The sequence below is a fragment of the Neoarius graeffei genome, chromosome 17 (genome assembly GCF_027579695.1).
Source record: "Neoarius graeffei isolate fNeoGra1 chromosome 17, fNeoGra1.pri, whole genome shotgun sequence".
NCBI classification, from domain to species: Eukaryota; Metazoa; Chordata; class Actinopteri; order Siluriformes; family Ariidae; genus Neoarius; species Neoarius graeffei.
The window spans coordinates 20,793,628-21,036,566 of record NC_083585.1 but is presented as its reverse complement, the minus strand read 5'-3'; the positions used below and the strand labels follow the sequence as shown (position 1 = coordinate 21,036,566).

Genomic DNA, 242,939 nt, shown 5'->3' with positions numbered 1-242,939 from the left:
ATTTTAAGAATTATTTTTTTATTGTTCTCCCATTTTCATTTTGAAACTAAAAGTGAAAGAACTCTATCCCACACTGACCACAATTTCCCAGTCGGTTTATTTTCTTTGTCAGCTTTGGACTGAGAATGAACAGGACTAAAGCGAATATGAGATGTAAAAAGGATATGGTTTTTTTTTACTAAACTGCGTTGTTCCTTCCTCTCCAGTTTCCTTTGCTGATCTGGCTGTGCTGACTCTGAACACAAGTCACGATAAGCGCATGATTCACTTTACTGATTTGATCCTTACTAACGAGCCGTTAACTGATTCAACATTTTCAAGGTTTCCATTCATTTGACTCACTGATTGATTTTTTAAAAAGTGTCATATTCTGTCAGAGTTGAGCAGCTGTTCAGGATGTCAAAGCTCAAAACTGTCTGATTAAGTTACCAGACTAATCATGTCTGTTATAAAACAAATGCATGATCAACTCTCTAAATTTCAACAGAATAGAATCATAGATAATTTTTATAATAATAATAATACATTTTGGGGCGGCACGGTGGTGTAGTGGTTAGCGCTGTCGCCTCACAGTAAGAAGGTCTGGGTTCGAGCCCCGTGGCCGGCAAGGGCCTTTCTGTGCGGAGTTTGCATGTTCTCCCCGTGTCCGCGTGGGTTTCCTCCGGGTGCTCCGGTTTCCCCCACAGTCCAAAGACATGCACGTTAGGTTAACTGGTGGCTCTAAATTGACCATAGGTGTGAATGTGAGTGTGAATGGTTGTCTGTGTCTATGTGTCAGCCCTGTGATGACCTGGCGACTTGTCCAGGGTGTACCCCGCCTTTCGCCCGTAGTCAGCTGGGATAGACTCCAGCTTGCCTGCGACCCTGTGGAACAGGATAAAGCGGCTAGAGATGATGAGATGAGATGAGATGAGATGAGATGAATAATACATTTTATTTATAAGCGCCTTTCATGACACTCAAGGACACTTTACAAGAATAAAACAGATAAAATAAACAACAGATAAAAACTACACAATATAAAATGGAAAGAAGAGAAAAAAATGCAATTTACAGGGAATAAGCTAAACAGCAGATAGAAACTAAACAGCAAAAATAAGAAAAAGAGAGAAAAACAATGCAAATTACATAGAATAGGCTATTTTGAACAGGTGAGTTTTGAGTCTAGATTTGAAAAGAGGAAGAGAGTCAATGTTACGGATTGGGTCATTTTCAGGTAATTGTAAATGTTACGCAACCTTGGCATATTATTAATGTGAAGTTCATGTATTCGCTGATGCCTAATTCATTGTCACCTTTCCTTCAAACCTCCGCCACCCTAAAATTTGCCTGGACATCCCACTGCATCCGTCATGGCTCTATCACGGCAATACCTTGCATGTATTACTTAAGTATGTTAACTCGTTCAATTTTGTATAAGCTTGTGCTTTTCTGAACGCGTCATAAAAAAGTAGAAAGCTAATTTTCTAATGTAGTGAAAGGAATTTGATGACATTTTGAGGAAAGGTGAGCCATGGGCCAAGGAACAATTGATTAGATTTTGATGCAAATCTAGATATGTATGCTGATCCAGGATTGTTTTTTTTTCTGGTTCCCAATCTAACTCAAAAAGTAGTGAAAAGATTTTGATGAAATTTGGTGTACAGTTTTAGTATTATCCTAGGTTCAAGTGATTTGATTTTGATGTTGATAATATGTGACTTGGTGGAGGTATGCACTCCACCCTAGGAGTGCCCTTCTAGTTTTGGTTGTGGTTGGAGTGTTCCTTTAACTGCACAATTTATGGGTCTTTTTTCCCCCTCATAACTTTTTATATAGCGTACATTACATTATGTTACAGGCATTTAGCAGACACTCTTATCCAGAGCGACATACAACATACCCAGAGCAGCCCTGGGGAGCAGTTGGGGGTTGGGTTTCTTGCTCAAGGATACTTCAGCCCAACCTCAGGCCATGGCTGCCCCATGTTAACCTAACTGCATGCACTTGAGCCATTCCTGCTGGTCCAAGAAATCGAACCGGTGACCTTTTGATCCCAAAGCTGCTTCTCTAACCATTAGACCATGGCTTACCCTAGAATGAATTTTCCCATATCCATCTTATTCCAGGGTTTTGGAAAATAACTACAGTATAATAACTACAGTCTGCTCACTATAGACCAAAAATGACTTAAAAAATAATGAAATGAAATATTTCAAACATTAAAAAATACTGTAAACAGCAGTAAGCCATAATAAATGAAACAAAGTCAATATTTGGTGTGAGAGAACCCTTTGGTTTAAAAAAAATAGCAGTCTCAGGTACAATGTGTGCAGCTTTATAAGGAAATGAGCTGTAGGTTTTGGTATGGTGGTGTAGTGGTTAGCGCTGTCGCCTCACAGCAAGAAGGTTCTGGGTTCGAGCCCAGGGACTGACGAGGGCCTTTCTGTGTGGAGTTTGCATGTTCTCCCCTTGTCTGCGTGGGTTTCCTCCGGGTGATCCAGTTTCCCCTACAGTCCAAAGACATGCAGGTTAGGTTCACTGGTGGCTCTAAATTGTCCATAGGTGTGAATGTGTGAATGGTTGAGAGGAAAAAAAACTCTTAATAATCCAGTAGAAGGCAACAGGAAACCACTACTGTAATATTCCCGAGAGACTTTGATGGCTGAAGCCGTCAGAGCGGCCACGTCACTGTAGTGACGTGCCAAAATGGATGGATGGAGCTGTAGGTTTTACTGAGCACCTTACAGAACCAGCCACAGTTCTTCTGGACACTTTGACTGTCACACTCGCGTCTTCATTTTGCACCAAAACCCAGCAGCCTTCATTATGTAGCTGCTTATCCTGTTCTGCAGGGTCGCAGGCAAGCTGGAGCCTATCTCAGCTGACTATCGGTGAGATGCAGGGTACACTCTTGACAAGTCACCAGGTTATCGCAGAGCTGACACATAGAGACAAACAAACATTCACACCTACGGTCAATTGAGAGCCACCAATTAGCCTAACCTGCATGCCTTTGGACTGTGGGGGAAACCGGAGGAAACCCACGCAGATACGGTGAGAACATGCAAACTCCACACAGAAAGGCCCTCACCGGCCACTGGGCTTGAACCCAGGACCTTCTTGCTGTGAGACAACAGTGCTAACCATAATATATATTATGGAATATGCTGCTCAGATACAAACTTTGTTTTTCCTGTGATATTTAATTTTGTGCTGGAAAATACAGTGGTGCTTGAAAGTTTGTGAACCCTTTTTTTTGCTGTATCTGGGCCAGGATGGATTGCCATCATTGATGGAACAATGAATTCTGAATTATACCAGAGAATTCTAAAGGAAAATGCCAGGACATCTGTCCATGAACTGATTCTCAGGAGAAAGTGGGTCATGCAACAAGACAACGACCCTAAGCACACAAGTTGTTCTATCAAAGAATGGTTAAAGAAGAATAAAGTTAATGTTTTGGAATGGCCAAGTCAAAGTCCTGACCTTCATCCAATGGAAATGGTGTGGAAGGACCTGAAGCGAGCAGTTCATGTGAGGAAACCCACCAACATCCCAGAGTTGAAGCTGTTCTGTATGGAGGAATGGGCTAAAATTCCTCCAAGCCGGTGTGCAGGACTGATCAACAGTTACCGTAAACATTTAGTTGCAGTTATTGCTGCACAAGGTGGTCACACCAGATACTGAAAGCAAAGGTTCATATACTTTTACCACTCACAGATATGTAATATTGGATTAGTTTCTTCGAAAAATAAATGACCAAGTATAATATTTTTGTCTCATTTGTTTAACTGGGTTCTTTTTATCTACTTGTAGGACTTGTGTGAAAATCTGCTGATGTTTTAGGTCATATTTATGCAGAAATATAGAAAATTCTAAAGGGTTCACAAACTTTCAAGCACCACTGTATATATACAGTACCAGTCAAAAGTTTGGAAACACCTTCAAATTCGATGTTTTTTCTTTATTTTAATTAACTAAAAGACACTTCGTGTCTCAAAGTAATGACCGACTGTTATTTCTCTTTACTTAGTTGAGTGGTTCTTGACATAATATGGATTACTACAGTTGTCGAACAGGGCTATTTACTGTCTCATCTCATCTCATTATCTCTAACCGCTTTATCCTGTTCTACAGGGTCGCAGGCAAGCTGGAGCCTATCCCAGCTGACTACGGGCGAAAGGTGGGGTACACCCTGGACAAGTCGCCAGGTCATCACAGGGCTGACACATAGACACAGACAACCATTCACACTCACATTCACACCTACGGTCAATTTAGAGTCACCAGTTAACCTAACCTGCATGTCTTTGGACTGTGGGGGAAACCGGAGCACCCGGAGGAAACCCACGCGGACACGGGGAGAACATGCAAACTCCGCACAGAAAGGCCCTCGCCGGCCACGGGGCTCGAACCCGGACCTTCTTGCTGTGAGGTGACAGCACTAACCACTACACCACCGTGCCGCCCGCTATTTACTGTATTTTTACTATTTACTCTTTACTGGTTGATGGTGTCAAATGCATTAAGAAGGCAAGAAATTAAATTTTTGGCAAGACACACCTGCTAATTGAGAAGCATTCCAGGTGACTACCTCATGAAGCTTTTTCAGTTAATGCCAATAGTGTGCAAAGCTGTTATCGAGGTAAATAGTGACGACTTTGAAGAGTCTAAAAGATGAAACGTTTTTTTTAACACTTTTTTTGTTTACCATTTAATTCCATATTTCATGAGCAGCATGGTGGTGTAGTGGTTAGCGCTGTCGCCTCACAGCAAGAAGGTCCGGGTTCGAGCCCCGTGGCCGGCGAGGGCCTTTCTGTGTGGAGTTTGCATGTTCTCCCCGTGTCCGCGTGGGTTTCCTCCGGGTGCTCCGGTTTCCCCCACAGTCCAAAGACATGCAGGTTAGGTTAACTGGTGACTCTAAATTGACCGTAGGTGTGAATGTGAGTGTGAATGGTTGTCTGTGTCTATGTGTCAGCCCTGTGATGACCTGGCGACTTGTCCAGGGTGTACCCCGCCTTTCGCCCGTAGTCAGCTGGGATAGGCTCCAGCTTGCCTGCGACCCTGTAGAACAGGATAAAGCGGCTAGAGATAATGAGACGAGATGTTATTTCATAGTTTTGATGAGTTCAGTATTGTTCTACAATGTAGGGAAAAAAATAAAAAAACATTGAATTTGAAGGTGTTTCCAAACTTTTGACTGGTACTGTATATATATATATATATATATATATATATATATATATATATATATATATATATATATATATATAAAAGCTCTTCAAACTTGTGCAAGTACAATGAAACAAGGAGGAAAGTATGAGAGGAGTAGGTTGTGGTGTTGCTGGGTCACAGCTGGCATGCTTCTCCCTCCATCTGCACTGGTCGAGTGCACAGTGTGGGACAGGAGGAGGACTGGGAGGACAGGAGGAGGAGGACTGGGAGGACTGGAGGAGTTTCTGCAGCTCCACTCCGCCTGCTTATTTGACAGCGCGACGTTTTCGTGGACTTTTGGACAAAACAGCTTGTTGACCTGCAGTTGATCGCTGCTGTGGATCAGTATGTGGAGATGGATGTGCTGCGGCTGATCGGAGCGGTGCTGGCGGTGTGCTGCCCCCCCGGCGGCGCGCTCAGAGGCCCGGGCAGTAAGTAGCGCTGTGCTGGGGACGGAGCGGGGAGGCGCTCGGGGCTCGCAGGGCCTCTGCACTCTCACCGCGCTCCTGTGAGCAGCGCGGAGGCTTTTCACACTGCGCTCAGGACAGACTTTCAGGAAACTGTATGGTCTGTCCTGAAAGTGACATTAAACAAGAGTTGTTGTTGTTGTTTGTTTCTGAAGGAGGCTGTGGGCAGTGAGTCCGGGTCCCTGTCGGAACAGAGGGTTTGTTTGTTGGTTGGTTGGTTTGTTTGTGTGGAGTGAAGTTTCCTCCAGAGCTCCTCAGGATTCGCTGCTTTAGACTTGTTTTTAAACTGGGAAGCTCCTCAGAGTCCCACACCGCCCATGTGCCCCCCATTAACTGCAGCTACAGGACCAGGACACACAGCAATGGACATGCGTTTGGACCCGTGAGTCCGAGTCCGAGCTGGACAGGAACCAGTTCTAAATCCGATCTGATTTCATAGTCCGAGCTATACAGGGTCCGCTTCTGAATCCAGTCTGGACAGGAACCGATTCTGAATCTGAGTTAATTTCTTAATCTGATCTCTACAGGGATTAATTCTGAATCCAATCAGGAAAGGAAATTGATTCTGAATTTGATGCAATTAAATCTAATCTAATCTATATGGGGACTACATCTGAATCCAGTCTGTACAGGAAACTGATTCTGAATCTGAGTTAATTTCTTAATCTGATCTCTACAGGGATTAATTCTGAATCCAATCAGGAAAGGAAATTGATTCTGAATTTGATGCAATTAAATCTAATCTAATCTATATGGGGACTACATCTGAATCCAGTCTGTACAGGAAACTGATTCTGAATCTGAGTTAATTTCTTAATCTGATCTCTACAGGGATTAATTCTGAATCCAATCAGGAAAGGAAATTGATTCTGAATTTGATGCAATTAAATCTAATCTAATCTATATGGGGACTACATCTGAATCCAGTCTGTACAGGAAACTGATTCTGAATCTGAGTTAATTTCTTAATCTGATCTCTACAGGGATTAATTCTGAATCCAATCAGGAAAGGAAATTGATTCTGAATTTGATGCAATTAAATCTAATCTAATCTATATGGGGACTACATCTGAATCCAGTCTGTACAGGAAACTGATTCTGAATCTGAGTTAATTTCTTAATCTGATCTCTACAGGGATTAATTCTGAATCCAATCAGGAAAGGAAATTGATTCTGAATTTGATGCAATTAAATCTAATCTAATCTATATGGGGACTACATCTGAATCCAGTCTGTACAGGAAACTGATTCTGAATCTGAGTTAATTTCTTAATCTGATCTCTACAGGGATTAATTCTGAATCCAATCAGGAAAGGAAATTGATTCTGAATTTGATGCAATTAAATCTAATCTAATCTATATGGGGACTACTTCTGAATCCAGTCTGTACAGGAAACTGATTCTGAATCTGAGTTAATTTCTTAATCTGATCTCTACAGGGATTAATTCTGAATCCAATCAGGAAAGGAAATTGATTCTGAATTTGATGCAATTAAATCTAATCTAATCTATATGGGGACTACATCTGAATCCAGTCTGTACAGGAAACTGATTCTGAATCTGAGTTAATTTCTTAATCTGATCTCTACAGGGATTAATTCTGAATCCAATCAGGAAAGGAAATTGATTCTGAATTTGATGCAATTAAATCTAATCTAATCTATATGGGGACTACTTCTGAATCCAGTCTGTACAGGAAACTGATTCTGAATCTGAGTTAATTTCTTAATCTGATCTCTACAGGGATTAATTCTGAATCCAATCAGGAAAGGAAATTGATTCTGAATTTGATGCAATTAAATCTAATCTAATCTATATGGGGACTACATCTGAATCCAGTCTGTACAGGAAACTGATTCTGAATCTGAGTTAATTTCTTAATCTGATCTCTACAGGGATTAATTCTGAACCCAATCAGGAAAGGAAATTGATTCTGAATTTGATGCAATTAAATTAAATCTCATCTAATCTAATCTATATGGGGACTACATCTGAATCCAGTCTGTACAGGAAAATGATTCTGAATTTGATGCAATTAAATCTAATCTAATCTATATGGGGACTACATCTGAATCCAGTCTGTACAGGAAACTGATTCTGAATCTGAGTTAATTTCTTAATCTGATCTCTACAGGGATTAATTCTGAATCCAATCAGGAAAGGAAATTGATTCTGAATTTGATGCAATTAAATCTAATCTAATCTATATGGGGACTACATCTGAATCCAGTCTGTACAGGAAACTGATTCTGAATCTGAGTTAATTTCTTAATCTGATCTCTACAGGGATTAATTCTGAATCCAATCAGGAAAGGAAATTGATTCTGAATTTGATGCAATTAAATCTAATCTAATCTATATGGGGACTACTTCTGAATCCAGTCTGTACAGGAAACTGATTCTGAATCTGAGTTAATTTCTTAATCTGATCTCTACAGGGATTAATTCTGAATCCAATCAGGAAAGGAAATTGATTCTGAATTTGATGCAATTAAATCTAATCTAATCTATATGGGGACTACATCTGAATCCAGTCTGTACAGGAAACTGATTCTGAATCTGAGTTAATTTCTTAATCTGATCTCTACAGGGATTAATTCTGAATCCAATCAGGAAAGGAAATTGATTCTGAATTTGATGCAATTAAATCTAATCTAATCTATATGGGGACTACTTCTGAATCCAGTCTGTACAGGAAACTGATTCTGAATCTGAGTTAATTTCTTAATCTGATCTCTACAGGGATTAATTCTGAATCCAATCAGGAAAGGAAATTGATTCTGAATTTGATGCAATTAAATCTAATCTAATCTATATGGGGACTACATCTGAATCCAGTCTGTACAGGAAACTGATTCTGAATCTGAGTTAATTTCTTAATCTGATCTCTACAGGGATTAATTCTGAATCCAATCAGGAAAGGAAATTGATTCTGAATTTGATGCAATTAAATCTAATCTAATCTATATGGGGACTACTTCTGAATCCAGTCTGTACAGGAAACTGATTCTGAATCTGAGTTAATTTCTTAATCTGATCTCTACAGGGATTAATTCTGAATCCAATCAGGAAAGGAAATTGATTCTGAATTTGATGCAATTAAATCTAATCTAATCTATATGGGGACTACATCTGAATCCAGTCTGTACAGGAAACTGATTCTGAATCTGAGTTAATTTCTTAATCTGATCTCTACAGGGATTAATTCTGAACCCAATCAGGAAAGGAAATTGATTCTGAATTTGATGCAATTAAATTAAATCTCATCTAATCTAATCTATATGGGGACTACATCTGAATCCAGTCTGTACAGGAAAATGATTCTGAATTTGATGCAATTAAATTAAATCTCATCTAATCTATATGGGGACTACTTCTGAATCCAGTCTGTACAGGAAACTGATTCTGAATCTGAGTTAATTTCTTAATCTGATCTCTACAGGGATTAATTCTGAACCCAATCAGGAAAGGAAATTGATTCTGAATTTGATGCAATTAAATCAACCTAATCTAATCTAATCTAATCTAATCTAATCTAATCTATATGGGGACTACTTCTGAATCCAGTCTGTACAGGAAACTGATTCTGAATCTGAGTTAATTTCTTAATCTGATCTCTACAGGGATTGATTCTGAATCCAATCAGGAAAGGAAATTGATTCTGAATTTGATGCAATTAAATCTAATCTAATCTAATCTAATCTAATCTATATGGGGACTACTTCTGAATCCAGTCTGTACAGGAAAATGATTCTGAATCTGAGTTAATTTCTTAATCTGATCTCTACAGGGATTAATTCTGAATCCAATCAGTAAAGGAAATTGATTCTGAATTTGATGCAATTAAATTAAATCTCATCTAATCTAATCTAATCTAATCTATATGGGGACTACTTCTGAATCCAGTCTGTACAGGAAACTGATTCTGAATCTGAGTTAATTTCTTAATCTGATCTCTACAGGGATTGATTCTGAATCCAATCAGGAAAGGAAATTGATTCTGAATTTGATGCAATTAAATTAAATCTCATCTAATCTAATCTATATGGGGACTACATCTGAATCCAGTCTGTACAGGAAAATGATTCTGAATTTGATGCAATTAAATTAAATCTCATCTAATCTATATGGGGACTACTTCTGAATCCAGTCTGTACAGGAAACTGATTCTGAATCTGAGTTAATTTCTTAATCTGATCTCTACAGGGATTAATTCTGAATCCAATCAGGAAAGGAAATTGATTCTGAATTTGATGCAATTAAATTAAATCTCATCTCATCTAATCTAATCTATATGGGGACTACTTCTGAATCCAGTCTGTACAGGAAACTGATTCTGAATCTGAGTTAATTTCTTAATCTGATCTCTACAGGGATTAATTCTGAATCCAATCAGGAAAGGAAATTGATTCTGAATTTGATGCAATTAAATTAAATCTCATCTCATCTAATCTAATCTATATGGGGACTACTTCTGAATCCAGTCTGTACAGGAAAATGATTCTGAATTTGATGCAATTAAATCTCATCTAATCTATATGGGGACTACTTCTGAATCCAGTCTGTACAGGAAACTGATTCTGAATCTGAGTTAATTTCTTAATCTGATCTCTACAGGGATTGATTCTGAATCCAATCAGGAAAGGAAATTGATTCTGAATTTGATGCAATTAAATCTCATCTAATCTATATGGGGACTACTTCTGAATCCAGTCTGTACAGGAAACTGATTCTGAATCTGAGTTAATTTCTTAATCTGATCTCTACAGGGATTGATTCTGAATCCAATCAGGAAAGGAAATTGATTCTGAATTTGATGCAATTAAATCTCATCTAATCTATATGGGGACTACTTCTGAATCCAGTCTGTACAGGAAACTGATTCTGAATCTGAGTTAATTTCTTAATCTGATCTCTACAGGGATTGATTCTGAATCCAATCAGGAAAGGAAATTGATTCTGAATTTGATGCAATTAAATCTCATCTAATCTATATGGGGACTACTTCTGAATCCAGTCTGTACAGGAAAATGATTCTGAATCTGAGTTAATTTCTTAATCTGATCTCTACAGGGATTAATTCTGAATCCAATCAGTAAAGGAAATTGATTCTGAATTTGATGCAATTAAATTAAATCTCATCTAATCTATATGGGAACTACTTCTGAATCCAGTCTGTACAGGAAAATGATTCTGAATCCGATTTTATTTCATAATCCGATCTATACAGGGACTGATTCCGAATCCAGTCTGTACAGGAAAATGATTCTGAATCCAATTTTATATCATAATCCGATCTATACAGGGTCTGCTTCTGAATCCAGTCTATACAGGAAAATTATTCTGAATCTGATCTGATTTTGTAATCCGATCTATACAGGGACTGCTTCTAAATCCAGTCTGTACAGGAAAATGATTCTGAATCCAATCTGATTTTGTAATCCAATCTATACAGGGACTGCTTCTGAATCCAGTCTGTACAGGAAAATTATTCTGAATCCGAATGTCACGCAATTCAGTCCTTACAGGGATCTGTAAAGGAACCAATCCTGAATCTGAGTTAGTTTCCTAATCTGATCTCTACAGGGATTATTCTGAATCCAGTCAGTAAAGGAAATTGATTCTGAATTTGATGTGATTTCCTAAACCAATCTATACAGGACTGCTTCTGAATCCAGTCTGTACAGGAAAATGATTCTGAATCAGAATATTTTCATAATCCAGTCCTTCCAGGGATTGATCTCATCTCATTATCTCTAGCCACTTTATCCTGTTCTACAGGGTCGCAGGCAAGCTGGAGCCTATCCCAGCTGACTACGGGCGAAAGGCGGGGTACACCCTGGACAAGTCGCCAGGTCATCACAGGGCTGACACATAGACACAGACAACCATTCACACTCACATTCACACCTACGGTCAATTTAGAGTCACCAGTTAACCTAACCTGCATGTCTTTGGACTGTGGGGGAAACCGGCGCACCCGGAGGAAACCCACGCGGACACGGGGAGAACATGCAAACTCCACACAGAAAGGCCCTCACCGGCCATGGGGCTCGAACCCGGACCTTCTTGCTGTGAGGCGACAGCGCTAACCACTACACCACCGTACCGCCCTCCAGGGATTGATTCCAAATCCAATCTCTAAATGAACCAATTCTGAATCTGAGTTAATTTTCTAATCTGATCTCTACAGGGATTGATTCTGGATCCAATCAGTAAAGGAAATTGATTCTGCATTTGATGCAATTTCCTCATCTAATCTATATGGGGACTACTTCTGAATCCAGTCTGTACAGGAAAATGATTCTGAATCCAATCTGATTTCCTAATCCGATCCATACAGGGCTTGATTCCGAATCGAATCAGTAACGTGATCCTAAATTCGATCTGATTTCCTCATCCAATCTGTCCAGGAGACGATTTTGAGTCCAATCTGACTATTTTGATCAGATCTCTACAGGAATCAGTTCTGAATCTGATTTGATTTTATGATCTGCTCTGTACAGAAATCTATTCTGAACCAATCTGATTTTCTGATCCCGTCTGTACAGGAACTGACCCTGAATCCGGTCCCATTTCTTGATCTGCATAGGAAGCGATTCTAAATTTGAAAAGAGTTCTTGAAACATTCTGTATAGGAACCGATTCTGAATCCAATCCTGCTCTCTAATTTGATTTCTACAGGAACCAATTTTGAGTCCGATCTGGTTTTCTGATTTACAGAAATTGATTCGAAATACAGTTATCTGATTTCTACAGGAACCCATTCTATTTTTCAACTTGATTACCTGATCCAATCGGTCTAAGAACCGGTTCCTAATCTGATCTGGATTTCTGATCCGATCTGTCCCGGAATGCTTTAAGTTTACAAGAGAGTCGATGTTGAGTTTGTATTACATTGCCTATGTATTTGCATTGCATTTATCGATGCGCCTGGTAGCTTCAGTGATGGCATTATCAGGGTTCCCCACACATTCTGGAAATCCTGGACATTTGTAGACTATTTTTTCAGTTATATAAGCAGCTGAAAAAGAGAGAAGATGGATAAATGGCTCTGTAAATAATGAGTGAGGTCCTGAGCTCCTGAAGTAGCAGTATCTGGGGGGTATCTGAGTAAAAGTTGGTTGAGTCATCTGAAAGTGTATTATTCTCTGAATGAATAATTCATAGTAGTTACTAAATAAAGTGCTTTAAGATGACTCAACCAAGTAAAAGGAATTTCAGGACAAGCTCCTTTGAGTTTAGGGTTTAAAGATGTTGGCAGATGTGAGTCATTCTAAGACGACTTTCCTTGTGCAACAGCTGTTATGTATATAAGTCATGGAAAATGTCCTGGAAAAATGTTTCTTGAAAAACAATGGGAATGGATCTGATATTTAATTTTCTCTCTTTTCACTTGGATTTCTTCAGTGGTCCGTTATGTCCTGTTAAATATACAGAGATACTGCAGTTGTTATTTCAGCAGGTATTTTAAGTCGTTAAATATTGTGCATTTTGCTGCGCAGGTCAGCGTATATGCCGTCGGGGTACTGAGAGGCCGTGCTATAAGATTGCTTACCACCAGGACAGCGGGTACAGCTTTGAGGAGGCCAAGCAGACGTGCAGGGAAGACGATGGTGAGCTGCTCAGTATTGAAACAGAAAGCGAGCAGAGGCTGATGGAGATGTTTGTTCGAGGCGCACAGGTCCCTGAAGGTGACTTCTGGATTGGACTGCGAAGGAATCAAGGCTACAAAGAGTCAGGAGCTACAGAGTGCTCCTCACAGTATTACTGGCTGGATCATAGCCAGGGCACCTACAGGTATGACTTGGGCTACACAGCTTACATTTTTGGCCCAGAATCTGTGGAATAAGTAAAGCTGCAAATAACTTTCAAATACTGCAAGGTCGAGAATAGTGGTGTCAAACATACAGTGGGGTCCAAAACTCTGAGACTACAAACAAACACCAGAGAACTTTTTTTGGATAAGTGGTATAGATAATGGATGGATTGATAAAATTGAAAGAAAAAACAAAAGGTTTTCAAATTTGGAGCTTTTTAAAATAAAGAATGTTAAAGCTAGACTGCCTTTCAGATTTTTCAAGTGTAGGTCATAAAAAGAATTTCCCCGACACCCAGTTATTTTTGTTTAGTGGACCGAAAGCTACTGAATTCGAATCACAGACTTCCAATTTTATTAAGTTTTTTTTTTAAAAGAACAATTAATAAATTTAAGGCCACATGGCCCTAAATTCTCCGCTATTTTTTCCTGCTTCACCATGACCCAATTCAAGATACTACAACCCCGATTCCAAAAAAGTTGGGACAAAGTACAAATTGTAAATAAAAACGGAATGCAATGATGTGGAAGTTTCAAGATTCCATATTTTATTCAGAATAGAACATAGATGACATATCAAATGTTTAAACTGAGAAAATGTATTATTTAAAGAGAAAAATTAGGTGATTTTAAATTTCATGACAACAACACATCTCAAAAAAGTTGGGACAAGGCCATGTTTACCACTGTGAGACATCCCCTTTTCTCTTTACAACAGTCTGTAAACGTCTGGGGACTGAGGAGACAAGCTGCTCAAGTTTAGGGATAGGAATGTTAACCCATTCTTGTCGAATGTAGGATTCTAGTTGCTCAACTGTCTTAGGTCTTTTTTGTCGTATCTTCCGTTTTATGATGCGCCAAATGTTTTCTATGGGTGAAAGATCTGGACTGCAGGCTGGCCAGTTCAGTACCCGGACCCTTCTTCTACGCAGCCATGATGATGTAATTGATGCAGTACGTGGTTTGGCATTGTCATGTTGGAAAATGCAAGGTCTTCCCTGAAAGAGACGTCGTCTGGATGGGAGCATATGTTGCTTTAGAACCTGGATTTACCTTTCAGCATTGATGGTGTCTGTCCAGATGTGTAAGCTGCCCATGCCACACGCACTAATGCAACCCCATACCATCAGAGATGCAGGCTTCTGAACTGAGCGCTGATAACAACTTGGGTCGTCCTTCTCCTCTTTAGTCCGAATGACACGGTGTCCCTGATTTCCATAAAGAACTTCAAATTTTGATTCGTCTGACCACAGAACAGTTTTCCACTTTGCCACAGTCCATTTTAAATGAGCCTTGGCCCAGAGAAGATGTCTGCGCTTCTGGATCATGTTTAGATACAGCTTCTTCTTTGAACTATAAAGATTTAGCTGGCAACGGCGGATGGCATGGTGAATTGTGTTCACAGATAATGTTCTCTGGAAATATTCCTGAGCCCATTTTGTGATTTCCAATACAGAAGCATGCCTGTATGTGATGCAGTGCCGTCTAAGGGCCCGAAGATCACAGGCACCCAGTATGGTTTTCCAGCCTTGACCCTTACGCACAGAGATTCTTCCAGATTCTCTGAATCTTTTGATGATATTATGCACTGTAGATGATGATATGTTCAAACTCTTTGCAATTTTACACTGTCGAGCTCCTTTCTGATATTGCTCCACTATTTGTCGGCGCAGAATTAGGGGGATTGGTGATCCTCTTCCCATCTTTACTTCTGAGAGCGGCTGCCACTCCAAGATGCTCTTTTTATACCCAGTCATGTTAATGACCTATTGCCAATTGAACTAATGAGTTGCAATTTGGTCCTCCAGCTGTTCCTTTTTTGTACCTTTAACTTTTCCAGCCTCTTATTGCTCCTGTCCCAACTTTTTTGAGATGTGTTGCTGTCATGAAATTTCAAACGAGCCAATATTTGGCATGAAATTTCAAAATGTCTCACTTTGGACATTTGATATGTTGTCTATGTTCTATTGTGAATACAATATCAGTTTTTGAGATTTGTCAATTATGGCATTCCATTTTTATTTACAATTTGTACTTTGTCCCAACTTTTTTGGAATCAGGGTTGTACATCATGTATGACATGGTGGGCTTTCCCCGTTCGCACGAGGCATTGTGGGATACAAATTTGAAACAGGAGAGGAAAATGGAGGACATGAGCGTGCAAATGAAACGTGAAAGACCGACTACAGTAACGGAAAGAAAGCGAGAAGAAAAGACGTTATTTTATGTATGAAGGAAAGGAAACGCAGGACCAAACTAATAAATATCGGCGCTCAGCGAGCACCTCGGTGTGATCAGCTGTTCGTTTAGCGACAGAATGATGGAACTGTCAGTGCATGCTCAAAGGTAAACCTGCGGATGCGCACACACACGGACTTCCTCTGTCTGCTTGACTGCGCAAAGCGAGCGATTTCATGCACATTATTTGCTTTAATCCCCTCAAATTACATAACTTCCCAGCCACAGAATGGCCTGATATTTTTTAGATATTACAGAAATAAACATCTATCACCACAACCAAATTTCACAGATTTTATGAAATTGAAAGGGTGTCTAGCTTTAAATGTTCACTATCTTGTGTATGTAATATTCAAGATATAATATTTAAGATTAATATTTAATAATATCAATGTTTTGCACCAACTTGTGGAGTCCATGCCAGCTCGAGTGCACACTGCTATTAAAGTAAAAAGGGGCTGTACCAAATACGAAGAAACTCGTAAGTTCGTGTAAATGTTGTAAAGATTCTAATTTTCACTCAAGTTGTTGCCAGTAATATAATTTGTAATGAAATCTGTTTGATTAAATTTGAAAATAATACAAAATACAAGCATTTTCACAAGACTTTTGGATCCCACTGTATGGCCTGTGGGCCAAATTCAAATTTTATTTGTCACATACAGTACGATATGCAGTGAAATGCCTACTGCAATGCAATGTAAATAGTAAAGATAGTTACAAAAGGAAAAGTAGTTAAAAGGAGTAAAATAGAATGCAATAAATAGAATAAAAATAAAAATCAAGTGCTATAAAGTACGCTACAGTTTGTCCTGTTTTGTTGCATTACAAGCTGGAAGTAAAATGGATTTTTGGGGAGTTAGCACCATTTGATTTACACAACATGCCTACCACTTTAAAGGTGAAAATTCTTGCTTTATTGTGACACAAACAACAATTAAGATGAAAAACAGAAATCTGGAGTGTGCATAAGTATTCACCCCCTTTCTTATGAAACCCCTAAATAAGAGCTGCTCCAACCAATTCACTTCATAAGTCACATAATTAGTTGATTAAGATCCACCTGTGTGCGATCAAAGTGTCACATGATCTGTCACATGATGTCTGTATAAATCAACCTGTTCTGGAAGGACCCTGACTCTGCAACACAACTAAGCAAGCAACATGAAAACCAAGGAGCCTCCAAACAGGTCAGAGACAAAGTTGTGGAGAAGTAAAGATCAGGTTTGGGTTATAAAAAATATCCCAAACTTTGAATATCCCACGGAGCACCATTAAATCCATTATAGCAAAATGGAAAGAATATGGCACCACTACAAACCTGACAAGAGAAGGCCGCCCACCAAAACTCACAGACCGGGCAAGGAGGGCATTAATCAGAGATGCAGCAAAGACACCAACGATAACACTGAAGGAGCTGCAAAGGTCCACAGCAGAGATGGGAGTATCTGTCCATAGGACCACTTTAAGCTGTACATGCCACAGAGTGGGGCTTTATGGATGAGTGGACAGAAAAAAGTCATTGCTTAAAGAAAAAAAATAAGAAAACATGTTTGGAGTTTGCCCAACAGCATGTGGCAGACTCCCCAAACACATGGAAGAAGATTCTCTGGTCAGATGAGACTAAAATTTAACGTTTTGGCCATCATCGGAAATGCCATATGTGGCACAAACCCAACACCCTGAGAACACCATTCCTACAGTGAAGCATGGTGGTGGCAGCATCATGCTGTGGGGATGTTTTTCATCTGCAGGGGCAGGAAAGCTGGTCAGGACTGAAGGGAAGATGGATGGCACTAAATACAGGGCAATTCTGGAGGAAAACCTGTTTGAGTCGGCCAGAGGTTTGAGACTGGGATGAAGGTTCACATTCCAGCAGGACAATGACCCTAAACATACTGCTAAAGCTACACTGGAGTGGTTTAAAGGGAAACATTTAAATGTCTTGGAATGGCTGAGTCAAAGCCCAGACCTCAATCCAATTGAGAATCTGTGGCAGAACTTGAAGATTGTTGTACACCAACAGAACCCATCTAACTTGAAGGAGTTGGGGCAGTTTTGCCTTGAGGAATGGGCAAAAATCCCAGTGGCTAGATGTGCTAAGCTAATAGAGACATACCCCAAGAGACTTGCAGCTGTAATTGCAGCAAAAGGTGGCTCTACTATGTATTGACTTTTGGGGGGGTGAATACCTATGCACACTCCAGATTTCTGTTTTCTCATCTTAATTATTGTTTGTGTCACAATTAAAAAAAAAAAAAGATTTGTACCTTTAAAGTGGTAGGCATGTTGTGTCGATCAAAGGGTGCTAACCCCATCGTACCACTCTCTGGCGAGCATATCTGGCATACTTGGTGCTGTTCCCAAACTAGGTGGAGATATTTCCCGTCAGGATGCTTTCAATGGTGCAAGAGTAGAAGTTCCCAGCACCCTTGGCCAGGGAGTGATCTGACTAAGGTTTTAATCCAATATAGGGAATGAATTTAAAATCTGTGTTTTTTTTCATTAAAATCATCTTATGGGCTATAATTGAATTGAAATATTTAAAAAAAAAAAAAAAGAGTTAGCTTCTGTTATTCCACTAAGGGGCAGAATAGAGCAATAAAGTCAGTGCTGTAAGCTCAGGTATTGATGTAACGAATGACACATAATTCTTTATTATCAAGCTAAAGATTTGACGCTGTAAACATGTCACCCTTCGAAAGAACTAATCTAGAATTTTCAGAACAGCATGGGTGAACGCTTGTCCAAACATTTTATTTGTAAATCATTTTTTGAAAACTTGATTGATTTTATTCCACCATTTCAATATCATGGGCTATTTTGTGTCGATCCATGACATACTCTATAATCTCATTTAATTCAATTTCAGCTCCAGGCTGTACCCTAAAATGTAGAAAAGTTCAAAGTATTCACAATGTATGTTTCAGATAAATGTTGATGAACACATTGAACAGGAATTGTTGATGTAGTGTTGTTAGGCATAATTTTTTTGGGGGCCTAGCTCACGTGGCATTGGACAAAGTGTAATGTAACATGTTACATCAATGAGTTTGACATCCCTGGTTGAGAGTATCCAAATTGTTGGCGACTAGCTCTTAAAGGAACAGTCCACCGTACTTCCATAATGAAATATGCTCTTATCTGAATTGAGACGAGCTGCTCCGTACCTCTCCGAGCTTTGCGCGACCTCCCAGTCAGTCAGACGCAGTCAGACGCGCTGTCACTCCTGTTAGCAATGTAGTTAGGCTCAGCATGGCCAATGGTATTTTTTGGGGCTGTAGTTAGATGCGACCAAACTCTTCCGCGTTTTTCCTGTTTACATAGGTTTATATGACCAGTGATATGAAACAAGTTCAGTTACACAAATTGAAACGTAGCGATTTTCTATGCTATGGAAAGTCCGCACTATAATGACAGGCGTACTAACACCTTCTGATGCGCTGCCGAAGCGCAAAGCTCGGACAGGTACGGAGCAGCTCGTCTCAATTCAGATAAGAGCATATTTCATTTTGGAAGTACGGTGGACTGTTCCTTTAAAGTGCATATTCTGGACCAATTTCAGGGGTTTTTTTTATATGAAAGTATACACACACTCATCCAGAAGGGTAATTTTGCACAAGGCCATCTGTCTACAACAGAAAAAAATAAAATAACAAAACGCGTCTGGAAAAATCCCAAGAGAGTCTGGAGCCAGATTCGTGACGTTACCTGCGGAAGCGCCAGCAGGCTGCGCGAGCTTTGCACGGTTTCAGTGCACAGCCTGTGTAGACCAAGCGCTCCCGTTTCTCTCTCATTGTCCGGTCTTTTGGGAAACGATGAGTACTAATCCCATCAAGATTGGTGTTGCTACACCCTCCTACGATACATCTGTTAACCATTTTAATAATTACGCGATAACGTTGAAGAAATTTGCAGAAAACCAGCAGGTTGTTTTCTTATAAACAAACCAGCGCTGACGTAGGATTCAGAGGGAGGCGTCCCGCACGCGACCTCACGAAAATCAATGTTTGCCGGGAAATCCAAATGCCAAGTTTTTTCAGAGGCGGACCAATTCGCCTCACCTGAATTTTCCTGACGGCAAAGTTTTTATACTCAAAATTCTATTTATCTCATTTTATTACAGTTTTTTTTCAACTTCTTACAAACATATTTTCAAAGCTCTGTGTCTTTTTCTCAAAACTTTACACACAAATCCAACTATTGCTCACACGAAATGCAAAAAGCGCCCTATCTCCTGCGAAATGAAACAGTATTCAGAATATTCTAAACACACCTCAGAAGCAAGCATTTGTCTCACATCATAAACACATTTCCCATAGTATCACATACGTGTGTGTATATCATTTACACACTGTTGTTCTAAATCTAAAGCTCTTTTGTTTTTATGTTTTTTTTAATATATATTGCCATACAAGAATGAAAATACAGTATTATGCAAATAGAAGTCAACACAAGCAATATTGGAACCAAAAATATTTAATTTTCTGAATAAATCAGTTGCTGTTGTGAATGCAGTATTGTACAGCATATAAGGAAAAAAGAAAGCAAAGTACACCAACCACCACATATGGTGATACAGCAACCAAAAAATAGACATTTATGAAAAAGTGTGTGTGTGTATGTGTGTGTGTGTGTGTGTGTTGATGGGGAGAGGAAGTTGGGTGTGTATTTAGGATCAATCTCTCCTCCGGGTGGGTCTGGCCACAATATTTCATCAACATTGCATGCTATATTTTCTCTTGCCAAACATCGAGGAAAGAATCGTCTTGTGTGGCGTATCCAACCTTGGATAGAAGCAGCATCAATGTCACCGCATGCTTCCTCCATTGTCTGGAGAAGTGTAAGGCGGGCATAGGGACAATGATCATACACTTTCCAACGCCATGTTGAGAAGAATTCTTCGATCGGGTTAAGAAATGGTGAATATGGAGGCAGGTTGACAACAGAAAAATGGGGATGGTTGACAAACCAATTTTGGACCAGCTGGGAGTGATGAAAACTGACATTATCCCATATAACCACAAATTTTGCCTGTTCTGGATTCTCTTCTTTTGGAGCAAGAATACCATGAATATTGTCCAGAAATGGGCAGCACGGTGGTGTAGTGGTTAGCGCTGTCGCCTCACAGCAAGAAGGTCCGGGTTCGAGCCCCGGGGCCGGCGAGGGCCTTTCTGTGCGGAGTTTGCATGTTCTCCCCGTGTCCGCGTGGGTTTCCTCCGGGTGCTCCGGTTTCCCCCACAGTCCAAAGACATGCAGGTTAGGTTAACTGGTGACTCTAAATTGACCGTAGGTGTGAATGTGAGTGTGAATGGTTGTCTGTGTCTATGTGTCAGCCCTGTGATGACCTGGCGACTTGTCCAGGGTGTACCCCGCCTTTCGCCCGTAGTCAGCTGGGATAGGCTCCAGCTTGCCTGCGACCCTGTAGAAGGATAAAGCGGCTAGAGATAATGAATGAATGAATGAATGAATGAATGAATTGTCCAGAAATGTTAGGATATGACCAGTGTTATAGGGGCCAAGTGTTGCATGGTGGTGCAGGACACCATTTTGCATAATGGCGGCACACATGGTGACATTTCCTCCACGTTGGCCTGGGACATTGACAATTGCCCTCTGTCCAATGATGTTTCTCCCCCTCCGTCTCGACTTTGTGAGGTTGAATCCCACCTCATCCACATAAATGTATTCATGGAGGATGGGGTGGGCATCCATCTCCAAAATTCTCTGTATTGGACAAAAGAATAGATTAGGATTCGCACAGTACAATAGTCTGTCTCAGCAGGTGAAAGTCTGATGTACTGGCAGTGCTATGTACATACCTCCACATAGTCCCGCCGCAGGTTCTTGACTCTGTCACAGTTCCTTTCAAATGGGACCCTGTACAGCTGCTTCATCCGTAACTGATTCCTCTGGAGGACCCGATGTATCGTAGATAGACTAACAGCATCAATATTGTTGAATATGGTGATGTCTTCCAAAATATGATTTTGAATCTCACGGATTCTAATGGCATTATTTGCCAAAACCATATTCACAATTGCGGTCTCCTGCTCTTGTGAAAATATACGACCTCGTCCTCCATGATGCTGTTGTCTTTCCACTCTAGAAAATTCAGAAATACAGTAGTACTGTAAGAGTGCTGTATAAAGTCAAGGTTGTACTGCCCTGTGACCATTCATACAGTGTAGTGCAGTAAAATGGATGCTTGGAGCTACAATAGTATACATGTATTTTACAGCTATGCAGGAATGGCTATTACATGTACATGTACATTACAGTACTGTTGATTGTTGCATACCTGTTCTCATTTCGAAAAGTTCGAATTATGGCCGCCACTGTAAATCGACTCAGGTTGGGCTGGACTCTGAGTCTAGCCTCTCTCATGGTCAACCCATGATTGATCACGTGATCAATCAGAGTAGCCCTAATCTCATCAGAGACTATTCTTCTTGGTTCTTCGTCCCTTCCTCCTTCAACTCGTCCTCGTCCCCTTCCAAAGCGTCCTCCACGAACCCGAACTCCTCGTCGTCCTCTGTGCCTTCCTCTGACTCCCCTGGCTCTCTCTGCATTGTTGTTATCCATTGTTCAAGACTGATAACTTGACCTTTACCGTATTTATAGGCCTATGACAGGCAGTGATTGGTTGGTGTTCATTAAAGCAATTATTGTGTGCACCTATGAGGACATAGTCTGAGGCACTGATGAATAAGTGTGGCATTTTGATTGGTTGTGTTTAAAATAGGAAATCAAGTTACTTCCTGTTAGATGTTCGTGTGTTAGGTAGAGAATTGTGTGTATTGATTTGCAGAAAGTGAATAGCTAAATTGAAAACTGTGTCAAGGCTGAGAATTAGTTTATGGTTTTGCTGATTTGAGGTGGAGTTGTGAAGTTTGAGTGACAGAGTTTAGAAATAGTGTAATATATAAAGGCTTTGTGTGTAAGCAATTGAAAAAAACTGTAAATATCGGAATGCATTTTTGATCGCTATTTTGTTGCTGCTATAGCAAGTTCTGAGTGTTTGAAATATGCTCTGTAATATATCAGTCCATATGTCAAAGCGATGGCCGTAGACGAGATTCGTTGAGACCTGTGCGAGACATCGTAGGACGGAAGTAAAACGAACAGCGGAAATCAAAGCGACCAACATCCTCCAACGTTGTCAAAAGACGCGCGCGCCCTCTTTCAAATGCTGACATAATCAAGCCGGAAGTTTTGTTTGTTTTGATGGCAATCAGGAAAGTTTGAAAAAAAGTAGGCAGTAATCGTCATTTAAACTCGTTTTTGTGCAATATTTCGTTTGGAAAACAGTTTTCAAAATGGCGGCACTGACACCTTCACATTTCGAAGTCTCGCGCAAGTCTCATGAAGATCGCGCGGATAAGCGACGCCTGCCGTGGACCAAACGAACTAAATTCAACACGGCTAAAAACCAAATAGGCCGATAAGTATAATATTTAATTGCAATGAGTTGCCAATACGAGTCACGATATAAGGTTACTAAAACCGAAAATGTAACTGAATAACGCGTTAATTAAGAAATAAAGCAAGTTTAAAAATGACTTCAGTTCCCCTTTAAGACTAAGTTTACTTTGTGAATTGTTTTTAAGGAAATGGGGCAGAGCTGAGCAGTTCTGTTCCAGCTGCTGGTGGAGCAAATTTCCGTCCCAAAAATGTAAACAGAAGCCTGAAATATAGGAGCTCGTCTACTATATAGCATGGTTATAATGTACAGTGCCTTGCAAAAAGTATTCATACCCCTTGAACTTTTTCACATTTTTCCACCTTACAACCACAAACTTAAAAGTTTTTTTATTGAGATTTTATGTGATAGACCAACACAGAGTAGCACATAACTGTGAAGTGAAACGAAAATGATAAATGGTCTTCAAAATTTTAAACAAATAAAACAGTGCTTCTTTTGCAGCTGTAATTGCAGCAAAAGGTGGCTCTACAAAGTATTGACGCAGGGGGGCTGAATACTAATGCACATCACATTTTTCAGATTTTTATTTGTTTAAAATTTTGAAGACCATTTATCATTTTCGTTTCACTTCACAATTATGTGCTACTCTGTGTTGGTCTATCACATAAAATCTCAATAAAAAAAACTTTGAAGTTCGTGGTTGTAAGGTGGAAAAATGTGAAAAAGTTCAAGGGGTATGAATACTTTTGCAAGGCACTGTAAATCAGGTATCTTTGGAATTATATGATTGCCTAGAAACACTTTAAAACATTGCAACCCGAAGCTTTAAATATGTCCACATGTTCACTTTTCTTGTACCTTGTCATAGAAGTTAAGACAATTTATAATAGCACTGTCTTGTAATGCAAGACTTATATTAAAGATAGACTGCCTTTCAGATTTTTCAAGTGTAGGTCATAAAAATAATTTTCCCCGACACCCAGTTCTTTTTGTTTCGTGGACCGAAAGCTACTGAATTCGAATCACGGACTTTTGGAGGGGAACGTAAATTTGAGTTTGTGATTTGTAACAATAAAATAAACAGATGTGATTGTGTAGGCCTGGTCTTCTTATATCAGAAACCACAGTAACTGCAGGGACTTGAGATAAAAGTTTTAGACCTTAAAAAAGAAAATGCTAGCCCACCCATCCATATGTGTTCTCGAGCATTGAGTAAATACACAAAGGAAACTTTATTTGAAGACAACTCTTGATGGTGTAATTATCTTATATGATCTTGTCTCTTTCAATAGCAGCAGTTATTCAGGGTCTGTGTTATGTTGCGTGTTGCAGGAACTGGCTTTTGAACGAGCCCTCGTGTGGTTTTGACCAGTGTGTGGCCCTGAACTACAGACCCAATGCTCCTGCTTCTCTGAAAGGCCACTATATGTTCAAGTGGAGTGATTTCAGATGCAACAAGAAAAATAACTTCATATGCAAATATGCAGAAGGTGTGTTACATTTTATTTATTATATTGTTTCAGAGGTTTTTAGTTTAAAGTTAAACTATTAAGATATTCTATGAAGATGTTTAAAAGAAAATATTTCAAAGATCCTCCATCCTTGTCTCTTTATCATTTAGAAGTATCTCTGGTTCCTACTCCTGCTGGAAATTCCACTGCTCACTCAGGTAAAAATGGTCAAAAATCAGTCTGAATGGTCTCCTTGGGCTATTCTCAGAAAATGTGATGAGTAACGGTAAAGACATTTTTTTAAAATTTTGTATGCACTAATTTTAGTTAATCCCTGTAAATATAGTTAATAGACAAAAAAGCATATTTCATGAATTCACAAAGCAAGAGATATCATTATTATGAAAAAATAATGCCCAGTTGTCTTTACCGTTACCCTATAAAGGTAAAGAGAACACTGGGTAACAGTAAAGACATCTCATGCATTTTTGGGTCACTGAGTGCAGAAAAAAGATAAACAAATTATGCGTTTATTATCCCATCCTAACTTGTACTTGGCTAACGAAACGTTTTCAACATGCAGCATCATCTTTATCATTTGGGGGTAACGGCAAAGATAGTTCATTTCCCTGACATCTCGAAATTTCATATTTATCTGATCAGTTTCCTGGATTCCAATATTCATACACCAGTGATTTTTTTCAAAATGGCTGCTCAACATCCTGGTCCTGCCTCATGTAGCTGCACTGCCTTCTATTGTCAAAGCTCTGAGTTACAGTATGATTTTTACCATTTGGGTAACGGTAAAGACATCAAGAAAGTACACATTCTTGCACATATATTTTAGGCTATACACCAAAAACCGTTGAAGCGAAGATCATGATATTTTCCACAATAAAAAGTGAAGGTATAGAGGTAATATTTCAAAAAGAAAAGTGAAAATAAAATTAAAAACAAAGGAATTATTTTCATTCAAATTTCACTAATCCTCATTTCGACACATGGCGGTAATGACGTTTTGGTATATTTAGGCGAAATAAAATTTTTGCAAATGCAGACAAGTTGTCTCAGTATTTTTTTACTGCTCTGTTGAATTCTTTCTTAAAATAAATGTATAATAGAGGGCCAGGATTAATGGGTTTAGAGAAGGAAAAAAAACAAGCTTCATGTTTAAAACTGAATTTGTCACATTTTCTGAGAATGGCCCAGTTGTCTCATCTCATCTCATTATCTCTAGCCGCTTTATCCTTCTACAGGGTCGCAGGCAAGCTGGAGCCTATCCCAGCTGACTACGGGCGAAAGGCGGGGTACACCCTGGACAAGTCGCCAGGTCATCACAGGGCTGACACATAGACACAGACAACCATTCACACTCACATTCACACCTACGCTCAATTTAGAGTCACCAGTTAACCTAACCTGCATGTCTTTGGACTGTGGGGGAAACCGGAGCACCCGGAGGAAACCCACGCGGACACGGGGAGAACATGCAAACTCCGCACAGAAAGGCCCTCGCCGGCCACGGGGCTCGAACCCAGACCTTCTTGCTGTGAGGCGACAGCGCTAACCACTACACCACCGTGCCGCCTGGCCCAGTTGTTCTTTTACTTATTCTTTTCTGCAATAGCAATCAGCTTAACACAACAGCAAATCATGCCACCATTCAAACATCAAACTTTTGTCTATTCCCATGTTTTCTCATTTGTTTAGAATCAAAAAAACAGAACTGATTTTTGATCAAGACTGCTCCTAAATGAAGCAAAAGCTTAATGCATTTTAATTTCGATCTAAATTTCGGCGTACATAATTTGAATGACATCAGTTGGTTATCCATTACATGAGAACGCATAATGACCTCTATTAAAAGGGAAAGTGTTGAGTAGATAAAGGTTCCTTTTGTTGCTCCTACTAACATATAAAAAAGGTCTATTTTTCCCTATGTTTTTATATATTGTGTGATAATAATGACTTCATTCAGAAGTCACTACATGAACAATGAATACAGAACCCATTTAACCATACAGTCTACACACAAAAGTATTCTCGCGTTTTTATTATACACTGAAGACATTTAGGTTTGAGATTTATTTCACAGTTATTCCACGAAATCGAGTCGTACATGAGCTGATAGCCGATGAGGCGCGTAGCACCGAGTTGTCTATGAGCCATGTACAACGAGATTGAGTGGAATAACTGTTTTATTCTGTCCACATTCACTGGATTTTGAGAAACAGAGTCTTTTTATTTTTTTGCAAATGTCTGACAAAATCATTTATGTTTAGAATGTAAACAAACTGGTGAAATGACAGTAGCAATTTGTGAAAAATGCGAAAATAATAATAATTCTTGAAAAATAAAAAAGATACGTTCTTATCATCAAATACTTTTAGTCCATATTTTGTTGCTTCTTTTGTATTTTTGCGGTTTTGTTTTCAAGTAGTTTTTGTTTCGTCCTCTGTTGGTTCAGCAACACGCTCAGCCATTTTGTTTTTCTCGACTCACGGTATATGAGCTGATGTCCTAATAGTAGAGAAGCCAATCAGAGCGTGCGATTGCTCATATCCGGTGAATGTGGATAAAATAAAGATGACTACATGATGATAAATTATAATTTCAGTTTTCACAGATCAGACATTCTGATATATTATCTCAAATTTATCTTTTGATCTCAAACCCAGATGTTTTCAGCGTACAATAAAAATAAATGAATTGGGCTTGCCGTTCTAATACTTTCAGAGGGAACTGTATCTAAGAGGTTGCATATGGATTTATGTTAATTCATAACCTCTATACCATCCTGGATGCCAAAAACTTGAACAAACATCCATCTAGCCATGCAATATGTAGACCGTTTATCTGTCAGGGTCACAGGCGAAGCTGGAGCCAATCCCAACTGACTTCAGGCGAGAGTTGGGGTACGCCATGGGCAGATCGCCAATCTGTCATGGGGCTAACGCAGAGATGCACAAACATTCACACTCACATTCACACCTATGGGCAATTTAGAGTAGCCTGTTGACCTAATGTGCATGTCTTTGGACTGTGGGAGGAACACATACAGGCACAGGGAGAACGTGCAAACTCTGCACAGAAAAGCCCCAATCGATCACTGCACCTCCGTGCCACCCTCTAACAAACAAGAAAGCAATAATTTGACAGTCGAGTGATGCTGAGGTCCCATCCTCTGTCCCTGTACTCAAATGATTAAAAACACATTCAGAGCATAAGCAATTTGTAAAAGCTAGACTGCCTTTCAGATTTTTCAAGTGTAGGTCATAAAAAGAATTTTCCCCGACACCCAATTATTTTTGTTGAGTGGACCGAAAGCTACTGAATTTGAATCACAGACTTCCAATTTTATTATTATTTAGAGCCACGTGGCCCTAAATTCTCCACTATTTTTTCCTGCTTCACCATGACCCAATTCAAGATACTACATCACAAGGGCGGCTGGTGCATAAGGGCGATTGGGCGACGCACTGCCAAAACGAAAAAAAAAAAGTTTTTTTTCTTTTTTTTAAACAAACTTTCACCAGCGCTGCTCGAGGCCGTTTTAATCCGTCTCTGGGTATCATTGTCCAATCAGGGTGGTCTTGCTTCTAGAGTACCGCCCCTTTTGGGGCGATTTCAGTCACGCTGAAAATCACCCAAGAGTTCACTGATAGAGTCCCATGTTAATATATTTTTTTCTCCTGACTGACACTTCAATGCAATCTCTATGGGTTCCGGGGGGGGGGCTTGCCCTAACGTGCTTACGTCACTGCGAAGCGCGGCAAAGTTGCGTTCGATCCGCTCAGTTTCTGAGGTGAGATGGATGCGGAAAGCAATTCAGTGCGGTCCTTAAAAGAAGTTCCATTTAGTCAGCGATCAAATCGAGCTAAATTGGCAACAAAACAAGCTGGACCCCCTCGACCAAATCTAAACATAAAACAAATTTCGACAAGGGGGGGAAATCATATACTCGAGGTTTTACTTCAACATGGTCCCAGCGCAAATCCTGGCGAGCTGGACGCCTCAGCGGTTTTCTGATCCCCCTGCTTACTTTTCCACCCTGGAGGTGGCTCCACGGACAACACTGCTTGGACGGTCACTGGAGTTTCGGACATGCATCATTTGTCGGAGAAAATAAAAAAACATGAGTCATCAAAGATTCACATGGGCAGCTGCCTGAAATTTTCGGCTTTTGGGAGAGTGAACATCGCTACACAACTGGATGACGGCTACAGGCTAGCAGTTCACCGCCACAACGATGAGGTGAGCAAGAACAGGCACATATTAAACCGGCTCATCCAATGCGTGAAATTTTGTGGAGTGTTCGAGTTAGCTCTATGAGGCAAAGACGAAACTGAGGGCTCCAGTCACCACGGTGTTTTTCTGGGTTTGGCTGACTTCGTGACTCTCTCAAACACACACACACACACACACACACACACAGTCACAGAATCCGTTCACTTTTGATGTTTTCAATGTGCATTTTTAAATTTGCCACACTTTGCTCTGAGAGTTAGCACTTTGGTAATATCCTTGGTAAATACCAGTAATTGCAAGATCTAACGATCCACTCATCTATTTATTCAACTGCTATTGTTATGTTAGCCAACTATTTACAATGTTTTGTTACAGTAAGTGCACTTTCCTGTTTGTCCTTAAGTTGCACAGTCTGTAAAATTCTTGCTGGTCATGGAGTTTGAAGTACAAAATCTATTTACAGAACATTCTGTAGAACAGTTGACTTGCTACCTAGGTCAATTTACTTCAGTCCTGTGGACATTTATGGTCCGTGCAGACATAACGGGGGAAAATTGTCCCCCCGAAAAAAAATTCAGGAGCCGCCACTGCTACATCACGCATGACGTGGTGGGCTTTCCCTGTTCGCGCAAGGCATTGTGGGATACAAATTTGAAACAGGAGAGAAAAACGGAGGACGTGAGTGTGCAAATGAAACGTGGAAAAGAAACAGAAAGCGAGAAGAAAAAGACGTTATGTTCTATACGAAGGAAAGGAAACGCAGGACCAAACTAATAAATATCGGCGCTCAGCGAGCACCTCGGTGTGATCAGCTGTTCGTTTAGCGACAGAATGATGGAACTGTCAGTGCACGCTCAAAGGGAAAGCTGTAGATGGCAGTAATGCAACACTGTGCTGCCATAAAACCCAAAAGAAGAAGAAAGTAAACCTGCACATGCGCACACACACGGACTGTCTGCTTGACTGCGCAAAGCGAGCGATTTCATGCACATTATTTGCTTTAATCTCCTCAAATTAAATAACTTCCCAGCCACAGAATGGCCTGATATTTTGTGAGATATTACAGAAATAAACATCTATCACAATGACCACATTTCAGAGGGAACTAAATTTCACCGATTTTTTTGAAATTGAAAGGCCGTCTAGCTTTAAACAAATAGAAAAAAAAGAACAAAAGCAGGAGTGGTAAGTACTTGAGTAATTGCACCATGTTTTAATACAGTATTAAAGTATTATTTTGTATCAGTTGGTAGCAAAATAGAATGTCGTGTGTGAGAATGTACTTGGCAATAAACTTGATTCTGATTCCGATGTTCAGGGAAATAGGTGTTGCAGCCTGGAAAACCGTGTGACCCTTATAAATGAATAAAACTGCTTGCAAACATTAGCTAAGAATAAAAACCTCATCCGTCATAGCTTCTGTTGTACCCGAAGCATGTTTGTTTTCACAGGTCCAAGTTTATCTTTGGACTAACACATCTGTCACAGAGACCACAGCTGCTAAAGCAACAGCACAAACATTCACATGAAAAACATTTTGCTCGCATTATTAACCCAGTCGGGACCTATTTTGAAAATGACTCGTACTGTATTTTGCTATAATGAGCACCTTTAATGTGTTATACAGTAAAATAGGCCGACTGATTTATATATGTTAACGTTAGAGCCAATATAATACCATACGTATTCACCATCCACTTTATTAGGAACACCTGTACATTTATGCAGTTATCTAGGCGGCACGGTGGTTAGTAGTGAGCACTGTCACCTCACAGCAAGAAGGTTCTGGGTTCGAGCCCAGCGGCCGACGGGGGCCTTTCTGTGTGGAGTTTTCATGTTCTCCTCGTGTCTGCATAGGTTTCTTCCAGGTCCAAAGACGTGCGGTTAGGTTAACATGGGGCGGCCTCGGGCTGAAGTGCCCTTGAGCGAGGCATCTAACTCCCAACTGCTCCCCGAGTGCTGTAGCACTGCTTGAGATGGGTTAAATGCAGAGGAGGAATTTCACTGTTTGCTTAAGTCTGTGCTTGAGTGTACGTGTGACAAGTCAAGGCTTCTTGGCTTGGCTTGGGTAATCAGCCAATCATGTGGCAGCATGATTGGCTGCGATGTGGCAAGAGCTTTATCCGATGTTCACATCAAACGTCTGAGCTGTGTGATTTTAACCATGGCGTGGTTGTTGGTACCAGATGGGCTGATATTTCAGAAATTGCTGATCTCCTGGGAATTTCACACACAACACACAACTGTGAGTAGAGGGTCTGCAGGCTGAAACACTTTCTTGATGAGGGAGATCAGAGGAGAATGCCCAGACTGGTCTGAACTGACAGGAAGTCTATAGTAACACAAATAAACACTCTTAACAACCGTGGTGAGCAGAAAAGCATCTCAAAATGCACAACATACCAAACCTTGAGGTTTGAGGCTATAACGGCAGAAGACCAGATCAGGTTCCACTCCTGTCAGTCAAGAACAAGAATTTGAGATCATCATGGGCACACACTCATCCAAACTGGACAGTTGAAGACTGTAAAAAGATCAGGTGATTTTTTTTTTTTTTTTTAGCAGCAGCAGCTGGAAATCTGGCTATTTTCATCCTTCCTTTCTTATCAATGAAGCATTCATTCATCCACCCACAGAACTGTCACTCACACAATGGGGTTTATTTTTGTTTGTTTGTTTTTCGCACCATTCTATGTAAACTCTAGAGACTGTTGTGTGTGAAACCCCCAGGAGATCAGCAGTTTCTGAAATACTCAAACCAGTCTATCTGGCTCAAACCAACACCCAGACCACGGTTAAACTTACAGTGATCACATTTTCCCCTCCATCTTTGATGCGAACGTTACCTCAAGCTCTTGACCTGTTTCTCCATGATTTTGTGCATTGTGCTGCTGCCACATGATTGGCTAATTTAGATAACCGCACGAATGCATAGGTGTTCCTAATAAAGTGGACGGTGAGGGTATTTAACCCTTTGATGCAAAACATATGCACACCCCTTCTAATGCACAACATGGGTCAAAAATGACCCACGTTCATTTTCCAGGTTATTTCATGCTGACTGAGTTTTTCTTTGCTCTATCTTTTGAAATCAATTTATTTTATGATTGAATATTCCAAGTATTCTTTAAATATCTTGTTTTTAATTACCACAAATCATGAATTTAATTTTTTCTTTCCTACTTTATGAACAAAAATACTTTTTATATTACTACACATGCATACATGTCAACCTATACGGAATGTCCGTATTTTATACGGATTTGATTCAATAAACGTAGTATATGGGCGTACAAATAAAGTTATACGGATTCTTTAAAAAAACTTCAATATTTATTTAGAGCTATAATCAATTCCCATGATGATAAAAGAGTGCATAACATTTACAACTTTCAAGCACCACTGTATTGGTGCAGAGTGCTAAAAAAGCTGTCATGGAGTACAATTCAGAACATTAGAGTGACACTTTGTGTTTTTGTCAAACATTGGAGCTTTGTATTCATTCTGAAGGTTTATTGTTATTAATATTGAATAAAAAGTAACTTGGATATATCATTGTTAATTATCATTCAAATTTTAGGTAAATTATTTTAATTAGCATCTTATAAGGATTTTATAAGGGAAATATGGATTTTGGAGGTTGGTTATACAGGTTTGATTGACCAAAGGTTGACATGTATGCACATGGGTCATCCAAGTGTGATTTAAAATTAAATGTCTTAATACTATAATAATAATTTGTTTCAAGTAATTACTTTAGCAGTGAATGGGGCCAGTTATTTATTTATTAACTATGTAGTTAGCTAAGCCAGCTACAATAAAATTAGCTAACTAAAGTAGAATATGTCAACAGCTCGGTAGCTAATAGTAACACAGCAAGAAGGTCCGGGTTCGAGCCCCGTGGCCGGCGAGGGCCTTTCTGTGTGGAGTTTGCATGTTCTCCCCGTGTCCGCGTGGGTTTCCTCCGGGTGCTCCGGTTTCCCCCACAGTCCAAAGACATGCAGGTTAGGTTAACTGGTGGCTCTAAATTGACCGTAGGTGTGAACGTGAGTGTGAATGGTTGTCTGTGTCTATGTGTCAGCCCTGTGATGACCTGGCGACTTGTCCAGGGTGTACCCCGCCTTTCGCCCGTAGTCAGCTGGGATAGGCTCCAGCTCGCCTGCGACCCTGTAGAACAGGATAAAGCGGCTAGAGATAATGAGATGAGATGAGTACAATTGTTCACTATTTAAGTTATGGGTGAATTGCAATTCTTACATTTCTCTTCTCTTACCAGCAGTAACTCTCAAACAACTTCCTGTCACACTGAATGATGAAAAGATAAACACAGGATTTTCTGAATCATCAGGTAACTTATCTGACCTGTTTATTATAACGTTTTTTTGGCCTGAAATGAGTAAAACAGCTTTGTATGGCTGATGCCATCCTTTTCTCAGTGTCTCTTTCAGATGAAGCCATCAATGTTTCCTACATCCTCCTGGCTACTGTACCTGTACTGCTTCTGATTATACTGGTGGTCTCTGGGGTCTTCTGTTACAGAGTCATGGCTAGGAAGTGAGTGAAAACTTCAAAAACAGCAGATGGACTCAAAAACAAACCTTTTATACGTGTCTGATTTAGGGTAGTTTTATGTATTTAAAGAAGTTTTCTGTTTGTTAGCTAGCTAACGCTACTCATGTATGTTCTGTGAACTCCAGATAAGGGCCAAGGGAGCGCCTGCATGACGAAACCTTCCAACAAAGTTGGTAGTGAGTCAGTATTTGCAATAAATACCACCTTACCCTGGAACTTTATCAGTGCATTGGCAGTGATACTCTGGAAAGGTATTCAGAAATGACCATCCTTTTTACACTTCTGGAAGGGGTAAAGTTAACCTTGTAGAACCTTGAGAAAGTGCACAATGACCAGGATTAGAAGAGTCTTGTCGTGTGCCACTCCTCGGTAGAGTATCAGGGTTCAGCAACACTCTGCAGGCTCGGCTACATGGAACACTGCAAGGTCAATCAACTGATTGATTGCAAGGTCAAGCACAAGACTGGGTTATAAGACATCAGGCATAAATCCCATATTCAACTGTAATATCACTCCAGAGGTACACTATAGTACCTCTAGTCCTGGGTATGACTTTAAACTGCAACCAGTGGTGAGTCTCAGGTCCAAGAGGACTTGAGTATTGGGGAAAGTGGAGTTACCCCTTAAGCACCATTGCTCCAAGGTCTGCTCTGACCCGGAGTGGTAGCACCTGCCTGGGTTCCAGCTATCACCAATAAGGCACTGGCAGCAGGGCGCTTTTCGGTACAATGTGGCAGATGAACCCAACAGGGTCAATGGTGCACCACCTGATGGCATGTGAAAGAGCCACTCAAATGGCCAACGGATAGCATCGCTCGGCAAGTCAGTTGTCACTGCGGGGCAACTTCCATACCCATCAGGTCTGTGGCACTTTTGTGCACCACTTGGCATCAGGTCTGGAGGTCCAGAGAGACAACACGATGAGGGCACAACATCGTTTGTCTTACCTTACTGTGCAAGGTGCTTCGCTAGGAGAGAAAAATAGTATATGAGAGCTCATGAGGCCAGACATTCCATGGCGATTCGGCCAGGCCATTTGTGCCGCCGCTGTGGACGGCTCTGTTGCTCTGGTGTGGGCCTTGCGGCCCATCTGCGTTTCTGTACATCCTAATGAAGCAGTCATCATCGCTAGCGATGGACAGCCGATGATGTTATAGTATATGGCCATAAGTAGGTGCAGAGCTGATCATCACACCCATATATGGGTGTTCCCCAACTTGTTGCCTCAAAAAGTTGGAAGCTCAGAATTATATCGGATGTCTTTGTCTGCTGTAGCATTCAGTTTCCATTCGCTGGAACTAAGGGGCTGAAACATGTTCCAGCATGACAATGCCCCTGTGCACATAGTGATAAAGATATGATTTGTCAAGATTGGAGCAGAAGAACTCAGAGTCCTGATCTCAACCCTACTGAACACTTGGGATACACTTGGAATACTGACAATGCTCCAGGCCTCTTCATCCAACATCAGCACCTGACTTCTTCACTAATGCATTTGTGGCTGAATGCCACAAAATCCCCATAGCCATGCTCCAAAATTTGAAGAATGGAGGTAGCCTAATTATAACAATAAAAGGGGACTCAGTCTGGAATGGGATGTTCAGCAAAATAACAACATATCAGTGTGATGGATCAGGTGTCCACAAACATTTGGCCATATATTGTATTTGATAACCAATGCCTGATCAAAGGTATTAGAGGCAACCATTTCAGTTTAGCATCTTTCACAGGCCTTAATGGACTCCTATAACAAGTGGGAGATCCCAAGTTGGGCCATTAACAGAAGAACTAGGGTAAACCAAGTCTCTTTGGCCTAGTTGTTGAATTTCCAAACTGCCTTGCATCTCCAGCAAACTAGAGGCTGGGTCCATTTTACAGAAACCAAGAAACATTTCTGTTTGTGGAGTTTGGGGTCCAGTCCTGTGCTGGACTGGAGTCCCATCCAGGATGTATTCCTCGGGTAATGGGAGAATTCCAGGGGGAATGTTGTGTGTAAGGAAGACCTACTCCAGCCCCAGAGCTGTGTTTTACACAGAAATACAGCTAACATAACAGACTCAGCTGTGAACAGCTCTTGGTATGGTGAGGTAAAATTACCCTAGACAGCTAGATGGTGGCAGATGTGGAATATCCAGAGGAGAAAATGTCGAGGGAGAAATCCGACCTGCTTGGGAGGATGAGAGGTAAGTGCTGCTTACCAAGTGCAGAGGGAAAAAATTATACACTGCAAGTTCTGCTCGAGATAATAAAGTGAAAAGCACTATGCGTGATAGCTAGCAAGGCTAGTAGCTGAAGGCCAATTTGAAACTGGAGTTCTGTTATGTTCCTGGGGGGAAGTAAGCTGTTTGTAATGTGTAATAAGTAAGATGAAAGATGGCTGAATGACAGTGGCATTTATTGTGAATACTGCATCATGTGTCACATCATATGTAGCTTATGTTCGCTAGCTGGCTAGCGTTAATAGTGTGGCTTATGAAAATATAAAATTGCTCTCAGAAATCCTGTCAGGTTAGCTCATGTTAGCTAGCTGGCTAGACATAGCTACGAATATCCATGTAAAAGTACAATATATGAATTCCAATAAGATCCCTTCTGTAGTCTGCAGTGTGTATGTACACACTCAGAAAATAAAGTACATTATTGTACATTTAGGGGTACAATGGCTTGTCACAGGGGCAGTACCCTCTAAGGTACTTATTTTTCCCTTTGATATACTGCTTAGCAGGGGCGCAGATACGTTTTTTGAACTGGGGGGGACAAAAAACTGGGGGGGACAAAGCTGCCAGCAAACCAACCCCAACCCCGATATGCCTGTCAAACTTGTTGTGGGTTACCATAGCAACCAAGCTCGAGCTCGCAACCTGTGCAGTCTGCGCAGCTCAACTAACCGAATATCAGTCTTTGTTTTGTTTTATGTGAGTTGTTGCAACTATGTATACACTGCCGTGCACCTCAATAAACCGAATGGTAATTAGTCTTTCGATTTTTCCGTGAGGTTTGCCTTATGCAAAGTGGGGGGGACCGAACGAAGTGAATTTAAATCTGGGTGGGACGAATCCCACCCGTCCCACCCTCTATCTGCGCCCGTGCTGCTTAGGAACATTTTATGTACCTTTTTGGCCGTAAAAAGGAACACGTTGAAAGGAACCTTGAGTAGGCATATCAGGTGAAACTTCAAATTCAGTCCAGATTGCTCAAAACTGCTCTCGCTGAATTCAGAATTGAATGCAGAACAAGATACTTTTTACAGAATTAAAATATGTTTATCCGTAAGATTGAAGAAATGGCTTAATTTTTAGAAAACGGCCGTAATATTCCGTCTGAGGATCACATGGTCCAAAATGGGCCTCATTAACCAATGAGATCAAATGTTTTTTTTTTTTAATAACTTTTATATTTTTCAAGATATTTACATGGAAATTGGCAGGAACATAGATGGTTGTATACTGAATACAATGTTTGAAAAATTAGTAAATGTAAATTCTGCAAATTAGTCTATAATTAGTATTCATTATGCTAATTAGGTAAAACCATTAAAGTGGTACACGCAATAAAAAAGTAATAAAAGATTGTTTCTAATCCCCTCTTTGTGCTCTGTAGGGGTTTGTATTTCTCAAAAGTAAGGCCTACTAGTGTTTATATGAAAGAATATAAATGATAATATTCACAGCTTTCAAGGCGAACCTTGAAAAAACTGTCTGATCCACATCCAATAAACAATTCACATTAACTGAACTGAAATTGACACTCGTGTTTCTGACTTCCGGTGTTCTGTAAAGTTATCCTACCTCTTAGATTTGTCCTACCAAGCCTACTGCGCATGCGCAGAACACATGACGTCATATCTTGGAATTTGGACCGAGTTTTGTCCTACCGATCAGCTGGGCTGATAGAAAATCGGTGAGTATTTCACGCATTTGTAATGCGTAATGTAGGCATATTTGCAATTCAGAAATGTATAAAATACAGTATTTATAAACAAACGAAACGATGCCTCGTCATAACTTTGACTGCACAGTGCCCACTGCGTGACAGAATTAGCAAGTTCTCATACAGGCCGTTTTATTATTCAAAACAAGTCATTACAATACGCACAAAACATAAAAATCGGCAAATGCGTGAAATACCGATTTTCTATCAGCCCAGCTGATCGGTAGGACAAAACTCAGTCCAAATTCCAAGATATGACGTCATGTGTTCTGCACATGCGCAGTAGGCTTGGTAGGACAAATCCAAGAGGTAGGATAACTTTACAGAACACCGGATTTTTTAAATCTCATTCCGACCACTAAGATCTGAATATTTTTCATCAAAACAACTCCAGTTCTATTCTAAAATAGTTATTTATTTACATGAATCAGTTTGAATTGAAAAAATAAGTAGGTAAAGCAATGAAAACTCACTTCAAAGTCTCCCGTGAATCAGAACATCAAAACTAGCAGACGGAAAATTTTGCTGAATCCTTCATCAGAAACAGTAAGAGTGAGAGAACGTCCCTATCAAAGTTATCTGATTGATACTCACGAGTAATCCAGTCGGAAACCAATCAGAAGAGAGAGAGAGAGAGAGCCTGAGCGCTTTCCCATGACTCAAAAAGAAAATCACCGGCAGTTTCCCAACGTCTCGCGAGCAGAAAGTGAACTCTGTTGTACCGACTTCAACCTGCCGTTACTCCCAAAGTACTGAACAGATCTTAGTGAGATACATTTCTCAGATTTGGAAACTGATGAGCATCTGCATGCACAATTTTCACAGCACAGCCAGTGAGCGTCTGATATGCTGACCTTGAGGTCCAATAATAAACCCTTGGCAGTACATTAGTGTAGATTGTACCTTGAGGGACCGAAATGGACTCCTGCTGTACCCCTATTTCTGAAGGTGTCGACCTTATTTCTGAAATGAAGTAATGTAGATGAGTGGTGAGATGTCTGAGATGATACCATGTGTCCAGTCACATTGCTCTAGTACTACTAGATGTTTCAAAGATCCTGGAAATCATTCATAGACATGCACATCTGAGATTAATAACTACTGTATATCTTTTCAGGAGAAAGGAACAAAATAACATCTACGCTGTCCCTGGTCAATGGGTGTCTACTAGTGCCCTGAAAACCAGCAGTAGCCCAGCCCCCAAGGATGGTCCCAGCTGGAATGGGGCCCAGTTAGAATACATGAGCTCAGAAATCCACAGAACATTCAGTTCAACGGACTATGAGAACGTTCCCAGCAATTCTGCTGGCTTTGTCACCAATGATATCTACGAGACCTGCCGCACTCCAGCCACCGTGGAGGCAGGATGGGTGGATAATGATATTTATGGATACTGAACTTGTCCAGTAATGGGACCAAAATTGAATGACTTCCAACCCACCTGGCTCGAATTCATCTCAACTTCTTCAGTGTCTGTGCTTGGACTTTAATGCAATCTATAATAACCCAGTGTGAAGGACATGGGGTCCTGTGAATGGTCATCCCCAAGGTGGACGGACAGTAAGCCCACTTCTCTGAAATGGGCAGTACAAAGAAACACAAAGGTGTCATCACCTCATCGGCACTTCCTCTGTGCACGCCAGTGTCCGGGAAGAAGACAGTGCATATGGAAACTCACATAATAATGCCCTGACCTTTCTTCCCATCTGAACAACGTCCTGTCCTGTCTCTCCTATTGAGGTCTCCACTTTGTTTTTCAGACTCTGTTGATTCTCTAGTGACACACCAGTTCAAAGGCAAAGAAGAAGAAGAAAAAACCCCCGACAGTTTTGCTTAGCTTGGATATTTTAAGGTGCTTAAAAAATCCTGCGTGCTAAAACATAAAACTGTCAATGTTGCATTCTTTTCCTGTTGTGGTTAAAATTATACTGAATGAAATGTAGTCAAAAATATTTGTGCATAGGTGGGAATATACAGTATCCTGTTAGTTATGATTAATACCTGTGAAACTTAGATCGATCTTTTCCTTCCAAAATTCCTCATACTTGTTTGTCACATGGTATTATTTTACAAGAAGTCAGTTATCTTTTTTTCCTGTACAATGTTTAGAGTACGTTTTTAGCAAGATGGCATGTTCAACGCGTTCCATTTCTAACATTTTGCACCTCGCTAGGGGTATTTACAGCTAAACTTATGGCACTTTTAATTATAATTAAAATTTTACACATCCAGTACATAGTTCTTTTCATTATTATGTCTGAGGCTGGCTGTATTTACATGAATCAGGCCAATATTATATATAGCAAAAAACATGCTATAGTAAACATCTGCTGAATGCCATTATAACATTTTATTTCATTTTACATTAGAACTAATAAACAGGTTACTGATGCATTGTGGCTATTAGTTTTGGGTATTTCTGCCTTGTCGAATGTACTAGTATTGTATATTACAAAACCGATATTAACTATTTTGTAAAGTACTGTTAAAGAAATAAAAACGTACAGCTGTTGAACTAACAGGCCTTAATAACTACTGTATGTAATAATAAGCCTTGCCAGCAGATGTCCCTGTGTAATAATGTCAGTTTGAATATGTGTCTCTGTTGAAATTGTCATGACGTTGTTGTGTTTGATAGATATAGCCTTTCCTTCAGATGCATGCCAAACCCACAATACTGTCAGTCATTATAATGTCGGTTATTATTCTCTTTCCTATTCCTATTCAGTAGGGTAGCATGCAGCTTAAGTCCTAATTATACTATTGTTTTCAGTACATACCTTCAGGCACACAGTCCTGTGCAAAAGTCTTAGGCAACCTTTTTTTTCATACAAACTTCGTTATAGATTTCTATTTTATGACTTCTCCATTATCGAGTCAAAACATTTCAAAAACATTTTAGAGTCCAAACGTTCGTTTTCCAGCATAAAATTAAATGTTACAGGAAAGAAAATGTTTGTATCTGAGCAGCATATTACATAAGAGAGCACTTTTCAGATTAACAAAGAAAACATAATGAAGGCTGCTGGGTTTTGGTGCAAAATGAAGAAGCGAGTGTGACGGTCAAAGTGTCCAGAAGAACTGTGGCTGGTTCTGTAAGATGCTCAGTAAAACCTACAGCTCATTTCCACATAAAACTGCTCTCACTGTACCGGAGACTACTCATTTTTTTCTTTTTTTTTTTAACCAGAGGGTCGTCTCACACCAAATATTGACTTTGTTTCATTTATTACGGTTTACACGGAGGTGTAGTGGTTAGCACTGTCACCTCACAGCAAGAAGGTTCCGGGTTCGAACCCAGCAGCTGGCGAGGGCCTTTCTGTGTGGAGTTTGCATGTTCTCCCCATGTCTGCGTGGGTTTCCTCCGGGTGCTCCGGTTTCCCCCACAATCCAAAGACATGCGGTTAGGTTAACATGGGGCGGCCTTGGGCTGAGGTGCCCTTGAGCAAGGTACCTGACCTCTGACTGCTCCCCGGGCGCTCTGGTGTGGCTGCCCACGGCTCTAGGTGTGTGTGTTCACTGCTTCAGATGGGTTAAATGCAGAGGATGAATTTCTCTGTGCTTGAAGTGTGCATGTGACGAATCAAGGTTTCTTCTTCTACTGATTACTGTTTATAGTATTTTTTAAGGGCGGCATGGTGGTGTAGTGGTTAGCGCTGTCGCCTCACAGCAAGAAGGTCCGGGTTTGAGCCCCGTGGCCGGCGAGGGCCTTTCTGTGCGGAGTTTGCATGTTCTCCCCGTGTCCGCGTGGGTTTCCTCCGGGTGCTCCGGTTTCCCCCACAGTCCAAAGACATGCAGGTTAGGTTAACTGGAGACTCTAAATTGACCGTAGGTGTGAATGTGAGTGTGAATGGTTGTCTGTGTCTATGTGTCAGCCCTGTGATGACCTGGCGACTTGTCCAGGGTGTACCCCGCCTTTCGCCCGTAGTCAGCTGGGATAGGCTCCAGCTTGCCTGCGACCCTGTAGAAGGATAAAGCGGCTTGAGATAATGAGATGAGCATTTCTTTACATGCGCCTTAGACATCTAATATTACAGGACTGTGTATTAGAACCATACTGTAGGAATGCAAATGATTGTGAATCTATACAGTAACAAAGTGATCAAACCTGTATTTAAAGGAAAGGCGGATCCTGAAAAAAAGAGTGTTTGTTTAGACTGAAATATTTGTGGTGTGTTTAGAAGTTCGAGTGATATTTAATTGTTTGATGCTGTATTTTCATTATTCCAGTGAGAAGTTAACAGTTGTGTGCCACGCTGATGTCATCAGCTGCTAGTACAGTTACAGTGCTGTGAAATAGGAAAGAAACATTCAACGACCTCAAACATAAGGCATGACGCTCAGGTCTTGGCATTATCCCCTTAAAAAAGTGGAACTCTCACTCATCATTTTTTAAGCAATGTTAAATATCATATTACCAAGAACTCCAACACAGAAGTAGTGGAGACAGCAAAGGTTGGACTTCAAGTCCAATGCAGAATGCAATGCAGCAACTGTATGAGATGCAGTTGAAGGTGGTATTAAAGGTATCGAGTTGAAGCTTGATACGTATGTTTGAGTGGAGTGTACAGGTGAGGTAAGAACGTTAGCAGAAAGAAAAAAAATAGATAGAGACTGTGACTAATGTCACAGTAATTTGCGCTAGCTGTTACAAACCGGGACGTCTGGTCACCGTTCCCTATAGATCCAGAATGGTAAGAGATACAGAATGGCGCTTACTGAGGAAAAGTTGCGCCCTGCTGCCTTGAACAGAATAAATAAAACTGATTGAAAAAAATCATGAAAATTGACAGAGTTACAAGTGATTGAAAAAAATCCTGTTTTTCATGGATCATTCTGGATCAGTGATCCAGATCAGCACCAAAAGTCATAGCAGCATAATTCAGCTCAGAGGTATTCTTCATGTGAAATTTGGTGATGATTGGTTGAAAACTGAGGGAGAATTAATGTCCTAAAAACATTAGGAGAAGAAGAAGAAAGTCGAAAGATCCTGAGTAACAGTAACAATTTGCACCAGTGCTGCTAGCGCAAATTAATTAAATTGCTGCTGCATCACTCTGCTTAGGTAGAAATGAAGCAAATGTCAAATCATACTAGTATCATTATTAGCAGGTAGTCAGACGGCATTGTGGGTAATTCATTCATTCATTCGTTCATTCATTCTCTTTACCCTTTAGCCATTGCAGGTCGTGGGTGAGCTGGAACCAATCTCAGCTTGTGTTGGGCAGGAGGTTAGGTACACCCTGGACAAGTTGCCAGTCTATTGTTGGTCTAATACAGGGATCAGACTACACAAATTCAGCTCAATTTTGACACAATTTGGTCATGGCTGACAAATTTCCAGTGTCAGGCCCGAAAACAAACATCGAGAACACTGAAGGGTCCTTGTAGTATGACATAATTGAAGAACAGCAATGTGGTGCCACATCTGGGACGCCTCACAACATCCCTTGGAAAAGTCTAGCATGTCAGAATTGTTTATATTTTCTCACCTAGATTGACAACTCCTATGACATGGCAATTTTTTGACCATCCTCCCCGACCATATGCAAGGACGTGAACGATGGATGATTGGTCAGGATCAAACTTGTAGAGCTGCCTATCTGCTGACCAAGACATGGCAAGAATTTCTGGAAATAATCGGACATGGTGATGATCATCGTGAAAAAAAATAAATAAATTTGAGTTGACCTAATCTGCACAGCTTTGGACTGTAGGAGGAAACCAATGCTTGCACGAGAAGAACATGCAAACTCCACACGGAAAGAACCTGCTGGCTGTGAGGAGACGCTGCTAACCACTGCACCATGTCATTGTGGGTGATGTTCGTGATTATTAGACTGTGTGAGTCGTTGTGGTGGATTTTTTTTCCTTGAAGCCACCAGTATGGCAATGGAAACTCAGGATGATAACACCCCCCAATGGCTATCAAGGCAGCACTTCGGCATCAAAGCTGCAGCGCTCATGAAACTCCTGGGTGGAGCAGAGATGGCGGGAGGAATGGAGCTGTTCATGCACCACCTTGCACTCTTTCATTGATTTCCCCTCTGCAAAGCCCTGCAATTACCATCTCACCCGCAAGGCGTGGACCCGCCTCAACCGCCTCCGCACTGGATGGGGCAGGACCCAGTCCTTCCTCAAGACGATTGGAGCTAGTAAGGACGATGCCTGCCAGTGCGGTCGCACACAGACAATCCCTCACATCCATCAGGAGTGCCCAGTCTTCAAGCCACCCCATGGGTCTCATCAAACTGGATGTGGAGGATGCTGACATCTCAGTGTAATTCCCGAGGAAATTACACGAACGAATGAACCAGTATGGCAGCAGGTTGTGTTTATTGCCTGTATATACATCCATCATCTGTAGCTGCTTATCCTGTTCGACAGGGTCGCAGGCAAACTGGAGCCTATCCCAGCTGACTATGGGCGAGAGGCGGGGTACACCCTGGACAAATCGCCAGGTCATCGCAGGACTGATGCATCAAGACAAACAACAATTCACACTCACATTCACACCTACAGTCAATTTAGAGCCACCAATTAGCCCAACCTGCATGTCTTTGGACTGTGGAGGAAACCAGAGCACCCGGAGGAAACCCATGCAGACACGAGAAGAACATGCAAACTCCACACAGAAAGGCCCTCGCCGGCTTGAACCCAGAACCTTCTTGCCGTGAGGCGACAGTGCTAACCACTACACCACCATGCTGCCCAGCCTATATATACAGGGTTAGTGAAAATGATGTTAACACGAATGGATTATTTTTCTGGGCGGCACGGTGGTGTAGTGGTCAGCACTGTCGCCTCACAGCAAGAAGGTCCTGGGTTCAAGCCGGTGAGGGCCTTTCTGTGTGGAGTTTGCATGGACTCCGGTTTCCCCAACAGTCCAAAGGCATGCGGGTCAGGCTAATTGGTAGCTCTAAATTGACCGTAGATGTGAATGTGAAGGTGTGTGAATGAAAGAAAAAGAAAACACAACTTTATTCATCACACACTTGTGAAATTTCCTCTCTGCATTTAACTCATCTGAAGCAGTGAACACACACACACACACATCCAGAGCAGTGGGCAGCCATGCTAACAGCGCCCAGGGAGCAGTTGGGAGTTAGGTGCCTCGCTCAAGGGCACCTCAGCCCTCGTCCCGTATTAGCCTAACCTGCATGTCTTTGGATTGTGGGGGAAACCAGAGCACCCGGAGGAAACCCACGCAGACACGGGGAGAACATGCAAACTCCACACAGAAAGGCCCTTGCCGGCCGCTGGGTTCGAACCCAGAACCTTCTTGCTGTGAGGCGACCGTGCTAACCACTACACCACCATGGTTGTCTGTGTCTATGTGTTCGCCCAGTGATGACCTGGCGACTTGTCCAGGGTGTACCCTGCCTCTCACCCACAGTCAGCTGGGATAGGCTCCAGCTTGCCTGCGACCCTGCAGGACAGGATTTTTCTGCTGCAGATTAAATGGTACTGGTTTTTGTGTGTCGAACACGATGGCGAACAGGTTGAGACCGTCCTGTAAATCATCTTGATGTATGTTTTGTGAATAAATGGTTTGACTTCTTCTTCTTTTGGCTGCTCCCGATTAGGGGTCGCCACAGCGGATCTCTTGTCTCCATTGCTCCCTGTCTTCCGCATCCTTCTCTACCACACCTGCCACTTTCATGTCCTCTCTCACCACATCCATGTATCTCCTCTTTGGCCTTCCTCGTTTTTGTTTGCCTGGCAGCTCCATCCTCAACATTCTCCTTCCAACATGCTCTGCATCTCTTCTCAGGATGTGCCCATACCATCTCAGTCTCATCTCTCTTAGCTTAATTCCCAAGCTCTCCACATGTGCTGTCCCTCTGATGTGCTCGTTCCTTATCCTGCCCAACCTCCCATCGCAAACCTTAACATCCTCAACTCCGCCACCTCCAACTTTGCCTCCTGTCTCTTCGTTAAGGGTATGGTCTCCAATCCATACATCACAGCTGGTCTCACTACTGTCTTATACATCTTACCTTTCACTTTTGCTGGGACTTTCCTATCACAAATGACTCCCAACATCCTTCTCCAACTGCTCCACCCTGCCTGCGCTTTCTTTCTCACCTCACTATCGCAGCCCCCATTTTCCTGCACAGTTGGCCCCAAGTTGAAGGTGCAGGATGAACAGACTCCTTTGTCCCTCACGCCATCAGACTGTACAACTCCTTTCTGGGGGGAGGAGGGGTAACAGGAGTACAGAGGATGGGAAGGAGCAGTAGCCTAGCCTAACAATAAGCAATACTGTACAATGTGCAATATCTCTCCTACCACTGCCCCCCTTCTTCCCACCTTTTTTTTTCTTTCTTCCCCTCCTCCTCTCTTCCCCATATCTTCTCATCTCATCTCATTATCTCTAGTTGATTTATCCTTCTACAGGGTTGCAGGCAAGCTGGAGCCTATCCCAGCTGACTACGGGCAAAAGGCGGGGTACACCCTGGACAAGTCGCAAGGTCATCACAGGGCTGACACATGGACGCAGACAACCATTCACACTCACATTCACACCTACGGTCAATTTAGAGTCACCAGTTAACCTAACCTGCATGTCTTTGGACTGTGGGGGAAACCGGAGCACCCGGAGGAAACCCACGCGGACACGGGGAGAACATGCAAACTCCGCACAGAAAGGCCCTCGCCGGCCACGGGGCTCGAACCCGGACCTTCTTGCTGTGAGGCGACCGTGCTAACCACTACACCACCGTGCTGCCCCTGTTTCTTTTCTCTGTTTATCTGTAATGATGCTGCTGGAATCTTAATTTCCCTGAGGGAACCCTCCCAAAGGGATCAATAAAGTTTATCTAATCTAAATGCTTTGACTAATAAGCCATACATACAGTGAGGCCTAGATGTGTTCTGGGAAGTGTTCTGAGTGCAGGTTGGTTGTAACAGTGCACTCAGTTCCCGTTTGTGGTTGTGTAGTGGAACTCGGTTGGCTGTTGTTAAGTATTGCAGAAGCACCGAGAGCTGTGTGTGAGAGATCCTTCAGGGTTCAGGAAGAAAACTCTGACCAAAGTCTTCTGAGATCCGAGATGATGTTTTTTTTGAGCCAGGAGTTTGATCGGAGTTGTTTTCCGACATTACTTCACTTCTGTCCAAACAGAAAGCATTTTCTCTCTCTCTCTCTGAACAGCAACACTGCCGCTTGACGTCAGCAGAGGCTCTGGTTGCCGTGGCGACGAGTTTGGCACTCAAGTGTGGAAGCGCTTCAAAGCCCCGCCCCTCTCCGGTACAAATAACCCCCTTCGGCTCTGACGTCAATGCACGTCAGCAGAGAGAACACGATTCCTCCCGCGAGTCGGCTCGCGCACTGGCGCTAATAAGAGCTGAAATATTATCGCGCTATTGTATCAGAGAGGAGAGAGGGAGAGAGGGAGCGCGGGACGGGACACGGGAGTGCACAGCGAGTTTTCTGGCGTGACACGTCGCACTTAGTTTAATCCCAAACCCAGACCCCCCTCTTTTTTTTTTTTACCCCCCAGTTTGTGTCTCGTCCTGCTTTACGGCGGTCAAGAAAAACAGTGTCCGTGCCTGCCCGCCCTGCGCGCGCGCTCTGATGGTCGGTGTTCTGACTCCAGTGCGTTCCGAGCAGCGCGGTGTCGGTGTCCTGCCGTAAAGCATGGTCATGGCGGTCTGTGAGCCGAAAGCGGCGCTCCGCGGGCCGGTGCGCGTGGGCTTTTACGACATCGAGCGCACGCTCGGCAAAGGAAACTTCGCGGTGGTGAAACTCGCGAGACACAGAATCACCAAAACCGAGGTGAGTGCACAAGCTCGCGCGCTCGGGACGACTGAAACACCTGTTCACACCTGCGCAAACTTCATGCACAACACTCTCTCTCTCTCTCTCTCTCTCCGCGACATTTCCGCTGTCACTGAAAGTCTCCACCACTCAACCTGTTCTGTGCTTTGGAAAGGTTCTGGAAAGCACTTGATCTGAAATGTGCTCAGCATGTGACAGTCTTCACTGAAATGTCCTGCTGCTGAGTCACTTGGTCTGAAGGTCAGGGGTTCAAGACTCCAAGCTGCCACTGTTGGACCCTTGAGCATGGGACTTAACCCGATCTGCTCCAGGGGTGCTGTATTATGGTTGGGTCTGTGATTGGTGGTGTAGTGGTTCGCACTGTCGCTTCACAGCAAGAAGGTTACGGGTTCGAGCCCGGTAGCTGACGGGGACCTTTCTGTGCGGAGTTCTGCATGGGGCAGGCTGCAGTGCACTTGAGCATGGGACTTAACCCGATCTGCTCCAGGGGTGCTGTGTTATGGTTGGGTCTGTGCTTGGTGGTGTAGTGGTTCGCACTGTCGCTTCACGGCAAGAAGGTTATAGGTTCGACAGGGGCATTTCTGTGCAGAGTTCTGCATGGGGCAGGCTGAGGTGCCCTTGAGCATGGGACTTAACCCGATCTGCTCCAGGGGTGCTGTATTATGGTTGGGTCTGTGCTTGGTGGTGTAGTGGTTCGCACTGTCGCTTCACAGCAAGAAGGTTATAGGTTCGACAGGGGCATTTCTGTGCAGAGTTCTGCATGGGGCAGGCTGAGGTGCCCTTGAGCATGGGACTTAACCCGATCTGCTCCAGGGGTGCTGTATTATGGTTGGGTCTGTGCTTGGTGGTGTAGTGGTTCGCACTGTCACTTCACAGCAAGAAGGTTATAGGTTCGACAGGGGCATTTCTGTGCAGAGTTCTGCATGGGGCAGGCTGAGGTGCCCTTGAGCATGGGACTTAACCCGATCTGCTCCAGGGGTGCTGTGTTATGGTTGGGTCTGTGCTTGGTGGTGTAGTGGTTCGCACTGTCGCTTCACGGCAAGAAGGTTATAGGTTCGACAGGGGCATTTCTGTGCAGAGTTCTGCATGGGGCAGGCTGAGGTGCCCTTGAGCATGGGACTTAACCCGATCTGCTCCAGGGGTGCTGTATTATGGTTGGGTCTGTGCTTGGTGGTGTAGTGGTTCGCACTGTCGCTTCACAGCAAGAATGTTATGGGTTCAAGCCCGGTAGTTGACGGGGACCTTTCTGTGCGGAGTTCTGCTGGGGCAGGCTGAGGTGCCCTTGAGCATGGGACTTAACCCGATCTGCTCCAGGGGTGCTGTATTATGGTTGGGTCTGTGCTTGGTGGTGTAGTGGTTCGCACTGTCGCTCCACGGCAAGAAGGTTATAGGTTCGACAGGGGCATTTCTGTGCAGAGTTCTGGATGGGGCAGGCTGAGGTGCCCTTGAGCATGGGACTTAACCCGATCTGCTCCAGGGGTGCTGTATTATGGTTGGGTCTGTGCTTGGTAGTGTAGTGGTTCGCACTGTCGCTTCACAGCAAGAATGTTATGGGTTCGAGCCCAGTAGCTGACGGGGACCTTTCTGTGCGGAGTTCTGCATGGGGCAGGCTGAAGTGCCCTTGAGCATGGGACTTAACCCGATCTGCTCCAGGGGTGCTGTATTATGGTTGGGTCTGTGCTTGGTGGTGTAGTGGTTCGCACTGTCGCTTCACAGCAAGAAGGTTATAGGTTTGACAGGGGCATTTCTGTGCAGAGTTCTGCATGGGGCAGGCTGAGGTGCCCTTGAGCATGGGACTTAACCCGATCTGCTCCAGGGGTGCTGTATTATGGTTGGGTCTGTGCTTGGTGGTGTAGTGGTTCGCACTGTCACTTCACAGCAAGAAGGTTATAGGTTCGACAGGGGCATTTCTGTGCAGAGTTCTGCATGGGGCAGGCTGAGGTGCCCTTGAGCATGGGACTTAACCCGATCTGCTCCAGGGGTGCTGTATTATGGTTGGGTCTGTGCTTGGTGGTGTAGTGGTTCGCACTGTCGCTTCACAGCAAGAAGGTTACAGGTTCAAGCCCGGTAGTCGACGGGGACCTTTCTGTGCGGAGTTCTGCATGGGGCAGGCTGAGGTGCTCTTGAGCATGGGACTTAACCCGATCTGCTCCAGGGGTGCTGTATTATGGTTGGGTCTGTGCTTGGTGGTGTAGTGGTTCACACTGTTGCTTCACAGCAAGAAGGTTATGGGTTCGAGCCCGGTAGCTGACGGGGGCATTTCTGTGCAGAGTTCTGCATGGGGCAGGCTGAAGTTCCCTTGAGCATGGGACTTAACCCGATCTGCTCCAGGGGTGCTGTATTATAGTTGGGTCTGTGCTTGGTGGTGTAGTGGTTCGCACTGTTGCTTCACAGCAAGGAGGTTATGGGTTCGACAGGGGCATTTCTGTGCGGAGTTCTGCATGGGGCAGGCTGAAGTTCCCTTGAGCATGGGACTTAACCCGATCTGCTCCAGGGGTGCTGTATCATGGTTGGGTCTGTGCTCGGTGGTGTAGTGGTTTGCACTGTCACTTCACAGCAAGAAGGTTATTGGATCGACGGGGGCCTTTCTGTGCAGAGTTCTGCATGGGGCAGACTGAGGTGCCCTTGAGCGAGGCACCTAACCCCCTCTCAACTGCTCCCCAGGCGCTGTTAGCATTGCTGCCCACTGCTCTGGATATATGTGTGTGCTCGTTGCTCGTGTGTGTGTATTCACTGCTTCAGATGGGTTAAATGCAGAAAGGACTGTCACAAGTATACATGTGATTGAATAAAGTTGTTCTTCTTCTTCTCTGACCTTAACTTCCGAAGAAGCTGGGGGGGGGGAAACGAATTTCACTCTTCTGTGCAAGCTTCTTCTGGAAGCTTCTATGAACATTACACGTGTTCGTGCGTATGATCCGTGTCGTGTCCGTCAGTCAGCACAGCAAGAAATCCAGTAATCCAGTATTAACGTTTGATCGAATTGGAAAAGGTGTTCAATCCAGTTCCTGCTCAGTAGCGAAAGATTCCTTGCAGTAAAATACACGATCCTGCTATTTACTGTTGCAAAACCGTGGTGGAACTCCTTCCTGTTGCCTGCTGTTGAATTGTGCAGCGGTCGTGTAAGTGTGATTTTGTGATAATAACTGCTGTGTCGTCCATATTCATCAGCAAGCCCTCACTGGTACCTGAGACCCTGTTTATTTATTTTTTATTTTTTATCGTGGCCTTCAGACAGATTTTTTTTTGATAACAGCAGCATGCTCGTGATAGCCATCAGAACTTTTTTAGGGGTTCGGACAACTCTGTAAGAATCACGTCCGCAAGAGAGAGAGAGAGATGAGATCAGGGTATGAACACAACTCAGAGAATTCTAAAAATATTATCCGCAGTTGACATTTCTTGATGTGACCTGAATGCTGCGGTTCACTATCAGTAGTGCTTATGATTCACCATGTCACGCCATGTAAGGCTTCAGCTTTGTCCATGAGCCCTGAGGTGGTTCAGTGGTCAGCTGCATGAGTCACTCCGCTTCCCACTCCCAACCGGTGACATCCCCAACCTGACATATATTCGATGAAATGTGAAAATGTTCAGCCCTGAAACATTTCAGCTTACTTGTTCGAGAAAGCATTTCATGAATACTGTGTGTACAGTAAACTCTGCAGGACGATTCATTTTCTTTTCTTCGATGAGGTTCGACTCCCCAAGAGCTTATTTTTTCCCCCCTTTTTCCTTTCAAACGAGATGAATTAATCACTCCGGCAATCCCAGAACATCAAAACGAGGAGTGTTTACAGAGATGTAACCTTATTTAATCTGCACCGCCTCCTCAATCAGCAGGACGGCTTTAGCCTGAGGAGATAATTTGAAATGTTAGTTATTTAAATCGGGCATGGGAGACAGGTGTCTGTCATCTCGTCTGTCATGTGATCTGACTGTTTGATCTTCTCAAGGACATGTGAGAACCGGATCCGAAACCTTTGCGCGCAGCTCGGAGGCTATCCGACACGCACAGACCGCGGTGCCAGACTGTCCGCTAACTACAGAGTGCTGCTGTGTCTTTTTCAATAGGTGGCCATAAAGATCATCGACAAGACCCAGCTGGACTCGGTAAACCTGGAGAAGATCTATCGCGAGGTGAAGATCATGAAAATGCTGGACCACCCCCATATCATTAAGCTGTACCAGGTAACTTTTGATGCCACTGCTGTGTTTTATGATACACCGAACACATCAGGACAGAGTTAATGACTAATCCTTCTCTCGGAGTGACCGCACGGACCCCTTATGTAAGATTGTGGGTCGCTGCAGTTGTAGAGAATGTGAACAGCGCTTCGTTATTACACAATCGGTCCAAATGTGGCCACGTAATCGCTGTGTATCATTATTTCCAACAGCTCTTCCATTCAGGCTGCATGGGTCAATTAGTCATTTCCTCTCGGGCCACATAAACAGAGGGCAGCTCGGCAGGCCCGCACTGTGTCATCTCAAACCCCCAGCTTTCCACAGCCCTGAAACTAGAATACACACACACACACACACACACACACACACACACACACACACACACACACACACACACTCTGAGTTTGCCATATATATGAACAATATGGAAGGCATTTTCATAATGAAATGCTTTTCCTCACATCAGCAAAGTCCACAGGAAGAAAGGCAGAAAGGCCATGCATGCACCCACACCGAGACGTTTATTTATGCACAGACAAGTGCAAGTGTGTGTGTATATTTAAAGGAGAACTGAAGTCATTTTTAAACTTGCTTTATTTCTTAATTAACGTGTTATTCAGTTACGTTTTCGGTTTTAGTAACCTTATATCGTGACTCGTATCGGCAACTAACCGCAATTAAATATTATACTTATCGGCCTATTCGGTTTCTAGCCGTGTTGAATTTAGTCCGTTTGGTCCACGGCAGGCGTCGCTTATCCGCGCAATCTTCACGAGACTTGTGCCAGACTTCGAAACGTGAAGTGTCAGCCACGTGTCGGTGCCGCCATTTTGAAAACTGTTTTCCAAACGAAGTATTGCACAAAAACGAGTTTAAATGACGATTACTGCCTACTTTTTTTTTTTTCAAACTTTCCTGATCGCTATCAAAACAAACAAAACTTCCGGCTTGATCATGTCAGCATTCGAAAGAGGGCGCGCGCGTCTTTTGACGACGTTGGCGGATGTCGGTCACTTTGATTTCCGCTGTACGTTTTACTTCCGTCCTACAACATCTCGCACAGGTCTCAACGAATCTCGTTTACAGCCGTCGCTTTGACATATGGACTGATATATTACAGAGCATATTTCAAACACTCAGAACTTGCTATAGCAGCGACAAAATAACGATCAAAAATGCATTCCGATATTTAATAAAATGAGAGAAATAGAATTTTGACAATAAAAAATTTGCCTTCAATTCTACTTTTACAGTTATTCCACGAAATCGAGTCGTCACAAAGCGCCGAGTTGGTTATAAGCCATGTATAACAAGATTTGAGTGGAATAACTGTTTTATTCTCTCCACATTCACTGGATTTTGAGAAACGGATCATTTTTATTTGTATTTTTCTTTTGCAAATTCGATAAATAAAAACTTTTACACGAAACGTCTGACAATCGTTTCCGCTTAGAATGTAAACAACGCGGCGAAATGACAGGAGCAATTTGTGAAAAATGCTATAATAATAATAATAATAATTCTTGAAAAATTAAAAAAGGATACGTTCTTATCATCAAATGCTTTCATTCTGTATTTTGCTGGGTTTTTTGTTTTTTTTTTGTATTTGTCGGGGTTTTGTTTATTTCATCCTCGGTTGGTTCAGCAACACACGCCGCCATTTTGTTTTTTCTCTGCTAACGGTATAGATGACTTGCAACCACGTAATCAAAATGTGCTGCGTCATGAGCGTCTGCCATGATGGTGGATATACAAAGCAGCTTGGACGGCAGCTGCTGAAAGCGTGCCTGTAAACAATGCTGAATTTTCTCAGTGTTACGACGATTTGAACGCTCGAGCGAAATTTCGATACAAAGAGAAGATAGATATGTGTGGTTTTGACCCATATTATTTAAAAAAGTCAGACTTTTCTGAAGATAAGACGCTTCTACTGGCCATCGAGTCCCCAGATATCACGTTCTATCCGGTTCGGCTGCCGAAGAATCAAGTCCGGCCTTGGACGAAACACAGCCCATGTTCTGAGCGGGCGCCCAGTCTGGATTGTTTCTATCGTATAATTTCGCTGGCGTTCCTAGAAGCGAAACGGTAATACACGTGTTAAAATTATAACAACCACGACAAGAGAACGCTCATTTTATACAGTAGCAAAATTCTCGCAACACGAAATAAAATTCTTCCATGATATTATCGAGAAAGCTTTTGAATCTCGCCTGAGATAAAATGATCACTGCAGACACGAGCGGTTTTGGTTTTAGCCTCTGTTAGATCAGGCCTGCCGATGTTGTTCAGCCGTGCGTGTCTCCTCTCCGTACTAAGCCTCGGAGTTTCCTCGCCCTCTTTCCGAATCACGAATGCAATTCTAAAAAATCGGAATGTGCCACGGTCGCGAGTACTGTTGTGACCACAACCACGTACAGCACAACGATATGGCAGAGCTAAAAGAACGCTTCAAGCAGCGGAACAACAAAGAGAGTTGCGCACGCGTGACTGTGTTTTCTATGGAACGTCGCTTGACCCCGCATTTGTATCTCCACCAACATGGCCGACATTCGGGTTTCTATTTTGCTTTGACGTCACTTGCAGGTCAAGGATATGAGCTGATATCGTAGTAGTAGAGTAGCCAATCAGAGCGTGCGATTGCTCATATCCAGTGAATGTGGATAGAATAATTGACTTTATACCATGTGTATGGAATGATCAATGAAGAAGACCTACGTTTGGTTCCCAGAATGATATTCTTTCCAATATTCTTAATTTTTTCTGCGATGTAATTGTGTGGTGATAGGTTTTAATGATATTATGCGTTTATAATTCAAGCTGATTTGACTAAACACCGACTTCGTGGTTCATCTCGTAGAACACCAGCAGGACAATTGTGTAATCTCATTTGCATGAGATAATTCAAGTGGTTTCCAGAGATTTACATATTTGGCAGCTGACTTGGATCAGAAGTACTTTGTGGACTTTATGAAAATCGCCAGAAGGCAACACTTCCCATCGAGGCAAGAAAAACAGCAGTAGAGGACGGTTGGCTTGTTGGATGTAAGGAATAAATCTCATCAGGGCATGCAGCTATAGGAAAATAATCAGTGACCGGGTTCCTGGTAGCACCCTGAAGTTGATTATTTTCCAAAGACGGCACGTTACGCAGTGTTTTATTCTTCTACATCAGTTTGCCATTTTCTTCATTAACAAATGACGCATCGTACTTTTTATTCATTTATGGCCAGGATTAATGCTGTGTAATGTTCTGGTACAGCAGCTGTATGGAGTTTCTAACCGTCAGGTTACCAAGAAACCGCAAAGCCCTTCGTCCTGAAGACTTTCCCTGTCCCTGCATGACGCAGGTAGTCATGTCCTCGCTATGCTGTTGTAGAAAATGAATCAACACCTTCTGATCGATCAGAACGTTCAACAGTGTAGTGGCCCACAGTGACGCAGGTCGACGTATTAAAGAGATGACTAGTACCCTGTGGAGCTAGAATAACCCCGAGGTACTCGAATCGCACGCTGTATTGCCCGCTGCCTCACGCCTGTGAAGGAGAATGAGCTGGAAAAACACTAACGCTAACGTTTACACTTGGGTACGGAAACGGCCGAAGTTTATCCTCATTATAATATCATAACGAGCGAGGCGAGGTTGCGACAAACATTTTGCCTCTCTTTTCTGGCGCGTTTTGCTTTTGACTTCCTTAAAATCGTAATTTTTTGTCTCAGTCGAAGAGTCTTCGTTCGATCCCCGCCGTCGTGACCTCTGCATGCCGTCATGTGACTTTAGGGAACTGTCTGCTGAGCAAACGGTTTGTAAACAGACTAACACGTGGTTAGGACGCCCCGCGTTAGGAACTAAAATGTATTGAAACAACATGATGCACACCAGCTATGGGGATGGGTATCAGCTCAAGCAGTTCCGTAAGGGGAGTGGGTTCACCCTTTGATGCAAAACATGGGTCAAAAGTGACCCGGCTGAGTTTTTATCTTCTATATCTTTGCAATAAATTAATTCCATCATTCAATATTCAAGGTATTCCTCAATTAACTTGTTTTTGATCATCATACATCCTTATTTTATTTTTTCTTTTCTTACTTTTTGAATAAAAACCCTTTTTGTATCACTACCCTTCTAATGCACAACATGGGTCAAAAACGACCTGCGTTCATTTTCCAGGTTATTTCATGTATGGCTGAGTGTTTCTATGATATACTTTTGAAATAAATTCATTTTGTCATTTACTTTTCCAAACATGCAGTAAAGATCTTGTTTTTGTTTCGCACAAATCATCATTTTTATTTTTCCTTTCTTAAGTTATGAACAAGCACAGCTTTTGTAATTCTACATCAAGTTTACACACATGGGTCAGAACCGACCCGCATGCATTTACTCCAGCGTTTGGTGGGAACTGTGAATTGTGCTTGTGTCAGACATTTCACAGCTCAGCACGGCGCCCTTTGCCCATCTAATACATGCAAGTAATGTTTTTCAATTGTTCTAACATTACCTTAGAAAAAAACTGATTATGTTTAGGTTCCCTTGAGAGTGAGTAGATTACTCGTCAGAAAGTTACAAGTAATTACTATTAGCTACCGAGCTGTTGACATATTCTACTTTAGTTAGCTAATTTTATTGTAGTTGGCTTAGCTAACTACATAGTTAATAAATAAATAACTGGCCCCATTCACTGCTAAAGTAATTACTTGAAACAAATTATTATTATAGTATTAAGACATTTAATTTTAAATCACACTTGGATGACCCATGTGTAGTAATATAAAAAGTATTTTTGTTCATAAACTAGGAAAGAAAAAATTAAATTAACGATTTGTGGTAATTAAAAACAAGATATTTAAAGAATACTTGGAATATTCAATCATAAAATAAATTGATTTCAAAAGATAGAGCAAAGAAAAACTCAGTCAGCATGAAATAACCTGGAAAATGAATGCGGGTCATTTTTGACCCATGTTGTGCATTAAGCCTAGGTCATTTTTGGCGTTTCCCAAATCGCTGCGTTTTTTTTGTTCATGGAGAAAGACGCACGTTGGCCGTAAGTTTGTCTTGCAACCTGAAAAAAACGTAAGCGCCCGTAGAGTTTGTTTGACATGACAAAGAACCTCTGCAGCCGGTCTGCGGCCAGTCTACAGCTCGAAAATCAGCACGTCACACGCGCGCCCTCCGTGCGTTTCTTGCGTTTTTTGCACGTAGACCGGCCATAGGAGCACGTACGGCCGGTTGTGACTGAGGCTTTAGAAGGGGTGTGCATATGTTCTGCATCAAAGGGTTAAACGATTCCTGAACCAGCACGTCGACCTGTCGTGCGTCACTTTAAAATGTCACCTGAAAATCACGTAGGAAGTCGTATAACTAACCCTGCCGGTGAATAACCATGAATGAACGAGTATCAGAATGTGTCTCAGGAGCTCCCTAGAGTGTCTGATTGGCTGTGTGCATCTGATTTTATAATAGATCCTCCTCTCTGCCTCCTACTGATTTAGCTTACCCGTATTCATCTCTTTGTTTTCTTCGGCTAAATTTGGAGGCCTCCCACATATCACTTGTGTCGGTCATGGCACGATGAATCAAGCTTACGATGGAGCAGAGTACCAAGCAACCAGACTGATTCATGCCTACACCACTGGCTCACGAACGGAGAGGCACGAATCCCTCTGCAGCGACAACACAAGGCACTGAATTGTTGGCCCATTTACATGAACCTCGTGCACTTGCTATGTGTTTTTTTTTTTTTTTTCTTTCTTCACGTAACCGGATCAGCTAGTGCAAGGCAGAAGAAAGGGACTGCATGTGTAGTGTAAACATATACTGTCGTCAAGTCTGAATACTGAATGTTCTTTGTTCTTGCACAGGTCATGGAGACCAAGAACATGCTCTACTTGGTGACAGAGTATGCCAAAAATGGGGAAATTTTTGGTAAGTGGCTCTTAGATTTCGCTTGATCATGCTATAAATAATAAGGGCGAGCAGGGAGACTTGGGACAGGGGAGACTTGGGACAGTTTGTATTCCCATCAGTTAATTTCAACCAATCAGGTTTGAGATGACATCAGAAGTTAGATGTTGCCCCTTCGACTTCCTTTGGAGCCATGAAGCTGGACACTGCAGTAAGGTCTGTGCAGTTCAACCAAAACTTGTATTTTCTACCTCGCAATCCAACTTCATTCGATAGTGTAACGTACGCTGGCGAATTGGGGGTTTGTGAGAAATTAAAGAATACCGTGTTATATAATTCTCTGCCCGACTACGTTAGAAACTCTGAGACGACTAAGAAATTTAGAACTATTGGAGACACTTTTCTGGTATTTGTATAAATGGAATACAAATGTTATTCATGAGTAATCATAATTAATATGTCTGTCTCACTATGCTGTATATTACTGATTTTATATTTAACGAATTGAATAACGTATTGAATAAGAGATTATTAGCGTAAGTTTATACACATCTCCACTGGAAACCAGCTGAGTGGATCTTGTGTTTAATAAAGTTGTTCTTGTTGTTATTATTAAAGTATATAGCCTCAAGTTATCATATATTAGTATTATTTATTAAACTAAAATTTTGGGGGAAAACATTTAAGGATTTTTTTTTTCAAAATGGACAGATTGAGAGAGTTGGGACATTTCATCATGTTACCAGGGTTGTAGTACTCGATTCCGACTCGTGCCCTAATTTTAAGGACCCGCGACTTGGACTCGGACTCGTGCATTAACTGCATTCGGACTCGTACGTTGGAGACGAGGACTCGGATTTTTTTGTAACATGCCATAATAATTTGGCATAAGATATTTATATCTACATTAATTTTTATGCTAATTTTGTGCAAGAAAATGCACATTCACCTGCTCATACATCATGTTCAGGAACAAACGAACGTTAATGGCGCTAAAATGCCTGGAGAGACGCCGCTAGGATTGTCCGGTCTGCTTATACAGACTTCTCGTGCAGTGGGGAAAAATGCCCTGCTATGTGTTCCATATGTAGAAGAACTATCGAGGAGACGACCTCGAACTTCAATCGTCATTTGGCAAGACCACACCCAGAGAAGGAAGTGACACGCTACACTACCGTTCAAAAGTTTGGGGTCACCCAGACAATTTTGTGTTTTCCATGAAAAGTCACACTTTTATTTCCCACCATAAGTTGTAAAATGAATAGAAAATATAGTCAAGACATTGTTCTGGCCATTTTGAGCATTTAATCGACCCCACAAATGTGATGCTCCAGAAACTCAATCTGCTCAAAGGAAGGTCAGTTTTATAGCTTCTCTAAAGAGCTCAACTGTTTTCAGCTGTGCTAACATGATTGTACAAGGGTTTTCTAATCATCCATTAGCCTTCTGAGGCAATGAGCAAACACATTGTACCATTAGAACACTGGAGTGAGAGTTGCTGGAAATGGGCCTCTATACACCTATGGAGATATTGCACCAAAAACCAGACATTTGCAGCTAGAATAGTCATTTACCACATTAGCAATGTATAGAGTGGATTTCTGATTAGTTTAAAGTGATCTTCATTGAAAAGAACAGTGCTTTTCTTTCAAAAATAAGGACATTTCAAAGTGACCCCAAACTTTTGAACGGTAGTATATGTTCATTGCCCTGTTGATAGTGGGCGGGGCTTGTTGAGCGATGAACTAGTTAGTGTTAACCCTCTCTCATGTTATTTGCTCTGTTGATAGTGGGCGGGGCTTGTATCGGACTCGACTCGGATTGATATTGGACTCGAAATTTTCTTTAATCACTCGGACTTGCACACTGGGGACTCGAGACTGGACTTGAGGTTTAGTGACTCGACTACAACACTACATGCTACAACTTTTTTTCTTGTAGCGCACTGTAAAATTGTCTAAAAAATTTTTTGTTAAAAATATGGGCGTGTACCTGCACGTCGATTAAACTTATTCCATTGCTTCCTGAGTATGGGGCTGTTTTGTCGAGTCAGGTTTTGCGTAAACTGACATTTTTCTATGACTGTACCAGCATTGTGTGTTCATGTGTTATAAGTAAAAATGATGCCTCCCCACTGTGTCTCAAGTCTCCCAGCATTAGTCCCATGTCTCCTCTCAATGCCTCATGTTATTGGAGAAAGTGAATTCTGAACACCAGTATACGTGACAAGCTGAGAAACTGCTGTTGTGGTAAGAGGGTACAGTAAATACTCGCTAATGCAAAATGAATGTGATGCAACCTGCAAAGGATTTCACACAATCTACAAAAGCTGAAAACGTGTCCCAGGTCTCCCCGCTCTCCCCTACTGTGTAGTAATATCAAAGCTTTCCTAATCCAGAAGTAGTTTTTTTTTTCCCCCCTCTGAGCTAAGTAGCAGTCAGAAGTGTCGCTTTTCTATTGCTACATAAAAATTCCCTATGTTGTAAAGTGAAAGTAGTGCAGAGAAAAATGAAACTCCATGCAAAGCTAAATGTTGCAAAATGCTCGGTTTCTGTCTAAAGACAGCATCGTTCTACCAGGAAGGCGTGAAACCTTTAGTTATAATAGTTTATTTTCTTTCCTAGAAACACCACGATATAATTGTATTAATCTCACTAGATTCAGCTCAAATACGGCTCCAGTACATATCGTCTTCCAGAATGTCGTACTCAACACGCGGCGCCGTGTTTATCGTAGCCGATAACGTTAGAGGTCAGAATGGGGCAAACACAAAGACGAGACTAAACACGGAGAGTGCAACCAGCCATCATGGCCAAATAAGCAGTCAGCTTTCTGTTTGCTCCATGCGCTCTCATTAGTCATGACTTTTTTATTACAAACTTAATACAATTACATTACGCAACCTCTCAAAAAAAAAACCAAAACACCTCAGGTTCTGTCTTTGAGTCCACTAGGCTCAGAAACGTTTTGAGTTTTACATTTTACAGAATTTGGTCGATGTCATGACGTCATTATACAAAATGATTTACGGAAATGCTTTGTGTTCTCGGTCGTAAACATATTCTTATCTTAGTATAAATAGGTGAGAGTTTAAGAATACTAAGAAACCTGATCAGAAAGCAGGTAGTACAATGAGTTACAGCAACAAAAATGCACAGTTAAGGATTAAAAAAAAAATTAGTTCTCATTTCGGTACTTGCTTCAGTATTTACCCAGGGGAATTTAAGGATGAGTAATGCACCTGCTTGGGTTGATTTTTCTGGGTGAGCCATTCAGAATATGCAAATATTCTGTTTCACACCACTGAGCTTGCCAGATTTTCTTGATTAGAAGCATCCGAGGTGTTTTTTTTTCTCTTCTTCTTCTTCTTCTTCTTCTTCTTCTTCTTCTTTCTCTCTCAGTAGTGTCTTTAAATACAAGAATTACCCTTTAAGCCTGAAAAAAAAATCAAGGATAGAAAATGCGGACTGAAGATGGAAATAGCATTTCTTTTCTTTGTTTTCAAATGCAATCCAATGTAACATTTAAAAAAATGATAATAAAAAGGCTAATATGATAACGAGTTGGGCGGCACGGTGGTGTAGTGGTTAGCACTGTCGCCTCACAGCAAGAAGGTCCGGGTTCGAGCCCCGTGGCCGGCGAGGGCCTTTCTGTGTGGAGTTTGCATGTTCTCCCCGTGTCCGCGTGGGTTTCCTCCGGGTGCTCCGGTTTCCCCCACAGTCCAAAGACATGCACGTTAGGTTAACTGGTGACTCTAAATTGACCGTAGGTGTGAATGTGAGTGTGAATGGTTGTCTGTGTCTATGTGTCAGCCCTGTGATGACCTGGCGACTTGTCCAGGGTGTACCCCGCCTTTCGCCCGTAGTCAGCTGGGATAGGCTCCAGCTTGCCTGCGACCCTGTAGAACAGGATAAAGCGGCTAGAGATAATGAGATGAGATGATAACGAGTTCATCTCAAACAATTAAAATATCATGAAAAAGTTCAATATTGTCCATCAGTTAAGAAAGTGAAACTCTAATAAAATCTTGACTCATTACGTGTAAACTAAGATGTCTGAAACATTTTTTAATTTTATTTTAATTTTGAAAATTATGGCTGACAGCGCAAAAAGAAAATCTCAAAATATTAGAATATTTCATTTTGAGTTTGATTAAAATAATATAAATAGTGTGTATCTCTCGGTCTAGTTCAGTACACGCAACCACAATCATGGGGAAGACTGCTGACTTGATAGTTGTCCAGAAGACGATCATCGACACCCTCTGCAAAGAGGGTAAGCCACAGAAGGTCATTGCTGAAAAGGCTGGCTGGAAAAGGTGCACAAGCAACAGGGATGACCGCAGCCTTGAGAGGATTGTCAAGAAAATTTGATTCAAGAACTTGGGAGAACTTCACAAGGGGTGGACTGAGGCTGGCGTCAGGACATCAAGAGCCACCACACACAGACATCTTCTGGAAAGTGGCTACAACTGTCACATTCCTAATATCAAGCCACTCCTAAACCAGAGACAACGTCAGACGCGTCTTGCCTGGGCTAAGGAGAGAAAGAACTGGACTGTTGCACAGTCCTCCAAAGTGCTCTTTTCAGATGAAAGTAAATTTTGCATTTCAATTGTAAATCAAGGTCCTAGAGTCTGGAGGAAGAGTGGAGAGGCACAGAATCCAAGGTGTTTGAAGCCCAGTGTGAAGTTTCCACAGTCTGTGATGATTTGGGGTGCCATGTCATCTGCTGGTGTTGGTCCACTGTGTTTTATCAAATCCAAAGTCAACACAGCGTCTACCAGGAGATTTTAGAGCACTTCATGTTTCCATCTGCTGACAAGCTTTATGGAGATGCCGATTTCCTTTTCCAGCAGGACTTAGCACCTACCCACAGTGCCAAAACTATTACAAATGGTTTGCTGACCATGATATCACTGTGCTTGATTGACCAGGCAACTCACCTGACCTGAACCCCAGAGAGAATCTATGGGGTATTGTCAAGAGGAAGATGAGAAACACCCGACCCAAAAATACAGACGAGCTAAAGGCTGCTATCAAAGCAACCTGGGCTTCAATAACACCTCAGCAGTGCCACAGGTTGATCACCTCCATGCCACACCGCATTGATACAGTAATTTGTGGCAAAGGACCCCCAACCAAGTATTGAGTGTATAAATGAACATACTTTTCAGAAGTTGGACATGTTCTTTTTTGGACAGTTCCTTTTTGACTGATCTTGGGAAATATTCTAATAATTTGAGATACTGGATTTCTGATTTTCATGAGCTATAAACCATAATCATCAAAATTAAAACCAAAAAAAAAGCCTTGAAATATTTCACTTTGCGTGTAATGAAGATAGAATGTATGAAAGTTTACCTTTTTGAATTAAACTACGGAAAAAAAACTTTTCACAATATTCTAATTGTTTTCATAAGAATGCATTAGTATACTATGTGGCCAAAAGTATGCGAATATCTGATTGTCACAACCAGATGTGCTTGCTGAACATCCCATTTGAAAACCATATGGAGTTGGTCCTCCCTTTGCTGCTGGGAAGTCTTTTTTGTGCTCATTCAGTCATAAGTATATTATCGAGGCCAGGCACTGGGGTCGGGTGAGGAGTCAGCATTTCAACTCATCCCAAAGGTGTTCAGAAGGGATGAGGTCAGGGCTCTGTGCAGGCCATCGCTCTAGTTCTTCGTCATCAACATCAACAAAGCATGTCTTTGTGGAGTGCACTTTGTGCACAGGAGTATTGTCGTGCTGAAATATGTTTGGTCTTGACCTCTTATTTCCAGTCAAGGGAAACTGTACTTCTACAGCGTACAAAGACAATCTAGATAATTGTCTACTTCCTACTTTGGTAGCAGTTTGGGGAAGGAGCACATATGTGATGGTCAGGTGTCCACAAACTTTGGCCATATAGTGTATATGTTGCTGCATGGATAGTCCTACAGTGTTTTGCAAAAGTATTAATCCCCCTTGATGTTTGTCCTGTTTTGTCGCATTACAAGCTGGAATTAAAATGGATTTTGAGGGGCTAGTACCATTTTGATTTACACATGTCTGTCACTTTAAAGGTGCAAATTGTTGTTTTATTGTGACACAAACAATAATTCAGGTAAAAAAACATAAATCTGAAATGTGCATAGGTATCCCCCCCCCCCCAAGTCAATACTTTGTAGAGCCACTTTTTGCTGCAATTACAGCTGTGAGTTTCTTGGGGTATGTCTCTATTAGCTTAGCACATCTAACCACTGGGATTTTTGCCCATTCCTCAAGACAAAACTGCTCCAACTCCTTCAAGTTAGATGGGTTGTGTTGGTGAACAGCAATCTTCAAGTTATGCCACAGATTCTCAGTTGGATTGAGGTCTGGGCTTTGATTAGGCCATTCCAAGACATTTAAATGTTTCCCTTTAAACCACTCCAGTGTAGCTTTAGCAGTATGTTTAGGGTCATTGTCCTGCTGGAACGTGAACCTTCATCCCAGTTTCAAACCTCTGGCTGACAAACAGGTTTTCCTCCAGAATTGCCCTGTATTTAGTGCCATCCATCTTTCCTTCAGTCCTGACCAGCTTTCCTGTCCCTGCGGATGAAAAAACATCCCCACAGCATGATGTTGCCACCACCATGCTTCACTGTAGCAATGGTGTTCTCAGGGTGATGAAGTGTTGGGTTTGCGCCACACATGGCATTTCCCATGATGGCCAAAAAGTTCAATTTTAGTCTCATCTGACCAGAGAATCTTCTTCCATGTGTTTGGGGAGTCTGCCACCTCCAAACATGTTTTCTTAAGCAATGGCTTTTTTTCTGCCCACTCTTCCATAAAGCCCCACTCTGTGGAGTGTACGGCTTAAAGTGGTCCTATGGACAGATACTCCCATCTCCGCTGTGCAGCTCCTTCAGTGTTATCTTTGGACAGATACTCCCATCTCCATCTTTGCAGCTCCTTCAGTGTTATCTTTGGTGTCTTTGTTGCATCTCTGATTAATGCCCTCCTTGCCCGGTCTGTGAGTTTTGGTGGGTGGCCTTCTCTTGTCAGGTTTGTAGTGGTGCCATATTCTTTCCATTTTGCTATAATGGATTTAATGGAGCTCTGTGGGATATTCAAAGTTTGGGATATTTTTTATAACCCAACCCTGATCTATACTTCTCCACAACTTTGTCTCTGACCTGTTTGACCTTGGTTTTCGTGTTGCTTGCTTAGTCGTGTTGCAGAGTCAGGGTCCTTCTAGAACAGGTTGATGTATGGTATACAGACATCATGTGACCGATCATGTGACACTTTGACTGCACACAGGTGGATCTTCATCAACTAATTATGTGACTAATGAAGTGAATTGGTTGGAGCAGCTCTTATTTAGGGGTTTCATACGAAAGGGGGTGAATACTTATTCACACTCCAGATTTCTGTTTTTTCATCTTAATTATTGTTTGTGTCACAATAAAACAACAATTTTCACCTTTAAAGTGGTGGGCTTGTTGTGTAAATCAAACGGTGCGAACCCTCCAGAAATCCATTTAAATTCCAGCTTGTAATGCGACAAAACAGGACAAACACCGAGGGGGATGAATACTTTTGCAAGCCACTGTAGTTTCTAGTTCCTAGTTCACATTACTCACTGCAAATTTGGTTGAATTTAACAGTTTGGCTTCTGCCCTTGTTAACTGGAAGGTTAAAAATGGCACTTGATCCAGCACGTCGTATCCGATCCTATCATTTTGCATTGTGGTTTTTTTTCTTTCTTTCTTTTTTTTTATATCATGATCATGTACCGACTGCTCCACAGTTTATTCCACCACCTGAACAAGAGTACCGGAGAAGAATCTGGCTGCATGTCTTCCTTGTATCTTGAGGGACGTTGGGTCAATGCAAGGTGCGATGAAGGCTTGAATAGAGCGTAGTGCAGAGCTTGGCCTCTTCCAGTTAAAACTTGCTGTCGGCACAGCTCTGACTTACATAATGTAGTTTTCTTGTTCATGGTGCATGATTCTTTGTGGCTTTTTACCAAGAATTCACAAAAAAAACCCGATTCCTGCAGCACTTGATACAGATTCTCCAGGGTTTGACTGACTCAGAGTGAAGCAATTTGGCATAGCAGAATTTCTTCTTGTTTTTGTTGGATTCTTTTGATAGCGGTTGCATTCATAACAACCGGAGATTTCATTTTTTGGCATTCGGTGGAGGAAATGAAACTAAGCTTCATTTAATGCCCCTAGACTGAGAATGAAGCACTCATAAAGTTCGTTTATCTTGATCATTATCACTATTACCAGTATATCAGCCAGATGATATATCGAACTTTTTTCTCTCTCTTTTTTTTTTAAACTGTCCGCTAATGGCACCGTGTTTTTATCGGAGCCTTCTGATCGAACAGAAATCATTTTTGTGAGTCCGTGCAGTCAGATAAACCTGTTGTGTCAAACAAAATATAATTTCTACTTTCCATGACTGAAAAATAAAGAACTACAGGAATAAAAACAACCAACATGACAAACCAAGGTGATATGTCAGTCATGTTTCCTCATACCGGGTAAAACTGAGTTTGTATTGATAATTATGATTTTGGGAAGTTCTTGTTTTCTAAAAACAAAAAAAAAAACTTAAATGATCCACTGACCAATGTAACCTGACACCAATCCAAATTGAACGAAGTTACTCAAATTGTGGTATTGACCTTGTATGGGAAGCCATGGCCTAATGGTTAGAGAAGCAGCTTTGGGACCAAACGGTCACTGGTTTGATTCCCTGGACCAGCAGGAATGGCTGAAGTGCCCTTGAGCAAGGCACCGAGCCCCCAGACTGCTCCCCAGGCTCCTCTGGGTGTGTTGTACGTCGCTCTGGATAAGAGCGTCTGCTAAATGCCTGTAATGTAATGTACCTAAAAATAACATTAGAGAGTTGACTACCGGAGCTGAACTGGTAACTTGTGCTGCATTTGACTTGCCTAGTAATTTACAGGTTGGAATGATTTTCATTTTCCACTTCAGCGTGCCATGTTTTGCAAAAGCAAGCCAGCTAACTGGAGCAATGTATATTTTCCTCCTCAAACAGCAATCTGTATCAACAATGAGTTCAGTTTAACAAGCAAATGTATCTGTGTGTTGATTGATCTTAAAGCAAATACTTGTACAACCCCGATTCCAAAAAAGTTGGGACAAAGTACAAATTGTAAATAAAAATGGAATGCAATGATGTGGAAGTTTCAAAATTCCATATTTTATTCAGAATAGAACATAGATGACATATCAAATGTTTAAACTGAGAAAATGTATCTTTTAAAGAGAAAAATGAGGTGATTTTAAATTTCATGACAACAACACATCTCAAAAAAAGTTGGGACAAGGCCATGTTTCCCACTGTGAGACATCCCCTTTTCTCTTTACAACAGTCTGTAAACGTCTGGGGACTGAGGAGACAAGTTGCTCAAGTTTAGGGATAGGAATGTTAACCCATTCTTGTCGAATGTAGGATTCTAGTTGCTCAACTGTCTTAGGTCTTTTTTGTCGTATCTTCCGTTTTATGATGCGCCAAATGTTTTCTATGGGTGAAAGATCTGGACTGCAGGCTGGCCAGTTCAGTACCCGGACCCTTCTTCTACGCAGCCATGATGCTGTAATTGATGCAGTATGTGGTTTGGCATTGTCATGTTGGAAAATGCAAGGTCTTCCCTGAAAGAGACGTCGTCTGGATGGGAGCATATGTTGCTCTAGAACCTGGATATACCTTTCAGCATTGATGGTGTCTTTCCAGATGTGTAAGCTGCCCATGCCACACGCACTAATGCAACCCCATACCATCAGAGATGCAGGCTTCTGAACTGAGCGCTGATAACAACTTGGGTCGTCCTTCTCCTCTTTAGTCCGAATGACACGGCGTCCCTGATTTCCATAAAGAACTTCAAATTTTGATTCGTCTGACCACAGAACAGTTTTCCACTTTGCCACAGTCCATTTTAAATGACCCTTGGCCCAGAGAAGACGTCTGCGCTTCCAGATCATGTTTAGATATGGCTTCTTCTTTGAACTATAGAGTTTTAGCTGGCAACGGCGGATGGCACGGTGAATTGTGTTCACAGATAATGTTCTCTGGAAATATTCCTGAGCCCATTTTGTGATTTCCAATACAGAAGCATGCCTGTATGTGATGCAGTGCCGTCTAAGGGCCCGAAGATCACGGGCACCCAGTATGGTTTTCCGGTCTTGACCCTTACACACAGAGATTCTTCCAGATTCTCTGAATCTTTTGATGATATTATGCACTGTAGATGATGATGTGTTCAAACTCTTTGCAATTTTACACTGTCGAACTCCTTTCTGATATTGCTCCACTATTTGTCGGCGCAGAATTAGGGGGATTGGTGATCCTCTTCCCATCTTTACTTCTGAGAGCTGCTGCCACTCCAAGATGCTCTTTTTATACCCAGTCATGTTAATGACCTATTGCCAATTGACCTAATGAGTTGCAATTTAGTCCTCCAGCTGTTCCTTTTTTGTACCTTTAACTTTTCCAGCCTCTTATTGCCCCGTCCCAACTTTTTTGAGATGTGTTGCTGTCATGAAATTTCAAATGAGCCAATATTTGGCATGAAATTTCAAAATGTCTCACTTTCGACATTTGATATGTTGTCTATGTTCTATTGTGAATACAATATCAGTTTTTGAGATTTGTAAATTATTGCATTCCGTTTTTATTTACAATTTGTACTTTGTCCCAACTTTTTTGGAATCGGGGTTGTATATTACGAGCGTAACTTGTTTCTGGGACTGAATTTGGTGTCCCTCCATAAACTGGGATGAAAGTCGTAGTTGAGAAGACTACACTGCAAAAAAATGATATCTTGTCAAGAGAAAAGATCTTTAATATGGGTGAATTTATCTCGTATTTCTTATGAGAAGATTATTTGGACGCAAATATAAGATTATTTAGCTTACTTTTAGACGCTTTTCCTCATTTCAGGCTTGAAATTTTCTTATTCTATTGGCAGATCATTCTTTTTTTTGTATTTTTGAGATTTTGTTTTCAAGTAGTTTTTATTTCGTCCTCGGTTGGTTCAGCAACACGCTCTGCCATTTTGTTTTTCTTGACTCACGGTATATGAGCTGATATCCTAGTAGTAGAGAAGCCAATCAGAGCGTGCGATTGCTCATATCCAGTGAATGTGGATAAAATAAAGATGACTATATGCTGATAAATTATAATTTCAGTTTTCACAGATCAGACATTCTGATATCTCAGATTTATCTTTTGATCTCAAACCCAGATGTTTTCAGCGTACAATAAAAATAAATGAATTGGGCTTGCCGTTCTAATACTTTCAGAGGGAACTGTATCTAAGAGGTTGCATATGGATTTATGTTAATTCATAACCTCTATACCATCCTGGATGCCAAAAACTTGAACAAACATCTATCTAGCCATGCAATATGTAGACGGCTTATCTGTCAGGGTCACAGGCGAAGCTGGAGCCAATCCCAACTGACTTCAGGCGAGAGTTGGGGTACGCCATGGGCAGATCGCCAATCTGTCATGGGGCTAACGCAGAGATGCACAAACATTCACACTCACATTCACACCTATGGGCAATTTAGAGTAGCCTGTTGACCTAATGTGCATGTCTTTGGACTGTGGGAGGAACACATACAGGCACAGGGAGAACGTGCAAACTCTGCACAGAAAAGCCCCAATCGATCACTGCACCTCCGTGCCACCCTCTAACAAACAAGAAGGCAATAATTTGACAGTCGAGTGATGCTGAGGTCCCATCCTCTGTCCCTGTACTCAAATGATTAAAAAACACATTCAGAGCATAAGCAATTTGTAAAAGCTAGACTGCCTTTCAGATTTTTCAAGTGTAGGTCATAAAAAGAATTTTCCCCGACACCCAGTTATTTTTGTTGAGTGGACTGAAAGCTACTGAATTTGAATCACAGACTTCCAATTTAATTAGGTTTTATTTAATCGAACAATTCTCCGCTATTTATTATACCCCCACTCCAAAGGAAGGGGGGGTATACTAGTTTACCTCTGTCTGTCCGTCCATATCTCTGTGTTTCTGTCCATCCAGAACACCCTTTTTGTCAGCAACCACAAATCATTACCACTTGGTACTAAACTTCAGCTCGGGGTTCTATACCACGTATATCGTTTTCAGGTCTGTCACACATCGACTTCCTGCTTACCGACTGAATGTATTTACGAAACATAGGGTGCATTTACAAAATTGTCCTAACACTTTTCTCAGCAGCTACAAATCACAACTGCTTGATATTTGGTACCGAGCTTCAGCTTGGGGTTCTATACCGTGTATACCGTTTTCAGGTCTGTCGCACATCGACTTCCTGTTTACCGACTGAATGTATTTACGCAACATATAGGGTGCATTTTGACCCTATTTCAAGAAGCAAAACGGTATTTCAAAATGGCAGTTTCCCAGGATGGCGAGAGACATGGCTCTTTACTTACTGGTTTCAGGGTTCATTATTTGTTGAAGTCAACATTCATAATAAGCGTCCTGTTCCTTCGATTGCGTGCATTCTGATATCAGCGAGAACGGGGGGATACGTAAGTGAGCAGCAGCTCACAGTTGATCTTGTTGTTCTTGCTTCACCATGACCCAATTCAAGATGCTACGTCATGTGTCACGTGGTGGGCTTTCCCCATTTGCGCAAGGCATTGTGGGATACAAATTTGAAACAGGAGAGGAAAATGGAGGACGTGAGTGTGCGAATGAAACGTGAAAGACCGACTACAGTAATGGAAAGAAAGCGAGAAGAAAAGACGTTATGTTATATACGAAGGAAAGGAAACGCAGGACCAAACTAATAAATATCGGCGCTCAGCGAGCACCTCGGTGTGATCAGCTGTTCGTTTAGCGACAGAATGATGGAACTATCAGTGCACGCTCAAAGGGAAACCTGCGCATGCACACACACACACACACACACACGGACTTCCTCTGTCTGCTTGACTGCACAAAGCGAGCGATTTCATGCACATTATTTGCTTTAATCCTCTCAAATTAAATAACTTCCCAGCCACAGAATGGCCTGATATTTTGTGAGATATTACAGAAATAAACATATATCACAATGAGCACATTTCAGACGGAACTAAATTTAACCGATTTTATGAAATCGAAAGGTCGTCTAGCTTTAATTCTAGAAAGAAGCAAAATTATATGACAGTTTAAAGCTTGAAATGAGTAGAAGTGTGAAAGATATTTTCTCTTAACAAGAAATCATTTTTTGGAGTGTATCCCAAGTTGACGAGCTGGAATTTCAAACTGACGGGGCATTTTCTTTTGCCGGAGGTGGGGAATTACAAGTTTCGATATTGATTTGAACGCAGCGTTAATGTTCATTGTGACCTGTCAAACGGGGGTTTCAGTCTGTTGGGCACGGCCCCATAGGGTGTAAGGACTTGTTTAAAAAAAAAAAAAAGTGGAGGTGAGATAAGGAGTTAACATCAAGCATGCAAGTTCAAGCAAGCTGAAAATGAAACGATTCGAGATGAGGCAGCTGTGTAGAAGGGTTGAAACTCCACGTATTGGAACATTTTGATATTTAGATATGTGGAATTCGGCCATGTTTTCATATTTAAGATTTCATGTTTAAATTTCAAAACTGAAAAATATTCATACCAGCATTGCCCCGACTAGAACACCAAGCCCCCCAGACACGTTCTCAGTCTCAAATCTCTAATGATATAGAAGCTTGTTTTGATCGAGCAGGGTAAAGAACAGTGTCAGTGGAGTTGAACAAACTTGATTGTAGTCTTCTTGTGTGTGGGGATTAAGATTGGAACAGGCGTCCAACACTCAGTGTGATGAAGTTGCCTATAGTCGGCGTATCAGACGCTCGCCGGCCGTGCTGTGAAAATTGTCCATGCAGACGCTCATCAAAGTTTCCAAATCTGTTATTTTTTAACTCTTGAATATTTTCTATCGTGAATATTATCATTATAAATCTTATCTTTGTTTTCCGAAGAAATGTATCTGGGTAAGATCTGTTCAGTACTTTGGGAGTAACGGCAGGTTGAAGTCGGTGCAACGGAGTTCACTCTCTGCTCGCGGGACGTCGGGAAACTGCTGGTGATTTTCTTTTTGAGTCACGGGAAAGCGGTCAGGCTCTCTCTCTCTCTCTTCTGATCAGTTTCTGACTGGATTACTCGTGAATATCAATCAGAACTTTTATAGGGACGTTCTCTCGTTCTCACTGTTTCTGATGAAGGATTCAGCAAAATTTTCCGTCTGCTAGTTTTGATGTTCTGATTCACGGGAGACTTTGAAGTGAGTTTTCATAGCTTTACCTACTTATTTTTTTTCAACTCAAACTGGTTCATGTAAATAACTATTTTAGAATAGAACTGGAGTTGTTTTGATGAAACATATTGAGATCTTAGTGGTCGGAATGAGATTTTAAAATACCAGAAGTCAGAAACGCGAGTGTCAATTTCAGTTCAGTTAATGTGAATTGTTTATTGGATGTGGATCAGACAGTTTTTTCGAGGTTCGCCTTGAAAGCTGTGAAGATTATCATTTATATTCTTTCATATAAACACTAGTACGCCCTACTTTTGAGAAATACAAAGGCCTACAGAGCACAAAGAGGGGATTAGAAATAATCGGGGTTTTTTTTTATTCTGATAGAGAACGGTAGATGTGAGACATTCAATGCTTATTTATGCAGATTTTATAATTAACATTGATTTCTCCTGTTTTGTGATGTATAAATAAGTGTTAAGGTCAGCTTTATATTGCACAAATAAAGCCATTTGGTGACACTTTGAAGAAGAGAGTGTACCGATTTAACGGTTACCTAATTATCATAATTAATACTAATCAAATGCTAATTTACATAATCTGTTTTTTCTAATTTTCAAACTTTGTATTCGGTATACAACCATCTATGTGCCGCCAATTTCCATGTAAATATCTTGAAAAATAGAAACGTTATGAAGAAAAAACATTTGATCTCATTGGTTAATGAGGCCCATTTTGGACCATGTGATCCTCAGACAGAATATTACGGCCGTTTTCTGAAAATTAAGCCGTTTTTTTTCAATCTTTGATTTGTAATATCTCAAGAACGGATACACATATATTTTAATTCTGTGAAAAGTATGTTGTTCTGCATTCAGTTCTGAATTCAATGAGAGCAGTTTCAAGCGATTTGGACTGAGTTTGAATTTTCACCTGATACGCCGACTATATTGTTCAACTGGGTCAAAGAGAATGCAGGAGGTTGTGCAAGTCATTCTCACAAAACCGTTATCAAACCCTGCCATGGATTAGAAACTTTATCAGGAACACACCTGTGGGTGAATAAATAAGCCATTAAATGTTAACGAGATTGAATAAACGTGATGTATTTTATTTATTTTGTAAGCTCTACACTAACTTCCGCTCCTGTTGACACAAATATAATTCACTCCGAGACCCAAAAAGCTGTCGACTAACTGTTTTTGATCACACACGCCTTAAAAGAGCCACAGGAAAATAATGTCTGTCTATATTTTCCTATCTTTTTTTTTTTTTTAATGAAGCACACTTTCTTCATTTTAGGAGATTCAGTTAGGAAACGACGATGGATCGAGGGAATCATGAAAAGAAAGCACCACAGTGATTTATAGCCCTTTTATTACATTATAACCTCTTCTAACCCAGCGCTAAGGGTTACACGGTTGGAAACATTTCAGTCGAGTTTCTCGGTCAGTGACTGAAAGTAGCACACGGGATCCTGAACATTTGAATGTGGATTTTCTGCATTCAGATATGTAAATCTTATGAAATGGTCTTCAAAGACTGACATCCATTTTACTAACGAATCCAAATACATCAAGCCTCTTGTTGTCGGGTGTTGTGTGGGTGTTTTTGGGGGTTTTTTTTTGTTTCCTTTTTCCTTCCCCAATGCACGGAGGTCATGTGAAAAGCAGTAAGTGGTTATACTGGGGGAGAAAAACAAACCACAATGCAGATTATTAAAACAAACAAAAAAAAACGTGCAATCAAGATACACAAATAATTATTTTAAAATCCTATCATGGAAGCAGATCCTTACAGGTTCCCACTGCTGAATATTTAAAGAGCTGGACATCTGATTTGCAAAGATGTCAATGTTTCCACGAGTTAAGATTTAGAGGAATGAAGGGGTTTTTTGTTATGATTATTGGATACTGAGAGCCATTGAAATGTTATACGACAGAAATTTATGACTTTATCACCAAAAGATGGTGTTGGGAGAGTTTTTTTTTTTGGTCCATTCAATAACTGTTCTTGCTTAAAGGAGAACTGAAGTCATTTTTAAACTTGCTTTATTTCTTAATTAACGTATTATTCAGTTACGTTTTCCATTTTAGTAACCTTATATCGTGACTCGTATTGGCAGCTAATTGCAATTAAATATTATACTTATCGGCCTATTCGGTTTTTAGCCGTGTTGAATTTAGTTCGTTTGGTCCACGGCAGGCGTCGCTTATCCGCGCGATCTTCACGAGACTTGTGCGAGACTTCGAAACGTGAAGTGTCAGCCAGGTGTCAGTGCCGCCATTTTGAAAACTGTTTTCCAAACGAAGTATTGCACAAAAATGAGTTTAAATGACGATTACTGCCTACTTTTTTCAAACTTTCCTGATTGCCATCAAAACAAACAAAACTTCCAGCTTGATTCCGTCAGCATTCGAAAGAGGGCGCGCGCGTCTTTTGACGACGTTGGTGGAGGTCGGTCACTTTGATTTGCGCTGTATATTTTACTTCCGTCCTACGATGTCTCGCACAGGTCTCAACGAATCTCGTTTACGGCCATCGCTTTGACATATGGGCTGATATATTACAGAGCATATTTCAAACACTCAGAACTTGCTATAGCAGCGACAAAATAGCGATCAAAAATGCATTCCGATATTTAATAAAATGAGAAATAGAATTTTGACAATAAAAAATTTGCCTTCAGTTCTCCTTTAATTGAGATTTTGAATGGAAACTGAAATAAGGTTTTGCTTTATTCACGAATTGTTTCATTTATTTACTAAGTGGGTGGTGTAGGGTGTAGCGTTACCTTCATAGAGTTTCATGGGTCCAGTCAGTGTTGTAGTCGAGTCACTAAACCTCGAGTCTGAGTTATTAAAGAAAATTTCGAGTCGAGTCCGAGAACAAGACTCCAATCGCACCATTTGACGGTGGCTGTCGCTGCCTTTATGTGAAAGCGTCTCTGCTACTGTGTTGGACTAACGTTACTGCTCGACTGCCACATTTTAGTTAATAGGCTACAGATAAAAAGCTTGTTCATCGCTCAGCAAGCCCCGCCCACTATCAACAGGGCAAATAACATGAGAGAGGGTTAACACTAGCTAGTTTGTCGCTCAGCAAGCCCCGCCCACTATCAACAGGGCAATGAACACAGCGTGTCACTTCCTTCTCTGGGTGGAGTCTTACCAAATGACGATTGAAGTTCGAGGTCGTCCCCGTCGTCTCCTCGATAGTTCTTCTACATATGGAACACACAGCAGTGCATTTTTTCTCACTGCACAAGAAGTCTGTATAAGCAAAGCGGACAATCCTAGTGGCGTCTCTCCAGGCGTTTTAGCGCCATTAACGTTAGTTTGTTCCTGAACATGACATATGAACAGGTGAATGTGCATTCTCTTGCATAAAATTAGGATAAAAAATAATGTAGCTATAAATATAAATATCTTACACCAAATTATTATGGCATGTTACAAAAAATAAAGAAAAAATCCAAATCCTCGTCTCCAATTTACGAGTCCGAGTCATCAGTGCTGAAGTCCAAGTCAAGTCACGAGTCCTTAAAATTAGGGCCCAAGTCGGGCTCGAGTACTACAAGCCTGGTTCCAGTTTAGGTTTGATTCTAGGTTTGAGGTGTATATTACCCTTTTTCCACTATGGCAGTTCCAGGGCCGGTTTAGAGCTGGTGAATAATCTCAAACCAGTTCTGTGCATTTTGACAGCCAAAGAACTGTCTCTCAGCAAGGCAAACAGGTTTCAGTGCCGCACCAACTCCTTGCTGCTCTAGAACCAAGAAACACTTATGTCAGGGGTTGGGGACGGGATTATCGTGACCAACAAGACCAGCTAAAACTTTGTGACCACAATGTTAAAAAAAAAAAACAGAGCTAATGTAGCATCTAGTCTGAATCAGAAAAAGAAGAGACAATGTAGTTCGTTGTTGTTGTTGTTGTTGTTGTGGCAGCGCTAGTGGCTGGGAAATCAGAGACGGATACAGTGACGTTATGACTTGGCTGGATGGTGGCTCTCTAACCCGTGGAAAATCGAACCAATTCTTAGAAGGTTCGCAAGTTGAATCAACTCCAAACCAGTATTAGCACCAGCCCAGAGCTAGCATTTGGTTCGCGTTGGTGGAAAGGGTGTGTGTGTGTGTGGAGTTTCATTTCATGTCTTCTCGGGTTTCTCCCATCTCCCTAAAGCATCCTAGTAGGTGGACTGGCCTCTAGATGAACATGTTTGTGGACTGAGATGGAGTGGCATCTCATACACGGTGTATTCCTGCTTCATGCCCAGTGGTCCCGGGATACACTTTAGACCCACCTGAAGATGAATGAAATAAATAAATAAATGAGTGAAATGACTGTCTTTTATAATTTACAACGTTAATAGACTTCTTCAGTCAAGTTGGTTTGAAAAGTGTAGCTTTTGTTCAGAGTGGGTATTTTAAATCTTTTTTTTTTGTACGTTTTCTTCTGCCTTATGATGACACGGAGAGCAGAATGTGGCAGAAAAGGTACCAGAACTTTCTCAGTACCCGAACAATGAGAAGACCCATATTAGCCTGATGTTTTATGTTTAATTAGGGAGCTGCGAGTCGGCCTAGTGGTTAGCGCATCCGCCTCTCGACCGGGAGATCGCGAGTTCTACTCGCAATCGGGTCATTCCAAAGACCATCATAAAACTGGTACCTACTACCGTCTGGCAAGGCACGCTGCAATACAGATGCGAGTGGGGAAGTCAGACTCTTGCGGTTACCAGAGGACCAGCCCCCCACTGTAACCCTAGCTGTATAGGCGAGAGGCCGAGGGCTATCGAAATGGAGATTGGCGCCGCACCCATACGCCTTAAAGAGTTGGTTAGTACTGGGACAGGAGACCGCCTGGGAAGACCAGATCCTGGCGTGAGAGGGACTTTTGACTTTTTGATGTTTAAGTCTGTCATTCCTGAACACACACCCATTTTTTTTTCTCCAAGATTTCTTGTTTTACAATGAACAAAAATTTCAAGGACCATACACTCGCACCATGTTATATTTTGAGCTATTTTGTATAACGTACATTTTTAAAAGCCTATTAGACTTTCTATCAGAATGCCATGATATTTGGTGGGTATCAGATATAAATGATGATTTGGAAAAAAGTAGAATCGAGGAGAACCCATAAGCTTGTGCAGGTTGGTAAATTGCATGCCGGCAAAAGCAAATTCAAAGTGAGGAATCTTCAGGAGCTCAGTGAAAAATCCTATTGCACACATCTTGATGTGGAAGAAAAGCAAGATTTATTTATTTTCACACTGTAAAAGTATTCGAGCTGAAGTAGACGCTCTCGACTCGCTGATTTAACAGGAACAAAGAGCAGTTCCTGCTCCTCCAGTGTGAATGGTGTGGTCAGGTGTGCAGGATCGTGTGGAATCCAGCTGTGATGAAGTGTGCCAGGAAAGCTTCATCGGACTGAGCTGCGACAAAACCAGCTGAGCCGCTGCAGCAGAGGAACCTGGAAATTGGGTCAAGCCCGAATAATGAGCTGTGCCAAAGCAGAGAGAGAGAGCGAGAGAGAGAGAGATTGAAGCTGGAATCAGACTGGAATGTAGGCCATGCATATTTTAGAAATGCGGAATCCTGGCGCTCAGCAGAAGGAAGTGCATGTCATCTGAATCAGATCAATCACGACATTCACGTCAGCCTGCAGCTAATCTCCTCCACCCTCCATCCCACCATCCACCTCGTTCTAGTTTCTAATTAAACCAGAAGTTCACACTTGCAGCTGGATGTTGGTGCTAGGCTGGGAAATGAGACCGCACTCCGGCAGTATTCATTTTTGTTGATGAAAACCAAGACGCCGTTTTATAAACCATATATGTGTATATAACAGTTATTCCACGAAATCGAGTCGGTTATCAGTTATGTACGACGAGATTGAGTTGAATAACTGTTTTATTCTATCCACATTCACTGGATTTTGAGAAACAGAGCTTTTTTTTTGCAAATTCGATAAATAAAAACTTGATACAAAACGTCTGACAAAATCATTTCCGCTTAGAATGTAAACAAACGGGCGAAATGACGGTAGCAATTTGGGAAACTGGCGATAATAATCAATCACTCTTGAAAAAGATACGTCCTTACCATCAAATACTTTTATTCCATATTTTGTTGTATTTTTTGGAGTTTTGTTTTCGAATAGTTTTTATTTCGTCCTCGGTTAAGCCTCGGTCACAACCGGCCGTACGTGCTCCTACGGCCGGTCTACGTGCAAAAAACGCAAGAAACGCACGGAGGGCGCGCCTGTGACGTGCTGATGTTCGAGCCGCAGACCGGCCGCAGAGGTTCTTTGTCATGTCAAACAAACTCTACGGGCGCTTACGTTTTTTTCAGGTTGCAAGACAAACTTATGGCCAACATACGTCTTTCTCCATGAACAAAAAAAACGTAGCGATTTGGGAAACGGCAAAAATCGCACGGCCAAAAAATCATACGTCCGGTTGTGACCTAGGCTTTAGAGTTTTTATTTCATGGTCCTATACAATCGAAACTCTCAGGCGAGTGGGGGAGGGGATTCCCTGCCAAGGCTGCGCGCAGTGTGTTAGCGTGAGCATGTAGCCTACGGGAACTGAATAGTGTGTTGGATTCGCACTAATCCCATGTTTTGGAAAATTGAAAATGTTGTCTTGGGGCCTTTTTGGGGTGTCACCAATCCATGTGCAAAGTATGGAGTGTGTGTGTGTGTGTGTGTGTGTGTCCAGCCGTGTCGATTTGCACAGATGAACAGACAGACAGCCTTCCTTTAGTTGTGTGTGTGTGTGTGTGTGTGTGTGTGTGTGTGTGTCCAGCCGTGTCGATTTGCACAGATGAACAGACAGACAGCCTTCCTTTAGTTGTGTGTGTGTGTGTGTGTGTGTGTGTGTGTGTGTGTGTGTGTGTGTTTATTTATATATATACACACTACCGTTCAAAAGTTTGGGGTCACTTTGAAATGTCCTTATTTTTGAAAGAAAAGCACTGTTCTTTTCAATGAAGATCACTTTAAACTAATCAGAAATCCACTCTATACATTGCTAATGTGGTAAATGACTATTCTAGCTGCAAATGTCTGGTTTTTGGTGCAATATCTATATAGGTGTATAGAGGCCTAGTCTGGCTAACGCGACTTCAAAGCTCTGCGAGCATTTGGTCTGGCAAAGATATTAAGCCCAACCGTTTCCCAAAGCGCGTGGTTGACCCGCCTCCCTGAAATGCCTCAGTTTGCTACTGGTCGAAGCCAGAAAAGGCTGTGACGAAGCTTAAACCAATCACATCACTCTTTCCTCTGACGTATGTGACGCGACGGGGCTAACTGGTAGATTAAACTCTTACCGAAGCCGGTCAGGAGCAAGGCGAAAACGTCCTTCCTTTCAATAAATACCTCCAGGGCTGCTCTTTGCTCCGTTTTCAATGAGAACTTGCTCCATGTTCGTAATGTTTCTAGTGAATGAAGTGCTTCCGGCATAGATTCTGTAAACAATCTATGGCTTCCGGTCGCAGTTCTACTACGTCACTGTCTTGAATATGCCTCTACCCAGGGCCGTTGGAGATGCTCAAAGTTGATTGGCTCCCGATTTTTCGGGAGCTTGGAAGAGCTGTAGATAGCTTGCCTTGCCAGACTAAGCTCGCAACAGGCCCTCGTGTTGCGTCACGCTTAGGATGTTGCAGGCCCAGGCTAATAGAGGCCCATTTCCAGCAACTCTCACTCCAGTGTTCTAATGGTACAATGTGTTTGCTCATTGCCTCAGAAGGCTAATGGATGATTAGAAAACCCTTGTACAATCATGTTAGCACAGCTGAAAACAGTTGAGCTCTTTAGAGAAGCTATAAAACTGACCTTCCTTTGAGCAGATTGAGTTTCTGGAGCATCACATTTGTGGGGTCGATTAAATGCTCAAAATGGCCAGAAAAATGTCTCGACTATATTTTCTATTCATTTTACAACTTATGGTGGGAAATAAAAGTGTGACTTTTCATGGAAAACACAAAATTGTCTGGGTGACCCCAAACTTTTGAAGGGTAATGAGATGAAAATGTTGGGAATTGGGGCGGCACGGTGGTGTAGTGGTTAGCACTGTCGCCTCACAGCAAGAAGGTCCTGGGTTCGAGCCCCGGGGCCGGTGAGGGCCTTTCTGTGCGGAGTTTGCATGTTCTCCCCGTGTCCGCGTGGGTTTCCTCCGGGTGCTCCGGTTTCCCCCACAGTCCAAAGACATGCAGGTTAGGTTAACTGGTGACTCTAAATTGACCGTAGGTGTGAATGTGAGTGTGAATGGTTGTCTGTGTCTATGTGTCAGCCCTGCGATGACCTGGCGACTTGTCCAGGGTGTACCCTGCCTCTCGCCCATAGTCAGCTGGGATAGGCTCCAGCTTGCCTGCGACCCTGTAAAAGGATAAAGCGGCTAGAGATAATGAGATGAGATGTTGGGAATTGGGCAAAGGTAGAAATTTCTCCCCTCATCTTTCCACACTCAATTCTGGAAAGAGCTTTACTGAGGAATTAATTCAGATGTGCTACTTGCTATGCTAATGTTATGCAGACCTGGCTTCTGCATGTGGTTCTGGTCGCTTTGTAGTGGGAGAACAATGCTGATATTGGTTTTTATTTCTTGGGGATTGGGGGGGGGGGGGGGGGGGGGGGGTCTTATGTTGGCTTTGTGAGGATAATCCAATTCTAGCAAGCTGGAACTAGCATACATGATGCCGCCCGTCCATCAATAATGACCTGTAGCGTCAATGACATCATCAAGCGTGCGCTCGTCTTTAAAAATACAGTACGAGTTAGATGTTTAGACACCCGTACTCATTCATAGGTTTTTCTGTAGTTTGACTTTTTCTCCATTGCAGAACAATGCCGAAGACGTCAAAACTATGAAGTAACATCTGGAACATAGATGGACTTGTGTGGTAAACAAAAAATGTTTCATATTTCAGATTCTTCAAAGTAGCCAGCGTTTACGTGAATGATGCTTTGCACACTATTGTCATTATCTTAACCAGCAGTTAAAAGGTCTGTCTTGTCGAAAGTTAATTAGTGCAACTTCTTGCCCTCTTAATGCATTTGAGGTCCAATAGTAAATAATAAACATACAGTAAATAGCCCTGTTCCACAACTGGAGTACTCAATATTATGTCAAGAACCGCTCAAGTAGGTAAAGAGAAACGACATCCATCATTACTTTAAGACACGAAGAAGTCTTTTAATTAATAAAATTGAAGAAAAGCCACTGAATTAGGTGTGTCCAAACTTTTGACTGGTACTGTAGTTCGTCTCCGCTTTTAAAGTGGAGCGGAAATTGGTGGTGTCGTGGTGAGCACTGTCGCCTTGCAGCACAAAGGTTCTGGGTTTGAGCCCAACAGCCGACGGGGACCTTTCTATATGGAGGTTGCATGTTCTCCCCGTGTCTGTGTGGAGTTCCTCCGGGTTCCTCCACAGTCCAAAGACATGCGGTGAGGTTAACATGGGGCAGCCTTGGGCTGAAGTGTCCTTGAGCAAGGCACCGAACCCCCAACTGCTCCCCGGGTGCTGTAGCATAGCTGCCCACTGCTCTGGGTGTGTGTGTGTGTTCACTGCTTCAAATGGGTTAAATGCAGAGGAGGAATTTCACTGTGCTCGAGTGCACCTGTGACAAATAAAGGCTGCTGCTTCTTCTTAAAGGGCATATTCTGGACCAATTTCGTTTTTTTTTTTTTTTAGATGAAAGCATGTCCCTTTACACACTCATCCAGAAGGGTAATTTTGCACAAGGCCATCTGTCTACAGCAGAAAAAAATAAAATAACAAAACACGTCTGGAAAAATCCCAAGGGAGTCTGGAGCCAGATTCGTGACGTTACCTGCGGAAGCGCCAGCAGGCTGCGCGAGCTTTGCACGGTTTCAGTGCACAGCCTGTGTAGACCAAGCGCTCCCGTTTCTCTCTCATTGTCCGGTCTTTTGGGAAACGATGAGTACTAATCCCATCAAGATTGGTGTTGCTACACCCTCCTACGATACATCTGTTAACCATTTTAATAATTACGCGATAACGTTGAAGAAATTTGCAGAAAACCAGCAGGTCGTTTTCTCATCAACAAACCAGCGCTGATGTAGGATTCAGAAGGAGGCGTCCCGCACGCGACGTCACGAAAATCAATGTTTGCCGGGAAATCCAAATGCCAAGTTTTTTCAGAGGCGGACCAATTCGCCTCAAATGGCTCGATTTCAACTGAATTTTTCTGGTATTGCGCAAGGTAAAAAAATTGCACAAAATGTGACAGATATTTGACCAAAGTTTAATATAAAACAGGAGAATTACACTGATCCTGCTCCTGAATTTACCCGTGATATGCACTTTAAAGGCAGATGTTCATTATAGTTGTGTAACTCTCCAGCCTGCATGTCACGCTGCCATTGCTTTACACTTCTCCTCTATCTCCTCCACCACCACCACCACCACCACCACCACTCGCGTGCAAAACCCTGTTGTAAAATTCCGACCAGCTTCGAGTTACCGAAGCACAGGCTGAGCTGATCAAGCAGCTTGTTATTTTCTGAGTTACGTTCCAACTTCCTTAATAACTGAAATCAACTGATCGATAAATGTTGGAAATGTATTATCTAATTACTTTAGTGTTGTATTCCTTTCTGATAATAACCTGCAGGATTACCGGAGGCGATTCAGAAATGGTTTCCTTTCCACCAGCACTTCGTAGGTGGCATAGATTATCTACCAGCTTGATTTTTCAGCAGGGAAATTCCACTGAATGACAAAATAAATAAATTGAAAAAAAAAAAACTTCCAGTTTAGGTCACGCCACACCGGGTATTAAATCCAAATCCAAATAGAGTTGTAGCACAGTTACAGATAATGACTTTTTGTCAAACTCCTTGTTGATTCTCTGGAGTTTTCATCGACGTGTATGGCATTTATATCAAAAGCAAAAAAGTTCTCTTTTTATGATATGAGGAAAAGTCTTCTGCTGCTTGACGTCTCTCGATCCTCAGCACTGGTGCGAGTGGAACAGTGCTGCGGTGCGGTGGTCATCCACGTCATTCAGTTAAATGACACAGATTTGGTAACTTTTGACAAAGAGAACCCTTGCGTTTACCCATGGAGTTCACTCAGTCCCTGAGAGTAAATACACTTAAGATTAAGAAGAGTGCAATTCTTCACAAGCCCATACACCCGAGACGTGAATGCAAAAATGATATTCTGTACTGTTGGTCAAAGGGCAGAGTGTTTGCTAAATTAGTGCACTAGTGATTAGCACTTTCTGAACAATACACACAGAGAGAGAGAGAGAGAGAGAGAGCACGGAGGGTGAGTGCAGTATTTTCGAAGAGGCTCCGCTTGCCAGTTCAGAGGGGAATGAAACATTCCTGGGACTGGTGTGTTTTTTTGATTAGTGTGATCTGTCAGAAGAGACACTTGAGGGAATGTTGCACCCTCTTTCTAATCAGTTGCACGTTGGTTACAATTCCACAGAATTTGCTTTCTTACCCACTGGGCTTCATGTTTACTGGTACGAGTAATGCTTTACGTTTTGCAACCAGCGACCCCTTTAATTTTATTACGACCCCGATTCCAAAAAAGTTGGGACGCTGTGTAAACAAAAACAGAATCAATAATTTGCAAATCATGGAAACCCTATATTTCATTGGAAATGGTACAAAGACGACACATCAAATGTTGAAACTGAGAAATTGTATTTATTTAAAAAAAAAAAGTATGCTCATTTTGAGGCGGCACGGTGGTGTAGTGGTTAGCGCTGTCGCCTCACAGCAAGAAGGTCCGGGTTCGAGCCCCGTGGCCGGCGAGGGCCTTTCTGTGCGGAGTTTGCATGTTCTCCCCGTGTCCGCGTGGGTTTCCTCCGGGTGCTCCGGTTTCCCCCACAGTCCAAAGACATGCAGGTTAGGTTAACTGGTGACTCTAAATTGACCGTAGGTGTGAATGTGAGTGTGAATGGTTGTCTGTGTCTATGTGTCAGCCCTGTGATGACCTGGCGACTTGTCCAGGGTGTACCCCGCCTTTCGCCCGTAGTCAGCTGGGATAGGCTCCAGCTTACCTGCGACCCTGTAGAACAGGATAAAGCGGCTAGAGATAATGAGATGAGATGCTCATTTTGAATTTGATGTCCGCAGCATGTTTCAAAATAGTTGGGGCAGAGGCATGTTTACCACTGTGTTGCATCAGCTCTACTTTTAACAACACACTAGTGTAGTTTTGAAAGTGAAGTGTCGTCCCATTCTTGCCTGATATACCATTTCAGTTGCTCAACAGTTCGTGGCCTCCTTTGTCATATTTTGCGCTTCATAATGCACCAAATATTTTAAATGGAACGCAGGTCTGGGCTGCAGGCAGGCCAGTTTAGCACCCGGACTCTCTTACTGTGGAGCCATGCAGTTTTAATATGTGCAGAAAGCGGTTTGGCGTTGTCTTGCTGAAAGAAGGAAGGCCTTCCCTGAAAAAGATTTTGTCTGCATGGCAGCATGTTGCTCTGAAACGTGTATATATCATTCAGCATTAATGATGCCTTCCCAGATGTACAAGTTACCCATGTTGTGTGCGCTAATGCACCCTCATACCATCACAGATGCTGGCTTTTGAACTGTGCACTGATAACCAGCCGGATGGTCCCTCTCCTCTTTAGCCTGGAGAACGTGGTGTCCATGATTTCTAAAAAGAATTTCTAATTTTGATTCGTCAGGCCTCGGGACAATTTTCCACTTCACCTCAGTCCATCGTAAAAGAGCTCAGGTCCAGAGAAGGTGGCGGTGTTTCTGGATATTGTTTATATCTGGTTTTAACTTGCATTTGTGGATGCAGTAATGAACTGTTTTCACAGACGATGGTTTTCTGAAGTGTTCCTGAGCCCATACAGACACGTGTCTGCTTTTAATGCAGCGTCTCCTGAGGGCCTGAAGATCACAGGCATCCAGTGTCAGTTTTCAGCCTTGTCTCTTGCATACAGAGATTTCTCCAGATTCTCTGACTCTTTTAATGATATTATGGACCAGAGATGATGTGATTCACAAATTCTTTGCAATTTTACATTGAGGATGTTACGTTATTCTTAAATTGTTGCACTGTTTGCCCACGCAGTCTTTCACAGAGCGGTGAACCCCTCCCTATCTTTACTTCTGAGAGACTCCGCCTATCTGGGATGCTCTTTTTATACCCAATCATGTTACTGGCCTGTTGCCAATTAACCAAATTAGGTTATTTTATTTTTTTTAATTTTATTTTATAAGCATTACACAACTTTTTCAGTCTTTTGTTGCTTCTGTCCCAACTTTTCTGAAACGTGTTGCTGAGGTCAAATTCAAAATGAGCATCTATTTTTCAAAAAACAAAAACATTTCTTAGTTTCAACATTTAATATGTTGCCTTTGTACTATTTTCAATGAAATATTGGGTTTCCATGATTTGCAAATCTTCACATTCAGTTTTTATTTGCAGTTTACACAGCGTCCCAACTTTTTTGGAATTGCGGTTGTAATTTTAGGTAATACAGTATGCAAACATTATTCATATTTGAACAATATCATGGCTACTTATTGATGAGTGGAAATTGCTCCGAGGTGTGAAGGGTGTATCCCTGCCTTGGGCTCAGGGATCCTGGGATAGACCCCAGATCTGGGATAGACCAGGATAAAACAGTTACTGAAGATAAATAAAGAAATTAAAGCTAGACGGCCTTTCGATTTCATAAAATCGGTGAAATTTAGTTCCCTCTGAAATGTGGTCATGGTGATATATGTTTATTTCTGTAACATCTCACAAAAAACCAGGCCATTCTGTGGCTGGGAAGTTATTTAATTTGAGGGGATTAAAGCAAATAATGTGCATGAAATCGCTCGCTTCACGCAGTCAAGCAGACAGAGGAAGTCCGTGTGTGTGTGTGTGTGTGTGTGTGTGTGCGCGCATGCGCAGGTTTCCCTTTGAGCGTGCACTGACAGTTCCATCATTCTGTCGCTAAACGAACAGCTGATCACACCGAGGTGCTCGCTGAGCACCGATATTTATTAGTTTGGTCCTGCGTTTCCTTTCCTTCGTATATAACATAACGTATTTTCTTCTAGCTTTCTTTCCGTTACTGTAGTCGGTCTTTCACGTTTCATTCGCACACTCACGTCCTCCGTTTTTCTCTCCTGTTTCAAATTTGTATCCCACAATGCCTTGTGCGAACGGGGAAAGCCCACCACGTCATGCATGATGTAGTATCTTGTATTGGGTCATGGTGAAGCAGGAAAAAATAGCGGAGAATTTAGGGCCATGTGGCCTTAAATTCATTAATTGTTCTATTTTTAAAAACCCTAATAAAATTGGAAGTCTGTGATTCGAATTCAGTAACTTTTTCTCACTAAAGAAAAATCGGGGAAAATTCTTTTATGACCTACACTTGAAAAATCTGAAAGGCGGTCTATCTTTAAGCTTTTATTTTAGGTGAAGCCAATGAAGTTTAAAAAAGAAAAAGAAAAGCGAGTGATGTTGCATGATCAAGTTATAGCTTTTGTTTTGTTGGGTGTGTTTAATGTGCAAATAGCTGTCGGCTAGAGCTCTTTTCCTCTGACTCCTTTAGTTCACCACTGTAAGCACTTCATAGACACCATGTGAAGCGGCTGGGGATCGTTTTCTGCTTTGTCATGTTTGCCCTGTTGTCTTGTGCTAGAGAAGGCTGTGATGTTTTGAGCAGGTGCTGTGGTGTGTGCTCTGTGGAGCCACACACACTGTAAACACACATTCTTACCCACTTCCAGACTGCTTCCACACCATCCCATGTGTTCGGAAGGAGGCTGCGGTGTGTTTTACAGCCTGCAGGGTAAATATTATGAGTGAACGCTGCGATGCAGGCCTGCACCATGCTTACTGTGTCCACCATAAGCATTGTTTGTGAAACAATTTGCATCAGTGCCCGGTGCTGCCAGGCTGACTCAGAGCCGGAATGTGCGAGTGCTGCGGGTTTTGACCTCACCCAGCACTCCTGAACGTGAGCGCAGCATGGTTGTGCCATTCAGGGCATGTTTACCCAACTCCCACAATACAGAGCCTCCCTGTCGTGACTCTGTGACATCTGTGCCAATTCTACATGCAGCACTCTTTTCGCTGGTACAGCTAGAGGCAGTGCTTTATTGATTGGTGGAAAGGTGTTGATTAATTTTCAGTAACTTCATGGCGCAGACAGTCGTACTGGCTGCAAGAAAAATCACAGGTCTCTATTAATGCGCTCGTTCTTCTATGCTATTTCCATCGTGACAACTAATTCACAAGGGCGTTTAAGGTGCGCACTTCACATAATCGAATAACTAAACCTAAAGGAGTTTAAAAACAAGAAATAATTTAATTGTTAAAATGGTGAAGGAGAATTTATACACTGCCTTTCAGATTTTTCAAGTTTAGATCATTTCCCTGACACCCAATTATTTTTGTTTAGTGGAGTCTGAATTCGAATCACAGACTTCCAATTTTATTAGCTTTTTTTTTTTAAAGAACAAGAAGACAGAGTCATCTATATCCCCCGCCCTATATACCAACTATATACCAAGTTTCAAAATATTATTTGTCACATTTTTCCTGAGGGGCGGCACGGTGGTGTAGTGGTTAGCGCTGTCGCCTCACAGCAAGAAGGTCCGGGTTCGAGCCCCGCGGCCGGCGAGGGCCTTTCTGTGTGGAGTTTGCATGTTCTCCCCGTGTCCGCGTGGGTTTCCTCCGGGTGCTCTGGTTTCCCCCACAGTCCAAAGACATGCAGGTTAGGTTAACTGGTGACTCTAAATTGACCGTAGGTGTGAATGTGAGTGTGAATGGTTGTCTGTGTCTATGTGTCGGCCCTGTGATGACCTGGCGACTTGTCCAGGGTGTACCCCGCCTTTCGCCCGTAGTCAGCTGGGATAGGCTCCAGCTTGCCTGCGACCCTGTAGAACAGGATAAAGCGGCTAGAGATACTGAGATGAGACATTTTTCAAGTTCTGCTGCAGGAAACCAACCCGACCTCTTTACACTGACCTCAGCAGCCCAGGGCATAAACCCCACCGGACCTTTGGTCCAGGCGAGCTAAAAATTACAATTTCTCACATTTCTTAGCATCAAAAGGCACATATACATTACTGAATCAACACGTATACCAACTTTCAAGACCATACCACTCATAGTTTTCAAGTTCTGCTCCGGAAACAAAACCTACCCTTAAGACTAATCTGAGAGACTAAGTCTGAAATTGTTTCCATGGAAACGTGAAAAATTAAAATTTCTTTTTATGAAAATTTCTTAGTATGAAAAGGCACATCTACTGTACATCACCTTGTTAACATGTATACCAAGTTTCAAATCCGTATCATGAATAGTTTTGGATATTTGCTCCGAAAACGAACATTGCTCTTAGAAACGAAGTCAAAATCTATTTTTTATGTAAAAATTTGAAAAATACTTTTTTTTTCAATAGCAAAAGCCACCAGTTCACGTTGCTTGATATGTATACAAAGTTTCATGAAGATATCTTCAGTAGTTTTAAAGATATGGCCCGCTATTTTTTCCTGCTTCACCATGACCCAATACAAGATACTACGTCATGCATGGCATGGTGGTTTTTCCCCGTTCGCACAAGGCATTGTGGGATACAAATTTGAAACGGGAGAGAAAAATGGAGGACGTGAGTGTGCGAATGAAACGTGAAAGACCGACTACAGTAACGGAAAGAAAGCGAGAAGAAAAGACGTTATGTTATATACGAAGGAAAGGAAACGCAGGACCAAACTAATAAATATCGGCGCTCAGCGAGCACCTCGGTGTGATCAGCTGTTCGTTTAGAGACAGAATGATGGAACTGTCAGTGCACGCTCAAAGGGAAACCTGCGCATGCACACACACACACACGGACTTCCTCTGTCTGCTTGACTGCGCGAAGCGAGCGATTTCATGCACATTATTTGCTCGGGAATCCCCTCAAATTAAATAACTTCCCAGCCACAGAATGGCCTGATATTTTGTGACCTATTACAGAAAAAAAACATAGATCACAATAATCAAATTTCAGAGCGAACTAAATTTCTCCGATTTTATGAATCCGAAAGGGCGCCTAGCTTTAACGTTTATTAAAGGAGTCGCCAGTGTCAGCTTTGTAACAGCATGTTTACTGTTACACAAGTTTTTTTTTCTGTTAAACTACAAGACAAGTTCCTAACATAATGAGCACGAGTGCGTTTTTATGTGCATTTTGCATTATTGTTAAGATATGGTGGGTATGATTGGGCTTTTAAATTAGGGACGCACTGAAAGTTCAGCCAACATCAAGGAAAAGAAGAAAGAAGCAGCAGAAGAGAGCAGTATGGGCCGTGCTGTCTGGGTCATGATGTTTCTTCTCTGTCGGTCACAGGGACACTAACAAATTAAAGACATCTCTGAGCCCCGGTATGCAGAAGAGGGCAGATAGCACTTTGCTCCGCTGTCCTGTGATGGCGTATGAGCAGCAGTTTGAAAAGTTGCTGGGGTGTGTTTCACATGTCTCAGAGGAAGCACATGTTTACTTTCACCTTCCACGGTTAGTGATTGGCATGCGATAGGGGAGAGCTGGTTTGGCTGATGTTAAACATTGTGGTTAAAATGACATTTGTTCTCATCACTCACTGTTCATTGTTGACAATTTCACCTTGGTCATTGTTGTTAGAACTTGAGATCTTATCTCGAGCTGAGAAATTGACTCAGACTGGTAGCTCATTGCAGGTCTTGTTCTCTGTGACGTGAGCAGAGCCTAATCTAGGGCGCGTAATACGCGTTTTTTATCTGTCTGTCGCACATCCACTTTTTGGGCGCGAGAGTGATATTGCGTATCTATTCATTTTGTCGCGCATTTATAAGTAGAGCGCGTGTAGTCACGTTTTACTGAATCTTGTGCGTATCAATTTGTCAGCACCAGCTAGCAAACACTGCGGTAAATATAGCGTTGTTTACACACCAATCGGAAAATATCGGAAAGGACCGAAGTATTCCGAATGGTTTATTTAGCGGGTGAAACAGTTTTGTGAACTATTATATCATTGGTCACTGAACCGGAAGACAGTGTATCTCAACCAATCGTGTGAAGTGTTTTAAAAATACCCAAAAGCACATGGCATATCGTTCTGTCTCATCCAAACATAACAATGTCAAAACGCGTGGTCACGTTGAAAGACCTTTGGATGAAAAAAGGAAACAAAACGAAGACACAGAAGTGACAGATACTAATCCAGCCGACATTACACAACCCGATGCAAGATATTATGAAATAGATTTAATCTGTTCTTGTATAATGGTAGGTACTGTAACATTACTGTAAATAATAAGAGATTATCATGATAATATACTGTTTAGGAAGTCTGAATTGTGGGATTATCTCTAGTCATCCATGTCAAAAACTAGTTTAAAGATAAGTTCTACATGAATGCTAGTTGATTTTTTTGTTTGTTTGTTGGTTTTTTGGGAGTAATTTGTTTAATTCAGTTTAGTATTATGTTATTAATTCAAATAGTAAAGGTGCTTAGTTGATATATAAGTTTGTGCACAAATATGATCTTAGAGTAATTATGACAGTGTGAAGACATACTAAGTCATTTGATTCTGATTGATGATGGTTTTTGAAGTTTGAATTTGATATTATTTTCCTAATGTCAATATACAATTAGTTTGATAATGTTTGGTATTATGTAAGTTTTATTTAAAAATATTATGAACTATATTTAATCTGTTCTTGTGTAATTGTAGGTACTGTAAGATTGTAAATGATAGAGATTATATACTTTTTAGGAAGTCTGAATTTTGAGATTATCTCCAGTCATTTATGTCAAAATCTAGTTTAAACATAGGTAGAAATATTTGATAGTGATTTTATTTTATTCAGAAAGTCAGATTTTTCATATTATTAATTAATAGTGGCAAGACTACATGGATTTTAGACTTAACTATATCAAATGATGCAATATTAACCTAGTCATATTTGAAATGCAACATTATACTACTGGTGGTCAAATTGGTAAAAATAGGCTAGTCCAGGGCTTTTCAAAGTGTGGGGCGCGCCTCCCCTGGGGGGCGCCAGAGTTCTTCGGGGGGGGCGCAACGTGAGGAAAAATAAACCAGAATAAGTTACTATTGCGGACATTTAGCGAACTTCAGTTAGCCTTTGCCAGAGACAAAATGGATCGATTTTTAGTACCTAAAGCTACAGTGAGTGAGGAGACAGAGTCTGAGCCAAGCAAAAAACCAGACCCTCCAGGATTTCGCGATGTTGCGATTTGCAACTTCAACGCAAATTCAACCTATCCCCGTGAATTCAGGGTGGTGTTGCAATCATATCCAATCACCGCAACTTTCCCGCAAATTTGACCAATCGTTGGCGTCGTCTTGAGGTGACGTCGACAAACTACCTTCCGCCTTACTTCCGTGTATACATTCAAGAGAAGCAGCATGCGCGCAGTGTTGCCAGATTGGGCGGTTTTAAGTGCATTTTGGCGGGTTTTGAACATATTTTGGACTGGCAAACGTCAGCAGTATCTGGCAACACTGCATGTGCGAGTCAGTGTTTATGTAGGCTTAAATTCTGTTACTGAAAGTGTGTTATGTTTACAGTGAAGGACTGTGTGCACTTTACATTATTTTTTACTTAATACAAGAAATTAATGGATGCCAACATTTTTGCCAAAATGGTATTTTATTTTCCATTGTTTAGGCAGCTTCAGCATCATACTGTGAGATTCTGTTCAAATTGTTTTTTCTTCTATGAAGCCTGAGCCATTTATTTTATTAGTTTATAATTATTGTTTAATTTAGTCTTCAGGAGAGACTGCCTGCACACAGTACTAGTATTAGTTTTTTTTTTTTCTTACATGAAAGCTGAGGCATTTATATTATATTTTAAGGTAACTTCATGTTGTGCTGTGAGGTTCTCTGCACTTTAACTTTTGAACCAACAGGTGCATTTGGATAAGTAAAGCCTATTTTTCTGCATTTTTGTAGTCCTGGTAATCTTTTATATTGGTAAAGTTGTTTATAGGACCATTTCTCAGTGTCTTTTTGTTTTTTTAATCAATAGTTTTTCGGTAATAACTTAATATTTAACATATCACTCAATTTTAATCACAAAAAGAGAAAATCGCAACAATTTCTCGCAACTTTCACTTCCCCCCGCAATGTAATCGCAACAAAAACAAAAAAAACACCGCAACTTTCATCGCAATTTTTTGGAAAACCCCCTGCAACATCAGACATTTTAGCCCGCAACAATCACAAAAAAGGCCCGCGGGATCCTGGGGGGACTGAAAAAAGAAGGAAGTATGACCATGATTATTTAAAGTTTGGATTTTCATGGACTGGATCTGAAGATGCTCCACTGCCACGGTGTGTTGTCCGCCAAGAGGTGCTCACTAACGATGCTATGAGATGTTTAAAATGTGTAAAAAAAAGATGTTTTAAAAAGCACAGATGTTTAAAATGTGTAAAAGAAAAAAATAAAAATGTGTACAGCCATTTTTTTAAAAATACGAATGGAACATTAAGTATAGCAACAAAAATTGTGAGGGGGCGCTGTTGTTTATTTGCTCTCTGAGGGGGGGCGGGGCTGACTCTCCCACACTTTGAAAACCCCTGGGCTAGTCACATGATTTATAGTAAAACAGTAACCTAGTCATATAACAGAAAACTAGTCATATTTGTAAGGTTTTGCAGTATATAATTCTTCATATAGTTTTTGATCTAAAATCTTTACATTTTTAAAGTTCAGATCTGATCATAATGTTTGTGCAATACTATAAACTGTGGATAAGTGTTTGCTGATATGGTTTTCATATCACTGTATTAAAGGATATGTATAGCGCCATAATTATGATATTATATAGATTAACATCTGATATGAATGTTTGTTACATGTATTTAGTTGTATTAATAAAACTGTTCTGTTTATAGATGTACTCTTGAAAATATCTACCAATGTATTACTTATTTTTCTGTCCCCACTAACTGGAACAAATGAGGGATATTTTTACCCATGTTAATATTTTCTGTCCCCTGTTTCTACAACTAGTGAGGGATCTGTCCCCTATTTTCAAATTCCTAGATTAGGCTCTGATGAGTTGACTTCTATGTGGAGTTTGCATGTTCTCCGCATGCCTGCAATGGGTTTCCTTCAGGTGCTCTGGTTTCCTCCAATACTGCCAAGACTTGTGGATTACGTCAACTGGCGACTCTAAATTGCCCGTAGTTGTGAATGTGAGTGTGAATGGTTGTTCGTCTCTGTATTGTCCCACGATACATTGGCGACTTGTCTAGGGTGTACCCCGCCTCTCGCCCAACGTCAGCTGGGATTGGCTCCATGCCCCTGACAGATGATAGGCAGTATAGATAATGGATGGATGGATAAACTGGATGATATTTGGACTGGAAACAGGACATCCAGGCAGCCTACTAGAACTGGACAGGATAGTGGTACTGAAAAGTGTCACAGTATCTACTGAAATTGGGACATTACTATTGTGGCTTATGCAATATAATGAAGCTGTTATCACTACATGATATTACACTGCCATGATATCCAGTAGCGCGGCGGCACGGTGGTGTAGTGGTTAGCACTGTCGCGTCACAGCAAGAAGGTCCTGGGTTCGAGCCCAGTGGCCAATGGGAGCCTTTCTGTGCGGAGTTTGCATGTTCTCCCCGTGTCCGCGTGGGTTTCCTCCGGGTGCTCCGGTTTCCCCCACAGTCCAAAGACATGCAGGTTAGGTTAACTGGTGACTCTAAATTGAGCGTAGGTGTGAATGTGAGTGTGAATGGTTGTCTGTGTCTATGTGTCAGCCCTGTGATGACCTGGCGACTTGTCCAGGGTGTACCCCGCCTTTCGCCCGGAGTCAGCTGGGATAGGCTCCAGCTTGCCTGCGACCCTGTACTGTAGAACAGGATAAAGCGGCTCCAGATAATGGATAGATAACGTTAGACAAGTATATACAGTAGTTAATGTCAATTAACGATTTTATTATGAGTGCCACTGGAAAATGGCCAAAAACAGCACAAATAAACAAAAATGTTGACCGAAAAACATTTTCGAAATAATAATAATATGAATCATACAAATTTTTTGACCAGTTTTTGAATCATACTGATTTTGACCAGCGCTTTCTGGCACTCGTCTGTGCCAATTTGTAAAAGGATGAGATAGAAAACGCACTGTTTTTAACTTTGCTTACACGTGAAATGGCGTAAATGCTTGGCTTCCTGTCTCTGTTTCAGGCTTCTGGCTCTGGACAACGAAATCGTTTATTGCGATTTTTAAAATGGAGAATTTGCTCGAAGGGAAAAGTGTGCGATGTCTCCTGATCATATGTTTCCATAGCAACAACAAAAGAATGTAGTCAGGTGACTTGCGGACATTGCACACCTTCCATTCAGTACGGATAATTTCATCATGATGATCGAAGCGCTCTTCAGGTTAGAATTGTTTTTGTTGTTGCCACAGGTTTTGAGTTTAGAACTTGTGAACATTGCTCTGTAGTGTAATCCAGTAGTATTTACGTGTGTGTGTGTGTGTGTGTGTGTGAGCTATAAATTAACCACAGTGGCGAAAACTAGTGTAAGCAACAGTCTGCCAAAGAAAAGGAAAAACTCGGTCAGGTGACTTGTGGCCAAACAGAAACTTGAGCGCTAGAACCAATCAGAGTGAGCTATTGGGTAAAGCCGGTAAACTCACCACAGCGAGGTGGAAAAACACCACACACACACTGCACAGAGAAAGGTGCATACCCTCTCTCAAAGCACATCACACGGAATAGTTTTTGCGAAATGATTTATTCTTTAATTATTTTAAATAATTGTATGCATTTTCAACTATTTTCCACTGTCAGTTTTCTCTCTGGTAATGTTTACCTCTGTGCAAGGAGGTTACGTTTTTGCCTCCGTTTGTTTGTTTGTTCCCAACGTAACTCAAAAAGTAGTGAACTGATTTGGATGAAATTTTGAGCCATGGGCCGAGGAACAGTCAATTGGATTTTGATGCAGATCTGGATATGTACACTACCGTTCAAAAGTTTGGGGTCACTTTGAAATTTCCTTATTTTTGAAAGAAAAGCACTGTTCTTTTCAATGAAGATCACTTTAAACTAATCAGAAATACACTCTATACATTGCTAATGTGCTAAATGACTATTCTAGCTGCAAATGTCTGGTTTTTGGTGCAATATCTCCATAGGTGTATAGAGGCCCATTTCCAGCAACTCTCACTCCAGTGTTCTAATGGTACAATGTGTTTGCTCATTGCCTCAGAAGGCTAATGGAGGATTAGAAAACCCTTGTACAATCATGTTAGCACAGCTGAAAACAGTTGAGCTCTTTAGAGAAGCTATAAAACTGACCTTCCTTTGAGCAGATTGAGTTTCTGGAGCATCACATTTGTGGGGTCGATTAAATGCTCAAAATGGCCAGAAAAATGTCTCGACTATATTTTCTATTCATTTTACAACTTATGGTGGGAAATAAAAGTGTGACTTTTCATGGAAAACACAAAATTGTCTGGGTGACCCCAAACTTTTGAACGGTAGTGTATGTGGATCCAGGATTTATTTGTCCGTTCCCAGTGTAACTCAAAATAGTAAACAGATTTTGATTCAATTTGGTGTACAGCTTTAGTATTATCCTAGATTCAAGTGATTTGATTTTGTTGTTGAGAATATGTGGCGGTGGCACGGTGGTGTAGTGGTTAGCGCTGTCGCCTCACAGCAAGAAGGTCCGGGTTCGAGCCCCGGGGCCGGCGAGGGCCTTTCTGTGAGGAGTTTGCATGTTCTCCCCGTGTCCGTGTGGGTTTCCTCCGGGTGCTCCGGTTTCCCCCACAGTCCAAAGACATGCAGGTTAGGTTAACTGGTGACTCTAAATTGACCGTAGGTGTGAATGGTTGTCTGTGTCTATGTGTCAGCCCTGTGATGACCTGGCGACTTGTCCAGGGTGTACCCCGCCTTTCGCCCGTAGTCAGCTGGGATAGGCTCCAGCTTGCCTGCGACCCTGTAGAACAGGATAAAGCGGCTAGAGATGATGAGACATTTTTCAAGTTCTGCTGCAGGAAACCAACCCGACCTCTTTACACTGACCTCAGCAGCCCAGAGCATAAACCCCACCAGACCTTTGGTCCAGGCGAGCTAAAAATTACAATTTCTCACATTTCTTAGTATCAAAAGGCACATATACATTACTGAATCAACACGTATACCAACTTTCAAGACCATACCACTCATAGTTTGCAAGTTCTGCTCCGGAAACAAAACCTACCCTTAAGACTAACCTGAGAGACTAAGTCTGAAATTGTTTCCATGGAAACGTGAAAAATTAAAATTTCTTTTTATCAAAATTTCTTAGTATGAAAAGGCACATCTACTGTACATCACCTTGATGAGATGAGAATATGTGGCTTGGTGGAGGTATACGCTCTACCGAGTGCCCTTCTAGTTTAATATTGTTATTCGGATGCTTGATGGAGTCTGAAGAGCCTTTTTTTTTTTTTTATCACAACAGTATTCAAGCTGCCTGATCTGCATCCATTGTGGCTGATTTGCATCAAGCTCATGCCTCATTTTCACACGAGAAAAGCTCATGTAAAACAGTGGCTCATGACAAAGCAAACCTGCTCACGTCTTTTGTAGTGCTGGGTTAGCATTTTATACTACTAATGATCAGTGTTGATACTTGTAGCTTTGTGGAAGCGTGTGCTTTTCTGAATTTGTGTCATTTAAACAACAAAAAAAAGTAGACAGTTCAGTTTTCTTTCTGTGGTAACAAACAAAAGATTAATGAGAAGAAATTCACAGAATCTGGTTTGCTGTTTAAACCTATCTGTCCACTTTGTCTTGAACATTACTAAATAACACTGATAACTTTTATATACAGTGCTCCAGAATTGTTAAAAAATGAGCAAAAATGATTTTACAAAATAAACATTGCACACAATATCCAGTGGTGCTTGAAAGTCTGTGAACCCTTTAGAATTTTCTATATTTCTGCATAAATATGATCTAAAACATCATCAGATTTTCACACACGTCCTAAAAGTAGATAAAGAGAACCCAGTTAAACAAATGAGACACAAATATTATACATGGCCATTTATTTATTGAGGAAAATTGAGGATATCAGCGGTTATACAATACTCACAGTCCAAAAACACAAACTGGGTCAAAACCAGAAAAGCGACACAAAATACAAGGCTTGGTAATGTTAGACGCAGGGTACAGAGGGTATACTTCGCAAAGTCTGTGCGTTACTCAGAGTCCTTATATGTATGTGCTGTGATTGTGCTGTAATCAGGAACAGGTGCATGGTCATTAGGCCACCCATTTTTTATCTTTAGGTTCACGGATTTTTTCAACATATTTTTGATAATGTCGGTCGAAATAAAAATAAAAGTGTCCTTGTCCAATTTTTTTTTTTGCATGGCAAAATTTCAATGTCGGATTAAGATGATAAAATGATTTAAATTCAAGAGATACACTTTACACACACACACACACACACACACACACACACATATATATATATATATATATATATATATATATATATATATATATATATATATACACACACACACACACACACACACACACACATATATATATATTAGTGTGTGTGTGTGTGTGTGTGTGTGTGTGTGTTCTTGTGTATAAGTTTATAACACGGACTAGCATTCCAGTACTTACTTCTCTGAAGGTATGTGGTCATATGACCGTTGAGCTCTCATGAGCACATCGAAGGCTGATACGTTCATGCTACTTGATTCGATAGGACTCTCTGCGGCACCATCCTCTTCTAATTCCACAGTCAGATACTTGCAGCCAAAATCGTGAACTAACGTTATGGCAGGCATATTCGGCATCGCGCTCGTTACATCGCCACCTTCTTTCTGAGAAGCAAAAATCGTTTTGATCTTTTCATTGTTTACTTTCAACGCTTGAGAGACGAAATCGCCCACGTTTTGGTTAGTGAGACAGTGAAAAGACTTTTCTTTACCACACTTTATGCTGACGTACAGTTGAGGCGATAGCTCGGAATCCATGCTGTCAGCGTCAGGCATGATCAGCACGAGGTTGACACTGTCGTAAAGTGGTCGTAAATACCATAAAAACATTCAAGTGAATACTCAATGTCGTAAATAGTTTGGTTTTCGGACTCGGCTGAAGTGGATATATACAACACACATTGTCGTTTATATTTGCAATTATAATACTTTTTACTTAAAGAAATATGGCCTAGTACCAGGGATACAGTGCTGTTACAAGAAAAATATGTGACTATTTTTTTTACATTTCTTTTAGTACGTTTCGGCGGTTAAACTAAAAATAAAAATACGCACAGACTTTTTATTTTTCTAGCGGTAGTATTTAACTGCTGTCGGCAGATCTGTGATCCGAAAAATCTAAAATGAGTCGCCTTAGTCGGAATGGTGCTGCGTGCAGATGTGACAGATTTAACCAGACAACTGTTTGACATCAAGTTTGACATTCGATCTTAACTATAGAGTAATGCTGTAAAGTGAAAGCGCTGGTGCACTGCTGTCCACCAGGTACCCAGCAGAGTTGCACCATAATAAATGTTGTGGTGTTGTTTCTGGCACACGGCATGCGGTGTCAAAGAAAGGAATAAATATATATTCATAACTACAATGTGGATCTCATTATTGGTATCACCAAAATTTACTGACGTGAAATACACGACACGACACAGTTCATGGTGCTGTAATATTATTATTCTATTCAGGTTGATTTTGTGCCCTTGCAAATATTTTGCTCATACAGTCATCAGAAGCTCCGCTTTTAGGGAGTGCCTAAACATCTAGGTTATACATCCGTTCCTGATTTCATGCCTGCAACACATTCCAAAACAAGTTGTGACTGGGGTAATTTAGAGCTGGTAATTAGTCCCCAATAGAGAATGTGTGGCAAATGATGAAATGAAAAGTATGACAAAGACGTGTTCTGTTTCACACCTTAAGACCTGTTTGCAGGAAGAATGGGACAAAATAACACCCGAAATGCTTCATCACTTGGTGCCTAAACATCTTATAAGTGTTGAGAGAAGGAACGGAAATAGTGTAAAGTGCTAAATGTTTTACTGTCCCAACTTTTTTAATGTGTTGTAAAATAATATTCACGTGGTAAAACATTAAACAATGTGCTGTTGTATTGTTCTGAATGCAGTACAGGTCAAAGATTGTTTGTTTACAAATCATTGTTTTCGGTTTTAATTTCAATTTCACCGTACCGTTCCAAATTTTCTGATTCGGAGTTGTACAGTGGATGCATTTCTCTGTAAATTGGCAGATAGAATGTTTCTGTAGACTTGTGAATTCATTCTGATGCTACCAGTTAGGAGTTACATCATCAATAAAGATTAGCGAGCCACAGTGTTGTAGTCGAGTCACGAAACCTCGAGTCCCCAGTGTTCAAGTCCGAGTCATGTCCACTATTGATCTGAGTCGAGTCTGAGAACAAGACTCCAGCCGCACCATTTGACGGTGTCTGTCGCTGCCTTTATGTGAAAGCGTCTCTGCTGCTGTGTTGGACTAACGTTCCTACTCGACTGCCCTGTTTTAGTTAATCGGCTAAACAGCTTGTTCATCGCTCAGCAAGCCCCGCCCACTATCAACAGGGCAAATAACATGAGAGAGGGTTAACACTAGCTAGTTCATCGCTCAGCAAGCCCCGCCCACTATCAACAGAGCAATGAACACAGCGTGTCACTTCCTTCTCTGGGTGGAGTCTTACCAAACGACGATTGAAGTTCGAGGTCGTCCCCGTCGTCTCCTCGATAGTTCTTCTACATATGGAACACACGGCAGTGCATTTTTTCCCACTGCACGAGAAGTCTGTATAAGCAAAGCGGACAATCCTAGCGGCGTCTCTCCAGGCGTTTTAGCGCCATTAATGTTAGTTTGTTCCTGAACATGACGTATGAACAGGTGGATGTGCATTCTCTTGCACGAAATTAGTATAAAAATGAATGTAGATATAAATATCTTATGCCAAATTATTATGGCATGTTACAAAAAATAAAGAATAAATCCGAGTCCTCGTCTCCAATTTACGAGTCCGAATCATCAGTGCTCAAGTCCAAGTCAAGTCATGAATCCTTAAAATTAGGGCCCGAGTCGGACTCGAGTCCGAGTCCTGGATTCAAGTGCTACAAGCCTGGCGAGCCCCTTCCAGAAGCATCCATACAAGCCCAAGCCCTGACACTACCTCCACCGTGACTCCTATGTTTTGGATCACAAGCAGAACTTTTCATTCTATGTACTTTGGCCTTTCCATCACTTTGGTCGAGGGTAATCTTGATTCCAGAGCTTTTGAGACTCGTCTTTTGTATTTTCTTTACAAATTCCAATCTGGCCTTCTGATTTTTACTGCTGATGAATGGTTTGCATCGCATAGTATAGCCTCCATATTTCTGCTCTCTAAATCTTCTTCAAATGGTCGATTGTGATACCTTCACCACTGCCTTGTGCAGATTGTTGGTGATGTCACTGACTGTTGTTTTTGGATGTTCTTGTTTGGGTGTTCACTAGGTTCCTGGCATCAACTGCTGGTGTTTTTTCCTTGGCTGACCTGTTTGATATCTGGTTGTTAGTACACCAGTAGTTTCTTTCTTTTTCAGGACATTCCAACTTGTATTGGCTATTCCCAGTGCAATGGCTCCGATTTGATTTTCCCTTTTTTTCCCCCCCAAAGACAGCACTCTGGTCTTCATGTTGGTTTATCCTTTTTTAACAAGTGCAGTATTCGGAGGCAAAAGCCAGGGCTCAAACCACGAGTAGACATTCAGAGCTATTAATTATTTAAAAAAAAAAAAATCAATCTAACAGGTCACTCCTGGGCAACAAGCAATGCCGGTCAGTCACGTTACAATAGTTTTTATCACTTGAAAAATGGAATGGGTGGGTTCAAACAAAAGGTGCCATGTTTTAAATTGGTTAACAAATCTAGATGTCAATATCAGGAAACGAAAGCCGAAATTCCGATTTACTGTCTCGTATTCTTCTTTTGATCTCAAACCCAAATGTCGTCAATGCACAGCAAAAACAAAATAATTGACCTTGCTGCTCCAATACTTTTGGAGGCGACTGATTTAGTCCTCACGTTTATCTTTCAGACTATCTGGCCAAACACGGACGGCTGAGTGAGCCCGAAGCCCGTCGCAAGTTCTGGCAGATTCTGTCTGCAGTGGAATATTGCCACAACCGCAACGTTGTACACCGGGACCTGAAAGCTGAGAACCTGCTGCTGGATGGACACATGAACATCAAGATCGCAGGTAAAACAGGACCATCAGTGTTTCAGAAGCAGGCAAATGATGACTGGAAGTAAGCACTAGACACACACAGATTTATTTATCCATGTTTAAAGCTTAGAATTAACCAGGTGTAGGTCTTAATTGTGAAATGTAATGAATGGTTCACACTCGATAAAAGTCAAGTACAGCAATTCTACTTATTAGAAGGAATAAGTAATAAAACATGACGGGGTTTGCTATGATATGAATGCAGTCATGTAATCATGACGTATATACTGTGACCACTTCAAAGTTGATTATTTTCCGATAAGAGCACATCGGTGTTTTATTCCTCTACAGCAGTTTTCTAAAGTTTTTCTTATAATTCATAAAATTACAATTTTAAAAAAGCAGTAGCCTTAATTTTAACTGCTACAAAGTTCTGGAGTTAGAAACTCTTTCCATAAATGTTCAATAAAATCTGTATAGAAAATGTTTAGTGGCATCATGTTGTTTTTTTAATTCATTTATTATTCGCCATATATAGGGGTGTTCACACAGCACATATTTGCATCGATGCTGCACCGATGTATTTTGTTGCGATATATCTTACACCGGTGTAAATTTTGTGGAGCGTTCACACGTCACAAACCTGCTTACTAGAGAGAAGCGTGTTAGCACCGGTGCAGCTCACTTGCGTTCACACAGCAGTTTTTGCGACCGTGCTATACGATAGTAATAATGCGGAAATGAAATATGAGCATGCGTGAAAATGTACTTCCTTTTCCCGGTTGTCATGGCATCACCAAGCGCCGGGAAAACAACGTGGATGAAGACACCAGTGTTGCCAGATACTGCTGACGTTTTCCAGCCCAAAATATGTTCAAATCCGCCAAAATGCACTTAAAACCGCCCAATCTGGCAACACTGGAAGACACGCAGTTCTGTTGTTGTTGATATTCGCCATTTTGGAAGCACAAAATACCAGGATGCAAATTATGCAATGCCCGTATGTAATCAACTCTCCTCACGCGTAGCGAGTCTACCCCTGTAGCGTTCAGACGTCCCATTTTATATCGGAGCTGCCCCGCAAACTAGCACTTACTCCGGAGTAAATTTCTTAAACCACCTCCCGAGCAGGGTTAGATTTGCACCGGTTTAAGCAGCTTTCAGGGGCGACACCGCTATAACTTTGTACCGTGTGAACGCTCTACCGGGGCAGTCCCGGTGCTACACCGGAGTAAAAGTTGCCGTGTGAACACCCATTATGTCTGATGTGGTGCATCCATCATACAAGACCCTGTGAATTAGCGGTTACTATAGAAACAAGAATATATTAGACCGAGCCCATTAATGTAAACCTGTGCGTTGATTTACCGCCGACATTGCTGACGAACTAATCATCACGACTTTATGACCAATCAGATTTGAGAATTTAACATCACGGCGTTATAAAGTAAATCCTAATAACTTTTTTTTTTCCAAGTTAACTGTAACTTCATGACAGTGTGGAAGAGTAATTCTCTGATATTAGTTCCACACCCTTGCATACAGTACTCCATGGTCGTGTCACCCCATCCTCCTTGGTATGTGCGTGGGCGCTTTAAAGCGAGCCCTTCGCTGATTATAATTGTCCCTCTGACTTCATCCTTCGGCTGTGTATCCAGTGACTTCAGCGCTTCTCCAATCCTTCCTGGCTCAGTCCCTCGGTTCCTCCAGGAACACTGCTTACACTAAACACATGCTGCGGTTATTAATACGGATGATGCAAAATGATATGTGTGGAAGGAGATAAGGACATGATAGCGGCGCTTAAACACACGCGGGCCAGACACGTCTGGTTCCTGGTAGTGACTTTAACAAGAGCCAGATTCAAGTGAAATGATACGAGCGAGATACGTCCCTGCAAAATGAAGAAGGGGGGATTTGATTTGATCTGACTCAGGTTCAGCTTGATGAGTAGGTGTGCTTTGATTAGGAGGTGGAGCGCCAAGAAACGGATCTGATATTCTGGAGGTAATGAAGTCAGCAGGCTGTAACGGGCACATCCTGTGCTGACCAGACAGATACACCACACAGCCGTCCACAAACACTATTTACTCTGGGCTACAAGGTATTAACAGCCAGCAGTCCAGCTTGGGCTCTGTTCCCAGGATGACAGCTACAGTATATGGACTATCCAGCTGAGAGAGAGAGAGAGAGAGAGAGAGACACTTGTACACGATAGCATGAAGCTATATTTATAAATGCACCTTACAGTAATTCGACTTAGCAAGGAAATAACAAGCAATTTATGATTTTCATGCAGACGCCCTGTGATGACCTGGCGACTTGTCCAGGGTGTACCCCGCCTTTCGCCCGTAGTCAGCTGGGATAGGCTCCAGCTTGCCCACGACCCTGTAGAACAGGATAAAGTGGCTACAGATAATGAGATGAGATGAGACGTACGCAGATGATTTGTCTCGTCTTACAAGTCTGACTTGCAAGTCTGGTCCATTTACAGATAACAAGAACCGTCTACTTTCACAGAAAGAGGGCTTTTGACTGACATGGCAAACTGCCAACCGTGTTTATTTTATACTCTTTCAAAGAATTTTTCTTCTTTAATCCAGTGACCTTATATTGTTCCAAAAGGCTCATTTTAGTGCTCCCATCCAAAACCAAAGTACTAAAGTGCACATAAAAGTGAAGAGCCAATCAGATTGCAGCCTTTAAGATTCTGAAGCTCGTGGCCAGATAAGCGTACAGAAACATAATAGATATGCGAGAAAAGCATCTGAAGTCTTTATTGACCTTAAAAAGGCTTTCGATCGAGTAAACGTCTTCTTCATAAATTGGAACATTATGGAGTTAGAGGTCAGAGCTGAAATTGGTTCAGAAAGTATTGAACTCCACGTTTTTAAAAAGTACAGTACGAACAGGACTGATCACCTAGTCTACAACCTTGATTATGGCGTCCCACAGGGTTCTTTACTTGGGCCTTTACTTCTTGTCGTTCGTATAAATGACTTGCCACAGTGTTTAAAAAGCTCTCCGATCAGCCTGTATGCCGACGATACTGTCATGCACGTCTCTGGAACCAACGTAAGTACAATCAAGGCTGCGTTACAAGAAGATCTAAACCGTGTTGAGCAGTGGATGGAGGGAAGTCAGCTGGTACTAAATCAGAGTAAGACAAAAGGACTACCCCTTAGAACAAGACAGAAGTTAGAAGTCACTGCAGATTGCATTCTCCAACTCAAAGGAAAGACCATGGAAAGAAAGAGTCACAAAATGTAACTATCTGGGCATTATGCTCGATGAAAATCTTACGTGGAAGGAACATTTTGACTTTGTCTACAACAGGCTTGTACAGTAGTACTCGAGCCCGACTCGTGCCCTAATTTTAAGGACTCTTGACTCGGACTTGAGCACTGATGACTTGGACTCGGACTCGTGCATTAACTGCATTAGGACTCGGAGAATGGAGACGAGGACTCTGATTTTTTCTTTATTTTTTTTGTAACATGCCACAATAATTTGGCATAAGATATTTATATCTACATTAATCTTTGTACTAATTTCGTGTAAGAGTGTCACACCGGCACACCTTGGCATGTGCATCAGATAGACTCTCGGGCGCTCTCTGGACAGTGCGCGCACCAAGTGCTCGTAAACGACTCGCACCTGCACAGGATTAAGGCACAAACAGCATGCCTATATAAAAACTGTGAAAACACACTTACTTTGCGAAGTATTGAGTTGCATTGCTGACACATTACCGAGCCTTATTTCGTTGTTTGGTTTCCTGATCCCTGATTTCCTGTTTCTCGTCTTTGATTCTGCCGAGTCTACGATAGCCTGTTTGTGCCTCGCTCGACCTGTTGCCCATTTCACCGCTTTACGATTCTGCCTGCCGTTCTGGATTGCTTACCGTCTTCGCTTGTATTAATAAACACACCTTCTGCACTTACATCCATCTCCCAACCATCTCTGACAGAATACTTCGCACTCCCTGATAAAGAGAAGCACATTCACCTGTTCATACGCCATGTTCAAGAACAAACTAATGTTAATGGCGCTGAAACAGCTGCCGTCAAATGGTGCGGTTGGAGTGTTGGACTCGACTCGAATTTTTTTTTATTTAATGACTCGGACTTAAACACTGGGGACTCGAGACTGGACTCGGACTCGAGGTTTAGTGACTCGACTACAGCACGGGTCTACAATAAAGTGGTTAAATGCTTGGGTCTTTTCTCACGTGTTCGACACTGTCTCACTTTCAAAGCTGCAAAATGTGTTTACCGTAGTATAATCGAACCAGTTCGAAACTATGCTGACAGTGTATGGGGTCGTTTATCCGTTGGAAGTTGCACAAGCTTACAGAGGCTACAAAACCAATAACGCTACTCGCATCATCACCAGGCGAGACTCCTGTAAAGATGCTACAGAAGTTTTAAACTGGATTGATTTAGGGACGAACAGAAAAGTTCTTAAGTGTTTGTTCGTATGCAAATGCCTTAATTTAGTTCTTAAATATTTGAGCGATTATTTTCACTTGTATTCCTAGTTATAACACTCGAAATAAATCTGACCTGCATTTCCCAAAACCTACGCTTACACTCTGTACACGAACTTTAAGATATTCAGGTTCAATACTTTTTAATTCATTGCCAGCAAATGTTAAATCAACTACGTCTCTAAATCAATTTAAAAGGCTCATTATGTCATATTTTTGGTAGTCTTATTTATATTATATAATTTTTATGATATTTTTGTTCGTTTGATATGTCTTTTTTCTTGGTTTTTGTTGTGTTTCTTTTTTCTTGAGACCATGGTGATGGTATTAATTGAATTTTTATCCCCCGCTGGGAAGGGTACTCATCTTCTGAAATCAACTCCTTTTACAATTTTTGGATTAATTTCACGAAACTTGGCAGGATTCTCTTATATGTCGGTAATACACAGATTGTAATTTCGTTAAATTGGGTCACGTTTTATCAGTTGCAGCCGTTCATTAACAGCCTTGTACTTTGACAATTTCATGAAGGTGTGCTCGCCTTCTGACATCAACTCCTCTCACAATTTTTGGACGAATTTCTTGAAGTTTGGCAAAAGGCCTTGTTATATGACAGTAATACGCAGATTGCGATTCAATTTAGTTTGTGAAAAAATTTTCCCAGAGTTTTGACCCTTGATTAAATAACTTGTACTAGGACAATTTCATGAGGGTGTACGTTCTTCTGAAATCAACTCCTCTCACAATTTGTGGAGGAATTTCACCAAACTTGGCAGAAGGCTTTGTTATATGACAGTTCTACGCATATTGAAATTTCGTTTAATTTGGGCAAATTTTACCAGAGTTATGCCCTTGATTATTAACAAACTTGAACTTTGGCAATTTCATCAAGGTGTGCTTACTTTCTGAAATCAACTTCCCGCACAATTTTTATCCCCCGCTGGCCAAAAGGCCCGAAGGGGGATTGCGTCGTGGCGATGTCTGTCCGTCCCAAGAAGGGTACTCGCCTTCTGAAATCGACTCCTCTCACAATTTTTGGAAGAATTTCACAAAACTTGGCAGGATTCCTTGTTATATGTCCATAATACACATATTGCAATTTTGTTCAATTCAGTCACATGTTACCAGAGTTATGGCCGAGTTGCCAGCGGGGGATATTGTGCTCTCAGAGCACTCTTGTTGGATTAATCATGTTAATGAAATTTTTAAAGATTGTTGTAACGCATTTTTGAAATTGTACATTAGTGTAGTCTTGTATTGTATTCTTGAAGTTGTGGATCGGTATGGTTTTGCAAGACCCCTATGGATACCAGCTGTGCTGAATGGGCCACCCTGTTGAAATAAAGTCCATCCATCCATGCCAAAGACTAACAGTACAGTGGTTCTAGTAGAGTGTTTGACCCTCTATTTGATGCTTTGGTAAACCCTCAGAAGCCACCTAGATCTGCAGGCTCTCAGAGAAAGGTCATAGCATTAAAGTAGCCTTTTATCTGCAGCTCAAAAGAACAGGATGTCTATATGTGGAGCTCAGGGAGAGGTCAAACTTTGCACTCAGTGATCAGCCATGTGCATTTGTACCGTCGCATCAAAGTGTGAAACAGATGTGCCCCAGATCTGTGCTCCCAGGATCAATTACCGGTTTGGTCATCTTCCTAAGCAAACATGTAGGAATGGAAGACACGTCATGGACGTTGGACGATTGTGAAACGGCAGAAAAGCGTGTCACGACTGAATCCCCAGAGACTTGCGCAAGGCTGTTGTGCTCACGCGTTGAGAGTGGTTGTGAACCCAGTACACATTTGGGTCCACAGGAGGGTTCCATTATGAAAGAGCTTGCTGACCTGTGTACAAGCTTTTGTTAACACACTATCCAAGCTAGCTGTTATGTGCTTGTGCTTTAATAAGAGCGGTAGTCAGAGAGTTGGATAAGAATGAGTGATTGCGGTATGGAGCACTGAAGGACTCACCTCTGCAGTGTCAGCTGGGGCAGCATTGACGTCAATCTCTACTGCTCAGCATTCAGCTTGTAAAGTGGGTCAGCTCTTCGAAGGAGTCTTCACCATCCCTGCCTCACACATCTCAGATGTTTTTCTTCCACCTCCCCTCCCTTCGTACCTCTCACCTCCCCTTCGTATTAATCCCTCCATCATTTTGTCTCCTGGCCTCAGTCTCTTTTTCCATTACTCACAGGAATCGAGACCAAATTGCAGCTCCGACATGCCATTCATCTTTTGACCTCCTCTGATTGAATCTACCTTTATAAATCAACGTGTCCTGCATGGAGCAGAGTGAAGTTGAAGCTAGTTCTGTTTGCAGCTGAACAGACTGTATGTCAAATGCCTTCATAAAGATCGGATGGGGCAAATACAAAAACAGACAGCACGTCCATGTTCAGTGTTTATCCCGGAACAAATGAAATCAGCATGAATGTGTTTGACGTGGAAACTCTGCTGCATGAGAAACAAGAAGCCACTCATTAGGAAATCAGTACAGAGCACTGACTGAATGTCAATGGTTTGATGGGTGAGATTTTACAGACATGGTTTCAACTTACTTTCCATGCACCATATCTACAATTACCATGGAGAAGAATTGAGACACCTCCTGTGCTCAGAAAATAGTGGAAAAGCCATTTTATCAAAACTCAAGGGCAGCTGTTGGGGCAGCCAGTGAACACAAGTAAATCTGTAAGGCTTTCACGAGTCTTTCGGCAAAGGCCTTTGTAAATCCATCCATCTGTTATCTGTAACCATGTATCCTGTGCAGGGTTGTGGGCAAGCTGGAGCCTATCCCAGCTGACTACGGGCGAAAGGCGGGGTACACCCTGGACAAGTCGCCAGATCATCACAGGGCTGACACATAGATACAGACAATCATTCACACTCACATTCACACCTACGCTCAATTTAGAGTCACCAGTTAACCTAACCTGCATGTCTTTGGACTGTGGGGGAAACCGGAGCACCCGGAGGAAACCCACGCCGACACGGGGAGAACATGCAAACTCCGCACAGAAAGGCCCTCGCCGGCCCCGGGGCTCGAACCCGGACCTTCTTGCTGTGAGGCGACAGCGCTAAGCACTATGCGACCCCTCCTTTGTAAATTAAAATCTTAATTTGCCCATTGAAAGATGGTGCTGGTTTTTTCATCATGAGGAATTTTTGGTTGTACAAAACATTACATTACTGGCATTTAACAGACACTCTAATCCAGAGCAACGTACAACATACCCAGAGCAGATGGGGGTTAGGTGCCTTGTTCAAGGGCACTTCAGCCATTCTTGCTGTTTTATGGAATCAAACCAGCAACCTTTTGGTCCCAAAGCTGCTTATCTCACCTTTTGGCCATGACTTCCCCACGAAACACGGAAGTGCCTCAGTTTCTGACTGATTGTGTTTGGACACCACAAAAACCACAGGAAATTTACTGTATTGCTCCGTTGTTGGGAAGTTGGTATCGCCTCGTCTCATCCTAAGACTGTTATTATTAATATAAGGGGTTGTAGATAATTCAGTCAGTTCAACCTGCCTGTGATTGGACTCCCAGTACGGACCGGACTATGACAATGATTTTTGGATCGTTTCTGTTAAACAGCTCACCGTATCTACGCACTTGCATCCTGCCTTCTCTAACCACACAGGAGATAAGCCTGATAATAGGTGTTGATACATGGGGCAACGTTTTGGGCAGTGTTGCCCAGCAATGGGCAACCAGGTGAGAGACGGGGCAACAGACAATTGGCAACAACCAATCAGATAAGAGCAAATCTATTGCCAGGGAGATGTACACCGCAAAGATGGACACTGAAACATTTTCACTTTTCTCTTGGCTTCAGCCTTTATTTCGCTCAAGTAAGTCTCACTTCTGGAACAAAACTGAATAGATCCTCTGGTCAGAAGATAATTTGCCATTATTCTAACATTTACAAGTCAAAATAAACACATTATTCTGTTAATAATAAACACGTTTTAAATCTCTAAAAATGCTACTAGCCTCAATCACATATGCTAGAACTAATAACTGGCACATATATCACAAAAAAAAAAATATATACGTTATTTACCAGCTGGGAGGTCCGTATCGTGAAATACCGTGACCGAGGTCTTGAAAGTACTGATCGAGGCCCTCTGGGTCGAGGTCAGTATTCAAGGCCGAGGTCACGGTATTTCACCATACGGACCGACCTTAAGCTGGTAAATAATATATTTATTTTTTTCTTTACCAAATTCTAACAGAAAACGAGAGCACCCGAAAGGGAAAACTGAGCCAAGACGCCATTTTGAATCCTCATTCACGGCTGTAATGCAAATGGCTTCCTCCTCAGTATACAAGTGCACTTCCATGGCAGGAAAAAAAAATACATTTTACCGCCTATGTAGTCCCCTATTTATACAAATAGGAGCCATTCAGGATTCAGCCATGTTTTTGCTCGGCGTTAGCAAGTTACAGGTTTTTAGCTTTCTCCTGAAATGTTTTATTTTATTTCTTCTTCCTCAGGGTAGTAAAACTCTCTTTCGCTGTGAACACTGTCGTTATCGTGATCCATGATGTAAAATTAATGCTGTTATGCTGAGAAATGCTGGCAAAAATTTGTAAGATTTTTGATAAAAATCTTATAAATACATCTTATTAAAAAAAAAAAGATAAATGTTGGCAAAAATTGCTACTATGTTTGTTGTTGTTGTGAACGAGCGAATCCGCAACCAGGGTCCGTAACTGGGGTCCGTATCGTAGGATACGGACCTGCTCGCCAGCCAATCAGAGCGCAGGATTTGATGGAAACCGGACAGCGAAAAAAATAAAATGGTTTAATTCTCATCTCGGCAAAAAGGACAAAAGGACACGGACCAGGAGATGCTGCTGAGGAGGAAAAGGGCGTGGCAGAGCTCCTGAAAGGCTCTCTTTCTTTTTTAGATCCTGAAGTTTGTACTGTTTCACCCTCGGGTTCCACAAGTAGTCGTGCTCTGGATGTGAATTAAATCAGACGATAAGTTCGACAATCTCTATTACAACTCACAAAAAAAAAATCATTAGCTGCCCATCACTTTTAACTTGACGCAAGAAAGCTTACGTTATCCCTACACAGCTAGCTATAACTTTCAGTTAACCATGTTTGCAAAAACCAATGCTAGTTAGCTAAATCCCGTTCAGTCTCTATGGAACGGTGGTCAGCTAACAGCAGTTTACACTTTGAAAAAAAAAATTGATGTTTTAATTCCAATCTGAGCACATAATAGATGTCTGTTGGTTTTCTAAGCATTTGATGAGGTAAATTCACCACTTTGTGTTTACACATAACAACTTACCGCCGTAAAAAGATACAAGTCGTCTCTCTTTCTCTTCGCTCCACTGCCGGAGAGAGACGGCGCCATCTTTGTTGCAAATTTCAGAAGCCTCTCAGGTGGTCATGTGATTTGCTGCTAGCACTCTGATTGGATGATCTGAAAAAGTTGCCCAAAGTGATCGAAATCGTTCAGATAGAAACGATGTCGCGCAATCTCAGCGGGAAAGTGTCGAAGCGCGGCAGCATTGCCTAAAAAGTCGCCCCATGTATCATCACCTTTGTTGCTCTGATCGTGCTACACAGCCACATGGGTAAACCATGATTATATAAATAGGTTAATTTATAAATTGTCCTTTTATATGTGAGACAATCATGTCAGTCCAAAAAAAATGTCCTCCATTTCAAAGACAATACACTATTGATGTTAAGGTTCTCCAGCGTTTTACGATGAAGGCTTCAGGTTTTCTGGTCCGATGCAGCGTTTTCCTGTCGAGTTCATGATTGCTGAAGGGTTGTTTTACAATCAGGGTATAAAGTTTGTGTCACAGGGGTCCAAAATTCAAATTGATTCAAACTGGTTCTTGTACCAGTTTTTAAGTGAAGGACAAGTTAAAGAACAGATTTCAGGTAATTTTTTGACATATGTGTATGGTAGTTTTGTGTAATCTGCTATAAGATAAAGAAAATTAAGTGTCGCTTTAAGCAGGGCTGGGAGAAACAAATGAAGTGATTCTCGGAGAGGACATTTTTTTTTTTGACAATTCAGAATCCACTACTTCCATAGTGCTTTTAAATAGAAGGCTGTAAGCTTTGTGTTAGTTGTCTCTAATATTTATGTCCCAATATCTTGACCACATTTTAGGATGAAAATAATCATTTTAGATATCTCATCTCATTATCTCTAGCCGCTTTATCCTTCTACAGGGTCGCAGGCGAGCTGGAGCCTATCCCAGCTGACTACGGGCGAAAGGCGGGGTACACCCTGGACAAGTCGCCAGGTCATCGCAGGGCTGACACATAGACACAGACAACCATTCACATTCACATTCACACCTACGGTCAATTTAGAGTCACCAGTTAACCTAACCTGCATGTCTTTGGACTGTGGGGGAAACCGGAGCACCCAGAGGAAACCCATGCGGACACGGGGAGAACATGCAAACTCCACACAGAAAGGCCCTCGCCGGCCCCGGGGCTCAAACCCAGGACCTTCTTGCTGTGAGGCGACAGCGCTAACCACTACACCACCGTGCCGCCCTCATTTTAGATATGTTATTTTATATTGAAAAATTAGCTGTCTCGGCGAGGACTTTTTTTTTTTTGACACAATTACTGTACATACTAATTTGATCAAAATAGTCTGAAAACTTACTGGCATTCAACATTAAAACTTAACTATGTTTCCAATGATATGGAACCAAATATTTGCTTTATGGTATAAAGAATGATTTAAGTGCATCCCTTTTGGAGCTACCTGTGGTCAAAAAAGCACTTTTTCTAAATGACACGAGTAATTTTGCTAAATATGACATATATTGCCATACACTATCGTTCAAAAGTTTGGGGTCATGTCCATATTTTTGAAAGAAAAGCATGCAGGATGTGACACTCTGACTCACAACGTTGCTATTTCACAACATTTATGATAGTACCAGTCAAAAGTTTGGACACGTCTACTCGTTTACAGGTTTTGAAATCAAAACTATGAAATAACAAATGGAACATATACACTACCGTTCAAAAGTTTGGGGTCACTTTGAAATGTCCTTATTTTTGAAAGAAAAGCACTGTTCTTTTCAATGAAGATCACTTTAAACTAATCAGAAATCCACTCTATACATTGCTAATGTGCTAAATGACTATTCTAGCTGCAAATGTGTGGTTTTTGGTGCAATATCTCCATAGGTGTATAGAGGCCCATTTCCAGCAACTCTCACTCCAGTGTTCTAATGGTACAATGTGTTTGCTCATTGCCTCAGAAGGCTAATGGATGATTAGAAAACCCTTGTACAATCATGTTAGCACAGCTGAAAACAGTTGAGCTCTTTAGAGAAGCTATAAAACTGACCTTCCTTTGAGCAGATTGAGTTTCTGGAGCATCACATTTGTGGGGTCGATTAAATGCTCAAAATGGCCAGAAAAATGTCTTGACTATATTTTCTATTCATTTTACAACTTATGGTGGGAAATAAAAGTGTGACTTTTCATGGAAAGCACAAAATTGTCTGGGTGACCCCAAACTTTTGAACGGTAGTGTACGTTCACCAAAAATAACGTTATCACCAAATTTTTTTTGCATGGTAAATAGAGCTATCACAGGGCTACAATAAACAACCAAGTCTATTTAGTCAAGCCTTTTGATATTGAAGATAATAAGTGTTAAATGTGATTTTTAGCTCGCGTACCCTGATTGTAAAACAACCCTGAAGTCGGTTTGTTGTAGAACATCATCTGTCCTGCTTCGCCTTCTGAAACAGAACCGTTTCAGATCTTACTCATCAAGGCGGTGTTTTGTGTTTGTGTAACCTTGCGTTACTCGTGATAATTGTATACAAGTGCGGTCATGGGTTTTTGCGTTGTTCTTGTATAGCCGTTTCAGGTTGATCCTGTCTGTGTCCTGTGGTGACACTATGGGTATTTTACTTTGCAGATGGGTGGGGGATTTGATTAGTCTTTGCTCTGTTTGCAAGCCATATTTGGTGACCTTGCCCCATTGTTCTGCCATGAACAGACTCTCTATCTAATCTGTAAGCACTTTGCCCAGCATGTCTGACCATAAAAAAAAAAAGCCTGGCTGTGACTTTACTGTACCAGCTTCCAGCCTCACTGCACGAACATTCCAGCTTGTTTTGCAGTCTAGAGTGTACTGTTATCGAGATGTGAGATGCTGATATACCCGCCGAGTGTGGTGTGGCACATGCATGCCAGTTATCACGGGATAAAGCAGCCAGATTGAGTGGGTTTATGTAATCAGGGCGGCTTCTGTTACGTGGCATTATAGCATGTCGGTTTTTACTTCAACTCAGCGTTGTGTGAAAGGTTAAAGCTGGGTTTGTTCTGAAATGTTTGCCTAAGACTCCCGTCGATTTTGGGCCCTTATTCCTGGTCATAACCTCGCCCAGGATGTTAATGACACAAATGGAGATTTACACTTAATCACGATGGCCCCAAGCTCTGATTATGGAGACAATGGAACTGTAATGACATCATTACTGCTGCGCAGCTCTGATTGAAAAACCTCTGCACGAGAGCAGGACCTTCTCCTGAAGGTCAGATGACAAGCATTCGTCCTGCAACGTGAAAGACACCGTCTCGCACAGGGGAATGAGGGTTAATGAGCGCATGTCTCGCTGTAATGATCTCTCCCACCTCCTCATGACCTGATTCACACACGCGCACAAACGCTGCTGTAATTCAGGCTGCTGTCAGTCAGCGTGTGCTTCCTGTGAGTCAGGCTTCTAATCCCCTTCTGATTTTTGTGCCACTGCTGGAGAGAATGATCTCGCTCGTCTCACTCGTCTCCTTTCCGCCAGTCCACCCCCTCATCCAAAACAGAGCAGTCTGTCATGCTTATCATCCATTCCTACACTCGCTCACATCTTGCCTTTCTCTCTCTTTCTCTCTCTCTAGATTTTGGCTTTGCAAACTTCTTCCAGTCAGGAAAGCCTTTGGCTACGTGGTGTGGCAGCCCACCGTACGCCGCCCCTGAAGTGTTTGAAGGACAGCAATACGAAGGACCACAGCTGGACATCTGGGTAAGCCTTTTGTGACTTCAAAAACAACAACAACAACAACAGGAAATGCCCCAATGATGAGATCGTGTTAGAGATCTTACATCAGTAAATTCCCTTGCAGATTAAAAAAAAAAGTAAAAGATGTGAGCAAGTAGGATGCCACTTTGCAAATTGATTTCCTTTGGAAAAACAAAGACGCAGGTGCGTGACGTAAAATGTTAAAAACAAACGTGGTGCTGTCGATTTGATTGAAAACTACTGAGCATGAACCATGATGGCATGGGTGCCAATACTTACCAATTTTACCTTTGGAACTGTGAAAACTCTTAAGATAATCAATGTTCCGCCACAAAAAAAAAAGAGCTCGTTTATATCCGACGTGAAGTGAGCCACGTGAATTCTTTGTATTAGAGCTAGATAGCGAATAGGAAGCCATATTGGTGATGGATCGTAACATTTTTAACTTAAAGCTAGACGGCCTTTCGATTTCATAAAATCGGTGAAATTTAGTTCTGTCTGAAATGTGGTCATTGTGATATATGTTTATTTCTGTAATATCTCACAAAATATCAGGCCATTCTGTAGCTGGGAAGTTATTTAATTTGAGGGGATTAAAGCAAATAATGTGCATGAAATCGCTGGCTTTGCGCAGTCAAGCAGACAGAGGAAGTCCGTGTGTGTGTGTGCGCATGCGCAGGTTTACCTTTGAGCGTGCACTGACAGTTCCATCATTCTGTCGCTAAACGAACAGCTGATCACACAGAGGTGCTCGCTGAGCGCCGATATTTATTAGTTTGGTCCTGCGTTTCCGTTCCTTTGTTTAGAACATAACGCCTTTTCTTCTCGCTTTCTTTCCGTTACTGTAGTCGGTCTTTCACGTTTCATTCGCACACTCACGTCCTCCATTTTTCTCTCCTGTTTCAAACTTGTATCCCACAATGCCTTGCATGAACGAGGAAAGCCCACCACGTGATGCATGATGTAGTATCTTGAATTGGGTCATGGTGAAGCAGGAAAAAATAGCGGAGAATTTAGGGTCACATGGAGATAAATTCATTAATTGTTCTATTTTAAAAAAACTAATAAAATTGGAAGTCTGTGATTTGAACTCAGTAGCTTTCAGTCCACTAAACAAAAATAACTGGGTGTCGGGGAAAATTCTTTTTATGACCTACACTTGAAAAATCTGAAAGGCGGTCTAGCTTTAAAATTTGGTGTTATGACAGTCACAAGACTACTGTGGAACATTGCTGTTGGTTACTGGATAGACGGTGCTTTTCATTTCCAAAATAAAGGCTGTTTGACTCAAGTGACACCAGTTATTCCACAAAATCAAGTCGTACAGGAGCTGATAGTCGATGAGGCTCGTAGCACCGAGTCGGTTATAAGCCATGCACGACGAGATTGAGTGGAATATCTGTTTGTTTTTTATTCGATCCACATTCACTGGATTTTCAGAAACAGAGCATTTTTATTTTTTGCCAATTCGATAAATAAAAACTTCATACAAAACGACTGACAGAATCATTTCCGCTTGGAATGTAAACAAACCGGTGAAATGACAGGAGCAATTTGTGAAAAATGCTATAATAATAATTCTTGAAAAATAAAGAGAGATACGTTCTTACCATCAAATACTTTTATTTCATATTTTGTCACTTTTTTTTATTTTTTGGGGTTTTGTTTTTGAGTAGAGGTTTTATTTTGTTCTCGGTTGGTTCAGCAAAGCGCGCTGCCATTTTCTTCTTCTTTAGGTTTTTTTTTTGGTGGTTGGCAAACCAACTTAAAGGTGCATTACTGCCACCGACTGGGCTGGAGTGTGGAACAGGATGCAATATTGGGGGCGAGCGGGACTATATTCTTTTAGCTGTTGCGGTTTCTTTTAAAGTGCCTATCACGGGTAAATTCAGGAGCAAGATCAATGTAATTCTCCTATTTTATATTAAACTTTGGTCAAATATCTGTAACATTCTGCATTCTCTGCAATTTTTTTACCGTGCGCAATACCAGAAAAATTCAGCTGAAATGGAGCCATTTGAGGCGAATTGGTCCGCCTCTGAAAAAACTTGGCATTTGGATTTCCCGGCAAACATTGACTTTCATGACGTCGCGTGCGGGACGCCTCCCTCTGAATCCTACGCCAGCGCTGGTTTGTTTATGAGAAAACGACCTGGTGGTTTTCTGCAAATTTCTTCAACGTTATCGCGTAATTATTAAAATGGTTAACAGATGTATCGTAGGAGGGTGTAGCAACACCAATCTTGATGGGATTAGTACTCATCGTTTTCCAAAAGACCGGACAATGAGAGAGAAACGGGAGCGCTTGGTCTACACAGGCTGTGCACTGAAACCGTGTAAAGCTCGCGCAGCCTGCTGGCGCCTCCGCAGGTGACGTCACGAATCTGGCTCCAGACTCCCTTGGGATTTTTCCAGACGTGTTTTGTTATTTTATTTTTTTCTGCTGTAGACAGATGGCCTTGTGTAAAATTACCCTTCTGGATGAGTGTGTAAAGGGACATGCTTTCATAGAAAAAAAAAAAACGAAATTGGTCCAGAATATGCACTTTAAATGCTCGATAACAAAGTTATATATCTGACTTGATGCACTCTGCCATTTTGTTTTTCTCTACTCACGGTATATGAGCTGATAGCCGAGTAGCCAATCAGAGCACACGATTGCTCATATCCAGTGAATGTGGCTATAGTAATTGTTATTATATTTGAGCAATCAGTGGGCTGTACGATTTATATACCGTAAAATACCAAATAATAGCCCGGGCTATTATTTGTCTCAATCACGTAAGAGACCCGGCGCGTATTAGAGACTAGGCGGCTATTTGGAACAGGCGATTAATTCCTTCTTCACAAACACCTTCCCCAAAATCTACCTCAAAACGGGGAAAAAATCATTCTCAGATAGGCCTACTTTTAACCAGTATAACTTACAGTTTGTTTAGAGTTAGATTACAGATAGCACGGTGCCCACTTCGGGGAATTTTGAAGACGCAGAATGCATCTTCGCATGGCACAGTCAGGGTGGATAAAGGATAAATCACACACCTTTTCCTGTTAATGACTAGTTAAGCGCATGCTTTACAAAATAATCAAGAAACCACACCATTGTCTGTGCGCAGCACTGTGATTTAATTACTCTGCAAAGTTATGGTCACTTGCTATCACCCTCACCCATGCAGCCTCCACCCTTTGCGCTTCGCGATGTCTGTCAATCTGAAATTGCATGGAGGGCGCGACGTTGAAGCAACATAATTAGGGTGCGAAGTGTCAAACCAAAGGGTTTTTTCTTATGCTGAAAAATAAGTGACCTGCAGTGGCTACATACTGTCATCTTGCATTCTCACGTTTCTCTCCAAGACGTCTCCCTATTTGGCCGATATGAGCCTATTCCCCGAGTGAGTTGGTACGGTGGCTCGACCCCGTAGAAAACTTAAAGTTCGGATGAAAGTTAGTTGAATAGGTTACTGACTTGTAGGCCTACATGTTGCCTGCCTGACGCGTGCTTCTGCCCAACTTGCACGACAGATTACTTGTTGAAAAGGCCCCTTGGATTAGATTGGCCGCGAGCAGACTGAAATGCATGTTAGAACGCGCTCACCTTTTTTGTAAAGCGTCTTCCAGATCCGAATGGGTAAGGGCAAGTGAAATGGTATAAGGTCTTTAATAAAACTCAGTGTGTGCTTTGACGCATGCATTCGGCAATTTAGGTCGTTTAACAGAAGCAGCAGTCCAACCTTGGAAACCCGCAGTCCTCAATGTCACCACACACGCTGGCTTTCGTTGGGTATACCCAAAGGGGTATTCCTCATTCGATGACGTAAGTGATATCCCACACACCCATGTCAAACGTAATTGGCTAAGACAGCTGTCAAAAGTTACGGAGTTGCATTCCTCAAGAAATATTACGGTAGACCAAGATTATAACATTGAAATGGCATGTTTATTATCACGTAAGTTACGTGTAAGTTACGTGTCATTCTGAGATGCGCAGATAGACAGTAAAGGGAATTCCGAATTCCCTTTACTGTTTATCTGCGCATCTCAGAATGACACAGGACAATGGGCGAACTAGATTTTTTTTTTTTTTCCCCAGCCACGGCGCGCCGGAACGCTATCACCCCTGCGTAACAAAATGTTGTAAACAGTATTATAGAAATAATTTCATTTTGCATTCATTCATTCATTCATTCATTCATTCATATTGTTTCGGTAGAAAACTATGCAATGCAAAATCGTTTAAACACCAGAAAACCAGAAAAGTGCTGGGCCTCAAGATTCTAGATAGAACGTTCGGACGCTTTTTTTTTTTTTTAGACCCCGGCGAGTATTCGGAACCGGCCTTTATTTGTCACAACACACGCGTACACCCGGCCGTTAAAGGGAACTCGGCGGTTAATTGGAACTCGGCTATTATTTGGTATTTTACGGTATATACATCCACCCCAGGCAAGATGGGTAATCTGGCTGACGGTGACAGAACAGCAAATATGGTATTTATACTGGATTAAAACCAGTGGCCAGATGTAGTGCTTATTCCATACCGTCCTCTAAAACCCACTTTGGTGGTATGACTTCCCGCTGAGAATAAACACCTTTCCTGATCCTTCTTATTTTGAGGAGTGTTTCCATATTTGGTATGTCACCGTTGTCTACATTAGGTATGAAGTGGCCTGAAAAAGCATTCGAAAGTCTTCCATTTATTTACAGGACACCTGAGCGGTTAATTAGTCATCTGACAGGCTGTTTGTGTGACCTCTTGATCTCGTCTGACGTCAGTGTGTAAACCAAACAGTACGCCATAGAGTACATGAGCGATAGAGAGAAGGGTCATGTGAGTGCACCTGTACCTTGACACTTAATGCGTGGTGTGTGTGCTGAGTTATCTGGTTATGCACTGTTAATGATTTTACTGTGCGTGCGTGTGTGTGTGTTTTGCAGAGCTTGGGGGTGGTCCTTTATGTGCTGGTGTGTGGAGCCTTGCCTTTTGATGGTCCCTCCCTACCTGTGTTAAGGCAGCGCGTGTTAGAAGGCCGCTTCCGAATCCCGTACTTCATGACCGAAGGTGAACAAGTTTGAGCTTCTGTTGTGATTTTCTTTTTGCTGCCTGATTCAAAGACAATGTAATTGAAAACTTGGCTCCTGAATGTGCATCTGCGGACTCTCCACAACAGGAAACGGGGGCTTGAGGCATGTGTTATGGAAAAAAATGTGGACGGGGGAGAAAAAAAAAAAAAAAGAAGCATGCTTGGATCAAAATTGAATATAGCAAGTTACCCATTTTCATGAGTGTTTTTCTCCAAACTTGAATCGCGTTCAAGCACTTTACACAATCTACCTAGCGCAAGTCCACACACCAGCTGCTTCCTGGATGGGTTCTTGCGTATATAGGTGGAGCTCCAGCCCCCACACCTCCTCTCAGTCGAGCAATTCGAGCCGTTCTGCGAACGTGAAGGGAAGAACATAGCGTGCTTTTACTTTACATTTCCGCCCTGCATGTCCTCATCGCACAGGACCGCATCCCCACAGAGCAAGCACATTCCATCTCTCTCTCACACACACACACACTGTTACTCTACTGCAGACTTCACTACACACTCGCTCAACACACCCGGAGGATTGTTTCCAGTTTGTTTTCTGTTTACATGTAGTTTGTATAACTTCTTCAAAAAGTTCCAGCGGTAAAATTGTATTTGCAGCTGACTTACTTTTCAACTTGGTCAGTTTTTCAGCTTGATCTCCCATCTCCGTCGCCTCTCTAGCATCTGTAGGACCTGATTTTTCAGCGTTTCCCTGTGTTGAGAACGGAAAACGTGTTTACTTAAAACACATTTGGACTTGAGTGCAAAAATTTGCAGACCCTCAGGACAAATATACTGTATATTTTTCGTATAAATATGCAAATGATTATAGGAAACCGTACGCGCTGATTGGTCGAGAAATTCAGACTATTTCTCGATAATCACCTCGGCAATATGGCAGCCAGTCGCTTCGTCACCGTAAGTGAGGAAGAATTACAAATTATGAAAGAAAATGCTGTTCCTAAAAGCACTAAAGGCGCTATGAATGTTGGTCTAAAACTATTCAGCGGTAAGCTGGGATTGTGATTTTATTTTATTGATTTCAAAACAAAGTATTTTATGCGATCGGGCGTAGATAAGTGACAAGTCTGCGCCACGTTGTTGTTTTGAACTTTGAAATAAATGTTTTTTGATATGATTTTTTAATGTTTTTAAAATAATCACCGGTGTATTTAGGCCAAAAAAAAAAGATAGTGTGTTTCAGGTAACATGAAATACTAAAATAAGGTCGGTAGGTAGGAAAAAGTTTTTTTTTTTTCTTAATTTTTTTTAATTTTGTTCGAAAAAATTAACACAAGTAAACATCTTACAAAATAGTACTTTGGCACAGAATCCTTTATACCACACACCATAATAAAATGTGTTTTAAATCTTTAAACGAATAAAAAAAAAATATCGCAAGAGTTCGAGTTATGATCTGCGGAAGCGTATTGCTGCCACACTCAAAAAAAATTGGCTTAGAATCAAGTAATTATGTGAAAAGATATTGTTAACAAAGTTATCACGTTTTTACAATATATTTATCATGTAATAACATCACGTAATTTCATGATACGAAATTATCACGTTATTTCATGATATTTTCATGTAATAACATGAAAACACCTTATCAAGAAATAACGTGAAAATAACGTCCTAGGCTCGGCTACTTCCATTAAAAGCAGACGGCCTCGCCTAGCCTACTGTAGAACTTGGGTCGAGCAAAAACACCGAGCAAAAACATGGCTGAATCCTGAATGACTCCTATTTGTATAAATAGGGGACTACATAGGCGGCAAAATGTAGTGTTTTTCCCTGCCATGGAAGTGCACTTGTATACTGAAGAGGAAGCAATTTGCATTACAGCCTTGAATGAGGATTCAAAATGGCGGCTCGGCTCAGTTTTCCCTTCCTCCTTCAGTATACAAGTGCGCTTCCATGTTTATGCAGGAGGACTGACAGAAGTGGCGAAACATTTTACTTTTTATCGTTTCTTTCACAACTTGAATGCGTTGAAACAAAAAATTATGACAAACTAACGCCGCTTACACTAAAATATCGAGGGAAATTTGTAATAAAAACTTTACGGTCGGCAATTTCGCCGCCGAAATTCTCGATCGGTCGGGTTACCGGAAACACACTATTTTTTTTTATTTGGCCTTATACTAAAACAATTATCCGCCTGAGGCAGATATTGAAATTGACACTCGCATTTCTGACTTCCGGTGTTTTTAAATCTCATTCCGACCACTAAGATCCCAATATTTTTCATCAAAACAACTCCAGTTCTACTCTAAAATAGTTATTTATTTACATGAATTGGTTTGATTTGAAAAAATAAGTAGGTAAAGCTCTGAAAACTCACTTCAGAGTTTCCCGTGAATCATAACATCACACTGTAAAAAAAGAATAGTTGAGAATACTTGAAATTTCAAGGCAACCGTCTGCATTAAGAATTTTATGTTTTGCCAACGATGTACCCATGATAATCCAAACTATGATAACACTGTTATCTTTATTAAGAATTCCTAATTGTCAATTTTCAATTCCTCATTCTGCCAACATAGATTTCTCTTTTTGCTGAACAGTGGCATTCACAGTAGTACAAAAAGGCAATTGAGGTTATCACAATTTTTTTTATCGAACCCGGGTCCCCGGATTTATGGTATGGCGCCTTATCCACCTGAGCCACGACAACATGAACTTCAACCGGAGAGAGAACCACATTGCCCAGCCCTTGCATTTGGGAGAGGAAACCCCGTGTCTTGGTCATTAAGAGCATGCGCTGAATAAACACCTGTGGCAATTATGTATTTTCAATTCAGATTATTCACTATTGTATATTTACACATCATTGAGGTGCACCCTATCAGTTTGATGTGGATTTTTCTGTTCGTTAATAATTATTCATATTTTCTTGTCCATTCAATTGTGAATATGGAATTACTTGAACAAAGCGTAATTCTGTTTTTTACAGTGCAAAACTAGCAGACGGAAAATTTTGCTGAATCCTTCATCAGAAACAGTGAGAGCGAGAGAACGTCCCTATAAAAGTTATCTGATTGATACTGACGTGTAATCCAGTCGGAAACCGATCAGGAGAGAGAGAGAGAGACTGACCGCTTTCCCGCTACTCAAAAATCACCGGCAGTTTCCCGACGTCCCGCGAGCAGAGAGTGAACTCTGTTGCACCGACTTCAACCTGCCGTTACTCCCAAAGTACTGAACCGATCTTAACCAGATACATTTCTTTGGAAAGCAGAGATTATAAGCATTTTAATGATAATATTCACGATAGAAAATATTCAAGAATTAAGCAATGACAGATTTGGAAACTTGGATGAGCGTCTGCATGGACAATTTTCACAGCACGGCCAGCGAGCGCCTGATACGCCGACTATTGCAGTCTAAAAAATAAAACTCTCAGGATGAGACCTTTAGATGAACAGAAGTTTTAAAGATTTAGAACAACTTTTGAATGTAATATTCAGTTTTCCTTTTAAGACTTATTGACTGTTTAGACCACAGCCACTGCACTTCAAAGATAAGGTAGTTTTGAGTAAACAGCCTTTTTTTTTTTTTATGGGTACAAAGAAATGTGTTGTCTGTGATAATCACATACACGCTACAGATTTGGAAAATTGGCTTGAAAACAACTCTGGTGTATTCCTTTAAACTCGATCCAGGCTGCTCTGCGAAAGGGCTTGTTCTGCTTCTTCAGAGGTGAAGAGGTGTGAGCTTTCACAGTCTTTCAGAACAATAAGAGGACCTTCGCTGTCCATCGAGCAAGGACGCGGGTATGATAGTGCGTGAAGGTGAACTTTTATTGTACGATGGAAGAAAACGTCAGCACTTTTTCTGAGCTCGGGATGTTGATGTTTTTATTCCGGCTTCTTGAGAAAGATTGTACGGAGTCACACTGTCTAATGGAAAACATAATTTGAGGCTTTTGAACTTTTCTCAGCACTTGATTAAAGCACAACGCTCGCACGACTCATTTCCAACTCGTCTCCTATTACGATTTAAACCTACTGTGAATGGCCACCTTAATTTTAAAATGTACTTAGCTGTTAAGTCTATAATCACTGATTCCGTATAAAAAGCTCCACTGTGCTGACTCGAAAGAGAAAAGCAGCTCAAACTGACCAACCAGCTGAGGAATAAAACCAGGGATGAGAGTGGGTCCTGATGAAAAAAAGCAGAAAATCTGTAAAATGTCCTGAAGGCACCGAAGGCGCCTGAAGTAATAAGGGGGGTCCAGGGGGACACCCTCTGTGAAATTTTTTTTCAAAATGAGACCTTACACACCCTATTTCCTGCAATCTGAGCTGTAGTTAATTAAAACACCTGATGTCTATTTTCATACTTCTCATCTCATCTCATTATCTCTAGCCGCTTTATCCTGTCCTACAGGGTCGCAGGCGAGCTGGAGCCTATCCCAGCTGACTACGGGCGAAAGGCGGGGTACACCCTGGACAAGTCGCCAGGTCATCACAGGGCTGACACATAGACACAGAGGTCACATTCACACCTACGGTCAATTTAGAGTCACCAGTTAACCTAACCTGCATGTCTTTGGACTGTGGGGGAAACCGGAGCACCCGGAGGAAACCCACGCGGACACGGGGAGAACATGCAAACTCCACACAGAAAGGCCCTCGCCGGCCACGGGGCTCGAACCCGGACCTTCTTGCTGTGAGGCGACAGCGCTAACCACTACACCACCATGCCACCCATATATTCAATATATTGAATTAAATAAAAACATATACATTACTTGTATATGATTTCTTCACAGTGTCTATTTAAACTTTAAAAGTTATACAGTTATCAACACTGTCGGCTATAATTCGAATGATCATATATTCAATGTACTGAATCAAACAAATGCGTATTTTATGGGGACTGTCTTTATCTTATTGTCCACATCACTTGTATGTTTTCTTCAAAAGGAAGCGCATATGCCTATTCACACTTTTTACAGTTAAGTTGTTTACAGTTTCCAGTTATTTTTGAAACAAATTTTCATTACATCATTTTGAATTCTTCTTCAGCTTCTTGGCCAAAGCCAAAAGCTCATCAGTCCTCTCTTTTTTCCTTTTTCTTTCATTAGCCAGCGCCTCCTGTGCTTTTACATGCTCTAACCTGGCTCTCTTCTGCTCTCTCTCACACTCCTCTCTCGCTTTCCTTTTGCTTTGCTAAACTTGTTTTTTATACCAGCATCAATTTCACGTACCTTCGCTTCATCTCGCTTGTCAATAGTATTCGGCATCTTGAGAAAACACGCCGATTAGAGGAAAGTATTTTTGATATGCAGCTCACGAACATGTGCAAGTTTTGATAAAAGAAAACGGCTATGGGTGTCTTTGTAAAAACTGTTTTGATTGGCTATTATGGTCTCGACATCGATGTTTTGACCAATAACAATGTAGATAACACGAATTTTACATCACATTCAACGAGATTAAGAGACTAAAGATGGCGACTTACAAATAATGTGTAAGCATCGTTGGAGTTAATAAAGTTTGAACAACATGAAGGAACATACCCCAACCCCCCAAAATTAATTTAAAAAAAAACTTCTCAACGGATTTGGCATAATATAAAAAGGTTGGTTTTTACTCAGAAAAAGCAGAAATCCGCCGAAAAGCAGAAGACTCTCATCCCTGTAAAACACAACGTGGTCTATTGTTAAATGAAAGTATACGAGCTTGATTGAATTTTCCAAACTGATTGGTCAGAAGGGATGCCTTTATGATTATTATTATTTTTTTTTTTTTAATGACAACGTGGCTCAGACAATAGTTCTAGCTGTAGCATGAACGTTAGTCATGTAACGATATATCATGTGACGATAAATCGCAATGCAAATTTATGACTTTGAATTGATGAAATAAAAAATTGTGACGTTTATCAAGCTGCATAATGTCTTAATTTTTCTTCACTGCAACTGTATTGTTTAGAGAGCAGAGGGTGTAAAATGGTGGGAAGACACATGGCTTCACCCTAGGCAGAAGTAACGCAGCTCTAACGCCACGAGAAAACAAAAAAAGCACATCTAAAAAGGGAAAAAGCTGCAGTGTGATTGTGTACAAATAGATTTAACAAGAAATCTGAGCTCTCTTTTTACAGACTGAGGAAAGCTAAAGAAAATGAAAGGAGGAGAAATGTGAATAAAAGTTTATTTAGAAAAGGCCTATTTGTTATTAGGTTTTTCATTTTTAATAAAAGGAATATTTTAATTTATAGGCTATTATATTTTACTCCAGCATTTACAAATGTGGGTAAATAATTATTGTTGGTTATTAAGAAAATGAAATACAAGTTTATTTATTTATTTATTTATTTATTTATTTAACAAAAGGACTATTTAAGTTGATAAACAGAAAAATAAATCCTGCATTTTTCTGGGAATAAAATTCTCTTCGTTTAATACTTTTCAAACATATCATGGGAAAATCAAATCATGAACCCAGTATTGTGAATCATATTGAATCGTGAATTTTTACATACAGTGTCATGCAAAAGTATTCATCCCCCTTGGTGTTTGTCCTGTTTTGTCGCATTACAAGCTGGAATTAAAATGGATTTTTGGAGGGTTAGCACCATTTGATTTACACAACTTTAAAGGTGCACATTGTTGTTTTATTGTGACACAAACAATAATTAAGAGGAAAAAACAGAAATCTGGAGTGTGCATAGGTATTCACCCCCCAAAGTCAATACTTTGTAGAGCCACCTTTTGCTGCAATTACAGCTGCAAGTCTCTTGGGGTATGTCTGTGTTAGCTTAGCACATCTAGCCACTGGGATTTTTGCCCATTCCTCAAGGCAAAACTGCTCCAACTCCTTCAAGTTAGATGGGTTCTGTTGGTGAACAGCAATCTTCAAGTTATGCCACAGATTCTCAGTTGGATTGAGGTCTGGGCTTTGACTAGGCCATTCCAAGACATTTAAATGTTTCCCTTTAAACCACTCCAGTGTAGCTTTAGCAGTATGTTTAGGGTCATTGTCCTGCTGGAACGTGAACCTTCGTCCCAGTCTCAAACCTCTGGCCGACTCAAACCGGTTTTTCTCCAGAATTGCCCTGTATTTAGTGCCATCCATCTTTCCTTCAGTCCTGACCAGCTTTCCTGCCCTTGCCGATGAAAAACATCCCCACAGCATGATGCTGCCACCACCATGCTTCACTGTAGGAATGGTGTTCTCAGGGTGTTGGGTTTGCACCGCACATGGCATTTCCCATGATGGCCAAAAAGTTAAATTTTAGTCTCATCTGACCAGAGAATCTTCTTCCATGTGTTTGGAGAGTCTGCCACATGCTGTTGGGCAAACTCCAAAGATGGTTTCTTAAGCAATTACTTTTTTCTGTCCACTCTTCCATAAAGCCCCGCTCTGTGGAGTGTACGGCTTAAAGTGGTCCTATGGACAGATACTCCCATCTCCACTGTGGATCTTTGCAGCTCCTTCAGTGTTGTCTTTGGTGTCCTTTGTTGTGACACTTTGATTGCACACAGGTGGATCTTAATCAGCTAATTATGTGACTTATGAAGTGAATTGTTTGGAGCAGCTCTTATTTAAGGGTTTCATACAAAAGGGGTGAATACTTATGTACACTCCAGATTTCTGTTTTTTTTTTTTTATATATATATCTTACTTATTGTTTGTGTCACAAAAAAGCAACAATTTTCACCTTTGAAGTGGTACGCGGGCGGCACGGTGGTGTAGTGGTTAGCGCTGTCGCCTCACAGCAAGAAGGTCCGGGTTCGAGCCCCGTGGCCAACGAGGGCCTTTCTGTGTGGAGTTTGCATGTTCTCCCCGTGTCCGCGTGGGTTTCCTCCGGGTGCTCCGGTTTCCCCCACAGTCCAAAGACATGCAGGTTAGGTTAACTGGTGACTCTAAATTGACCGTAGGTGTGAATGTGAGTGTGAATGGTTGTCTGTGTCTATGTGTCAGCCCTGTGATGACCTGGCGACTTGTCCAGGGTGTACCCCGCCTTTCGCCCGTAGTCAGCTGGGATAGGCTCCAGCTTGCCTGCGACCCTGTAGAACAGGATAAAGCGGCTAGAGATAATGAGATGAGAAGTTGTACGCATGTTGTGTAAATCAAATGGTGCTAACCCCCCAAAAAATCCATTTTAATTTCATCTTGTAATGCGACAAAACAGGACAAACACCAAGGGGGATGAATACTTTTGCAAGACACTGTAGCTCATTTAATATTAATGCGCTTGCACTGATATGTTATTGTTTCTATAGTAACAGCTCATTCATAGAGACTTGTACGGTGGACAAGCCACATAATCTAAGACTAATAATAAACAGATTTTTAAAAAATTTGTTGTTTAACAAAAACCCCCACCACATTTAACTGTTGATGTCGTGAAGTTTTTCTCTTAGGAGATATTTATTCTCATGTGTCAGCACTTTGTTACAGTCGTAGTGCTTTGTACAGTTTCCCTGCACAGGAAAGTCTTCAGGAAAGAGGAGTTTACGCTTTCCGTTCAGAAAAATGACTAGCTGTAATTTTTTGAGAGAGAGAGACTGTTGAGGGAAAAACCTTTTGTAGTTGCTAGATAAAGTAAGCGAGAACAGGAACTAACTTGTTTTGCAGACACAGCAATATGGCTTATAGTTGCATTTAATGTTAGGAAACGTCTTCAAAGCATGTTAGTTCCTGTTATCACTTACATTAGAACATTAGATTAGATTAGATTAGATTAGATTAGATTAGATTAGATTAGATAAAACTTTATTGATCCCTTTGGGAGGGTTCCCTCAGGGAAATTAAGATTCCAGCAGCATCATTACAGATAAACAGAGAAAAGAAATAGAGAAAAACGTATAGATAAATTAAAATAAATTAAGTATTTACATATACAAATATAAAAGAATAAGATATGGGGAAGAGAGGAAGGGGGAGGGGGGAGAAGTGGGGTTAGAGTAAGTGTGTGTGTGTGTGGGGGGGGGAGCAGGAAAGATATTGCACTTTATATTGCACATTATATTGCACATTGTCCAGTATTGCTTATTGTTAGGCTAGGCTACTGCTCCTTCCCGTCCTCTGTCCTCCTGTTACCCCTCCTCCCCCCCAGAGAGGAGTTGTACAGTCTGATGGCGTGAGGGACAAAGGAGTTTTTAAGTCAGTTCGTCCTGCACTTGGGAAGGAGCATTCTGTCACTGAACAGGCTCCTCTGGTTGCTGATGACGGTGTGCAGAGGGTGACTGGCATCGTCCATGATGTTCAATAGTTTGTCCATAGACCTCTTCTCTGCCACCGTCACCAGAGAGTCCAGCTTCATGCTGACCACAGAGCCGGCCCGCCTGATCAGTTTGTCCAGCCTGGATGTGTCCTTCTTGGATGTGCTGCCCCCCCAGCACACCACGGTGTAAAACAGGACACTGGCGACCACAGACAGATAGAACATCCACAGGAGTTTCCTGCAGACATTAAAGGACCGCAGCCTCCTAAGGAAGTATTGCCTGCTCTGTCCCTTCCTGTATAAGTGATTGGTGTTGCAAGTCCAGTCCAGCTTGCTGTCCAGCCACAGCCTGAGGTACTTGTAGGAATCCACAGCCTCCACCTCGACTCCCTCAATCAGAATTGGTCGTGACCTTGGTCTGGACCTCCCAAAGTCAATGACCAGCTCCTTGGTCTTCGAGGTGTTGAGCTGCAGATGGTTCCTGTTGCATCACACACCAGGCTCCTATACTCCTCCTCTCTGTCGTCACTGATACACCCAACGATGGCTGTGTCATCAGCAAACTTCTGAATGTGACACAGCTCCGAGGTGTAGTAGAAGTCTGCGGTGTACAGGGTGGAGAGAAGTGGGGCCAGCACCATGCCCTGGGGTGCTCCGGTGCTGCTAATTACAATGTCAGACATGATGTCCTTCAGCCTGACGTACTGCGGCCTGTCAGTGAGGTAGCTGGAGATCCAGGTGACCAGGCAGGGGTCCACTCGCATCCTGTTCAGTTTGTCCTGAAGCAGTAGGGGCTGGATGGTGTTGAAGGCACTCGGGAAGTCCAAGAAGAGGATCCTCACTGTGCCATTTCCCTTATCCAGATGCAAGTGGGCTCGGTGTAGCAGGTAGAGGATGGCGTCTTCCACACCAACACCTGCCCGGTACGCAAACTGCAGACAGTCCTGGGCATGTTGTACCTGGGGTCTGAGGAGGCTGAGGAAGAGCCGCTCCAACGTCTTCATCAGATGTGAAGTGAGCGCCACCGGTCGGAAGTCGTTCAGCTCGCTGGGCCGATTCTTTTTGGGAACTGGAACGATACCTGATGTCTTCCAGAGGGTTGGCACTCTCCCCAGCTACAGGCTGAGGTTGAAGATGCGTTGGAGTGGTTCACCCAGTTCAGCAGCACAGGTCTTCAGTAATCGTGGACACATTGTCCGGGCCTGCTGCTTTCCTGGGGTGAAGCTTCCTCAGTTAACCTCTGACCTGGTCTGCAGTAATGCATAGAGGAGTCTGTGTTGGGGGGGGGGGCTGCTGTGATGACTGGGGGGAGGTGTGTTGAGGGAAGAAGGAGAGATGGCTGCAGTGAGGGAGAGGGTGGGGGGGACGTGGGCTGGTTGAACCAATTGAAGAAGTCATTCAACTCGTTCGCCCTCTCCACTGTCCTCTCAACGACTCTGGTCTTTGTATTGTGGCCTGTGATGGTTTTCACACCTTCCCAGACCTCCCTCATGCTGTTCTCCTTCAGCTTCTGCTCCACCTTTCTCCTGTAGCTGTCCTTAGCTTCCCTCATGCAGCGTTTCACCTCCTGCTGTGCTGCTTTCATCGCCTCCCTATCCCTGCTCCTGAAGGCAGCCTTCTTCCTGTTGAGGACAGCTTTGGCTTCCTGTGTTACCCATGGCTTGTTATTAGGGTAACACCGTACAGTCTTAGTGGGGGAGACCACGTCTGCACAGAAGTTGAGGTAATCTGTCAGTGTGTCAGCCCCTCTATGTCCTCACAGTGTGGGCTAAGCAGCACATCCCAGTCCATGATGTCATAGCAGTCTCTGAGGGCATCTTCCATTTCAGGGGGCCACCTCCTGATGGAGCTAGTTGTTGCAGGCTGCCTTTGAACCAGGGGGGTGTACTTCGGCTGTAGAAGAACCAGGTTGTGGTCAGACATCCCTAGGGGGGGAGGGGTGTGACTCTGTATGCATCCCTCACATTAGCATACAGCAAGTCAATTGTCCTGTTGTTCCTTGTTGGACAATCCACAGCCTGGTAAAAAGCAGCCAAAGTAGCGTCCCCAGAAATGATGATAAATGCCTCAGGGTGCTGTCTGCAGGCTTGCTGTGACAGAGTGAATACTCTCACATGCAGCGGCTGCATCTGCCTTCGGAGGGATGTAAACACAGATGGTGATCACGTGACTGAACTCCCTCGGCAGATAATATGGCCGCAGGCTAACTGCTAGCAGCTCCAAGTCCGGGCAACATAAAACTGTCTTTACGGAGATATGTCCCGGGTTACACCAGCGGTTGTTAAACGATGAGTCCCCCACCTTTGCTTTTCCCGCATGTGTTAGTGTCTCTGTCGGCCCTCACAGCAGTGAATCCCTGCAGGTCCACGTTAGCATCCGGTACAAGGTGTGTTAGCCATGTCTCCGTAAAGATAAATAAGCTGCTCTCCCGGTAAATCCGCTGGTTGTTCAGTGCGGATAGCTCGTCGACTTTATTCGGCAGTGAATTCAGATTCCCCATGATAACGGAGGGAATGGATGGTTTGTAGCGCCGCCGGTTGTCCGCTAGCCTAGCCTTTAGCTTAGCTCCAGCCTTGCAGCCCCTGGGTTTCCTCCTCAGCTCGGCCAGGATGCGGTGTCGTATCCTGGCTCGTCCCATTGTTTTCAGGGCCAGCAGCTCCTCTCTCGAATCAGTGAGAAAACTGGCTCCTGGTTGCATGTTAAAGTTAAATATATCCATGTTATATAGTTAAACACACTATGTCTTCGTAAGAAGAGCAAAAAAGTTAAAAAAGGTGGAAAAAAGAGGTTTAAAGAGCTAAAAACTACAGAGCTACTGGAGAGGCAGCGGTCTCACACAGCGCCCATACAGTTTGTACATATACACAACATATTCAAACAGTTATTTCCTCACTAGCCTTTCAAAACAAATGTAGCTACTGAGAAACTGCAAAGCCCTCTGTCAAAAACATAAAGCTACGGCTTTATCTCTGAACGTTACAGTATGCTGACGCTGGAGTCTCTTTTCAAAACTCTCCTCACAGAAAATATCGCAATATCAATAATTGCACGCATTTGTAAGCCTATTTATGTGGAGTATCTACCATATGTCAACATCATTGTGCATGTTGTTACTATGGAAACAATAGCGTATTAGATCAATTGAATTTATACGGAATACAGGACGTAAAAATGTGACTTGCTCTCGCTGCTGTCAGAGCTGCTGTTCTAGAACATTACTCAGCACCTTTTGAGTTCTGGGGTATAAATCAGTTTAAACCAGCTAGCAGTTTATATATATATATATATATATATATATATATATATATATATATATATATATATGTATGTGTGTGTGTGTAGGAAAATAATATATACAGTCCTCACATGACCTGCTCACTTCAGGTCCTTCCACAACATTTCGATTGGATTAAGGTCAGGACTTTGACTTGGCCATTCCAGAACATTAACTTTATTCTTCTTTAACCATTCTTTGGTAGAACGACTTGTGTGCTTAGGGTCGTTGTCTTGCTGCATGACCCACCTTCTCTTGAGATTCAGTTCATGGACAGATGTCCTGACATTTTCCTTTAGAATTCACTGGTATAATTCAGAATTCATTGTTCCATCAATGATGGAAAGCCGTCCTGGCCCAGATGCAGCAAAACAGGCCCAAACCATGATACTACCACCACCATGTTTCACAGATGGGATAAGGTTCTTATGCTGGAATGCAGTGTTTTCCTTTCTCCAAACATAACGCTTCTGATTTCAACCAAAAAGTTCTATTTTGATCTCATCCGTCCACAAAACATTTTTCCAATAGCCTTCTGGCTTGTCCATGTGATCTTTAGCAAACTGCAGATGAGCAGCAATGTTCTTTTTGGAGAGCAGTGGTTTTGTCCTTGCAACCCTGCCATGCACACCATTGTTGTTCAGTGTTCTCCTGATGGTGGACTCATGAACATTAACATTAGCCAATGTGAGAGAGGCCTTCAGTTGCTTAGAAGTTACCCTGGGGTCCTTTGTGACCTTGCCTACTATTGCACACCTTGCTCTTGGAGTGATCTTTGTTGGTCGACCACTCCTGGGGAGGGTAACAATGGTCTTGAATTTCCTCCATTTGTACACAATCTGTCTGACTGTGGATTGGTGGAGTCCAAACTCTTTAGAGATGGTTTTGTAACCTTTTCCAGCCTGAAGAGCATCAACAACGTTTTTTCTGAGGTCCTCAGAAATCTCCTTTGTTCGTGCCATGATACACTTCCACAAACATGTGTTGTGAAGATCAGACTTTGATAGATCCCTGTTCTTTAAATAAAACAGGGTGCCCACTCACACCTGATTGTCATCCCCTTGATTGAAAACACCTGACTCTAATTTCACCTTCAAATTAACTGCTAATCCTAGAGGTTCACATACTTTTGCCATTCGTAGATATGTAATATTGGATCATTTTCCTCAATAAATAAATGGCCAAGTATAATATTTTGTCTCGTTTGTTTAATTGGGTTCTCTTTACCGTATCTACTTTTAAGACTTGTGTGAAAATCTGATGATGTTTTAGGTCATATTTATGCAGAAATACAGAAAATTCTAAAGGGTTCACAAACTTTCAAGCACCACTGTGTGTGTGTGTGTGTATATATATATATATATATATATATATATATATATATATATATATATAATCTCATCTCATTATCTCTAGCCGCTTTATCCTGTTCTACAGGGTCGCAGGCAAGCTGGAGCGTATCCCAGCTGACTATGGGTGAGAGGCGGGGTACACCCTGGACAAGTCGCCAGGTTATCGCAGAGCTTTCTCTTATATATATATATATATATATATATATATATTTTTTTTTTTTTTTTTTTTTGCCTAGCTTTCCTTGACCTTGAAAAAGCTTTTGATTGAATTCCCCACTACAAATTGTGGAAGGCCATTAGTCAAGCAGAATACCAGATTCCCCACAAATTAAGAAGTGTGATACAAAGTTTTTACATCACAAACAGGACTGATGTGTGGCCTCTTGTTTCTTGCGAGTTGTGGTTCGATGTTGTGACTGGTGTGAGACAAGAGTCAGTAGGATCACCTCTTCTGTTCATCATATTGATGGATCAAGTTATTAAAACTGTCAACAAGAGGGAAAGACAAAGGGATCATGAAATGAAAGACAAATTTCCTTTCACTGATGACATAGCAGTTATCAAGTCTGACCCACTGACCTTGACCAACTCTGTCCTAGTGTGGAACATGGTGCGAAAGGAACATGGATTAAAATTAAACCAAGGAAAAACCAAGGTGATGGCAGTATCAAGGCACTCCAAGGAGATGAAAGTGGAAGCTGGAGTCATCCTGAAGCAAGTCAATCAATTTAAATACTTGGGGAATATTTTTGACAGCAAGGCTACACATGAGAATGCTGTTTTGGTGTGAATCAAGGAATATGGCAAAAATGTGAACCTGCTCTTTCCCCTCCTAAAAGACAAACGCATACCTCAAAAAGTGAAAATATGCATATATAAGACTATCCTACAACCAATACTACATTATGGCTGCGAAACATGGACCCTTACATCAAAGACCAAGAGTAGGGTACAGGCAGTGGAGATGAGAGGTCTCAATGATCAAAGGTGTAACCAAACTCGACAAAATCAGGAATGAAAAAATCAGGCAAGAACTGGGTGTGGAGTGTGTCCTCACTTTTGTGGAGTGTGCTTAGTGTGGGTAGTTTGGACATGTGATGAGAATGGAGGACCAGCGAATACCAAAGAAATGATTCATCTGGAAACCTACAACTAAAAGATCTGTTGGAACGCCAAGAAAGCGATGGATCCAAAACATTACTGAGTCACTCACAGCAAGATTGACAACTTTGGACTCTGTAATGGAAGCCAAATTAGTTAAAGATTGGGATAAATGGAAAACCGATTGGTTTAAAAAGAATGGCACTTCCATGTCACTGTGGGGAATTATGTTAAACTGATTAGTTATTGGACTTTCTATCATAAGTATGGTTGAGGACAAGGTGTGAGGCATGCAGTCAGACCTCTTACCCATTTCTAGTTCACATTTATTCACTACCAGCCAATCACAGTGGAGGTGGATGGACAATTCAGAGGCTACTGTGGAATCCGAAGTGTCTTTCCAGCGCTCCAAAGTATCTCTATGTAACGACAACGGGTCTTGGACGTGGATTTTTCAGCACCAGGTCATTAAAGTAAAGGGGGTGGAAGAAAGTGTGGAAGCGTTGTGGACATGTACAAACCCCGTTTCAAGAAAAGTTGGGAGATTTCCCAAAATGTAATGAAAACAAAAATCTCTGCTTTCTTAATTCACGTGAGCCTTTATTTAACTGACAAAAGTACAAGGAAAATATTTTCAATTGTTTTACTGACCAACTTAATTGCATTTTGTAAATATAAACAAAGTTAGAATTTGATCCCTGCAACACACTCAAAAAAGTTGGGACCGAGACAAAATAAGACTGAACAGTTTATAGTATATTCAAGTAACACCATTTTGGAAAATTCCACAATAATCAGGTTCCATGGAAACATGATTGGGTATAAAAGGAGCAGCACCAAAGGCTCAGTCTTTGCAAGCAAGGATGGAGCATTGCTCACCCCTTTGTGCCAAAATTCACGAGAGAATTATTTGTCAATTTTAAAAGAACATTTCTCAACACAAGGATTGCAGAGACTTTTAGGTCTTTCAGAATTTACAGTGCATAATATTGTGAAAAGATTCAGGGAATTCGGAGACATCTCAGTGCGTAAAGAGCGAGGTCAGAAACCACTGTTGAATGTGTGCGACCATCCAGCCCTCAGGCGGCACTGCCTGAGAAACTGTCATGCTGATGTGACAAATATAGCCACATGGGCTCAGGAGTACTTCAGAAAACTGTTGTCACTTAACACAGTCCACCGCTGCAACCAGAAATGCAACATCTAACTGTATTACGCAAGGATGAAGCCATTTATCAATTCTGTGCAGAAACAATGCTGATTTCTCTGGGCCTGAACTCATCTCAGATGGACTGAAAGTCAGTGGAAACGTGCTGTGGTCAGATGAGTCACATTTCAGCTTGTTTTTGAGAAAACCGGATGTTGAGTTGTCCGTGCCAAAGGTGAACGCGACCATCCAGTTTATCAGAGAAAGATGCAAAAGTCAGCATCTGTGATGGTATGGGGTGCATCAGTGCCCACAGCATGGGTGAGTTGAATGTTTGTGAAGGTACCATTGATGCAGAGGTGTATATTGGGATTTTAGAGAGACATCTTCATCAAGGTGGCGTCTCTTCCTGGGAAGTTCATGTTTATTTGAGCAGGACAATGCCAGGCCTCGTTCTGCACAGGCTACAACAGCGTGGCTTTGTAGACAGAGTGCATGTGCTCAACTGGCCTGCTGCCAGCCCACATCTGTCTCCTATTGAGAATGTATGGCACATCATGAAGAGGAGAATCGGACGACAGCGACCACGGACTGTTGAGCAGCTGAAGTCTTGAATCAAGCAAAAAAAAAAAAGGATAAAAATTCCCATTGCAAAACTGCAACAATTGGTTTCCTCAGATCCCATACGATTAAAAAGTGTTATTTTATTGCATTTTGTAAAATATCCCAACTTTTTTGGAAACGGGGTTTGTATTTGAGAAACTTTAGAACATTAACCCCTTCTTTGTGCCAACTCATAGCATCAGGTTCATGAGTCACACACCACCGACGGCACACAAAGGTCTCTGTAAGATTCTGGGACGAGATAATGTGGAACATATCCCTTCAGCTTTGTCTGGCTCCTGTACAGAGCAGAGTCTGTGAGCTTTTTCACCAGCTGCTGTTCATATAGACTGCATATTCCAGAGACAGTACGTGCTGTCACTGCTCCTGTGTGCTTCCTCAGTGTACATCACAGTGCCTACACTGCCGACTTCATACTTCTAACTGTGCCCTTTTTATCACTGTCCTACAGGACACTTAGTGTTCTAGGCCTTTTCTCTCTCTTCTTCTCGTTATATGCTCTTTTTTCGTGTCTCTGGATCTGATTCAGAATTACACTGCGAGAATTTTCTGCCGGTCAAAGAAAAAGAAAGGATGAGGAAATCAGAGCTGTCACTGGTGTCTCTTTTTTTTATTGCGCTAATAAAGTCAGCAGTGTGGATTGATTTTCATTTTTATAAGCCCCAGCAGGAGGGACATAAAACTGTTATTGATGCCAGATATGATGATAAACTCTTGCTTTTTTTTTTTAAACCATATTGCTATCTCCTTTATGCGCAGTGTGTGCGTGATTATTACAGACAATAATTACAGATAATAATTTCCCTGTAGTGAGAGATGAACAGATAATGTTTGTTACTCTAGGGGCAGTTAAATTTCATCAATAAACATTTAAAGCGCATGGTCATCTAACGCAAATCGAAAACTACAACAATGCGATCTAGTAATGAAGGGATTAGGATGAGACATGAAAGTCTTACCAAAGCTTTTCTGTAGTTTTATTCACCTTTTTTAGTTCTGTGGTATTGCTGCACATCTACGTTCATAACATCTGATGACAAGTTGTACCGATTTATCCCACAAACACTGTTAAATTCTGTTATTTGTCTGAGGTCTGGTGTGTTGATGTAATTTTCGAATACGGCACCTCTAAAAACAATTGCAGCTGTGATTCAGATCAAACGTTTGTATTAATGGACATAATCGAATATGTTATTGTTTCTCTAGTAACTAAGACTTGTATGGCAGACGATCCACGTAAAGAGATGTGATTATCACATTTATGGAAGAAGTCTCCAGTGTTCGAGATAAACATTTTAGTTTTCCAAGCTGCATTTTTTAAGAGAGAGGAGCAAAGATAGACTGGTGAGGGAACTACTGTTTATAGCTGCTATAATGGAAGTATTAACTTGGAACTGTAAGTTTAAGTGGATTACAAAAAAAGTATGACATGCCATTCTTTATTAAATAAGATTGTTGGCAAATAGCTGAATAAAACCGAGTTCAGAATGTCCTGAAAAAAATCAACTTTTTGGCGGTAACTAACTCCATCACTGATTATTTTTGTATTGGTCAGATCAGGAGATACCTCGATTCTGCTTCAACAGAAAAGCTTGTGCGTGCCAGGCTTGTAGTACTCGAGTCCAACTCGGGCCCTAATTTTAAGGACTCGTGACTCGACTTGGACTTGAGCACTGATGACTTGGACTCGGACTCGTGCATTAACTGCATTCGGACTCGTAAATTGACTTGGACTTGGATTTCTTCTTTATTTTTTGTAACATGCCATAATTTGGCATAAAATATTTATATCTACAGTAATTTTTGAACTAATGTCGTGCAAGAGTGTCGGACCTGTGCGCCTTGGTGCGTGCATCAGATAGACTCTCGCACGCACGTCGTAAAAGACTCGCGCCTGCCTAGGATTAAAGCACAATCAGCATGCCTATATAAAAACTGTGAAAACACACTTACTTTGCGAAGTATTGAGTTGTGTTGCTGACACCTTACCAAGGCTTGTTTCCTGATCCCTGATTTCCTGTTTCTCCTCTTTGATAGCCTGTTTGTGCCTCGCTCAACATGCTGTCTGTTTCACCGTTTTACGATTTTGCCTGCCGTTCTGGATTGTTTACCGTCTTCACTTGTATTAATAAACACACCTTCTGCGCTTACATCCGTCTCCCAACCATCTCTGACAGAATACTTCACACTCCCTGACAAAGAGAAGCACATTCACCTGTTCATGCGTCACGTTCAGGAACAAACTAATGTTAATGGCGCTGAAACAGCCGCCGTCAAATGGTGCGGTTGGAGTCAAGTCAAGTTTATAGCGCTTTTAACAATAGACATTGTCGCAAAGCAGCTTAACAGAATTTGAATGACTTTAAACATGAGCTAATTTTATTCCTAATCTATCCCCAATGAGCAAGCCTGTGGCGACGGTGGCAAGGAAAAACTCCCTCAGACGACATGAGGAAGAAACCTTGAGAGGAACCAGACTCAAAAGGGAACCCATCCTCATTTGGATGATAACAGATAGCATGATTATAACAGTTTTAACATGAAGTCAGTTTCGTTGATGTTATAACTCTTCATTGATGGAAACTCGAATGCAAAACTGTTCATGACAACTGCAGTCCTAAAGTTAGCAAGTTAACTGTAGTCGTCAGCCTTAAAAGCATTACTGTAAGAGTCCAGAGCGTCTTCCAAATGTGACTTTCAACTGTCCATATGGGGCCGTCCTCCACAGGAGCGATGTGATGAGACTCCAGCCAGACGTAGGGCATCAGGATGGATCAGGCAGGTCTGAGGAGCAGAAGAGGTCAGCACCTCGATCCCAGGATTGACATGTAACTCAGAGGGACAGAGAGTGGAGGGGGGTGGGGAGAGAGAGGGAGAGAAAACACAGATCGTTAGGTATGCCTAATGTCACCTGATAAGTAGGAACAGTATACATATTGCGCTGAGTACAAGCAGGGACTCCAGCAAAACTAACTATGACAGCATAACTAAAAGGGGAGAGCCAGAAGGTAACACAGGCATGAGGGAGCCCCGGGACATAAAGCAGCAGCCACTACACCGTCAACAAACCCGAGTGAGCAAGCGAGTGGGGACTGACAGCATCCATACATCCCAGTTTTCCAAAACACTCTATGCCTGAGGACCCTCCAGATCTACTCCTTTACCTCATAAACACCATTAACACAAGGCTTGACTAAACAGATATGTTTTCAGTTTAGACTTAAACACTGAGACTGTGTCTGATTCCCTGAGTCTTGTTCTCGGACTTGACTCAATTTTTTTAATGATTTGGACTTGACTTGAACACTGGGGACTCGAGACTGGACTCTGACTCGAGGTTTAGTGGCTCGACTCCCACACTGGTGCGTGCATGCATTCATTCCTTCGAAATTGGGCTATTGCAATAGCATATCATATGGACTATTCTATAAGCTTAGTTACTTTGAAGAAGAGACGCGACCATATTACTCCAATTCGATGTTCACTTCACTGGTTGACCGTGAAAAAGAGAACAATTTTCAAGATCTTGCTAATGACCTCAAAAGTACTCAGTGGACTGGCACCGTCCTACCTCTGTGATTTGCTGGTTGTGCAGAAGTCACAGCGGACACTACGCTCTAACAGCAACAACGCCATAGGTCTTTCTCCGCCGCGTTACAGAACTGAAACATATGGAAAGCGTTCGTTTTCATCATGTGCACCAAGGCTTTGGAACCAGCTTCCACATACTTTAAGGAACTTAAAAGATATAGAAAGCTTCAAAAGACAACTTAAGACTTTTCTTTTTTGATTTAAATGCTTTGATTTCTTATTATTTATATTAATGAGGGAACTTAATCGATTATTTATATATGTATATACATATTTTACTTATCTATAAATGTTTTCCTTATTAAATTTTTCTTAGTTGATTAATGTGTATGTATATTTACTGTGTGTGTGTGTGTGTGTGTGTGTGTGTGTGTGTGTGTGTGTATATATATATATACACACACACACTACCGTTCAAAAGTTTGGGGTCACTTTGAAATGTCCTTATTTTTGAAAGAAAAGCCCTGTTCTTTCCAATGAAGATCACTTTAAACTAATCAGAAATCCACTCTATACATTGCTAATGTGGTAAATGACTATTCTAGCTGCAAATGTCTGGTTTATGGTGCAATATCTCCATAGGTGTATAGAGGCCCATTTCCAGCAACTCTCACTCCAGTGTTCTAATGGTACAATGTGTTTGCTCATTGCCTCAGAAGGCTAATGGATGATTAGAAAACCCTTGTACAATCATGTTAGCACAGCTGAAAACAGTTGAGCTCTTTAGAGAAGCTATAAAACTGACCTTCCTTTGAGCAGATTGAGTTTCTGGAGCATCACATTTGTGGGGTCGATTAAATGCTCAAAATGGCCAGAAAAATGTCTCGACTATATTTTCTATTCATTTTACAACTTATGGTGGTAAATAAAAGTGTGACTTTTCATGGAAAACACAAAATTGTCTGGGTGACCCCAAACTTTTGAACGGTAGCGTGTGGGCATTGAGAATTTTTTTGGAATGCACAAGAAATTTATTATTATTATTATAATTATTATTATTTTCCGATAACAGCATGCCACATAGTGATTTATTCATCACGTCAAGCTTAATTCATAATAGTTTTCATGTCGAATTCACAAAATCGTTCTACAAAACATGTTTTTCATGAATATTTATGATTATTTTGAAGCAAACAGGTTCTCAGTACAGGGAAATGTGTTGAAATTACACACACACACACACACACGACAGATGTGCTAGATTGAATTTAATTTCAGAGTGGAATATTCCTTCAAGCGCGTTCTCTTCACTAGTCACGCCGGGGCTTGTTGTTGTATGTTTAATATTCACCCACCTCTGTAAAATTGCACATAATGTCAAATCTAAGATTTTGAATGTCGCCTCGCTTTCAGACTGCGAGCATCTGATCAGGCGGATGCTGGTGTTGGACCCATCCAAGCGACTTTCTGTGGCTCAGATTAAGGAGCACAAGTGGATGGTGCTGGAGGTTCCCGTACAGAGACCCCTCCTCTACCAGCAGTCCAGCACGGCTGAGGACGACGACGGACTCGGAGAGTACAGCGAGCAGGTGCTGAGGCTCATGCACAGCCTCGGCATCGACCAGCACAAGACTGTAGAGGTGAGGGACGTGATCAAGATTCCAGAGCAGCTTTTCTGACACTAACCAACCATAACCATGCACGTGTTTGTCCTGCTTACTCGGTTCAGCCTCTCATTCATGTCATTCGTAGAATCTCTATACCCTGCATTTTGATATTTATTCACTCCGTCCTCGTCAACAGAACTGAACACAGCAAGGAAATCGGTCAGACTAGAACACTGGCCAAGAAATGATGTCTGATTAAGCTCTGATTAAATTTATTTATAGAGTGCATTAGAATTGTTCTAGTTTGTATGGTGTCCAGTGGCAAAGAGGAAGGCAAGTGGAATAACCTGGAAAGTATATAATGTTCAGCACTCTGGGAAAAGACACAGAAAATGTGCAGAAGAAAAAAAAATCTGAAAACAAAAACAAGGTGGTAATGATTTATAACCGTCAGAACTACTATAGAGTTGCTGTTCTAGAAAATTGCACTTCTGGCCACAGTCCTGTTGAATCCTCGAATCCAATTTTTCAGAAGGCGGATTAAGTTTCTATAACAACAGCTCCGCCTGCCAGACAAATCACAAACACACATTCGCTCGTTCTAATATGTTATTTTTTCTGTAGCAACTCAAATATCAGATGCTCTACCTAAGACATAATAAACGAATTACAAAATGTGCTGTTATTTTTACAAAGCAAAACATATCATTTATATGGTAAAGTTCTCTTGTAAGGAGATATTTATTTAACATTTAAGGAAGGATATTACAAATAGAATGGTTCGTAAATTATCTACCACGGGTAAGGTCTTCAGAGCAAAGGACTTTGTGGTATTAATTTCAATCGAAATTAAGAGAGGTTAGTGAAGGAACGACTGTTTATAGCTGCTATAAGAATACAGTGGTTCTTGAAAGTTTGTGAACCCTTTAGAATTTTCTATATTTCTGCATAAATATGACCTAAAACAACATCAGATTTTCACACAAGTCCTAAAAGTAGATAAAGAGAACCCAGTTAAACAAAATAATGAGACAAAAATATTATACTTGGTCATTTATTTATTGAGGAAAATGATCCAATATTACATACCTGAGAGAGTGGCAAAAGTATGTGAACCTTTGCTTTCAGTATCTGGTGTGACCCCCTTGTGCAGCAATAACTGCAACTAAACGTTTGCGGTAACTGTTGATCAGTCCTGCACACCGGCTTGGAGGAATTTTAGCCCATTCCTCCATACAGAACAGCTTCAACTCTGGGATGCTGGTGGGTTTCCTCACATGAACTGCTCGCTTTGGGTCCTTCCACAACATTTCAATTGATTTAAAGTGCATATTCTGGACCAATTTTGTGGGTTTATTTTTTATATGAAAGTATGTCCCTTTACACACTCATCCAGAAGGGTAATTTTGCACAAGGCCATCTGTCTACAGCAGAAAAAAATAAAATAACAAAACGCGTCTGGAAAAATCCCAAGGGAGTCTGGAGCCAGATTCGTGACGTCACCTGCAGAAGTGCCAGCAGGCTGCGCGAGCTTTGCACGGTTTCAGTGCACAGCCTGTGTAGACCAAGCACTCCTGTTTCTCTCTCATTGTCCGGTCTTTTGGGAAACGATGAGTACTAATCCCATCAAGATTGGTGTTGCTACACCCTCCTACGATACATCTGTTAACCATTTTAATAATTACGCGATAACGTTGAAGAAATTTGCAGAAAACCACCAGGTCGTTTTCTCATAAACAAACCAGCGCTGACGTAGGATTCAGAGGGAGGCGTCCCGCACGCGACGTCACGAAAATCAATGTTTGCTGGGAAATCCAAATGCCAAGTTTTTTCAGAGGCAGACCAATTCGCCTCAGTTGGCTTGATTTCAACTGAATTTTTCTGGTATTGCGCACGGTAAAAAAATTGCAGAGAATGCAGAATGTTACAGATATTTGACCAACGGTTAATATAAAATAGGAGAATTACATTGATCTTGCTCCTGAATTTACCCGTGATATGCACTTTAAGGTCAGGACTTTGACTTGGCCATTCCAAAACATTAACTTTATTCTTCTTTAACCATTCTTTGGTAGAACGACTTGTGTGCTTAGGGTTGTTGTCTTGCTGCATGACCCAGCTTCTCTTGAGACTCAGTTCATGGACAGATATCCTGACATTTTCCTTTAGAATTCGCTGGTATAATTCAGAATTCATTGTTCTATCAATGATGGAAAGCCGTCCTGGCCCAGATGCAGCAAAACAGGCCCAAAGCATGATACTACCACCACCATGTTTCACAGATGGGATAAGGTTCTTATACTGGAATGCAGTGTTTTCCTTTCTCCAAACATAACGCTTCTCATTTAAACAAAAAAGTTCTATTTTGGTCTCATCCATCTACAAAACATTTTTTCAATAGCCTTCTGGCTTGTCCATGTGATCTTTAGCAAACTGCATGTGAGAGAGGCCTTCAGTTGCTTAGAAGTTACCCTGGGGTCCTTTGTGACCTCGCCGACTATTACATGCCTTGCTCTTGGAGTGATCTTTGTTGGTCGACCACTCCTGGGGAGGGTAACAATGGTCTTGAATTTCCTCCATTTGTACACAATCTGTCTGACTGTGGATTGGTGGAGTCCAAACTCTTTAGAGATGGTTTTGTAGCCTTTTCCAGCCTGATGAGCATCAACAACGCTTTTTCTGAGGTCCTCAGAAATCTCCTTTGTTCATGCCATGATACACTTCCACAAACATGTGTTGTGAAGATCAGACTTTGATAGATCCCTGTTCTTTAAATAAAACAGGGTGCCCACTCACACCTGATTGTCATCCCGTTGATTGAAAACACCTGACTCTAATTTCACCTTTAAATTAACTGCTAATCCTAGAGGTTCACATACTTTTGCCACTCACAGATATGTAATATTGGATCATTTTTCTCAATAAATAAATGACCAAGTATAATATTTTTGTCTCATTTGTTTAACTGGGTTCTCTTTATCTACTTTTAGGACTTGTGTGAAAATCTGATGATGTTTTAGGTCATATTTATGCAGAAATATAGAAAATTCTAAAGGGTTCACAAACTTTCAAGCATCACTGTAATTAGTGACGGCTAACTTATTTCTCAGACAATCATCAACATTAAAAGTAACTTTAAATGGTTAAAATCTGTAATGGCATGATTTGTTATTTGTCAATAAATTAAAAATTGGAATCATTGGCCATTTGCTGTGGTGTAACAGGAACTTCAAAATGTGTCATTGTAAGAAAATGAACTCTGTCATTGATTTTTTTTTTTCCTTGAAACTGCATGTCCCTTTGTATTTTATTCCTTACTTACTGTGGAAGGAGATTGACTAATATCAATTGTTTGTGTGCTCCAAATATTCAGATAGCCTGGAGCAACACAAAGTGAAACGTTACAAAGTTCAGGATGCTTTTTTTTCCTTTTCATGCTAGGTATCGACAGCCCTGCTTCAGGGGGTTGAAGAAAGAATTTCAAAGAATGTTTTACGATGAACTGAACCGCACAGTTACCGAGGGCCAGTATTTCATTGCTTGTTTTCCCCTGCTAGCTAGTTTAAGACAAACATAATTTAAAGCTAGTCTGCCTTTCAGATTTTTCAAGTGTAGGTAATAAAAAGAATTTTCCCCGACACCCAGTTATTTTTGTTTAGTGGACCAAAAGTTACTGAATTCGAATCACAGGCTTCCAATTTTATTAGGGTTTTTAAAAATAGAACAATTAATGAATTTAAGGCCACGTGGGCCTAAATTCTCCGCTATTTTTTCCTGCTTCACCATGACCCGATTCAAGATACTACGTCATGCATGACATGGTGGGCTTTCCCCGTTCGCACAAGGCATTGTGGGATACAAATTTGAAACCGGAGAGAAAAATGGAGGACGTGAGTGTGCGAATGAAACGTGAAAGACCGACTACAGTAACGGAAAGAAAGCGAGAAGAAAAAAGACGTTATGTTATATACGAAGGAACGGAAACGCAGGACCAAACTAATAAATATCGGCGGTCAGCGAGCACCTCGGTGTGATCAGCTGTTCGTTTAGTGACAGAATGATGGAACTGTCAGTGCACGCTCAAAGGTAAACCTGCGCACGCGCACACACACGGACTTCCTCTGTCTGCTTGACTGCACGAAGCGAGCGATTTCATGCACATTATTTGCTCGGGAATCTCCTCAAATTAAATAACTTCCCAGCCACAGAATGGCCTGATATTTTGTGAGATATTACAGAAATAAACATATATCACAATGAGCACATTTCAGAGGGAACTAAATTTCACCGATTTTATGAAATCGAAAGGCCGTCTAGCTTTAAAAGAAGCTTGAGAAGGTCAAAACCGAACCGTGCAACATCACAGTGCAGCTGAATGAGCTTGGAGGAAAGAGGTAACTGCCCATTTCCATAAACATGACCTGATGAATGCCTGTGATTGGCTAGTGTTTGACGGGGGAAAAAGGAAAGGCATATTTCCCATCCAGAGAGCATGACCGGTTATGCTGTTTTGGACTTGTGCCCAGTGGCATTGTCAGACTGAAACGCATGATCTACCAACAATAGGGTGAAGACTTTAACTCGTGCCAGGGGCCAAATTCCTGTTCAACAGTGACTGACTGATTTCAGCACAGTTTGGTCATTTTCCTTCTCAAACACCTCAGTAGGTTTGTTACAGCAGGGAAATCTCTAAACTGTGCGAAACTCCGACCCTGATTAAGCAGAGAATTGCAAGCATTTGCAAATAAACATATATTGCTGTGTTTTGCAGTCTCTCCAGAACAAAAGCTATAACCACTTTGCTGCAATTTATTACCTACTGGTGGAGAGACTGAGAGCGCACAGATCCAGTTTCCCTGTGGAGCCGCGTCTGGATGCTCGCCAGCGCAGACCCAGCACCATCGCTGATCAGACCATGGTGAAGGTGAACCCATCCTCATGATTAATAATATCAGCTTTCGTATTTTAGGTCATATTTGTCATTCTGTTTTTTCTATTTTATGTCCTAAGCTCATATGGACTGATTATGTTTCTGTGCGTTACAGTCGAGCAGCGGCGCTCCCCAGGTGAGCCTAATGCCCCAAAATGTGCGCCTGCTGCGCTCGCTGGCTGTGCCTCAGGCCAGCGCGGATTCCTACGCCTACCCACAATCCTCCTGTGCACCCGATCACAGCCTCATGGAGGAGGAGGTGGGAACTCCCAAAGTGAGTGCAGGGTGTTTTTATCTCTTCATCGCAATGCAGGACAGAAATTTTCAACACTTGTGTCTGGACTTTTTTCCTGAGGGCACTTTTATCACATGTTGCGAAAGACAACATGGCATTGCTCAGTGCTCACGGTTCGGTTGAGCGATTGCAGCTTGTTGCAGGCAGGAGCTGAGACTCCATCCGTGTGTGTGTGTGTGTGTGTATCGCCCAGGTATTTATTTCACCGTTCAGTGTTGGTCAGGCCACTTGACTCCCAGTTTTGCCAGAAATGCGCTCCAGGTTGCTGTTTGTCTTTGGAGGATCTTTTGAAGGCTGTTTGATGCTCTTCTGTTTTCATCTCTCTCTCTCTCTCTCTCTCTCTCTCTCTCTCTGTCTCTCTTTCTAACTCTTCTGCCTTCTCTCCACTCGAGGCTAGAGGCAGGGTGAGAGATATAGAGAGAGTGCAATTCCCAAACCAGCCTTCAGTCCACACACAGCTGCCAGACTTGCATAAGAGGCACATTGCTAGCTGTGGCATGTTGGACGTGACAACTGACCATTCGTCCCAGCCCAGGCATCCTCCTCCTCTGTCTCCTGACACCACACATTCTTGTACTTCTATCTTTATGGGGACACTAATTGACATAATGCATTCCTTAGCCCCTTACCCTAACATTAACCATCACAACTAAATGTCTAACCCCAACCCTTACCCTAACCTAAACCTAATTCTAACCTGAACCCTAAAACTAAATCTTAACCCTCAAATAGCCCTTCAAAGAAGTGAGGACCAGCCAAAGTGTCCTAACTCCGTTAATTAAAAACATGTTCCGGTCCTCAATATGTAGCGTGTGTGTATATACACACACACGCACACGTTTGTCTCACTGTCCTTGTGAGGACCCTCCATTGACATTAATGCTGTGCCCGGACCTAAACCTAACCCTAATCTTAACCTCAGCAATGAAAAGGAAACTTTTTGGCCCTTTTATTTATTTATTTATTTATTTATTTTTGTATTTAAAAACAGCCATTTCCTTGTGGGGACCATCCGAATGTCCCCACAAGGTCGAAATAATCAGATTTTACTTTCCTTGTGGGGACATTTGGTCCTCAGTAGTATATAAAACACACACACAAACAAATACTCAGCGTGTCCATGTGACTTACTACACAAACAGACTGTCTGCCTCACTCATGTCCTTCTGGCCCAGTTATTGATGCAAACAGACGGACACACAGTAAGGTGGTTGGTCTATTAATGTTGCGTTAGAAAGCTTTCATATGTTCGATGGTGTGATTGTGTTTTTGAGTGTAAAGTGTAAGGTGATGTAGATACTAGAGACACACTTTTCGGACTGAACAGATAATCAGTCCTTAATGTATATACAACCCCGATTCCAAAAAAGTTGGGACAAAGTACAAATTGTAAATAAAAACGGAATGCAATGATGTGGAAGTTTCAAAATTCCATATTTTATTCAGAATAGAACATAGATGACATATCAAATGTTTAAACTGAGAAAATGTATCATTTAAAGAGAAAAATTAGGTGATTTTAAATTTCATGACACATCTCAAAAAAGTTGGGACAAGGCCATGTTTACCACTGTGAGACATCCCCTTTTCTCTTTACAACAGTCTGTAAACGTCTGGGGACTGAGGAGACAAGTTGCTCAAGTTTAGGGATAGGAATGTTAACCCATTCTTGTCTAATGTAGGATTCTAGTTGCTCAACTGTCTTAGGTCTTTTTTGTCGTATCTTCCGTTTTATGATGCGCCAAATGTTTTCTGTGGGTGAAAGATCTGGACTGAAGGCTGGCCAGTTCAGTACCCGGACCCTTCTTCTACGCAGCCATGATGCTGTAATTGATGCAGTATGTGGTTTGGCATTGTCATGTTGGAAAATGCAAGGTCTTCCCTGAAAGAGACGTCGTCTGGATGGGAGCATATGTTGCTCTAGAACCTGGATATACCTTTCAGGATTGATGGTGTCTTTCCAGATGTGTAAGCTGCCCATGCCGCACGCACTAATGCAACCCCATACCATCAGAGATGCAGGCTTCTGAACTGAGCGCTGATAACAACTTGGGTCGTCCTTCTCCTCTTTAGTCCGAATGACACGGCGTCCCTGATTTCCATAAAGAACTTCACATTTTGATTCGTCTGACCACAGAACAGTTTTCCACTTTGCCACAGTCCATTTTAAATGACCCTTGGCCCAGAGAAGACGTCTGCGCTTCTGGATCATGTTTAGATACGGCTTCTTCTTTGAACTATAGAGTTTTAGCTGGCAACGGCGGATGGCACGGTGAATTGTGTTCACAGATAATGTTCTCTGGAAATATTCCTGAGCCCATTTTGTGATTTCCAATACAGAAGCATGCCTGTATGTGATGCAGTGCCGTCTAAGGGCCCGAAAATCACGGGCACCCAGTATGGTTTTCCGGCCTTGACCCTTACGCACAGAGATTCTTCCAGATTCTCTGAATCTTTTGATGATATTATGCACTGTAGATGATGATATGTTCAAACTCTTTGCAATTTTACACTGTCGAACTCCTTTCTGATATTGCTGCACTATTTGTCGGCGCAGAATTAGGGGGATTGGTGATCCTCTTCCCATCTTTACTTCTGAGAGCCGCTGCCACTCCAAGATGCTCTTTTTATACCCAGTCATGTTAATGACCTATTGCCAATTGACCTAATGAGTTGCAATTTGGTCCTCCAGCTGTTCCTTTTTTGTACCTTTAACTTTTCCAGCCTCTTATTGCCCCTGTCCCAACTTTTTTGAGATGTGTTGCTGTCATGAAATTTCAAATGAGCCAATATTTGGCATGAAATTTCAAAATGTCTCACTTTCGACATTTGATATGTTGTCTATGTTCTATTGTGAATACAATATCAGTTTTTGAGATTTGTAAATTATTGCATTCCGTTTTTATTTACAATTTGTACTTTGTCCCAACTTTTTTGGAATCGGGGTTGTAAATACAGGTATGAACATTTGGTTTTTTTTTTAAAACCCCTGGTATAAACGTCGTCCACTCCAATTTAAATACAAAAGAAAATCGAAATATTTTGATCACTGAACGGATACAGATAACGACATTGCCTTAAACTCTGAGTACTTACACACCATTCTTTGTAAGATTTTGATAATTTGGTGAAGCACTGGTGAATAAACAGTTGACGCAGATTTGGCATGGAAGCATCAGCTTTTGTAGGATTACTATTACTGTGAGGTTTGTTTACACATTACATGTAGAAATCATGAAAAAGGACAGAAATCGTTGCCTCCAGGAGGAGCTCAGAGCTCAATGTGCATTTTAAATTGGGTGACTGATTCTGATTGCAGACATTGCTATCGGGCTATGGGGCAGATTTGTTAACCCAGAGCTAATTCTAGACTTTGTCAGTACCTTCCTTCGACTTGGGACATGTTTTGTATGAATAATGCGACGGAATCAGTTTCGTAGGCTTTGATTGATTGTGTTTGAAATTGGAGGCTGGCACAATACCCAGAAATCTATCATTATTAACTATGCATTCACAACTAGCTTGCTAACAAGGCTAATATTTCTCATTCTCATCTCATTATCTGTAGCCGCTTTATCCTGTTCTACAGGGTCGCAGGCAAGCTGGAGCCTATCCCAGCTGACTATGGGTGAAAGGCGGGGTACACCCTGGACAAGTCGCCAGGTCATCACAGGGCTGACACATAGACACAGACAACCATTCACACTCACATTCACACCTACGCTCAATTTAGAGTCACCAGTTAACCTAACCTGCATGTCTTTGGACTGTGGGGGAAACCGGAGCACCCGGAGGAAACCCACGCGGACACGGGGAGAACATGCAAACTCCACACAGAAAGGCCCTCGCCGGCCACGGGGCTCGAACCCGGACCTTCTTGCTGTGAGGCGACAGCACTAACCACTACACCACCGTGCCGCCCCGGCTAATATTTGCGAGGAACAAAATAGTTATAACTTGCATGGTACGTACGCTAAATGTTGAATAAATAACTGAAAATGAAACAAATTGAGGCTCCGACACCAAAAGTCCATTTGTGTTTGCCCGTGACATGTTTGAGCTAATTTGCTAGCACTTAGCTAGAGAGCTGGGTAACTACCTTAGGAATGTCATTTAATTATCAGTAGACAAAATAAGCTCGGTTTACACATAAAATGTTAAAATTGTGAAGTGAGACAGTGCGTTTACATGCACATAGAGAAAATCGAATTTCTGCCGTAGCTCGTCTGAAATCGAAGCTCTAAATGGCATGGAAACACCTTAGCTCGGCTGAAATTGAATCGAACTTGATTTCTCGCAATCGAGCTACACGACCTAGATTATGCGATTTTTGCCGAGCTACTTACTGCATGTAAACCCTATCGAGCCACGCAGTCCGGCTACTTACTTCAGCACTGCTCCTTCTGGAAGTGACGAGTGACGAGACCACAAGCGGGAAACACAACAGCCTCGGTCAGGAAAAAAAAAAAAAAAAACAGCCTCAGTCAGCATGACACTTCACCTTAGCCGCCCACTTTATTAGGAACACTTCTGTTCGTACATACAAACTCTCTTCTTAGAGTTCAGAGTTTATTTTATTTTTAAAAGGGACAGTGCACAAATTAAACATTATCCTTGTGGTAAGGACAGATGTCTGTACCAGGTTATAGCAGTACATGCTAATTTCCGCCTGTAGTCCCTTTGTTTATACTCTTGAATAGCTCTTCTTCATGACGACAACCGGAAGTGTACCAACACGATGGGGCGTGTAGCGCCACCTGTGGTTCGGGTGCACAATGTACCTCATAACAATAGCTCGATTTAAACACTGTGCATGTAGGATTGGATTTCTCTGGCACCCTGCTGGGACCCTTTGCTCGATTACTGACAGTAGCTCGATTTGGATGCGCATGTAAACGTAGTGACTAACATATGGACAACTGATTCCTGTCTAAAGGAGCGCTGAGCCATGGGTGATTTTTTTTTTTTTATGCCTCTGCCATCGTAAGGTGCAGGAGGCATTATGTTTTCAGGTTGTCCGTCTGTCCGTGCGTGCGTCCGTCCCGAAACCTTGTGAAGGCGATATCTCAAAGGCTAATGAAAGGAATTTCACCAAACTTTCACCATTTGTGCGCTTTGGGACAAACATGAACTGATTAGATTTTGAGATCAAAAGGTCTAAGGTCAAGGTCACTGTGAGGTCAATTGTCTGTCCAAAAACCTTGTGAACACAATATCTCCAAGGCTGATACAAGTAATTTCACCAGGTCACGATTACTGTGAGGTCAAATGTCCATCCCCAAATCACAACTTAGTAAGGCGTGTAGTCTACCGGGCGGAGGCGTCCCCATTGACACCGTTGGCGTCGAGTTCTATCTAGTTTTTTTTTTTTTAAATAATAAATGACACGGTACCCAGACACCTGTAATTACTGAACCTCCATTCAAATCTTGCTAGCTAATACAGCTAATGTTTGTGAGGAACAAAATATTTTTGACTCATTTGGTGTGGGTTTATATGAACTGTTAAATAAATCACTGAATATAAAACCTTAAAAATTGAGTCTTAGACACTAAAAATCCATTTGTGTCTACCTGTGACAACTGTGAGCTAGTTTACTAGCATTTAGCTAGCCAGCTAGCTGCTGACTTAGCAGTGTGACCTGAAATTTAATTATCAGCAGCCAAAGTTGTCTAAATATTCCAACAAGACTGTCACCTTTATTACACAATCATTTATTCACGTTATTATTTGCTTTTGGAGATGTTTGTGATTTAAATGTGTTTCTTAATCAAATCTGTGCACCTTCAGATTTTAATCCTTCGAGATGTTATTTTATTCAAGGACGTGTTTGTAACCCTTTGTAATGAAACATGGTAATATTTAGTGCCGTTAATGGGCAATTCTTCAGCAGAGGCCAAAATTATGGAATGATTAAGACTGCCTTCCCTTGTCAGCTCAGTGATCTTGCTAAAGTATGGAATCCAAGGCAAAATGTCCTGAAAACCATATTTAACTAGATAGAACTCGACGCCAACGGCGTCGATGGGGACGCCTCCGCCCGGTAGACTACACGCCTTATTAAGTTGTGATTTGGGGATGGACATTTGACCTCACAATAATCTTGACCTGGTGAAATTACTTGTATCAGCCTTGGAGATATTGTGTTCACAAGGTTTTTGGACAGACATTTGACCTCACAGTGACCTTGACCTTAGACCTTTTGATCTCAAAATCTAATCAGTTCATGTTTGTCCCAAAGCGCACAAATGGTGAAAGTTTGGTGAAATTCCTTTCATTAGCCTTTGAGATATCGCACTCACAAGGTTTCGGGACGGACGCACGCACGGACAGACGGACAACCCGAAAACATAATGCCTCCTGCACCTTACGGTGGCGGAGGCATAAAAATCATCACCCCAATTATAATGATGTTACTTCAGAGAAATCTTGGTTTCAATTTTAAGAAATCAAAGTTCAGTTTTTTCTGATACTGACTTTTCTTTCCTCGTAAAAGATTTTGCGTTCAGAGTGAAACATGGCCAATTTTTCTTTACTTTTTTAGGGTCAAAAGATAACCCATACAGTGTGAAATTTTTTATTTAATGCCATTACAACTAAAACAGTTACCGTGTTTTGCTGTGAATATAATTCCGTTACCGGAGAACTACCCAAATACAAACTTGTCTTCGATAATAGTTTCAGTAGATTGGTGAAAGTTCAATATTTTCCATCAGATATTTCAGAAAGAGAAAATGTATTATATATTCTAGACTTATGGCACGTAAACTGTTTCAAGCATTTTTCTATTTTCATTTTGATAATTATGGCCTACAGTGCAAAAAAAGTCTCTCAAAATATGAGAATATTGAATTGGCAATTGGAGTAAAACAGTATAAATACCATGTATCTCTCAGTCTAGTTCAGTACACGCAACCACAATCATGGGGAAGACTGCTGACTTGATAGTTGTCCAGAAGACAATCATCAACACCCTCCACAAGGAGGGTAAGCCACAGAAGGTCATTGCTGAAAAGGCTGGCTGGAAAAGGTGTACAAGCAACAGGGATGACTGCAGCCTTGAGAGGATTGTCAAGAAAAGTCGATTCAAGAACTTGGGAGAACTTCACAAGGAGTGGACTGAGGCTGGTGTCAGTGCATCAAGCGCCACCACACACAGATGTCTTCAGGAAAGCGGCTACAACTGTCACATTCCTAATATCAAGCCACTCCTGAACCAGAGATGATGTCAGAAGCATCTTATCTGGGCAAAGGAGAGAAAGAACTGGACTGTTGCACAGTCCTCCAAAGTGCTCTTTTCAGATGAAAGTAAATTTTGCGTTTCATTTGGAAATCAAGGTCCTAGAGTCTGGAGGAGTGGAGAGGCGCAGAATCCAAGGTGTTTGAAGTCCAGTGTGAAGTTTCCGCAGTCTGTGATGATTTGGGGTGCCGTGTCATCTCCTGGTGTTGGTCCACTGTATTTTATCAAATCCAAAGTCAACACAGCTGTCAACCAGATGTTGGAGCACTTCATGTTTCCATCTGCTGACGAGCTTTACGGAGATGCTGATTTCCTTTTCCAGCAGGACTTACCACCTGCCTACCTGAGAGTATCTATGTGGTATTGTCAAGAGGAAGATGAGAAACACCCAACACAAAAATACAGACGAGCTGAAGGCTGCTATCAAAGCAACCTGGGCTTCGATAACCCCTCAGCAGTGCTACAGGCTGATCACCTCCATGCCACAGCACATTGATGCAGTAATTCATGGTAAAGGAGCCCCAACCGAGTATTGAGTGTATAAATGAACATACTTTTCAGAAGATGGACATTTCTGTATTGTAAATTGTTTTTTTATTGATCTTGAGAAATATTCTAATAATTTGAGATACTGGATTTCTGACTTTCATGAACTGTAAGCCATAATCATCAAAATTAAAACAAAGAAAGGCCTGAAATATTTCACTTTACATGTAATGAATATAGAATACATGAAAGTTTACCTTTTTGAATTAAATTATGAAAAAAAAAGAACTTTTTCACGATATTCATTTTGCTGATATGGTGATGTTTTCTGTGAGGAGATATTTATTTATTTGTCCTTTTCTGGAAAGAGTCTCCAGTGTCCGCTCTGTAACAGTCAGACATAAAGCTGTTCCTTTAAGTTTTCTGACACGGGGAAAGTCTTCAAAATGGAGGGCTTTGTACTTCATCAGTAACGTGACAAGCTGCAGTTTTTTGTATTAAAGAGAGCCTGGTGAGGGAGCGATAGTTTATAGCTGCTATAATGTAAGTAGCAACAGGAACGAACTAGAACTGTCGCCTCACAACAAGAAGGTTCTGGGTTCAAGCCCAGCGGCCGATGAGGGCCTTTCTGTGCGGAGTTTGCATGTTCTCCCCGTGTCTGTGTGGGTTTCCTCCGGGTGCTCCGGTTTCCCCCAGAGTTCACAGACATGCAGTTAGGTTAACATGGGGCAACCGTGGCTTGAGGTTAGGCTGAAGTGCCCTTGAGCAAGGCACCTAACCCACAACTGCTCCCCGGGCGCTGTAGCATGGGTACATGTGTGTGCTCATTGCTCACTTGTGTGCGTTCGCTGGTTAAACGCAGAGCTGAAGTTTCACTGTGTGCTTAAGTGTACGTGTGAGGCTTCTTGGCTTCTCTTTCTTTAGAAGTGACTTCCTTCGTAGACATTCCACAACATTAACTGTAACTATGAATGGAGAAAAAGTATGACATGTTGGCTGTGGTAAAAGCGGAATAAAACATTTTGTGATGTGTTCTTATTAGGAAAGTATAAAAAACAAACAAAAGGAATACTCTTTTTTTTTTTTCCTCATTCAGTGTGTTGGGTAACAGCATTCCTGACCCAGTACGCTGAAGGAAACTGTGATCAGGAATCATACAAAAGCTACTCTCTCTCTCAAGCAGCTTCAGGGCTTCGGTTTCCCTGGCAACACATCCAGATGATCCATGCTAGTTCAGGACTCTGTGTGTGTGTGTGTGTGTGTGTGTGTGTGTGTGTGTGCGCGCACGCAAAAGATTGCATGTCTCAGTTGATTCTGGCCTGAATAGAGTTCTGACTGGCCTTTCAGCCAAAACACACTTCCTGTCCCTACATTCCAGACTTGCACCCCACCCCCATCCCCAAACTCACACACTCACAGAAGCAACAGGAGGGAGAGAAAAGAAGGGGTTCCAGACATTTGTTTCCTTACTTAACCCCACAACCATGCATTAGCTCATGTCTTCCCAAATCTTCTGCTGTCAGCTATAAGCTCATAATTCCACATAAGTTTTGATTTGTGATTGGATATGGATAGGGGTGCCTGTGTGTGTGAGACCAGTATATGATAGACAAGGGCTAATGGTGATAATTAGTACTTTTTACACGAGACGTTTTTAGTCATGTGGGTGAACATCACAATTCTTTCGAAATGTTATGTTCTGGGGCGGCACGGTGGTGTAGTGGTTAGCGCTGTCGCCTCACAGCAAGAAGGTCCGGGTTCGAGCCCCGTGGCTGGCGAGGGCCTTTCTGTGCGGAGTTTGCATGTTCTCCCCGTGTCCGCGTGGGTTTCCTCCGGGTGCTCCGGTTTCCCCTACAGTCCAAAGACATGCAGGTTAGGTTAACTGGTGACTCTAAATTGACCGTAGGTGTGAATGGTTGTCTGTGTCTATGTGTCAGCCCTGTGATGACCTGGCGACTTGTCCAGGGTGTACCCCGCCTTTCGCCCGTAGTCAGCTGGGATAGGCTCCAGCTTGCCTGCGACCCTGTAGAACAGGATAAAGCGGCTACAGATAATGAGAATGTTATGTTCTCAAAGGTCCTGGCTAAAGGAAATCTTAATAAAGGCTTGGCTATGATGCAATATGATAATATAGGACGGCCAATATAGGTGGCCAAGTTACTCAAAGACATTTTCACGATACATGATGTGTTTCACAACGTTTCGTTTTGTTAATATTGAAGTTGGAACAAGTATGAAATACTAACAAGGCAGTAGTAGCTTGTTCAATGATATGATATGGAAAGGAAAACCGTAAATAATCAGCATGTTATCATCTAATTAGTTACATGTTCTAGAAATGAACACTAGCCATGATGCTCTCGATTCATATGGTCACATTCGTTTCAAACCAAAGCAGCTCCATAACTGTGAACAGAAAATAATCCGGTATCCACAAAGCAGGAAACACTAACAGTCCTTCTTGTCTTCAGGTGGACGGGTGCATGCTGGACCCTCTGCCTCCAATGGTTGTACGGAAGTCCAGCACGTCGTCCCCCAGTAACATGATGGAGACGTCTATAGACGAAGGCATTGAGACGGAGGACCCGGATGCTGAAGAGGAAGCTGCACACGCCTTCAACGCCTACCAGACAACTCGCTTTGGCCAGCGCAGACACACACTGTCCGAGGTCACCAACCAACCCGGAGTGCTGAGCAACGCAGGTTAGCTGGTGTTCAAAATGTTACAGCATAAACGTATTAAACGCGCGACTCCTCTTGGGCAGCTCTTTGAGGTTAGGTGTTTCTACTTTGCCTGTCATGCATATTCATAGAGCCTTGCAGTCATTATGAGGGGAAAGCAGAGGTGGCGATATCTTCAGGTTCGCTGTGGCGTTTGACTCCTTGCTACAACGACACGGGCGACAAAATTCATACAGCAGGAAAACCAGTGTACTGAAGGGGAAAGGACGCTGGCTGCATGTGCTTCTGGTAGTGTTGGAGTCGAGTCATTAAACCTCGAGTCCGAGTCCAGTCTCGAGTCCCCAGTGTTCAAGTCCAAGTCATTAAAGAAAATTTCGAGTCGAGTCCGACACGAGCCCCGCCCACTATCAACAGGGCAAATAACATGAGAGAGGGTTAACACTAGCTAGTTCATCACTCAGCAAGCCCCGCCCACTATCAACAGGGCAAATAACATGAGAGAGGGTTAACACTAGCTAGTTCATCACTCAGCAAGCCCCGCCCACTATCAACAGAGCAATGAACATAGCATGCCACTTCCTTCTCTGGGTGGAGTCTTACCAAATGACGATTGAAGTTCGAGGTCGTCCCCGTCGTCTCCTCGATAGTTCTTCTACATATGGAACACACAGCAGTGCATTTTTTCCCACTGCACAAGAAGTCTGTATAAGCAAAGCGGACAATCCTAGCGGCGTCTCTCCAGGCATTTTAGCGCCATTTACATTAGTTTGTTCCTGAACATGACGTATGAACAGGTGAATGTGTATTCTCTTGCACAAAATTAGTATAAAGATTAGTGTAGATATAAATATCTTACGCCAAATTATTCTGGCAAGTTACAAAAAATAAAGAAAAAATCAGAGTCCTCGTCTCCAATTTACGAGTCAGAATGCAGTTAATGCACGAGTCCGAGTCGTCAGTGTTCAAGTCCAAGTCAAGTCACGAGTCCTTAAAGTTAGCGCACGAGTCCTGGACTCGAGTACTACAGGCCTGGCTTCTGGTGATGTTTATGTTCACTTTGGGCAGGTTTAATGTGTGATTTTGAAAATCTCTGTCTTGTGAGTCTCACCTTTTTCTTTACTGTCGCTTGGTGCACATCTTGGGGAGGGGGGGACAAATTTAGCCCTGCATTCTCAATAAAATCAACATACTATACTAAAAATGTAAATTTATATCCTCCGCTGGTTGCTTACAAATCCAAACATTTCAACATGTCGCAGTTAAATGTTCGTTCATCCAGTACATTACATTTATTGGTATTTAGCAGACGCTCTTATCCAGAGCGACGTACAACATACCCAGAGCAGCCTGGGGAGCTGTTGGGGGTTGGGTACCTTAGGGTGTTTTCACACTTGGTCCCTTTCAGCCATCTAACCGAACTCAGATCGATGACTCAGCATTTTTTGCGCATATGTGAACACTCCAACCGTACCCAGACCCCTTTAAAGCGAACCGAACTGAGACCACCTCAGGAGGTGGTCTCAGTACAGTTTGCTAAAAATCAATGGTACGGTTCGCCTAATCTGTGCATTGTGAACAAAAAGCGCACCGGGTTCACTTCGCCTTTTTCACTGTACTTTAACCTTCTTCGTTTGCTGTAGTTGGTCACGTGACTGTAGCAGGGAAACTCAACTTCCTTTTGGAATTTACCACAGCCGCTGGAATAAATTTATTTTCCTTAATCCGCACTATTTTGATCAAAGAACACAGCAGGGCAAGCATGGCAGCAGACATTTTGATTCAAGAGAAAATTACCCAGAATTCCGTGCACTGGGGGTCTGAGGGCTCTAGAGGACCTGGTGTGAACAGAAAGAGGACTGAGGCCCCATCAAAGCTTAACTGGACCAGAAAGAGAACCCAGTCCTCTTTGTAATAAATTCACAGTGTGAACACAAAAAGAACTGAGTTCTTTTTCTGTTGGTCCACTTTTTGGTCTAAGTCTGGTTCCTTTAAAGGGGACCAGGTGTGAAAACACCCTTAATCAAGGGCACTTCAGCCATTCCTGCTGGACCAGGGAATCAACCCAGTGACTTTTAGTCTCTAACCATTAGGCCATGGCTTCAAAATGCTTTACCATTTATGTTGGTACCATGGAGCCATCCCCTAATCTGACACACACTGGGGGTCTTGTGTTTTTTTCCTCTCTGCCTGCTCGGACCTTCTTGTTAGTGATGCTGGCTCTGGTAAAGTTGTAAGTGCAAGAGCCTGATTGGCCATGTTCTCTGGGTGGGAGGGTTGGCATTACGGTCTCTCCTTTATCAGTCAGAATGATACTAGCCAATCACAGGCATCTGTGAGTTTATTTATGCAGAATAGGGTAGATGGCACTTTCCTCCGAGTGTCTTACATCACCCTGTGACATCGCAGGAACAGCAGTTGGAAAAGATGTAGAGGTTGGCTTCACGTGTCTCGAAAGAAGCACATGTCTGCCTTCACCCTCCATTGTTGGTAATTATCGTGTGTTAGAGGAGAGTTATATGGCGCAGAGTCTTGGAAGATAATAAAAACCATCAACCACAAGCTGGAAGTCTTTCAGAACAGATGCCTCAGAAGAATCCTTCACATATTTTGGCCCAACACTGTCTCCAACATCGAGTTACACAGAAGAACATCTACCAAACCCATCACTGATGAAGTGCAGAAGTGCCGTTGGGGATGGATTGGACACGTGCTGCGCATGCCACCCACATCAGTACAGAGGCTAGCCCTCAGATGGACTCCTGATGGCCGAAGAAACCGAGGCAGGCCCAAGGAAACTTGGAGGAGGAGGAGGACAGTTGGAAAGGAAATGAGGGAGAAAGGATGGACCTGGGGCCACCTGGAAGGCTTTGGTGGAGGCCTTATGCTCTGTTATGGGTGACGAGGACTAATGATGAGTGAGAGGAGAGTTAGCAAGTAGTTAAGAATTGAAAAAAAAATTGATACCAAATTGGTGAGAAAATAACTATGTTCGTGTGCCACTTTTGTAGCGTTTGTATACAAAACAATTAATTAAATCAACGACAAATATTTTGACGCTTTTGGGGGAAAAAAGTGTTCGTGTTTAGGGAGACTTTAATACAAAAATTAGAGAGTAAATCCAGCTAGCATTGAAGCTCTGCTAATACTGTATATTGTGAATGTTTTGCAGGAAAGCTGTTCTCACTGGGCAGCATGGACTCCGAGTACGATACCGGCTCTATGCACAGTGACCTGAGTCTGCTGGAGGACGCGTCCTCCATTAATGAAGTGGTTCTAGCCAATGCATCTATCAACCGTGTGACTCCACCCTTTATCAGCCGCGTGACTCCGCCCAATCCGGCCATGCACGTGCTGAGCTCACAGAGGCGAGAGACTCACAACCGCTCACCCGTCAGCTTCCGAGAGGGACGCAGGGCATCGGATACGTCACTCACACAAGGTCAGCATTCCTACTTTCATTCTCTTTTTACAGTATCAGTTTTGACTTCCGGACACCATGGGGCAAAATATTATGCCTGTTGGAAAGTCATAAAAGATAATACTGTATATCTCTGTACCAGGGCTGTCAACAATTAAACAAAATCTCAGGTCGAATGCAGTATTACTCAAATTTACATACGAATTTATTTTAAGAAAGAAATCCACAAAACAGGTTTCCTAAATTGACACGTGCTGCAGGAAAAGTCAATAAATGCATTTAGTATAAATACGGAGGTGATTATAGAAAATCGTGCGCACTGATTGGTCGAGAGATTCAGACCATTTCTCAATAATCACCTCAAGCAAGTCGGGAAAATGGCGTCCAATCGCTTCGTCACCGTAAGTGAGGAAGAATCAGAAACGATGAAAGAAAATGCTGTTCCTAAAAGCATTAAACATGCGACAAAGTTTGATCTAAAACTGCTTATAGGTAAAGTGGAATTGTGATTTATTTTATCTATTTCCAAACAAAGTATTTCATGTGAGTCGGCACAGATAAGCGACACAAGTCTGAGCCATGCCGTTATTACATTTGTATGTCACTTTTGAAGTTTGAAATAAAGGATTTAAAAAAATATATATATGTGTGTTATTTACCAGCTGGGAGGCCTGTATGGTGAAATACTGTGACCGAGGTCTTGAAAGTATTCAAGGCCGAGGTCACAGTATTTCACCATACGGGCCAACCTTAAGCTGGTAAATAATATATTTATTTTTTTCTTTACCAAATTCTAACAGAAAACGAGAGCGCCTGAAAGGGAAAACCGAGCCGAGCCGCCATTTTGAATCCTCATTCACGGCTGTAATGCAAATGGCTTCCTCCTCGGTATACAAGTGCACTTCCATGGCAGGGAAAAAACTACATTTTGCCGCCTATGTAGTCCCCTATTTATACAAATAGGAGTCATTCAGGATTCAGCCATGTTTTTGCTCGGCGTTAGCAACAGTTACAGGTTTTTAGCTTTCTCCTGAAATGTTTTTTTATTTCTTCTTCCTCAGGGTAGTAAAACTCGCTTTCACTGTGAACACTGTCGTTACCGCTATCCATGCTGTAAAATTAATGCTATTCTCCTGAGAAATGCTGGCAAAAATTTATAAGATTTTTGATAAAAATCTTATCAATAAATCTTATAAAAAAGATAAATGTTGACAAAAATTGCTACTATGTTTGTTGTTGTTGTGAACGAGCAAGTCACCAGAGGTCCATAACTGGGGTCTGTAACTGGGGTCCGTACCGTAGGATACGGACCCGGTCACCAGCCAATCAGAGCGGAGGATTTGATGGAAACCGGACCGCGAAAAAAATTATTTTTTTAAATAATCACCTGTGCATCTTTACGGAAACAATTATCCACCTCAGACTCCGTGAATCTCGATGAATAATAACCTCGACTTCGTCTCAGTTATTATTCACCAATATAATACTTAAGTAATATATGGTGGGTTTTATTCCCCACATATTTTAAAAGTATAAATACAGTCAACTAACAATTAACAGCAAGCATATAGTGAAATACTAGAACATCATTATGTCACACCTTAGACTTTGTAATCATGCATAATGAATAAGAAGACATTTGTACAACTGTGTTGGAGACAAATAAAGATTATTTCTGAATGAAAGCAGGTTGCAGATGGCAGGTTTTAGTTTTAGTCTTTTGCTGAAAATGCTTTCAGTAATATTTTAGTAACATGGTTTTCGGTCTAGATTTAATTGACAACTAAAGTACGGCTAAACAGTTTTTTTCCCCCAAAACAATTTCCTTGATAGGCTTTTAACTAATACTTTATTTAAAGGTGCTGACTGCAAAGTTATCTGAAATTTTTCAAATTTTTTATTGTGCATGGCATTTTCCGATGTCTCAGAAGAACAATATCGTGCAGACAAGATGTGATCATTTTGATGTACTGAGGGTCGCTCTTTTATCCGTTTTGGGACCGAATATCCTCCCTCTTGAGGTAAACAGCTGAACGCGAGGAGCTTTAACTAATTAGCAGAACTATGGAACTGCGTCACACCAAGATGGCAATACGGAAAACATCGTGACTCTGCATCGACCTCGGAGAGTTTTGAGTCGCAGGGATGTAATTTGTGGTTGACATTCACAAATAGATCCGTGAAACGAAAGACAAACACATCTTTTCTCTGTTACTGCTTTTGCGTTATCTTTTCTTCTCTGTAAGATCAAAACATTAGGTGTATAATAACGCCATACTCGCTACTGTAGAGTCGAGCCCATGCATTCTAAGGCTAAGATAGCTAAGCGCTAGCTAGAATGATTTAGTTATCTGTCCAGAATAATGACACGTCATCTAACCTTGCTCTGTCTTGCAGTTGCACTCACTAGGCAGGCTTTCCTTTTCTTTTTCTTTTCTGCTGGCTTTTAGCTGGACGGAGAGCCGAGTCCACCATGTTTGCCCACGCCGACTTGTTTTGGTTAAAAGTAGGTCAAACACGCCCCATGGTGGTCATGTGATATCGTTGCTCACTTGCTTCGGCAATCTCCGGAATTGTAAAATGCGGAACGCTTTTTATCTCGGCAAAACATTTACACACAGGATACACGGTGTGTGTGCGCAGCAGAGAAACATATCAAAACTCCAACAGCAATAGAAATTGAACATTTTACCCAAAATTCAAATTTGCAGTCAGAACCTTTAAAATCTGTTTCTCCTTCGGCTTAAACGAATTGCCTTAATTAAAGTCCTTGTGTAAATTGTTACTGTAGAACTGACAGCAAAACAAGCGCCTTAATACTGTACATACCTGTAATTTGCCTTGTAGAGAAATTACCGTCAGAGCTGCTGTAACAGAAAATTAATCCGCACCCTGTGACCACTCAGATTTACAGTGGTGCTTGAAAGTTTGTGAACCCTTTAGAATTTTCTGTATTTCTGCATTAATATGACCTAAAACATCAACAGATTTTCACACAAGTCCTAAAAGTAGTTAAAGAGAACCCAGTTAAACAAATGAGACAAAATATTATACTTGGTCATTTATTTATTGAGGAAAATGATCCAATATTACATATCTGTGAGTGGCAAAAGTATGTGAACCTCTAGGATTAGCAGTTAATTTGAAGGTGAAATTAGAGTCAGGTGTTTTCAATCAATGGGATGACAATCAGGTGTGAGTGGGCACCCTGTTTTATTTAAAGAACAGGGATCTATCAAAGTCTGATCTTCACAACACATGTTTGTGGAAGTGCATCATGGCACGAACAAAGGAGATTTCTGAGGACCTCAGAAAAAGCGTTGTTGATGCTCATCAGGCTGGAAAAGGTTACAAAACCATCTCTAAAGAGTTTGGACTCCACCAATCCACAGTCAGACAGATTGTGTACAAATGGAGGAAATTCAAGACCATTGTTACCCTCCCCAGGAGTGGTTGACCAACAAAGATCACTCCAAGAGCAAGGCGTGTAATAGTCGGCGAGGTCACAAAGTACCCCAGGGTAACTTCTAAGCAACTGAAGGCCTCTCTCACATTGGCTAATGTTAATGTTCATGAGTCCACCATCAGGAGAACACCGAACAACAATGGTGTGCATGGCAGGGTTGCAAGGAGAAAGCTACTGCTCTCCAAAAAGAACATTGCTGCTCATCTGCAGTTTGCTAAAGATCATGTGAACAAGCCAGAAGGCTATTGGAAAAATGTTTTGTGGACGGATGAGACCAAAATAGAACTTGCTGGTTTAAATGAGAAGCAATATGTTTGGAGAAAGGAAAACACTGCATTCCAGCATAAGAACCTTATCCCATCTGTGAAACATGGTGGTGGTAGTATCATGGTTTGGGCCTGTTTTGCTGCATCTGGGCCAGGATGGCTTTCCATCATTGACGCAACAATGAATTTTGAATTATACCAGCGAATTCTAAAGGAAAATGTCAGGACATATGTCCATGAACTGAATCTCAAGAGAAGGTGGGTCATGCAGCAAGACAACGACCCGAAGCACACAAGTCGTTCTACCAAAGAATGGTTAAAGAAGAATAAAGTTAATGTTTTGGAATGGCCAAGTCAAAGTCCTGACCTTAATCCAATTGAAATGTTGTGGAAGGACCTGAAGCGAGCAGTTCATGTGAGGAAACCCACCAACATCCCAGAGTTGAAGCTGTTCTGTACGGACGAATGGGCTAAAATTCCTCCAAGCCGGTGTGCAGGACTGATCAACAGTTACCGCAAACATTTAGTTGCAGTTATTGCTGCACAAGGGGGTCACACCAGATACTGAAAGCAAAGGTTCACATACTTTTGCCACTCACAGATATGTAATATTGGATCATTTTCCTCAATAAATAAATGACCGAGTATAATATTTTTGTCTCATTTGTTTAACTGGGTTCTCTTTATCTACTTTAGGACTTGTGTGAAAATCTGATGATGTTTTAGGTCGTATTTATGCAGAAATATAGAAAATTCTAAAGGGTTCACAAACTTTCAAGCACCACTGTAAGAATTCGTCCACACTTTGGTATAAAAGTCAGTTCGTTTCAGCTGTACTGGTTTTCACTAGATATTCTTTTTTAGTGTGTATATACATTTTTTAGTGAGTTCAGTTGTAAATGTTGATTAGTGTACAAAACTTTAACTTTAGTAGACGTCTGCCGATCAGAGAAAGAGACAGGTCCTGAGCTTAGGTAGCAGCGCACGCAACCACAGGATGGGTTCTTTCACTGCGTGATAGTGTCGTACAGGGTGAGTCAAGTAAACCTCTTCTGTAATCGTTTGCAATCTTTATAACTTTGGCAGCTCTTGTAAATGGCAGGATGAGCCATCATGCCTCTAGGACAGTGCACTGTTAAAGGCAGTACAGCACTTGAGTAAATATTGTGCGAAGTGGTGTTCTTTGTGCCGCCGCTGCTGAACGCTGAAAACAGGTCTGAACCTGAGCGACACCGTATCGAGGCGCGTTTAACTTCTCAGTGTGTGATTCATCCGACTCAAACACTGAAGCCCATTCTGATCCTTATCTAAATAAAGGTGTTTAGTAGCACTCGCATATTTTCCTGCTTCTCTTTTTCCCCGTTCCGTCACCTCCACCACCACCCCCTCTCCCCAGTCTGATGATTCATTCAATGAATCAGAGGCAGTGCTGAAGCCTGCTCCCATGTTGTCCCATTAAGCTTGCCTGTATAATTATCCTCAATCACTTCAGCAGCCACAAATAACCGGAGAATATATGATCAGCTCCGCTAGCCGCTTCTTTCCAACCCGTGTAGGAGTGTAGGCGTGAAGAGACCCCGAAAAGCAGAAGTGGCATCAAAGCGAAGGTGATTCACTCGTGCTGTGTGAACGCAGGCCACGGGCCATCCTGAAATAACCTGATTAGCACTGTGAGTCAGGTCACATGAGGCAGCAGCAGAGGAGTGCTGATACTTGGCACGGGCTCAGACGCTGGACTTCAAAGCATGAGCTGCCGTTTTTCTAGAACCATGCCATGTAAATCGGAGATAAAGATAGTGACTCGTGTAATCCACGATGTCCAATAATTATTAATCTTGTCTTTCTCTCTCTCTCTCTCTCTCTCGGTTTAGGTATGGTGGCATTTCGGCAGCATTTACAAAACCTGGCTCGCGCAAAAGGCATCCTGGAGCTCAACAAGGTTTATGAGCAGATGGGCTCTGGGGAGAATCCTTCGCTAGGATCATTGAATCCCCAGACACACCCAAACAACCCTCTGGATCCGTTATTACAGGTCAGCCCTGACTCTGCTACACTAGCATTAAAGGGTTAAAGGTTAACACTCAGACAGCAGACACAGTCCTGAGGTCAGTGTTTAAAGATAATAAGCAGCTGACCCTGCCCCAGCCAATCTCACCCTCTTCCATCTCTCTCTCTCTATACACACACACACACACACACACACTTACGTAATAGCTGAAGTAGAAGTAGCCAACTGCTGGTTGTTTACTGTCTGTCGCGAGAGCACAGTGAATGCTGTCATTGTTAGTTTAATAGGCTTCATACTGGTGGCTAGAGCCCACTGCTCCAAAAGCTGTTCACTCGAGAATGGAGAGAGAGGTTCGAGATTTAATCGCAAATGAAAATAACAAGTAAACGTGTTTATTAATCAGACTGTGCGAAAGTCCATGCGTGTATGCCATGAGGCAGACGCTTTTCCAGTGAGGAAGACAAGAAAGTGTAAAATCCAAGGAGAGAACGAAAGGATTATTTCTTGATGCTGAATTGTATGAGGTTCGCAAGATAGCGTTGGCTCTCCACACTGCTGTATGTTTGATGAAGTCCTTTCAGTGGCCCGTCTCTTTTGGCACAACTGACATCCATGTATTCATTCAGTAGATAATATCACAGGGATACTAGACCAGTGTTGGAGTCGAGTCACTAAACCTCGAGTCCGAGTCCAGTGTTCAAGTCTGAATCTCATCTCGTCTCATTATCTCTAGCCGCTTTATCCTGTTCTACAGGGTCGCAGGCAAGCTGGAGCCTATCCCAGCTGACTACGGGCGAAAGGCGGGGTACACCCTGGACAAGTCGCCAAGTCATCACAGGGCTGACACATAGACACAGACAACCATTCACACTCACATTCACACCTACGGTCAATTTAGAGTCACCAGTTAACCTAACCTGCATGTCTTTGGACTGTGGGGGAAACCGGAGCACCCGGAGGAAACCCACGCGGACACGGGGAGAACATGCAAACTCCACACAGTATGGCCCAATCCCAATTCTAATTTCTACCCCTCCCCCTTCCCCTTGAAACTGAGCTACAAGGGATAGGGCTTGAAATTCAACCATTACGTATTGGGATAGCCCTTCAACGATCGCATACGTCATCGCGTACCTCCGTCAGCGTTTACGTTAGCAAAACGCGACCAAATGCGTCATTGGCTGCGACCAGCCGCTACAGTCAGAGCCAGAGGCAGAACCAGAAATCTCTGCTGGCAGGGTGTGATTTGTTAACTAACACCACTGAATGGGATATCTTTGGCGCTTCGTGCACCACATCCGACAGAATGAGGTGTCAGAACACTCATGTAAACAATAAAAGCGAGAATAACAGAACAAAACGTACGCAGTCAAGCAACCGAAAACAATACTCACTCCCAAAGCTTTTTAGCAGCAGCTTGGATTTCAGAAATCGCTGCTCATTCTCAGCTCGAAAGCGAATCAAGCGGCGTGTTTCCTCTGGATAACAACTTAAAACACGTAAATAATGGAGAAAATACATTTATGACAATCTTTCGCCGCGGGAACCGCCATCTTTCTGAAATCCGCATGAAATCTCGCTGAAATCCGCATGGCATTGTGGGAAATCACTCAAACCCCTTCGTTCGGAGTCAGCTCCAGGAAAATCTCCGTTTGGAGGGGTACAGAAGCCCTACCCCTTCCCCTCCCCCTCCGGGTTAACTGGGATTGGGATACCCCTACCCCTTCACATGAACGCGCAAAATGGAGGGGAAGGGCCAAGGGGTTGGTCCAAGGGGTGAAATGGGATTCGGCCAAAGGCCCTCGCCGGCCCCGGGGCTCGAACCCAGGACCTTCTTGCTGTGGGGCGACAGCGCTAACCACTACACCACCGTGCCGCCCCAAGTCTGAATCATTAAAGAAAATTTCGAGTCGAGTCCGAGAACAAGACTCCAACCGTAGCATTTGACGGTGGCTGTTGCTGCCTTTATGTGAAAGTGTCTCTGCTACTGTGTTGGACTAACGTTACTGCTCGACTGCCACATCTTAGTTAACGGGCTACAGATAAAAAGCTTGTTCATCACTCAGCAAGCCCCGCCCACTATCAACAGCGCAATGAACATAGCGTGTCACTTCCTTCTCTGGGTGGAGTCTTACCAAATGCCGATTGAAGTTCGAGGTCATCCCCGTCGTCTCCTCGATAGTTCTTCTACATATGGAACACATAGCAGTACATTTTTTCCCACTACACGGGAAGTCTGTATAAACAAAGCGGACAATCCTAGCGGCGTCTCTCCAGGCATTTTAGTGCCATTAACGTTAGTTTGTTCCTGAACATGACGTATGAACAGGTGAATGTGCATTCTCTTGCACAAAATTGCTATAAATATTAATGTAGATATAAATATAAATATCTTATGCCAAATTATTATGGCATGTTACAAAAAATGAAGAAAAAATCCGAGTCCTCGTCTCTAATTTACGAGTCCGAATGCAGTTAATGCACGAGTCCGAGTCACGAGTCCTTAAAGTTAGGGCACGAGTCCTGGACTCGGGTACCGCAAGCCTGATACTGGATCCTGTAACTGCGGCTGTAACCATAAAATTATAATTATAAAATACAGTTATAGAAGAGTACTGATTTATAATTTCACTGTCAGTGCCACCCAGAAGAGGATGGTTCCCTTTTGAGTCTGGTTCCTCTCAAAGTATCTTCCTCAGGTCATCTCCAGGAGGGTGTTTTTTTTTTTTTAAACACAAGATCTAAGTATAAATGTACATCAGGATTCCTGTGAAGTTGCTGTATGATAAGTGCTAAAACTGAACTGAATTGAATGTGCAGGGAGGTGGATGCCACCAGCATGACATGGTGTTGTACTCAGGTGGACCTTCGCTGTCCAGGAGACAGAGTCTGGAGCCGCAGTATCCCTCACACAGAATGCCGGTAATGAATTTGAACTTTTCCCTGTAAGAGAAAACCGTATATTTGAAACCAGCGTGTTGTAAAAGATTATGGGTATTTTTCTTGAAGTGAAATGCATGACACTTACCAGAGCTGCTCTTATATTGGGTTTATCCAATTTTATGAGGCAGTACATTCATTCATTTATTCCTTCATCTTTAGTAAGCACTTTATCCTGGCCAGGGTCACGGTATCAGTGAGGCCAGTCTATTGCAGAGCAGTCACATAAAGGCACATCTTCATACGTTCAGTTGTACCTATAGACCCCTTGCACTGACATTGTACTTACGTTAGGAACCGTTGCCACTCTGGTCCTGGGAGACAAGCAAACTTTGTTTACATACTGAAGACAAGCGATATTGAAGATGTCAGACGTCTATAGTTCAAAGAACGCTCCAGCTGAAAAAGCTTTACTACCCGATTACTTGGATAATACTTGGTTATATGTTGGTATAATTAATTAATACAATAAATAGGTGGATAGAAAGGAAGAACTATACAAAAGAGAAAGATACACTGTAAAAGAGGAAAACTGAGGTAATCTCCGTAAAAATAATTACAGTAGTAAAAGAGCCGTTCAAAAAATGATCAGAGACTGGAAAAGGAAAAAAAATAACAGTGAAGCGGAGTGCTATAAAGATATGTAAGGAATGGGGGTAAAGTTGAGAAAATAAGGAGGTAATGAAAGAGGGGGAAAAAAAGTCAGGAGATACTTGTCTTGGGGCAAGTTTGATCAGATACGACGGTTTAAAGGTCATAGGCAATGGTCCGAGGTGAAACGTAGAATATCGACTTTATTGTCTAGAAGAACGACCCAAAAAGCGAATTCAATCTTCCTAGTGTCTAATTTGCACCCTAAAATTGAATAAAACGGTTAAAATATACTGTTTTGCCCAATTTCCGAAGGTTTGTTTACATCTCACTTATGCGCACTTTCACCGCCAGGGGACCGTCGTCGTGACGTCATTTAAGCTGAACGGACTGGGAGCAGTTCTGTGTTTACTTGCGAACCGAGCACACGTGTACAGACTTTGGTCGTGAGAGGCTGTGATAAATGTCTGAAAGCAACAGTGATTTTGAAGTAGGAACTCTCCAGATTGAATATCGAGAGGTGAAACCGTATATGTATGAACCTCTGGCCGTTGCGAAGCAATCGGTGAATGCGGCTCACTGGTTTGACCGTGCGGCCTCGGAATCAGGCAGCGACTCGGCCGACTCTGATCGCGGTGACCCCGGACCTCAACAAGACTCACGCCCAAACGATTTATCCTGGTAGTTATGATAAATTCCTATTTTCGTTGTAATACTAAATAAGAGCCCTTTTGAAGAATAATTAAACCACCCTCTCTAGTGGATATCGGTAACAATTACTGGACAGTGCACCGGTAGGCCACATTAGCCTGCCGTCCGCGGCATTATACTATTTATAGCCTACTCTAAGCGAGGAAATATCCCTTTGTCTCATTTCCACAATGATTGTACAGGATCCCTCAGGATTCTTGACTTGTCAATTGCAAGCAAAAGTAAAAATGTTTACCGCTAATCTTCTCCTTTTTGCTTGAGCGTTGCTGCTCCGTTTCTTATTTGACTGCTTTTCACGCGCACAATCCACTCTCTCCGCCTCGTCTCCTCTTCCAGAAAAAAACAATCCTCTGGCTTCACGCGCACAATCCACTCTCTCCGCCTCTTCTCCTCTTTCGGAAAAAGCCAACCCACTCGCTCTGCCTCTTCTCCTTTTTCAGAAAAAGCCAACCCACTTGCTCCGCCTCTTATCCTTTTTCGGAAAAAGCCAACCCACTCGCTCTGCCTCTTCTCTTTCAGAAAAAGCCAACCCACTTGCTCTGCTTCTTCTACTTTTTCAGAAAAAGCCAACCCTCTTGCTCTGCCACTTCTCCTCTTTCGGAAAAAGCCAACCCACTCACTCCGCCTCTTATCCTTTTTCGGAAAAAGCCAATCCTCTCGCTTCACCTCTTATACTTTTTCGGAAAAAGCCAATCCTCTCGCGTCACCTCTTATCCTTTTTTGGAAAAAGCCAACCCTCTCGCTCCGCCTCTTCTCCTCTTCCAGAAAAAGCCAATCCACTCTCTCCGCCTCTTCTCCTCTCTCGGAAAAAGGTAAAAACTTCTTCCTGAACCAGTCCCGTTGTTACAGTTCACTGCACAACAATAAGGCACGGGGTTTTTCTTTGGAAATTCCTGAACGCACATCTGCACTCAAGCCGAACGGCAATGTAAGTAAACGGAAGTGGACTCAACTCAAGCGGTTTGTTTGGCTTAAATGATGTCACGCGCCGAGTGGTCACGAAAATAGCTGAACAGAAATTTCCCATGATCCGCGCTAACTTATTTTAATTATTACTTACTAACAATACTTCTTGGGACCAGAAGAAAATTACAGAGGGTTTTTTAACATATAAAGTTTCAAATGTGCATAAAATTAAAACCGTTGCCTACGAGCTTTAACACACAAGCCAAAGACACGTGATGGTAGTGGTAAGATGGTGGCCAGATGGCTCACTCTGACGAGCCTCTCCAGATTTTATATAGAGCTCAGTGCTGCCAACACACTAAAATATTTTCCCAAATTATTTTCTGAAAAGTTTGTCCATCCCTGATAAAAAGTTTCATTTATAGATACTTTTTGAATTAACAATTCATGAAAGCGATCTACAAAAATGTGTTTCCGTAAACTGTTATTAATGCCCCAGCGACTGCCCTAAATATTCTGAGCGAACAAGTTTTCTGTTCTGGTCTCACCACAGTCTAAATTCTTGTTTGTGTTTATCACTTGTATACTACATGTGTTATAGATTAGGTTGGAAAAAAAACCCCTGAATTATTCCTTGAAGGTTTTCAGATGACAAAGTTTGCATCCTTTCATCTTCTAACCCTTCAACAGAAAGCGAACCTGATGGCAAGCCCCGGGAGCTGCCATATGTTCTGCAAAGAAACTCCTCGCAGCCTAGAACAGCAGCTGGCTGAGCACAGGTACACACACTTCACTTCACTGCTTCTAACACGCTTTTACAAGTCCCTCTGAGGTCTGAGGGTATTTTCTGGCACTCTAATGATTTTGGCATACTCAGATGATGTCATTTTCAACAAATCTAAGCAGTATTTTCAGTCATATGATCTTTTTTTGCGTTCAGCTACAATAATATCTGTGTAGTATGTCATGACTGTACTTTTTTTTAAATAACAGATAAATGACAATGTTGTAAAAAGCAGTTTTAGAACTGTGTTGGAATGTGTGAAAAAAAACATGACCTTACTCATTGTGACGAACCGTTTTGGTCACTTGAGATGATTCTGTTCAGTCTTAGGAATGGATCAAGCACAAAAACTTGCATCTGCTCCATTGATTTGGAGGATTAACTGGCCATCAAAAAATTTATGTCCTGTTTTGGGATAAAGGGTTGGCAGTGGGAGGGGGATTCAATGAGAAGGGTAAAAATTTCCATTCCATTCAATGAGAAGAGCGAAAACCCTTCCCACTGACAACTCTTAATCCCATCAGGTCTCATCTCATCTCATTATCTGTAGCCGCTTTATCCTGTCCTACAGGGTCGCAGGCAAGCTGGAGCCTATCCCAGCTGACTACGGGTGAAAGGCGGGGTACACCCTGGACAAGTCGCCAGGTCATCACAGGGCCGACACATAGACACAGACAACCATTCACACTCACATTCACACCTACGGTCAATTTAGAGTCACCAGTTAACCTAACCTGCATGTCTTTGGACTGTGGGGGAAACCGGAGCACCCGGAGGAAACCCACGCGGACACAGGGAGAACATGCAAACTCCACACAGAAAGGCCCTCGCCAGCCACGGGGCTCGAACCCGGACCTTCTTGCTGTGAGGTGACAGCGCTAACCACTACACCACCGTGCCGCCCCCCCCATCAGGTCATGTGATCAAAATGGTTCGTCACTATGGGTAATAGGGTGCATCAGTTGCCCCCTAAAAATGAAAAGTTCCTCCGATCATGATGCATTTTTGTTTTTATGTTCCTTTTGGTAAGAAAACACACTGGGTGAAATATTTTGACAAAATTCAAAAGTTTAATGGTGGCACTAGGAGCTCAAAGTTATGGAAAAAGCTGCCATTTTATGACTTTTGACAAAATTTCGATCACTTTTGATGAAACGTTATGGCACCTTATAGAGTATACCAAATATCTTAGATACACATTTTTAGTACATATTCTAAATATATTATCAAGCACAGTTTGAGTTTTAGCTGTTCATTGAATCATTGTTCAACTACTTTTAAACAATACAAATGTATTATGAATCACATTAATGCTTCTCAATCCCTTGCAAAGGTTCTTAACGTGATCTCTGGCTCACAAGAAATCAATAAATGGAGTCCAACATTGTGATTCAAACCTTACGCGAAAACGTTTTAAGCGTTTTTTGGCAAAAAATGAACCTCATGGTGCCACCATTAGACTTTTGAATATGGTCAAAAAATTTTACAGGATGTCTTTATTGGTGAAAAGGAACACCCAAACAAAAATGCATCAGATTTTATGAAAGTGAGGGCAACTGATGCACCCTAATGGGTAAGGTCATGTTTTATTCACACATTCCAACACAGTTCTAAAACTGCTTTTTACAACAGCTTCATTTATCTGCTATTTGACTTTATTTTAGTATTTGACTCTATTCAGTGTGTCTTGAAATGAACTCTTGTACTACTTTACTCAGTTCAGAGCCACAACCAACTCTGTTACACAATCACTCTAATTTTGCTCCCACTCCAACTCCAAATTTTATTCTCCAAACCCAAAATAGAGCAAAATTAAGTATTTTAGAAGAAAATACTTTTGACTCTGGATAAATTTGCTCAGCCATATTTCCTGTACATACACTACAGCGCACGCATATCAACCGATCTGCTCACAATAAATATTTACACTTACTCAAGTTGATCTTCGGCTGGATCGAGGCGAAGATCAAAATGACACCGCTCATCATCAGTATCGTAGTTCTCAAGATCCGCTGAATCGCTGTCCTGAAGTATGAATTGAATCATCATCCTGAATCATCTAAAGCACCATCTCACAAATCCGCGTTACATCTCGCAACAGGTTTGACCTCCAAACAGGTAGCCTAAGCTGTGGCTGACAGATTTTATCCTGTTTACTGTTGGTGAAAGAGAAACCAATCGAAACTGAAAGCGTGAAAGTGATTATCATGCCGTTACCATGTGAATAGTCTTTTATGAATGCGAAATTGGGCGCTCAGCGCTCCGACTCCGGTGTGACTGAGTAAGGTGACAAGTTTTATGTTTCATCTAATTTCGGTCATTTAAAAACTATAATATTTGCCAGTAGGCACATAGGAAAGTGTAAAGTTTCTGTCTATATGTTTATCATGCTTGTATGATAACTCGTGAAGATATTTAGCTAAATACATGACCTAATCATTCTAAACCTGCCGAGCTTCGCCGGGGAAGCTCTCGACCCCAGAGGGTTCATTAGGAACACCTTTACATTCATGCAGTTATCCAGTCAACCAATCAGCAGGAAAATTTATAACATCATACAGATGAAGCTTCCCAAAACTGGACAGTTGAATATCAACATCACTTTTGGTGAACCTGTGCCCACTGTAGCCTTCGATTCCTGTTCTTGGCTGAGAGTATTGGGAACCATGATGTGGTCTTCTGCTGTTGCCTCAATGTTTGGCATGTTGTGAAAAGCGAAAATGCTTTTCTGCTCATCACAAGATGTTGCTAATAAAGTGTTCAGTGAGTGCATAATATAAAATCTGTATGTCCCTAGGTTGCAGCAGAAGAGGCTGTATCTTCAGAAGCAGTCCCAAATGCAGGCCTATTTTAACCAGATGCACATAGTGGACGGGTCTTATGCCTCTTGCCCACCAATAAGCCACCAGGACTGTCAGGCCCAAAGCTCAATATCACACCAGCAGCAGAATACACAGCCGTTTGTTCCTATGATGGAGCCTGCCAGCGATACCTTGACCTATGACCCCTACTTGAGTCATTACCCCCAGCTGCATCACTCCACTCTTCCCCCTGGCATTGCCACCCAACTCCAGAGTCAGCAACCCTACAGCTACCAACCACTTGAGCCAGGCCATTGCCAGCAGAGTGAGATTCTGTACCAGGAGCAGTTTGATCCCCTGCTGGAACCTGGCCAGCCTCCGCTTCTGTGCGCAGCAGCAGGGGTGCCAACTCCAGCACCGGGGTACGAAGACCTCAAAATGGCAGACAGTGAGATGATGGAGACGGTGGACTCGCAGCACGGCTTCGTACTGGTCAAATAGGCCTGATCGATTGTAAGAGGTACACAGTATTACCTTGAGATCTGATTTTGGAGAAGGGAGAATGGAGGAAAAGGATACAGGTACAGTACTTGACCATAGTTTGCATAAAACAAGAACTTTTCGGTCATGTTCTTTTCTTTTTGTTTTTTTTTTCTTCTCAACCTGATTCCTCAGAACCCTTCGAACACTCTCCAGTGCCTGCGTTCTCCCAGGAAAAAAAAGTTATTGGAGGAGCATGGTTGGAACTGTGAAAGCTCTCTTCTCATCCTGGTCTGACAAACAGCCATAGCTCAATCTGGATGTTTTTTTGTGTAGCAAACACAGCTGAGATACGCCCAGCGGAGCCTGGACAAGAGCCCAAACTCATGACACGTTTGGTATTGACATGGAATAAACATTTCACTCGTCATCTTTAGTTCGCGGGCTATCTTTGAAGATGAAACTCATTCAGTTTGCACGCTTGTTAAGAGCAGTGTTAGAACTTTTACAGCAATACTGAAGCAATAGAATCATGCTGGAACATGCTGAACAAAGCCATACTTTGGGACAAGGTGCAGTTTAAACATCAGATGGTGGGAATGACGGTCATGTGTCACAGCCCACTTGGGTTTCATCCCATAATCCATAAGTACATGTTATCTATCCTGTAGTATTGTTACTTGGTGGAAGAACGGTGCACAAACAAACTCACCACTGCTTTATTACAACAAAAGCAACATGGGATGAATCACAATATCCTTCTTACACTGCTGATTAACAGGGAGGAGCTGCGTCGTGAGCGTTTTCACTACATGAGAATGGTGTTTTTCTTTGAACTCCTCCAATTATGATTGACACTACATGGATATCTGAAGGAATGTGTTAATATAAAAGGTTCCATTGGAAATTTTAGTCACTCGACACTGGATTACGGCCAACTGATCATGTTCATTCTTTTTTCAGCACTTAGCAAATCTACTTGAATTGAATAGGATATGTGATTACAGAATTCTGGTAAATAGGAGAAAGATGGTTGGTAAACATTGCAGCTTCTGGCCAACACGTTCCTGGAGCACTTTCTGTTTTTTGTTGTGGTCCCCCCCCCCCCCCCCCAAAGGAAGCAAAAGGAAATGTAGCGAATGTGGATGTAGCAGTCCAACCTGCTCTGCTAGTCCTGCCAGCTAAAACCAAGAGACATCAAATCCTGCTCTCGCCAGTTACGTAAACAACAAGCCACTCGATTAGGGGCGAAGGTGCCGCTGAAGAGCTTTCACAACATAAGGAATCCTTTTTAGCACGATCGTGTTCAGTGTGCCTTTTCTTTATTCTTCCTAAATTAAGATCCAAATAATTATTTCTTGGTTTGATTCTCTTGCTGGTCTGGAATAAATAACAGGATTTAAGTAGAACCAGGTTTTTTGGGTTTTTTTTAAAGGTACAAAACCAAAGTCCTCTCTGAAGTTTCCCTGTACAAGGCCACCATGTGAAGTTCGGCGCTTTTTATTTAGTTAATAGACAGTGATTTTATTTGTCAATCAGTATACACAGTTGAAAAGAATTAAAAGCAATATTTGTTATGAATAGTAAAAAGAATCATGAATGTGTTACAGTATCATAATCGCATTTCCAGCTGCCAAATACCATTCTTTAGACAGCCAGTTCTACATATAGGCTCATCGTTGTGACCACACATAAGCTAACTTGCAGTTCAGAATAAACAGGTTTGTGAACAACAGTGTTGTGTGTTATTTGTGTGCGTGTCAGAATTTTAATGTTTCAGCATCATCCAGTGATTAGGCTGATAGACTTCAAAGATGATTTGAGGAGTAGGTTTTATGTTCACTAGTAGGCATGTAATGATTCACCCAGTTCACCATTTCATTCACTATACTGGGTTCATGATTTGATTTTCCCATGATATATTTGAAAAAATATTAAACAAGGATCAACTGTGAGCTGCTGCTCACTTACGCACCCCCCCCCACTCTCGCTGATATCAGAATGCACGCAATCGAAGGAACAGGACGCTTATTATGAATGTTGACTTCAACAAATAATGAACCCTGAAACAAGTAAGTAAAGAGCCCTGTCTCGCCCCAGGGATTTCAAATAGCATCCTGGGAAACTGTCATTTTGAAATAGCATTTTGCTTCTTGAAATAGCGTCAAAATCCACACCGTTTGTTTCGTAAATATATTCAGTCGGTAAACAGGAAGTCGATGTGCGACAGACCTGAAAATGGTATACATGGTATAGAACCCCAAGCTGAAGCTCGGTACCAAATATCAAGCAGTTGTGATTTGTAGTTGCTGAGAAAAGTGTTACGAAAATTTTGTAAATCCACGTTATAGGTTTCATAAATACATTGTCGGTAAACAGGAAGTCGATGTGCGACAGACCTGAAAACGATATACGCGGTATAGAACCCCGAGCTGAAGTTTGGTACCAAGTGGCTATGATTAGTGGCTGCTGAGAAAAAGGGTGTTTTGGGCGGATGGACAGAGGTAAAAAAAATAAAACAAAAACAAAAAACAGCATACCTCCACTCCTCTGGAGCGAGAGTATAATGAAAATTTTAGTACCAAAAAATGCAACACTTTAATATTCTTTACCAACAAAAATATTTCTTTTGATAAAATAAAAAATTAATTTTCTTAATAACCAATAATTATTTACCCACATTTGTGATGTTTGGAGTAAAATATAATCGCATATTCACTAAAATATTAATTTTACTAAAAATGAAAAGTTAAAGCTAGACAGAATTCCGATTTCATAAAATCAGTGAAATGTAGTTCCCTCTGAAATTTGGTCATTGTGATACATGTTCATTTCTGTAATATCTTTTTTTTTTTTTTTAAATCAGACCATTCTGTGGCTGGGAAGTTATTTAACTTGAGGGGATTCCCGAACAAATAATGTGCGTGAAATCGCACAGTCAAGCAGACAGAGGAAGTCCGTGTGTGTGCGCATGCGCAGGTTTACCTTGGAGCGTGCACTGACAGTTCCATCATTCTGTCGCTAAACGAACAGCTGATCACACCGAGGTGCTCGCTGAGCGCCGATATTTATTAGTTTGGTCCTGCGTTTCCTTTCCTTCGTATAGAACATAACGTCTTTTCTTCTCGCTTTCTGTTTCTTTTCCACGTTTCATTCGCACACTCGCGTCCTCCATTTTTCTCTCCTGTTTCAAATTTGTATCCCACAATGCCTTGTGTGAACGGGGAAAGCCCACCACGTCATGCATGACGTAGTATCTTGAATTGGGTAATGGTGAAGCAGGAAAAAATAGCGGAGAATTTAGGGCCATGTGGCCTTAAATTAATTAATTGTTCTATTTTTAAAAAACCTAATAAAATTGGAAGTCTTTGTTTCGAATTGAGTAGCTTTCGCGCCACTAAACACAAATAATTGGGTGTTGGGGAAAATTCTTTTTATGACCTACACTTGAAAAATCTGAAAGTCAGTCTAGCTTTAATAACAAACAGGCCTATTCTTCATAAACATTTATGAACATTTGACTATCTCCATTTTCCTTCTCTTTTCTTTATTTTTTCTAGTCTTAAAAAAAAGTTCCGATTTCTTGTTAAAACTGTTTGTACAGTAAATCACGTAACAGCTCTTTACCATTTTAGATCTGCTCTTGTGTAGAGCTGTGTTACGTCCGCCTAGGCTGAAGTCACATGCAAATCCCTCTATTTTACACTGTAATAATCATGATTCATTTTTTATTTCATTGATTCAAATCATCAAATTTGTATCACCATTTATCTTCACGCGATATATTGTTACATGCCTACTCACAAGTGCCAGAAGAACTATACATCATATTTCTATTGTGTTGCCGCAAGGATGCACCACTTTCTCTCCACCCACTTACAAACACTCCTATCACACAACAACTGTCAACCAGGGAGGTTAAAAGCTAAGCTCTCTGGTGCTAACGCATACTTGTACATGAGTAGCCAACCTCTGTGTCTTTTCAGACTGGTGCTCATGCTGCATCACAAGGCAGCATAACAGCCTGGGAAGAAAGTGTTATCTACCCTCTTCCACATACAGGATTTAAGAGACAGTTACGATTGGCTGGAGTTGTTGTGATTGACAGGTCAGGAAGAGTAAGCCACAAAGGGAACACGGCCCATTTTGCTCTCCTGACTGCTGGCAGGATTAGGATTTAAACTTGTCATCTCCCGACAACCGGACAGTAGTTTTTTTTTTGGGGGGGGGGTTCCTGCTCCTGAACAAATTCTGACCAATCCCACTCCCTCCCACAGTTGGTAATTTTGACTGCACCAACCTGCATTAGTTTCAAACGTTTAGTTGGTTCTAATTCCCAAATTAAATAAACTACAACCCCAAATCAGAAAATATTAGGACAGCATGTTGAAATTAAAACTGAAAACAATTATGTATAAACTAATAATCTTTGACCTGTATTGCACTCAAAACAATATTTGATGTTTTACATCATGAATTTTATTGGGGTGTTTCCCCCCCAAATAAACACTTATTTCAATTTTGATTCTTGCAGCACATTTCAAAAAAAGTTGGGCCAGTAAGGAATTCACCACTTTATAATGTCTCCGTTCCTTCTCACAACACTTAGATGTTTAGGGACTGAAGACACCCCTAAGCGTCTCATCTCATTATCTCTAGCCGCTTTATCCTGTTCTACAGGGTCGCAGGCAAGCTGGAGCCTATCCCAGCTGACTACGGGCGAAAGGCGGGGTACACCCTGGACAAGTCGCCAGGTCATCACAGGGCTGACACATAGACACAGACAACCATTCACACTCACACCTACGGTCAATTTAGAGTCACCAGTTAACCTAACCTGCATGTCTTTGGACTGTGGGGGAAACCGGAGCACCCGGAGGAAACCCACGCGGACACGGGGAGAACATGCAAACTCCACACAGAAAGGCCCTCGCCGGCCCCGGGGCTCGAACCCGGACCTTCTTGCTGTGAGGCGACAGCGCTAACCACTACATCACCGTGCCGCCCACCCCTAAGCGTTTCTGGTGTTATTTTGTCCTGTTCTTCCTGAAAACAGGTCTTAAGGTGTGCAAGAGTTAGAGTTGTTCGTTCCAAAATTCCCCACACATTCTCTCTGTTGGGGACAGAAGGGCACCCTCTTCTTCCACAGCCATGCCTTTGTAATGTGTGCAGAATGTGGTTTTGCATCGTCTTGAAGGCAGGATATGTTGCTCCAAAATCTCAATGTACTTTTCTGCATTAATGCTCCATCACAGAAGTGTAAGTTACCTTTTCTAAGGGCACTGACCCAACCCCATACCATGACAGACCCTGGCTTTTGGACTTGTTTCTGGTAACAGGCTGGATGGTCCTTTTAATTTTTTGTCCGAAGCACACAGCATCTATTTCTTACAAAAAAAAAATCTCTGGAATACTGATTCATCTGACCACAATGCACGTTTCCATTGTGTGATGGTCCATCCCAGATGCCTCCAAGCCCAGAGAAACTTCTAGACAAAGTTAGCATCAGGCTTCCTTTTTGCACAGTCAAGTTTACCTGGTATTTGTGGATGTAACTCCATATTGTAGTGCTTGACTAAGGTTAGCCGAAGTAATCCTGAGTCCATGTGGTTATATCAGCTAGAGATGAATGATGGTTTTTGATGCAGTGCTATTTGAGGGATCGGAGATCATGGGTGTTCAGATTAGGCTTGTGCCCTTTGCACACCGAAATTCCTCAAGATTCTGTGAATCGTTTAATGATATTCTGCACCATACAAGGTGAAATATCCGACTCCCTTCATATATTTTTCAGGAACTTTTTTTTTAACATTTCAATAATTTTATCATGCATTTGTTAAACTGGAGATCCTCAGCTCATCTTTGCTCCTCAGTGACTAGGTCTTTCCTGGATACCGATTTTGCCCAATCCTGATTACAAGTACCTGTTGACATCACCTGTTTCAAGTCACCTCATTATTTAATTGCTTTACCTCATTACTAGCCCTAGATTGCTCCTGTGCAAATTTTTTTATGTGTTGCAGGCCTGAAAAACAGGAATGCATGTATAGTAACCAATGAAATGAAGCTGACCAGACAAAACATGAAATATCTTGTGTTTCACTGTAGAAAGTACATTGAGAACACACTACTTTATTACATTTTAATTTGTATTTTCCATACCGTCCCAGCTTTCCTGATTTGGGGTTTTAGTATTTAAACCAATCCCTGTAGCCCGAACCAAGCTACCACGGCTAATGAAGAAATGAATCCGGTAGAGCCTCAAGTCTGACTGCGAGTGTAGAAGTTAAAATTGGTCCCTCCTGCGGCTTTTTCGTTTCACAGGATCCCTGTTCTGGTTCACACATCTAGTTTCTATTTGCACTAAAATAGAAAAAAAAAAAGTCACACATTACAACATCTGAAGGAGTTCAGCTGAGATCATTCATCAAGCTGTGTTCCTTTTAACATTCACTTGACACTGAACTTTGCCACTTTTATTGAGAAATGAAACCAAAGGCCTCAGAGTGCTTTAACTGCTCCTACAGAAGCCTTGACAGCTTTGAGATAAAAAAAAAAAAAAAAGTCAGTAAGCGGTGAGGCAAAAGCCATCTCCAGGCCGCGTTCCAGACAAGAACACTCAAAACAGATTTCACAAAACAAAGATGGGAAACGGTTGTTTTCCACCATAACATTCTGAGTGACACATCAAGGAGACTTTTTTTTTTTAAACATCTCGCACATGGAGTGACAATTTCTCATATCGAACCTCATCTGCACTGTTTAATAAAGTCAAATTTCATCTCAATCTCATTATCTCTAGCCGCTTTATCCTGTTCTACAGGGTCGCAGGCAAGCTGGAGCCTATCCCAGCTGACTACGGGCGAAAGGCGGGGTACACCCTGGACAAGTCGCCAGGTCATCACAGGGCTGACACATAGACACAGACAACCATTCACACTCACATTCACACCTACGCTCAATTTAGAGTCACCAGTTAACCTAACCTGCATGTCTTTGGACTGTGGGGGAAACCGGAGCACCCGGAGGAAACCCACGCGGACACGGGGAGAACACGCAAACTCCGCACAGAAAGGCCCTCGCCGGCCACGGGGCTCGAACCCGGACTTTCTTGCTGTGAGGCGACAGTGCTAACCACTACACCACCGTGCCGCCCCTAAAGTCAAATTTGTTTGTAGAATTGTTTCTATTGTCCAATCATGAAACAGTGTGAGTGAGTAACATAATTAAGACAGCCAGCGCTTGTGTGTGTTTACTTCAAACTTGTGTGATCAAGTCTGAAGCTGCTTTCGCACAAGCACTTGCGCTGGAACAAGTTGCCCGTCTAAACGTGGTTTGTTCCGGAACAATTTGACACCAGTGGGCGCAACTTATTCCAGGACATCTTGTTCTGGATGCAACTTGTTCCCGCTTACCGTTTAAACACAATCGGTGGAAAGTAGGTGGTCTTACGCGTGCGCAGTAGTGTTCATCCGGGTCATATATCATCTAGACAAGACCGCTTTGTGGCAAACTCAATGGCTGGTTCTTCACGAGTGCTTTTGCTCATCATATATCAGGGGTCTAATGAGGTCTTTTCAGTGTATCGGGCCAATACGCAAGGTTTCCTTACCGCTATGTCCATGATATTGCCGACACACTAATGAAAAGAACTGTCAATCTTGAAAATGTGGTCTTTTGTTTAATTTCTTCTTGCTATTCCCACGTGGTAGCAACAGCGCACCACCATGCAACTGTTCTACATTTGGACATCCTCCACTCCCCGTCCACGTAAACGCCCAGCGCATAGCTGCCCAAGTAGTTCCATGTGGAGATCGTCCCAGATCATGCTAGTCCAGTTTACCTCCTTCTTGGTAAAGTGCCATCTGTGTTAAGAAGCGCTTAGGCACCATACGTGACGCAATACGGTGCATTGAAACCATTGGAGTAACGGTCAGTAGGGGAAGGGATGATACGAGTTCGGTCTGGATAGGCATGTATTCTAATTGAATGGCTGAAACTGAAAATAAAGCTGACACTTGGTGAACATCAGCTGGTTGTTTTACTGTTATTCCATAAATGTGTCACTAATATAGTTGAATATTAATTATAAGCCTTCAATCAAAAACAAAAATCACAGCAACTTTTGGCAAAAAAAAAAAAAGAAAGAACTCCAAATTAATATTACCAAAAAAGAGTGATTTCAGGGAGGCCTGAAAGTGCCAGGAAATGCACTAGAACGCATCTCTGAGCATGTAGAATCTATGAGCTTTCAGGGGCCTAAGGTGGCCCTCGAACCCCTGGCCGTTATGACTGGTAGCCACTATGCTGATATTTTGGATTAGTTAGAACCCTTCAAACGTCACTTTTAAACGATGGAGTCAAGCAAGTCCCAAGCCAGTTGCAGTGATAACTGGACTAAAGAAGAGGTTCTTGCCCTCATCCAGTTGTGGAGGGATGCAGATACCCAGATGGGTTTGGAGAAATCGGGCCGCAATGAGCCAATTTACCACCAAGCATTTAAACCGAGAAACAAACGAGAGGACAATAAAGCAAGTTAAGAACAAGCTAAAAGACTTAAGAAATTATAAAATACGTAATGACAAACAATAACAAGTACGTACACCTGCCATTTTACTTCTAATCACTGATTTGCCCCTGCACACTTGTGTTCACCTGTCTAACTTCCACTCTGCCACCGATAGAGCGCGAGTAAACAAAGGAAAGTGGGTGCAACTTGTTCACCACTGCCCGTGTAAAAGCAGCATAAGAGCAATTGTTGGAGCATCAACAATTAGCCCAAGGTGCCCATGAACTTCTCACAAAACGCGTCCAAATCTTTGCAGTTTGAACATTCTTGGGCCATGAATGCAATGCAAATCCACCTTCTGTCATGTTGCTGCACCCACCAGCAACACATCTACGCGGCATGGCGATAAATTAGCTCAAAATGGAGGATCGGAGTTGCAGTCAGCTCTGTTTTTTAGTATAGCAGAAATGGCAATGAGACCGATAGGCTTCCTGCTGTGACGCCACTCAGACCGCTACCTCTATGACTCACTTTAATCGTAAAAATTACTGTATTAGATTTGTTAACGCTTCAAACTATTCCTGTGTCATTCATGAGGTCTCAAGGCATTTATAAACAAAAAGTGAGGCCGTGGCTCTGCGTATCTGCTTTAAAGACAAGTGTCACTGCAAATCAATACGAAGTCATTCTGATTGATCGCTTTTATCCTGTAAGGAAATGTTTGTCCTTATGGGAGCGACGTCTGGCAGGGTGACTCTGCCCACATCTACAGGCCTTGAGGGCTCACTGAACGTTTGATGAGGATGAAAATTAAATTATATAAAATGATATTCCGTGACCTTCACAGTCACCAAGTTTCAAACCAATTGAACATCCGTGGGAGATTGTGAAGCAAAGCGAGTTTGGAATAAACTTTTTTTTTTGGGGTCATCTCTGTTCAGGAAAACATGTTGAAAACATTCTTACCTGTGGTTACACACACTACAATTTAAAACACTTATTTTGTCTTCACAATACACCGTGTAGACATTTATTCATTCACTCATTCATAAGAGCTTTAGTCTGGTCACGGTTACACTGGAATAATGGTATGCCAGTCCAAGCATCCACACACACTGACAAGTCAGGGACAATTTAGAGTAGCGTAATGTAGAGCTGGACTGCATCAAGCCAAGAAACCCGAGTAGCAAACTGACACTGGCCCAACATTTATTGTGGATGGCTTTGCTGGCCTATACAACACTGCCCCTGTTGGCAAAGGAGCACTTTTAATTAACAACCCTTTCAAAGTTGAATCAATGCTGGCTCAACACTGGTAAAGGAGCACATTTCATAACGCTGCCCAACGGAAAAAAAATTATTTGGGGCCTACATTTGCACCCACCCTTGACCCAACTAAATGGCTGATACTGGCCCAGCCTTGGCAAAGTGGATTTACTTGTGGCTGATAATCTGGTGGCTCAACATTGACCCAGTGGACAAAACGGCGTTGGCCCAACAGAATGGCTGACGTTGTCCAACATCAGTGGGAAGTAAATACCAGTGCAAGTGTTTTGTTTGAAACTCTGTGGCTCATTTGAAACTGTTCATTTTAAATCTCATGCACTGTTCTGTAGGTAACAGTGAAGTTGTCCTCTCCCTAGAGCTTTTACCCTGCTTGATGTGCTCAGCACCATGGGGGTGCAATAACTACAACAATTGTTCCCAAAACAAATCACTTGCAGCCCAAATAATTGCATCCAAGCCCCAGGTCCCAGCTATTTCTGGCTATTCCAGTGGCACCCAACAGAATATTCTAATTAAACAAGTAAATGATCTTGAATCCAAAGAGCCTTATAGAAATTTGGTACCGTTCATTAACACTTCTGATTTAACATCCCACTGCGTCCCAACTGCACAATGTTGTAAGCAGCATTTCACGATTTTAAGTATTTAATGCAAGCACAATTCCACTGAGCTGGTGAAAGTGCTTGTGCTAGACAAAGCTCGCACACACACTGACCAGCCACACCAGTAATTAATCTGACATCAGCTGTCTCACCATGGCAACAGGCCAGCAAGTAACCAAACCAAACGGCACGCTACCAGGACAAGACAGAAGCCTGTCAGATGGGTTGTGCCAGATTTCGTCCCTGTAGTACAAAAAACTGGCATTAGATGAAGTCAAATAAAATCTAACCTTAATTTCAAAAGTAGTGATAGTAATAAGAAAAAGGGCATGATGTCACCATGATGAGCTCACTGTTTGAAACAAAATCAGCAAGGTCAACATTTTTCACTGAGCAAAATGTAAAAATGGATAGATGAGGTGGTATGTGCATGTCTGAAAACATGTATGCTTTGGAAAGAGGGAAGCGATGGAATGGGTAGAAAGCTGTTCCGATTGCTTCAGATTAATGACAGGAAGGAGGGAGGAACTAAAATAAGTTGTTCTGCCATTTATCATTCTGTGAGCAGCAAGACGAGACAACTCCTGGCACCATAAATTATGGTCGAATCAAGAGGTGGACAAAGAACCCAACTTCATTACTCAAGTCAAAGTACAGATCCCACTGGTCAAATGTTACTCCAGTACAAGTGAAAGTTGGACAGTCAAATTTTAATTCAGTACTGAAGTACTTGCTTTTGAAAATACTTAAGTATTAAAAGTACATTTTCTGTCAACGTATTGTTGTATTATTGCCACAACGCTTACAAAACCTAACGCCTCTGAAGCAACCGACTGGATTCACTGACTAACTTGTAGAACCTGTCGAATAAACACCTGGTAGAACGTTACAAAAAGAAACAAATGAACAGAATTATTTTCATTTTTTCTTTAAATTCTAACACTCCTCCCAGCATGGTCGTGTTCTGACCCAGCTCTGGCAGTGTGTGCACACATGTATGTTAATCAGGAAGACAGTGGAATCGCTGTAAATGCAACTTGCTCAGAAAATAAAAATGACAATCCAACCTGCTTAAACCCAGGTCCACACCTCGAGCTTAATAACTGCCCAACAGCAACACTGCTTTAAGCAAGTCAAAAAAAGTACAAGACCATCATCCGACACGAAAACAAAAAATTCCAGCAATTTGTTGTGACTGACTAGTACAAAACTGTCCATCTCACAGGTCTCACGTGCACGTATTCATGTAGATATGAATCTGCCTTGGGAATCATAGTGGTTTAACGTTAAGCTAGCTTGGTAGCAAAACTCCACCTGACGCTAGCAGACTCTTTTCAAACCCGAAATCATATTGGGTAGCGCACGGTGGTGTAGTGGTTAGCACGGTTGCCTCACAGCAAGACGGTTCCAGGTTTGAACCCAGCAGCCGGCGAGGGCCTTTCTGTGCGGAGTTTGCATGTTCTCCCCGTGTCTGCGTGGGTTTCCTCCGGGTGCTCCGGTTTCCCCCACAGTCCAAAGACATGCAGTTAGGTTGATGTGGGGCGGCCTTGGGCTGAGGTGCCCTTGAGCAAGGTACCCGACCCCTGACTGCTCCCCGGGCGCTCTGGTGTGGCTGCCCACTGCTCTGGGTCTGTGCGCGCGCGTGTTCACTGCTTCAGATGGGTTAAATGCAGAGGATGAATTCCACTGTGCTTGAAGTGTGCATGTGACAAATAAAGGTTTCTCTCTTAACGTTACCAGAAAAGAAAGATTTCTATAATTTGTTTATTTGGCAAAATTATGCTCAAACATTTCTGAAAGCACATCAGATAAGTTATTCATGTTAGCATAACGCTGTTTTTACATGCTAACTAACAGTGGCCAAGTTAACTAGCTGGGTGTTAATGTTAGCCGTGGACAAGGCTACGGCAACTTGGCGGGCAAATCCATAGAAAGTCGTTTGACGAACCAGACTGCATAGCAATTACAACGTTAGCGCTAGCTCTAAAAGCACAGCCAACTTCATTGCAAGCTTTCTCTTGGAATAAAACGTTTATATACCTCAATATGCTTCCGCAGGTTGACCGGCGAATTTTTGTAGGCTGTAATGTGCGCCATTATCGCCAAACAAAGATTTAAAACGAAATGACTTTTTATTCCTTTCAGAAAACTGAAACATGGGTTCTAGCTATAGCCATGGGTGCGTGTGCATGCCCCAGAAGAACCGCCTCCTTCCATTCCGCCATCAACTGATCGTGTTAAATAATGGTGCGGAGAAATGACTGAACTTAATTTTACGCACAGTCTATGAAGGTTATGTGACCCTAGTGATTACTGATGGTCTGGTTCAGTGTCACCTACGAAAAAACAATCACATGTTAAAAAAGAGAAAAAGAAAAAAAATCAACTCTCAAAGCTGCTTCATAGTAACGAGGACCTTGATAGAAATGTAGTGGAGTAAAAAGTACCGTATTTGTCTTTCAAATGTAGTGAAGTTAAAGTCATAAGTTTCCAAAAAAAATTAAAGTACAGATACTCAAAAAGTGTACTTAAGTACAGTACTCAAGTAAATGTACTTCATTACTGTCAAATCAAGCTTCTATGCTCAGGAATCTTTACTCTGATTTGTGTCCCATCAGCTCCTGATTATGTTATTGCATCATACTTTATATGACTTCAGGAATAAAGCATGAAGAGTCATGCTGTTAAAAGATCCAACAAAAGTAGCACGTCTCAAAGTCTTTTATTCCTCTTATACAACAGCAATTTCTCAACACGACTACGACACTTCACTCCTCTTCTCTTGGGGGGGCTTTGCTGCTTGCCAAACCAGGAGTGTAAAGACGAATTTTTTCTTCAGGGCTTGCTTTATAAAAGTAAGTTTAAATAATTTTTTTTTTTTAACTTGCCTTTAGTGCAACATGTTAATCACACAAAACTTTGACTTCCTCACAGTCCATGTTAAATAATGCATGAAGACAGCAGAAGTGCTCTGATTAGAAGAACTTTGATCAGCACGCTGCAAGGGGAATGGAAAAAAAAAACTGATTATGTATGATTTTTCCATACAAAATACATCATGAAGCCGAGTGATACATTTTCCGATATTTCAGTCCGATGACATCACCCCCAATGTTTTTCCACTAACTTGACACGTTCAAGATTAAAATTCTTTTGATTAGCTTGTTTTTGTGCGTGGCTCTGTCCATATAATATAAAAGAACATTACATGGTGGCACGAAACCTCTCTGTTTTAACCAGCATTAACTTTTTCAGCAGTTTGTTCTACAGTAGCTCTTCTGGGAGATTGGACCCGATGGACTAGCCTTCATGCCCCATGCGAATCAATGAACCTTTGACACCCATGACCCTGTCACCAGGTCACCAGTTGTCCTTCCGTGGACCACTTTTGTTTGGTACCAACCACTGCATACCAGGAGCACCCCACAAGCTGTGCCATTTTGGAGATGATCAGATCTAGCCATCACAACCTGGCCCTTGTCAAAGCCGCTCAGGGGTGGGTTTCCTAGAAGCATCGTAGCACAAAGATCATTAAATGGTAGTGTGAGCATCACAATGAACACCCACTCTCTCCTTAGCCTTAAGATGCTTTTGTGAAAGCCCCTCCCCAGATCCTTACACGTGCCCATTTTTCCTGCTTCCAACACATCAACTTCAAGAACGACTTCTCTTGCTGCCTAATATATCCCACTGCAATGAGGTAATTAAATATCTTATTCATCTCACCTGTCAGTGGGTTTAATGCTACGGCTGATCTCTCACTCTTTATATATTAGAGATGGATACATAGTGGTGCTTGAAAAAGTTTGTGAAATCTTTAGAATTTTCTGTATTTCTGCATAAATGACTTAAAACATCAGATTTTCACACAAGTCCTAAAAGTAGATAAAGAGAACCCAGTTAAACAAATGAGACAAAAATATTATACTTGCTCATTTATTTATTGAGGAAAATGATCCAATATTACATATCTATGAGTGGCAAAAGTATGTGAACCTCTAGGATTAGCCGTTAATTTGAAGGTGAAATTAAAGTAGTGTTTTCAATCAATGGGATGACAATCAGGTGTGAGTGGGCACCCTGTTTTATTTAAAGAACAGGGATCTATCAAAGTCTGATCTTCACAACGCATGTTTGTGGAAGTGTATCATGGCACGAACAAAAGAGATTTCTGAGGACCTCAGGAAAAGCATTGTTGATGCTCATCAGGCTGGAAAAGGTTACAGAACCATCTCTAAAGAGTTTGGACTCCACCAATCCACAGTCAGACAGATTGTGTACAAATGGAGGGAATTCAAGACCATTGTTACCCTCCCCAGGAGTGGTCGACCAACAAAGATCACTCCAAGAGCAAGGCGTGTAATAGTCAGCGAGGTCACAAAGGACCCCAGGGTAACTTCTAAGCAACTGAAGGCCTCTCTCACATTGGCTAATGTTAATGTTCATGAGTCCACCATCAGGAGAACACTGAACAACAGTGGTGTGCATGGCAGGGTTGCAAGGAGAAAGCCACTGCTCTCCAAAAAGAACATTGCTGCTCATCTGCAGTTTGCTAAAGATCACGTGGACAAGCCAGAAGGCTATTGGAAAAATGTTTTGTGGACGGATGAGACCAAAATAGAACTTTTTGGTTTAAATGAGAAGCGTTATGTTTGGAGAAAGGAAAACACTGCATTCCAGCATAAGAACCTTATCCCATCTGTGAAACATGGTGGTGGTAATATCATGGTTTGGGCCTGTTTTGCTGCATCTGGGCCAGGACGGTTTGCCATCATTGATGGAGCAATGAATTTTGAATTATACCAGCGAATTCTAAAGGAAAATGTCAGGACATCTGTCCATAAACTGAATCTAAAGAGAAGATGGGTCATGCAGCAAGACAACGACCCTAAGCACACAAGTCATTCTACCAAAGAATGGTTAAAGAGGGATAAAATTAATGTTTTGGAATGGCCAAGTCAAAGTCCTGACCTTAATCCAATCAAAATGTTGTGGAAGGACCTGAAACGAGCAGTTCATGTGAGGAAACCCACCAACATCCCCGAGTTGAAGCTGTTCTGTATGGAGGAATGGGCTAAAATTCCTCCAAGCCGGTGTGCAGGACTGATCAACAGTTACCGCAAACGTTTAGTTGCAGTTATTGCTGCACAAGGGGGTCACACCAGATACTGAAAGCAAAGGTTCACATACTTTTGCCACTCACAGATATATAATATTGGATCATTTTCCTCAATAAATAAATGACCAAGTATAATATTTTTGTCTCATTTGTTTAACTGGGTTCTCTTTATCTGCTTTTAGGGCTTGTGTGAAAATCTGATCAATGTTTTAGGTCATATTTATGCAGAAATATAGAAAATTCTAAAGGGTTCACAAACTTTCAAGCACCACTGTACTTAAACCTACAGTCAAGTAGCAAGATAATTTTCAGATCAAGATTCTCTCTAATTCACTCTCAGCATGACCATCATTGCGTAATGCTGAAGCAGACAAACATCTGAAAACAATCGGCCACAGCGGCCCATCCCATGGTGACAGGAAGCAGACGACCAGATTGCTGATGTGAGCCGGGCTTTTACGTGCTGAATCGCTCAAATACCCGCTTCCGACACCAAGACTTCCACCAGTGCACAAATGTTACAGTATACATGATCCCTAGCAATTGAAACCGTGTGAGAAACATCCCCGAAGACAGGATGTACTGAAGGCAGAAATCTGATCAGTTTAAGACAAGGCACTGAACACAACCTGCCGAAACCTCCTTGACAAAAATGTGTGAGATCACATGTAGACAAGATCACTTGCTGTAATAGTATCTGGACATTAAAGACTTGACTAACCATTAATTTTTAACACGTATATAGAATTTCCAAAAAAAAAAAAAAAAGAGATGCAAAGGCTGCCAGGAGATTAGTTAAAAATGTGTATACGCATGCAAAGACTTGAGCACGCACCCATTGATTTGAAGATCAGGATCCATTTTATTGACTATTTGGTTCCAAAAGTACAGTAAATAGTTAAAAAAAAAAAAAAGGTACTCATGATACTGAACATGAACAAAAAGGTTTACTCGTGAGCTGATGCTATGGCCGTTTATACTGGTAAAATAATACATCCTTTCCCACTGTCCCCTTTAAAAGAACACAACAGCCTTCCAGAGGTTGTGCAGAAGGTATTTTCACGACCCATCCTTTAATAAGAGTGCTGATGTTGGACAGCGTTTTCCTTTCACGCTCTGATCATCAGTACTCCTCTTAATGCATGCAGGCTCAAGCGAGCAAAAGCTTTCTCGTCTGCCCTCTGCTATGCAGGAGGTGCATTTGTTTTTACACTGAAAACAAAACGTCACATTTCCACAAAAAAAAAAACACCTGGATTAATCCTAAACATACAAACTTAAAAATCTATGCACATTCCTAGGTATCACTTTCACATAAAACCCAGATGACTGGAAAGAAGAGGAGCACAAAAAAAAAAAAACCTAACGCAAGGATGTAGTAGTCAGTCACAGGAGAAGTTACACAATGTGGAATGGTCCCGTGTTGAATCGTGGAGCATTGCGTGCCGAGAGCTCTACCAAAACAAACAAACTGGCATCTCACACCATCAGCTGCACAAGCTCCAGTCTGTGAAAGCAGGGCTTCAGAGTGGACGTGTTCTGGATTTTAGCTAAGAAATAGCTCTTAAAAGACGACAGAGGTAGCTGGAAGGATTTAACTTCGAGAATTAATTTACTAAAGCGCATGCAAGACGCGTCTAGTGGTACAAAATGACTAACGTGGTCAATAAGTAGTTAAGGCGTTTCCCAAAATCCAATTATTGACCGTGTTAGTAAAAACGCACGATTTGTGCTCCTGTGTTAAACACTTTGAGATAAAATGTTCTCTAATCCTGGTCCTCAAGTCTTTCTGCTCCGCACATTTTTAAGTTTTCCCTGCTGCTGCTGCCGCCACACCCATCCCGGCTCACTGGCGTTTTATGAGTGAAAGCGAGGAGAACACGAACATGTGGTGCAGCTGGAAGCCAGGAGCACACACCATCCATCATGCATTACCTAACTCCAGTGACCCTGTGGTTGAAGCAGAGATTTACAGCACAAGCACGGGTGCACCCTTTGATCATTCGACATCACCGAGAGTAAATAAGAACTACACAGACGTTAATACACAACCAATCAAAATCACCAATAAATAGAACGCAGGAAGTCTTGCTTTGTCGTCGTTCTGGTGAGATGTTCAGGCCAAGGCGAGAACTGTGGAGAGAGACGGAAAGAGGTGAGACGGACGGAAAGTTACACATTACTAGAGCGCAGTAAAGGACACGTACCGCTTATAGCTTCCTGAGCGAAGTACTTCACATCCATATCTTGGTCTGTGGCAAGCTTCTCTAAAACTGGCTTCACCTCCGACTGCAGGGAGCTGAGAAACACGCAGGGGTGAGGAAGAATTCTTTCAAAGGGAAGGAAAGGAAAGTAGGGGGTGGATTGATCAACTTACTTGCTGTCTACAACTGGTCCAATTTTCTGTAGGCATTTGGCGACATTGAAGCGCACGTTGGCAACCTGGTCGTTGGACATCTTTAGGACAATGGGTAGCATGTGCTTGGTGGTGATCTCCTGCCCACACGCCTCAGAAAGGGCCTGAGAGAGAGAGAGAGAGAAAAAACAAACAGTTGTTCTGAACTGCTTCAGATCAGCATCCATAATTACGGTCTCCACACCTCTGATCTCAGCCTTGCACCTTGTAAAGGGTACAACATTCATGTTTTACTTTTACAAGACCACTGCTCCAACTCTGCACAGCTCCAAATAGTATGAAGGCACATGACATAACTAACAAGAGCGCTCCGAGAGCATGATATCCCCTGCTGGCAACTCGGCCATAAATAAAATGCGACTGAATTGAACAAGATTGCAATATGCGTATTACCGACGTACAACAAGGAATCCGTCAAGTTTCGTTAAATTCCTCCAAAAATTGTGAGAGGAGTTGATTTCAGAAGGCGAATACCCTTCCCGCAGTCTGGTTAACACCAGACCATATCACAAGTGAAATATGGTCTGGAATCCGCCTAATGAATTTCTCGTAGGGGAGGTGTGGTTTACGATTGTCAACGGCCGTTTATTGGACGTTGCGAATGTCTATCATTTGGCGTATACGTAGCCCATGGCCAATCATGGCAGTTGTACCCGGTGACGTAGTTAGAGCGATGAAGAAGAGAAGGAAAGAGAAAGAGAAGGCAAAACAAAAATAGGAAAACAATGGCACCAAACGATTACTGCCGTTTGTGCAAGACATATGAGAGAAGCTGATCGAAAGTTTGGTTCGTATCGCTCGCCGCCATGTTAAATGTGATCCGAAAACAGTCCCAAATAAACTACAAGCTTCCGTTTGTCGAGTAGTACGCGTCACCATCTTTCCACCCCTCCCCACTCTCTGATTGGCTCCCTAAAGGCCAATTTATGCTGACAACGCAGTCCTCGCAGACGGTGTCGCAGATAGCGTCTGCGTAGCCCCCCCCACCTTCGCAGACGCTCTGCACACACCTCCCAAAAATTGTGACCACCACAGAAGCCTCGCAGACAAGAGGGCTCTGATTGGTCCACTCTACATCCGCTGTACACGCACTTCCGCTTCCCTACTTTCCCGGTTTGGTTTGTTTTCACGACCGCCGTTTTTAAAAACACGAGTGAAGATGGAGCAGCACGAAGAGCGGTTGATCGAGGAAGTGAGGAAGTACGTACATCTATACGACTCCAGTTCTAGTCATTATAAGTAACCGGAGGATAAACACTCCACTAACCACACCCACCAACTACTCCTAGCGATTTCGTGCCCCCTTGCGTTGTAGCGGTGAATAACATCGCGCACGCCTATTACTCCCCGCTCAACGATAAATTACAACTGCCTGCGAAAAGCTATCTGCGAAAGCCTTGTCGTAAGAGCATGCAGAGGCTTTAACTCAGGCGAGCCTTTAGACCATAGTTTCCATGCTGTCTTTTCAGATCAGAACGATTGTGCAAAGCAGCATGGGATTTCCCAGGCTACCCTTCCCGGGACGGAGGACAGACATCGCCAAGACATAATCCCCCTTCGGGCCTTTCGGCCAGCGGGGGATAAAAACTGCGCGGGAAGTTGATTTCAGAAAGCAAGCACACCTTGATGAAATTTCCAAAGTAGAAGTTGGTTAATAATGAAGGGCGTAACTCTGGGAAAATTTGCCCAAATTAAACGAAATTTCAATATGCGTAGAACTGTCATATAACAAAGCCTTCTGCCAAGTTTGGTGAAATTCCTCCACAAGTTGTGAGAGGAGTTGATTTCAGAAGAACGTACACCCTCATGAAACTGTCAAAGTACAAGTTATTTAATCAAAGGTCAAAACTCTGGGAAAATTTTCACAAACTAAAATCGCAATCTGCGTATTACCGTCATATAACAAGGCCTTTTGCCAAACTTCGAGAAATTCATCCAAAAATTGTGAGAGGAGTTGATGTCAGAAGCCGAGCACACCTTCATGAAATTGTCAAAGTACAAGGCTGTTAATCAACGGCTGCAACTCTGGTAAAACGCAACCAAATGACAATATGCGTACTACCGACATACAACAAAGGCCTTTTGCCAAGACTGGTGAAATTCCTCCAAAACTTGAGAGGAGTTGATTGCACAAGGTGAGCACCCTTCCCGGGACAGACGGACAGACAGAAATCGCCACGACATAATCCCTCTTCGGGTGTTTCGGGCAGCGGGGGATAAAAACGTATGATGCGTTTTGTCGTTTACTTTTTATTGGTTGTTGATTTTGTATGTCAATTAACAAACAATCAACATGAAGACCTACAGACAAATACAGAAAATAAAGGGTAAAGTAAAAGAGTACAAAAGGGGATTGGAAAACACCTCCAGGTATGATGCTTTTTAAAGTTAAAACTTGTGTAGTGTATTTGATTTAGATTTGCCTTTCAGTGCTTATTCTTGGAATACATTTCCATAAAAGCATGCAAGCTATGTAGTACACTAGATGGCCAAAAGTTTATACACAAATTCAGTTTCCACAAACTTGGAAGCACACAACTGTCCTGAATGGCTTATGCTGGAGCATTAAGATTCGTCCCGTCAGTGGAATTAAGCAGCCTAGCCCTGAAGCCTGTTCCAGCATCACAACGCCAAAGCGAGAGCCAGGAAGACATGGTTTGTCAGGAATGGTGTGGAAATAACTTGAGCGGCCTGCAGACAGCCCTCACCTCAACGCCACTGAACAAACTGCACCCCAGGCCTCCTCACCCGGTACCCGTGCCCGACCTCACTAATGCTCTTGTACCTGAATGAGCAACTCTTTATAACTATGCTTCAAAATCTAGTGGAAAGCCTTCCCAAAAAAGAGTGAAGGTAATTTTCAGCAAAAGGGGGACTAAATATCGAATGGGACGTTTAACGAGCACATAGGCGTGTTGGTCGGGTGTCCACAAACCAGGCTTGGAGTACTCGAGTCTGACCTGTGCCCTAATTTTAAGGACTCTTGACTCTGACTTGTAAATTGGAGACGAAGATTCAGATTTTTTTTCTTTATTTTTTGTAACATGCTATAATTTGGCAGATTTATATCTACATTCATTTTCATACTAATTTCGTGCAAGTGTCACACCTGCGCGCCTTGGCACGTGCATCAGATGGACTCTCGGGCACACTTCGTACAGCACGTGTGCCAAGCCGACTCTCGTGTGCGACGTAAACGACTCGCACCTTCACAGGATTAAAGCGCAATCAGCGCGCCGATATAAAAACTGTGAAAACACACACTTACTTTGCGAAGTATTGAGTTGCGTTGCTGACACATTACCGAGCCTTATTCCCTTGTTTGGTTTCCTGATAACCGATTTCCTGTTTCTTGTCTTTGATTCTGCCGAGTCTACGATAGCCTGTTTGCGCCTCGCTCGACCTGTTGCCCGTTTCACGATTTTGCCAGCCGTTCTGGATTGTTTACCGTCTTCACTTGTATTAACCCATTGACGCCTGAAACGCCTGCAAAAAAAAAAAAAAAAAAAACCGCCTGCAAATGCCTAAGCCAGTTTTTAGAAAAGGTCCCCATCTGCCTGAGGGTTTTCTGAAAGAAAAATAATTAATTGAAAACGCCTACGAAAAATTCAATATCTCAGCCTCTGAAGCACATAAAGAAATGAAATAAGTTGCATTTAAAAGATAAAATTCTCTGCTTTTATTGGATCATGCTCATTCAGCATTAACACTAACATTTTTATAAAAAAAAAACAAATCTGGCATGCGTCTTGAAAATAATGACAAATCAACAATGCTGCGTTATGCAGCAACCATTATTTGGGGCAATGTTGCGTTATGCAACAACCGGCGCTACGGGCAATGTTGCGCGACGCAGCATCCGGCATCAATGGGTTAATAAACACACCTTCTGCACTTACATTCGTCTCCCAACCATCTCTGACAGAATACTTCACACTCCCTGACGAAGAGAAGCACATTCACCTGTTCATACGACATGTTCAGGAACAAACTCATGGCACTAAAACAGCTGCCGTCAAATGGTACGGTTGAAGCGTTGGACTCGGACTAAATTTTCTTGAACGACTTGGACTTGAACACCTGGGACACGAGACTGGACTCGAGGTTTAGTGAGTCGACTGCAACAAACTTCCGACCATATCGTAAAACAAGCATCATAGCATAACTAACTGAACACACCGCCAAAACATGAGAAGGGAATTTATTATGAACGCCCCTGTTCATAAACATCGGTCCTGTTAAAACATTAACTCACATTGATACAGAAGAGCGTGGTCATCCTGTGCAAGTAGTTAGGGTCGTTAGCCATGCCGAGCACTTTGGGCACGATGGTGTTCTGAGCCCACTCTGCTCCAAACTTCTCCACCAGCTTCATCAGGTTACAGGTGGCTGCCTCCCGGATTGCGTACACTGGTGACAAACAAAAAAAAAAAAAAAAACCCATGTGACGTAGTGTGCCTTTAATTGTTATACAGAACAAGCAGAAAACTGTGGCCCAGTCTGTTGTGCTTATACAAGAGGTGCTGCGACTGACAGACAGGAACATTCCTGTGACGTAACCCATCTGGGTCCTGCGTGGCTGCCCATAGAATTTTTTTTTTTTTACAGATACAAGCAACATAAATCTGCAACATGTTGACCAAACCACTCCGTTAGTCAGACCTGAAAGTGATGTGTCCAATAATAAAGCAGAGTATGAGAAATCAGCCTATTAACATGACCTTAAACAAAAGTTTAAAACAAAACAGTCAAGTATTAATCTCACTGTTTGGTGAGTCAAACAACTGTGACCAGAAATAATTTAAGGTGGGGGGGGGAGAACAGTGTATGAATCAATCAAGGTCAGACCCAAATTTGACCTTGATTCACATCTCGGCTGTGAAAACGCTTGAGAGGGACACAGTGCGGCTCTTCAAAGCTACTGAAGCAGAGAAGCTTCGCCGGGCCAACGAGCTGACCTACATACTGAGCAGTGGCTTTTCCTGTGGGCTGACCACACAGCAGCCAGGAAAGCAGTTAGGGGAAGGGGTACAGGGCAGAGTCAGACAGAGAAAAAAGGGAAACGGGGAGGGGGGGATTTAAAAAACAAATATCCAGATGAGGAAAATACAAATTTAAAAAAGGCAGAGCTCTCAGCCATTTCCTGGGTGCTGCAGGATTGTCATCAGATTTACAGCATGCAGAGTGAAAGCTGCCGGGAAGCACGTCTCCCTTTTTCTCTGCTCTTTGGCAAGAAAGGGAGGAGCCAGCCAGAAGAAACAGCAGCTCTCTTTGGTCATCCAATCAGGAACACGCCAAGCATGCCAGTGTGTGAGAAATGTGTCTACTGTGTGGCTATAGATGCAACACTCTCGTTACATAAAATAAGAGGAGTACTGGACTACTTGGAACTGAACACAAGATCCTTACGTATCCCCCCCCGCTCTCACTTATCAGAATGCACGCAATCGAAGGAACAGGGCGCTTATTGTCAATGTTGACTTCAACAAATAATTAACCCTGAAACAAGTAAAGAGCCGTGTCTCGCCCCAGGAATTTCAAAATAGCATCCTGGTAAACTGTCATTTTGAATCCACCCTATATGTTTCGTAAACGTATTCAGTCAGTAAACAGGAAGTCGATGTGCAACAGACCTGAAAACCATATACGCAGTATAGAACCCCAAGCTGAAATTAGGTACCAAGTGGCTATGATTTGTAGTTGCTGAGAAAAGTGTTACGACAACTTCGTAAATACATTCAGTCGGTAAACAGGAAGTTGATGTACAACAGACCTGAAAAGGGTATATACAGTATAGAATCCCAAGTTCAAACTCGCTACCAAATATCAAGCAGTTGTGATTTGTAGTTGAAAACGGACCTGAAAAAAATGGTATACACGGTATAGAACCCCGAGCTGAAGTTAGGTACCAAGTGGCTATGATTAGTGGTTGCTGAGAAAAAGGGTGTTTGGGACAGAGGTAAACCAGTACACCACCCTTGGACCGGGGGTAGAATAATAAAGGCACTTTTTAAAATGAAACTTGACCCAAAAATTATTTAAAAATATTAAAAGTCCAGCACCAAACAGTAAAACAAGTCTGTCCAGAAATGCAGTCGCCATTTATGCCGCTTTTCCACTACCAACGCGGCTGAGTCGGGCTGAGCCGTGCCGTGCTGAGTCGTGCTGAGTGGGGCTGAGTGGGGCTGTTGGAGTTGCATTTCGACTACAACCGCGCTGAACCGTGCTGGCTGGAAGTGGGTGGACACATTGGGTGGAGTTAGCGAAAGTGGGTGGACGTCACGTGATGTCGTTAAGCAGCGCAAACAGTGACATCAGTAAGATTTTAAGCAGTAGTCTCACAACCCGGATAGTAAACAATAAACATGGAGGACATGGAGTCGTTAGTGTTGCTGGTCTTGGTGCTGTGACTTGTTGTCACCGACAACGCGGACAGATACTGGCAAGAGCGTATAGATGAGGCGAGGCGCATAAGGCTTCAGAAATTCTCGTAATTCGTAATTATTCTTCTTCCGGGTTTACGGTGTTTACAGATCCCAGCGTGCTCGCGGGGCGTGTGTGGGCATGTGAGGACACTCCTCCTCACCAATCAGTGCACAGGGGAGTGTCTGCTCACGCCCCTAGCCCCACTCGGCTCGGTTTGGCTCGCTTCAGCCCCACTCCAAAACGGTGCGAGTTTTAGGGGCTAAGCAGGGCTGAAGCGAGCTGAGTCGTGCTGGTTTTTGGTAGTCGAAACGCGAGCCGTGTCGGGCTGAAGTGAGCTGAAAAAGGGTAGTGGAAAAGGGCCATTAGGTTCATTCTGTCACTGGTCACAAGTGGCATTTTGGGCAGGGAGGAGTGACAGATTCTCACGAGTTTATTATAGGGCAGTGCTGTTCCACCAGATATCTAAAAACAAACAGGGACCCACTGACAAATCAAGAAAAGGTTCATACAGGGCGGCACGGTGGTGGAGTGGTTAGCACGGTCACCTCACAGCAAGAAGGTTCTGGGTTCAAATTCCGCCTTTCTGTGCGGAGTTTGCATGTTCTCCCAGTGTCTGCATGGGTTTCCCCCACAGTCCAAAGACATGCAGGTTAGGCTAATATGGGACGGCTTTGGGCTGAGGTGCCCTTGAGCGAGGCACCAAACTCTCAACCGCTCCCCGCATGGCTGCCCACTGCTCTGGGTGTGTGCGCGCGCGCTCATTGCTTCAGCAGAGAGGAAATTTCACAAGTGTGTGATGAATAAAGTTCTTTCTCTCTTTTACAGTACCACTTTCTTGTACACCTACAATGCACCTTCATTTCGTATTTAATAACGGAGAGCGCGAAGCCTTTCACCACAGTACAGTGCTAGCAGACTTACCATGATCTACCAGCCATGCCATGCACAGAGAATTCAGCTTCTCATCAAAGAACTCCACCCCCTACGGGAACATGGGGATTAAAAAAAGGTTATGCAACTTGCTATTCTAAATCATTCAAAAGTGTATTTAAAAAAAAAAAAAAAAAAAAAAACCATAGCACAAAAACACCAAATAAGCTTCAGACATCCAAGTTAAAAATATGCTACTTCTGTGGGATTGGGAGGAGGAAGAGATGGACTTGGACCACCATGATTAAAAGCATTTTGGAGGAAGTCCTGGCTGAAAAAACTAAACATTTTCAGGAAAGCTGGTGTCCGTCCCATCAGTGACGTTCAGTTCATTATCTACATAAACTACATCTTGAGAAGTTAAAAGAGGGACGGAAATTATGGCTAACAAACCAAATCAGTTAACTAAAACACTATTGGGAAAAGTCCTGACAACTAGGCCATTATTAAAAAGTGTTCTGTTTCCGGTCCACCGGCCAGGTGAGTGCAGTTGAAATTTTTTTTTTTTTAAACTCCGGTTTTTCGACATTTTTTTTCGTGTTCGTAAATCTAAAATCGAACTCGACACTTCCGCATTCTCAGGGCTTTCCACAAAGGCTCATACTAGCCAGCCATGACAAATAAGTAGCCGGCCGGGGGGGAGTAAACACAAAAACTCCTGTGCACGCAGTTCCCAGGATTAACTGTATTTTCCACAGACCATTTATTTATTCACTTTACTCAAATACAAAGTAAAATGGCAGTAAATCTTCTTTCTTTTCTTGCGTATTGCATCATGAGGCGTTCCTGGCTTGTAAATCTCTTATTTTCGGTGCATGACACATTCATGCAGCTGAGCATGCTATGGATTAACAACGACAACGGTCTGCAGTGGGGCTACACAATTACACACTCAGCCAACATTTCTCCATTTGTGTATGAAAATACACTCCAACCACTCAGTTTGGGTTCATTTACAACCAACGGTGTCTTTTGATGCCAGCACGTAATTGAACGAGAGAAGACTGGTTTACCGGAGACAAAATAAGCGTCATCTCTGCTTCTGTCCCCTCCGACAGCCCTGACACACTACTGCCTCCGCCGAGTGCGCGCGCACTCTGACCTGAATCACCTCTGTGCATGCACTGTGCGGCACAAAAAAAAAAAAAAAAAAAGGCAGCCACCATGAAGGAAGGAGATCCGGAGTTTTCAAACATTTGCTTAAGTGTGAAATCGCAAAATGGTATTCTAGCGAACAACAAAATAGTAAAGATTCAGAAAAAACAAATCATTCAGTGATCGTTTTAATAGTGTAATTTCATCCGAACTCGGCCTAACGCTCGATTTAGAACTACAAAAAGTCCGTGTGTCGGACATTTTAAGTACCTTTGTAAAAGTTTTGCAAATGTTGCAGTCAGCATTTAAAATGCTAACTTAAAGTTTTTGTACAAGTTTCAGTTGATTAAACTGTCATTTTATTAAACGTGTCTGCTTTTGTAATAAAGTACTGAAAGAAAAAGCAAACAGCATTGCGATTTCTTATCCATTCATATATATAAAAAATTTTATATATATATATATATATATATATATATATATATATATATATATATATATATATATATATCCCTCCCGACTGAAAATTTTTTTGCTCACCCGGTGGACAGGAAACGGATTTTTTTTTAAGGATGGCCCAAGAAGAAAAGCAAACCAACCAACCACAGAACCAAGATGTTTAACAATTCTGGGTCATGCTCAAATTTACTCTGCAGCACAAGTGTGAAAGGTGGGATGAACTCACCAGCTGGCCTGCCAGCAGTGGCATGTACTCAATGATGGCCAGACGCACCCTCCATTTGGCATCTTCTGCCAGTTCTACGATAGCGGGCAGCAGGGACTGAGAAAGCTGCCGAATGCCTATCACCTCGTTCACACAGTCCAGGTTGGAGATGATATTCAGACGCACTTCAGGACACTGCAGGAAGGCATACAAGAACTTCTTACATTATCCGATTTAAACAGCTTGGTATCTTTACAAACCCAAAAAAAAAAAAAAAAAAAACACCACAATACATGGATCTTTTAGTCATGTGAGTTATCAAACATTTTTCTGTTTCAGCCAAGACACAACCATCAGACCATATGGATACAGCAGCAAGCCACATGGTTTAATCATGAAATATGGGTTGTACATTACAGAATACAACTAAACATAGTTCTAATTTGCAGGAGCTTTACACATTCCTCTTTTTAGCCAAAATGACAAATGTGTGTTCGGTCAGCTAAACAAAACCAAAAAGGCTTTAATATTTCCTTAAAAGGTTGCTTGAGGACTGCAGTCCAGATTTTGTTGCAGCTCTCGCATACATTTGCCAGACCTCGGATGACTTGCTACCATACGTGATCTTGTGATGAGTGACTCAAACCCAGACATCACTCCCGTTTGCCAAACACGAGGTTGGACAGAAGCAGCCAATGGAAACATGCTGCAGGACAGAATTTGTGGACTCCAGGTCTAAACATTTTCAGAGCAAATGTTTGACATTCAAAGGGTAAGCCAAAGAAACAGAGGAAACCACAAACACAGGAGGCAGGCTTTTGGAAAGGACCTCATCTAAATGTTATGATTTTTACTTCTCGATTAGGTCAAAGGTCAATGCAGTTTCAAAAGGAAGGGATTTCTGTCCGGCTCAGTTTCATATGTACAACAAATTCCGACACTGCTCAAAGAATGAGGTTTTGCGCCAACACTAATTAACCCCCTTCACCACTGCAAACCGCTGTATCGGTCCAGAAAATATGGAATCTTTCAACACAACAGACTGCAAAAGCAATCCTGTGTACTGGTTGCCATCATCATCATGGCAGACCGCTATTCCAGTCTCACTGTAGTTGGGAAACCTACGTGTACTGGAGATACTGATCGGTTGAGAAGTTGGATTGCCCGGGATTTCCTCCAACGCAATTTAGATAAGCACAGTGCTATTTAACGTTAATTAGGGTTAGGCATCTTTCCTTCAGTAAATATTAATGGATAAAATGTGAATTTACCCTTCGGTTTGCAGTCATAAAATGTTACAAATTCTCAAAGCAGCATTCCTCTCATTTCCAACAGCACCAAATGGGTCACTCTGGTTCATTATATTTCCTTTTACAACCCCGATTCCAAAAAAGTTGGGACAAAGTACAAATTGTAAATAAAAACAGAATGCAATAATTTACAAATCTCAAAAACTGATATTGTATTCACAATAGAACATAGACAACATATCAAATGTCGAAAGTGAGATTTTGAAATTTCATGCCAAATATTGGCTCATTTGAAATTTCATGACAGCAACACATCTCAAAAAAGTTGGGACAGGGGCAATAAGAGGCTGGAAAAGTTAAAGGTACAAAAAAGGAACAGCTGGAGGACCAAATTGCAACTCATTAGGTCAATTGGCAATAGGTCATTAACATGACTGGGTATAAAAAGAGCATCTTGGAGTGGCAGCGGCTCTCAGAAGTAAAGATGGGAAGAGGATCACCAATCCCCCTAATTCTGCACTGACAAATAGTGGAGCAATATCAGAAAGGAGTTCGACAGTGTAAAATTGCAAAGAGTTTGAACATATCATCATCTACAGTGCATAATATCATCAAAAGATTCAGAGAATCTGGAAGAATCTCTGTGCGTAAGGGTCAAGGCCGGAAAACCATACTGGGTGCCCGTGATCTTCGGGCCCTTAGACGGCACTGCATCACATACAGGCATGCTTCTGTATTGGAAATCACAAAATGGGCTCAGGAATATTTCTAGAGAACATTATCTGTGAACACAATTCACCGTGCCATCCGCCGTTGCCAGCTAAAACTCTATAGTTCAAAGAAGAAGCCGTATCTAAACATGATCCAGAAGCGCAGACGTCTTCTCTGGGCCAAGGCTCGTTTAAAATGGACTGTGGCAAAGTGGAAAACTGTTCTGTGGTCAGACGAATCAAAATTTGAAGTTCTTTATGGAAATCAGGGACGCCGTGTCATTCGGACTAAAGAGGAGAAGGACGACCCAAGTTGTTATCAGCGCTCAGTTCAGAAGCCTGCATCTCTGATGGTATGGGGTTGCATTAGTGCGTGTGGCATGGGCAGCTTACACATCTGGAAAGACACCATCAATGCTGAAAGGTATATCCAGGTTCTAGAGCAACATATGCTCCCATCCAGACGACGTCTCTTTCAGGGAAGACCTTGCATTTTCCAACATGACAATGCCAAACCACATACTGCATCAATTACAGCATCATGGCTGCGTAGAAGAAGGGTCCGGGTACTGAACTGGCCAGCCTGCAGTCCAGATCTTTCACCCATAGAAAACATTTGGCGCATCATAAAACGGAAGATACGACAAAAAAAGACCTAAGACAGTTGAGCAACTAGAATCCTACATTAGACAAGAATGGGTTAACATTCCTATCCCTAAACTTGAGCAACTTGTCTCCTCAGTCCCCAGACGTTTACAGACTGTTGTAAAGAGAAAAGGGGATGTCTCCCAGTGGTAAACATGGCCTTGTCCCAACTTTGAGATGTGTTGTCATGAAATTTAAAAAAAAGACCTAATTTTTCTCTTTAAATGATACATTTTCTCAGTTTAAACATTTGATATGTCATCTATGTTCTATTCTGAATAAAATATGGAATTTTGAAACTTCCACATCATTGCATTCCGTTTTTATTTACAATTTGTCCCAACTTTTTTGGAATCGGGGTTGTAAAACTGTGTACTGGTTTATATTGAATTTATTACAAAAAGTGACTTAGTGCTAATGGTATTTATATAAAAAGTTTTATTCTATACACATTCACTGGATATGAGCAATCAAGTGCTCTAATAGATTAGTAGTAGAGTAGCCAATCAGCTCATATACCATGTTGCTGTTGAGCATGTTGCTGACCCAACCGAGTAAGAAATAAAAACTACTCGAAAACAAAACCGTAACAATTGTTCAAGTACTTAAAAGAAACAGAAATAGCTAAAATATAGTTTGTCACCCCCCAATATCTCCTGTTCTACACTCCAGCCCAGTTGGTGGCAGTTATGTACCTTTAAGTTGGTTTGCCAACCGCCAAAAACCCTAAAGAAGAAAACCCCAAAAATATACCAAAAAAAAAAGCACAAAATATGGAATGAAAGTATTTGATGGTGAGAACGTATCACATTTTTTCACAAATTGCTGCTGTCATTTCGCCAGTTTGTTTGCATTCCAAGTGAAAATCATTTTGTTGGATGTTTTGTCTAAAAGTATTTATCAAATTTGGGGAAAAAAAAAGCTCCGTTTCTCAAAATCCAGTGAACTTGAATAGAATAAAACAGTTATTCCACTCAATCTTGTCATACATGGCTTACAGCCAACTTGGTGCTACACGTCTCGTCGGCCATCAGCTCATGTACGACTCGATTTCATGGAATAACTTGTAGTGTAGATAGCAGTCTGTAGTCCGCCTGGCCAGAACAGAAAGCAAGCTGCTACGTCACATCAAATCCCACAAGTTGAAGTACTTTGGTCACATGATGAGTAAACCACGATACCATCGAAAGGAGTATAATGACAGGTCTTGTTGAAGGCAACAGACCACATGGAAGACCTCATATATGCTGGTACATCATCCAGGCATGGACTGACTTATCAGGAGTAAATTTATTAGCAGCTACAAGAGATGGAAGGCGTTGGACAGCATTAACTCATCCGTGTAGCCTCCTATCGCAAAGCGACGATGGCATATTGACATGACAGCAGTCTGTATATGAAGTTGCGCAGTGGTGAAAGAGTTAAGGTGTCAAATGGCAATTAAGGACACATCAATCAGGAGCACGAGGCATGAGAACAGCCATTAAAACCTCTAAATGGACTTTTTCCTACACTTACACCACCGAGTCTGCTAATGACCGTTTCACAACTGATGTACTTCATACTGTGCAATTTGATGAAGCTGTTGTCTTCAGTACAAAAGGCCATCAGCTCTAGAATTACTCATTTCCAGACCTTTTTCATGCTATTCTTTGATGACTAATTAGTACTAATTTTTAAAATTACACAGCCAAAATGGTGCATTAAAAATGGTCGTGAAAACAAGACCCTTTCCCAGTAACGTATCGGCTTCTTTCAAAATTTGTCTGCTGTGTTGATCGTCTTGGGATTTCGTGGCAGAGACTTTATATTAATTACTGTTAAATTACCAGACGAAGGGGCTTATGGGAGAAAACGGCGCTCGTGATGCATGCGGAAGATGGAGACAAAGTGTGGGCAGAGGGCCCAGTGTACTACCTCGTCCTTCAGCTGGGCCAGGAAAAGGGGGAGCAGATGCTCCACGGTGTTGTCCTTGCCCAGGATAGTGGAGAGGCCCATGATAACAGAGGCCAGTGCAGACTTCACATGCTGATTCGTGTCTGACACCAGCTCCTGTTGGACAAGCAGGAGGAGAGAGATGAAAACAAATTAGCCAATTCATTCTCAAGTGCTTCTAATCAGAGACATGGTGATTACCTTCGAGCTGACATAACACGAGACAACCTTTCATTGCAAATCACAACAATGTTACTTGGAAAACATGCAAGAGCAGGATTACATCAGCAAGCCAAGAGATAAGATAAAGGCAGCAGAGCCTTTAGGCCAACCCTGACCAAAACCACATTCCATATCTCCAGCGAAAAAAAACCCCAAAACAATCCTTAATGCTTCTTCTGCTTCTGTCCAAGACGATTCTGCTTGTTTAAGACTTTTTTGCCTACTCCAAGATTATTTTAACTTATTTAAACTCAGAGATAGATGGAGAGAGGGGGAGGGAGAGAGAAAGAGAAAGGACAGAGAGAGAGCAAAAGAAAGGACAGAGAGAGAGCGAAAGAAAGGACAGAGGGAGAGAGAAAGAAAGGACAGAGAGAAAGGACAGAGGGAGAGAGAAAGAAAGGACAAAGAGGGAGAGAAAAAGAGAAAGGCCAGAGAGAGAAAGAAAGGACAAAGAAAGGACAGAGAGAGGGGACAGAGAGAGGACAGAGGGAGAGAGAAAGAGAAAGGCCAGAGAGAGAAAGAAAGGACAGAGGGAGAGGGGACAGAGAGAGAGAAAGGAGGGGGGGATGGGGAGAGAGGACAGAGAGAGAGAAAGGACAGAGAGAAAGAAAGGACAAAGAAAGGACAGAGAGGGAGAGAGAGAGAAAGGACAGAGAGAAAGGACAGAGGGAGAGAGAAAGAGAAAGGCCAGAGAGAGAAAGGACAGAGAGAGAGAAAGGAGGGGGGGACGGGGGAGAGAGGACAGAGAGAGAGAAAGGACAGAGAAAGAAAGGACAAAGAAAGGACAGAGGGAGAGAGAAAGGACAGAGAAAGAAAGGACAGAGAGAGAAAGGACAGAGGGAGAGAGAAAGAGAAAGGCCAGAGACAGAGACAGCGAGAGAGAGAAAGGACAGAGAGAGAGAAAGGAGAGGGGGGGACGGGGGAGAGAGGACAAAGAAAGGACAGAGAGGGAGAGAGAGAGAAAGGACAGAGAAAGAAAGGACAGAGGGAGAGAGAAAGAGAAAGGCCAGAGACAGAGACAGCGAGAGAGAGAAAGGAGAGGGGGGGACGGGGGAGAGAGAAAGAAAGGACAAAGAAAGGACAGAGAGGGAGAGAGAGAGAAAGGACAGAGAAAGAAAGGACAGAGAGAGAAAGGACAGAGAGAGAAAGGACAGAGGGAGAGAGAAAGAGAAAGGCCAGAGACAGAGACAGCGAGAGAGAGAAAGGACAGAGAGAGAAAGGAGAGGGGGGGACGGGGGAGAAAGGACAGAGAAAGAAAGGACAGAGGGAGAAAGGACAGAGGGAGAAAGGACAGAGGGAGAAAGGACAGAGGGAGAGAGAAAGAGAAAGGACAGAGGGAGAGAGAAAGAGAAAGCACAGAGGGAGAGAGAAAGAGAAAGCACAGAGAGAGAAAGGAGAGGGGGGGACGGGGGAGAGAGGACAGAGAGAGAAAGGACAGAGAGAGAGAAAGAAAGGACAAAGAAAGGACAGAGAGGGAGAGAGAGAGAGAGAAAGGACAGAAAGAAAGGACAGAGAGAAAGGACAGAGAGGGCAGGAGAAAGGCCAGAGACAGAGAGAGCGAGAGGACAGAGAGCACACACTTCCCTCTGACCAAGCAGTGTAATTATATTAAATGATATGAGCTGCGGAGATAGACACCACATGGTTTCATTTTCTGCTTTGATCCTACAAACACGTAGAATAAATGTAAAAAATTAAACTCCAACATGTGCCTTCATGGCAGTTTCAGAGTTTTTACAATCTGCCGGGATATGACGTGCCTTCTCGGCACTCTCAAAACATTACAGCCAAACAGGCTTATAAACACAAGTGGGCCTTAATTGGCATTTTATGGAGTTCAGTAAACCCAGTAACCTCCGAGTAGCTGTAAATATACGGATATCGCTTCATGACGCATCCCAAAGGACAAAAAAGAAAACCTCCAACAGTTCAGGCACACAAGGTGTTCAGCAACACACTCGAACTATAACTGCCAAACCTGGGATGAAGCAATAAATACAAACCCAGCACAGAGCTCAAGAGTACACAGAGCCATTCATCAAAAGGTTCCTCTTAACTTCGACTGTAGCCAAGGATTACACAGCCTGACAGATCAGGCAAGTCAGACTTGTACTTCACTAAAGTGCCGATTCCAATCTGAGGGCGTACGGCTTAACAGCCTGAATTTGGAAATTACACACTGAGTAATACAGTATCAACAGTGACCCCTGCTGCCCATGGACTCCAGGGAACCCGAACCCTGTGGCCTCGTAGTAACTAAAGGACCTCTAAGTGGACAGATGTACAAGAGAGGAGGGGAAATGGAGTAAACATGTAAATTCAGAACCACAGAAAGGGGTTTAGCTCTACATGAGGCTGCATGTCGTGACCTCCTGGGATTCGATGGTGAAAGTCTCATCACGCAGTCTGTCACACTAACACATTAAAAGGAGGACTGAAAGCAGTTTACCTTCACACAAGGCAGGACATGGCTCATGATCATGTTCTCTCGGTTGTCTTCTGGCAAATTTTCACAAAATTCTGGGGGGCAAAAAAATAATAATAATAATAATAATGAGATGGAAGTGTCCCCCAAACATGGTACCTCCCCCTTATTACCGTATTTTCCGGACTATACGTCGCTCCGGAGTTTAAGTCGCATCAGCCAAAAAATGCATTATGAAGACGAAAAAAAACATACATACGTCGCACCGGACTACAAGTCGCACTTTTTTGAAGGGTTATTCTATCCATAGAATCTGTGATTGTATCTGATAAGCGGCGCGTGGTTACTGCGCGACTGCATTGTTTATTTAATAAACGAACAGCTGAGCAGTGATAACGCGCCCTTTGCCCTGCAAGTAGCCTAGTCTGATTATTTTAAATATCTACTACTATCTTTAATACTATCACTATCGTTATTACTAATAGCCTATATTATTATTATTATAACTAATATTAGTAGCCTATTACTGATGCATTAATCAGTTTGCTTTTAGAATATTTTTACCGGTAGGGCTTATCACCCCCCCCATGGCTCTTTCATCTGTGTTATTAAAGCTGTAGTCATCATCGAGGAGTGTCATTCTTCATTTTTGTCAAATTTTATTCATCAATTCAGACGCCAAGTAGGCTATAGGTATATCATCTCCAAAGACAGGTACGGTAGTAAAAACAACCATCTAGTTGGGGAAAAAAAAAAAGGCAGAAAGTGCGCCTGCCAGTTAACGTCATATCAGATAAAAACATTAAACGTTATTCAGATCATTAACACCATAACATCAGAGACGAAGAATAAAGTTCATCTTAGAAGGAGAGTTATTTTTAAAAATGCAGCATATATATATATATATATATATACACACACACACACACACATATATATATACACATATATACACACACACGTGTCGCACCTGAGTATAAGTCGCATGGCCAGCCGAACCATGAAAAAAAAGTGCGACTTATAGTCCGAAAAATACAGTACTTTTGCTTCTTGTTAAGGTGTTTGGCACAAGGACACAATCTCAATTACCTTTCACTTTATTTGCAGCTGCGGCCCGCACCTCTGCCTCACAATCCTTCAGTAAACTCTGGAACGCTGGGACCAGATCATTCTTGGTGATTTCTGGACCCACTGCTTTTTGCAACTTGAAAAACCCCACAGAGACAATTGTTTCACAGATCCAGCCAGAGTTAACAGTCAGAAAAATACTAACCACTAAAACATTAGTATACGTCAGTTAGGGTGCATCAGTCGCCCCCTAAAAATGAAAAGTTCCTCCGATCATGATGCATTTTTGTTTTTATGTTCCTTTTGGTAAGAAAACACACTGGGTGAAATATTTTGACAAAATTCAAAAGTATAATGGTGGCACCAGGAGCTCAGTTATGGAAAAAGCTGCTATTTTATGACAAAATTTCGATCACTTTTCATGAAACATTATGGCACCGTATAGAGTATACCAAATATCTTGGATACTGTAGACAGTATGTCTAGAATGTCTAAAAATAGTTGGAGGTTTATTTTAGGGTGTCACTAGCATTATCTATCAATGTTATAACCCTGGTTTTAAGCTTGCCGCCGATGCACATGCTAGCCCCTATTAAATACAAAGGTTCTTAACATGATCTCTGGGTCACAAGAAATCAATAAATGGAGTCCAACATTGTGATTCAAACCTTAGGCGAAAACATAAAATAAGCTTTTTTTGGCAAAAAATGAACCTCATGGTGCCACCATTAGACTTTTGAATATGGTCAAAAATTTTACAGGATGTCTTTATTGGTGAAAAGGAACACCCAAACAAAAATGCATCAGATTTTATGAAAGTGAGGGCAACTGATGCACCCTAACGTCAGTGGACAGGACGGCATCATGTTAACAGCATAATAAACATGCACTGGTTGAACTGATCTTTAACGGTACACTGCAGACATGCTCCAATTAATATGATAGCTGCAAAATGAACATGTCCACAATGTTATACATCAAACTCTCGACAAGTGCAGAGAAAGATTTACTGGTGAATTCATTTATTTGTAGTCATGTACAGATCTAGTCTGGTTAACACCAGACCATATCACAAGTGAAATATGGTCTGGAATCCGCCTATTGAATTTCTCGTAGGGGAGGTGTGGTTTACGATTGTCAACGGCCGTTTATTGGACGTTGCGAATGTCTATCATTTGGCGTATACGTAGCCCATGGCCAATCATGGCAGTTGTACCCGGTGACGTAGCTAGAGCGACGAAGAAAGACTAACGCCAAACACTGTTCTTTTTTTAAAACAAACTTTCTCTCTAAACTATTCAGAACAGTGTCTAAAGCTTGATCGAAAGTTTGGTTCGTATCGCTCGCCGCCATGTTAAATGTGATCCGTAAACAGTCCCAAATAAACTACAAGCTTCCGTTTGTCGAGTAGTACGCGTCACCGTCTTTCCACCCCTCCCCACTCTCTGATTGGCTCCCTAACTCAGGCGAGCCTTTAGACCATAGTTTTCCCAGGCTAGTACACATCTGAGCATCAATAAAGTATGATCAACAAAAAATTAAACTTTTTTTTTATTTTTTGAAAAAAAAAAAAAAAAGGAACAAAAAACACACACTATTTAAAAATCATTTCAGAAAGAGACAGTTTACACACTAAGAAAAATTCTCAGATACAACCACATCCTACCAGGCACTTTTGATGGCTTGATACAGAAACGCAGAATAATTTATGTTTATAGGCTACCATTTTAAGAGAGAGAGAGAAAAAAAATTTAATTAAAACAAGAGTGCTCTGAGAGCACGACATCCCCCGCTGGCAATTATGCCATAACTCTGGTAAAATGCAACTGAATTGAAGAAACAAAATCTTGCCAAGTTTGATGAAATTCCTCCACAAATTGTGAGAGGAGTCGAGTTCAGAAGAACATGCACCCTCATGAAATTGTCAAAGTTATTTAATTAAGGGTCAAAACTCTGGCAAAATTTTCACAAATGAAATTAAATCGCAACCTGCGTATTACTGTCATATAACAAGGCCTTTTGCCAAGCTGCAAGAAATTCATCCAACAGTTGTGAGAGGAGTTGATGTCAGAAGGCGAGCACACCTTCATGAAATTCTGAAAATACAAAGGTTGTTAATCAAGGGCCACAGTTCTGGTAAAATGCCACCAAATTGAACAAAATAATATGCGAACTACCGACATATAATGATGCTTTTTGCCAAGTTTGGTGAAATTCCTCCAAAAATTGCGAGAGGAGTTGATTTCAGAAGGAAAAAAAAAAAAAACTCGTGAAATTATCAGAGTATAATTTTGTTAATCAAGGGTTGTAACTCTGGTAAAAAAAAATGTGACCCAATTTAACAAAATTACAATGTGTGTATTACTGACAAAGAATCCTACCAAGTTTTGTGAAATTCCTCCAAAAATTGTGAAAGAAGTTGATTTCAGAAGGCGGGTACCCGTCCCAGGACGGACAGATGGACATTGCCACGATATATTCCCCCTTCGGGCCTTTTAACCCATATTTGTAAAGGTTGGAGTAAAATAACAGCCTTTTAACGAAATTCTAAAAAAAAAAATGCCTTTTATTAAAAAAGAAAGTTAATAACAAGCGGGCCTTTTAATAATTCTCAGTTTTATACTACCGACATTTTATTCTCTTTAGCTTTCAGCAGTCTGTAAAAAGAACGCTTCAATTTCTTGTTGAACCAATTTGTAGTCATCCACACTCCAGCTCTTTCCCATTTTGAGCTGCTTTTTGTGCATTTTTCACAGCATTAGAGCTCTGCTACTTCTGCCTAAGGTGAAGTCACACCTATTCCCATTTATTATACGGTTTGCTGTCTAAACACAAATTACAGGTAGGGAAAACTAAGATTACGCAGCCTGATCATCATCACGGTCCATTTTTTATTTCATCGATTCAAATGGTTAGAAATTTGCATCGTGATTTATCTTCTCACAACGCATCATTATATTCCACCTTTTTACAAAGAAATAAGCCGTTTAAATTTCCTTCACTTCGATCCAGCCAGACCTTTTGGTAGCATGTAGACTGACTGACTACCTGACTGATACCGTCAAGTTGCGTGTTTGGTCTGGCGGGTGCAATTTTGAAAAGAATGTTGGCGTAAGGTCCTGTTTCGTCCCCGCCACAAGTTTGTGCCAAGCAAAAAAAACCAAGGCAAGGATAGGCCTGGTGGGACGGCTTCTCAACAATCGCCAGCTACTTATTGTATCTCCTGATTCACGAGACAAACAATTCAGCAGTTTTGAGAGCCTACCTCAGAGAACTTGTCTGCTACCATATAGCGCACCCTCCATGACTTATCCTCAGCAGCCTGGCGCAGTGTGGGCATCACAAGACCCTCCAAGTCTTCCTGGGGCAGCAGGGTAGCGATGCTAACACAAGCTTCAACTGCTAGAAGGCGCACAGAGTCCTGAAATACAGCAGAGGACAACACTGTAAAAAAAAAACCTGTAAGGTAGGGAGGAGGATGACGATGTTTGAGATAATTTAAGTTACAAAACAAGTTTGTCAGACATGACCGGGATCAGGGTTTCTATTACACAAGCGTTACCATTAAGGACATTACATAAAGTAACTGAAACGTATCAAACATTTAAATTTTCCCCTCACTTTCCATTTTAATACCATAATATATACACGTTGTGTGTAATGAAAACCAAAGAACTTATTCAAATATCGGAAGTTGATTTTTTTTTTTCCTTTTTCACCGTACCGCCCATTCTACTCAAGTGTCTGATTACCTGCTCATCGGAAGCCAGTGCTGTAAAAAGTGGGATGATGTCACTCTTTACATAGTCCAGCTCCAGCACCTTGGCAAACTCGCCCAGTTTGGAAGCAGCAGCACGTCTCACCATCGGCGTATCATCCGAGCAAAGGGTACGGAAGTACCTACAGAAACGACATCGGTACCTGAGCGCGCACACCTTCAGTTCAATGTAACGGTCAAGCTTATTGTAATAAAAGGCATCATTTCACTGTGCATAACCGCAATGACTAAACACGCGGTGGTGCTCACTGGCGGATCTCGGCCTTGACGGTGCTCGAGACACGTGGGTAGCAGACGCTGAACAGGCCACAGGCGGAGGTGCGTGATGTGAACCAGTCGCCGCTGGCCAGTCGTTTCACCAGGGGCTCAAAGTGCACCTCGAGGTCTACAGGTGAGTGCTCCTGAGAGATCTTGCGCAGTGACTCCACAGCTTTATCTCGAACCACCGTCTCCTCCACAGTGGCCAGGCTCTCCAGCGGTGGCTAGGGAAAAGCAAGCAGTGGACTGAATTAAGGAGGCATCCTGAGCGACAGTGGGCTAAATAGTTCCCCTGTTTACTAATTTTAAATTAATCATTAAAAAAAAGCAGCTTATTACAACCCCTGGTTTAAAAAAAAAAAAAAAGCAGCAGCAGCCTTTATTTGGTCACGTGTACTCAAGCACAGTGAAATTCCTCCTCTGCATTTAACCCATCTGAAGCAGTGAAAACACACATACATACACACACAAGTGAGCAATGAGCGCGCGCACAGCAGTGGCGCCCAGGAAAAAGTTGGGGGTTCGGCTCCTTGCTCAAGGGCACTTCAGCCAAGATACAGAGGGAGGGGAAAGTGCTGTTCATTCACTCAACTCCCCTCACACTTTTCCTGCCAGTCCCAGGAATCGAACCAGCGACCCTTTGGGCTCAAGGCTGCTTCTCTAACCTTCAGGCCATGGCTGCCCCACCAGGGAGTTAAATTTGTAAAAAGCTATTAAAGGCAGGGCAGGCAATTTCTTTTAGAAGCTTTTTGTTATATTCCTTGAAATTCTCCTTCCATCCTGACAGCAGATCAAATACTCTGACAAAAAAATAAAAAAATACATCATCTGCGGCATTTGCAGGGCTGTAAAAGGCCTTTCCAATCGTTTCACTCACTCTGAAATGTTCGGATGGTCTACCTGCCTGCTTGCCTACCTACCTAAATATGGAATCATTACTCTTGGAGGACGTTCATTCAGCCGTTTTACTTTGTAGCACACAAAAGACACCACTATAACAGCTGAACATTCTGGCTTTGTAAAATACCTCAAAATTAATGAAATTGCTGTAATTGAATGGGACATTTTTTAAAGATCGAGTCGAAGGGAAAAAAAAAAAAATTATGGAATAACTCCGTGATTTGAGAAAGACAAAAAATTTTTTTTTATTTTTATTTATATATATATATATATATTTTTTTTTTTTTTTTTTTTAATTTTACGGAATCATGAACCAAAATCACAATTAGTACTTTGTTACACCTCTTCTGGCTTTTAAGACCGCTTGAATTCTTTGAGGCGTGGACTTCACTAATGAAAAACAATATTCATCATCAGTCAGGATCCAACTCTCATATAGCAGTTGATAGATCAGCTTTGCAGGATGGATCCTTGTCAAGGACCATTCCCCCCCCAGTTTCCACCAGATCTGGACTGTTTTCTGGCCGCGTCATTGAGTTGATCTGCCTTTTCTGAAGAAAAGTTTTAATGCTTTTTGCTCTGTGGCAAGATGCGTTATCCTGAAAAATGACTTCATCACCAAAAGTACTTTTGATTGGTGGAATGAGACAAGCGTCCAATGTCCACCTGCACATTTACCAGGGTTTTTTCTAGAAAAATTTAGTATGAGGGCGTAGGGCTGTGCGATATATCGAATATACTCGATATATCGCGAAAATTCTGTGTGCGATACATAAAATTATTATATTGTAACTATCGAGTATTTTATGGTCATCTTCCGACTTGCGTTTGTTTAAAACCTTTTCCGGTGGTTTTCTCTCTGTCCCTCAGGCAGTAACGCGAGAGGCTGCCTAAGGGTAAAGAAAACAATAACATCACGCACTTGCCAACCAATCCCGGGCGACATCTCGGTGCTGAAAGGAACTTCCGGGAAGATTTTCTAGTTTCGGTTGTGTTGCCAGATTGGGTGGTTTTAAATGCATTTTGGCGGGTTTTGAACATATTTTGAGCTGGAAAACGTCAGCAGTATCTGGCAACACTGCGGCGGGAAGATTTCCTGGTTCCGGTTTACAGCGCTGACTCAGTTCGTGCAATCGCTGGTGCTGCATAGGCTACCGTGTAAGCTGTCAATTTCAGCAACAAATTACTTCCTAAAAGAACTAGTAAGGGGTCAGTCAACTGGCATTTTTTGGATATCGTGAGGAGGACGTGGAACAGCAAATGCCAGTTTGTAAAGTGTGCAAAAAAAAAAAAACTGTCATCACGAAAGGCAGCAGCACAACAAATATGTTCCATCACCTGAAACTCAACCGGTACAGTATGAAGAGTCTCTTAAACTCCCAACTACTTGCCCACAAGCTAACCCCCCAACAAATGACCATAGCGGCCTTGTTCTCCAAAGCCCCCCCATACGAGAAACCGAGTCAGAGATGGAGAGCTATAACGGATGCAGTCACTCACTTCATTGCCGAAGACATGATCCCATTTAGTATAGCGGAAAAACCAGGCTTCCAAAAATTACTAAACACACTCGATCCCAAACATGAGTTGCCTGGTCGCAGACATTTTACAGAGAAGGCAATAGAGATCTTGCAGTCACGTGACCAGAAAGTACACAACCCCCATCTTGTCGGTCAAAAACACTGCTGAATACTGCTGCACTCGTGTACAGAATGGATCAATTTCAACCGACGGACTACACGGCTCATTTTTCTAATGAACAGATAACTAGATATATGTCTAAAATAAACGATCTACAGATGTGTGACCCTTATGGCTTTCCGGACGGAGTTTTCACGACCGGATTTTGAACTGCCAGCAGAATACCCGGACGTGTATGATTACCTCAAACTTTCCCTCGCTGTTCAGTGGTGAAGCACTGCGTGCTTATAAATCTCTGGACAGTTATCTCTACAGAAATTCAGGATTTGTCAGCGACTCAGATGTGGCATCTTGTAAACAAGAAAATAATCCTCACTGGATGGGTAAGTCACCTTAAGTATTGAGTATAGCACTGACCAGCCGATTATAGAATAGAATAAGGTAATTCCAAATCGTCCGTCTTGTTTACATGGATCTGGCGTTGGAGAGGTAGAGGCTTGAGTAGCTGTTTTCTGAGCTTAGTCAACAGGCCGGCTCTGCCTGTAGCCTCGCTTTTGCTTCTGCTCCCGGCGCCGCCTCCTTCGCTTTGCTTCCAATAACAATCCACGGAGACCTCGCTGTCTCATCCAGAATGTTTTTTTTTTTTCCTCTTGTCCGGAATGTTGTGCATGCGATGGAAATCGCTACAAACCGTCATTTGCTGCTGGAAACCAATGTCCAGTAAGTCCATACGGTTGTAGTGGATATTGAAGTCCGGTACAGACGAACAACACGCAAAAATACACACAAAAAGCGTGCACAGGTAGGGAGAGCTTGTAGCCGCAGCCGTTGTAGTAGAATTGCATATAGTAGGGTTTTCCAGAAGAAAAGGTAGAAGTAAAAGCAGAAGTAGAACCAGAAGTAGAAGGCGGAATATGGCGTTTGACCGACACGATGGTGTCTGTCACAATCTGGATCGGCTGTGACGTCACATGCAAGTGCTCCATACCGGAATTATACACATCTGAGAGGCAGAGCCGGAAAACATTCAGTTCAAAAGTGTGCAGAGAGAGAAATGATGTTTTGCAGATCTCGCTCTTCTCTCCCTCAATCTCTCTCTCTATTGTGAATGTTCCAGTGGTTCTCAGTAGTCAGGTTAATAGCTTGGAGATCTATTTTTTTAAATAATTTAATGAATGAGCACTTTTCTTATTTAGGCTAAATGTCTCTCAGTGTTGAGCTTGCACTTTATTGGTTTGAGTTCTGAGCAGCTCTGTATTGTTTTGCCCCTTTGTTGCAATTTTCAAGATTGTTTTTGCAGTTTGTGCCACACCTTTGTTGAATAAAAAGAGTCTTATTTTCAATTCAATTGTGATTAATCACCAACATGAAAATTTAAAATGTGTTGTTGAAAACCACCTGTAAAGTTAACCAAGAATGTTATTTAATCTGCAGGGATTGTAGTGAAAACAGTAAAGAGTAAAAGTTAGATTTCATGGGGTCCTTTAGAGGAGATTTCAGTATATCGAGATATATATCGTATATCGTGAAATGGAGAAAATGTATCGGGATATTCATTTTTTCCCATATCGCACAGCCCTATGAGGGCGCCAGTTGTCCGTCTGTCCCCCCCGCCGCCGTGCGAAGCCTTTGAAAAATTGAGGCTACAATGGGACATTCTGAGATGGAAATTGTAACAAATTGTCAACATTGAAAAAGAAAGTAGTAATCTTCTTCTGCCCCGGACAGTCTTTGGCTTTGTTCCATTTCGTGCCGCAGGACGACATCTTTAAATGCCCAAGCGTCAACAAAAACAACTCGCGAACTACTTCTGTCAAAAGCTCCCGCGCCGGTGGGTGAAAGGTCATTCAGTCTCGAGAACTCTCGCTCTACAAGTCAGCTGACCTTGTATGTAACCCATATCAAATCTCGCGAGAGCAGCCGCGACAAGTAACATGGCGTCTCAGTCTGGAAAACGCCAATTCGGATTGTTTTTGCACCGTCTGGCGGTGTATCTACTAGGATTGGAATATTTTTGGAGTAATTATAACGTATTTGATGATCAGACACATTGTCACGTGGTGTTGCTGGGATGTTTTCACGGAGAAAAGATCAATTTGAGAAAGACTGCATGTTGTGCAGTAGCATACAAGTGCATGGCCTAAGTGTGACTTGGGGTTCAATCGGCATTTCGGTAAGGGGGCGCACGCCGAGAGTAAGAGGGCGCAGCGCCCCTGTTCCCCGGTTTAGACGAAAGCCTGTTTACTGTAGCGGTAACGACTGCCATCTCCCCAGGTCCTTTACCTGGCATCCAACCCCAGATCATCAACGACTGTGGAAATGTGCTTGTTTTCTTCAGGCAGTCATCTCTATATATGTTTCATTGGAACGGCACCAAACAAAAATTCCAGCATCATCTCCTCAGCCAATGCAGATTCGTGACTCATCACTGAATATCACTTTGCCACAGTCCATGATTGGTTCTCTTCAGCCAACTGTAACCTCGTTTTCTTCTGTTTAGATGTTCGTGATGGTTTACGTTTGGCTTTTCTGTATGTAAATCCCATTTCCTTCAGCTGATTTCTTACAGTCCGGTCACAAACGCTGACTCCTGTTTCTACCCATTTGCGTTTCATTTTCTATTTTCAAGGCATATTGCTTTGAGTTTCCTGTCCTGACACTGACGATGTCTTCCTTGGTCTAGCTGTACGTTTCCCTTTTACAACCTTAACATCTTGTTTGTACTCGCTCCAAATTTTAGACGACACCGCTGACTGGGAACATCTTTTGCCACACTCCGTGTTGAATTCCCTTCTTTAAGGAGTTTTATAATCCTCTCCATTGTTTCAGCTGACAGTTCTCTTGATGGGGTCATGTTTCCTGTCAGCCAGGTGTAACAGCTCATTAAAGCAGATACGCAGAACCATGGCCTCACTTTCATTATAAACGCCTTGAGACCTCAAGAATGGCACAGGAATAGTTAAGCGTTAACAATAAATCTAATATAGTAATTTTTACAATTAAAGTGACTCATATAGGTAGCGGTCTGAGTGAATGACCTTGACGTCCGTAACGTCACAGCAAGAAGTCTATCGGCCTCATGGCCATTTCCGCTAGACTAAAACACAGAGCTGACTGCAACTCCGATCCTCCATTTTGAGCTAATTTATCACCATGCCACGTAGATGTGTTGCTGGCGGGTGCAGCAACATGACAGAAGGTGGATTTACGTTGCATTCATGGTCCAAGAATGTTCAAACTGCAAAGATTTGGATGCGTTTTGCGAAAAGTTCACAGGCACATTGGGCACCTATGAAGTGGTCTCTCCTCTGCTCTGCACATTTTACTGAAGACTCGTACGAGACCTCTGATCTGTTGAGGAGCGATGGCTATCAGCCCGTATTGAAAGAGGGTGCAGTACCAACAATTAAAGGAAAATAAAACTATAAGAAAAGGAAAGCAAGTTCAGTTGCACCAGTTCTCCCAGAGCATGAGCCGAGGGTTGTTGCTAAAACCCGGGATGGAACGGGACATATCGCTCGGGCAGTGACCTCCCCGCGGTTGTTGCTAAAACCGGTGACGTCCCGTCCTGGGTTTTAGTAATTGCCTGAGCTGAGCAGTAATGGCGGAGTACTCAGTATGGAGAAAATGGAGAACGAGTGGAGCAGCCATCTGATTTCGCCGCTAGATATGTTTGCCTCAGCAGCAATAACTCGCCCTTATGTGGAAGAAGTGAATGAACAGAGAACTGAACGAACAACTGAAAGTGAGATCGTTTCAAAACAATCGGCCACAAGATCAGCCTTCAAGAAGTAAGAACATAGACGGGTAAGCTACAACTCTCATTTGGATACAAAACAAAAACACCACTTCTTGTTTACCTGCATTTAGATTAACGCATGTAACTTGTATTGTGTGTTTAAGTTAGCGGTATAAGATTATTTAATTTGCTTCAGAATGCGATGGTCTCAGTTCATCTGATTATTTAATTCGCCTTTTACGTTTTATCAGTGAAAATGCATGCATGTATACATGTCTGTTGCATAAGTTATAACACCCATCCTGTTCTAATGAGAGTCAACCCACAATCAATGAAGTCAAATCAGTCTTAGTTGAGCAAGTCGGTGACGGTATTTCTTACTTTCACCATAAATTTTTATTTATATGACTTTGGTCTATAGCTGTCAAAGGCCTCGGCCTTAAAACCGGTTCCTGCTGTGACGTCACGCACTCAGGGCTGGCTGGCTCAGCGGAGCAGCTCCAATGCCAACTTTGCGGTCGATTTTAACTCTCAAAAATATATACATGTTATTTACCAGCTGGGAGGTCCGTATGGTGAAATACCGTGACCGAGGTCTTGAAAGTACTGAGCGAGGCCCTCTGGGCCGAGGTCACGGTATTTCACCATATGGACCGACCTTAAAGGTCCCATGGCATCGTTTTTTCATTAATTGTGCGGTGGTCTCTAGTATGAATGAATGCCCTGTGAGCCGGTTTTGGTGAAAAAAAAATGCTGTGGTTCTCCTGTTTCAGGCTGTTCTAGTTTGGTGGAGGAGCGGGTGGCGAGAGAACGACAGGATTTCAGCTCTTACTCATTAATATTCATGACCTGTAAACGTGTTACCTCTGATTGGCTAACCGCACTGTGACGCTACCTCCAGTGGGTCAGAACAAGCGGATGTGGGTGTCTTTGTAAAAACTGTTTTGATTGGCTATTATGGTCTCGACATCGATGTTTTGACCAATAACGAATTTTACATCACATTCAACGAATTTTACATCACATTCAACGAGATTTCAACGAGACTAAAGATGGCGACTTACAAATAATGTGTAAACATTGTTGGAGTTAATAAAGTTTGAACAGCATGAAGGAACATACCCCAACCCCCCCAAATTAATTTTAAAAAAATTCAGCGGATTTGGCATAATATAAAAATGTCGTTTTTTTACTCAGAAAAAGCGGAAATCCGCCGAAAAGCGGAAAACTCATCCCTGCCTAGCTTGTGACCATGTCATGCATGCTAACATGGAGAATATGAACATGCTATTTTGTCACAAAAACCTTCGAACAAAAAGTTCATGTTTTACTTACAGCTTGTGAGCAGGTGGTCGACAGATCCAGGGATTAAAAACAACCTCGAAGCAAAACCACTACTGAAGGCACCAAAGTTTGAAAAGTGACTGTGGTTGAAATGATCAGAACACAGTACTAACGCTGCATTATACTTCGCTGGTGGTGTTCCAAAGATAAATTCCAACCATTTATTCTTCAGCTCTTCTATCTTGCAACGTTGCTCCGCTTAGGTTTCGTTTCTGTCGGCAGCTCCAGCCCGACTTTGGATGCTCGTAACTCGGGTAGGGTAGCTCCCAGCCTCCCCAAACTTGGCAGCCAGCGACCTCTGCCCTCTCCCCAACGAACCAGCACTGCCAGGGCGGGCTAGCCCTGCGCCTCGGGACGTACTTCGCCCCGAGGCACTCCGCTTAGGTTTCGTTTCTGTCGGCAACTCCAGCCCGACTTTGAACGCTCGTAACTCGCAGGGGAGGTCCCAGCCTCCCCAAATATGCAACATTGATGTGTTACTGCCACAAATAACACAGGCACAAACTTGTTCAGACATGTTTTCAACTTGCTGTTAGGTCCTCTTCGTTAGCCACTGACGAGATGGGCTCTGCTCTCTCTCCTCGCACGTAAATCCGAACTTTCTTCCCGTGGGCGGTTGCAAGCCAAGGTGGGCGAGGCCATGAATACCATTTTTTGAAGTGATGCAAGTTTGTAGGGCTTTTTCAGATCCGCTCGTTTTTCCGACTATTTTCTTTCATAAGCTAATACAGGGAATGGGAGGAGAATTACATTTTCACATGCAGCATGCATATGCAACTTGGAGTGAACTATGGTATTTCAAAAAGAGCCAGTATTAAAACGTTTTTGGTGGAAGGGCACCTTTAAGCTGGTAAATAATATTTTTTTTCTTTACCAAATTCTAACAGAAAATGAGAGCGCCTGAAAGGGAAAACCGAGCCGAGCTGCCATTTTGAATCCTCATTCACGGCTGTAATGCAAATGGCTTCCTCCTCGGTATACAAGTACACTTCCATGGCAGGGGAAGAGAAAAAAAAAAAAAAAAGTCATTCAGGATTCAGCCATGTTTTTGCTCGGCGTTAGCAACAGTTACAGGTTTTTAGCTTTCTCCTGAAATGTTTTCTTTTATTTCTTCTTCCTCAGGGTAGTAAAACTTGCTTTCGCTGTGAACACTGTCGTTACCGCTATTCATGATGTAAAATTAATGCTATTATGCTGAGAAATGCTGGCAAAATTTTATAAGATTTTTGATAAAAATCTTAAATATCTTATAAAAAAAGATAAATGTATGATATTGTGAATGAGCGAGTCGCCAGAGGTCTGTACTGTAGGATACGGACCTGCTCACCAGCCAATCAGAGCGCAGGATTTGATGGAAACCGGATGGCGAAAAAAATTTTTAAATTCCCATTTATGCAGCATACAAAGAGTCAAGGATGGCGATACTATCCACTCAAACGTATTTAAAAATAAAAGGTTCTGCGTGTCTCCTATAAGGTCTACACGCACTCAACTGAAATACAAGTTATAGCGTGATTCCATAATCTTTTCCTCTACTTCATCTTAAAAAAGAAAAGTGCCATTAATTACAATTTAATTTAAGATACATTTTACAAAAGCCAGAATGTTCAGCTGTTAAATAAAATAATGTGTCATATCTGATTTTTTTTTTTTGGCTACAAAGTAAAACAGCTGAATGAACAGCCTCCAAGAGCAGGGATTCCATATTTTTTGCCGGGGTTATAGATAACTGAATGACCATTAAACAGAACCTTCATCGCCTTTTTTTTTTTAACCCCTTTACATTTTAAGTTTCAACATTCTTTTGCGCTTAACTGGTTAATAGTCTTACCAGGAGGCAGTGCACATACTCCGGCCCTCCGACCAGCACGGTGAAGTTCCCCAGCTGCTCAGCCAGGGCAAGAAGCACCTCATCCTCATCATAAATCGTGTCTGTATGAAAAGAGAGAGGAATGCTTTAGCACGTCACTGATTACTACTCAAACAGTAACACTTCCTCAGAGCATTTTCAGTTAGTCCAGCCTTAGCTACATACATTATATGTAAGTAATAAAGACGAAGATGACATACCAGTAAGGAAGGGTAGGAGCTCTGTGCGTGTCCTCTCAACACCCAGGGCCAAGGCAATAGTCGACAGCTTTTTGATGCTGTTCAAGCGCAACTGCAGATACAAACAAACAATGAGAAATTAAATCACCAGACTCCATACAAAACTTCAAAACGAGATATATAGCCAATCCTTCTCCAATTTTTGCTTTTCCTGCCTTTTTATTCTCCCCAGAGATAGAAATGTACATCAGTACCTTATAGGAAACAAACCAAATTTGCACTATTAAGCCCTGGTACAAGAATGTTCTTTACCTGTAAGCCATAATATTACTGTGACCATAAAATGGCATATTAATTTATTTAAAAAAAACTTTTATCCAGGATTCCCAGCACTGCCCTGAAACACAACACAGGTTCTCAACTCTGGTCCAGGAGCTGCCCGCTTCCAACCCACCCAATTCAACCCTTTACCATGTCTGATACCGATTCCAATACCACAAACTTAAAGCTAGACCGCCTTTCAGATTTTTCAAGTTATTTTTGTTTAGTGGACTGAAAGCTACTGAGTTTGAATCACAGACTTCCAATTTTATTAGCTTTTTTAAATAGAACTAATGAATTTAGAACCGCGTGGCCCTAAATTCTCCGCTACTTTTTCCTGCTTCACCATGACCCAATACAAGATACTACATCATGCATCACATGGTGGGTTTTCCCTGTTTGCGCAAGGCATTGTGGGATACAAATTTGAAACAGGAGAGAAAAATGGAGGACGTGAGTGTGCGAATGAAACGTGAAAGACTGACTACAGTAACGGAAAGAAAGCGAGAAGAAAAGACGTTATGTTCTATACGAAGGAAAGGAAACGCAGGACCAAACTAATAAACAAACATCGGCGCTCAGCGAGCACCTCGGTGTGATCAGCTGTTCGTTTAGCGACAGAATGATGGAACTGTCAGTGCACGCTCAAAGGGAAACCTGCGCATGCGCGCACACACACACACGGACTTCCTCTGTCTGCTTGACTGCACGAAGCAAGCAATTTCATGCACATTTGCTTTAATCCCCTCAAATTAAATAACTTCCCAGCCACAGGATGGCCTGATATTTGAGATATTACAGAAATAAACATATCACAATGATCAGATTTCAGAGGGAACTAAATTTCACCGATTTTATGAACTCAAAAGGCTGGATCGCTTTAAACCTTGGTCAATACCGATATTTACTGATCCGATAAGTAAAATAGCCTGATGAACAATGTTGGTGCTCTTACGAAATGAACGTTTATGTGTGTAGAAACTGTGCCGTCTCGAGCAAAGTATAGAAATGAGGACAAAAATTAAAGAAAAGAGAATTTAGCAGCACTTTAAAGTAGAACTGAAGGCAAAATTTATCATCAAAATTCTATTTCTCATTTTATTAAATATCGGGATGCATTTTTGATCACTATTTTGTCGCTGCTATAGCAAGTTCTGAGTGTTTGAAATATGCTCTGTAATATATCAGTCCATATGTCAAAGCGACGGCCGTAAACAAGATTCGTTGAGACCTGTGCGAGACATCGTAGGACGGAAGTAAAACGTACAGCGCAAATCAAAGCGACCGACATCCGCCAACGTCGTCAAAAGACGCGCGCGCCCTCTTTCGAATGCTGACGTAATCAAGCTGGAAGTTTTGTTTGTTTTGATAGCAATCAGGAAAGTTTGAAAAAAGTAGGCAGTAATCGTCATTTAAACTCGTTTTTGTGCAATATTTGGTTTGGAAAACAGTTTTCAAAATGGCGGCGCTGACACTTCACGTTTCAAAGTCTCGCGAAGATCGCGCGGATAAGCGACGCCTGCCGTGGACCAAACGAACTAAATTCAACACGGCTAAAAACCGAATAGGCCAGGGGTGGGCAATTATTTTTTCCATGGGGCCACATGAGAAACAGAAAATTTTGTGGAGGGCCGGACCAAAAGGCTGAACTAAATTCTGCGTAACATTGTATTTCTTTATATAAAGCAGTAAATAACATTTTTACAAGCTGCTAAGACTGGTAAGAGTATGGGGGAAAAAACGAGGTTACCTTACCAAAAAAAAAAAAAAGTCATTTATTCAATCAAATTTCCCAAAACAATGGTTAACAAAATGTGAACGTTTACCATTTTTTTCAGGTCACATTCACCCCAAAACACAATAAAAGACATCACAGTATTGTCTTTCTACTCCAAATATCAAGCAAGATACATCATATTATAATAATGATGCCGTGTCGATTCGGTGTCGGAATCAGATCTACAGATCGGCTCGGGCGCTTACTGGTGACGTCACACTGTGATTGGCTGGACCGTTTGAAGGATGACGTACAAGTTTGTGGTTGGTCTGGACAAATTACGGAAGTAGTTATCGTGGGATTAGGTTTCGTGGGATTTCATGTCATGTTCATGTCGTGCGCATTGCGTTTTTGTTGAACACAACTTCAAAATAAAAGCAATGCACATTCAGTCCATGCATGAGGTAAAATTAGAAAATACTTTTATTTTGTAATTTCTAATTAACCTTACGCGGGGCGGTCAGAATGAACCAAAGGGCCGGATGCGGCCCGCGGGCCGTAAAATGCCCAGGTCTGGACTAGGCCGATAAGTATAATATTTAATTGCAATTAGTTGCCGATACGAGTCACGATGTGTGTGTTCACTGCTTCAGATGGGTTAAACACAGAGGATGAATTTCACTGTGCTTGAAGTGTGCATGAGACGAATAAAGGTTTCTTCTATTTCTTCTATATAAGGTTACTAAAACTGAAAACGTAACTGAATAACACTAAGAAATAAAGCAAGTTTAAAAATGACTTCAGTTCTCCTTTAATAGCCAGCTGCATCAAACACCAATGCAGAAGAAAAACAAAGTGCCACTCTGTGCAAAATTTTAAACCTGGGTAAAAATAAAAGAAGAATTCCAGTGTGGCAAGAAAACATAAACCTGACTAAACTTCTGCACGCTGTCTGAGATTCGTTGTGCAGAAGCTTCCAGCGTCTCCTTGAAACACTGATGTTTCCACTTTACAGCATGTTATTCAGAGCGCATCTGCAAGCGTTGCAGGCCAGATTGTCCTGTGTATTGTTTTATAATTGAAAATTTATCTGATCCTCAAATGTCATGCAAGTATGATGATGATTTTCCCATGATCACAAAAAAAAAAGTGGAAATTGCAGAAAATCGCTTGTCTGAAACAGAACTGCGATTCTAAAACGGAAAATGGGTTTTTGTCCGCATCCAGTTTCAAAGCCTGAGAAATTCAATCCACACACTATACAGCGAGGGTTAGGGGATATTTTTTTTGGCAAAAAGAAATCAAATCTCTGTGTTGTAAATGAAGCAAGGGTTTATGAGCAGTGTGCACACCGAATGGATTTAAAAAAAAAAAAAAAATCCACCACAACATCTGGAGCAGGAAAATACAAAGCCGCTCACAATGCTGATGTACAATAGTGAACATTTTTATAGTATAATTATTCAAGAGAGTTACATCAATAATGTTCCAATAAAACCAGTTCAATCCCCTCAGGCCAAGCTTACATTAGACCGTATCTGTCTGGTTTTCTTCGCGGATGCACTGTCCGTTTACATTAAACCGCCTGGAAACGCCGGGAAACGGGAATCCGCCAGCGTCCACGTATTCAATCCAGATCGTGTCTGGTCCGGTGCTGTGTAAACATTGAGAATACGCGGATACACTGTGCTGAGCTCTAGCTGGCGTCTCATTGGACAACGTCACTGTGACATCCACCTTCCTGATTCGCTGGTGTTGGTCATGTGACGCGACTGCTGAAAAACGGCGCGGACTTCCGCCTTGTATCACCTTTCATTAAAGAGTATAAAAGTATGAAAATACTGCAAATACTGATGCAAATACTGCCCATTGTGTAGTTATGATTGTCTTTAGGCTTGCCATCCTTCCACTTGCAAGTGGTGAGTGATATGCGCTGGGATCTCACACACAGCGGCTCAGTCCCGAATCATTGCTTGTTCACTTCACTCGCGCGCTCTGTGAGCTGCGCAGGGCCGGAGTGCGCACCCTCCAGAGGGCACTCGCTGTTCAGGGCGGAGTGATTTGGAGCGCAGGATGCCTGCGGAGTCGAGCGTATCCGTGTATTGGCGTTGCTGTGTGCACGCTAATCGTTTTAAAAACGTTAATCTGATGATCCGCTGATACGGTCTAACGTAAACATGGGCTCAGTGATCCGGCCGTGTTATTGTTGGCGAAATCCCGGGGCAGTCGAGTACAGCAGGTGCGTGCGTAAAAATATCCACAGTGTAATCTCTATCTCTAATAATCTCTAATTATTAGACTTTAAATGCATAGAAATCAGAAAAACTGCCATCAAATACCTCAAAATAAATACCTGTGGTGAATCTTCATTTCATTATATTTTTCTTTTGTATGGTTCACATTAACCATTACAAACGTGGTAAAACACTTCATGGGAATTTTACAACAGCGCCGAACTCACTCACGGTTCGCTTTCATTCACAACAGGATTCTGTCCCCCTTATGACCAACTAGCTTTCTTTCAGTTTCATTTCATTAAATTATTATTTTTTTTTTAGATTTTTTGGGGGGCTTTTTTTCACCTTTATTGGATAGGACAGTGTAGAGACAGGAAATGAGTGGGAGAGAGAGACGGGGAGGGATCGGGAAATGACCTCGGGTCGGAATCGAACCCCGGTCCCTGGATTTATGGTATGGCGCCTTACCCAACTGAGCCACAACGCCCCCTAAATTAAATTTATAGTTCAGGTTTTACTGGATTTCTCAAGATTTAACGTTATTTCCTCCAGAAGCTCTGAACTTGGGCGAGTCGAACTCTTAAAACTGCAGATCAGGTCATGGGTTAGAACCATAGACGCCGCATTCTGCGTAGAATCATACGTCATCCTCGCCGCCATATTGGATGTGGTAAAGTGGAGATTCTTCAACCGTCTCTGGTATAGCGTCTAGACAGTAGCCGAGAATAAAGATGCCTCGTTCATGTGCTGCGTTTAACTGTACCAACAGGTTTACCGTCCAAACGAGATCACATGGGATTACCTTTCACAGGTGAGACTGGAAAAATACTTCTCATTGTATTTGGTCATTATAACGTAATTTTACAAACAGATTTTTCTGACTTTGTGGCTAATATGAAGTCTCGCGCATAACAGCCGCTCGGTGAAACCTGTCTCCAACCAACGAAGTATTTCCTTCGTAACTACGCTGATTGTTAGTTGCTTCGCTAACTTTTCACATACTATGTAGGTTTCCCAAAAATAAAGAGATAAAAAAGCAGTGGGAGACAGCTGTGCGACGGGAAGGGTTTTCTGCTACTCCGTCATCCATGCTGTGCAGTGAACACTTCAGAACGGAGGATTTGGACAGAACAGGTCAGACAGTCAGGATCAGAGAGGGAGCTGTTCCTTCAGGTTCCCAGCTCATCTCCACCGGGGAGGTGTAGAGTTATAAGCAGTGAGAATTAGAGAATACAGTGCCACACTATGATGGACGTTTTTGAGCGTATGATGAATGTTTTTAACCTTTCTGAATGTGAAGGAATCAGTGATGTAGTTTGTTTTGGTATGACGTTAGAACCTGGCCGAACTCAGTTTGGCGGTCATTCAGCTCACTTTATTCAGCGAGAGTAGGTCTGTGTGGTGACTCAATAAATAACACAGTACATTTTTATTTTTCACTATTTCCATCATTTATCATATTCAGTCTTGTAGGTTGGTTATTGTGGCCTCAGGTTTTGGTAGCTTGCTACGGTATGCTGACTGATTAGCTTACCTGAGCTATCTATCGCGGATCTGTCGCTAGTTTGCAGTGTACAGGGTATTTCGCACACTATTTATAACCATCACATTAAAAGTTGTGTGTTGTTTTGTTGCCTGTTTGTTTCGCAAATATATACACGTGTGTCTTAATGGGTGAATAAAAGGCATCGAGTTAAATATTATTGTAGAAAGGGGCTTTATGAAGTTCAGTCCATTTACTTGCATTGGTTTACGGCAGACCTGGGCATTTTACAGCCCGCGGGCCACATCCGGCCCTTTGGGTCATTCTGACCGGCCCGCGTAAGGTTAATTAGAAATTACAAAAACGTATTTTTTAAATTTTGCCTCATGCATGGACTGAATGTGCATTGCTTTTATTTTGAAGTTGTGTTCAACAAAAACGCAATGCGCGCGACATGAACATGACATGAAATCCCACGAAACCTAATCCCGCGATAACTACTTCCGTAATTTGTCCAGACCAACCACAAACTTGTACGTCATCCTTTAAACGGTCCAGCCAATCACATAGCGTGACGTTACCAGCAGGCGCCGGAGCCCGAGCCGATCTGTAGATCTGATTCCTACACCGAATCGACTGATGATCATCTGCCAGCTGTGCTTCGCATCTCCACCTCAGACATTCAACCTGACTCTGATGCACTCGTTAAAGACCAACAGAGACTAGATTTCTCTCACTGAACAAATAAAAAACACCAAATGAGGTGATTAGACTACAAATGTGGGCGTCATTATTATAATATGATGTATCTTGCTTGATATTTGGAGTAGAAAGACAATTTTGTGATGTCTTTACTGTGTTTTGGGGTGAATGTGACTGAAAAAAAAAAAAGTACAAACATTCATATTTTGTTAACCATTGTTTTGGGAAATTTGATTGAATAAATGACATTTTTTGTAAGGTAACCTCGTTTTTTCCATACTCTTACCAGTCTTAGCAGCTTGTAAAAATGTTATTTACTGCTTTATATAAAGAAATACAATTAATATTATGTAGAATTTAGTTCAGCCTTTTGGTCCGGCCCTCCACAAAATTTTCTGTTTCTCATGTGGCCCCATGGAAAAAATAACTGCCCACCCCTGGTTTACGGGGAAGATTTGCCACATCAAATATGGCGGACACTCTGACGTATCCCAGCAACAGGCCACCAGCTCAATGCGGCGTCTGTGTATATGTCTATGGGTTAGAACAACACACACACCATAACAGGGTATTGGATAGTTTTTGTTTATTATTACAGTTAAAGTTTGAATTTTATTGAAAAATAAATCATTAAAGCAGAATGATCATAACTCTACCTGCTTTTTGATAAACTCCGTTAACTATTTTCCTTTCACAGAGCTCGTAAACACAGTAATAAAAAGGTTACGGTCAGGACAAGTGAAAAATCATGCTGCGCGTCCGAATGGATTAAAAAGTTAACGTCGAGTCCTGATATGACGTCTTTCAGTGGAGACGATACCATACATTATTTCAACTTTCTCTCACATTCACAGTTTGAACCTGAAAGTCTATAATTATGTAGAAACTGAAAAATATATTTTATTGCTCAAGTTTTGTTGTTGTCTATTTCAGATCTCAAACTATATCAATCAGTCATCGGTACATAGAAACTTTTCCCATCTCTTATTACAGAAAAGGGGGGAAAAATGGAATTGACGGTTTTCTGGAACAGAAAATCCTCTTCCTCCCTACCCGTGTTTTTGGTCAATAGTGGACTTCTACTGAAAATCGGATTGGGGCATCGCTAATTAACAACCGTTTGAGCTGAAGTGAGTGTGCAAGACGGACGACAGACTGACTGAGGAAACGTACACTCGATCAAAAATGATCTTTTCTGATCTAATGACATCTTATGCAGGCTTTCGTCTAAACAGGGGAACGGGGCGCTGCGCCCTCTTACTCTCGGCGTGCACCCCCTTACCGACTCCGTGAAAACATCCCAGCAACACTACGTGACAATGTGTCTGATCATCAAATACGTTATAATTACTCCAAAAATATTCCAATCATAGTAGATACACCGCCAGACGGTGCAAAAACAATCCGAATTGGCGTTTTCCAGACTGAGGCGCCATGTTGTTTACTTGTCGCGGCTGCTCTCGAGAGATTTGACATGGGTTACATACAACGTCAGCTGACTTGTAGCGCGAGAGTTCTTGAGACTGAATGACCTTTCACCCACCGGCGCGGGAGCTTTTGACAGAAGTAGTTCGCGAGTTGTTTTTGTTGACACTTGGGCATTTAAAGATGTCATCCCGCGGCACGAAGCAGAAGAAAGCCAAAGACTGTCCGGGGCAGAAGATGATTACTTCTTTCTTTTTCAATGTTGACAGACAATTTGTTACAATTTCCCTCTCAGATAGCCTCAGAATGTCCCATTGGAGCATTTTTCAAAGGCTTTGCACGGCGGGGGGGGGGGGGGGCGGGACAACCGGCACCAGCTCCCCCCCCGCTTCGCTCCCTCGCCATGGTGAGCACCCTCATACTAAATTTTTCTAGAAAAAAACCCTGTTATGCTATTCCTGGGTTTCAGTCATGTGACTTTTCTTAGCCATTTCACTTCCGGTAAAACAGCTGGTGGTCTAGCAAACCAAAACGGCTGCCGTAGTGCAAACAACTAGCGACAAGTTATCAGAGTACGCTCATAATCTAGAAGCCACTGCTGGCTTTAGATCTATTCAGAAGATTGCTGTGTGCAATGGAATCCACCCCTACAGTCTGGGAAAGAAGGATTTGTCATACGATCTCGAAAACTACCCTTCAGTCGAGCTCCCCGACATCTCGAACTATCTGGTGTTGCAGACGTCCTTCTACACCGCAAAACAGATGAAAGCGTGGAAGAGTATGGAGGCTTACGACTTTTTGTTGTATGCGGCTGGGTAAAGGACCTCGGGATCAAGTCGCTGCCCAATGAATCCTGGATTGTTTTTGCCCGTGTAAGTGTGTTTAAGCTTTTCGTTCGTGTCTTTACAACCAAGCGTAAACAAACAGTTGGCTTGATTCTCGCTTGTGTTGGCTCTTATCTCTCAGCTAAATCATTCACAAAGATCATCAGAAACCCCTTTAAAGACCTGGATCTTAGTTAAACAAGACGGAGAAGTGATCACGGCGCATTGTAACTGTACGGCTGGGGAAGAATTTTGTCGCGATGGACTTTGTGAGGAGTAAACAAAGAAACAGCTGGGGACTTTAGCGCTTCATGACGAAAAAAAAGTAACGTAAAATAACACTTAGTAAGAAAAGTCCTTGGAAAACCCTAAAGCCATGGCTGAGAGGGAAATACAAACCTTTTACCAAGTGATCGCTGCAAACTCGAGCATGCTTCGACTCGGCTCCCTTCGATTTCAGCGAGAGGTTCAAAAGCCACCTTTCTCCACGTCTTTTTGTGAAATCCTGTCTTTGTTCACCCTTTATTAGTTCACACCGAACCCTGAAGAAACTTTTCTTAGTTCGACGGTTTGATTCGAACAACCGAAAACAACGCAAGCATGAGGCATTTTTCATGCGAGCAGTGCACCTTCTCCGTACAAACACTGTCAACTGAGCTTTGGAGGACCACCAGCTAAAGTTCTGAATAATGAGGCGGCTGTGATGTCACAGAAACCCAAGAATAAACGCATGTGATGTTCACTGACTCAGAAGCCGGAGCTGGAAACGATGTCGCAAACAAGTTGACCACAGTCCAGTAGAACGAGTCAGAAAACCAACACCAGCAATTCGCAACACCAGCTCAAGCCATTGTTAGCAATACCAGTTGATGATTAAACATTATGTGGTATTTCCGCACAAACGTACACAGTGAATCATCAAATCAATTTTAAAAATATATTAAGTACTAACACAAAGACTCTAATCCCGGTTTTTGGAGACGGCGACAGAAGAATGAGTGTTCATTTTATTTCTGACTTCACATGGCTGAGTCCGCTAACCCTGGCCCTGGAGTAGGCCTGTGCGATGTCCCCTTAATTGGCATCGAAACATCGTGATGGACGATCATATCGTGGGCTGGGGGGGGGGGGGGGGGGGGGGGGATTTTAATACCACATTATTATTATTATTATTAAAAGTATTAGATACTCATCCGAGGCTTTGGCACGTAAAGAAAAAAAAGCGCTAGGTGATGTGGAATATTTGGTCTTGATAACGGATATGTGGTCCAGCTGCAACATGATGCCCTATATGTCAGCTACCGTACATTATGTGGACCGAGAGTGGGCAATGCAGTCCAAATGCCTGCAGACAAGTTTCATGCCAGAGACACATTCAGCGGACCATTTAGAAGACGCATTGCGCGAGACACTTGCCGAATGGAAAACAGAGGAGAAAAAGATCGCCTGTATAACAACGGGGCGAATATTGTCACAGCCATCAGGCAATTGAAATGCAGAGGTGGTTAAATTCAGAAATAAACCGCCCTCCTGCAAAAATCTAGAGGAAATCTGAGGAGAGGAAGCAAAAAAAAAAAAAAAAGAGGGAATATGAAGAGACTTCCAGGATGCTTGAGAGCAAGAATTTCCCCGGTTACTGCATGACAAGAAAAGTGGAATGTTCTGCAAAGTCTGCAGGTAGAACCCCCCCGCCGCCCACGTGCTACATTCATCTCATCATCTCTAGCCGCTTTATCCTGTTCTACAGGGTCGCAGGCAAGCTGGAGCCTATCCCAGCTGACTTTCCAAAAAACAAAATGACATTATGTGAATGCTAGCTTTCATGTGGAAAAAAAATTCTTTCAACCCAAATGATTAGTAATTATGTAATTGGTGATGAATTTTATTTACTGCTAGAGTGTACTGAGCTGAAGAGCTCAGAATCGGGTTCTTCAATAATTTTACAATATACCATCGTAAGAAGTAGGCTTTGATTTCCTTCAGATTATTTTACTCTAACAGGAAATGAAATTCACCACCAATTACAGATTTATTTTCAATGCCGTGCCGTCTCTGTGACATTTCGGGCACTTAAGTTTTTCAAGTTGAGTGCCCAAATGGCTTGCAACTTTTTGGCCTGACGGTCATGCACTGTTCTGCGCTGACAAAAAAAAAAATACCATGGAACCGGTAACTCGACATATAAAAGCAATCTAACATCACATTTCAGTTTGCAGCCGATATTTGAACACCGAAACCGATTATATAGCCCAATATTGGTTTTTGTACCATTATAAGCAGTCTGGGCGTGGCCACTGAAAGTTCCCAACTGTGCAGTGGATTGCGGGATGTGTGTAAGGGGCAAATAAATTGCAAGCAGGAGATTTTTAGTGGGCGGCACGGTGGTGTAGTGGTTAGTGCTGTCGCCTCACAGCAAGAAGGTCCGGGTTCGAGCCCCGTGGCCGGCGAGGGCCTTTCTGTGTGGAGTTTGCATGTTCTCCCCGTGTCCACGTGGGTTTCCTCCGGGTGCTCCAGTTTCCCCCACAGTCCAAAGACATGCAGGTTAGGTTAACTGGTGACTCTAAATTGAGCGTAGGTGTGAATGTGAGCGTGAATGGTTGTCTGTGTCTATTGCCGCTTTTCCACTACAAACGCGGCTGAGTTGGGCTGAGCCGTGCCGTGCTGAGTCGGGCTGAGTCGAGCTGAGCGGGGCTGTTGGAGTTGCATTTCGACTACAACCACGCTGGCTGGAAGTGGGTGGACACATTGGGTGGAGTTAGCGAAAGTGGGTGGACGTCAGGTGATGTCGTTATGCGGTGCAAACAGTGACATCAGTGATCTTTTAAGCGGTAGTCTCACGACCCGAATAGTAAACAATAAACATGGAGGACATGGAGTCGTTAGTGTTGCTGGTCTTGGTGCTGTGGCTTGTTGTCACCGACAACGCGGACAGATACTGGCAAGAACGTATAGATGAGGCGAGGCGCATAAGGCTTCAGAAATTCTCGTAATTCGTAATTATTCTTCTTCCGGGTTTGCGGTGTTTACAGATCCCAGCGTGCTCGCGGGGCATGTGTGGGCATGTGAGGACATGCCTCCTAACCAATCAGTGCACAGGGGAGTGTCTGCTCACGCCCCCAGCCTCACTCGGCACGGCTTGGCTCGCTTCAGCCCCACTCCAAAACCGTGCGAGTTTTAGGGGCTAAGCAGGGCTGAAGCGAGCTGAGTCGTGCTGGTTTTTGGTAGTCGAAACGCGAGCCGTGTCGGGCTGAAGTGAGCTGAAGTGAGCTGAAAAAGGGTAGTGGAAAAGGGCCATAAGTGTCAGCCCTGTGATGACCTGGCGACTTGTCCAGGGTGTACCCCGCCTTTCGCCCGTAGTCAGCTGGGATAGGCTCCAGCTTGCCTGCGACCCTGTAGAACAGGATAAAGCGGCTACAGATAATGAGATGAGATTTATGAAACTCTTATTCTAAGTGAACATATTCCTTCTTCATGCATCATTATTACCTCACCTGGGACGGAGTCCACCAGGGGGCAAGGTATTGTTTTCGGTCGGGTTTCTTTGTAAACGGTATTACGGGAAAACGGCTGGATCAACCTTCATGAAACTTTCACAGATGGGCATTGGTCTCAAATAGAACCTCCAACATCTTCAGGGTCATCCGGTCAAGGGCACCAAAAAGGTCAAAATCGTTTTTGTTGCGTAGACTGCCTCATATAGAGCCGCTAGCCACTACGTCATCATGCTGTAAGAATCTAAGAGTGTTAGGGCCTCTGCATGCTCTTGCGACAAGGCTTTCGCAGATAGCTTTTCGCAGACAGTTGTAATTTATCGTTGAGCGGGGAGTAATAGGCGTGCACGATGTTATTCACCGCTACAACGCAAGGGGGCACGAAGTCGCGAAATCGCTAGGAGTAGTTGGTGGGTGTGATTAGTGGAGTGTTTATCCTCCGGTTACTTATAATGACTAGAACTGGAGTCATATAGATGTACGTACTTCCTCACTTCCTCGATCAACCGCTCTTCGTGCTGCTCCATCTTCGCTCGTGTTTTTAAAAATGGCGGTAGTGAAAACAAACCAAACCGGGAAAGTAGGGAAGCGGAAGTGCGTGTACAGCGGATGTAGAGTGGACCAATCAGAGCCCTCTTGTCTGCGAGGCTTCTGCGATGGTCACAATTTTTGGGAGGTGCGCGCAGAGCGTCTGTGAAGGTGGGGGGGCTACACAGACGCCATCTGCGACACTATCTGCGAGGACTGCGTTGTCAGCAGAAATTGGCCTTAACAGTCACGCACTGCACATACACGCGTTCCAATTAAGAGAACTGAAGGCAAATTTATCATCAAAATTCTATTTATCTATTTTGTCGCTGCTATAGCAAGTTCTGAGTGTTTGAAATGTGCTCTGTAATACATCAGTCCGTATGTCAAAGCAACGGCTGTAAACGAGATTCGTTGAGACCTGTGCGAGACATCATAGGACGGAAGTAAAACGTACAGCGGAAATCAAAAGTGACCGACATCTGCCAACGTTATCAAGCTGGAAGTTTTCCCTGTGTCCGAAATCGCTCCCTACTCACTATATAGGGCACTATATAGCGTGGACGCCATTTTGTAGTGCTGTCCGAAACCTTAGTGAGGATTATGCGGGAAATGCACTCAGTATAATATGCATTTATCACAAAAATACACGCATGTATTTATTATTTTGAAAACCCACCAACCGCCTGATCTGGCACGTTTTAATTGTGCGACAGTAATGATGTAAATACCAGCGCGACGGACGCGTCCTTATCCTGTCGTTTTTCCAACTCTTCTCTACTCCATATTGGTTCGAAGTCGTATGGAATAATCTCCATGTCACGTACACGAGGGAGGCGGATACATGTACAGAAGTATACGGTTTAATAAAGTGCAGAATATATATACACAGGCAAACAATCCAATACGGCAGGCGAGATCAAAAACAGGCAAAAGGGTCAGTCGAGGCGCAAACACTACAACAAAGGTTAAGCGAGGACAAGAACGCGAAACAGGAAATCAAGACAATGGATAGAAAGGCTCGGTAATGTGTCCACGCGTATCGTAATACTTCGCGATGCAAACGCATCAGCACAGTCCTTAAATAGGCAAACACGGTTTCTTAATTGAGCTCAGGTGCGCCTCGTTCACAGCGTGCGTGCTGGAGTCCACTCGGCGTGCCCACGCAGCCCAAGGCGCACCTTCGGGTGCCACAGCGCACAGGACTGACACGCCATCGCTGATGAAGCTGACAAATCTCGAAATTAATCTAAATTGGAATGATACGGTGATCTGACCGCTGTGTAAACAGTTTTCAAAATGGCAGCGCTGACTCTTCATGTTTGAAGTCTCGTGAAGATTGCGAGGATAAGTGACGCCTGCCGTCGACGATACAAGCTACATTCAACATGGCTAAAAACCGAAAAGGCTGATGTGTAACATAATAATATGCCAATACACATCACGATATAAGGTTTACACAACTGAAAACGTAATTGAATAACACGTTAATGAACCCTTTCAATGCCCTTGTCACTTACGTCATGAAATCTTTTACTGCTGTGCCTTATGACGTAGACTACTCGTCATGAACACCTAATCACTTTCAGACACGTTTATAGCAGAGCTCCACACTTAAGAAAACCTGGTAACCCATCGAGTTGATTTTTCATGGACACACCAGGATCCCAGACGTGTCCGTCCGTCTGTCCACGCCCCTCGTGATTCTGATTGGCTGTTTGATTTTGGCAGGAACTAGAAGCACGAGCGAGCTTACATAACTTATTTTTGTCTGCAGATAATTTCATATTTATCGGGCTTTTCCACTGAGAACAACTCAAACAGCACAACACAATCATTTTAACAAACTTTAAAAAGAGGTCAAAACAAGTGAACCAAGGAGAGAAAGACGAACTCAAAGCCGGGAAGAGAAAGACAGGAAGAAAAGGAAAGACGACATGAAAAAGCTCGAGAAAGGCAAAGAAATCTTTCACAAGAAAAGCGACAAGCTGAAAGAGAAAGAAAACGTGTAAAAAAAAGTGAATTAATAGAAATGAGTTGTAGGAATTAATTCTAAATAATCCGCTACGTTCACACTGCAAGGCTTAATGCTCAATTCCGATTTTTTTGTGAAACCTGATTTTTTTTGTGAGGTCGTTCACATTAACAAATATATGCGACTTGTATGTGATCCTCAGTATGAACGAAAAGCGACCTAAAAGTGTTCCGCATGCGCATTGCAGGATACGACGACGTCACACGCAGTGAGCATGGCCAGTGTTTACGGAAGTAAAACTGCCCGGTTGCGGTATGACCCATCCAATCTAGCTTGAATAGCTGCATCCCCCCAAATGGAAATCAGCTCCCTAACCTCTGCGTCCTTCCATTGAGAAGATTCAGAACCTTCACAGCCCGAAGCGTCCCTCGCATTGATGTCATGCGCAGGGGCGCAGATACGTTTTTTGAACTGGGGGGGACAAAAAACTGGGGGGGACAAAGCTGCCAGCAAACCAACCCCAACCCCGATATGCCTGTCAAACTTCTTGTGGGTTACCATAGCAACCAAGCTCGAGTTCGCAACCTGTGCAGTCTGCGCAGCTCAACCAACCGAATATCAGTCTTTGTTTTGTTTTATGTGAGTTGTTGCAACTATGTATACACTGCTGTGCACCTCAATAAACCGAATGGTAATTAGTCTTTTGATTTTTCCGTGAGGTTTGCCTTATGCAAAGAAAGACAGCATAGACGTTTTTTCCTCCCTATAAGTGGGGGGGACCGAACGAGGTGAATTTAAATCTGGATGGGACGAGTCCCACCCTCTATCTGCGCCCGTGATTATGCGCCATGTTGTTGTAACTTTTTTTGAGAGACCCGCCGCCTACTTCAGCGCAGAATAGTGACGTTTGTGGCTTGTTGATGACGTGTAAGTCGGATGAATGCGACCTGGCGGTTCAGACTGAAGTCGCATATGAAAAGATCGGATAGGGATCGGAATTAGGACCACATATCCAAACGGCCTGGGTCGGATTTGAAAAAATCGGATCTGTGTCGTTCATATTGTCAATAAAAGATCGGATACAGGTCACATATGGGCGAAAAGATCGGATTTGAGTCACTTCAGCCTGCAGTGTGAACGTAGCCATCATGTTGATTTTGAAATCACTGCGAAATCCTCCGGGATCTGACAAGTTGACCGGAATCCACTCAGTGTTTTCATGAATCGTGTATCTTTTGTTTTCAAAACATTCTCCTATAAATCCCTAAAGCACACTGTAGTTTATAGTAAAAAGAATAATATATATGTGAGTTTGGAGAAATTTATCTTCTCGTGATAAAATTGAAAACACATCAAAGTCCATCATTTGTTGCATGTTTGTTTTCATTTGAATGGAAGCTCTGCTATTAGGTAGAACCTAATTTTAGATTGCTTATTACAAAGCGCAAGTGCGTTCCACTGAGCTCTTGCGCCGGGCCATTTCTGAGAAATAAGAGTTTAGGTCATGGCAACAGTGTATGTGTGTGTGTGTGTGTGTGTGTGTATAGTATATATCAGCCTAGGTTCACAGGTTTCAGTTTCGAAAACTGTAAGAAGCAAGGGTAGAATAATATAAAAAAAGTACAGACACGGTGTATTTTACTTGTGATTTTTTAAACTGTTCATTTTTGGATTACACTTCATTTTTGTGACTACTGCCTCAGAGTAAATAAATAAAAAATTCCCGCAGTCCAAATCCTGCGCTCTGATTGGCTGGCGAGCAGGTCCGTATCCTATGGTATGGACCCCAGTTACAGACCTCTGGCGACTCGCTCGTTCACAACAAACATAGTAGCATTTTTTATCTTTTTTTTTTTTTATAAGATTTATTTATAAGATTATCAAAAATCTTACAAATTTTGCCAGCATTTTTCTCAGCATAATAGCATTAATTTTACAGCATGGATAGCGATAACGACAGTGTTCACAGCGAAAGAGAGTTTTACTACCCTGAGGAAGAAGAAATAAAAGAAAACATTTCAGGAGAAAGCTAAAAACCTCTAACTTACTAGCACCGAGCAAAAACATGGCTGAATCCTGAATGGCTCCTATTTGTATAAATAGGGGACTACAGAGGCAGCAAAATGTAGTTTTTTTTCCTGCCATGGAAGTGTACTTGTATACCAAGGAGGAAGCCATTTGCATTACAGCCGTGAATGAGGATTCAAAATGGCGGCTTGGCTCAGTTTTCCCTTTCGGGCGCTCTCGTTTTCTGTTAGAAAAAGAAATATATTATTTACCAGCTTAAGGTCGGTCCGTATGGTGAAATACCGTGACCTCGGCCTTGAATACTGACCTCGGTCCAGAGGGCCTTGATCAGCACTTTCAAGACCTCGGTCACGGTATTTCACCATATGGACCTCCCAGCTATGCTATAGTTAAGCCAGTATCTCACTGGGCTACAACAGCTTGTGACAATTTGCGAACGTCATTCGCGAGAGTGTGTTTCAAAAGTGTCTTGTAACATTCGCAGGGCTTCTCAATTTCCCCGCATGAGTCGCAAAGTGTCGATCACTGAAATTTTGAACATGTTCAAAAAAATTCGCGCGACAAAATCTCTCAAAATAGCCGCAAAGCCGTCGCGAACCCTTCAAGTCGGTTTCCATGAGGCTTCCTCTACTTCCCTGGCTGCCGAGGGAAAGCCGGGCTGCGACAGCCTGCGACTAGTTGGAGACAATTGCGGTAAAATATGCAAATATCAATTCAGTGTGATTCCAAGTGAAAATTGTCACTAATTCACATATTTTATTGCAATTGTTGTGTCTCCAACTAGCCGCGGGCTGTCGCAGCCCAGTGAGATTCTACCCTTACTGTATGGACATAGGATCAGAAACGAATTTTATTTATAAGCAGTAGCCACATGGACCCATAGGGGACCTGTTTCCCCCCCACGATATCTTCTCTCATATTGATCGTAAGTGCTACCGGGCGAGGTTTGTTTTGCCTGGAAACACTTGTCTGCAGTTTGATATGCCACTGCTCATCAATAAACAGTATGAGAATTAAGATGTGACGTCACCTAGCGACTTTGAGCTTGTTTCAGACTTTCCCCTGAAAACAGTTGGCAACACTGGGCTGGACTGGTCAGAATGCAAGCAAAAAATACTCTTTAACCCAAAACCACCTGACTGACTTACACACATGAATATAATATTATTTAGGCAGTAGTGCTTTAAACCCGTGTCTCAGACTGACTCCAGACCAGCTGAAAGCTGAGCAGTTTCTCTCACACACAAACACCATTAACAGGCTGAATTACTACACGGCTAAAGCTCCAAAACGACAGATTCCACATCTAACTATTGATGAGACGCTCACAGAGTCTGTTTTACTCCATAGTTCATGACCCTGGCGCTTTATTTTAAATAATATTTAATAAAAACCAACACAGGCGCCGGTTGTTTAATTGAATGCTAATGTTAGCGTTAGCTGGCTAACATTAGCAGCTGTTTCTCTGTTTAAAAGAAGGTATTTTAAAAGCTGAATTTAATCTTAAGTGTTCTTACACAATAAACAGATATATAACATCTTATACCTGGACATCTTCATTCCTTAATTCGTCGATTAAAACAGCAATAGGATACAGTGAATCGTCTCCCTCTGCGCCGGCCATTTTGGGTTTTAGGCTTGGTTCCGCTTCTACTGCGCATGCGCAACTTCAATCCCATGCAGCAGGATTTCTCTGGGAGAGAAATTCCACCAAATTAAGAGTTTTATACCAAATTCTGGATTTAAAAAAAAAGCTTATTGAATATATCAATTTATACTTATATTAATAAACAAAATACAATTAATATTTTTCCTTACCTGACCAGATATACTTATTTCTTTCATGAGAGCAATTCCTTAAATGCTGATGCTTAGATTATACATAGCTAGGAACAAACAAACAAAACAAACAAAAATTCCACCAAATTAAGTTTTAGACCAAACCCTGGATTAAAAAATATAATACATCAATTTATACTTGCATTAATAAACAAAATAAAATGGAGTTAATATTTGTCCTTACCTGACCAGATATACTTATTTCTTTCATGAGAGCAATTCC

The 242,939-nt window shown here is 42.1% G+C and overlaps 3 protein-coding genes across 4 annotated transcripts; 2 read left to right on the top strand and 1 right to left on the bottom strand.

Moving 5' to 3' along the window:
• Positions 1–5,394: 5,394 nt before the first annotated feature.
• On the top strand, positions 5,395–39,825 carry laynb (layilin b). Of its 2 annotated transcripts, none has more exons than XM_060943843.1 (7): positions 5,395–5,627; positions 13,169–13,463; positions 24,479–24,636; positions 24,768–24,815; positions 33,125–33,193; positions 33,282–33,399; positions 38,465–39,825. In XM_060943843.1, exons 1-7 carry the CDS (start codon positions 5,552–5,554, stop codon positions 38,742–38,744), a joined length of 1,044 nt encoding a protein of 347 aa, XP_060799826.1. In that variant the 5' UTR covers positions 5,395–5,551; the 3' UTR covers positions 38,745–39,825. The 2 variants fall into 2 exon arrangements, with proteins under 2 accessions (XP_060799826.1, XP_060799825.1); XM_060943842.1 differs by having other exon boundaries at positions 33,122–33,193.
• A 6,822-nt stretch (positions 39,826–46,647) lies between these two features.
• Positions 46,648–176,867, top strand: sik2b (salt-inducible kinase 2b). The gene is made up of 15 exons (XM_060943841.1): positions 46,648–47,125; positions 51,203–51,319; positions 57,179–57,242; positions 100,586–100,747; positions 114,118–114,242; positions 119,175–119,298; positions 140,937–141,163; positions 145,902–146,054; positions 146,176–146,334; positions 156,553–156,784; positions 159,933–160,202; positions 165,785–165,945; positions 168,742–168,843; positions 171,760–171,848; positions 174,651–176,867. Exons 1-15 carry the CDS (start codon positions 46,988–46,990, stop codon positions 175,153–175,155), a joined length of 2,628 nt encoding a protein of 875 aa, XP_060799824.1. The 5' UTR covers positions 46,648–46,987; the 3' UTR covers positions 175,156–176,867.
• A 14,626-nt stretch (positions 176,868–191,493) lies between these two features.
• On the bottom strand, positions 191,494–242,533 carry ppp2r1bb (protein phosphatase 2, regulatory subunit A, beta b). The gene is made up of 15 exons (XM_060943840.1): positions 242,424–242,533; positions 224,168–224,258; positions 223,929–224,029; positions 214,465–214,697; positions 214,190–214,337; positions 213,703–213,858; positions 210,459–210,573; positions 209,394–209,464; positions 206,705–206,839; positions 202,204–202,377; positions 200,415–200,475; positions 197,323–197,477; positions 193,029–193,171; positions 192,859–192,950; positions 191,494–192,784 (listed from the first exon to the last, which is right to left on the bottom strand). Exons 1-15 carry the CDS (start codon positions 242,499–242,501, stop codon positions 192,768–192,770), a joined length of 1,770 nt encoding a protein of 589 aa, XP_060799823.1. The 5' UTR covers positions 242,502–242,533; the 3' UTR covers positions 191,494–192,767.
• Between the last annotated feature and the right edge of the window lie 406 nt (positions 242,534–242,939).

Coding starts and splice junctions, on each gene's coding strand:
- laynb (XM_060943842.1), top strand. CDS start 5,552: ATGGATGTGCTGCGGCTGATCGGAGCGGTGCTGGCGGTGTGCTGCCCC. Junction 13,464..24,478: donor CATAGCCAGGGCACCTACAG/GTATGACTTGGG, acceptor TGCGTGTTGCAG/GAACTGGCTTTTGAACGAGC. Junction 33,400..38,464: donor TACAGAGTCATGGCTAGGAA/GTGAGTGAAAAC, acceptor ATATCTTTTCAG/GAGAAAGGAACAAAATAACA.
- sik2b (XM_060943841.1), top strand. CDS start 46,988: ATGGTCATGGCGGTCTGTGAGCCGAAAGCGGCGCTCCGCGGGCCGGTG. Junction 146,335..156,552: donor AGGAGGTGGGAACTCCCAAA/GTGAGTGCAGGG, acceptor TCTTGTCTTCAG/GTGGACGGGTGCATGCTGGA. Junction 168,844..171,759: donor ATCCCTCACACAGAATGCCG/GTAATGAATTTG, acceptor ACCCTTCAACAG/AAAGCGAACCTGATGGCAAG.
- ppp2r1bb (XM_060943840.1), bottom strand. CDS start 242,501: ATGGCCGGCGCAGAGGGAGACGATTCACTGTATCCTATTGCTGTTTTA. Junction 213,859..214,189: donor CACTGGCTTCCGATGAGCAG/GTAATCAGACAC, acceptor GCTGTATTTCAG/GACTCTGTGCGCCTTCTAGC. Junction 192,951..193,028: donor GGACCAGTTGTAGACAGCAA/GTAAGTTGATCA, acceptor CGTGTTTCTCAG/CTCCCTGCAGTCGGAGGTGA.